We start from the raw sequence: 245190 nt of genomic DNA, 5'->3' as shown, positions 1-245190 counted from the left end.
AACTCATTTTATTAACTCGAAGAAGAAAGCTTAGTTAACTAGGCTGCCTGTTGGAGGAAAGTAAAATTTGAAATGTCTATATTGACCCTCAAAAGCTTTTTTGCACCATCAGTTCTCCTTAAAATGGTATTGAGGTATGTAGTAGTTAATAGTTAATTTGCTGCATGACGTAATGTTTTGAGTTTCATCGAGAACAATGCACACACATATGCACAGGTAAAATATAAACACAACGATTGAAGATATGTACAGTACTGTGAAAAGTTTTGTTAACATCGTGGTTCGTGTTTATTTCATGTTACGCACGAACCACGATAGCCCACAATGCGTATTTTTTTAACAATCGTGGACCTCACGATCATGTTTCGTGGACTACACGAACAAAAATTAAACATTACGCCTTGTAGTCCACGATAGATAACTTATATTTTAAAACAACCATCAATTAAATCAAAAACCGACGGCAAAAAAATAAATTAACACTTGTTGTTTTAATTCGTTGTAATAAAGCTAGCTAAATAATAGATTTTAATCGTTCGTGAATCAAAATGCGATGTAAAAAACATTTCTATCGCCGCTTTTCGTTTTAAAATTTTAAATATACGATGTAAAAAATCATTTCTATTGCCGCTTTTTGTTTTTAAACTTTTAAATGGTGATGTAAAAAAACATTTTTAACACCGCTTTTCGTTCTTAAACTTTTAAAACGCGATCTAAAACAGCATTTCTATCGCCGCTTTTCGTTCTTAAACTTTTAAAATGCGATCTTAAAAAACATTTCTATCGCTGCTTTTCGTTTCTAAACTTTTAAAATGCAATCTTAAAAAACATTTCTATCGGCGCTTTTCGTTTCTAAACTTTTAAAATGCAATCTTAAAAAACATTTCTATCGGCGCTTTTCGTTTCTAAAATTTTAAAATGCGATCTTAAAAAACATTTCTATCGCCGCAGAAAATTTAACTTTTCTAGACAAATGAAAAGAAAAAACATTAATTTATACTGGCTATAAAAATCGTGGAGCTCGTGAAAATAATTGTGGGACACACGATCCTTCTTGGAGATAATAATATTAGCGTGGTGGCCACGATAGAATGTTTGTTATACATAAAGACCATGATCTTATCGTGGTTGATGTACACCGAACACGATGTTAACAAACCTTTTCACAGGACTGTATACATAAGTGGAAAAAAGACTGCTCTTAAATAAAAGAAGATAATAGAGAAAAAACACTTCCAGTGATTTTCAATCTTGTGAAATTAGCATAAATAGCCAATTTGACCTGAGTGGTCCTTCTTTTCTTGCCTACTAGGATTTGCGCATATATATAGAACTTTGCAACTCATCTTTAATGATTGATTTTGATTATTAGAAGTTTAGAATATCACAGTTCGCAAACTTGTGATTTAAAAAATGTCTTTGGTACAGTGTGAGAGATATCTAAGATGTTTGACAGTGCCTCTAAATTAAACTTTATCCCTATGATAATTTCGCCTAAATGTTTTTCTTGACCATGTGTTGTTTTGTGGTTTTGTCCCCTGTAGTTTTTCCAGATAGCCATCCCATTTTTTTTAAGCTTTTGCTTCATGGTGGTTATCCATTAGGTAATTTTGACAAGCTTACATGAATATTTTTTTATTATTTTATTGTATTCATACTATCTGATGGAAAATAACTAACTAACTAACTAACTTAAACATGTTGAATTTGTTATACACTACAGTATATATACAGGTCACAGATACACGACCCAGAGTATCAAATATAACAGCCGGGAAAACATTTATGATGTGACAAACTTAGGTTGATCATAATGATTCCGTACCTAGCACTATGTAAATGTAGAAAAGGGGCTTGGTAATCAGGGGGGTTTAGGATTTTTATTGACTGAGGCTTGACAGGCAACCAAAAACCACTGGGGCTTTGGAGGGGATTTTAAGCCCCCCAACAGGACAACTGCCCTGTGATGGTCAAAAAAGCCCAAAAATTAACCCCTGATTTAGTTGCACCTAAAAAATAAAAACATCTAAATGTAACCTAACCTTCTGAATGTAACCTAAAGCGTTTGCGGCATTTTCTATACGAAAATGCTAAATCAAGATCGTTTTTTAAAAACAATCAGCTTGATTTCATGAGAATTAAAACCAGGTTTTTTAAAATCATGACAAACTTTAAAGGTAGTTAAGTTTACTTAACTTTAATTAATTGCTAAACGACATGGACTGGCGTTAGTATGGTAGCGCGTAGCTGTGGTTGCCATCTTAGTTTTACAGGCCTGTGCTCCAATCTTCACTTTGATCATTCGGCTCTTTCAGTCACGGTCTCACTCCACGATTCCTTTCTCGCTCATGCTAGCCAGCAAGAGTCCACCGATCTCGTCAGGGCATTCTTACTGTTTAATTCATTTAGTTTTATTTAATGTAAATATTTTTTGGACATTTTATACACGGGAGATGTATATATTTTGTATAGGTTGTATATATATTTACTTTGCGTTCATGTGGTCTGAAAGACAGGGTCAGAGTGGGTGTGTTGTGTATTTTAAACTCATGCTGGTATTCTTAAGTAATATTTTGCTATTCATGAACTATCAATCTTAAGCTGTCCTTGTTGGCAGTTTGTTAGAACCTGTGTTTGTTGACAGTTTGTTTAGAACCTCTTTGTTGACAGTTTGTTTTACTTATATTGATTCACAGTTTGTTTATGTGGTCCTTGTTGACCATCACATTTACAGGAAACTGTCTTAGACAGTTTGTTTTTGGTCTTTGTTGACCTCTGTTACAATTAGATACAGTACACACATAACCTCCGAGACCCATCCGGAGGTTGTGTGTACTGTATCTATCCGAGATCATATCTGCCAAACTTGCACTTTTATTGTTGTTTTTTCACTGCGTGTTGTCCGCAATTAATCGCTATGTGAGGTAAGGTAAGTAAACTTTATTTGAAAACTAAAGTCGTTTTAATGGAAAACTAAAAAAAAGACATGTATAAAGCTAACAAAAACAAATAATTTGCTTAACCTATTCAGTATGGAAGATTTAAAAAAAAATTAGCAGAAACTTAATGTTTGGTCCTGACTTTCTGCTAATAAAATGTAAGAAATTTTGTAGACAGTAGTTTCAAACATTAACACTAGAAATTAAAGAAACTAAACAAGAAGCTAGAAACTAAACAAAAAATCATGATGTAGCAACCTGAAATTACATAGGAAAATTTGCTAAAAAATTCACTGAATATTCTTCTTTTTGATCCCATGTATCTCTTCATATTTCTTTCATTGTCTCTCACTTCAACTATTAGCTCTACCAACAGCTAGCTAGATGCGCTTTGGAATATCCAACAACAAAATCCGACTTACATTGTAAAAATACAATATAAAAATATTGCAAAATAATGTATACAAACGTATATCAATCAAGTTAAAAAGTTTGCTATGCGATTAACAAGCTTTAAACTAAAATTTACTCTCCTTTTTAATAGAGGCAACAAATATTTAAAGCCTATGCGATTCTCACCTTTTGTTAGTCCTGGATTGTTTTGCCATACAGTTTGCATTTTACAGCAGTTGCCCACACCAGAGAAATACACCAGAGAGCCAGATGCAGAACCGGTGTAAGTTGTAAAGCTGGCAGCAAAATGGAAAATCAAATATTTTGCAGTAGAATAAAGCCATTTGGTTTTCTGACAGAAACAAGACCATCGAACGTGGGCACAGAGAATGGGAACTCCAAAACCAGTTTTATACAACAAAGGCGTGTGCATAGGTGTTATCCCGCTGTGGTTAGACTTCGGGACAAAATTAAAAAACAACAGGCTCACAGAGAGAGATACACCTTAACTTTTTGGACACAAATTTTAACTGGTGTATTTACACCAGTACACCATAGCTAAATCTGCCCCTGATATGATGTTTTAAATGTCAACAAGAAGCCCAGGTGCTTGAAGATTTCCGCCATTAGCCTAAAAGATTTTAAAATTTGAGTTGATCTTGAAAACGGAGAATTATGGGGTAAACAAATCATTGAGTATTCTCAATTATTATTGTAAAGGGCCTGATACACTTGTACAATATCACTGAAATATAACTTATAATATTAATATAATTTCTTAAAATATGTTTAAAATAGAGTTATAATTTCTTATAATTTCTTATAATATAGCTCTAATATGTATAATTTCAACACCTGACATGTGCGTCATAACCTCATAATTTGCTGCATGGCTATAATATTTGAATAAAATCAAACAAGTTTGATTTTAATAACATTGTTGGTGATCTGGTTTCTAATGCCTTTTGTTTGTGTGGCAATAGATCTATTATCTGCTAGCGTTGTTGTGCCAGCATTGTAGAAACATTATAACTGTATTACAGAATATATTTAATGATATTATACAAGTGTATCCTGGCCTTAACTAACCTGCAATGTTAAAATACAACTCAATAAATAAAAATAAAATTCATGAATAATTAATTAGTTCTGCTGAATATAGCTTTAGTTTACGTTCTTGAAAAATTGTGCAGAAATAAATGACGTAACATCAAAGATGGCGCATTATAAGACGATCTTCATTATGCTACACTGCATGAGCTTTAACTTTTGATAGCATATAAACTTTAAAATAAAGTTGTTCATTGGATGATAAATTAAATTGCACTGTTAGGATTCTTATTGGCTTAAAACTCATTTTAGCCTCGTTCTCAGAAAAAAATCTTTAGCCTGGATAAGTTTCGGGCGTCCAGCCTAGCTGAACTGTCTCTATCTATCTCCCTATCTCTCTATCTCCTCAGGCGATTTTAAAGATTTCACCTCCGCTGGCGGAAATCAATTATGATGACAACCTTTGATCTTAGCCAAATATTAATGTTGTTTTGAAAATAGCCAATGACAAACCAAAGTTTGTAAATATTTTCCCATAGGTTTCAACTTTGCCACAAAGTCCCTAGAAAGTTATAGAAGTGTCCAACTTGTTCCAAATATTGATTAGTGAAAATAAGATTTGACTTTTGTCGCAGTTGTCACAATCCTTTTATTTAAATTTCCACTGTTTCGCATCCTGAAGATTAGAAGAAGTAGTTCTTAAAACTGGTAAAGAAAGTGGTATTGTTTAATCCGAACAAATGCTGAAAGAAGAGTATAGTTAAACCACACCACTTCCAGGGCCTAATTAGTCTATGCTTTAAAAAAATCTAATAATTTCATTTATAGCCAATTTACTCTGCCTAAAGGTGTTTTTGTTTATGATGCAATTAAAGGTCAAATTATCAGATAGTATTTTGCTCAAAAGTTTTGTGGTTAATTAATATTTTTAATTGTATTGTAGAAACAAATACTGTGGTTTAAAATTCTGGATTTTTTATGACCCTTAATATGTATCATACACTTGTAAAAGTCACGAACAATGAAATATGGGCTTTTTGCTAATTGGCAAAACCGCCACTGTTTTGTAAATTTTAAGTTGTCTTTTATTTTAAAATTAACAGAAATATAATTTGTACAATTTTTAAATAGCTCTTTTTTTTTAGAATTTCGAAAGTTAAAAAACTTTCATGCCAAGTAAAGGGATTGTTAACAGTTTGTTCCTGCAAACTTAATGGATAATAATGTAATATAATTAAATTATTAATTAAGATGTATAAAACTGATTTTTTTTTGTTTTTATCCTAAAAATTTTTTAAATAACAGCATTTGTTAGCATGAATAATTTTTGATTTTATTGATCACATCGTGAAGTTGTAGCACCCATTAAATTTTTTTTGTGCTGGTTTTAAGGGTTGAATTTTATGATGTTGGTAATTTAAATAAACCCCAAATTAGAATTGATGTTAAAATAACTTGTATAAATAATTATATACTTTTCTCTTGAGAAAATTTTGGCCTAATTATTCTACATAAATTACGATTTTGTTCCTACTAATGTTGTTGACACTTTCTATTGTCATAATTTTTGATCTGTTAAAGGATACGATTCAAACTTTAACAACATGAAAACACATTGGAACTTCCTTAAAATAGCTGCTTTTTATATTTTTGTTGACCAATATGTAACTTTGATATTACTTGTTGGTTTGCAGTAAAAGTTTCCAAATTTGCAGAGTGATTGATAAATATTTAGGAGGCCTATAGTAAAGATAGCCAGTGCCATGTTGGAGATTTTTTGTTATGTTTACTATTTTGTTTCTGTAAACCTTTATTTTGGCAAAGTTTGAATCTATTTATTTTAAATAGCAACTATTCCATAAGTCTTGTAAGAGTTAGAAATATTTTTAAAAAAAATCATTTTGTATCAAACAGTTATCTGTTTACTATTCTTGATTTAACTGTGTTATTTCTTATTATTATTATGTCATTTTGTTGCTCTGATTTTTATGTGGCAATATTTTTAATTGTTTTATGTTTCTGTAAGGATTGCTGCTATGGATACATCTGCCAGAAGAGGAGGTTGTTTTTTGTGAAAAGCAATTTGCATACATACTTAATTATTTAATGTGGTTAGTTTGACATTCTTTTCACATGTAATATGTTATTAACATATTCTTTTTAAATAAGAAAAAATGTGAAAAGTTCAGGTCTTGCTTAAAAGCTAACTGTCAAAGAAAATAACACAGAAGACTTTAAGGAATGCTTCTAAACGTCTATTTGTGGCTGTGCAGTTTATAATCTTGGATAGTAGGTGTATTGTTTACTATTGAATGCCCATTTAAAGTCATTTAAGTTGTTGACTAAGCTTATTGACATTACTAATATTTAAAACATGATTAATAAACTTTAGAGTATAATTCTCTTTTTGTCTTTTTTTACTATCATTGTGAATTTAATGTGGCAAAATATGTTTTGCAGGTATAGTACCCTATATAAAGTTTTGTTTATTGTGGAAAACTCTAATTGTTTAAGATTCGTTTGTTCTCTTATAAGTGTTTATAAATGTATATTATGTTTTTCATAGAACATGTAACAACAAAACTTGTAGATGTCTTTAAAATCTATGTAAGTAAAAAAATGTACTATATTTTTGCTAACTATAGCAGGAATTCATTGATTTTTTTAGCATGGATGTCTGAATATTCTACGCTGATTGTTGTTTACTAAATTATATTTGTGTTTTGTTTGCTGTGAATTTACAAACTTAAAGTCCATACTAAAATTGACACCCCCTTGAAAAAACGTTTAAAAGTTATAATATTTAACACATGTCTTCTTCAAGGAATGTCTAACGTCTTTATGTTTTTATTGACAAAATGGTCTGTTTTGACTTTAAATCTGTTTTTGGTAGATTTTTTATTGCAGAAGTTTTATTAACATGTCTTATCTGCTCAGTCTTATTATTTACTCTCTCAATACTTGTTTACCTATGTGCTTCTATTTCAACCGTTTTTTAAACTCTTTTTACTGGCAAACATCGTCTGTGACACTGCAAAATATTATAAATTTATATTTCACATCAGTTATCTTATTTACGCCAGCATAATGCTAACACAAAGGGTCAATTTTGATTAACAATGTCTTTAGCTAGCATAATGCTAACACAAGGGGTTAATTTTGAATAAAAGTCCCTGTTTGATGTCTTAATGACATTGACACAACAAGCCTTTGTAGGTGATGACTGGAGAATCTTGTGTTGTTAAAGTGATTGTAAAGAATAAAAATATGATTCTATTTTATCTGAAAATACAAAAAGCCTTTTTATAATATTTTTCTTTTTCCCTCCGCAACATCACTTTGAGGAATCTTTACATTGTTATGTAATGATTTGACAGAAACGTTGAATGTATGTTATGTATATATAAAAGATTTCAGTCATTTGCACTTATTCTACAAATAACATTTTTTAACTTTGTCTTTAATTTGTTTAGTCATTTATTATATATTTGTTTACAAAGAGCTAAACAAAAGTTGAGCACATGTTAATTGCAGTTTCCAAATAATGATGTTTGCTATAGGATCAAGCCCAACATGGAATATGTACCAATATGAGTGCTTGTAGCAGTCTGAATCCAAAATGATGAACCATTATTCAGTAACTGTAGATTTGACACTAGGTGCTCTACAGCAATGATATTTGGGATGTTTTTATTAATTTTTTAATAACAGTTTAATTCTTTGCATTTTTTTGTGCTAATGCGAAAAGTAAATCTACAGAGGTGACTGATAGCTAATTAGTACACAACTATTAAACTTTCTTCAATGTTTTTCTCCTTTAAATGCGATTCATGCAGCACGCAGTGCTACTTGTTTTCCTTGCATTGCTTATTTTACTGAAATAAATTCTATTCTAACACCTAAGTTTCTGTTTTTTTTTAAAAAAGAATAGTTAAATCACCAACAAAGTGTGTTACACACATACCAAACTGAGCATCCTCATCTATCATGGAAGTGGCCAAAAGTACACCTGAGTACTACGTGAGTACCGATAGGTGCTTTTTGTGATTCTCTGTTGTACTTTTCATACTTTTTGTGATGGTATCTCAACAATTAATTTCTAAGAAAAAAGACACTGTTTAGTTCTGCTCAGCATATCCAGAACATTATTTATTTTAGTTTTGTCTACATGACCCTCTGAGACACATACTAAGAATATCTAAAATGTCCCTCTTGCTTTTTTGCTTTATGTGCAAACATGTGCATGAATTAATAAAGCTATCTGTGTTCAACAAACAAATAAAATTCAAAACAACATCATTTAACATGAAATTGTTTATAGCAAGAATTTCAGTTTCTCATGTATATATACAGTTTTCCTTACTGATTAGCCTACACCCAAAACGAGTCTTCAACCAGTAAAAGCAACTTCTTTCTTTCTTGATTCATTGTAAAAATATAACTTATTTTTTATGAAGGGCAAACTGTGCTCCTTTGGCATGATTATGGATTTGGAATAAATCCAATTGTATCGAATGTGAATAATAATGATTGATTTGTTTAAATTTAGGAAAACATAAAATATGAATATCAAGTTTGGAATATTTTTGTCTTTGCTGCCAGTAATTGTGAAATGTTTCAATGTTGACTCCCAGCACACATACTTTAGTTTTAATAAAGGTTCAAACACCCACTTTGGTTTTGCTGTTGCATTGCAAAAAGCTAACACGTAAGTTTTATTTCGTAGTTTGTTTATTCGTGTTCGTGCATCATTTTCTGTGAAAATTTAAGTTAGTAAAAATGTTGTTTCACAAGGTATATTTTCTTCTAAAAAAGGATGTCTCGAAATGATGAATGTGTTAAAAGAAAGTTCTTAACTTTCCATAATTTTGCGACTTATAACAGTGAAGTACTTAATCTCTATAATAGTAGTCGCTTTCTGCTTGTTTGTCTGTCTGTTACAGAAACACGAAATGCGATATATAAAGGACGGGCATCCCGCGGATTTTTCCACAGGTTGATGACTAGTAAATAATAAATTTTCCAATCCAACAAGAATATTAACCAATTTGTGAGTTTATTTGGTAGGACTGATTTCTGATTTTAAACCATCAACATCAGGACCAGGCTTTTTTTATACAAGAATAGAGATAAAAAATTACGCTTTCATTTTATGTGAGTTTATTATTGTATCATTGTTTTCTACTAGGTTACTTATTGGTGCTCCATTAGGCAATTTTTCAGGCAACTTAGAAGGTGCTGTTTACAGATGTACAGTGGATAATAATAATAACTGTAACATTATATCAGTAAGGGCTGATTATCGTGAGTGTGTTATGTTATTTCTTATATTTTGTTAATCCAATACTTTCACTGTTGTTGAAAAACTAATAATTAGAACTCACATTTTCAATGCGTTGGGTACCCCATCAATTATGTCTAATTTAGTAGGGCTATAATAATGCTAAACTTTTTTTTGAGCATGCCATTGTGGACATGACACAATAAATATCGGAATTTTTTCATGTAAAAACGGAATAGCTTTCAGTGTTCGAATTAAATGTCGCAATACACTTTTAGGAAGTGTTTTTTATATTCATTTACCCCAGTACACAGCACAAGAGCAACTGTTTTGACATGTGGAACACATGTAGTGCAAGTTTCAAGTGATGGCCAGGAATTTAACCCATTAGTTATTACAAAGTCATTGCCATACATCTATAACTTTGTAAGAAAGTTTTTTAATAGTGTTTAATAAAGTATGGCGATGTGTACCTAAAGAGTAACAAAATATTTTTTCTTCTTTCTTGAATGACAAGTTTAAACTACATTGTTAGGAATGGTGAGTTAAATGCGCCAGCTAAGGAAAACAACGAGCACATTTTATTTATATTCACAGCCACATGTTTTGAGCAAAAATGAACTTTTCTTTCTTTTTTTCCGTGATTTAATTGATTTTTAGCATTCCAATAGCCATAGATTTGCATTTCCTATGACAACATAAATGTCATTTTTTACGCTCTTTTTTGACAAATATGTTTTGTTTATCAGCCACGGTCTTTTTCACCATTCATTATATTTATGTCTGGATTATCTGCCTCTTTGTGGCTGCATGTGCTTTAATTAAAAAAAACTGCCTCATATTTTACTTCAAGTTATATTGTTCAGCCGTTCATCAGGAGTAAGAAATAGTAAGGCAAAATTTTTGTACCTAAACCAAACACGTATAATTTGCTTCACGGTATGACTGAATAAAATCTGTAAAATGCCTATTCCAATATATTTTTAGTAACTGCGCAATCTTATTTTTTCATTTAAATAGCAAAGAAAAAATTTATAAAACAAACACTGGGCTTAAACTCTTTTGCACAAAAGCTAATTTTGATAAATTACACTTTAAAACACCAGGGTTTAGTCAAGAACCAATAGAGATAGGTAAGTGCTGATACATAAATATACTAAAAATAATAATATATATTCTGTATATATATTCTGAAAGATAATGAAAATATCTAGCAAAATAACAAATTTTCATATTTTGGAAATATAATTGCTGACGTCAGCATAAACTTGAAATCAGGAAAAATTAGAATAATTTAAACAGAAAACAAAATATTCTTTGCTAAAATTGATATAGTTTCTGGGAACACTATCCAAATTACACCTCAAATTTTCACAAAAGGTATTTCTACATGTAAACAAAATCTGGTATAAGGTTCAAAACAATAGTCTTCTGAACTCTTCTAATAGAATTTCATCCTTGCTATCCTCCTCATCAGAGGCTAAGCAAGGAGCAATTACTTCATCTAAGGAAAATGTTTTTTGACAAGCCATTTTTGATTCTGTCTGTGCTATGTTTGTTATGAAATTGTATAAATCTATTTACAAGAAGGTAGAAGTACACTCCTACTGCATTTTTTTTTCATTATATGTCCTGTAAAAGTATAATAGTTTTTCCACAGAATCTCTAAATATATTGATTTATTAATGGGGGGTCGATAACGACCTCCTTTCCTGCAAAAGAATTAAGTGAGTAAATACATTAAATTGACTCTTTGTAGTATGTTGGGAAAGGTTTAAAGGCAACAGGCCTTGCAATGAATTGCAGGCACCACACGTCTAAGGGAATTTGGTGATTATAAAAATCATTCTCAAGACCTTACACTATCCTTACAGCATAAAAGTGACTTCATGTAGTGTGCTGTGAAAGGTTTAGAAGCTGTAGGCCTTGCCATGAATCGCAAACAAGGCACTCACCTAAATGTTTATTGCCTGAGAGTAAAGTTACTCATGTAAATCTTTATAAAATATTAACAATTTTTCATCCAAATCTATGCTAGAATTACTTCCATTACTTTGTGCAACACACAAAGCTGCAACTATTTTAAGGGGTGGGGGACACTCACAGAGCAAGCTCCATAAGTAGTGAATCCCAAACATGGTACCACTATAAGTGATTACAATTATTATCAAGCTGACTAATAGTAACCCGTTCCTGATTTATTTGTTGTTGCTAATACCATTATTAAACAAAGATATCTTTTACATTCAGCTTTTAATAATAATGTTTGTATAAATTGTTTTTTCTTTTTGTTATTCCTTTAAAGGAAATACCCTTGAATATTACTACCTGTCAATATGAAAAGCAAAAAATAAATTCATGCACAAAGATTTTGCAGTCAACATTTTTGTAATAATAACAAGAATAAAAGAGCATGGTGTTAGGACAAGCATATGGGGATGTGTCTTTCAATAACAAAAGTATAATAAAAAACATGGTTTCCTACACAGTCAATAAAGTATTTTGCATTATTAATTTGAATTATCATTACTAAGGAATGTGTTACAGCAACTATTCATTTGTGACTTAAGCATCAAGAATGACTGATTTTAAGGGGCACTTTTTAAAATACCGACTGTAAACCGCAATATCGATGTCCATAAGTATGTACATGGTGTCATGTGCGCATGGTTTTAAAATTTATGAGAAAAAGCTTTTAAAAATGATCACTTGGATGCAGGGGAGATTTGTTCATGGCAAGGCCTAAAGCAATGTCACTGTTAAAGCTTCTAAGCCCTATTGATTATGTAGGCACTAAGTTAACTGCTAATCGTTCCACCGGCTTGAAATAAAACAATTGTTCTCCAAGACTTCTTTAATTGTTCCTTTTTATGCAGGAAAACTTCTAAGCCATATTAATTATGTAGGCACTAAGTTAACTGCTAATCGTTCCACCGGCTTGAAATAAAACAATTGTTCTCCAAGACATCTTTAATTGTTTCTTTCTATGCAGGAAAACTTCTAAGCCATATTAATTATGTAGGCACTAAGCTAACTGCTAATCGTTCCACTGGCTTGAAATAAAACAATTGTTCTCCAAGACATCTTTAATTGTTTCTTTCTATGCAGGAAAACTTCTAAGCCCTATTGATTATGTAGTCACTAAGTTAACTGCTAATCGTTTCACCGGCTTGAAAAAAAACAATTGTTTCCCAAGACATCTTTAATTGATTCTTTCTATGCAGGAAAACTTCTAAGCCATATTCATTACGTAGTCACTAAGTTAACTGCTAATTGTTCCACCGGCTTGAAATAAAACAATTGTTCTCCAAGACATCTTTAATTGTTTCTTTCTATGCAGGAAAACTTCTAAGCCATATTAATTATGTAGGCACTAAGCTAACTGCTAATCGTTCCACCGGCTTGAAATAAAACAATTGTTCTCCAAGACACCTTTAATTGTTTCTTTCTATGCAGGAAAACTTCTAAGCCATATTAATTATGTAGGCACTAAGCTAACTGCTAATCGTTCCACTGGCTTGAAATAACACAATTGTTCTCCAAGACATCTTTAATTGTTTCTTTCTATGCAGGAAAACTTGAATGTACAAAAAAACCAAAACATTATTTTATTGTTTTTGTTTAAAGAAATCATAATGAATTTACATTTTAACCTTCTAGTAAATTCGGAACCTAAACCTAGACGTCATAATCAGCGTATGGGTATGACATTTATAAAAGTTAAAGAAAATGTGCTGACATGTGCACCGAGATGGAATGATAGGCAGCTGAATATCAAAGGATATTATAATTTATGGTTTCGTGGTAGATGTTCATCATTAACATCAGATTTGAAAGTGGAGTATACGCATGATCCTTGTGAATACGGTGCGTACTGTGTTTTGTACCTTTTTTTTTCTTCTGAAGATGTAACTGTGCAAATGACATGCCGTAAATTAAAAAAAGATGATTTCCATATAGAGGTAAAGTAGATCATTTTTAGGCGAAATTGCTAAAAATTCCTAAAATCTTCTTAAAAACTTCTCATTTTGCTAAAATGAAACTTGCAATTACACACTTTAACAGGTCTCCTATAAGGATCTATTCTATTTTTTACTCCATAATTAAAAAGATTGAATATAACAATGAGTTGGATAAGGAAGAGGGTCATGCAGATAGGAGTACCAACAACTTAAAACCATTTTCCTCTGCATCTATGAAGAACAATTAAGAAAGCTTTAGGCATTGTGCACAACTTCTTAAAAGAATTGGAGAAACTAATATTTCATATAATTTTACCATAAATAGGTTAAAATTTGTGGTAATATTAAAGTCTTCATATTCCCAATGTAAAGGGTGTTGGCCTATGTTAATAATCATTAGTTGGTGGTTAAATTAATTTGCAGGTTTTAATTTGAATTATTTTGATTTTTGAATAAACTAGTTGGTGGGCCCTAGAAAAATCCTTGGGTTCACTCATCAATTTTATATCGCATTGTATGTCACTACTTGTGATAACAGTTTGCATGACAGCCAGAGGAAACAATGGGAATACCCCATAGAGTAGACAAGGCAAGGAATAGCTTTAAAAAAAAGGTGAAAAAAATTGGTATGCTTATTAAGGAGGCTGAAATAAATTATTCAGACCCAACAATAAAAAGAATACTGGAGTATAAGAAGGCATAGGCTTGAAATTTTAAGTTTACCCCTTGAAGATCTTGAAAGGTACTCTAATTTCTTTTAATATAAAGGGTGATTTTTAAGGGGTGCTGGTAATATTTTTAAGCTTGGTTTTCATCTGGTACCAATTTGCGTTAATTATTTTTTGCTAATTTCTGGCTTACTACAAGGACTGTTTTAATGCAAGAACTAATTTAGTTTATTTTGTTGTTAAAATAATGTCCAGGAAAAGATTTTATTATGGATTTTTATAAAACAATAACGTAAAATCAAAAAAGAAAAGGACAATATTTTAGGTCTGCAATTATTTTAAACAAGAGCAATATCTGAAAGAAGTTTTTATGATAATACAGTAATTCCGTATGTAATGCCCAAAGTAGGTGTGCTCATTTGCCTTTGAAGTCGCCAAAAAATATCAAATGTTAATTGACAAATTAACATCACAACGTCAATAACATTAATTTATTTAACACCAATAGTCTAACTTAAATTAACGAAGCCATTGCAATGTACTTATAAGTATGAGGCCTCATAACTTGAAAACAGATGGGTATAATCAATGTTAACTCTTGCATGGGTAACTGGTGACCACCTGGGACCAAAAAGGGGCCAATTTCTAAAAACTGGGTCATTCTATCCATTTTAGAACAGAGAGGTTGACGATGTCAAATCACAAAATCCTATATTTTTTTGATCAGCATTTTATTTTTTTGAACAAGCAAAATTCTCAAACCCTTCTGCTTGACTATTTCTTCGAAGTACATGATCCTACACATCCTCTTGATCAGCGTTTTAACTCACAATATAGACAACATGTAAACAGATTTTTGAAAAAAGATTGACATATGCACTGCTGATATCATCAAATTTCCTAAAACAACCTAAATTAAGTGGATTTTTCAAAGGGCGTATAGACTAGCTAATGCTAACCTTTTAAAAATAACTTTTTCGTTCGTTGTTTTAAAAAGATTGACACGCTAATTTGAGCTAAAATTGCTTCGCTAATATGTCATCATTGTATTTATTAGTCATTAAAAAATTAATCCCATTAGTAAACCTTAACACTAATCAATGACAAATAAGAACCAAATTTTACAATCCTCAAATTAATAAGATAAATGTTTTGGGTTGTCCATATGAGTCATTTAGCTTAGGTCTAAGAAACATATGAGAAGAGTTGTTAACAAACAATATTGTAGTAGGGAAACATTTAAATTTTACCTCTGTTCCTTCCCACTGTAAGTGTCAAAATTTTGTCAATTTAGGAAATCAAAAGCAAAACATGTAGATCACAAAACATTTCAAAATACTTTCTACTTTCCAAAAAGTCAATGTTTTACCAGTGTGCAACGTTTTAAGCATCGAAGGACTTCACACCTTTCCCCCTAACGTCATACTTAAAATTGAAATTAATCATCCATTACTCACTATCCTATATAAAATGCTCACATTTTTATTATTTTAGCAATTTATTTTTAGCAATTTCCAGGCTATTTATGAGTTTGTATTGATAATTTTATGTCCAAATTTTTGTATTTGTAAAATTGCTGTAGAAGTTTAAAAATAAGACCTTAACAAAACGTGGGAAAGATAATTGCACTTTCGCACACAATTTTTTTTAGACATTATGGGAAACAAAGATAACGGCTATTGTGTTGCTGGATTAAGTGCAACTGGGATAATGTATAATGGGCTACCATTTTATATTGTTGGATTACCAGGTGCAAAGGATGAAAAAGGTATGTCCCAAAAGCAGTTTGGATACTGAGTTATTGTAATATAATACTTCATATTGGCTGTGTTATAGCATTTTCTGTCAGCCAAAAAATTGACAACATGAAGAAATTTAATTAAAAAGCCAATATATCTTTAAAGTGTTTCCTGTTTAAACGCCGTAAGTGGTGTAAAACATATGTTTACTATTATTCTTACTTTTTAGGAATTTTAAGTGTTATATCCAGAAATCAGAATTTCAAGAGCTCCATTGATCAACTTTCAGATATTAGTTCGTTAATGGGTAATAATTTTTTTCTGATTAAATGTACCTTATGTTTTTTTGTTGGTAATTTTACTCAAGTACACTAAATTAAAACCCTGAGGTCAAGTTTATTATTGTGTGGAAAACCCCCTTGTGAAATACCAAGAATTGTCAAAATAGAAAAAAAATTACATGGAATAATCATGTTTTATTGTGTTAACATTTATGTTTTATGTTAGAAAAATAAATAAAACTATGTATTTCTAAAAATCAAGTTCATGTGACCTCGAGAACGTCAGATTTGACCTGGTTTTCCAATCAAAAATACATCCCATGAATATTATTCTAATTTGAATGAATAATTTAGAAGGTTATTTGTTAAATTTGATGTACTATGCTGAAAGTTTAATCATTGGTATGTCACCAATTATCCTAATATTTTTTTTACTTAGGCTACCCTACTAAATAAAGTATTATAACTTACCATAAAAATAGGATCATTCAGAAGTTTGGGTTATAACAAACAAATTTGGTAGCAGCTAAAAAACTAATACACATATCATCATCATCATTTTCGGCTTAACGTCCGTTTTCCATAGTTAATAATTAAACGTAATTATTTTGAGTGACTGTTTTTGCTACGACCGGGTAACAACATATTATAACCTGTGCTTTTTTTTGAGCTAACGTTGCTGGAAAGTTTAGTTTAAAAAATATTTCACCTGAAATGATGTATTAATATTGGCATAAGCACCCCACTGGATTTGCACTGGTACTACACCCCTACACTCGGATGTGTACTTCAGAGTGCTCAACCATTCAATGGTGGGTCACCCAGCTAGTCCTATTCTTGATCATTTTTATGTTTTCTTTATGTTTAGGATATTCTGTTTCTTGGGGAAATTTTGATAATTCTGAGTTAGGTGGTAAGAATCTTCTCAATGCTTTATTATAAATTTTGATGTAAAGTGGATTTTTCACTATTGTAAGAAACTTTGTACAATTGTTGGACCTGCTATATGATATTATACAATTATTTACAAGACGGATATAAATATGTTAGTCTCGATAATGCTTAATGCACAGAAAACCTAAAAAACTATTCAATCATTTTTAAAATTGATTGAATAGGGAACCACTACTGAACTGTCATGGTTACATCTGTACTATATACCGTTAAATTATATGCAATTGTGCACCACCATTGATGATGACGAATGGATTTCCTAAGGATTAGGGTTTAGATCTATTTTCTAAAAGGTTGCTTTTATCTTTAAGATCAACAAACCAGAATAATGTCTTAGACAAGGTTAATTTGAAAACGATTTTGGACATTCAGAATCATGTATACTGTACAGTCACTTATTTAAATTATATTCAAACTGCAAGTTGGGCAAAAGAGAGAGGACTTGAAAAGTTTGGCAAGTTTTCTATAAATGGTTTGCATAGAAGGAGTTTACCTGTTTTAGGAAAACTTACTTGTTAGGGAAAGAGTGTTAACAGTCTTTATAAATGTAACTGATTCTAATAATTTTTCTTAATAGAAGTGGCTGGTGGTGCTCCCAGAGCTAATGATTTAAAGGGATTGGTAAGCAGACACATTATTTTGTTGTGTTTTTTATTGTTATTTTCCATTGCATAATGGTGTCATCCTCATGTGCAAATAGGTGTAGGTGTGCTGCTGTGTCAAACGATTGTCAAACCTGCTATTTGTGCTTGTCATTGTAATTGAGTTTTTTTGCAGCCACACTAGTCAGATTTTAGCTTGTTATAGGATTGCTATCATCTGCTATGCGTTTCTAGCACAATATCGCCCAGTGTGACGGAAAAAATATGGCTATCATTATAGAGATTATGATCATTTTTTGACAGAATGCAGCGATGCTTCAGCATAATACGATTGAGATCAAACTTGTTTTTGTTCTGTGTCCCTTCATTGCTGTGAATTATTCACCCACTTTAATTTGCTAATGAAAATGTAGCTATACATCAGTTTGATGCAACCTCTGTAATTAAAATTACCATAGTGTTACACTTGTAAAATTAAGCCTAAATAAGAGTACAAGCTATAGGATCTCCCATTTTTTTCCGTGTGGGTAACCAGGTTCTGCTTATTTTACCAGAAATACTCCAAGAAAATTGTTTCCTGAAAATGTTTTTCAGTTAAAATGTTATTAAGGAGTTTTTTTTAAAACGATTGTAAACACAAAAATAATGAAAGAAATGATGAATTACTAACCAACGTAACTTTTTTATCAAAATCATGTATCGCACCAAGTTTTTTTGGTATTTTGACCAACTCAGCTTTTAAAGAAGAAGCATATGCAACATCTCTGAAAATTTTTAGGCAAGCCAGGCGATTTATGAGCCAATTTTTTTTTCGCAATGTTTAAATCAGTGTCTGATATTTATGAGCCTAGCCAACTAGGGAATAAGACTCCCTTTTTTTGTGACTTAACATGTTTGCATGAAACTGTGTTGTGCATTTGCGGAGTTTTAAAAGAAATTAATAGTAACTGTGTCTATGTTTAAAATCCCATTTTATGTCCTAAATTTTTTTGCCAGGTCATTATTTACAGAATTGAAAGAAAAACTTCGACTTTCTCGATCTTAACAAAACTGGAAAGTCCAAGTCACTCAGTAAGTAATTTTATCTATATTATAATGCGAGTATACGTCTGTCTGTCTGTCTGTCACGCAAAATGGTAGCTTAGCTGCGCAATAGCGAGAAGCACACAATGCGATATAAAAAGGACGGGCGAACCCGTGGATTTTACACAGGCTAACGACTAGTTAGTAATTATTGAGTAAGATTAATTTTATGCTATGCTGTGTTTCAAAAAGATGAAGTTGTAGGTTGTGTTGATTTTTTAATATTGCAAAGAAGTATTTTCATTATGTGCCCAATGATATGCATATACTGCTAGCTTTTAACTATAAAAATGTTTTATGTTTCATAGATTGGAACATATTTTGGTGGTTCTGTTTGTGCAGTTGACTTGGACAATGATGGGTAAGTGTAGGTTTAACTTGCCTAAAGAAAGACCTCTATAAATGAAAGAACTAACATACTAAAAAAATATGAAATTATCTGATGTTTACATTATTTTTAAGTTATATCGTGTGTCTTTGTTCTCTTATAACATATTTTTTACACATATTTTATACACACCTATGAAACCTCGGTTGTAATGTATGGTTCTAAAACTTTAGAGAAGATTGCTTTAAATTTTTCATCATTGTTTTGGCCAAAATTAGATTTTAAATCACAGTAGTTTGTGTTTTTTTGTGCGATGAACTAGTGCTTAAAAGAGGGAAGAGGTTGGACATCATTCTTTATTTTATCATTGTTAGTTACTAATTATTTTTGAAAAATGACGTATAGAAATGATGATCTTCTCGTTGGTGCTCCAATGTACTCCAAAGTTCGTGATGAAGGTAGAATGTACATCTACATGAGGCGAAAAGGAGAAAAATTTGTACGTTGTATCATTTTGACATTATCAGTTTATATTGTTTCTAAACAACATTTCGTGTTTTGGGAGGACTTTTATATAATTCGTGTTAAGAGAGTAAATTTATTGTTTTAGAAATCTATATAATAATACGCCAGTTCTGTGTGTTTGAATTATTCTATTTTTTCCTAATTTCAAGTTTATGCTGACGTCAGCAATTATATTTTCAAAATATGAAAATTGGTTATTTTGCAAGATATTTTCATTGTCTGTAACAGGCAAAGTGGATATGTTCATTTTCCTTTGATCTTACCGAAATTTTCTTTGAAGTAACCGAAAAATGCATGTCTAATATGTTAAATTTTCTGACGTTACAGCGCGACGTCAATAACACTACTTTAACATCAATATCCTATATTAAATTAATGAAGCCGTTACAGTGCACTTAAAACTTTAAGGCCAAATAACTTGGAAACGAGGTGGTGACGTCAATGATTTTTCACCGCGGTAAATAGGGACCACCTATGACCAATTTGGGTAAGTTTCCCAAACCTGGGTCCCCGAATCCGTTTCGGAATGGTTAGGTTGATGACGTCATCACAAATCATTTAAACCACCATATCTCTGTAACTGTTTGTCAAAAGTACATGATCCTATACATTTTCTTGATCAGCGTTTAAAGACCTATACGTTGAAGGCAACAGGTATACAAATTTCTAAAAAATAATTTTGTGTTTTTGCGGGTCTTTGCTGACGTCAGCATAATTCAAATAAGGCTTCTTTTTTATTTTTATACTGCCTCAGTGGATTTTTCCACGGGCCTTATCGACTAGTTCTTAATAAAGTGATAACAATTTTTTTAGTAAAATACAATATAGAATTACTATAGCCTCAAACACATAAAAGATATCATTGCTTAGTAAAGTACGCTTTAACGGTCTTGGCTTTTTCTGCAGGTTGGGTTTGACTTGCAAAGCGAAACTATTGATGGAGAATCAAAAGTGGGGGCTAAATTTGCAACAACTATTGTAAAGGTTGGTGACATCAATGGAGATGGTTATAATGGTATACTGAAATTTTATTATTTGTAACAGCTCTTTTAAACCAAGGAGGTTTAAAAAGAATTTCTTTTGTTTACGAGCTCCTTCGAACCCATCCGTTGCACCGCTTGTGCTGTATTTTTACATGCCAAGAGTGAGACGAGAGTTTTAACGACTAAGCAGAATTTTTAAAAAATATAATTAGAATTATACCGAACATAAATAAAACACATAGCTCTGTTGAAAAATAAGAATTAATGCTGGTAAAGTTTATTTTCTCTACTTGGAAAACGATTCAGCTTGTATTACTTTTAATTATTACTTTTAATCATTTGTTACTATCTCTAATTATGCGTTTTTCGTTGAGTGATGATTTAATTTTATTTCTTTGCGTTTTTATTTTCTGAAATTGTTTTTTTTTTTTATTTTACCATAATTTCCCAAAAAATAACCCTCGTACTCGGTTGATTTTACTTATTTTCTGCATATACCACCAGAAATCTTTAAAAACTGATTTTAAACGATCAAATTACAGAACAAACAAGTTTTTACCTCTAAAAAAATAATTTATAATTATGCAGAAATAACAATAATTAATGGTTACTTGTATAATTTGCGCGCAAGATTTCCAAAAATTTTGTTTACAAAACTGAACGTGAAACAATGCAGCAATCTGCAGATCTCTTAAACCTCCTTGTTTTAACTAAATTGCCATTGGTTAGTAAATTTTTGCTGTCCTGAACTTTCACTTAAATCAGTACTGCTGGCCAAGAATTCTGTTGCTCTGCGATGCATATAATAATGTAATGCATTTGTACTTTTTATTTGTATTTAAGGATAGTATCACCAGTTCTTATTTAATGCTAACAGACTTGATCTGGTGCAAACCTGGCATTATAAAATACTGTGTTTTTTTTGGTACAAGATTTATATAAATTTGTTGTGAGTCTTTTATAACAAATGCTATTATTTGCTACATCATCAAAACAAATTTGATTGAGGTCTAATGATCTCTGTTTCTCGCTAAAGAACGAAGTTGATGAGGTCTAAAGAAGTCTGTTTTTCACTTTTTCTTACTACAAAACGGGTTGAATGAGGTCTAAAGATCTCTGTTTTCACTACAGAATGAAGTTGAATAAGCTCTAAAGATGTCTGTTTTTCACTAAAGAATAAGTTTACAAATTTGCAGCACTGATAGACCTAGAAATATTGTTTCTTACATTTTACATTAGAAATTAAAAGATAATTAGAAATGAAATACCACCAATTATATAACTGTCTGTTTTGTCTGTAAGTGAAATTATGTTGACTTGCTCAATCTATATCTAAAGGGAGCACGTTATTTTTACTTAGTTCACATAATTCTTCACTGTATAGAAAGTACGTTTTAACTTTGAATAAGCTCTTTGTTTGTTGCTTTAAATGTTAATAAAAATAATAGGGCCATAGTTAATTATTTACCTGTGTGATTTATGTGATTTTCAACTTTCCATTTTGTTTGTTATATAGTCATTATATAGTCATTAATGTGCATTTCAGATATTGCTGTTGGTGCACCATTTGGTGGAAACGGGGAAGCTGACAACAAAGGTGCTGTGTACATATACAATGGGGGATCTACTGGTCTACATAAAGCATATTCACAGGTGTGTTTACCTATAAGTTCCATTGTACAAGAAAGCGTACAGATTTTCAAGAGTTGTGATTGCTACTAATTAGTTTAAAAAATTAGCAAGAAGGCCTCTTTCTCCAGCAATCACGTCGAAAGGAATTATCAATGATGTAAACAGTAGTCGTATATTTGGAAGTATTTTTGTCCATTTCATTGTCATTAACCATTTCATCATGTATAATATTGCCAGGATTTTTTTATTATGACCTTTGCTTCACATGCCTCTTTACATATTTTCACCAGGTTATATATGCATCTACATTGCGTGGAGCACCTGCAGGCTTTGGAGTTTCTATATCAACTGGACTTGATGTGGATGCAAATACATACCCAGGTACTTACCTTCATAATATTTGCACTAACATCCCATTGTTTTGATTTGTGACATCCTTGATTGATTTAAATGTAAAAAGTTTTAATTATTTAAATATCTTTGGTTCATGGAAATTTAAGTAAGTGAATGCTGGTAATTACAGAAAAGTGAAAAAAATGAGGGAGAAAAATGCATTTTAAACTTTATTTTAAACTGAACTTGCAACTCTTATAGCTTTTAAACTTTTAGCAGCATATACTCCCCTTGTGGGTGCAGAATTTAACTTTGACACTTAAACTTTGAAAAGGTTATTTTTAGTTCAGTTGTTTGCAAGATCTTGCATTCCATTTAGATTTTGCAGTTGGTGCTTATTTGAATGACACTGTTTTTCTATTCAAGTATGTACTTTTATCAAATTTGCAGTGAGATAAAATCAATGAAAAATGTACTGTAGTTGAAACAGATACTTTAATAAAACAAAGACTGCCTTATACTGAGTAAGTCTCTGTAATTAGGACTCGACCCATCGTGACGTTATCTGACAACCTACAAACAAATGTTTCCTTTGTTCCACCAGAGATGAAAAACTCCAATTGTAATGGGCCTGATGGTGAAAAGTATTATTGGTACGTTGTATATTTAATTCTCTTTTCATATTTTTCCTGTGACTGAATTAAAGCTGTGTTAATTGTTCCTTCACTGTTTTTATTTTTATTAAAATTAACATAACCATGCAATTTAATATTATCTTTTGCTCCAGCTGATATTGCACTTCTATACTTGCACAATTAAATTTATTGAACTTGCTTGCTAAATTTATTTAAAAGGCTTGATTAGTTTTACATAAAGATATTGGATTGCATGTTTGAACCCATCTTTCCTTCTTGCCTTTTTAGAATTTCCTACGTAATATAATACCAATAATCCAATGGTGTCAAAATTCATTTTTTTTGCCAAGAAAAAAAAAGTTAAAATAATTTATTTTTTCTGTATTGTAAAATAGCTTCGAAAAAAATGAATTCCATCTATTAAATTTAGGCAAGCAATACCAGCTTAATGCAAACATAAAAAAGTAGAGTTGCACAAACGTACATAGACTATTACATATTATTTTTAGCCAACTTTACAAAACCTACACTAAAATACACTTTCGCAAGAGTAATTTAAAACAACTTGCAGATCAATCAAATAATGATTCTGGGGCTGAAAATAAAACAAACTGTAATATAAAACGATGTAATATATTTAGATTTCTGGTAAAGAGTACAATATGACATATATTTTGTTGGATTGAATTATTGTGCCATTATTTTCCAAGACTTTATGTGAGAAAAGTGACACCACAATATTAGAACTAGGAAAAGGTGTGCTATACTGTACTAGGTTTTAGTGTGATAACCTTTCACGAGTATTTAAAATATTATTGCTGGTTTAACCTTGTGTTATCTTTTGTTGCATGCTTAGCATTCGAAAGTAATCTCTGAATATTTAAAGAAGAAAGAGGACATTTAGTTTTATCAAAACAAAACAAGACTTTATGAATAGCTGTTTTTTATAATTTTAGTCTAATGCTTCTTTTGACTAGAATCGCAGAAAAATTTGTACTGAAACAAATATTTATGTGGTCATTTTGTTTATTGTGTGCTTTTGGAAATTCAGAAAATTTTATTTTGGTTAATGTGGTGTTTTGATCTTTTTATTCATTGTTTTCTTGGTTGTGTTTTTATCTGCTTCCATTTCTAAACTGTTAACTGCATTGGATTGGTAAACAAACATAACTAGCCAAGTGTTTTTATGCATAAATGAACCATAGAGGATAAACGGAGGAGGATAAGTGAAAGCTTTCTTATGCCAAAAATTAATTAAGGACTTTACAGCATATTTGTTGAAGGCTTTTAATTTCATGCACATGATAGTTTAGTCCTACTAAAATATCATGTTCAAGAAATAATAAACCTTTAACAATAATGTAAATACTGAACAGACAAACAAAAATAATATCCTCATTATAGCATAGCATTGTTACCATGAAATACATGACTACTCATTTGGTTTCTCCTAAGGAATATTAGGAATATTTTAAGCTTTAAACCAAGAGAATAAAGGTTGTTTGATCTCTTGCTACTCAGACTACTTAAGTGTTTATTCATTTAAGTTTTCCTCTTCGTCAATCACATTTGAGATATTTGTTTTGTTTTGTTTCTATAGAATGTCTCTTGGATCATTTTATGTAAATTTTTAATTTGAAAATTCTCTGTCCGGAAGCCTCTAATGTACATGCAACATTTGCCACAGCAACTTATAGCGTTTCTAATTATTTCTAAAACCAAAAGTTGTTTATCCTTAAAAAATTCAAGGCAGAGTTAATTGGACCACTTTTTGCAAATAATTTTTGCAACTTGCATAGTATAATTGACACTGGTATCCAAATTGTTTTTGCAATATGCAGGCATAAAGCCCCTTTCACTGTAAAATAAATTAATTTGTATTTATCATTTTATTATAGTATTGAATTTCAATTTAACTTACAGTACTCTGGAAAAGGAAGTCCGAACACTTTTGGTAAGTCTCTAACTTAAGACTTGTATCTGTAAAATCTGTAGCAAGTAGTTTTACCCTTTCTTGGAGAAAAAAAAAATCTGATTTACTTCTGTGGTGTGCCATATGTTTCCCTACCCTTTTGCTTCTCTTTACTAAAAATTACAAACATTTCTTTAAAACAGAAAAGGTAAAGAGAGTTACGGAAAGCTGCTGGTTTTTTATTTTAAAATTATAAAAAAATCTTATGCTAGTTTTTGATTTCACAAAATATGCCAGTTCTTCAAATGTTAAAAGTGACATTAATAGGTGTGCTGGGTGCATGATTGTTTTAATCTTTTTATTAAGGACTGAGCTGAAAACTCACAAGTGAGAAACATTAGTTGCAGAACATCATGTAGCCAGCCATTTCCCCAAACTAATCTAGCATAAAACGTTCACCACATAGGCCAAACAACGCAAAACATTCATTTGTGCTTCTTGCAAGTAAATTGTTATTTTAGATCTTGAGATTTCATTGGACCTTGACCCTGTGAGAATTATTAAGCGAGCTTATCTCTTGACTGCATCAAACACATTAACTTATTCTATGAAAAGAAATGTAACATTGGAAAAAGGAAAGTTGCAGAAGATACCAGTTATTGTTTATTTCGACTTAGAGGTGAGCTTTAGAAATAAGCAAATTCAAACGAAGACAAAAGCAACTGTGTAGTTCAGAAAGTCCTAAGATATTTCACATTGTTATTTAACATTATTGAACTCATTGCTCAAAAAGTTGGTTTATCAACCCTACTAGTCAATTTTGTACTTTTAGCTGGGAACAGATGTTGAAACACCGATTGTCTTCACAACACATTATAAAGCATATGAAAAGCTTGGTGGCTGTGGAGCGGAAATCTGTCCTGTTGTTGATTTATATGGTAAAGTATCAAGCTCATTAGAGGTATGTGCTTCAAAAGATATGAGTTTTCTTGACTGTTTAAAGCAACTTCTGTGACCATTTGGTTATTTATTTTTCATGATTCTGAAATGTTTATAGATTTCTTATTTAAAAAGATGTGGTGCTGATTCAACTTGCAACACAGATCTTGTCCTTAAATCAGCAGTGGTTTTTCCAAAGTATGTATAAGTGTTCATCCACATAGTTATTTCCAGTATTAGGTTTACAGGCTTTTTTTTGAAAGGCGCACAAAAAGAATGTGCAAAATACCATATTTTAGTGTTAACCAACGTAGGACACCAACACTTAACAGATTTTTTATTGCTAATACATGATATAGTCTTTCTAAAAAATCATGAGTTATTTAGCAATAATAAATTTATTTATCGCCTGGCAAAATCAAACCATAATTCTTTTGTTTTTTAAACAGTAAAATAATTAATAAAATGCCAAAAAATAGTAAAGAAAAACAGTAAGTAACTGTATTCAAATAAAACTTAATAACAATAATTGAAATAAAAAGCTCTTGCAGGCTAAAAGATTTTGATTTTAGGCTCCTGTGCATGTTAGAATATTGAATAAAACTAGGTGCTAAAATGCAAGCAATTGTGATTTAAACTTACTGTATGATTTCTTCATGCATGTCAGGTTCCAAGCAAACGAATCTGATGTCAGACTTTTCCATAAATGCTAAAGACTTAACCTACCAAAGTGGACAATTATGTATTTCCACTTCATTTAGGATATTAAGTCTTTAGAGCAATCTGTTGTTTTCATGCAAGAGTTAAGATTCTTTTAAATTCGAGAAAAATTCGTTTTTGTTGTAATTTGATTGTTTAAAAATCTGTTGGTAGATGCAGAAAATAAGTAAAATCAGCCAAGTTTGAGGATTATATTTCATAATTAAACAAATTAAAATAATCTACAATAATAATACAAAAACTGTGTCTGTGCATGACTTTTACAATTTTCTTTAACAAAGTTTCTAAAACATCACCTATAAATCTGAAATCTCAAAGCTTTGACCTTTGAACATCAATGTCAATGTTAGTAAAGTTATAGCAGTGCACTTATATGTTTAAGGCCAAAAAACTTTGAAACAGGAGGAAATAACTGACGTCTTATCTTGTGTGGGTAACTAAGGACCATTTTGCGACCAACACGCCCATTTCTGAACAGACAGGTTAAGGGCATCATTATAAAACCTCAAACTGTTTTAAATTTAACTGTTAGTCAGATGATTCTATATATTTTTTTTCTTGATCAGTCTTTCAAGCTCCATAAAATAGAAGCAATGGGATAAAAAAATCTTAAAAATATTTTTTAGGGTATTAACAGGTCATTGCTGACAGCATAAAATTAGAAATGACCAACCTTTTTATTGTTATTTTGTCCAATTAGATTTTTCCAGGGGCTTTCGACTAGTTAGATAAACAAGAAATCAATTATTGCATAAAAAAGAGAAGTTAATAAACACATTGAAAATTTATCAAATTTATACAAAAAAGTATGTATTTAGAGACAACCTCTCCTGCAGAAATATCTTTTTTAATTTAATCAAATTCAAGTCAAATAAACAATAGAAGTTCGATGGATATGAATTTTGATGGACTTGCTTTTTCTCTTTTGCATATTTTTTTCTTAATAATATGTAATCTAGAGGTTTGGGTATAATTTTTTTTTAGCCATCCAACCGAAGAAAGAATTTTACATGGAGCAGTTTACGAGGTGAATGTTCAAGCGAATGTTACTAATTTGGGCGAACCTGCTTATCAAGCAAGAATACAAATGAACTTTACATCTGATCTGGAAGTCATTGGGGTTGATATTAATGGTGTATGTCTATTTTTTTTTTTTAATAGCATATTTAAACGTTTTACTTTTAAAAGAATGTTTGCTATAAGAACTATTCTGTTAAATATCACGTTTTAATTCTGTATGTTCAAAAATTACTTCTAAGACAGAACACATGTGTAGGATTTTGCTTAAATAAATAGAAAAACAGATAAATTTATTATTCATCAGCATTTTACAGTGTTGTTATTGTCGTTCAACATGTAAAACCATCAGGAATAATAAATAATTGTCCAAAGATTAGCAGAGAATAGTGCCAAGACTAATTTGTAGTGTAGTGGCCTTGAGCAAATTTGTATTCATCAACCAAGACACAAATATTTTTATAATCATATTTTACAAGAGCACTGTGGTCAAGTTGAAGAAATAATTTGTAGGACCACAATGATATTTGCTCTTTTGCATGACTTTTATATGACTTTTGTATTAGATGTAGACATATGAGGCTGGAATAATCTATTAGTCTGATACAAATATCACTGATTAAATTAATTAAAATTGGATATTTACTTTAAAACTCTTTTTTTCAACACAGAGACCTTATGTGTTGTGGCAGTTAAAGAAACTAAATCTTAAAACCCACCAGTTGTTGTTTCCAATTGCAAATCCAGTGCAAGGAGGTGGTAATGAAACGGTATGTAATTAAATTTTTTTGCTATCTAGCAAACAATCTATATTATAATGTTCGTATACATCTATCTGTCTGTCTTACAAAATGGTACTGCAAGTAGCGAGACACACGCAATGCAGTATAAAAAACCTGGGTAACCTGAATAGTTTAGACTACTCAAATACTGACAAAAGTTTTTTAGATATAGGTATGTTTCTTTGTGTATTACCAGCCTAAAAGTTTGTTTCCGCATCGACACAGTCATGGCAGCGATCGTAGTACCACTTTGACCTTAAATATATTGAGAACCAATTATTACTAGCCTGAAAGTTTGTGTACATCCCCACGAACTTATGTCACACAAATTAGTATTTTACAGAACGGAAAGTCCTGATCGACTATGTAATGCTGGCAACCGTAGTACCACTTTGACCTTAAAAATATCGAGAACCAAAGCTCACAAATATAAAAAAATTACACAGTTCATATTCACACTATAATAAACATATTGTAAGCAAAACTTGTTATCAATCGTTAGTTCTTCTTTAAAGAAATGTACTTCCCAACACCTCCTGAAAGATATGTTTGAATTGTGTTTACGAATTAAAATCCTTGAAAAGTTTAGAATGTATTCACTTGTACAGAACCTCGTAACAACCCATATTTAGCTATGGGTTGTTACAAGGCTTTTCCCCTTTGTTTATGATTGTATTTTTAGAATAATTCAGCGTAAATGTTTCAGTTACTTATTCTGTTTTTAGGTGAGAGTGATAGTCAAATTCTCAGTTACCAAGTTGCGTCCTTCTGCAAAGTATTACACGTTTTCTACACTAGTAATTTCGTAAGTATTGAGTACATTTTTGTATTTTTTTATTACATTCATTTCCAAATGCCTGTATTATGCCTGTGGAAGAATCCAATGTACTTCTCATTTATTCCATGTAACAGATACGTGCATGACAAAGTGTAAATCTTACAATCTGCTTTATTATATGTGGCTAATAAAATTAAAGGTGTCCAACAACTGCAGTTTGTATAACTGATATTTAAAGGCTACATCTACTTAAATTACTTGCTCTGACAATGGGGAAATTATTCAAAAAAAAAGTTTACCTAAGCGTTTCAAAATATTTTTCATTATGTTTCAAAAAAGCTGATCAATATGTCAAAAACTCTTCTAAATTAGGATTTTACAAACACCAGTTGTTTTCTTGTCAAAATGCAGTACGCCCTTAAAAAATTTAAACTTTTGTTAAAATAACACATGTAAAAACAACATTTGAGTCTGAACATCTAGAACAACAAAAATCATTACACTTTAGCTATTAGCTTTACCATATGTTAATGAGAATCCTTTTGTTTTATTGCATAAAAAAGTGTCCTCAAACTATCCGTAAATATAAATATTCCTTAAAAGGCGTTGTGGCTTGTTACGATTCAAGCCCAAAAGGTCCAATTGAATAACTTACAGCCATTTTCCCAGAAAAGACCAACCCTAAGATATCTAGCTAGGGAGATAGCAACATAACTTACTGATTAGCTAGAGTGGGGAGCTTTAGTTAAATCTAACGTTAGCTAGCAACAAATTTAAACTGGAGACTTACTAGGTATAAAGAACAAGTTCTGCTACATATACAAATTAGGTAAAAATTCTACTTCCTAGCTGCTTGTTGTTGGTGGCTGGTTTTATAATGCTAGCTAGCTAACAAACCTGTCTCACATCAATAATATCATCAAAACTGGAAAAACATGGGCAAACCTTATGCAAACCTTGCTATGTTAAATTTATATAACTATACTCTTCTTTAAAATTTATTTTAAAGGAAGAGAAGAAAATGCTTAAAAACAACAGCCATCTCTTTTGGAGAGAAAATTTCCGTTAATTTATTCTGGGAACATCATTTAACAGTCCAAATATCTAAGCCTATTAATTCATTTGTAGTGCCTTATTATCTTCTGCATATCCAAAAAGTCTGGCAAAGAAGTTGGGATTTGCTTGTTAACTCAGAAAATGTTTATTAACAATGAACTGGGTTATTACAGCTTTAATTGTTGTTTAAATTTAGAAGTGGACAAGAAGATAATCACCACGATAACTCTAAAATCCACAGCATAGAAACGAAAATTCAATCATGCATTCGAGTGCAAGGGTAAAATTGTTTTTGTTTGTGTTTTTTCTTATTGATTTTGTTTTTTGTCTTTTAACATTCTTGTTCTTGGATTTTTTCCCTGTTACTTTTTGCGTTTTTTTAGGTATTATATTACTCATTACTGTTTATATAATTTGGAAATAACATTTTAAAACAACTGGGAACTGAAACCTTACAGGATTATACATAATACTAGAAAAAGGACTCCATTTGTTTGTATATTTCGTTTTTCATTGACCTAGATTTGCATTGAATAATATCTACGAAAATTTATAAAAACCTATACTGTAATAAAGCCCAATTTCTTTTTAATTGCATAATTTTAAACCCAGAAAATGTTATAAGTAATTTGTTTTAATAATGTTCTCCCATTCATATTGGATACACAAGGCAGCTTTTATTTTCTCTAAATTATCTATTAGTGATGCAAGACCACCCCAGATTACATATGAGAATAACAAACTGCAACCACCTAGAATAAATGCAACAGTTGAAGATATTGGGCAGGAAGTTGTGTATGCCATCTATGTAAGTTCATAAGAGTAATGTCATGTTATTTAGTGAATTTTTTTTTAATAGTATAATAAGGTTGCGTATCTTATTTCAATTAGTATCAGAAGACGTCTATATGTAGCAACATAATAACAGCGTATGTCATCCTGATAACTGTCAACAATTCATTCCTGTTAATAAGGTCTCCATTCAAGTAAAAAAAAATTTGAGAATAATTTTACTAAAACAATTGAAGCTTTATATTACTGCAGCAAATTTTTTTAAAAATACAAAATTGATAGACCCTGAAAAATTTTAATTATTCGTGAAACTTATAAAATCCAAAGCAGGTCAGGTCATATACATTTGTTTTTTGTTGACAATGTTTAATTGACTTTTTCTTTAACAAATTTTAGAACTTGTGTATTGTAACTGGACAGTTTTTATTAAACAGTTAATATGTGGGCTATGGTTACCATTTCCAATTGTATCCCTAGCCAAAACCACACTTTTGTTGCAAAACTAATTGGTGACTTATTTTAAAAAATTCACTTGTTTCTTGGTAAAATACAAAAATGGCATTTTGTGTAAATAATTAAATCAATGCATGAAATGCCTGAGCTATAGTAATGTTTAATAAAAATAATGTGTAGGATCATGTGTTTTAATGAACATATAAGGAAATATAGGGGCTTAAACGTTTTTGCTGATGTCAGCAAAAACCCACTATCTACTTTGTCTGCCACAGGGACACACAAACTTGAGCATTAGTATATAAGATTGAACTAAATATGCCATGCATTTCCATACAGGTTCAAAATGCTGGCAAATCACCTGTTAGCACCTTGCTTGCTGATGTGGAAATAGTTGCTAAAAAAGGACAGTATAACTTCATGTACATTGTTGATATGAGGGTAAGTGCAGTATAGTTTTTGACTTTCAATGCATCCATTTTTCTGTCTCCGTTCGGATGTGTGCATTAAATTTTATATAAATCCACAGAAGTGAGTTTACGTTTGCATATAATTCTCTCATTCCAAATAGGTAAATAATACACTATTTCTCTACTTTTAGGTTGATAGTGTTCAATGCAGCAAAGATATGTTGAATTCATTGAACTACAGTGTAATGTTTTTCTGTTTTCCGTATTTTCAAATTCTAGAGCCTTTGAAATACGACACTAGTTTTAAGGTCGTATGGACTCACAAAGTTGTTTTAGTTTAACGCATTTTCATAAACGAGAATTATAACCTGTCCAGATATTCTGCATTGCATATTTAACTTGTATAAGGAGTTTTTATATATCTCAATCTTCCATAATGGTTTGAAAGATATTTTACTGTTACTTTATTTACAGTAATCAATAATGCTGACCTAAAATAAATAAATAAATGAAGCCAGGTTGTTTAAAACTGTTGTGTTAAGCCAGGAGGTAAAAGTTGGTTGCGTGTACACTTAACACTATCTTACGTTGTTTTCATGTTTGTTTAGATTCCAAACCAACCATTTTCTCAACCATCTTCCGTTGTTGGTAAAACCAGGAATAGACGTGATACTGGTGCTGTTGTAAGTTTTCTTCCAATCTTTTATTAAAGAGAATACACAAAATTTTTCAAAACACTATAAAATTACACTTTCGTTCTTGCAGAATTGTCGAAGTGGCAAATGCAAAACATACAGCTGTGAAATAAGCAACATTGATCCGGGAAAAGGTGCTACCATAATCATAATGGCCAGGCTTTGGGAAGCTAACATAGCACAGGTGAGGATGTTACTCTTCCTGTGTCTTTGTTATCCTAGGATTCTTGTGATTGCCTACTAAAAATCTACTATGTCTAAAGAAATGGGTTTTTTTTTAAAGAGTCAAAATCTGTATTTCTTTTAATTTATGGCAATGTTTATTATTTTGTCGGAAGAATTTATTATCGTGGGCATTAATGGGTGTATTCCACAGGTCACAGGTCATGTTATATGTTTTAAAGGATTCCTTTGCACATCCCACTAGTTATATTTCTGTGAACAGATTTTGTATTAAGGATTCGACCAGTTGATTAAAATATACTAGTAAAATTCGTTTGTTTTATTTGTTTTATGAAGAACCATCATCTTTTAGGCTAGTTGTATGCATTTTCTTCTGCCTAAGACTCTGTTATCTAACACTAAAAACTATGTACTAGGCCTCATTTTTTTAAAATCTGTTAGCTATTTTTGACATTATAATTTTTCATATAAAAACTTAAGGAGCCATGTTTGTAAATTTGAAAACCATGTCTTAATCACCTGGGAAATAAAAGTATAGAGCCAAAGTAAATGCAATAAAAACACATTCAAGTGATAGATTGGGCTCTATGTAATTATTTAAAAAAGCATAGTTTTTCTGACACTTTTGAAATAAAATATGCGTGCTTCCTCTGTTTGCAACTTTACTTTGACTTGTCACCTGCAGAATACATGAAACAACAGGGCATTTTTTCATCTTTGTAAATCAATTTTAAAGTCTCACAATTAAGGTTTTATTTTGGACGAAATTTGCATTTATGTAGTGTAAAAACACAGTACACATGTGTATTACAACATCCTATGATATTGTCACTTTTTTCCTTTTGTGTGATACATGATTTAATTAATTCAATTTAATTCTTTGAGATGAAGAAGTTAGATTTATTGAATTCGATTTTTAAAATGTCATACCGATTCAATTTTTTATTTCACTCTCCAATGACATTGTCATAAGAAACATAGAAAAAAATGACTATGGTATTCCCCTGTGAAGTTTTGATTTTAATTTCAATTAATGGATTAATCCTATTCATCACCACCTAGAGTTTCATTAAGAAAATACTTTTTCTTATTAGCAATCCCAACTTGCTAGATTTAAAATTAACTAGTGCCATTGAAATCTAAGCCTTAAAAACTTGAATGTATAAACATTATTTCTACTTTGTTCTTTAATCTTAGATGGCTTTACCATTAAGTAACATTGAGACAGTGGTGAATATAAAATTAACTGGTCCTGATCGAGCAGACTATGTACAAAAAGAAGGATGTAACATGAACACAATGGTAGGTTTAATTTTACTTTTTAAAAGGACTATATAATGAGGTTTCATTCCTGTAAACGTAGCTCTACATTTTAAACTTGGCACAAGCTAGCATTTCCTTTTTACTAGTTGCCCCCTTGTAGTCAGGCGTACATGTAAACATCTAAAACAATGTGTTTGTATGTGCCTTTCTACTTCGATTACTTGAACACTTGTCGATTAAGGTGTGAGATTGATCAACCTTAATGTATTGGGTATGGTCTCAGGTGTTAAAGTACCTTGTCTTTCTTGTTTTTGTTACCACCAGGTTAACTTCCAATTAAGTTTCATTTAAATGACTTTACAAAAAAATTCCGTATATGTTTAATATGTTTAAGAAGAATTAGTTTGTTTTATTTCTAGGAAGGGTGAGTAACTTTCCAGTTGATGGAGTTATAGATTTTTGGATTTTTTTTTACTAGATAAAGCTGGAATTGTCTCCTTCGAAAAAAGAAGAAGAATCTAAAAGTGTTTCATGGTGGGTGATATTGCTTTGTGTTGTTGGTGCTCTAATTGTATTGGCCATCGCTGCTGCATTGTTGTACAAGGTATGTACCAAACTGTTTTGACATTGGTGTCAGTTTTACGAGATTAAAAACTTTAACTTTTTCATCTTTCTTGCGTTAATGAAAAACTCTTGCGTTAATGAAAAACCAATTTGAGAAATGGTGTTAACTTTAACTATCTCTTTTTGTGCAAACTCACCTACAATACAATTGTGTTTATTATTTACGGGTTATAATAGTTTTGATTACAAACCCCTGTTTATTTTAATTGGCTCACAGACAGACAGCCAGCAAGTTGTAAAATAAATGTAATTGATAATCCTTTTTGTATTATCCCTCTCTAGATTGGTTTCTTTAAACGTGACCGAAAAATAAAACAAATATCTGGACCAGAACAGGAAAAGCATGCTAACCCAGATGATGATGACGATGATGACGACGATGACTAAAATACTTATTGAATCCATTGTGTTGTTAACACTACTAACCTCAGGTTTTTAAAGCAATTAAATAAAGCAACGAACTGCAAGTTTTGGAACTATAAATCAATATTAATAATTTTTTGAAGCACAAGCGTGAGAATGTGTTTATACTTTTTTTCTATCAGTATTTTTTATTGTTGATATTTTTGAATCTTGTGTATATTTAAGTTAATATTTCTTAACAATTTTTGTATCATTGAATGTCGTTTTATATCTGCTTTTGTACTTTTTTTATTATAGATAATTTCATGGATAAATTCTGTACATAAATTATGACCTTATCACGTTTTTAAATGAAATCATTAAGATATTGCAAATTTGAGGTTGTTCTATAAATTGAATTTCACTAAAAATTTATTTATAATCTGTAATCTCCTTCTGTTATTTTAGGAAATTTCAAGTTTGCCTGCCTAGAAAAATTAGAATGTTAAGAGTTAAGAGACAATTAATGAGAACTTCGTGCAGATAGTGCTTCTTGCCATCTTGAGTTTTGTCCTCAGGTAAAAAGTAGATTTAATTGTCAAAAAATAATATACTTTTTTCGAAATGAACTGGGTTAATAAAATATTAATAATCTGGGTTTTTTTTGTAAAGAAATTGTTTGAAATACGTAGTGTTAGTTGTTATCTAAATTGTTTCCTGAAGCATTAGCACACTGGTACTTTTTTTATAATTTACATTATGACATAACCACAAGCTAAATTTTTTGTCAGATTATTAGTTTTTACTTAATTGTATTTTATTTTTATATAATGTAAGAAAAAAATAAGTAATTTTACAGTTATTTTTGTTACTCTAAGTAGACGATTTGCAAATATTTACAAATTTATATGCGCTCGCATCCTGACAAGCATATTTTACCATGCTTTAATTATATATGCTTGCTTATGAGAGGCTTTCATTTTGTTTCATTGTCTATTTTGATTCTTACATCAGAGATCAGTTTGGTACAAAATATAGCACAGTATTGCTTTTAATCAAGTCTGAAGAAAGGTGGTGAACATGCAAGGATGCAAACAGATCAAAGAGTGATTGACTGAAAATGATGTCATATACTATTAATAACACTGCTTAGTTGATATTTTGTGCATCTCGAAAAGAATAACAATGAAGAGAAAGAAATATAATTTCCTTTGTATATTATTGTTGGTAACGAACTCTTCTAATGAAGTAAAATGACAGTAATTATGGAAACCTTCATGTTATTGAGATTAATCAGCCAGTAGCAGGAAATGTGGTAGCAAGTCATGCTGAATCAAATCATAATGGCTAATTATATCAGGTTAGTATATCCATTTTAGTATTGTTTGTTTCCACTTTTTTACCAAACCTAAAGTACGCAAATCACTGAGCAATACATCAAAAATTTTATGCCTTTAGTGTGATGGAGTGCTTCACAAAACTATTTATTTTTAGTGAAAACATTTTCTTGTATAACGCAAATATTAATTTCTGTGATTTAAAAAAGAAGTGCTGATAAACCTGTTGTTATGCTTGAGAAGCAGTAAAAAAACTTTTCTAGCTTAATTTCAAAAATTGTAACCAAAAATTTATGAACCTATACGAAAACTAGGTTTTTTCATGTATTTAAAACCAAAAAGTTCTCATTGTTTTAAGAAAAATTACACGTAGACTCAAAGTGTTTGTAATTATAGAAAGCACTTGAAAATAATCAGCTTGTTTGAACTTGCTTTAAAACAGTAAAAAAAATGTTGTAATAATCATGTTTTTGCTTGCACTCTACTCCTTTTATCAAACATGACTAGTTTTCAGTTTTTGGATAAAGGTGGCCTAAAATATTGTATCACATAAAGAAATAACAAGTTTAGGTGAAGCTGTTATCATTCTTTTTCTATTTGTGGGTCATCTTTTTATCTGTTTTTTATTTGGCATGCAAGTTGAGGAAAACATAACATTGTATCATGTGTAAAGTACTGAATAAATAACCACCCTTTTCAATAGAAAGCATTAATTGAAATGGCGTGGTAATTAGAGGCTGGGTGTTAAAATTGCTTCACATGTAAGTGTTAATTAAAAAGGGCATAAAATCGAGTGAAAATTATAAGCATTTTACTGGAATTTTAAATTAAGAAGTTATATTTCTTAAAAACTCATAAATTATCTATTTTTAAATTTGTTTTGGTGAAAGTACAATGACGAAGACATGCGTGCTGTATTAAATTTTTTATATTTAATTTCAACATTTTTTTTGTCTGCATTACGTTTTAACCACTTTGCTGGGTTGTTATAGATATTACAGAACCATTGTTTTTCATCTTCACTTTATCAGTCTTTTCTGTAGACATTTCTGTTCTGTAGACTTTTCGGTTCAGTTACCATATTATATAATTTGTGGACCCACACTATTTGTGGAAAAAAATATTTTATAACAAGTAATGTAAGGTAGCTGTAATATGAACTGTTTATCTTGTTTTATCTCTAAGAAATTCAATTCAATTTAAGCACAACGAAAAGAAGGAATGTATCATTTTAAGCATAACAACGTGTCTGTAGCAGGATTGATTGTTAGAACATCTAAATACAGTAAACCAAGATGTTAAAAGGTCCATTGTATTACAAAGCTGCTCCTTATTTGGAACGTACTATGAAATAATATAAATAAATTACCATTTGCACTCTAAAGAATTTTTTTCTCTAAACTTTCTACAGCAAAACAAATAATTACACATAATTAGGATAGGTTCCTGTCTTTAAAACGTGCATGAGGAGATGAGTTATTATAATTTGAAATAGTTTTGATTAGTAACATTAAACAAATTTGCTCATTAGTTGATTAGTATGTCGTTAACATAACAATAGCAACAAAAGGAAAGAAACAGTTTTTAATGAATGCTTTGAAATAATTAAGAAAATTTAATGAGTTTTCAATGCCATTAGCTATTGTGTGAACTGTTGTGTAATATTTTTTTTTCATGAGGTATTTTTATGTTGATCAGCATGTATTTGAGACTTTTCGTGTGTGTGTGTTTTTCAATTTGTTTTTGTCATGTTTTTTTCATGTTTTTGTCAAACATCGTATGTGATTATTTGTTTTTGTTTATTTCCTTACTGCAGTTTTAAATTTCTATTTCATTTCAACAACATCTTCTTTCATATTATATTGTTTTCATTAAGGTTTCCTCTAACCTGGAAATAAATATTACGAAACGAACTCTCTGTACTGCAAACATTTTGTTTGTGTTTTTCTTCGGCTTTGTACAGTGTAGAATATGAGAATGAGATATATATCAGTAAAAGAAAAAGATCTATGTCCTCATATAGTCTTACACTTGATATTTTAATGACTACTTGAAAGTCAATAAAAATATTTATGTCTTTGTGTATTAAAATATTGTAAAGCCTGCAAAGAGAGTTAGAAAGTTTGAACAGGAAAAAGGTGTTGTTTGTAATGTTTTTCCTTGTTATGATATTTGAAAATTCAGAGTGAGTGATATGGCACTGCCGTCTACTGAGTAAATAGTAGATTGGTTGTTGTTGTTGGTGATGTTGTTGTTATTTTTGATTACTGTGCTTTTTGTTTCTTTCTTTCGCAGCATGGTAAACTGAAAATTATGTTTGTCTTTTTTCTCTTATATAGGATTTTCTAGATTGATATACTGAAGAAAGAAAAAAAATGTACAAGTCTACTGTTGTGCTGTTATTGGCACTTATACTTCATGCCAAAGGTTTTAATATTGAGACACAAAAAAATGTTTTGACATTTACATTGTCTGGTAATGGCGCTAATACGTCATACTTTGGTTATTCTGTTTCTTTGCAATATACTCAAGGCAAGAATCAGTAAGTTTTTTTAATAACGATCAGACATTTACTTTATAACTAGTTGCAGGGCGTATGAAAAAGCTCATTGTGGGTACTAAGATAATTTCTCAGTTTACTAAAAACATCAAAGAAATGATAAAATCATATAACTAGTATTAGACACTTAACATTATTGACTATCAAACTAATATTTTAACGTCCAAATAGGACAGCAACTTGTCAACTGGACTGGGAACTAGATTAAACTTATATGTCTGAGTTAAACGAAGATTACTGAACAAGGCTTACTGTATTTATTGCATAATCTGTAATGTGTAGCAACATTACAACTATTTTAGTAGACTGTTATATATTTTTTATGCAATTTAAGCATGCTGGCTTATTGCAACATTTTATGTAGTTTTGATTTTTCTGTGGCTTTACTATTAAGATAATAAAGCAGCGTCGGAGATTCCTAAACTACCATAACTTCGTGGTAACCTATGATACTGGTTTAGTGATATTTTTTCACTTGTTAAAACAATAGTATTTAACATTACTCAGGGGCTGTATAAAATTTATATAGGCATTTCAGGACTTATAAAAAAATACCTATTTTTGCTCAATATTTGTAGGTTTCATTTGGGACAAAAGCGTGGGTAAAAAAAAGAAAAGAAAAAAAACATGTGGATATTAATTTCAAAGAAAATTAAATATTTTGATTTTTTAGTCCAATACGACCTTAAACTTTTCTGTTTTCTGCCCATGTATATTATAAAACCAATGCTGAAAAGTTACAAAACACGCAAAAAGTTTGCAAGGTACTGTTGGTTGTAAAGCCATTGTCTGTCAAGGTACCATACCTTTGTTTTTTATCATCTATATAATTTTTAGGTTAGTTGCATCTGCTCCTCGTTATAATGGCACAGGAAACAGTGAAGGTGCTGTGTTTCATTGCGAGATCAATGATTTAAATCGGTGTGAAGAAGTTTCGTTAAATTCATCTCGAGGTATGCATTGTGTTGTGTATTGTCGTACATTTTATTGATGGTATTTCTGTGGTATATTTTTGTTGTGCATGTTCTTCGTTGAATAATTGTACTGTGAGTCCTTTTTTGCCTTACCATTTTTACAAGAGATTTTAACAAAACTAAATATTTATAAAAATTTAAACTAGGAAATCGGAATGGTTAAGGTGGAAAAAATTACGCTAGGTCTCAAATGATTTTTCTGCGGACAGAATACTGACCGCGCTTTTTGATTGGTTAATTCTGTTGTTCTTTGGTCACGTGTTTAATATCGGAGAATCCTTTGTTTTGAGCGCGAATGGCCTCACTCACCCAAATTAATTCTTATATTATTTAAGAGAATAAGGCCGACTTTGTGCTTTTTGGTTGATTGTAATTCGGGGTTTGCTATGAGGTGAATTTGAATTTTAGGGATTTGTTCTAACATTTGTTTTCGACTAAGCTTTCTTTTGAGAGAAACTGAATTTGATTTTCTCGAAAAAAGCTTAGTTAACTTAGTTAACCAACTACTCTATCTGTACAAATTCTTTTCATTCTTCAAAATATGATCATGTCATATACTGAGTAAAGGGATGTGTGGATTGTCATGATAAGTGAAGCAGTGCTTTTGTAGGAATGATCATAAAGTTCAAGGTGGTCAATGAGCCTAAAGATCAAGGCTAATCTGACACCGTTAGCCTATTTGATATTGGGAAGATAACCAACTCCACTTTATTAGTTCTTGCTGCGTTTGTTCTTGAAACATTACATGAGTTTTGTGTAAAATAAGTGTTTAGTGAAGGTTTCTATACAACATTGTTTTTATTCCAAGAAAGCAAAATGCCTGTTATGTTTTTAATTCGCCAAATTTCCTCTTCTGTTAGGTTACACTGGAGGGGAGAAAGGATTCAGTTTAAGTCTTTCTGGATCCACAGAAAGAACTCTTGCATGCGCACCATTGTATCACCGCCTTGGTGGAGCCTATCAGCGGTTTAAGGGGATGTGTGCAGTGTTAGACAAGAATTTGACTGTGCTGCATGATAATATACCATGCTTAAGAAGTATGTTTTTTTGTTTTACTTATGTAGTCATAAAATTCCCTGAAACAAATGTTGACATTTTGAATTCAACAACATAAAAGTAAATATGTTCAAGCAGATCGGAAAATTGTGATTTCTGGAAGATGATTGGTTAAGAAAATTTTTTATTCTGATCTGTTCATCATCTCAACTTTCTTTGAGCACAGAAATGGAAAAAAAATATAAAATCAAAAGAATCATTAGCAGAATACCCAATCAAACTGAAGTTGTTTTTTTGGTTTCGTTTGTTCTGTTTTGTATATATTTTTTAAGACATCTTTTAACACATTTGCGTAAAATTGGCAAAATAAAACTCCCTTATTTTTATTTGTAGTACTTAAGTTATCTTTCTAAATATCTTAGTCAAAAGCAACAAAAAAATTATTTCTGTAAGTGTCTTTAAAACTTTTTTTTTCAAATCTTTTTTGTTTATGTAGGAGGTGATGAGCAAGGAAGCTATGGGTTTTGTCAAGCTGGTTTCGATTCAGCTGCATCTCGAGTTGGAAATATGTTTGTTGTCGGTATACCTGGGGCTTTTAACTATAAAGGTAAAAAACAAATTAACACACAATAAGTAGTAAAGTTTGAGAAAGACTGTACACAGTGTTAGTAAACTGAAAACTTGGCTATTCTGTTCCTAGGCTGATAATCCTAAAAGATGTATTTTAGCTTTAAATCGATAAATATTTAGATTTTATGTTCTTTGCAACATGGTATTCCACCACGTACCCGATTTTAGGGTTTTAGAATTAGTTTTTGAGTCTGTCATTAATCACAGACTTGAATTTTCTTCTCTTGTAACTCTTTGTTCTCTTGGTTGAAATTGTTTAATAATGTATTATAAAAAAAATTTACATTCTCCACAGGTGGTGTTTCTATTTTATTGGAAGGAAAAAATTTTGTTACTGGCAATCCAGAAGAAGAGGCTGTTAGTACCCTAATGGGTAAGATTTTATTTGTCAGGGCGAAGGTCTCTTTGTTGAGGTAAACAAGCAGTTTTCTTAGTTGGTGTTCTATGAGTTTTCTGCTTGAGACTTAATACATTCTTTATTTTTTACATGTAATCATTTTTTTTATTTTCAGGTTATTCTGTAACTTGGGGAAATTTTTCAGGAAATCGCCATGGAGGTAACATATTTGATTATCTTTATAGTATGCTAGTAAGATACCTATTCTTATCATTTATTAATTACTGTGAGTTATCCTTGCCTGATCAGGGGATTTTGCCTCCAGCATAAATTTTTTATAGAAAAATGTTTCTGACATGAAATTTGGCGCAGTTATACTCTTAAAATGGTTATACATATAATGACCTCACAAACCTTGTAAACATATGTCAAAAATTATGCAAAAATCTGCTAAAAAAGTTGGAATTTCTGAAATTAAGACTACGAGAAACAAAACACTATTTTAGTTTTTTCAGTCTAATAGAACAGTTAAAAAGGGTATCTAATGTAATAAAATACTTTAGATGAAAATCTTAAGATTAAATACACATAGTCTTGACAATCGTATAAAATTTGCGAACATGTCAGTATTATAGCCTAATGCTTAGCACACACGCCCATTAAACCAACAGGGGAAATTAGTGTTCCCCTGTTGGTTTTAGGGTTAATATATGTTGAATACCTTTCTAGCGATATTTGTGCACAGTTCCATTTAAATAAAGGCTAATAAAAAAAAAAGTTCCCAACGCCGGAAAGTAAAAAAGGTGTGTAAAATTAGAACTAGAAAAGATAACAAAACATAGTGAAAATAAGCTTTATTAAATAATTGTTCACAAAAAACCTCCACCAGAATAAAATAACAAAATCAACACGGTTTGAACTTTGATGTAGTACTTAACCTGTCCAATGCGTTGTTTCTTTATTGTTTTTTTAATTTGCCAAAAAAAGTTTTGGTAATCCCTACATTTCAGCTTTTTCAAAAACATTTGTTTTTATCTAGACATTGCAACTGGTGCTCCCAGGGCTGACACGTTAAAGGGCAAGGTAACTTTTTGAAAGCATTGTGCTGTATTGCTGTTTTTGTATATTTCTAGTTTTCTAGTTGTTAACCAGAGAGTTTTTCTTAGGTCTTTGTTATGTCTGTAAAAGCAGATTTGACGTTTGTAACGCGACTTGAGATATCACAAGCCACTGCTGATGGACAGGTAAGCAAATATTCAGCAATAACACAGGTCAAGCATTGTGACTTAAGTACAGAAAATTTATTTAGACTTTAAAACTGATGTGTGTTTTGCCTAAAGGTTAAGTTCAAATGATGGTAAATTCTTCTGCCAAGAGAAAGGTTCGAGGAATAGAATTCCAATTGTAATGTATAGTTGTAAATATTTAAGAACATTTGTCTTGCCCTTGTTTTTAATTTTTTGATACCTACTCTGTCCCAATCCTTTTCAATTTTTTGTCTCAGGAACTCAATGTTAATTTTGTTTACCACTTGCAACCATAACTCTAAACACATTCTTTATACAACCATTTGTTTAGATGGGATCATTTTTTGGTGCAGCTGTGTGTGCTGTTGATTTGAACAACGATGGGTAGGAATGGTTATTCTTGCTATGAAAATACTTTAGATACATTTTATCGCTTGATTGGGGGAGTTCCTAGTGCTAAGGCATATTATACCATAAAAATTGACATTTGTGCAACTTGTTTTGAAACAATCTTGCAAGATATAACCAGTTACAGAACTTATAAAGTAGTGCAATGTACCAATCAGAAGATTCTTCTTGTATACTTAGGCCTATAATCGGCATTGCTCAGAATCCGTGAATAATTACTTTTTGTAAGAATAATCAAGTTAACTGGTTTATTTAAACAAAAAGAAGTTTAAAACCTTAATACTTGTTAATACTAGAATTTATACTTAATTAATACTAGAAATAATACTTAATACTAGAACAGAAAGGTTAAATTTTTACCCTTTTCAAAACCATAGAGTATCTAGCAATGTTTTTAAATCCTATTGAATGTTTGTGATGAGACTAAAAATGTATATCTGACGTGTCGTTTATTTTTTTCAGAAAAGACGATCTTTTGGTTGGCGCACCCTTATATTCCAAAAACCAAAATGAAGGAAGAGTGTATGTCTACATGAATAATGCTGTACCATTTGTATGTATATCTTAAACGCATTTAATTAAATTAAATAACATAACATTGTCCAGTTTCAAAGATTTTCCCTTCCCATTTCTTTTTGCATAATGTGCAATCCTTTCTTTCATAATGTTTAATTAGTTATCATTTTTTACGTTGTGTAAAGTTAATTCTTATATAAGCGTTATTTCTTAGTGCATTATTTCTTTTCAGAGTGGATTTGATCGACAAAATGTGTTAGATGGTGATTCGACATTGAATGCACAATTTGGAATGACAATTGTTAATCTTGGCGATATGAATGATGACAAGTTTTCAGGTATCAAGCCTTTAATGGCTTCGTTTGTGTACCTTTTTTAAGCAGCACACCGATAGCACAACTAAATTAAAGATTTAAGTAGAAAATGACAAAAATAAACTAGAGTTAGCTAGCATTCAAGTGGTTGGTAGTTTGCTACTAAATTTCTGCTAATGTTTAAAATATATACAGAAACTATTTAATCCATCCACCAATTTGTCAGCTATAAAGCCAACAATAAAGAGGTATACCTTATAAGTGATTCTTGCACTATTTCTTTGTTGCCACTTCAGTTCACAATCACAGCGAAGGGTTTCCATAAATTACTAATAAGTAGCCAATTTTTGCTACTTGCTTTATGACTTGCAGATTTCAAGAGCTGCTGTTAAGAAAGCTAATATAATTGTTTTTTATTTTTAAGATGTAGCAATTGGTGCACCATTTGGTGGACCTGATGGGAATGGTATTGTTTATCTTTATAATGGTGGCAGAAATGGAATAAGAACTCAATACACTCAGGTTAGAATGGCTGTTTATACATTAAATCTTGTCAAATATATTTTATATTTACATGTGAATTTGGCTTCTCCTGTAGACTTTTCAATGCAGGTAAATTATTTGTATCCAAGCAATAGATGTCACTTGTTGTACTCATGTTGTTATTGATTTTTTCAGATCATTCGATCCCCTGAAGCTGGCCGAATTGGACCAGGCTTTGGATATGCTGTATCCACAGGTTTTGATGTTGATAATAATCAATATCCAGGTAAGATTGACCTGAAATTTAAGTGTACTTTCCTTTGTTTGATCATGCAAGTTGCAGGCAAAATAATTTATGTTTTTGTTGTTCTAGATATTGCTATTGGATCTTACTCAATTGGAGCTGTATATGTCTTCAGGTTAGTTTCTTGAAAATGTTTCTCAATGTGCATGCTCTGAGATTCGGTGCTTTCTGTGTTTTATGCATTTTTATGCATAAGTTATGCATCTTTGGCCTAAAATGATTTTCTTACGAAATTCATTTGGTTGCTCAATTTGCTGCATTGTTATGTTTTTTTCAGAACACGTGCAGTTGTTAGTTTATCTGATAATTTGGAAACAGACGTCGAAGCAGTGCCACAAGAAGAAGCCAGCAGCAACTGTGATGGTCCAGATGGAAAGAAGTATTATTGGTAAGCAGCTACGCTAAATTTTGTACTCGCAGCCCAGCACCATAATTCGAAAACAGGCTGGGATATGCTTATGTTAAAAACACAATCAGGCTTAGAGTGTGCTTACGTTATGGTTATTGGAGAAACCTATTAAAGACTTAAATGTTACCTGAAGAGCTATTCCATCATTAATGTAGTCCTGGATTATATTCATTTCTTATATCAATCACATTAATAAACTGCAACAAAACGGTATAATTACACGAGGACAGCCAGTAGTATTAGTTAAGTTTTATTGCGTATAAGAGAAAAGAAAAGACTGTCTAAAATACACACATCACAAGGATTAACTAAGCAATACGTTTAGCATGTACCTAAATGCCCCTATATATGCCTAAATATGTTCATTAACATTATGCTTACAAAAAAACATGTAACGGCAATTGCCAACAAGAGATTGAATAAGGAGTTTTGTGTCATGACAATGATGGTTGTAACCCTGTTTTGTTGTTGTTGATCAATCAATTTTTAACTTGTTATCTTAGTATCAGATTCTCAGTTAACCTCAGAGACGGGGGTGGGAAGAGTCCCGAAAGTTATGGTAAGTAGTTCAGTTGATTTATGTCTTTTTTATTATATTTTCATATTTTTTTACTAATTAAGTTTTTTATTGCTTTGTAGAAGTCGAAGTTACCATGCAGTTCGACACTAAGAGATCATTTGGAAATAAACAACGTGCTCTGGTTTTTGATCCAGTAACAAATACATCAACATCTCTTTGGAAACGCAATGTAACTATGATGCGAGGTCAAGTTAATCCTGTCCACCAAGACGTTTATGTAAAAATTGGAGTAAGTAAGACTTGTGTATCGAATTAAAACTAAAAAATCTAAGCAAGAGGTTTTATTCTTACCTTGTTTTTAACTTCGCTTTCATCATTTTTTTTCACTTCCTTATTATATCTCCATAATTTCGTTATTCTTCTAATAGCATGATTAGTTAAAGTAGTTCATGAAAATAACCTTTGACTGACTTTTTTTAACATGCTTAATAGTTGAGGGAGAAGTATTGTAATGTGGTGAATAAAAAGTTTAAATGAAACAAAATGAAAATGAAACCTTAGAATCTTTGTTTATTCAAACGTATTCCCATGTAGCGAAACTATGATTATAATAGTTACATTCCTACGAGTTGCATTCTTACACAAGACTAGTTCTTCTACCTGTAGATCAAATACCCTATATTTAATGTGTTTCTCTTTACTTTGTTTAAAATGAAGCAACATTAATTTTACAGGTTGACGCACAAGGGATAAGTCCGATTGATATAGCCACAAGTTACAAGATCTCCTCCAACTGTTCTTCTGGTTTATGTCCAATCTTAGACATTAATGGCGTATCAAGTGGAAATTTGCGGGTATTACTCGATTTTGTTTTTATAGATTGTCTCTTTGCAAATCTTTTTATGATAAAAAAGTAGATTTTGTAGAAAATTGTTGTATGAGGGTTGCTGTTTCTGATTTGAATGAGCATTTTTTTTTCTTTAGGTGCCATATTTGGTTCAGTGTTCGAATGCTGTTTGTAAAACTGACTTGGCTATCTTGGATGCTAAACTCAAGTATGTGAAGAGTTTCTTACTGCACCCTTTGTAGCGTAACCAATAAAATTCCTCCTGCAGATAAACGTAGGACTGCTAATGGATCTATTATCATGTACTTTTTTATGTTTAGCGTTGCAGAAAAGCGAATTGTGTATGGTGTAACTTCAACATTCAGTGTTGACATGTTAGTTGGGAACTTTGGAGAACCTGCATACCAAGCTATGATGAAAATGAATTACAGCACAGATTTTAAAGTCGACAGTGTTACAGTTGATGGGGTAAGTGTGAGATACATTTAGGATACGTTCTTTTATCATTTTTTTTTGCATTCTTTCTGCATAAGTAAAATGACTTTTGTTGCAATTCTGTTTCCATTCACATTGAGACAAAAGTGGTGTATTTTGATCAGGGACTTGTAAAGGGTTTATGGCTCGTATTTTTATGTGCGTTTTTTGTGTGATTTAAAGCGTGTCCATTTCCTGAATAGCAATTGCAGTAAAATGTTTTATGGGAAGTTGCAAACTGCTAGATTGCTGTTTACTTCAATTTGACATTTTTTTGCATATAGAAAACGCGTGTGGTGACTGAAAAAGATGTTGATGATCCTGCTGTGAGGGAGTTATCGTTTATTGTGTCGAGTCCGTTGAAGAAAGATGCAAATGTAAGAAATTGTTTCACTCGATGCATATTTTTCTACAAGTTAAAGATATTGTAGTGATTTTAAGTAAAAATTTCAAATTAGAAAGTCAGAATATGATCGTCAGGAAATAACAAATGATAATCTAATGAAAGTTAATGCAAAAATTGAAGGGAAACAGTATTAAAAAGAATAAATTGGCGCTCTTTATATAAATATTTTTATATAAAATAATTAATTGACTTACGTATTGACGTATTCAAGAAATCAAATACATTGGCGGATATGTAAATGATGAAAAAAATGGATTCAATTTGTAAATAAAAACTGAATTTTTAATTGAATAAAATGATAGCTGGTATCAATATAAAATCAGTTTACCTTCTGTTAAATTTATTTGGTGCTCTATAACGATAATCCAATATTTGTGGACACAAGTATTGAAGCATGCATTGGCGTGTATATTATTATTTTGCGAAAATGAAACAAAAATCTTCTTTTTTTTAGTCATCAGTGATTGTTACGTTTTCAGTCAACAACGTCCGACCATCAGTTACTTTATATGTATTCGACATGTTACTAACCTCACCGTAAGTTTGTTTTGTGAATAATTATGATTGGGTTTTTGTAGAAAAGGCACAAATTAAGTTTTGTTATAATTGTATAGCTAACGTTTTTTGGGCTGCAATTTTTATCTTTCACGTTTCATGAACTGATTTTTTATTTCATTTTAGATTCGGTGAAGATAATATTACCACAAATAACAATTACCAAGTTAGCATTAATACACAAATTGAAACATGTTTGAATGTTGTTGGGTTAGTTTTTTTCATATTCAAAATTTTAACGAAAAGAGAAATTTAATTTATTATTTATCTCACGAAAAGAATGTTTTTGTTCTAAAATACAAGTTCCAATTTCCATCGTAAAAAGCTCAGCAAGATATGACTAGCATTTCGCTACTGGCACACTTCAGTTTAAATTTCTGGAGAGTTTTTCATATCTTTTAACCTACTACATCCCAGCTCCTTGTTAAACATGATATTTAGGACATTTAGCTAGTTATATATGTTAGGCGTTCTTTGTTGTGTCCACTGTAGCCTTTATTTTTCTCTTAACTGTTAGCCTACGAAATCAGTTAAACACGGGCTTATCCAGAATGTAACTTATTTCTTTCAGCGATTTCTCGCCCTTAAAATTGGAGTACAATCCCGCTAAACCGAAACCAAAAGTGGGTGCAAATGTAAGCGACATCGGACCAGAAGTGAAATATACGTTCACTGTAAGTATTCTCTGTGTGTATTTTTCCTAAAATTTGCAATTCTAGGATAACAATGGATAGATTACAATCGGGTCGATGGAAAGATTTATGTTTATTCTTTTTCTATAGTAATGCAATTTCACAAGGTACATTATTTCAAGAATTAGCTGGGTTTATTTGAACCATTTTTTATATTGTTTAATTTCGCTATAAGAGAAAAAAGACACATTGTCTCGTACTTAGTATTCATGTTCAGATCGCTACAAAATTTGACAGATAAAAAGATACGTAAATACGAGTAGTAGTTACTGTTATGTAATTTTACGAAGTTGTAGCACACCTTAAAAATTAAAGATTCACGTTGCATCGTTATGTCTTTTAACAAACAACCAATGTTTCACTAATTTACGATCCTAAATCTTCAAGGCAGACACACGTTAGTAAAAGTAACCTCTTTTGTGTGTCAGTAGAGATATCATCAGTATATCTTTCTAAGTTCTATTTCGGTTTCTATTCAGATTTACAATAATGGTTTGCTGGATGTGGAAAACCTAATTGTAAATATTGAGACTATGACCAAGACAGAAAATGTGGATTTCTTGTACATCGTTGACCTAACTGTAAGTAGCTGACATTTATTAAGATATTCGAAAGGTCTTCTCATTTGTCGGTTTTGACGTGGCTTCGAACACTATTTCTTTCTGATTTAGGCAAATGGATTACGTTGTAACGATAAAGTGAATGCAGAAAATTACAATGTGAGTCATTGTGTTGATATTTTGTCTTTAAAGAACTTATCGTGTCTGAATCAGCTTTTATTATCAATATATATTCTGCACGTTATGCCACGAGGAATTATTGTTTCATTTTTTGGATGAAATGTTTTCCTGTATAGGTCTTACATTGGGGACTGAACTGCGAATATGTCTAAGCTATGACCGTGTGTATATTGAAGAAAAAATGCCGCGTGGTGTTTTGTTTAAAAACCCATTTTCCTATTTCTCAGTGCTGGAAACCCCGGAATCCCTTACAGGCACTTAACATTAAGAATGATTATTTTACCAAACTTCAATGTTGAGTGTCTATTTGTCTAAATATTTCTGCGCACGATTTTACCTGTTATAATATTGAAGAAAAATAGAAATCTCATTAAAACATTTTTCCTTATTCCTGCAAAATATTTATGTAAAAATAAATTTCATCTCTAGTTATGTCACGCTCGTTTAAGACTAAGTTGTATCTTGCAGCAAGTTTAAGACTGGGTTGTATCTTGTAGCAGGTTTAAGACTGGGTTGTATCTTGCAGTAAGTTTAAGACTGGGTTGTATCTTGTAGCAGGTTTAAGACAGGGTTGTATCTTGCAGCAAGTTAAGACTGGGTTGTATGTTGCAGCAAGTTTAAGACTGGGTTGTATCTTGCAGCAAGTTTAAGACAGGGTTGTATCTTGTAGCTGGTTTAAGACTGGGTTGTATCTTGCAGTAAGTTTAAGACTGGGTTGTATCTTGTAGCAGGTTTAAGACTGGGTTGTATCTTGCAGCAAGTTTAAGACTGGGTTGTATCTTGTAGCAAGTTTAAGACTGGGTTGTATCTTGTAGCAAGTTTAAGACTGGGTTGTATCTTGTAGCAAGTTTAAGACAGGGTTGTATCTTGCAGCAAGTTTAAGACAGGGTTGTATCTTGTAGCAAGTTTAAGACAGGGTTGTATCTTGCAGCAAGTTTAAGACTAGGTTGTATCTTGCAGTAAGTTTAAGACTGGGTTGTATCTTGCAGTAAGTTTAAGACAGGATTGTATCTTGCAGTAAGTTTAAGACTGGGTTGTATCTTGTAGCAAGTTTAAGACTGGGTTGTATCTTGCAGCAAGTTTAAGACAGGGTTGTATCTTGTAGCAGGTTTAAGACTGGGTTGTATCTTGCAGTAAGTTTAAGACTGGGTTGTATCTTGTAGCAGGTTTAAGACTGGGTTGTATCTTGCAGCAAGTTTAAGACTGGGTTGTATCTTGTAGCAAGTTTAAGACTGGGTTGTATCTTGTAGGAAGTTTAAGACTGGGTTGTATCTTGCAGCAAGTTTAAGACTGGGTTGTATCTTGTAGCAGGTTTAAGACTGGGTTGTATCTTGCAGCAGGTTTAAGACTGGGTTGTATCTTGCAGCAAGTTTAAGACAGGGTTGTATCTTGCAGTAAGTTTAAGACAGGGTTGTATCTTGCAGTAAGTTTAAGACTGGGTTGTATCTTGTAGCAAGTTTAAGACAGGGTTGTATCTTGTAGCAGGTTTAAGACTGGGTTGTATCTTGTAGCAGGTTTAAGACTGGGTTGTATCTTGCAGCAAGTTTAAGACTGGGTTGTATCTTGTAGCAAGTTTAAGACAGGGTTCTATCTTGTAGCAGGTTTAAGACAGGGTTCTATCTTGTAGCAGGTTTAAGACAGGGTTGTATCTTGCAGCAAATTTAAGACTGGGTTGTATCTTGTAGCAAGTTTAAGACAGGGTTGTATCTTGTAGCAGGTTTTCATCCATTACATGGTAATGATTGAGACGATGATCTCGAACAAAAAATTTTCTCTAAAGCCTCTACTGTAACAACAAAAATTACTTTTTCAGATACCTACTAAACAAACTCCTGGCGAAGGTGGGATAGACGTAGTTCAAAACGATGTAGCCACTCGAAGGAGACAAAGGAGATCAATCGATGTGAGTTCTTTTTAGTCTCAGATCTTCGCCCTAGCTGCTTTCATGTATTATTGAGCTCTGATTTAACAGCAACAGAAAGTTCTTCTTTGCGTCTGGTCCTGCGCAGAAGCGTGTCTTAATGGAATGCCAAAGTGAAATATCAGAACTAACTTCAATGTGACATCGTTATTTTTAATTTTTGAAAACTTTGAAAATACTTCGTAACTTTTAAGCTCTTCATCATAACTTTAACATCTTTTATTTATTTTGGAAACCCTTTAAAGCTTCTTTTCACTGGCGGATTGGTAACTTAGTTGTGGAAGCTTTGAAAAAATTGGTTTTAGTACTATATTCTACTTAAGGCATGCGGTACATCGGATGCGCCGACCTGCAAGACCGTGCTACCGTGCACTGTCACACGTATAAATAAATTCACAAACACCAAAGTGGTACTAACAGCAAGAATCAGGGCTGAAAGAACAGGAAAGGTACGTTTCATTTGATTCCTGCTCCATTGGTGGCACTAATTTTTTCGTATTAGTTTCGTGCTTTTTGCGGATTTTGGCAAAGTCACGAAATTAAATACATCCTAAATATTTTGGAAAAAATTAAAAAATTAAAACGCGGCGTAGAGAAAACAACAGCGCAATTACTTTCCCAATTAAAAAAAGTTCGAACGGTTTAGCTAAAGCCATAACATAAAAAAATCATTAAAGGTGTACTAATAAAACCCAGTATTCCTATCGTGAAAAGCTAAAAAATGTCATTTTTGTTTTTTAAACTATAATGGCGGTGTCTCGTAATCCATGATTTTTATAGCATTTACGATAGGTTTTATTGTAACCTCCAGCGGAAGGTTTTTTAAAATTCTTCAACACAAGTATTAGAGAGTTTATATCAATCTATAAATTAAATTCTTGACAAATATTTTGTTATTTTTTTAAAGCAGATTTTTGTGTTTGAAATGACGTCTTAGTCATGCCGAATTATAAATGTCTGAATCGATTCATTCTGCTTAGTGTTCAGCATGAGAATAGAATATCCAGAGAGGTTGCTATGCTTGCACGGCTCTCGTGGCTCAATTGGAAGCTTTAGATGTGCTAGGACCCCCTTCGCAGGACCCTCATTAAGGGCAAATCTCCACGGGACGATTTTTACGACGATCATCATAAACACTGGAATTTGATTGGTCGCGATTTCCGTCATGACGAAAAGTTGAATTAGTTTGTACTTTTCGTCACAAAAATCGTCGCGAATATCGTCCAATGGAGATTCGGCTTAATGACAGTACCAATACTGGAGAGTCTATCCACGTGATCATGAAAATTAGAAAATTTCTATGTATTTTTAGATGAAAACAGACCTTGGTGGTTTGGTTGCTAATGCTTCCATAGAGTATGGTGGACCTCAGAAAGATTTGAAATATCCTCGGCCTGTAGAAAGTTGTTTGATGACGTACTCTGTAAGTTGTATCTGCATTTTGTTGTTATTTAAATTTTGCCGCTTTTAATTTTGTTGTAACATAATGCATTGTGAGTTTTGCATATGCATAATGCAAATTTTTGATGCGCCTGAAGCGGAAATGATGACATGAAGTCATTATGCGGTTCTAATCACCGGTTAAAATCAAATGATTGGTAGCAAATTTCAAAAGAGATGGAATTATCTGACGACTGTTTTTTACAAGCTCTTTTTTAAATGTGAACAGAGATAAGTTTACCGTGAGCCGATTTTTTATAATTTTATTTCAGGTAACTACTGTTGTACCGCAGAAATTATTATTATCGACATCGGAAAAAGTTCAGTGGTGGTGGATTTTGTTAGCTATAGTGGCAGCCTTGATCGCGTTAGCTATTGTTTGTGCTATCTTGTACAGGGTAAGATGTTTTTTTCGTAATGTTCTCTACGCTTTGAACAGTGATTGTATTACATAGTTCTTTTGTATACAAAATTATATATAGCCCAAGATGTACGTTCTCTTAAAATGTATTTTGCGTTATACAGTGGCTGCATATACGAAAGTGGTACAAAAGCGTTTTTTGAACTTCATGATAAAAATATAGGCGATTTAGATGGCTTTTCTGTTTAAAGATCTCTTTAATAATAGCCGTCGTCTGTCTGTCTCTCCGCGGACCCCCCGCTGAGTTAGAAAATGAGGTTAAGAAAACACGAATATCAAATGCGATATATCTTTATCCACTTGCTGCAACGGGTAAACACAAAGGACGGGCGAATTCGTGCAATTTTCCACTGGCAACGACTAGTCTATATTGTATTACCGGTATACGTCTGTCCGTCACGCAAAATGGTAACGCGGTAGCGAGACACACGAAATGCGATAAATATAGGATGGGCAAACCCGTGCATTTATTCACGAGCCACCGACTTGTTTTATATATTTTATGCCATTGCATGGAAGATAAGTTCAAGTGTTTTGGGTAAAATTTAAGTCTTTTTTTATCTAGGTTGGCTTCTTCAAACGAAATCGTGACTTCTCCAAACAGTACGAAGCGGACCAACATCAAGAACTAGAACAAACTGACACATTTAAAGGAATAGACCCCGAGGATATAAGTGAATAACATGTTTTTGTTGGTATGTGTGGCCAGTACGACACTCCCGGTAACAATGGACGACCGTAAAAGTTTGTAAAAATTTTATTTATCTCGTTAAGATTTTAGCATAGAAGTATAAAATATGAGGGGCTAGTTTTTGGCTTATTTTAATAATAGTAATAGAGAAGAGAGGAAAATTTTGAATTTCCTTCTAGCAGATTTCTAAAAAAAACTTTGGGAGAAATTTTTTGCAGATGATCCAGGCGTTTTGATGATTTTATTTCAAAAAATAAATTTATTGACGCTGAAATTTTGAAGCCATTTTCAAATTTTTGTCCTCTTAAAAGAACTAACTAAGCAAAGTGAGGCAGTAACTCTTGTATTTTTCGACCTTATTTTTGTATTTAAAACTTGACTTATTTCTAAAAAATGGAAATACATTGTTTGTAATTTTTAACTTTCAATATTAGACTGTTTTTATTTGATTTCAGATTTCATATTTGTGTAATTGCATTGAAGGAATATTAACCACAGTGGTCGCTCTTTATAAAAGCAACACAAAATCTTTTATGGGACTCAATTTTGCTTCAGTTTTGCTTGCATACTCAACTGTATACATACTCTCAAGAAATAGGCCTAAAATAAATTAAACTTGCCATAAGTTACTAGATTCGTATGACTGATTCGCGAAAGTTAATTTACGCGATTTGTATTTATCGGACCTCACGAAAATTATAAACTTAAGGTACCGACCGATAATTTTAATTACGTTTTTTTCTGAGAAAAGTTTCAGAAAGAGATACTCCTCGAAAACCATTTTTGTTGTTGTGATCCCTACTAACTGTTGACTTTTTGAAGGATTTCGGCTTATTGTTGCATATAACGGTGCTTATAATAGAAATTGTGTCTTTGTGAAATATATTTATACATTGCTCTTTCACTTTCTTTATATGTTTGTACATATGCTTTTAAAAAAGTCACCTAAAATGCGTCTTTTAGGAGTGGGATTTACAAACGATACTCATCTCTCGCTTTAGTTTATATTCCTTTATGCCCATCTGTCACTTATTTAACAGTGTGTTTATATATCCAATTCCCTTTTCTTAAACAGAAGTATAATTTATTGTAATATTATGTAAGTTGTGTTGACATTTTCAATTATTATTGTTTTATTTTTACAAGCTTTATAAGAACATGTTTTGTAAGAATATCAGACTTGGATTTCAGGTTAAAAACAATAGGTCTGCTGTTTAGAACAATGGAAAAATAAGAATAATGACCAGCCTGGTTAGAATTTTGGCATTCTTATAAAAAAAGCGTGTATCTTATTTTGAATATAAATTTTATTGTGATCTACGTGTGATGTTGTTTTTAACAAATACATTTTGTCTTTATGTTAATATAATGTCTCTTCTTTAGCATTTCTTTCTTTTTTCCAACATTTATACTCTTGTTTTGGTCACATGACTTAAAAAGAATCTTGGCTGACGGCATAGTTGATGTTTGTGTGAGTCTTTCTGTTAGTGGAAGTGCTTTTTGAAACTTTTGTAAGATTTTTCTATTTTCAGTAACGATAAATCAATTGATTTAATATTTCTTTTTTTAAAAAAAATATTGTCTTGTAGGATCACAGCTGGTGTGTATCAGGCCTAAATATACATTGAGCTGGTGTGTATCAGGCCTAAGTACATTTTGCACTTCAAATTCATTGCGCTATATAGTTCACTGCATTAGCTGTAATTATGACATTTTTTATTATTATTATTAAAAGGCTTCTTATTATATTTTGATCATGCCCACATGTGAACTCTGCGATGGAGAGTCTTTTTATGACCAGAATGGGAAATTTTACTGTGCGAATTGTGGAACTCAGTCACAGGTAATTTTTTTAAATGTTATTATCTATTGATTTTAGGAATAACTTTTGCGTAGAAACTTGTAGGGTCTAAGTTTTTAAATATCTGGGGTAACCAGCAAATTTCAGGAAACTCAATTGCAAGTTAGGAAAAATTCATTAAGCATGAGTGTGTGTAGCTGTTAGAGTGTGAATGTCAGTTTTCTGTGAGCTTCCTATAGTTTCAAATGCAAGCTTTTATACTTGAAATAAAATTTATATAATTATTATTGAGTTCAAGTATAAGGAAGTTACACAAATATCATTTATCAACTTTTTTAGGACATGCAAGTAGAGGTGCAACAAGAAATAGATATGGATGTTACTCAAGTGAGAAAACTTCAAGTGAGAGACAGAGGTAAAAGAAAGGGAAGAAAGCGCAAATGTAAGTAAGCTATAACTGGTTCTTTGTTTGTTTGTTTGTTTGTTTTTCGGTGGTATTTTTAATCGTTGCATGGATTCCTACTGCAAAACTTGCGGAGCGTAAAGTTTGTTCTAATTTGTATGTTTGTAAAACGAAAGCAAGTCGAAAATAATGACAACATGTTTTTTACGTAAAGAGCTATCTACAATCTTGGAAGATTAAGGCAGTTTTTTGTCATTATTTGAATAGGGACAAAAGTCTGCAAAACTGCTACACTCTGCACTCACGTCGGCCAGACAGACAGCGTTAAAAATATGCTATTCACATTCTCTAGCACACCCGCACAACGAAATTATTTACGTCGGAACTCACCCAGGCGCATCCAAAATTTGGCAATTAGCACATTTTAGAAGTTTGAACTTAACCAAATAACCTAAGATCCCACGTCCACTTTAAAGTTTGACAAGTTCAAAATACGAGTAGATAGAAAAGCTTTTACAATTGGCGAACGTCAGAATGTATTAACCAAGCATATTGGAGCCTCAATTGCTTTTCATGTTACAATGAATATGTAATATATTATTGATATACACAAACATTTTAAACTAATTATCTTTTGTTTATAAGTTTTGCATAGCACAAAAATGTTTTTCTAATTTCATCGAGTGGTGACAGTTCTCGTAAACCATTTTACTCTGCTAACCTATTTTAAATGGCTAATTGATACGAACACCATAATATTGTCTATATACACTGTTCAACATATTTTGTCTTATATCTAACATCTGTTTCAGCGTATGATATCGGGAAGCCTTGGGTGTCTTATGAAGGTTTCCAATGCTTAATTAAGGCACAGGTGAAAGCACTGATTGATATGGGTTTTGATGAAAAACTGCAGGTACGTGGACCGCAAAATTGTAAAAACTGCCCGTCTGCCTGTTTTTTAAATCTATATTATAATGCCCGTATACGTCACGCAAAATGGTAGCTTAGCTGCGACGGGCGAACCCGTTGATTTTTCCACGGGCTAACGACTAGTACTATTAATTGTATTAAAATTAATTGTAAAATTAATGTTAAAGAAAGATAGTAATAAAACTTTTAAGAAATTTATGTTAAAACATAAACTACACGTCAATCATCTTAAACATTCTCACATAAACAAATAATTACGCAATAGGTGCTTTAATTTAAAAAAAGTGAGGTGAATTTCTATTTCTTACATATTTCGAATCCTCCGCCTGTTGTGTTCTTAACTCGTAATTTGTAATAAAAAAGAATTCAAAATCTCATTTTTTCTTATTTTTTGGCATCAAAAGGTACAAAAAGGCAAAGACCTTTCAGCCACCTCAATACTCGAACTAGAGTGGATCCCTAATTTGCCATCATACCCATTGAATATTTCTATTGTATGCTTGATTCTTCTTTTTTCACTTCACAGAATGTTGTCGGTCAAATTTGGTTTCGATACCTTCAAGAGATTGAAGTGGCCTTCTGCGAGAACGAACCCACTACGATATCGCTAAATGCGAAAAAGATGACAGGCCGCAGTAAAAATCTTGGTACGTTGCCTCCAAGCGTTCAGAAGAAAAGAAACCCAAAGATGGCCATGCTACCTGATCTTCACGAAGATGAGCAGATGCTGTTGAAAGAGGAGGAGTTTTATGAAGGTGTGCTTGTTGGATCATGTTTAACTCACTCGTAGGTTGTTTATTTAGCATGAAATCAGGAAAATTGGTTCAAATTTCGTCTGATCATGAAATGCCAAAAGTTTAGGGTGTTTGTATTCAAGCAATCCTGTTGTTCATAAATGTACTGCAGGCCTGGCTAAGGTAATAAGTTGCTTGCAGGTTGTGGGTTGGAGCCAGGGGATATGAGGTTGATAGAGAGACCTCTTCCCCTACTTTGTTTAAAAAGTAGTGATTTAAAAACGCAAGTAACTCTTCGCAGTATTCCTGTGATAAACTAGAGTTGGTTATTTTGGGAAATAATTTTCGCGAAAATTAATTTTGCAAATTTTGATATTTCGCAAATTTGGCGACAAAAGGAGTTTAATTACATTTTCTTTATTATTTTATAATGATTTTTAAATGGCTTTTATGTTTTATACATTAGAATAAAGCCTGCTGAAATTGAAATTCTTATATTGAAGAAGAACTACTTTGTTCATCACTAACATACTGCCAAGCAGTGAGCGGGATTCGATCCGCGGTCCCCAGAACTGGGAGCCGCAGACGAACCCACTACACTACGTGCGGCAATATGTTAGTGATGAACTCAGATAGTTTATCCGGATGGTGTGTATACATATAGGTGAATATTTGTCATAGCACATCCGTATTTCATTCTCAACAGAGAATGCTTCACCCCGATCAGACCTCTGATCATGACGGGCGAGTATAATGCGTGTAAGTCATATTGAAGAAGAACTACTTTGTTCATCACTAACATACTGCCAAGCAGTGAGCAGGATTCGATCCGCGGTCCCCAGAACTGGGAGCCGCAGACGAAACCATTTTCTCGAAAATGGTTTCCTAAAAAGTCTCGAAAATTAATTCCCTAAAGCAGTTTCTCAAAATTTCATTAAAAATTTCATATAATATGCATCAATAAACTTTTGCATTTTGGCTTTCTTCCCAAAACATCCAACTTTTCAATTTTTATAAATTTTTTTTTCTGGCAGAGGACATGCCGACATTTTTAAAAGTGGAAGAAGACGACGACATTACCATGGAAGCAGACATCAGACGTAGACTTTCAGATAACAATCAAAGTAGCAGTAGCGAAGACGAGGTTAAGCCGAAAACGCCAGATGTTGTCGGTTCTTGTGGTTCGTTTAAAGTACAACAAAATCGAGATATGCCGCTGTTTATGACCATGACACAACCCCATACTTTATGTTTCGTTTACCTGGGACTAGTGTATCTAGAAGAGCCAGTTTTATTAAATGACTTAATAAGGTGAATTCTTCTTTGTGTGTGACGATATAAGGCGCATTGTCTGTCGTGTCTGACCTAATACCGGAAATTTTTCTCGTGTATAACCTTATACGGAGATTTTTCCTCGTGTAAGTCTTAGAAGGTAAATTATTCCTCGTGATTGTTTTCACAGATCGCATTCTTACAAAAACTACTCATAAAGTTTGTTTATTTTTAATTCTTACGTGTTTTTGTCGTTTTTTTCTTTTAGATGGGCGAGAGAAGGGAGTCTGCCTTATCACAAAGCATCCGTAGTGTTTCCTTCAGAAATGAAATTTGCTGGCACTGATCGTAAGATTTTCAACAAACAAGCATGTCCTGGTGTTAAATCTTCCTACGACCTCACCCGCAAGATTGCGAGCTGCCTCAATCTAGATTTAACATACACTCAAGAAAATTGTAAACTGTTACTGGTATCATTGACGGTGGATTTAGATTTTTCAGGTTGGTTTAACTGTATGTTGTTAACGGTATAATATAGTAATGCGTAATTTTGGCAGTATTTATGCGTCAATGGTTACAGCATAGCATGTTGGTGCAAGTAGCAAATCTAAAAGCTTGAGTAACTGCTTTTAGAACGGGTAAATAGCCACGGGAAAGAAGAACGCGATTATTGGCGTGTAGAGAGATTAATGGCGTGTATAGAGATTACAAGGTGTCTGCTCTGTCAGAAATATATATGATCCGGAATTGTCAGGAAGTTTCAAAATATATTTAAAATGTCAGGCAAACGTCAGAAATACCAGAAAAGTTTTTAATATATCAGGAATTTTACGTTTCAGGAACGTTAGTTTTAAATGGTCAATCATCTTTTTTTCAAAATATTGGCATGGAATGTATTCGTATGTCATTCTTTATGGACTGTATTTTGTCAATATGCTTGCATCAAATTTACATTTTATTTAGAATTATCCATGCTTATACTGACCCAGAATAGCTAGAAAAATATCAGGAATTTTAGTCAAAAAAAGTTCAGAAAATATTCAGAAAATGATAAGGACTTAATATCGAGTGGATCTGGATTAATTACTTGGCACATTATTTTATGTATTTCTTTGTCTCCATTACCTGTTTCGTCTCAGATGTGTGTCATATTCATGAACAAGTTGCTTATGTGGACACTTGACGCAGTGGTGAAATAGCGATATAGTAAGGTTAGGTCAAAACACCTTAAGTAACGTCAACTTTCCTTTCGAACATCTTTAGAAGGCGTGCAAAGAATTTCAGGTTACTTGCTTGATGTTTTAAAGCTACCAGATCAATCAAGCGAACTTACGACTGAACCCGTGGACGCGCAGCTTATGGCTATTATTGTGATCGCTGCAAAGTTGATTTATTATTTGGATGGCTGCAAAGAATTGTAAGTTGAATGTTGTTATTACGTACGTCTTGAATTGTGCAGTGAATGTCTTCTTTGCTGTCTAGTTTTCAGAAGTCACACGCAGCATTTATGCTTCACTTTTAATTCAGCATCTCTGGTTGTGATGTAACTGCATAAAATAATCGCATGTCACTTGACATTTGTCCTGTAGACGGTATCTCCAATCAGTGATTTAAGTTATAGCAAGCTCGTATTTTGAATTGTGATAACAGATATCTTTGAGATCGCTTCCCTACATCAGTAATGTTTTCAAAATAAAAACAACAGGAGCTGTTTGCTATTTTTTTTGTCTCCTACAGAAAAGAATGTGAAAAATGTGAAAATAAAAGAGTTTCAAGTAATTATTGTAATAGCTTTTCGCTAACTTGACAGAAAAAAATAATCCCCGCGGAGATTAATTTTAAATTAATTTAATAGTATTTCGGGTTTTTAAAATATTTTAGCGAAGACAAAATACGAACCACTTTACTTGAAAAACTCGATATACCAACTGTTGAACCATGGAAGGGTTGGGTTACACGGACGATGATGAAGGCGAAAATGAAATTGCATAATGGCATCCCTCATTACGAGGAGGACTTGAACTATATTAACGACATTTCTGTTTATGCTGATTACGTCACTAAAGATGTTTTTAAAAGTTTTGCTTCCCGACCTACTTCAAGACCTTATCATTTTCATTACCCGAGTTTTCGCAAAGGATTTAACGAACAAGCGATCGAGCAGTATTACAATACGTTTAGTAGCCTTGCTGAATCGTTAAACGAACATGTAAAACTGGAAGACATCAAACGGGTGCCCTCTAGTTTCCCCTTGTCTATATCACATGTTGGAGAAATAATCTCCGTTTCGACGGCTGGTTTAAATCAATGCGACATTGTAACGAATAGTAGCGCTAAAATTGGAGATGTGAATAAAATGCAGAATGATGCAATAGATAAAACACCGAACATAGATGATGATAAAATCAAAGATAAAAATGTTGATATAAAGCGGAATGATATAACAGACAAAACACTGAACACACTTGATAACGAAGTAACGGACGAAAAAGTTAAGAGAATCCAGAATCAAAACATTCAAGACGAAACATCACAAATGTTGGAGGACCTTCCATCATTAAGCCAATGTAACGATGGTGAATCACGTGATCATTATGAAGGCTACGTGTTGTATCCTGATTGGTCGAATCAACAAGAATGGCACGATTCTTACAAGTATTTAATGAAAATCTTATCTCGTCGTGTAGAACTAAGTGAAATTGAACTTCAGAGCTGTGTTAGAACTTTAGAACTAAAGATTTTTAATGCAGAGATAAAACGTCAACTAAATGAATTAATTTCATTATAACTTGTATATAAATACCGTACTTTATAATTCTGAAAACACTCACTTTTCTTTGCTAAAGTTAATCTGTTAAAATTATCTTCCCAATTGTTTTTAAAAATTGGAAATTCAGTGAACTTGAACTCATGACCTTCGCTGGCCGGGCGATGGCTTGATCGACTGTACTATCGGTCTGATTCTACTTCCCTAGCACAAGATGTCGACGAGGCAAGAATATACTACCTCCAGGCCACTTTCCACGAGGGTGAGGCGTTTGTCCACCTAACTCGTACCGAGATGTATTTGTGGCTTACAAGTATAACACAAGAGAAACGTTTTTTTTAGATGCACTGTTAAAATATTGTGCACGCACTGGAGAATTAATTTTTTCTAATTTATAACCGTTAAATTTTTATTCATCAAAACTTCAACTAACTCTGCAGATTACTTAGGCCAAGTGACTGAAGAAATCATACCGAAACTGAGGTAGAAATGTTGAATATTGTTGAATAGAGGGAAATGCATTTGAAACATCATTGAGAATCCCTTTCACTTGCTGTTTGGTACCCAGGGTTACATTTTGCGCATACGGGTTTTATTCCATTTTTCGCATTGACTATGACTGGAACGAGGTTGTAAGAAGAGGAAATAAGTACAATAGTCAATTTGTATGTCATGAATTGTGTCGTAGTTGCTATGAAAACACAGTAACTGCAAAAATATGATTTGAATACAAAGTGTAACTGCGGGAATGTTCATATGAAATATTCATAGCTACTTAAACGTGAAAATTTCAATTCGTGAGTGAAATAAATTCTATATGTGCTTCACCGCACGTGATTAAAAGAAACTGAAGTGAATGCAAAGGTTTTGATAGAAGAGGGAAAAATAAACTTGCTGTGGGAAATTGGTAGCTTTCGGTAATCAATCCATCAAAACTATACCTGCCTGATCTATCAATCAACAAATCAGTGATTGCTGTTTTATTTAGAACTGAATCTATTTTTTTCTGTTGCTTTCTTACTAAAAATTAAAGAACTGTTTAGATTGCTGTTTTTAAAGGAACAGATATATGTATCCACTTTGCTTCCCTTTATTAAATCTTACTTGAATTTTTTTTGTTAGCTTTGAAATTATTATTTTTAAAGATTTATTACTGCATTCATGTATTTCTCCTTAAACCTTTCAGTTCTAGTGACATCTTGTATTACTCTTTTGAAAACTTATATCTCCAAATCTAGTGACTTTTGGCAGTGTAGATCGGTTTTTCTGAAAGTAGACTGAATTTCCTACAAGATCAAGTGCTCTTTTCCTTAAATTAGACGCTGCGCGGCGCATCATGACGCAGCAAAACTTGTAAACAACTTTTTTCGAAAATGCACAGCTTTCCCATCGTGGAGAAAAATTTTTGTTTTCTCGAAAAACTTATTCCAAAATTTTCTTCTGAAATAAACAATTTTTATGAAACAAACATAAATATTTACGGTTTAATTATTCTTTTGTTTGCATATAGCATAATCAACCAGGAAAAAATTATAAGCTTTTTGCACTGTAGAGTTTAAAAAAATATCAAGATGCGAGAAAAATTCAGCCATGTGATAAAGGCTTAATATTTTGTTGCGGTCATAGAATTTAAGTTGTTGAAATTTGATATAAATTTCAGTAAACTGACTTCAAATAATTAAAATAAAATTAAATAAAAATATTATATATTATATAAAATATTATTATTAAAATAATAATTAAAATAAAAACTTCAATAGGGATATATCGCAGTACTCCCGATTTGCATTTATTCGTGAAAATTTTGAAGTTTCTCAGCTAACACTCTATGAAAGGTTGAATTTCAAACGCTCTGGATTTAAGTCATTGGATACGAGGCTGAATTGCAGTCTATACATCTTGCCTTGCAAGATTTAGATATTTTGAGCCCTTAAATTCTTAATTAAAACTTGTATCTTATAGGAGCCAGTAACTGCTGTGACAAAACTGCGGCATACCTTGAACGTTAATCAAAATTTTAGTCGGAATGTATGGATAATTCTTGCATGTCCTTTTTTACTCTTGCCCCCAGGGTTTTTTGCCCTTTTGATTTGAGAGAAGATGGCGAAAAGTATCTCGTCATCTCTCATATCAAGAAGGTAAAAAAACCCTGGGGACAAGAGTGTGTCTATCTTGAATCTCTTAATTTAAATTTAAATACTTTCTTCATAACGATATCACTTTCACGTTTTTTTTCTTAAAAATTACACCGTTTTGGTTTAGCCTGGATGGTTCTAAACTTTAAACAGGGTTTTCTGAAAATATGTTATGTTTTGTACTTAATATTGTCACGTGACTTAAATGAACTTTGTACTCGCACCAGTTTTTTGGACGGCACTTAGAGATTAAGTACACGGTAGGCCCTTTTGACACATGTTCAGTATATTCAAAATATCTTCTTAACATGTTCCTCTTTTAAAAATGTTATAAAGAAATACACTTTCCCTGTTTTATAACGCTTTTATAATATATTTTCTCTAAAACTTACTGAAAACTTAGCATAGAAGTTACATCCGCGAAGAAAAAAAATTGAAAATTTTTAACTCTAAGAGTCTACCGTATCTTGAGCTGAAGAGATAGAATACTTTGCTTTTCTGTGTTACCCATTTCTGTATAGAATGTTATCCTTGTATAGAGTTAGATCATTCCTTTGAAATCCTGTCAATCTGTCAGTTTACTTTTATAATTTTTTCACTATTTTTTTTTTTACCTCAGCCTCAAGGTAAGAAACATCGTGTTTACTAAATATTTTTCTTTAAGCTGACAAAAAAGACAAAACCGTCTCGTGATTATGTTGTCAATATTTGTGCATATTTTTTGTGATGACACCAACGTAACACATTTGTCATGTCCATATCCTTTTTATAGTGTGATTAACATCCTCTTTTAAAGCTGATTGATGACATCTAAATATTGATTTTATAAACAACTTAGTTACTACACCCTCTATTCTCTTGTGTTTACAATCAAGTAAATTTGACTGGGTTCGAAATGGTATTTAATGTTATTCGCTTTATTTGTTATATGGATATGTTAAGATTTTTTCCTTGGTGTGTTTTGAATGTTTAGGTGCATATGGTTAAGTTATATAGATGGAGATTTATTTTAGCATTTCTTTTCTTTAATTTTATGTTGTTTTCTAATTTGTATTAAGTGCAATAATTAAGATTTAAATGGCATCCAATTGATATGGAGAATGATTTTGGTTAAAATAGCGCTTTATTGGACTGTGGAGATTAAAGTTTTTGCAGTATAGCATTTTCAACAAAATTCATTTTACGACGTATTTCGCGAACAGAAATTTTCGCAAATTACGCAAATTCGCACAGGATGGCACTCCCTTTTCCCCGCAACAATAACTGATGGGTTGGTAGATGAGGTGAACCCTTTATTTGGGCGGTGGGAGGAGGGGATTTAGGCTCTCCAGCCTTGCACAAAATATTTATGAACCGAGAACAAATTTGGAGCATTTTTTCAAACCTGTTTTTAATATAGCACGCTTGTATTTTAAGCTTGTCTTCAATCACAGTTTAGGCGGTTGAATTTGCTCCTATGAAATATGTCGATTGATGGTGGCGTTAGCGGGTTGTTTCGCAATGCGCGATGCGCGTATCTGCAAATGTGACCATTCCGTCATTCGTTTTGGCACTTTCGAATTCCATTTAGCGCTCGAAAATATTCGTATAATATGGAAATATTCGTATGATATGGAAATATTCGTATGATATGGAAATATTCGCATAATATGGCAATATTCGTATAAATATGGAAATATAACATACTTGTAAACCAGTCGAATTATCTAGATTTTCCATATTAACCATTTTATCGGTCAGTTATAATAAATTGCTACAATGAACTATGTTTTAATTTATGACGCACCTAATGTGACTTGCTAAGAATGCTGGGAATTTGCTATAATTATATTATTGATAGAAATTACATTTTATCGGTGTTAAGTTTTATATCTATTTAATCTTCTCCTTATTAACCTGTTATTAAAAGAAAAATAGTTATGTATTTAAGAATGAATGAATTAATTGCATTAAAATCTTATCAGGTGAAGCAGGAAGTAACTCCATCGTAGATGCTATTATGCCAATGCTGTTTTGATCATAGTGAATATTAAGGCTAAAACCTGCTAACATTTAAGAATAACACTTTATTTTACCAGGAAGTTTTGTTCTTCAACTATCTGTGAGAGATATAGGAGAGAACACATAAGCTTGGAACTCTGTACTGAAACTGCTATGAAAGGAAGAAATTGTTTGCGAATAGCATCCCGAGAATTATGCACAATGCGAAAGTGCCAGTGTGCACATTAACTGAAATTGCGGGATTGAAGTTTGGGATATAGTAACTTAAAATTCATATTGTTTTGCTGATATCGTACATTTAAAGCAAAACTACAAAGGAGCCAGCTGTGGAATGTTTGCAGATGTCCATCTTTGTTTAAATGCGGAATATATGTTTGCGAATACGAGTCAAATTCGAAAAAAAATAATTCCGCGTTCTTTTCTTTCGCGATCTTTTATTACCTTAAGGTGAACTCTTAAATTCCCCCTATTGTGCATGCATACCCGTTGGTATTGTTAGATGACCTGCCGCGCTCCAACAAATTTCCACAAAGCATGAATTCTGTCATAGTTGTTAATTTCCGGCAATTTTGAACTCCGCGGAGAAGAGTTTTTGGGTAAAGATTATGCGAATAAGCAAAGGATTTCACCTCCACCTGCGTCGAAAATTGATTTAAAATAACTTTCAATCGTTCAACATTATTAAAATTATTATTATTCCCCCCTTTTCAAATGATACATATCCGGTCAATAACTTCTACATGTGTTTATTTAGATGGGGGTTGGGTAGAGTAGAGAAGAAAAGTATAAAAGTTCATGAACAGATTAGAGGAGAATTCACTCGTGTGCAGAGTTCATAAAATCTTGCAAGAAAACGAATAGACGCTGAAGCGTTGAAAGGCTATGGAAGAAATATTTGACAATTCAAATGTTTTACATCAATTTTTTAAATTATTCGCCACTGCTCTTTCCTTGGTCGTACTCACTTTACACACAACTGCCATTATAAAAATTACGAGGAAAAAGACGTTTTTAACTGGAAATTTCTCTTTAGGCACGTTATTTGTTTTGAGTATATGTGGCACTGATTTACTTGTTGGTTTAACAACTTTCATGGGTTTCATATTGACGCTGGTTTTGAACAATCGAGCCCCGCGATATGTGACAAATTTTATAAAGTATTTGTGTATTTTTTCTCTTTTATCATCTCTGCTACATATCACGTCGCTTACGTTGATGCGCCTAATATCTACTAAACGACAGATTGGTGCAAGAGATAAAGTGAATGCTGGGAAATCCATGACTTGCTTAGTAGTACTGTTTATATGGATTGTCTCGCTTATTCCATCAGTGATAAAAACAAGCTCTGAAGATTACAAATATTTATACCTCACTCTATCAACTTTGCTATTTTTTAGCAATATTTTTATATTTATAAGTTATTGGTACATCAAGTCGAAACCAATCGAAACAACTAAGGTATTTGAAGAACCCTTTAACGTGCGTAAAAATGCAATGAAGAAACAGAAGGAGAAACATCGGAACAAAGTAAAGTCATTAACTTTAGGCTTGATTATCTCGTTCTTTATTAGCAGTGTTCCTTATACAATATATGTAATAATCAAGACCGTGATATACAAAACTCATCAAGGCACATCATTGGCAGATGACATCATGTTTCTATTTATACTCATAAAATGTATGTGTGACGCTATTGTGTATATATTTAGAACAGGTTGTCGCAGAAAAACAAATCGCGTTAAATATAGATTCACTCAAAATAACTCCAGTAGCAAAACATTAGTTTCAGAAGAAACCGTGTAGTGGAATTGTAATATTTTGAATTTTCTCAAACAAAATGCCGGAAACATAGATCTTTTTGTGTTATTATTTCTACCTTTAATCCTTTAATTCTTTTTATGATCCAAAAACCTCCGTTTCAAGAGAATACGTAATTACTTAGCTTATTTTGCTGTCTCGTGTCCAGGATGGAGATTTAAAAGTTGGGAAAACACATTGCAATATGTATCATCCGTTTCATTCGATTTAACAGGGAATAAAGTAGTCATACATTGAAAGAACAGTACATTTTACCATATTTGTCACCTATTTGTAAAGTAAATTTCAAAACCTTTCTCCATTATTGAATATCCTTGTTTACGTTTTTATCAGTCAATTTTCTAGACTAGTCAAGGTTTAGTCACTTCTCAGAGCTCTTTTGTCGGGCAGGATAAAAATCAGTTAAACAATTGGATGAGTGTGTAAAAATATTAAATAAACAAACAAACAAAAAAGAACAACAACTCTTTTGGCGAAATATTTCTTAACGCCGTTTTAGCCGTACGACGGGCATTATCAAGTACGAGGCTTAAAAAAGGCGTTAAAATTGGCACGTACTTGATCAAGTTCGGAAAAATCGGGATTAGATACTTGTCTTATTCTGCCTATAAAATACGCGCCTGACGAGCGTCGCGCACTATGATATAATACGCGATTGAAGTTTTTGTTTCGCCTGCAAAACAAGTGTGCTCTGAAGCGTAAAAAGTTTTTTCAGCATAATAATTTTGATTCGAACATAGCTGAACCAGCGTCTTATTTTTAAACATAAATAAAACAGCGTCTAGCGCCAAATTAATGGCAGTTGCGTTCAAACAGAAGAACTTTCAAGCAAGTTTCATTTTTAGTAACTCCGAAAAAAAAAACAATTCTGGCATTTAATAGAAAATAGTTTCGAACATTAAAAATCGAATATTAAATTTCGAAGAAATTATATATTTATGGCAATACATTTACTTCTCACAATCCGCATGATTTAAATTTGAAGTATTAATTCTCGTAGCTGACTTATGAATTTCACTTAAACTGAAAGACTTGTAATGACGGAAAGAAAGACTTCGAGATCTGGTGCTTATCAGTTGCGTCACTTTGTGGTGTCATTGTTTTGTGTGTTTGCGCTTGTCTGTATAGTCACCTCTTTATACAGTATAACAAATAAAATTAGCAGCATAAGAAGTTCAGTGAAGCGCTCCGCAAGATCACTTAAAGAGGACTCTGATGAACTGAACGACCTTAAGAATAGAGAAGAACCAGAAGATAAAAAGGAATTATTTTCTTCAAAACCTTACATTCAAAATAAATCTGCAGACATCCATGCTCCTTCTCGTTCACTGGATCCACATATGTGGTACAGAACTATACGAAAAAGACCAAAAGATGCGCATTTACTTTTACCAGTTGAGTCATCTTACTTTGCAAAGCAAAATAAATCTCATGAAATAAATAACAACAATCAAGCTGTTCCAGAAACTGGATCCACTGAACTGGGCCATGCCTCGAACCATGATATGTCGTTAAGCGATAAATCGAATCATTTATCAGAAGAAAAAACACTTCATGCGTCAAGTGATGCCTCAACTCGTGTTCCAGGAAGCGATGCATTATCTGGTGTGCCGGTAAGTGTTGCTACAAACAGCATTAAAAATGGTAGCGAAAATAGAGAGGAAAACAAGTATAGAAAACATGCGCAAAAAAAAGAAGCAACGAAATTAAATAAAAGAAAGAAAATCGAAGATGGTAACATACCGGAGTTTCCTGAAAATTACCATGCATCCGGACTACTAATTCTACCGCATAGTGGTATTGCAGAACCGTTTGAGATATGGTATGCACCGGACGCTCACAAAAGTCGTATTGATTATTATTATGGTACGTTAGTTGCAGTAAAGTTGTAATTGAAGTTTTAACCTCTTTTGTGGAACTACCTTAGAGTACGCAATAATTGTCCTCTCCTAATTTTTGACATTTTTAAGCCCCTCGCCTTCCCACCCTCTCCCATTTATCAATTTAACAAACTTATCGAAATACAGGAAGAAATCTGAAAAGACTTGCAACTATGTTTGACTAGCAAGCATGAACTCCCGCAAAGCCTCCCAAGGTTCAATCCTATAATTATTACCAGGGATGTCTGCATGAGGGCGGGTGAATAATGAGCATTTTTGAGCTTTCGTTGATTAGAAATCCTAGTTTCTGTTTCTTTAGCATCTGACAAGGTCTTGCTTTGGTAAACATTGTGTCTGATCTTTGTAGTTTAGAAACTACGGGCTAAATGAGTTTTTTTTCTTCACAGGAACCGATAAGACATTTCAAAGAGCCGACAGAGGTTCACACGGAGTGTCGTATAAATATGTTCCTATGTATAACGATGTCCAAAAGAGTTTTGATGGATGTTGGACTGTCACAGGTACAAAAAACAGACCAGTGATCCCTCAGATCATTACACCAAATATAACATGGTTTCAGGTAAAGATGTATCTTCTTTGCTATATTTCTTACCCTATTCGATTTCAAGTTCCAGTTACAGCATCAATATTTAATCGTTTTTTTTTTCAAGAGAATATCGCCTTGTTATTAAAAAAGAAACAAAAATGTTTTTGTTTGATCGATAAGCTCACTCTCCTCGACCCTTTATTTGATTTGACAGAATAGGTAGAGTAGATCTATTGTACGCCTAACTCTAAAGCTGTTTTCCTTAATTAAGAATTTTATTACATTGCGCTCAAGCTCGGAAATAAGCGCAGAGCGTATAAATAGACCTAGTGACGAGGTTGCACTTGCACTCAACGATAACTTAAGGACATAAGTTTTTGCGAACATAAATCATTGCGGTTTTGCGGTTTTTAATATCCCGCAAAATTATAAAGAACATGCTAACATGCAATAATTTATGTCGCAGAATGTAAAAAGAATTTTTTTTTATTTCCTAAGTCCATAAAAAATAGTGATAATATAAATTTTTTCATACATCAATTTCCCTACAAAAAATGCAGGGAAAAAACATTTTTATTGAGACAAAAACGTCTAAAAATGTAGAAATAAAAAGAAATTTATAAGATCGCAATAATGTATTCCGTAAGATCAACAAATAGACCTTTTCCCGAATTTCCTCATTATGTCAAACTCAATTAAGAGGTCGATACTAAAAATGATTTTTATCCCTAAGTTCCTTAGTAAAAGGTATAACAAATTACCTAATTTCGTAAATACTTCTGTTCGTTTAGTGCCTCAATTCCAAGCTGAAATTACGGTCAAACCCTTTAGATATAGCCAAGCTTTCCAAGAATGGCCTCGTTTTCAAAATAAGTAATTTCTTTAAATCTAAATAAAATCCAACCAGAACATTATAATGCTCTGAAAACTTCATTTTTGTCATGATCATTTAATATTCTATCTGAATATCCTTATTTGAAGAGCACAGAACCATCATAGAATTTTGGATGACGTCATAATTATTATAATTTATGAAATTCGGGAAAGGTGTATTATTGTTAAAACATCATCACAACAGTATAGATATCAAATATTAAAGATAAAGTATCCAATAAAAATTTCCTTATTCACACTTTAGTATAATGGCACAGAAGTGTATACCGGTGCTATGACAACCAAATGGACTTACCAATACTACGCTTATGGTATGAGAAACCATCAAACATTTTGGGTAACAAAGGCAAAGCCCCATCGTCCAATTCGATACGAGATGTATGGGTATGATATGATGCTTGGTTCGTATTATGACCACTATGTGCTGGAGTATATCACGTTTGAAATATGGAACGGCGATGAAGAGATATTTGAACTGCCTCAAGGTTAGCTGTCATACTAAATTTTAGATTTGTGGTTTGCAATTTATACTTAACTTTTATTTATTCTACTAGCTGTTTCCCGTGGAAGAATCCACTGTATTCCATTTAATTTATGTAGCAGATATATGTCCATCAAAAAACAAACAATACAGCAGTGCGCATCTTACATCTGCATTATTATATAAATGACCAAAAAAATTAAAGGTTTTCAACAACTGCAGTATTTATCTGACATTTAAAATCTAAATCTACTAAAATTACTTGCTCTGACCATCTGACAAATGCGAAAATTATTCGGAAAGAAGTTTCCAAAAGCATTTCAACATACATCTCACCCATAAAATTTAAATCACTTAAAACGCCACATATATACAAAAAAGCTGATCAATGTCAAACACAAATCTCTCTCATTGTATATGTTAAAATCAGTTAGTTTATTGCAAACCCTGCCAAAGGTTGACACACAATGTGAAAAATAAACAATAAATTGTGCCTCTGACAGAATTTTTTATCTAAGGTGTAAAAAAAGGGATTTGCAAGGACAAATTATAATGCAATAAAACATTATTTGATATATTGCATACAGTCCCTCCTCACCAAACTTTAGACAAAATGCCAACAAAATAACGGTGTTTAAACCTAAAATTAATAAAGTCCTTTTAGCAATTTGCATGCTGTTTTACCATCAATAAAGTAAACAAAATTTCAAATCTCACATAGTATTCTGTCACAAATTTTCATAAAATATATATATAAGTCATAATGAGTCATGTTAAACAACAGCAATCAATCTGTATATAAGTTCATTTTATGTCAATTTTTGCACCAATTTTGCAACACAAAATACAAATTCTAAATAATACTAAAATCTCTTATTTTGGTCCTTCGCATACCGACGGTCTCCCACAAAAGTTTAATCAAAATGTAAAAAATGAGAGGTAACGACAAAATCAAAGTTTGCAAAATTTAACTATTTCAGTACATATATCTACTGCATATGCCCTCTAAAACAATATTTTAATCCAAAATGCCAAAGAAAAACAGTTTGCAACAAAAATCAGTTATTTCGATAATATTGCATACACTCTTTCCTCACAAAAGCTTCACAAAGTGTAAAAAAAAGAATGGTTGTAGGGAGTGCTTCTGATTCAACAAAAAAAGTTTTTTTGACATATTGCATCTAGCCCTTACCCATTAAATCTTACACAAAATTTCTAAAACTATATACGATTTAGAACACATCAAATTTAAATCGAGAAGGATCAGTCATTTCGATATATTGCACGGAGTCCTCCCCAGTAAGAATTTATACAAAATATAGAAAAACAAAGCTTGCAAGGTGTAAAATTGAATTCTTCTTCTGTGTATATATATATGGTCCTTCCTCGCAAAATTAACATAAAATGTCAAAAAGGTTCAGATATAACATCTAACACAACAAAAATCAGTTCTATCAGTATATGTCATGCCATTATCTTCCACCAAATGTTCCCCTTAAAGTTTCACAGACACAGCCTGTAAATTAAAAACAACTAAGATCAGGTTTAAAAAGAAAAAAATAGCTTACAAAGAGTATAAAATTGAAATCAACAAAGTAGCTCTTTTGGTGTATTAAATATAAGCCATACGCACAAAAGTTTACACTAAATGTAAGAAAATGGTTGTGTTTAGTATATAATTCTAAATTAAGAAAAGTCAGTTCTTTTAGCATGCTGATTAAGGTTTTTGCCCACAATTTGAAACAAATTAAATTTACATTTTAAAAATAAGTAATTTCTGAACTTTATTTTCAGAATATTTGGAGGAAAAGAACTTCGCAAACCAAAAAAAACCCAGGAAAATGTTTAAAATTTTCAGGGTTAATAACGTTTGATGTGTTTTGTAGGAATATATATACTGGGAATCTTTAGTTTAAAGCTAGCATTAGCTAGCTACAGCAGCTAATAGCTAGTCACTTAAATATAAACTGGAGACTTAGCTAGGTATAAAGAACATGGCTACATATATATATATATATATTCCTAGCTAGCTAGCTAGTTGTTGGTGGTGGTTGGCTTTTTATGATGCTAGCTATAAAACATGTCTGGCAACAATAATATAATCAAAACTGAAAATAAAACATGAAAAAACCTTACAGAACCTTGCTATGATTAATTTATAAAACCATGCTCTTCTTCAAATGTTTTTTTAAAGATTTATTTTGAATGAAAGAGTAGAGAATACTCAAAAAGAACAGCCATCTTTTTCGTAAACACAATTTCCGTTTTATGCTAGGAACTTCATTTAACAGTCCGTATGCTTTGTGAATATCTAATACCGTTTCATATGTAGCGATACCTATATATATATGCTAACATAGAGTTTTTTGGCATAAGGGTATCTTATATATTAATTCCCTTGCGTGAGTAAAACTGTGAGTCCACGACACGGAAATCACGGGTCACTTTCTTATGACGTGGCCGTACGCTAAAATTTAACTAAAAAAATTATGGATGTACTGCATAGAAATCGCACATAAGGTGTAAATATATAACCCGCTGCTAATAACGATATAAATATATATACCAGCAGCGGGTTATATATTTACACCTTATGTGCGATTTCTATGCAGTACATCCATAATTTTTTTAGTTAAATTTTAGCGTACGGCCACGTCATAAGAAAGTGACCCGTGATTTCCGTGTCGTGGACTCACAGTTTTACTCACGCAAGGGAATTAATATATAAGATTATTGAAAAAAACAGAATGCATTGTATACACCAGGCTAATTCACTAGCCTTTTGTACTTAGTGTTTCTACTCATTTATAATTCACATGTTTTTGCAGCTATGTATACTTTAAGCCCTTTCCTTCGGCAGAGAAATTTGACGTGGATTTAATTAATACAGCGATTGGCTGAAATGTGATTTGGTCGTATATTTACATTGGCAAATGTCGAAGATAGATTTCTTATGTTTAGTAAAGAAAAGAGCTGCAATATTTGTCGTGTTCATTTATAATCGATTGTTTTATCGAAAGCAGTGTGTTCAAGATGTTGTTAAATGAATCTGGAAGATTTGTTAATGTGTCTCCGTTACGTTTACTATAGGGATTCAGTGTTACAACTGGACAAATTCGTTATCATCCAGTTTGATTGCCAACCCGATGCAGGAGTTTACGGCTTTCACGCCAGACAACGCCATCAACGCTGTTGAACGCTACGAAGAGTATAAAATAAAACATAACAAATCAGATATTGCATCCGAGGAGGAGAGCAAAAAACGTCATCACATATTTAAACACAATATAAGGTGAGAGGTAAATAAAAAAAGAGGTAAATAAGGTAAATAAATCGCAAATGTTAAACTTAGGTTTTTAGGAACTTTAGTGTTTAGAAAAAAATATAACTAAATATGATTGCAAATATTAAAAGTTACTTAATATTCAAATTAAGGCTTTAGCAGATCTGACCATTAAAAAATACGAAAGGTTGAAACTTAAAATTGCAGTAAGTTGCTACCACTCTATTTGTTTGCAAATATCTAGTGGCTATAACCGTTGTGTGAAATGATACCATAGGTGTGATCATTGAGATTCTTTACCTGAAGAAAAAAAGAAGTTTGACAACCCTCTTATAATTGTCATATTATACTCAACTTTTTAAAAAAAGGAAGGTAAAACATTGGATGGCAGAAAAACGATCATAGTAACGGTAATGATAGAAATAAATTCTCTAGAGACTTGGTATTTGTCACGCAAAACGTTTAGTTGTAAAGTTAAGGTAAAATTCTGGTTTGATAGTGATCACGCTAAATGGTCAATCCTTTTTATTAAGTAGGCTAAGATGCAAAGTTGTTTAAAGTTTGTGGATGTCTTGTTGAATGGATTTATATGTTTGTTTGTTTGCCAGGCTTTTGAAAAATGGCGCTTCAGTAAAGTGCTTTGTGTAAAGGCCCGTCTCCACTAAGAGAAATATTCCGTGCGGAGTGAAATAATCGATAATTATGATTGGCTACAAAAACATTTTCGCCGTTTAAGGCCAGAAATCAATTCTAATTTTGAACAGCGAAAATGTTCGTTAGCCAATTAAATTGCTTGGAATATGCATAGGCATATAAAAAAAGAGAAAGAGACACTATTCAAGCTAAAGGCGCGTCCCTGGAGCAAATCTCTTTTATTATATCTCTGTGGAATATGTCGTCTAATGGAAATAAGCTTTTATATGATACGTTGAAATTAAATTCACCTAAAGGTCTGAACCCTTCATTATATTTCTTTAGGTATATTCACTCACACAACAGGAAAAACGAATCTTTTAAATTAAAAGAAAATCATTTTCTCGACATGAGCAAAGAAGAACTGGCTGTCTACCACGGTTCACTCGAAAAAGATACAAAAAAACACAAAGGTATCATTGACATTGCAAAGCATGAAAAACACACGGAGCGCAGCTCTCCACCTAATGAGGATGATATACCTGATGAAGTGGATTGGAGAGATTTCGGTAAGTGTGCAACTTGTACAGCTATCATAACGTTCCAATTTAGCAGTTCAAAAACCCAATTTATTATTCGATCCTAACTAACCTCGACCCTCTCCCGTTATTTGTTGGTTTTTCCAACCCATTTCCCTGTATTTCCATGCATCATTCATTAACTTCTTTACCTCTAAGAAGAAGTTACTGTGCAATTTACATTGTTAAATTTGGGCGTACAATAAAATTTCCAAATGATTGAAACTTAAGTATGTTAAGGATTTTCACAGTAAGTATGCGAGAGTTTCTATAATTTCTATCTAGCAATCACGTTTTGGGAATGTTTGGAAATAAAAATAACAAGTAAACTATACGTTTAATTCTTTTTTATTTTATTTTTAATTATATATCACTATTACAACTATATAGGTGCTGTATCACATGTGAAGGGACAGGGAATATGCGGCTCCTGTTACGCCATCACTGCAGCTGGAGCCGCTGAAGGGGCGTGGTATCGACAGGTATATACAAAAATAATCGGTTACCGTATTATTTTAACTCTTTCCAAACTGCTGTTTCACATTCTGAATTCAGTGACTTTTTATTTTTGCTGTTAATTAATTTAAAAGTCTTATATACGTTAAACGTGTTTAAAATAAACGTATCGCATATCTGTTTTTCAATTTTTTTCTAATACAGCATTCAGAAAGGTTTTTGATATACTGGACATGCGCATTACTTGTCACGTGTCATAATTTAGACAGGAAGACTGGTAGAGGTATCTCCTCAGCAGTTGGTCGATTGTAGTTGGGGCTACGGTAACCATGGTTGTAAAGGTGGCCATTATGCTGCAGCGTTGAGTTGGATATACGTGCACGGAATATCAACAGATAAAAGCTACGGCAAATATCTTGGCCAGGTATGATATAATAGTTTCGCCTTAGCAAGCACTGACAACATTATTATTACATCCTTATATGCTTTGACTTTCATTAACAATGTTGATGAATTGTGGGTCGATATAAAGTAATTTAACAACAACAACAACAACAACAACAACAAAAACAACAATAGCAATAACAATAACAACAAAGTCATCATAACAGGATCAAGTTTACTATAATACTTCTTATGCTGGAAAGTCACCAGATGTTTTTTAAGTGACTGCCAATTTTCGATGCAAAAAATCTCACCATTTTCAGATACTTTCTTTACATGTATTTAGAACCACAACTTATGTTATTTCTATCATATTTTTTTCGTTTTGTTTTGTTTTGTCAGGAAGGCTACTGTCATTTCAACGACACGTGGTTCGGAGCAAAAATTGACGGTTTTGCTTATATCCAGCCATGGAATAAAACAGCACTAAAAAGAGCAGTCGCTAAGTACGGACCTGTTGCTGTTTCAGTAAATGCTGCGCCATTGTCCTTTCAATTCTACAGTCATGGGGTGTACAGCGATCCGAAGTGTTGTAAGTATTAATAGTACTTTCGCACGCCATGAAATTTATTGTGCAAGCACCATGTGTGTTTTGTTCGTGGTTTAAAAAAAGGAAGTGGTTGAACATTTGCTTTTTTTGAGGTTTCTAGAACATTCGACAAAGTTTCTTCCTGCAAAGAGCAAGGTTATTCGTAAACTGTAGAAGTTTTCTTTTAGCAAATGTTTTGATTAGAAATGGTTTCTGGGATATTAACTGCTATAAGACAAAATCCATCACAACTAGCTGGACCTAGATGTAATTTGTAGAACCACAAAAAATTTCTCCTGCAAAAACTTCTAACTTTGCACAACAGTAAGGTTTTCCCCCGCTAAATTAAAACATTTTGCGATAAAGCTAAACTGCAAAAGTTTGTTCCGCAAACACTTTCTTTCCCTTAAAGATATTCTGAGACGAAAAAAAAAAAACAATGTTCGAGCTTTAAAAATATAACAGTATACTAATTTTAACTCGCAAATAATTTCTTAGTTCCTTTTGCATTTGAATTTGCAATTTTTTGAAAACAAAACCTTAGCTGTTGCTTAAAATAAATCTCCAATTTTTTAGCGCCTAATCACACCCATCACTCAGCGCTGGTGATTGGTTACGGCAATCAAAACGGACAAGACTATTGGCTACTAAAAAACTCGTGGTCTAACACATGGGGAGAAAATGGATACATTAAGATTTCTATGGATAACGATTTATGTGGCGTGACAGAGTATCCTGTGGCTGTCGTTGTTCATCACCCGCAATTCAGAATGTCTCCGAAAATTAAAATAGAAGCTGATTTAAATTCGGATGATCGAGACAAAGGTAAGCAGAAATTAAAATCTGATAAAAGCAAGGCAAACCAGCTCTTGAAACCTCATAAAGAAGATGTATCTGCCGAAACAGATTTATCGGAAAATCCTCCAAAGAAACCAAAAATGAAAACTAGCAGTACTGAGGTAGGATCTATGAGACCTAAAATGCCAGTAGCCAATAAAACAACTAGAAATGTGTCACATGATCTAGATAGTAACCAATCACAAAACAACTTAAAAATACCAAACTCTCAAACCGACACAACTACTCCTGGCTTGAGTCAGAGTCCACTGAATAAACCAAAATCTCGACCCACTCAAAAAAAATTGAAAAGTAAACATGCACGGAAACCGGCGTCCAAACAATCCACCCACAATGCAACAGAACTGCCGATGAAAGGTGGAGTAAGTAAGGATGTAAACAATGTCTCAGATAATAAGGCGCAGAATAATCATAAACTAAAAGATGAGGAAGATGATTTCGATGAGTCTGAAAAGCCAACAGAAAAACAAGAATTTAAGACGACCCCGCTTATTACTCCTTCACCCGAGAAGAAGTTGCATCCAGGGAAATCTGAAAAGGTCAAATTAAACAAAGATGCGGACAATTCTTCGAACCGTAAAACGCCAAATAGTCATAAACTACAAGACGATGAAGATGATTATGAATTTAATGAGTCTAAAAATCCTACGCAAAAACAAGAAAGTGAAACAACTCCCTTGGCCACTTCTTCACAAAAAGAAAGTAACAACATTAACTCTCAAGATTTAAAACAATCTTCACAAAAGAAATATCGAAATAAATATGACGAATTTGATGATGACAATTTAAATAAACCGACTCAAAAGGCTACTGGCTATACAACATTAAACGGACTGTCAACGGGAAAAACAAACGCAAATCATCAATCAAAAAATGCAAGCGGCGATTTTGACGAGGACGAATCAAACGAGCCAACGAAATCTGTCAACAGTGATATTTCAACCGAAACGTCAACTAAACCGGCACCGAAATATAAATCTCGAAACAAAGAAGACGACCTTGATGATCTAGATCCAGACTTCCACAAAACTTCAACTTCCGAAGACGAAGAGGAATTAGAACTTAACTTAATTAAAAACAAACCTACACAATCGTCACGTGATATGGAGTCTGACCATATGCAGGCATCACTCAACAACAATGCTAACCAATCAATGACCTATTTGACAAATTCCAATGTGGATGTCTCACAACTATATGTCAATCAAACAAAGCTTGCTAATGAAGAAACAGAAGGAGATATATATGATTTAGGATCTGAACAGCCAACACTACCAGCTCATCACAAAACACGTATCCAGACACATGGATCGGAAATAGAAGGGTCAGGAAACCTAAACATTGCTCGAAATGTGAGCGAGTTAAATAACGAAGTAATGGAGCTACGAAAATTTCTATCTAATTACAAACTAAATTCTAAGTCGCATGGTAAGTCATTAAACGGCACAGATTCTTCTGCCATTCGTCCTGGTCAAGATGACAGCTCACATCAAAATCCCATGCCCATCCAATCATCAATATATGGAACCCAAAATCAATCCAGAACCAACTCGCAAGAAGTGACAAACTTTGATAAATCTCAAAATGTCACTTCAAGTATCGAAAGTAAGGATGTTTTTACGGTAGCCGAAAAAGCTCTCTTTGGTCTAACACAAGGTGCGGCTGTATTGTCCGTTTCTCTGGGTAAAAAGAACGATGATTCACCTAGACAAAGTGTTCAAGCAACTAAACCGGTCAAGCCTGTTTCACGTTTACCTTTTGTGGGATTGCACATCATGGACGCTCACACAGGTAATAATGAAAACACAGATGAGATCGAAGATATGGAAACCATTAGTAGGTCTGAATTAAACACCACGGAAGGTAGTGGACACACAGACGAAAGCGAAAATATAGAGGAAAATAAAAGCAATCGTGATAGTGAGGCAGAAACAAAGCCAACGAGTTTCGGGTCAACAACTAAAGCGAAAAAATTTCCCGCTGACCAACTTCCTCCAATTTTGCAATACGCTGGAAATCTGTACCATCAAGTTTTGAAAGACGAAAGATATCAAGCTAATGATCGAGAAAAGCAAAATGTGCTGACTCATCAAAAACATATTCATCACATCGTAAAGAAAATGGAGGACGCGGCAGCTTATATTACAACGCACAAGCCGACGCTGAATCCCGAGAACGTCGGAATGTACGGTAACGAGGATAAACCTTCAATCCAGCCGAAACGTCCAACTATTTTAGGAACAAAAAAATATGTGATCAGCCGCGCGACGGAGAGTATTAATACAATCCGGCTTTTTACAACATCTGCGTCTTCAAACACAAACAATAACACTAATTTTGACGATTCTTCTTTGTTTGGTGAAAACAAATTACATTTGAAAGTAAAGAATAAAAACAAAATGCGACTTGATGATAGACAAGAAGGTGAAGGGAATGGCGATACAAGCAGCAAATACAATGGTCATAGGTCTACAAATTATAAAGGATTTTACTTGTCCCAAGAAGAAGGACATGCGTCAAAAAATGAAAAAGATGGCAGAATGATTCTAAAAAATAATTCCAACAGTGGTTTTCGAGAAAAAGTAAAAGCTGAAAGTAAAGCAAAAGAGGTAAAGCATCGAAAAAAAGAAGCATTTTTCGAAACAGCGCAAAAAGAAGCGGTTGAAAAAAGTAACAATAGTAAAAAAGTTACGGTAAACGAAAGAAGTAAACAAATGCAAAAAGGAAAATCGAAAACACAGAAACATTTCAGTGAAAACAAAAAGCAACTTTATAATAAGCAAAAAAGTGAAGTGGCTAAAGAAGAATATAATCGAGGCAAAACCCTCGCAGTTGCTAAGATGTCCAAACATAAAAATTACCATCCTATAGTTAAAACCTATGAAAACAGCAGACGTAAGCCCAATCATCAGAAGAAAAAAATAAAAAATACCAAAAATTTGGCACAAGAGGAAAAAAATTCCTTGATCACGCTAAATAAACTGGAAAATAAAATAGGCCATGCGAAACATAATGAACTAAAAAGCAAAAATACAACTAAAAAAAACAAGAATGCGGCCAAGCTAAGCAACCTGGAAAAAGCTGCGAAAGAAAGTATGACGAATTTGTACTCTCGTATTGACAAAATGGTTGCTGAAAAGAGAAAGAGAGACGAAAAGATAACAAAAAACAGCATTGCGAACAAAAAGAATACAACCAACCAAGGGAAAAAGTCAAACGCATCTCGCATTCAAAATTATCCGCCCAATACCTCTTTAAATGTTCCAGCATTGGCCCTTACACCTATTCAGCAGACACTTCAACAGAATACCCGACAGGAAATTGTACCAAGTCTTTTAATAAAAAATGCCCCTCGGACAGTTCCACAGAATTATACAATGAGTTCCAACCACGGACGGAATATAAATAGTTCTTACGAACAGCAAAATTTCGGGTAGATGACAATGAGTGAGCAACTATTTCAAATGTTTTAATCAGCATGTTTCAAAATAAAAGTTGCGATTTAAAAGTTTTTAACTGATTGTAAATTTTAATTATTTTTGAATTAGTATGTGTTTAGTCATCGCTTTTATATGGCAGTCGAATAATATGAAGTTTGATTACTCTTTCATTTATCTCGTACGGTGGCCCATATCTGTCTCCATTGTCGAACAGCAGAAATAGATCATTACTGTGCAGTAAAATAGTTCTACTGCGCGGTAGCCATAGTTCTACTGCGCAGTAGTCGTAAATCTATTGCGCAGTAGTAACAGATCTACTGCGCCTTAGAATTCGGTTCAATTACTGCGCAGTAGGACTTTAACTATTGCGCAGTATAATATGGGGCTTTGAGTCAGGTTTTTAGACAATTTTTCCGGTATTCAGTAATGGTTGACAAGATTTTTGAAACACGAGTGTACACAACATAAGACAACATCAACTTGTTTTTCAATATTGAAGAAGATTAACATGTGCATACAATACAGAATGCTGCTTGATTTGTGGTTAATGGAGTTGTGAGAAACGTTTGCTGAGAACGCAAAATAGCAAACTTGTGCGAATCAAATGGATCGATTAACGTCATTTTATTTTTCAAAAATGCTGAGGGAAGGGGGGGGAGTAGTATTGCCCTCTGTTTCCCCTCTGTTATGGCCTTTTTATTTCAATAACTCTCAAGATAACAATAAAAACTGACCATATGGTGCCAAAAAAACATTTCTTTCTCGTTTGACACGTTTAACAACTGACTTTTAGCTAGGTTAACCATATGACGGATAGCAACAGTTTCTTTTGTCATTATTAACTTTGAATTTTGTGTCTTTTGAATAAAATACAGTTTATAAAACATTAAAGAATTCCCTTCTTTGATTTTAGTCTTATAATGGCAAAGCCACAAGTTAAATCTTCTGCTAGCGTTGTTGTTTTCTTTATGACATCTTTTCCACAATGGTAGCGACCATTGTGGAAAAGATGTCCCTACAAGCGCGGTACTAGTTCCCAGACTGCGCTGTATGAAAGCTGGTAATTCCACTGACATTTGTGAACATGTTTAGTGTGGATTGTTACAGTGCCCAAAGATAACGAATTGATTGATAATATATACCATGGGTGCACAGGTTAACAATATATGAGCTTACTGGGCAGAATAATTACTTTGCTTCATACATAAAATAAAAAATTTCGGAAGTTATAAAACAATGAAAAAATAAATATTACTGAGACTTCAAATTTCACATCGGAGCTATAAATGAACTAGGACAACCCTTTGCAGGACCCTCGTTGATAGCAGTACCAATAGGAACTGAAGAGGCTATCCTGGGTAAACAATTTTAAAAATATTCATTTTAGCCAACCTAAAAACAACTTTATTGACTTTGTTTTCCTTTCCAAGCTTCGTCTTTTCATATCTGAAGAAATAAGTGCGATATCATTTATTCCTGTCACTTAAAAGCAAAATAAACTGGCAAATCTTAGTGGTCTGATGACCTGTTAGTAGTTACGTTATTCAATTGTGAAAGTAGAGTAATATAAAAAAACATCCAAGAAAACATTCAAAGGTTCCTTCGTTTGTTGTTTACTGAGTGCAACGAGATGTATTGGAGAAGATTTTCTAAAGAAAAAACTTCATTTACGCTGCTGATTCTTATAAAAACATTTGGAGCAGAATGGTAAAATTATGGTGGAGGAAAAGGAATTAGAAATTGATTCCCTGAAGAGAAGAGTTAGCTGATCGCCTCAACGCGATAGTTATTAGATGCGTTATGCTTTTGGAGCCCTTTTATTTTATGAAAAGAAACTTGTAAATAGTTGAAAAATTGTTGTGTTGCACATAATGTAAAGCTCAACTGATGATTTCTAAGGTAAAGACCGTGTTTCAAGTTATATCGTATATCTGATAATTGTGTTGGAATTGGCGAATATTGTTCTATTTTGCTATTCTTGTCTTTTAGCTTAGTACCTAATATACCACCTTGTTATTTGTTCACGAATGTAACCATCGACACACAAACTCTACCCACGCTACATTTTACCTTGCCGCGAACAATCAAAAAGCGCAACGCCCCGATGAGGAAGCAAATAGTTTGGTATTCCCCTGGGGTTGTACAATGTTTGACCTGTACCGTGCCAAGTTAGATAGTTTACAGTACAACACGAGGAGAAACACGGTAGCCACAGCAAGTGTGTTTTCAAACAGAACTCCTTTATTCTTGGTTTGCTTTCGGTAAAGAAGTTTGCCCAACCTAAGTTAGCGAAGGCTAGCTACATTTTAAACTTTTTTTTATTTCCTTTTCAACCCAATGGCTACTGATAATTCTTAACTACATAGCTATATTTGGGTAGGCTCAATTAAGTCTAGCTAAAGAAACAACTTTTTATTTCCCCTTAATGGCTAGCAGCCTCAGGCTTTGTAGATTCACAACTTTATGTATATATTTACCTGAATTTTTGAGTGTCCTCCATCATTATTTTAGGAATGAGAAATGATTAAATTAAGTCATTGAATTTTTCCTGCTTTGCTTTAATGGTAAGAGATAAGGTCCAACCCCGAAAATGTCCTCTGTTCGTGTCCTCCAACACATTCATGGAAATTTTAAAACATAATTAAATATTGGCGAGTTGACATTTTAAAAATCTCTAAAAAGGTATAGCTTGTTTATAAAGCACACAATTTAATAATAAACCAGGTCCCAACCCTTGTTGCAAAGTCAGGGTGCAGCTCTTGCAATGTGTGTTGTAAAGTTGGTCAAACGAATTCTAGCTAAGTATATATATATATATATATATATTACAATACACCTTTACAATAATTCGGGAAAACTAACACTCCATTGCAGCTTATTTTGCGATTGGGGAGGTAAACATCACACTTTTATAAGAGTTTATTGGGAGATAACATGTTCTTTCATGATAAATTTTGTTGCCGCGTTTTGTATTTAATGAAAAGTACACATAAGTTGTATATCTTATTATTATTATTAACATTTCCTGAAGATTTGAACAAAATTGATACGAAGGTAGTTAAAAAACAGGAGCAAACACGCTTTCGTCTCTAACAAACTTTTAAAAAACCTGTTTTTTAAAGGCGCGTAATCACCCTTATCGAAAAAATATAACGTATACATTTTATTTATTTCTTTCAAAGTTCAGACTGAGTTATGACTTTCCTGAAAATTTGAGGATGTAAAACGTACTAGAACTGGAAATAATGGTACTTTAATATCTTGAATTTATTGTTGTTTTTTTCCAGCCACCATATTTAACGATCTTGTTGATCTCTTATTCTTGTTTGAAACCGTAGGTAAACAAACAGCCTTAACTTTAAATGAGCTCTGAGATGGAGTTCGATAAAATCGCCAATATGGTAGGCTCCGTTCTCCTCTTAGATTTAATTTTCTTCTATTCTATCATTGTTTTTGGAAAACAGACAAAACAAAACAGAAAGAAGAATTCACAGCATTGCCTCGTGGTTATTAATTATGATAGTTATTGCTTATCACGCTCTTTCTTTTTTTATTAGCATGACCAGGATTACTGCATATTATAAGCTAAGCGGGGGAGAATGCTCATTGTGATAGTTGGAGATAGTTATAACACTATGGAGGTAATTAAATTTAGAGCATGAAAGGGGAAATTCTGAAAATTTAGGTATTTTAATTGTCTAGATCTGATACTGTCTCTATAAGGAAATGACTAACTGTTTAAACAAAGGAAAATAATCAAAAAGTAAGACAGCTAGCGAGGCAAAGCTGTCTTCAGAAACAACAATAAAAAGTGGTCAGTGTTGCAAAGAAGTCTGATTTCAGTAAGCTAAAACGTTTAAATAATAAAGAATAACACAGAAACTTCGATTGATTTATCTGATTTATCATGTTCGAAACTTTGTGGATATATTTATAAAAGCATTACGATGGAAACACAATTACAGATGCTCTCTCTCATTCTTTATTTTTGCTATAATGGCCTGAATGCTGCAACCATGTGATCGATTTTGCCGTGCGTTTATTATCGCATGATGTGTGCAATGAAATGCAATGGCGGTTCTGTAGGCGAAGAGAAATTGGGGTGAGTTTGCTATTTCTATGAAACATTTGAACATGTTCTGGTTGTCAGTTTTCAATAACATTTTCGGGATAATGTTTTCTCATGTATATCTTTCAATTTTTACAATAAAATAGGCACCTAAAAAAAAGTTGCCAACAGGGTGATTATGCGCCTTTAACTCTTTTCTTCTGATATTGTAGAACGATGAAGAGCCGTAGGAACTCATGTACAATTGAATTATCGTAAATGTCTATTGTGCATCTTTTTTACCTGAAAGGAAACCCAAGGTATAAATTGATGTTGACTAACAGGTCTAAATTTTTTAAAAAGCTCTTTTCCTTCTCAAGATATTCACATTTTATGTAGCAAATTTTGACATTTTCAGTCATTAGTAATTTTAGACCTGTTAGGGATGTGCATTTAAACTTTATCAATGCATAGACATTATAAAGTTGAATTGATTAACATTTTTTTGCCAAAATGACACTTGTTTGCTCGTAAAAAGACTTGTTGACAAACTTTTTAAGCTCTATAATATAAGTCCAACATCATTTTATACCTCGAGTTCCCTTTAAATGAGTCAAAATTAAAAAAAGCTTTGCCTTTACTAAGGTTGACCAACCAACATTGGAAAAGTCACAAACCAAAGATATTAGGAACAGTGTACAGTGGTTATTCTAACGTTTAGCGTAGTGGTCAGGGAGAATGGGGATCTTAGTAAGTAACGAGTGCGATGTGAAACGCACATGCAAAAGATGTTACGCGTACAATACTTCAAGGTTAATACTTGTTGCGCATTGATTTGGCGGTAGAAAAGTGGAGGACGTTTTGAATCGAGAACGTCAAACACAATGATCGAGCGTCTACGTACAGTACAGTCCAGATGTAAGCGTACGCGTACGCCCAAGTTTCACACCTTTTTCTCGGAGGCGGTAGTTGTTTGTCTTTTGTTCTTATTAATTATCTCGTGAGTCTTGTAAGTCATTAACTTGCGCATAATAAACAAGAGATTATTGAAGAAAAATAGCTTATTATAACTGCGCGTAACTATTGTTAAATAGTGTAACATAACTATTCCCAATAACATAATTGCAAATGTTATCAACTCTATCAATGTGACACGAAGAGCCATTGTTTAATATTTTTATTAAACAAATGTTTTATAAAAAGAACTTTTAAAAGTTTCGCATGTTAAAAAATATATTTCGACAATAAAGAAATATTACTAAAAGTTTTAAAAGTAGCATTAGTTTTTTTAAAATATGTAGATCATTGGATTTGTTGTTTTTTAAAAGAGCTTGTGTTTTTTAAATATATCAGATTAAAATCGCGTTACTATAATTAGTTTCGTTGTTAAAAAAAATTGGCCTTCGCGTTTATTTTTTTCTCGCGCAGAGTATTGTTTTTAAACAATGTTTCTTGCTATGCTTTTGTTTTTAACACGAAGCAATTATTTTCGCGCAATTTGAAGGGAACTCGCTATCCTATTGTTTTTTAATGAAAGCAATTATTTTTGCAAGTTGAGCGTACGCGTACGCTTACATCTGGACTGTACTGTATAGCGACTCTCTCAATCTTAACTTCCGTTTCTACATGTTTGAAATAGTATGAATGACTATACTGCCTTTTTCATAAGTTTATTGTTTATTTTTTAGGTCATCACAAGCAAATAGGCAAAAATATGCTTAGTTTTCAAATTAAAGAAAGTCTTTATCCACGCTGCTTAAAAAAAACTTCAAATTTCATTCAGAAAGTCCAGCACAAAATTTATACAGAAAAAAAGAATATTCCACACATGGGTTTCGTTTTTAAATTTTTTTTGAATAAAAACAACACTTGCGGTATAAAGAAAAAAATAGATTTCCAAAAACTGCGTTTGCGTTTGAACTTTTTACAGCAATTAAAATAGCTGTTTCGATTGCTCTAATTTTAAAGCAAATAGGGCATCTTTTCATTTGAACATCGTAAGGACATGTTCATGTCATTGTAGAAGCGTTAAGGGGATATTTGAGGTTCTTAGGTTGTTTTCTCGTCATTCTGGATGAAAATATAAGGGCGACTTTTATACTTCGTGTGGATGTTTTCTCTTTATTTTAGAATAAAGTACAGCGTCTTTTACGTTTTGTAGAGACGTTCTCTCATAAAAAGGAAACTCATAAAATTTTTAGCTTTGAAGAAACTTTTTTTCTCTCATTTTAGAACAAATTACAGCAATTATTATATTATTTTCTTCTTTTTTAAAAGACTGTTAATGTACCTAGTGTTATTCATATATAGATAAACAATTGTTTTATATACAATGACGTCTGCTCCTACTGCAAATAATCCGTCCCAGTTGCTACCATTCGAGTTGATTGATAAATGCATTGGATCGAAGATTCACATTATTATGAAGACAGATCGTGAGATTGTTGGAACTTTTTTAGGTTTTGACGACTTTGTAAATGTCGTTTTAGAAGATGTCACAGAATTTGAGAATACTCCAGAGGGCCGAAGGGTAACCAAGTTAGATCAAATATTATTGAATGGTAATAATATTACAATGTTAGTTCCAGGTGGTGAAGGACCCGAAATGTGAGGGTACAGCAGAATGGTTGGACCATAATACATCAGTGTTTTGTTGTGTTTTATACTGTGTACATCACTTTTGCAGTGTACTTCGATAATAGATATTACAGACATTTATATATTAAAAATATTTCTTTTCTGCCTTTAATAAAACAGTATTCTTGTTAATTTGTGCAAAAAAAAGCTTTGTGTAACATATCACCATTTCTTGCTGAACACAGTGACAAATGAGTTATTAGCTAGGCTATAAGTTTCCAAATTGAGATCTGATATAAAATTAAATAAATCTAATATACTGTTTTGCACACAAAAAATCATAAAACAAAAGAAAAAGAAAAGGAGAAGCAACTCTCTCTGTGAATGCATTCAATTTTATTTTGTGTTTTCAATTTCAAAGAAACTGACATTAAGCGTTGCCCCAGTCTTCTTTACACACTTTTGATTGGATTTAAAATTCTCACAACATGAACAATGTTTTTTTTTAATAATAAGTCCAGTCCTGTGCACCACATTCCAGATTGCGAACATTATAGGTTGCAAATGTGTAGGTAAAAAAACTCATAAAAATGCATATATTTCAAGTATACTGGAATTTTGTGTAGACGTTTTCCTGCTAGGAATGGAATGGAAATCATGACATCATGTGTAGTTTAAGTGATCAAGTTTGGTTCACTATGGTAACAATGTACTTAGCATGCACTGTTTTTATTTCATCAGCTAATTATCAATTTATAATTTTACATAATTATGACGATAGTTACAAATATGACTACTTAATTATTTATCTGTAGATTGATACTAAAAGCAAAGTTGCGAAAAGTAATAAAAGTAGAATACATTATTCTACTTTTTATTCTACACACTACATTTTTTGACCTAATAGTATCATATTTATTTACAAAGAAATATGTTGACAACAATCTGCAAAAAAAAGAAATACTTTTTTAGAAAAATTAAAAAAATTAATTTCCTTTTAAAGTTAAAATGACATTATTTACAGATTTGCAGATTTCAATAAGGAATAATTTATGCATACAATTTTGACTGTTTGAATTAAATTTGTGTACAGTGAGCGGCCAGTGCCTCATGGTGTATTTCACTAAAATTAAACAGTTGTTTCTACTTCTCCTTTTTTATTTTGCCGTAATATAATCTTTCATTTTTGCTAAGTATTTCTGTGCATGTGAGTGTTTTAAACTTTTTACAATTTCACTGCAGGTGGCCCATTATAGTTTGTTTAGTCAATGTTTAAAAAAAATATATACTCCAGACTATTTAATCTTATGAATTTTGTTTCTCTCTTTTAAAACAATCGCATAATTAGTGTATGTTTCTTGTATATCAATGATATGTTATAGTTCTAAAGAATTTCTAATACAAAAAAACAAATTTTGGAATTAACGAAATGAGTGGTAGAGATTTCAAGTCTTTTCTTGCTTCACACAAAGCTGAAATTGGCAAGAATGGTAATACATCCTTTTTGGTTTTTGTTACTCTATTACTACTGATAGTTATAAGATACAGCATTCATATATTTCACTGTAAACTACTGTCTCTCAAATGCTGTGTTGTATCGTTATAGATTTTTCTTATCAAAAACTTCTATTCTTGGATGACTGTAAATAATTAATTTTGGGAAGCAGGGCTTAAATTAGAAATATAAAGTCAGTTTGCAAAAGTTTCGGAACTGTGCAGAAGAAAACCTATGGTCTGGAACTACTGTAGACCACTTGTCATTGCTCCCTTGTTAACAGTTATTTTAATAGACATGCTACAAATAATTTATGAAAATATAGGGTCACAATTTTAATATTTCCTTGGTAAAAGAAAAAGCAAAGATTACATTTTAATTTGGGGAAGTCACTGTTTTATGGAGTGTTTTTATTACAGTTATAAATAACTTTTTGATAAATAACTTTGATAAATAACTTTTTTATCAAATTGTTTGATATTTTTTTCTACAGATACACGTTTGGTAACAAGATTTCTTAGTGGACACAAGCCGACTTACAAACAAATTGATTACAGTCAATTATATGCTCTGGCAAAAATTAAAAAATCCTCTGGTGACAGAGCTTTGCGTAAAGTTGAGAAATTATCCAAACAAAACAAAAGCAACAAGGAACGGCAGTTAATACAAGAACATAAACGAGTATGGGAAAAGGAAATGCAGAAGTTAAAATACACTCAAACACAGATCGAAAATGATATTAAATATATACGTCCTATTTCTCAAGACCTTCAATCCTCAAAAACATCATTGGAAGAACTATACGAAGATATCATTGATTACGAAGACAAAATGCAATGTGAACTGCATTTGTTTACTAAAAATACTTTGCGACCTGTTCATGACTTGCAGGCTGACATAAAACTTTGGTTAGCACAAAATCGTAGTCAACTTTTAGTTGGTGCACATGATTTGGAAGATGAGCAAAGGGTTAACAAGACAATCCAGTCCGTTAAGAAACAACAAGATGTGATAATAGAACGACTTGAAGAGGAGGAAGAGGTTATTGAGGATGAAATCTATGATATTATAGAAAATATTGGTATGCATACTCTTGATGTAAAATTACCTAAAATTAAACTTGGAATTCCTGAAGATCTATTACAACTAAAATGTCCAGATGGGAGTTTAAGAGAGTCGTGTCTTAATGAGTTTGATTGGTTGGATCAAAGATATACTGGACATGTTGAGTTGTTGGAGGATAAATATGAAAATGCTATTCACAGGTATGCAAATTATTGCTGCAGTATAGATAACACAGTCAAGATCAGATTGGAAATGGTCATTTATATTCCACGTTCGAAGCATAGAAAACAAATGTTAAATGCATATTGTAGTCCTATTTCTAGAGGTCAAACTGATGTCTTCCCACAGACTGAGTAATCAGAATTACAAAAAAAATTATTCATGATTCATCATTTATAAAAAGCTGAATTCACACTTAAAACTGGAACGAATTGGATTGGATAATTGTAATATCAGGAATCTGATTGGTTGATAAATATTCTGCTCTGAAACAAAAAAATAGCCAATCAAACGAAAGTATTTATATACTTTTTCTGCTCTGCTTTTGTGGTTGATTGGAAATCTCTTTCAAGTTGTCATCCCAGTCTTGCGAAGTTAATTTTTTCAATTATGCAAATTATAGTGTGTATGTTTATGTATGTATTGCATAGGGCTCCCCTTGGTGGTTGGAATGAGTTGGATCATTTACGATTTAAACACATCATAAATCAATACAAAGATGTTTCGTCAAACAGACGGAAGTTGTATATGGATCGTCTAAAAAGGGAACTACCCTACAAAACAATAGAGCAACTTGTGAGTGTGGTGGCCTGTTTTATGTAGTTGTTTGTCTCAAACTTAAGTACACAAATACAATTCCTGATAAATACAATGAGATTGAAGGCGATTCTTGAATAAACAGCTATAAAAACAGAAATTATGACTTGAAGGAGAGTGTCATAATGATTTCAGTTTGTAAAAATTTGAAACATATTAAAAAAATTTTGGTTAAAAAGAAGGAAATTTTAGGAACAGCTTTACATGTTCCTCTTTTTCTTTATTTTATTCTTTGTTATGATTAAACTTTTATGTTACTTGTTGTTGAATAAGTGAGTTCATTTAGTGTCTCTTTGAACTACATGTATGTTATTTTCATATAGAGCAATCACGAAGATTGGTGGTTCAGTTATAAATCATTTCAATCACAATTGAAAGACTTGTTCAATGCATGGAAACGAGATAAGGATGATCTTACCTTGCATGTAGTCTCGTTATTCCAGCAGGCTTGTGTAGAGTACAACAACAAAACACAGACAATGATTGAACACACCAAACAAAAGTTTGTGTGTAATTTTTTACACGAAAAGGTAAATAAGAATTTACTACACACGTTTCCCCTAAATTTTCACATTATAGTGTGCAGAGGGGTCAGAACTCCCATCTACAATCACTTCCACTTTTAAACCAGAATCCCGCCTAAAATTCCAAAGATCAAGTCCTTGTACTAAAAAATTTTAGGAAGGTGCCTATAAGCCACATGTGTATGCCATAAAAAAAGCAGGCGTTTTCGCATTGTCACAGGAAATCACCCTTATATTTGACTGTTTTTAACGTTAGATATAAAAATAATTATATACATAACACAAGAAACCATTACAATCTGAGGATTATGTCTCCCCCTCCCTCACATGCACGCTATGCATCTCTTTTTATTCCTGTGAAATTCGCGCCAACACTCCAAGGTATACTTACATTATGCTCAATGTGATGTACTATTAGGAAAATGATATCAAAACTGTCAGTTCGGCAAACTTTTGTTACCGCAACTTCAGTGTGGGTGTTGACTTCAGATTTATGTTTTTGTTATAGTTGTTTGAATACCAAACAGTACGCTTAGAACAAATGAAATTGGAAGTTGCACACCGAGCGCAAAAGGAGGAAGAAGAAAGAAAATATAGAAAAATGAGAGAAATGAAAGAAAGAGAGCGAAGGGAAAGAGATAAACAAAAGGTAAATAATAATAGTTGTGATAATGACGACAAGTTTTTATGTGGCATCAGCTCATTAGATACAAGATATATTTTAAACTTCAATTGGAAATTATAAAAAAATACACAACAAGATTACTGTATTGTAATGGCAAACGATTTTCTGCAGGCGAGCCTTTTGGATTATTAGGAAAAGTATTTTAAGTGTAAAAAGATTTTTAGCAATTGTAAAAGTAAATCTTGATAAATTTGAAATTTTAAGCTTAGAAACTTTAAAACTCTAGCTAAAATCAAAATCAGAGTTGCTTTTTTAAAAAATTATAAATAAAAATTATAGCTACCATTCTGTTCCTTATGCCATGCTACAACTGTACCTTGCGTCATGCTGTTTGACTGCCTGTTTTGGTAACATTTTTGATTTTTTTAAGCATTTGGCTGTGTGTAAACGTGAATTAGAAAGATTGGGTGTAGAGCATTCCATATATTTATTATGTGTAATAGCTGGGATGACCCTTTCACCTGTCGTCTATGACTGTGTAATTCACACTAATTTCTTTTAGACTGGGGATTCGATCCTTACTCACATTTTTTTTACTTTTGCTAATCCAGTAAGAATTTTTTTTCCATCAGTCTCACATGTTTCATGTTTTTTTTTCAGGTTAAGATTCACAAAGAACACCAGGAAAGATTGTCAGCAAAATTAAGAGATGTGAATCAAAAAAGAAAGATGGAACTGCAAAAAATTCAAAATATAGAGCAAGCACATAATTTAGAAAGGTATTTTAAGTTAATTTCATGATTTTTTACAATTTTTCTTATCCACAAAAATCTGTCTGTGTGGTAAATCTAGAAAGGTCTATCTGCGAAATTAAATCTCAAAATCACTGAAATTGATTTATTTGCTAAAAGTTATCTTTGTACATATTTTGAGAAACAAAATTAGTATATTCTACTTGATGATATGGTATGCAGAAGGGTCTTTGAACCCCCTCAAATTTAGGTCTAGTTAGGTCCCCCTCAACCGTATAATTCATAGGTCCACTCCTACTCCTCTTTTAAACTTGAGGAGTGGCTTTTCTATCAATGTGTAATTTAACGGAACTTTATAAAAGTACTGTTGCTAACACTGGACAAACTTCTGTGGGTATTTTTTTTGAGGTTGCCTAATACAGTTGTTTACAGGAGTTCAAATTTCCGTAATGGGTAATTTAGTTAATTTTAGTGAGAATTAATTGTGCAGGGTTTGTGGGGTGGGGGAAGGTCAAGTCTTGACTTGGTCATCAGCGGCCTTATTTTGTTGCGTTCACTTAGGTAACAACAGAGTTCTTCTTATATAATTTAAAACCTATAATAAAAGAAATTCATAACATTTCCAGCTTACGGGCCACTCGTGTTTGTGATTTTAGTGATCGACAATACTGGAATTGTATTGTTACATTTACAAAGTTAATTTTCTAAATTAACGAAACGAAGGGAGAAAATTTACCCCTCTATCTAGAACTATTTTCTTTTTTTTTTGTCAGGGTGCAGTATAGAAAAGAATTATTTAACGAAAAGTTAGAACACCAAAAACAACGTCAACATGAAAAAGAACAAGGAATAATCGCAAAAGAGAAGAGATTGCAAGCCCTGCGGGATCAGGTACAGTTAACTACCATTGCATATTTTCCATTTTACATAATTATCTTGTGTTACCATAAAGTCAGGGGCTTGGGAGTAGAAATCTGAATTGCTAAAATGAAATCTATATATTATTTCGTCGTGCACAATTGAGTGTGTCTGATAAGATCATTCGTTATGTGTGATACGTAAACAAAACATACTCTTTTGCGTTAATCAGAGTATTGCATTTAGTGAAGACTCTGCCTTGCAATTATAAGTTTAAGGTTGAATAACTTGAAAACGGCTTGAAACAATTGATGTCTTTTGCCACGTGGGTAACTGTTGGTTAAATTTTTTAAATTTGGGCCAACCTGTCCATTTCGAAACTAGCTGGGTGTTGACATACACAATAGGGACAAAGACTAAGCATATCTCTAAAAAACAGTTTTTTGGACATTGATAAAGTCATTAAAATGTCAGTCATATATTTATATGCAACTATTTGACTATCTAAATGAATTTCTATATAGGACTTATAGGCTAGTGATAAACGAAGACATCAGAACAGAATCAATGTTTCAGTAATAAATTGTAAAACAACTTTAAAAACTTGTCATTTCAAGAGTTAGGCTAAAGTGAAAAGGTTCAATGTTCCCGTGCACCATACATGTTTAATTTTATCTTATAGGTTTTGGTGCAAATTGAAGACGATCCTGAACGATTGTTTAAGTCAACACAGGTATTATTATTTTTGTAAAATTTTTTGTGCTGTTATGTTCAATTTTAAACAAACTTTGTATAAATGCTGAAAAACAAAACTTTCTCGAACCGCTTTGTTTCTCAGTATTAACTAAAATGTTAACTGAAGATGGAGCTAAAAAATAATTTTAAATGACAACAAAAATACGCAAGAAGTAGTTAAAGCTCATGCTGTACGTCACACTTGTGGCAAATAAAATTGAGAAAAAATTTAGGCCACAACAAAATGGAAGATCCAGTGACAAATTTAGAAATTGGAGAGAATTCGTTGCTTAAAGAAATATTAAATATTACTTAATCATTCTCTAGAAATACGGTATACAGTGAATCCTTTATAGCGGACACCTCTCTACAACAGACACTTTTCTTCGGAACGGATGAAACGACGGTAAAACCCTCATAACAAAACCTCCATGTAGCGGACACCTCTGTATAACGGACATCGTTTCAAGGTCCCGATTGACATTACCCCCTGAAACTGATCTCTCTACAGCGGATAGACTTAAGAATGGGTCATACAAAACAAATTTTTGTAAAGAATTTGTTTATATTTACTTAAGATAATGTTTTACATTATTATTTAATAATTCTTAAATCTTTTGTATGTTATCTTTCAGCCAGTTGATGGCTTTTTCAGGGCCATAAAAACGAAAATTTGCAGGGATTTCCAGGCCGTATCCACCTCCGCGGTTAACGCGTTTCCCAGTCACTATAATTTCCATAGAGCAATACAGGGAGGGATAGAAACATAAACACACCCTAATAGCCCCGGGATGGTTTTTGAAGAAATTTGAGCCAATTTAAAGAAGAACCTCTATGTAGCGATTTTTGAGGTCCCGATGGTGTCCGCTGTAGAGAGATTTCATTGTATTTTATCTACAGACACAATAAAATCACAAAAATGATTAATTTTGACAAAGAATAAGGAATCAGGTACATCTAGCTACTAGCTATAGCTATTTGTTAATGAAATGCTAAACATCTCATCATAAATACTTGTGCAGCAAAGTAACCATTGTATTATGTATATTTCATACTATAACATACTAGGTTCATGAGGTTAGTAAAATACCTTGAATGGAACTGAAAATGGAGCTGATTACTTTAAAAAATATTTGCTTGTTCACTACGCTTGTTTTTTATTGCAAGAATAAAAAGTAAAGGGATTATGTTGTTTTAGTATCCTGAATATCATTTAAATAATGGTGCAATAAGGTACTTCCATTCTAAAAACCAGCTTAGCGTCAGTGTTATGTTAAAAATATAAATTTGTGTAGGCTTTCAAAGCTCATGTCGCTGTCGATGAAGATGAGGAACAAGAAGCACAGACTCCTCTTTTTACCATCAATACCTACAGCGTGGAACAGGTAATTTTCGTGTTATGTCTTGAGGCGAATGTACTTCTTCTGTCTTTGTGATATTTTTGACTGTACAGTAAGTAATTGGGCAAAACAATATATTTTTTTAGATTGCTAATGATAAAAGACTTAAGGTGGAGAACGCACTTCGTCGTGCTAACCTACACATGACAGAATATGCTAGACAAGTTCTTAAAGGTGTTCAACCTCCGTCACACCCAAGAAAGGATACACTATCCACAGCATTTCAGTAGGATTTCTTAGTTACAAACTAGTTCATATTTTAGCATTGTTATTCCCAAAAAGCAAACAAAGCTTTAGCGATAGTCATTTAAATCGTTGTGCACTTTTTTACTTGTCGTAGCACATATAGTATATTAGACACAATTATATTGTGGGGATATTTTCAAATGGTCAATCATTCTTCCTATTGCTATAGAGATTATAGAGTTTCTCAATCCTGTTGTTGGACTAAATATTTCTCCAAATAATTTAGCGCATAATTCAGATGTTGGTAGACAATGGATTCTTTTTCATAAGTTAGTTGAATAGGATTTTATTGACTCTTTATTATGAATACAAAAGAAATTTTCATTAACATTTTCATACTTAGCCTTTTTACATAAAAGTGAATTAAAAAAGAGTCGCTTACTATGAAAATAATTTTTGAGGCATAAAAATCTATCTTAGTTCTTTATTCTTAATGTGTATGTTTGGTTTTGACCAGTTCTTTTGTCTGATAGTGCATCTTTCACAGATTTTTTTTAACCCCTTATTCCTATTTTCTCTACTCTTTGTATGCGTAGTTTCTAATTACTTCAGCATCTTTTTTTATTTCCAAGCCATTCTCTGTTCATGTTCGCGTGTTCTCCTAATCTCTTTTTCTTTGACAATTTGCAATCTAGTTTCTTTCTTCCTAAATGGTGCATCATGTTGTATGATCTTTTGTGATGGTTATATCTTGTTTATACCTTTTTTGTTGAACATGGTCTGTTGTTTTCCTCAGTTGATGTTTGTTGAGAAGATGAGATGGTAGATCATTGGTATTTTGTCTGGTCATTTGAATTAAACATGTAGACAAAGAATTTCCATCCAAGTAACTGATGTCCTTTTTCCAGACGTTTTTTGGTAAACTCTGTTTTACCTGAAAGGAAAAATCTCTTTGAGACATTAGTGCTTTACGTCGTGCCTGCAGGTAAATGAATCCCAGCTGGTTGAGGCACCATCTCACTGTCCTATCCGAGAGGTTCTAATCTATGTCCACCTCCCGTCTTAGCCTCCTTGCACTGAACGAACCTTCTGTTCTGCGAAATTTGATGATGTCTCTCACAAGCCTGCGTTCATCCCTGACCTCCAGCCAACGAGCCCTGCCCCTATTGCTGGATTGCAAATTTATCCATAAAGAATTAATTGGCATTTTGACATATATATACATTTCGACTTTGAGTAGCCTCAACCACTTCTCTGTTCGTATAAAAAAATACGAAATAAAGAAATTTTGTATTAAAATATGCGGATTTCTTATTCTAAAATACACGTATTTTTAAAAATACGAAATACGGATTTTGTATTTTTAAAAATACACAATTCTATTTTTGAAAAATAATACGTATTTCCATGTCTTTGCGGGACCAAACCATTTAATTTGTAATGTCTGACTAAATCTTTATAGCGAGAATTACCTATAGCATTTATCATTAAATACATTTTTTTGCAAATTGGTATTCCTTTATGCCAAAATTTTGCACTAAGTATCTTGCGGTATGTACTTTTGAACACATGCATGCGTTATCAAACAGTATTTTGTGTTTTTTTGTTTTTAATTGTAGTTAGAAATTTTGCAATCAAAATATTAGTCACAGATTTTTTTTAACCCTTTATACTTATTTTCTCCACTCTTTGTATATGTAGTTTCTAATTACTTCAGCATCTTTTTTTATTTCCAAGCCATTCTCTGTTCATGTTCGCGTGTTCTCCTAATCTCTTTTTCTTTGACAATTTGCAATCTAATTTCTTTCTTCCTAAATGGTGCATCATGTTGTTACCAGCTGTATTATATTTTGTGATGGTTATATCTTGTTTATACCTTTTTTGTTGAACATGGTCTGTTGTTTTCCTCAGTTGATGTTTGTTGAGAAGATGAGATGTTTAATGTTTTGTGTGAACCATATTTCGCGTTTTTCCGTCCATTTCGTGAAATATAAAATAAATTTTTTTCGGCTAAAATAAATTTTTTCTCTGAAAATTTTTTTATACACATTACCCAAATGTTCATCATTTATAATGCTATATACTGAATACTTGATTGTTTGCAAAAATGTTTTTGAAAAACAATCCTCTCTCCCCTCAATTTTAAGTGGTTTGTTCCTTCAGGCATATACGTCTAGCTTAAATCTTACTGTTTTCTCCGCTCCACCTATCATTGGTATTTTGTCTGGTCATTTGAATTGAACATGTGGACAAAGAATTTCCATCCAAGTAACTGATGTCCTTTTTTCCAGACGTCTTTTGGTTAACTCTGTTTTATCTGAAGGAAAAAAATCTCTTTGAGACATTAGTGCTTTACGTCGTGCTTGCAGGTCATTGAATTCCAGCTTGTTGAGGCACCATCTCACTGTCCTATCCTAGAGGTTCTAATCTATGTCCACCTCCCGTCTTAGCCTCCTTGCACTGAACGAACCTTCTGTTCTGCGAAATTTGATGATGTCTCTCACAAGCCTGCGTTCATCCAGCCAACGAGCCCTGCCCCTATTGCTGGATTGCAAATTTATCCATAAAGAATTAATTGGCATTTTGACATATATATACATTTCGACTTTGAGTAGCCTCAACCACTTCTCTTTTCGTATTAAAAATACGAAATACGGAAATTTTGTATTAAAATATGCGGATTTCTTATTCTAAAATACATGTATTTTTAAAAATACGAAATACGGATTTTCGTATTTTTAAAAATACGCAATTCTATTTTTGAAAAATAATACGTATTTCCATGTCTTTGCGGGACCAAACCATTTAATTTGTAATGTCTGACTAAATCTTTATAGCTAGAATTACCTATAGCATTTATCATTAAATACATTTTTTTTGGAAATTGGTATTCCTTTATGCCAAAATTTTGCACGAGAAGCTTTCCTCTTTTCGCTAGTTGTACTGAAAGAACTGCGTATATGTGATAAAATTATCAAGTCACATTTGTCCTTAGAAAGTTGTAGATTATCGGCACGCATGTGGGACAACGCTTCCTCACTAAAATTTTGCGAACACGGCGCTCCATTGTTAACTTTGCACCCACAGCCACTGTGTAAAAATCATTTAATAACTTCTTGTTCAGTATCTTCTCGTGCGCTTGCCTTATCTTCTTGTTCAATTCGATCTGAATTTTCTTTCTCACTTGCATCACTTACGTTCGAAGGGACGACGACGATTGACAACTCACGTTGACGTTGGCCTATTGTTTATCATTCTTTCAACTGTCTCTAACTTCGAAATTATCAACTTTTGGTTCTCCTTCAACGCCCGAAGTCTATTTATCATTTCATCCATCCTTGATGGTCGAGTAACAAAAAAGTTACTGTTAAACACATCACTACCACTTGTGCCGTCAAAACCACTAACTTCCTCTATACTACCGCCCATTAACAAGTCTAAGCTTCATGCTTTATGAAATTTTTTTGTAAAACTGGAATAAAAAATATTTATCATAAAGCCCACAAAAAACAAAAAAACAAAACGAACTCATATACACGTTTTTTTTATAAGAACAAAGTATTCAAATTTAAAAAGTTAAGAACGTTTGAAGGTCTTTCTTCCGGTTGAGTGTTCTTATACAAAAAACGTGTGTGTAACATAAGGGTATGCAACCAAAATTTAAAAAACCTTTTATACACAGTAACTAAAGCTTGAACCATTCATTTCAATTAAATCTCTCCAAAACCACCACAAAATTTTATTGCAGTTTTCATTGCTTGTCCAACATATTTTACTGATAAGTCCTTGAACAGGTTGACACCTTAGGAATCACAATGTCCTCTTCAAAATTTATATCTATAGGGTCATCCAAACCATGAGGTGGGATACGGTCAAATCCAGTAAAGAAAAACAATATATCTTCTAGAGATATACCAATATGATCGCCGTTTGCAACTTCAGCAAGATAAATTTCAAATTCACAAATTGCTGATTCAACCAAAGTTCGTTTGTTAGATCCAAATATACCATCACGATTAATTTTTAGTAATGCAACAAACTCATTCAAGAGCATGGTATTTGCTAAATATAACATAATTTTCTGCAAACATCATTTTATCCTTTTCTTTATCGCCAGATGGCAAAATGTTATTATCCAGCATTTCATCAATATTTCCTTCTTTAATTTGTTGAAGTTTCGCTTGAAGTTCAGCATCATCAACATTTATAACATCATTAGATTCTTTCGAATATAACGCATCAACAACACAAAAATGTAAACATTCTGGTCCTCTAGCTGAGTTCAAAATTGATAAACCTGTCAGTTGACCCAATTTGTAATATGTTTTCATTTCCAAATCCTGTGGAACAGCCCTAAAGCAGAGGGCAGATGTTGATCCAAAAAATAGACCTGGCACAAGGTTAAAGTACTTCATGCACAAAGTTAAAAATTCTTTATAAGGACCTCCAGCATCAGCAGCTGCTTCGCCAGCAAATCGTATAATAAAATCATGCTTTTCTGCATCAAAAAGATATAACAGAATTGCTTTCTTTTTTTCTTTCTATGATAAAGCATGTTGTTCTAAGTTTTTAAAAGTACTCTCCATCTTTTTCCCATTATACTAGGATAAGAATGTTTTTACTCTGTCTGGCACATTGTATAAATTATGAGCTATAGTATGCATCTCTTCGTAAGTACACGTACGTTTGCAGTCGATGCTGTGAGATTTGTTTCTTTTAGCCACATAACATTTCTTTTCGTAACACTTTAACCCAAATGTCACTTTATATACCTCAAGAACTCTAATTTGCCTATTTTTCGAATCAATGCCAAAAACATGATTTTTTTTCAATTGGTGTTTTAATTCTTCAGCCCTTTGTTCATATGATTTAATGGTGTTGGAAGTGGCAGTGAATTCTTGTTTGTATGCTAAAATGTCTCCATAAACGAGACCCATTTCTAACAGTTTTGCATCTGTGACATCAGAAGCGACATTTTCGTCAATGTTGTAGCAAACAAACGATGGCAGAAGATAATCCAAGCTTCTGGATTTTAGAAAGTGTTGAATCTACAAAGTAATATATAGGGATAAAAAATAAATGTAAGCTTAACTAAATCTGTAAAATATGTAGAAAAGTAAGATTATATACTCAATTACAAACAGAAGTTAAAAAAAACAGCTCATTTTATTACCTTGCTGTAGTTGTCGTTATCGACCACAACATTAGCTGCCATGTTTGTTTATGTTTAAAAACCTGCACAGAAGCATTTTGTTTAAGCCCGGTGTAATAAGTCGAGGCCGCTAGTTATAAGTCGCTTAACAAGATAACAATTTACAGACACAGCCATAGAATTTAAATATTTTACGGACTAGATCCCGTCTATTTCTGGCGGTAGAACTCGCGGGCGCGACTTATAAACGTAACACGCGGCCGCAAGTTATAAGTCGCGGCCACGAGTTTTACCGCTAATTTTGGCGCCAGTTATGAACTAGAATCTAGTTTGTCCAATTCAGCCACGGTAATAAAGCTTTTATATCATCAAAGAAAAAGAAAATCCAAAATAAAAATATTTGACTTGCCAACTAAATGAAGATTAAGGCAAAATGTTTCTACTGCTGATCGCCAAGCTAGCACTAGTCGAAAAAAAAATTGTGGACGCTGTGTCATCCAGCTATAGCGATAAGAGCGATGACAAATACACAAACTTTCCGCCGTGCAAATGGATCGTTGATTTAAATCTATTTACAGATTGTTTGAAAAGATCCTCCGTTTGCAAAATCTGTCACTCCTTTCTCCCAAGCTTTAGTGGAATGTGTGACACCTATTTTTAAGAGATTGGCTGATGTTACTTTTTTAGAAGGGTGTAAAAATGTATGTAACCAGAACGAAAACGAGTGTTTTAATAGTGTTCTTTGGAATATCTGTCCAAAAGAACAGTATATCTTGCCGATGGAGATGTCACTGGGTTTGAGTTTGAGTGTTTGCTCATATAATTCCGGAAATATACCTTAAAATACCTTGAAATATACCTTATCCAATCTTTTGGGATTAGCAAACATCCAACGTCACACATCCTCAATCAGTCAGTCAGTCGGCAATCCTCAATCAGTCGGCATCAAATGGATAAAGAACGAGTGGAAAGCGGAGATAGTGCAGTTCGTGCAGAAAGCAAACTGAGAAGGAAAAAAAGGAAATACAGAGAAATAAAGCGGCAAGACGCCTTCCAAAAGAACGAAGGTGCACAATATAAGCCACAGGGGTTTCACCCGATACAACAAAAACAAGAAACCTTGACGGTTTGAAACACTCGTCGTTTCTGTATATGTGCATATTCATGAGTATTCTATTACTTATATTTTGCGAAATAGCGACAAAATCGCTAAATGGACATATAGCTTTACGGCCGTAGTTCAGCGGGCGCGGGTTCAACTACCAAGTGAAAAGTTTTGTTCATCGGACGGACGATCATATATATTGAGCAATATCCTCAGATTGCTCAGAGCGCGCGTTCAAATACCCATGAACCGGCTTCGCAGCTGTGCGGTTCGTTAAGCACGGTCTCACGTCTCCGTAACATGTGACTATCCACACATAACTGTCTCACACTACGTTTCCCCGAGGCGACTATCCATACATCACCGCTGTCTTCGCGCTACACTTTCCTAAGGCTGAGAACGTTTCAATGCGTTGTTTTCACGACACATCGTGATCGAGATATTCGAAAGAAAAATGATTTGAGAAATTTCAAAACAAAATGCGCATACCCGAAACTTTGTCATACCAATGTGTCATGGATTAGGCAATAGAAATAATTAAGCGAGTAACTTATTGCATCAACTAATCACAAGACTTGAAAACTTATCCGCGTAGAGAGATTTACCCATGGTTTCACAAATCGATTATAAATTTCATGATTAGTACGCAAATAATTTTGAGTCATAAATATTGTTTCGAATAATGCATTAATACATAAAAAATTAATACAAACATTGTTCCGCTGACGTTTTCACGAAGTAGCAACCTGCTCCACAAGATTGTTCTATAACATTCTGCATGTCAATCGTATATGTCCCAGCATAGAACGTAATGCGTTTTCTTTCCATTATAAGATTAGGCAAGTCTGCATGTGAATCGTATATGTCCCAGCATGGAACGTAATGCGTTCTTTTTCATTATAAGATTAGGCATGTCGCCATGTGCATCGTATATGCCCCAGCATAGAACGTAATGCGATTTCTAGATTGCCTGATGGATTAATGCTCACGTGATGGTTCAGACGAATATAAAGGCTGCATACGATCTGTGCAGTCTTCAGTTGCACTCGCGTAACTGTTGTAGCAAATGACAAGCATTAGAGAAAAGCTATGAATGAGAACAAACAATTTTCAAAACAAGAAAAAGTATCGTTTCAGCAGTTTATAGGTTTAAATAACAACAAAATACTTTTGAGGTTCATTATTGCAAAACAATGAAAAAAAAATGAAGCTTATCTTAGTGTAAATATGAACTAAATATTTTCTAGCCAAGATAGTGTCATTCGTCAGAAACTTTATTACGAAATAATTGATATGGCTTACTAAAATATGACGACTTGGATCAAATAGTTTTGAGGTCATTGGTGTGATACACTTGCGCTGATGATTGCAATTACTTTCAAACGAATGAGGTTGAACAGTTTTAGGTGTAATACAGCACACCAACATTCTTTGAAAAACCTAATCCAAAATAACAGAACATGAGAAGATTTGAAAAAAATCGAAAATTTTATACCACACCATGTGTTTTGAATGTTTTTATATTCATACACACATGGGCGAAACTGGTTTTCCTTGTGTATACACTGAAGAAGATTTGAAAAGAATCAAAAATTTTATACAACACCATTTGTTTTTAATGTTATATTTAATACAATAAATATTAATATAAATATGCTAACAGGATGATATAATCATCGTAACTCTATAAAAGTGGCTGCAAAGTTGATTAATCAAAATATGGCTTGTCAGTTTGTCAGCGTGGTGTCGTTGAAAGGCTAAATTTGATAGCATTATGATCAGAGAAATGTATGCACTTGACATAGCAATTAATGCAGTACATCGACAAAACGCTACTCTTCACATAAACATGATCAAGGATAGCACCAGCTAGATGAGTAGGTCCTGGTACAATTTGTGTATAATCATTCATGATATCTGCTAATTCTGGTTGGTCAGCTTGGGCATTTATATTAAAATCTTCAAGTATAACATGTATGTCAGAACTTGCAATTTTCCTTGACAGCATGTTGTAAAATGTCTGCAGATGACTGTTAACTTTTCTGTAAATAACCATGACATTAAGAACATCAGATGAAAAGGACGGTTTGCGAAGTGAAACAGAACTGACCCCAGGATTATCATGAACATTATGAACCAATATATGCTTTCGAAAACACAATGAACTGTTTCTGAATTCATTTGTCCATGAGCTAAGAAGTAATGTTCATCACCCAAAAGAGCTGACGTAATACTCAGGAAACTTATAGCAATTTGAAAACGATCAATATTGATGTTGGTAACTCATAACATGCCAAGGGTCTGTTGAAATTTGACTGCTTAAAATTAGCATCACCATGTTCTAAGATGTTATCTAAATCAAATGACTAAATCAAATGATATTCAAAAAGAAATTCTTTTGAGTTGGGACCAACATATAGCTAGAAGAGCATTGCACATACACTGAAAACCAGCAGTTTCACCAAACTTTTTGTCGCCTTGATTAAATGACCCATTAACTGATTTATTATGGTAAGCCGGACTTGGATTAGATTCAATATCCCCGCACAAAAATAATAGAAGTTTGTGCAAGAAAGAAGATATCGTAAAAACATGGCAGAAAAACATAATTAGCTAGTTACATGAAATAAATAATACACTAAGTCAATGGATTGATGAATAATATTCAGCACGACGTACCTTGGTACTTAAAGCAGCTTCCCCAGGTATTGAAAGTCTTCTCGATCTAGCAGTTTTAAATTTCAGTGATTGAAGGTAGACTTTGCAGAACAACAACACACTAGGCACACTTTGTACAACAACAGTAGGTCTAGCAAGATAGCAGATTGCATGAAAGCAAGATAAATATTCCAGCGATACTTCATTTATATTCCGCTACTATTTTTTAAAAGAACTTCGTAGAAATGTGAAAACACAGCTAAGAGTGCCTCGATTCTCCGCGGGCAGTGCGCATGCTTCGACTTCAGCGGTAGCGATGCATAAACGACTGGTCTGTTGTTTGCAAAATACGGGTTAAGACACGCACAACGTGATAAGAAGCGGGAAAGAGGGTCGCGGAAAAAAAGAAGAATTATGGCGCGGGGGAGCTGGTAAGTTACGATATTCGGTCAGATCGCATGTCACTTTTGGTCGCACAAGCCGAAACCAATACACTCCTGTCCTCCGGGACGAGTGTAATAATTTTTATAAAGTCCTTTGTTTTACATATTTTGTATATATTTTGTAAATACATGTTTTTATTCTTCTACAAAAGGTATGTTTAAACTGTCACAAAATTCTTTCATTCATTCATATGCGTCTTTCCGTATTTCTCCCGTTATATCACCAGGAGCAACTTCTCGAATGAAGTCCAACACTGTTTTAGGGTAAGCATACTAGGCCTCACACGGACCTATCTCTTTTCTGTACATACATCTTGCCCATAAACAATAATGAAAATAACTCTTTTTTTCCTTGAAGAAATAGGCTGCTAACGAAGAGTGTGCCATCATAACTAGAAAAATTAACAAAATAATTTTTATAAAAAAAATAAATAAAAAAAATATGATATATTTATAGCTACTTACCCACAGTCACTCATCTCCGTTAACATACTTCTTTTTTTCCTTTCAAGTTCAGGTTTTTCGTGATTTTTGTTTCTGGAGTTTGTTTTTGTTTTCAACTGTGTATAATTTCGAATGTGAGCGAACACGTGCAGCATAAACAAAAGATGTGAAAAAACCTGTTAACAAATAGTCGTCACCATAGTGATCAATTAATATGCAGAAGTACCGTAAATGCTCGATTTAGCGCCCTGGGCGCTTATTTAAAAATTCAACTTTTGGGGTGGGCGCTTATTCGAGAGGGGCGCTAAAACGAGAGGGGCGCTTAAAAAAAAACTCAAGTTGTGTCAAATCAAAAATTTTTTAGCAACTAAGACAGTATTAGTAAGTGATAAAATAATAGAATAAAACAGAAGACATGCTCTAAAAATAACGTTGTTAATGTTCTTAAAAACTAAATATTCTCATGTCAATATCATCGTCTTCGATTTCGTCATCGTCCAATAAAAAAACTTCGTTTGCCGCCTCTTCTACATCGGAATCAGTTACGCTATGTGATGAAAAAGGGTTTGTTTCATCTTCGGCATCCCGTAATACCTGCATTTGTGTTTTAAGCATTGTTTTGCCTGCTGCACAAGGTTGTGATTCTTTGAAACAATGAATATCGTCATCTTCAGAACCATCAACTTTTATATTTAGTGCGCATGACTTAAATGATTGTTTAATGGTATCAGCTGATAAGGATGACCACGATTCTAGAATCCATTCAACAATACGTTTACGAGGTGGTGCCTTAAGATTGCCATCAACGGTTTCGTTGTGTATTCCCTCATCTGCAAGCCATTGATCGTATCTTTCTGTACACATCGCCTTAAATGGTTTATTCCATGACACATCTGGTGCTTGAATGTACTTCGTGCATCCTCCGGGAATAATAACCTGATCAATGTTTGAAGACTTTAATGCTGCTGCAACACTACTTTCCATATGACACTCGTAGGAGTCCCACGCTAAAAATCGCTTACCGAAAGAGAAACTTCGCAAAACCTTCTTAGTATAGTCAAGAGTCAATTCAGTATTCATCCAGCCATTTGATGAAGAAGCTATTATACAGCGTGTTTTGAATTCGTCGTTTAGTGTTTTTGACTCACGTTTTGCGCCTTTAAATACGATATACGGTTTCAATCTTGTTCCATCCGCTTTTGCTGTTAAGCAGACAGATACTCGTGATTTTTCATGGCCAGTAGTTTTCATTGTAACAGTCTTGTCACCTTTTTTATGTACTGTTGTATCAGATACCATATCTGACCAAACGGGTGTTTCATCCATTGCTATGATGTTTGAAGGTGAATAATGATACTTAGAAGCATAACGTCGAGTGTGGAGTATGTAAGACACAAGTTTATCGATCAACTTAGAAGGATCTTTTTGAGCGACAGAAGTTTTTCGTCTCAGAGATAGCCCATTTCGAAGCATAAACTTCTGCAACCACCCTGTACTTGCTACAAATGTGATGCTATTTTCTGAATCACTTTCTTTCGCTTTCTCATTATACACAAAAAGGGCTTTTTTCATGATCAGTTTTCTGGAAACTCGAAGTCCTTTATCTCGTCTATCGTAAATCCATTCAACAAGCACTTCTTCCATCTGCTGATCGAGAGGTTTGCGTCCAGCACCGTCTAATCGTTTCCTTATTGAACCGTGATCTTTTTTTTTTAAAGATTGTAATTCTTCTTTACACTTTGACCATTCTCTTATTCTCTTTCTATCAACGTTGAATTTTCTGCTTGCTGAACTTATGCTATTGAGTTCGGCGTAAGCTACTGCGTCAAGCTTAAACTTTAAGCTATAACTAGATACTTTTTTACCCTTATGAGAAATAGCGACTTCGTTAGTTCGTTTCCATCCGCCATATTTTCGTACCACACTTGACCTTGAAATTTTTCTTTATTTCCAAAGCTATCTTTATTTCACTTCGCAGATCTTTTTTAAATGTCCTTCACCACAGAAGACAATTTCTGCAAGCTCCTCAACTATCTAACATTGTGTAAAGCCAATAAGATGGAGTGTTTTCATCGATGTTCACAAAGATCAAAAGACAAAGGTGACAACTTAATAGTTGTTCCAAATGGTGTTTTTTGTTTCTCTTGTTATCACAGCTGCAGTCACATCTAATTAAAGTGCCAATTTACTATATTTCACTACTAGTCATAAAGATAGCTAACATAAAAGTTATGGCAAGAACAAACTCTTCTTTCTGCAATATATTTTACACTTTGGATTTTGAAACTGCTATCCGTGGTCATCATGTTTACCAGTCAAAATGGACGCCTGAAATAAACTTAAAACTGAAATGTGCAGTTGATACAAGAAATGAAGCTACAGAATACGATGAAAATGCAATCGGCGTTTATTTATGGGGCAAAGAAGGAACAGTAGATGGGCTTGTTGGTCATCTTCCATTGGAGTTATCAAAACTCATAAAACAATTTCTAAACGCAGACCATTATAACGTCGTGACAGCAACCGTGATTGGAAAGAGAAAAAGAGAAGTTGGGCTTGTCATCCCGGCAAAGTACAGTGCTATGACAACACGTAAAGAACTGATAACTATTCTAAATGATGAACTATTGAAAAGAAAAAATAGATACGAACACTTTGCTATGAAATTTAACGCTGTAAATGATTTTAAAAAGAAAGCTATTTTTGAGTAAAACGTCTTTTTCCTATTTCCTAAATATTCAAATAAGCGCCCCCTTTGGCTCTAAAATTATATTCGAATAAGCGCCCATGGGCGCTTATTTGAGAGGGGCGTTTATTTAAAAATTCAACTTTTAGGGTGGGCGCTTATTCGAGATGGGCGCTTATTCGAGAGTGGGCGCTAAATCGAGCATTTACGGTACATGTTTTTATTCTACTACAAAAGGTATGTTTAAACTGTCACAAAATTCTTTCATTGTAACTTCATATGCGTCTTTCCGTATTTCTCCCGTTATATCACTCTCGTTATAAACTGTCACTCATCTCCGTTAACATACTTCTTTTTTTCTCTTCAAGTTCAGGTTTTTCGTGATTTTTGTTTCTAGAGTTTGTTTTTGTTTTACCCATACTCAACTGTGTATAATTGCGAATGTGAGCGAACACGTGCACTCCAAAAGTCAAAAACATTATAAAAAAATTAAAAAAGCTTTTTTAGATCAATGTCTTGTGATCACAAAAAAGCAAACAGCAAACTTGAGAAATTAGTAGTTTTGTAAAAGAGATCACATTTGTAGGAGAGGGGTCTTTTTTTTCGTGTCTATTAAACCTTCAAACTTTATTTTTTTGTGTTAACAGAATCGTACAAATACATTTGTAGCAAAGCAATACAATAATTACAGTAAACTTAACGTTTGGAATAAATACGTCTCTGAAAGTGATGACATATATATGAAATTATCCCTTGACTATAGAATAAAGTTAAAATTTGCCAAAAATGTTGTATCTATTCTCTCTAGCACCTACAAACTCGTTGCCTACATCATTTAAGTCAAGTTTGTCGGTAAAATGTAGCAAATAAAAGCGCATTAAAACGCATACTTTTCATCGTCGAGCGCAACCATGTTTTAAGTCGTCGTGCTGTTGAAAACTATCTTTCGGAAGAAGAAGCTCATCTTGATGATCATGATGTGTACATTTATTAACACCCTCAACTTTTTCCGCTAGCCTTTGTTTTATCCGAGGGTCGTCATGACTTCGAGGTAGAGAAGTTGGCTGAAGTTATTGGTCCCGTCATCATTACCGCGAAGTGGTATACCTTGCCGTGCCAAAAACTGGAGAGATCCAATTAAGTTTGCCAATTACTGACGTTCTTTTGCCCTGTTCTGGGCTTTTTTATTGCTTATCATTTCTACTGGATCTCCGCATTGTGGCACAAGGGATTCGTAAGTCTTAGAAGCAGTGTGGCAGTTGATTCTATTATGTGCTATCAATCTAGAAGTGGCCTTTTTCCAATTTTCAAAGCCTCTGGATATAAACGCAGGGTCTTTGTTGCGTTCAGCGGTTAACTTTTGTTCATGTTTTTGACATGCACATCGTAGTGTAGCCATTTATTGGTATCGGACCATGCATGTTGGCAACGGCGTTCATGTTTCGCAATGAGCGTTAATGGAAATATAAAATCTTTGTCTGGGCAATATCGTGTCTTTACAGTTGATGTTGATTGTTTTTCTGCAATGTCGGGGTTATTTACAATATTTACAAGTTCATGACTATTTACAGAAACAATGTCTTCCGACGAAGAAGAAGAAGCTTCATTTCTTGTTTTTTTTAAAAGGATTTAATTGACTTTCGCATATTGCTAAACTCTAAAAATGAAAATTACGTATATCAAATCAATGTTGCAAAAACATAATCAATCACATGCACAAATACAGTCAAATTTCAAGAATGAAAACAAGACAACAACACGCTACTTTAGCAGAGTACCACATTTAAATGAATATCACACCAACAACAACAACAACAACACTGCTTTCTTTTTTTACAAATGCGTTAAAATGGGGGCTCACTACAATATCATACGCACTACATACATTTAGAAGGTTCTGGAAAAGAGAGTACAACTCTCAAGTACGCATGATAGAAGAAAGGGAAGTGGTCAGTCACAAACTTTGCAAACATCTTGCCATTAATGCGTCCATGGTATTGTCCACAATTCAGCAAATCATGATGCCTTTTCCATGACTAATGGTCTCAAGGAAAGTGCCACTTTGTCACCAGAGCCAACGTGACTGCCTTTGGCCGTGCAAGTTGGGTTTAACCCCTCGCCTCGTCAAGGCTAAGCCATGGCCCTTGTGGATCTAGCCTTATTTCACGGGTTGTACTTATTCTGGAATCCATCACCGTCCAGATAGAAGGAAATCTATGTTGTCCACAGGTTGAAAATAAACGACCTCCCAACCTTATGGCAGAACGCAACCTTAGGTCTTGTTCAAAAAGCAGGGTTTTTTTCGTGAGTGGTAATATTTTTAGCCAGTCGTGTGCAAGACACGTTGCACGGTTTTATAATGTACATCCTTTTTTATTCCTGCTACAAGTCTCGTTTTTTTACAGTGAAAGACCTCACATTTCATCTTAATTTTGGAATTTCTCTAATTAAAGCCCTATAATCTCTGTCGGTAAGTTTGCGAGATCGTTCTTTGTTTTCCGAACGTTTGTCCATGTCACAAGTCCCTATAGGTTTTCTTGCATGCCGGTATATGCTTGCCTTGGAATACATTGGAAAGCGGTTAAAGGTTCTTCCCTCTAAAATTATGCTCCTCATATGACTAAATAACTTTCCACAAAACGAAACAGATCTTCCTTGATTTGGGTTTCGGCACCCCACCAAACACAACTTCATTGTCTTCAACTGCCACACTCAAAAAATAATGAAGCCCATAAATAGAGATCACTTATTTTAATTGTATAATATAAATAATTTACTTTTATGGGCTTTCTCAAGTCTACCATGTCGATTGCCTGCTAACAATAATTAAAGATATATATTTAAAACTGTAAAAAAGACATACGTTTACACAATAAACCATACATATAAACTCCTTATAAACTGTATATATCTGCAAAATCTGCTTACCCCTTGGAAAACTCATGAAACATTTCACGAGGACATGGCCTTGAGCAGCCAACCCTCCATCTTGCTGAAACAAAAACTGTCGCATAGGGCCTTCTGTGACATCTATATCTTTATATTGGCAGTCTGTTGGTGTTCTTCGCACATACACCACAGCCACATCATATCCAAGGTGCTGGTTATTATTGTTAAACTAAGAAATGAAAAAAAATGGTTTCCAACGTTTTTGTTGGTCGAATTATTATCCAAAGGATTTTGCATCTGTTACTACTCGAATAAAATACCTTCACTATTCCTGTTAAACCATATTCCATCAAGCTTTCTGGGATTTATAACGGTTAATCGCAACAGCCAAAGTCGATCCTCACCATCTGGCTGAGCGTAAACAGCCACAATATCTCCTACTTTCATGTATTCCTTCGGTAGATGAAGTCAGTGAAGTAAAAACACTGTAATTTCTTCCCTGAGAAGCATTACTGATCAAAAGTTGAAAAGGTACACAATACAAAAATTTAAAATTTAACAGAGAATATTAAGATATGTTTAGATAGTAATAGGATAAATTTTTCTAATAACCCTAAAGTTTAAGAATCTGGGCGATAACCTCGCCTTGATGGAAACACCCTTTTACAAAAGAGGAAAGTATGAAATCATTTTTTTTTTGCCACGGCGTACCCGTATTATATTTGCGTAGGTACCAGACTGGTACCCCTTTTTAGCCAGACACGCATTCTTTTATAAATCTCGGTAGCTGGTTTTAAGACATTTTAGTCACTTGTCTGGAGTGCCTACTAATATTGCATTTAAACATTATACTTCGAATCCCTAATTTCCCAACAACAACATGCTTGCTCGCCCTTCACCTTAATCATCATCCCAATTATTTTGTCCATGCTCTCGATATTTTTGTCTATGTATTCAACTGGGATCGAACAAAGTGTTCTTTTTACACTACTTGAAAATTTGCTGAACGTGTTGAATGTAATGCTTCCGTACAAAGCCTGTGAGCGTAGCTCTCTCTTTGCAAAGTTAAACGCGTTCTTAATACGATTTAGGTCCGGACTTGGTGGCGTTATATCGAAATTTTAGGCAGAAATCTTTTTGAAACCTGCCTAGCCAGATTGCTATTCTGGTTAGGGTCACCATCTTGCAAGAACAATTTTTCGGTGGAATTGTAATTTTTAACTGTTGAAGGGAAGTGGTCAGTCACAAACTTTGCAAACATCTTGCCATTAATGCGTCCGTTATATTGTTCGCGATTCAGCAAATCATGACGCCTTTTCCATGACTAATATTCTCAAGAAAAGTGCCTCTTTGCCACCAGAGCCAACATGACTGTCTTTGGCCGTGCAATTTGGGTTTAACCCCTCGCCTCACCAAGACATGGTCCTTGTGGATTTAGCCTTATTTCCCAGGTTGTACTTATGCTGGAATCCATCACCGCCCAGATAGAAGAAAATCCATGCTGTCCACAGGTTGAACATAAACGGCCTTATCTTCTGCCAGAATGCTTAACGCAACTTCAGATCTTGTTTGGAAAGCAGTCCTTTTTCGTGAGTGGTATTAACTATAGCCAGTTCTGTGCAAGGCACGTCGCACGATTTCATCATGACATCCTTTCTTATTCCTGCTGCAAGTGTCGGTATCTTAACGGCGACCCCACTTTGCTTCTTAATTTAGGAATTTCTATAATTAAAGCCCTATGATCTCTGTTGGTAAGTTTGCGAGATCGTTCTTTGTTTTCCGAACGTTTGTCCATGTCACAAGTTCCTATAGGTTTTCTTGCATGCCGGTATATGCTTGCCTTGGAATACATTGGAAAGCGGTTAAAGGTTCTTCCCTGTAAAATTATGCTCCTCATATGACAAAATAACTTTTCACAAGAAAAACAACAAATCTTCCGTGGTGTGGGTTTCGGCACCCCACCAGACACAATGTCATTGTCTTCAACTGCCACACTGAAAAAATAATGTAAATTCTATATAAGCCCATAAATAGAGATCACTTATTTTAATTGTATAATATAAATAATTTACCTTTATGGCTTTCACAAGTCTACCATGTCGATTGCCTGCTAACAATAATTAAAGATATATATTTAAAACTGAAAAAAAGACATACGTTTACACAATAAACCATGCATATAAACTCCTTTTAAACTGTATATATCTGCAAAATCACAAAACTGTCGCATAGGGCCTTCTGTGGCAGCTATATCGATATATTGGCAGTCTGTTGGTGTTCTTCGCACATACACCACAGCCACATCATATCCAAGGTGCTGGTTAATATTGTTAAACTGAGAAATAAAAAAAAAGAAAAGCCGGGCACAAAAAAACAAACAGTTTGCAATTTTAAAAATTAGAACAGAGAACTGAATGTTAACATCATCAAACCATTTTACTATATCTTTCATCTTTTTCATTGGCCTTGTCAAATTACATGACCGATTCTCAACAACTTTTCTTTTTTTAAGACAAGATGTGAGCAAGCTGGACACATCCGACATTTATTTGCCGTCATCTCTTAACATCCCTCACATTGCTTTAATGAGGCAAAGGATATTTGTGATTTACGCACTAATAAAAAGCTATACAGGAAATTTGTCTCGTCGATAGCAAACACACCTTTTAAGCAATAAAACTTTTTTGACGAAATTTTTTTGAATCTCCCTACATTGTTTTTTGTATTTAGGTGAAGTATGCTTATGTACATAAAGTTTATGTAATCACATGCAGTACAAATACAACTCCCAACCCCTCCCTCCCCCATCTCACCTTAATCTTGTTTTGTACACACAGACGCTGTTACATGTGTGTTGAAAGACATTTTTGAACATTTTAAAGTTCATACACTATATATACAAGAAATGTCAAGCTATACTCAATAACTTATTCTCTTCCCGCCAGCTTCAATAATCATACTCATTCTTTTATTCATGGACTCAATTAATTGTTTTGTTTATATGACACAGGCGTGTTCATCAATGTTTTTTAGGACGTTCAGAGAATTGTTCCGTATTCTTAAATGTTATATTGCGACCCAGTGCCTGACTGTGTAGAGTCTGCTTTGTATAGTTGCATACGTTTTCAATAGGATTTATATCAGGGCTGCGAGGCGGTATAGCGAACTTCCTAGCGTGAACTGCGTCCAATGCAATTTTAGCTTTTTTTCTGTTCTGACTGGGATCTCCGTCTTCAAGAAACGATCTTTCCTGGCAAACATATTTCCGTTTATCCGGCCTTTACATACTGTTTGCAAAGAATAACACCCTTCATGTAAGCAATTGCGACCATTAAATATAAGTACAGATTTTTTTTATTATTTTATTCACTTCTTTGATCAGACCTTTCCTTTCACTTTATTACGTTAAAAAGAAGCATAATTTAGCAGTTTTTCTTAAACTCATCTCCTAATTTTTGACGACTCCCTAGTTTCCAGCATCGCATCTTCAGACCATAGCTTGCTCCTTGTTTTTCTTATGTAATTTCAAGCCATTTTGAATTACAATTGAAAATATATTGAATGATATGGAAACCTCCGCGCTAATATAACCTCCAAGTTTAATCAAATTTCCAGTCACCACTGCTCAGTTAATTCAGAAATACATGCGACTAACTTTGATTGTTTTTCCAGAACTAGTATGTAGTGTGCCTTGCCGATGGCGCGCTGTTTTGATATATTGTAAGATACCGAATGACGTAAAAAGCAAAATGAGTTTTAATTGTCACGTCTGGCCCCATGTCACATCTTGCCCTGCATTATCTTACACTTTGGCAATAGGTCGTTTTACGAAGAGGGTTTTAGTGATAAAATCCTATATGGGAACTTTTTTTATAACAACCACCAAAGATGTGATTAGTGAACTTTGGATTCGTGCTCCAGTACACTATTTCCCTTTTTTGCAATAAATGTCCCCATATATTTGGAAGAGGAAGGTACGTAAAACAAAAGCAAGTTACCATATGTGCTACGAAAAGCAATTGTTCTGACTGCATTTGTTTTTTCTTATATTAATGTTTGAATGTTTTTATAAAAGTTGTACATTTATAACTATAAAATATGATGCTTCGTATACTCGATACGAATAAAAAGTTGTATTTATTCTTTTCTGCAATTTTTACACGTGTAGATATAGCTATAAAAAGTGAAAATATACCGTTAAAGTATGTAATATATGTACTTGAATATAATTTATTTAGAACAAAAATATTGAAATCAGTTTTTATTTGTGAATACTTTATAAACAAAATTAATGTTGTTTTATCTGATCTTCACCTCCATTTTAAGTATCGTCTACGGATTAAGATATTTTGTGCTTTATAAAGTTTATGACCAATAGATTATATTACTCACGGGCGCCCTCAAACTTTTTATTCTCTGTAAACTAAGACGGTGGCTATAAGCGTTAACTTTAAAATTAGATTTGGTTTGTCGCCTAATCGCAGATTTTTTGTGTAGACGGTGTACTTGAAACTAAATTCAGTTCATGTAAAACGTAGTAAAAAATTCGACTATGAAATAATAGGATTTAAGTAAGTTCCCCGTCAATGATTTCATTTCTCAAACATTTTCAGTAGTTAATAGGCAGACCACCCAACAGGGTAAAGTACAAGGAATTATGCGTTTTTTAGAACTACTAATCGGTGGTCCGTGGAAAAATTCATGGCTTCATTCGTCCTTTTTATATTGCATTGCGTTTGTCTCTCACTACTTGCAGTACCATGTTGTGTGACGTACGTATACAGGTATTATAATATAGACTAGTCGTTAACCCGTGGAAATATATCCACGCGGTCGCCTGCCCGTTGCACGTCGCTTTTTTGCGTGCAGACAGACAAAAATGGATATTATTACAGAAATTTTAAGAAATATACTCAAATTTTAGCAAAATATATCTAGCCAGCAAGTGGGTCAAAATATAGTTAGCCATCTAGCTAGGTAGGTAGATCAAGAAAAAAGAAAAATTATATTATCAGAAGGATTCTAAAAGCAAGGTTTAATATTGTTTAACCTATGGATACCGAGTATGGGAATGGCTTCTCTGGTATGATTTTTTTGGATGCTCGATATAATTGATTTCCGCCGGCGAAGGCGGAATCTTTAATATTTATAATGATTTAGCCTAAGGAAAAAAATCTATTTGGCAAATTAATTCTGATTTTGTTTTTATTAAGTTACTGCTACTAAATTTAATGCATCTTCAGGTCCGCGAAATAAATTTCTCTAATTTCAGAAAAATGTCATCCGCAAAAATTACATTTCGCAAAATAGAGGATCTGTGGTTTCTAAAACATTGGTCGATGAAATTTTTTGTTTTAATCTGTTCTGATCGAAACTTAAATATATTTTTTAACGATTCCTTATTTCAAGTGTAACGTATCGCAACACAACGAATTTTTTGGTTTGAATGATTGGTTTTAAAGATACTATTCTTACCTATTTTTTGTTTAATTTTTTATACGCGTACTACGACAAAAAATTCAAAGTAATCCAACTTTTTCACGTATCTACACACCAGACTAAGAATCAATCTTGCCCAATTACGTTAACTGATTTCGGCACGATACGCGTGTCATTTTGTAAGCGGAAACCCGACCTTACGGACAGGAACAAAACGTTACATAAGAAACAAAAGAATTATTTGGAGAATAACCATTCGAACTAAAGTACAAATCTTGTCTGGATCCGAAATCCAGCTCTATATCCTGTCAAATTTCTTCTTTATCCTGCTTTTTTAGAGTATGCCGGTAAATAACAGACCAACCAAATGATCCAATCAGACAGCTACATGTTCAAGCGATAAAAAAATGATCCAATCAGATAGCTTCATGTCCAAATGAAATAAAAAAAGTTGACGCAATCAGAAGGTATAAAAGCAACGATAGATATAAAAATTAAAAACCGGGTTAAGTTGTTTTTTGTCTACTGAATGTGATTGCGCTAGAGGATTAACTATAAAATCTTACTTTAAATATAACAAGAACGACCGAGTGTAATAAGATTAAAAAAGAATGAGATTTTGCGATCAAAGCAGCAAATGTCAGGCTAAAACGCTAAGGACAGCTCTTTTTCTCTAACAACAGACAAAACGTAGCAGATTTGCTCTTGGCAGAGTAGTGAATATTTGACCTTCTTTGTCGCAGATTTTGATTCGCAATTGGTGGACAAACTCGGCCTCTGGCAACAAAGCAGCCATCAAAAGATCATGTTATTCAGTTGGATTTGTGATAAAACAAATTCCATAGAACTTTATAACTTCTTATGTTCATAAATTTAAGAGAGATTGACAAGTATTGTTTCTGAGAGTTAGCTATACTTTTAAAATTCTAACTCGTGCGTTTATTATCTTGTGAGATCTAGTTACGAAAGTGCTTAAAAAATTGGGTCGAGAAAAATAAAATGCCTATTATTTTCGAACTTTGTGAGCACTTATTTTGTTTCCAAAAGCACTTTCGCAGTATGTGCTGGAAATTATTCCGACTATTAAAACAAAAAAATTATTTAAAAGTTATTAAAGGTTTGAACAATTTTGTTCTTTCGCTTGATAGCACACTTCTTTGCAGTTATCGCCCAAACAAATATTTGTGCACGTGAAACCACCCTCTTCACAATGTGTGCTAGCGATCGTCTTTTTCCTATTTTCCTGCACGGACGATGATATCCGGAAGCGAGATTTTATACTGTTATCTTGTGATTTAAAGCTCTCTCTGTTTGTTTTGTAGTAACTTCGTTTCAATATATCTTTACTAGGAATATTACGAAGGTAAAATCCATTGCCAAGAGAAGCACTTCCAGTGTTGTCTTCTTCTTGCAATTTCAAGGAGTCGATACTACTCAGGAATGAACGCATAATGGTAAGCTCTTTCTTATTAACCGGTAATTTCATACGAGCTTTTCGTGCTAAAATATCCAAAAACGTTTGGGCTAAATACTTCAACTTTGTGATTTTCATCAACGCTCTTGGTTTTTCATGATGTTGACGTTCTAATGAAAACGACTTGATTCCGCCATTTTTATAGTCCGTTCCACCAAACACATACATAATCATAGCGAAAAAAATAAGACATTTCATAGCGTCCATTGCGTACAAAATTCTCTATCTAGAGTTCCTTTCAAGAGTTAGTAAGTTAAAAATTCATCGTATTTACATTGTCAATGATCGAGACTTTATGTTATGCTAAATATAACACCCATAACTCATATCCTGCAGTGCATTATTGATTGATTTATCTTCTACTTCACACCCCATTATCAAAACCTCACATGGCTTCCACGTATATTACAATAAAAATAGTTTTAATTCGGAAACAAGTCGGGTCAGGATAAGATAAGAAACTTAAAATTATTGAAAAAACTTTTGCATATCATGAAACGTATTTAATATAATTATTTTATCGAAACGGTGGGGTTTTAAAGCCTACATTTATTTGATTAATATATAAACAACTTTTCTAACGGACAGTACACACCGTGATATGAGAATATATTTATTGTAAACTTGAAAATATTTCCACTCTCCAACGTTTGTTTACAATTCTTTAAGGACACTTTCTCAATTTCATTTGGATCTTTGTCCGTTTTATAACCGATTATACTAACAAGTTATCACCATTGGAGATAATATGAACCGTTATTTTATGAACAAAATATTATATCTAACAGACCGTTCTGTTTACATAGGATCACGAGTCAATTCGCACGAAACAAACTTACGAACATTTGTGAAAAATATGTATAAGCTGTACATAAACTCGCCTATCGCTTCTTTATAAGGCGACGGCCTAGGGTGTGTCTGTAAGAAGAAGTAGGGAATTCAGGGACTTAATTGCTGTGTGTGTGAAGTCAATAATTCTTACCAAAATTGAAGAAAATACAATTAAAAACTCGCCATCAGAACTGTGTGTTATTTCAAATGCAACCAACTTCGGATTTAAACTAACCAAATTACGTGAAAATGAACACACACTTTATTTACCTTTGATTATTTATTTATTAATTTGTTTACGCCAAGATTATGCTTTGTATTTTTCGAAGTGACTAAATCAGAACGAAAATTTCCCTTTAGTGAACAAACAGTCTTGTTGATTTGTATTGATGGCGTAAGCAGACAAACTACATACAACTCAGATTTGAACCACGTTTAGCGTGATCTTGTAATGTAATTTTTACAACATTTCATAAATCGCAAGCACAATGGATATGAAATTGTGTATCGATACTCTTCTTAACATTTCATTTACTTGAAGATGGAAGTGAGCGGAATTGTCACTGCTTCAAATTGACGAGGATATGGTGGTATACAAAATTAGGCCAAAAATTAATTAAATTGGTTGATATGGTTACTCGTTGCCAAGCAAGATACAGTACACTCGCTTTAAGTGGGACCCCGGATAAGTGGGAATTTCACCAATCAGGTAAAAATTTCTCGGTCCCTTGAACTTGCTTACTAAACCCAGGTAAAATATTTCGCTTTCGAATGATAAAAATAGCGAACAAAGAAAAAATGAAAACACACTGCTAACCAAGTTGAAAATAAACTTTTGTTGCTGTCTAAAACCCATGGACTGTGAAGGAATGTCAGAAGTTGACAAAAATCAAATTTCAAATTCAATTACCGAAAAATACAAGATATTAAAAGAAGTTCAAAAATCTCGATAAGTGAAACTGTTTTGAAAAAGTCCTAGTTAGAGGGAGATTCTGTTAAGTGAGACATTCGCTTGATGGAGCGAATTTTCACGGTTCTTTAAGTGTCCCACTTAACGCGATTGATATTTAAAATATGACACTTGGACGCTCAATTCCAGAACAAATAGCGAAATAGCGTGTGCCACTTTAAGCGCTTTTCATCCGTTTATGTTTAACAAGCATCATGTGCGTGGATTGGGCGAAACAAATTTACTTCAGGCTAAATTTCAGCGAATTGACGCAGACTCTCTAGGAAGAAAATAAGGCTAAAACAGGGTGGCAAATTTTGGGCAGACTAACTCAAAGGCAAGACACCGATTTGCACATCTGTTTTGCTTAAACATTGTATTAAAACTTGTAACGAAAGAAGAAACTGTAAAGTACGGATGCTTTGATCTTGAAATTCCCTGTTTCGCGCGGTATCCGAAGGTAAACGGCAAAAAATGCGTTTAAAGATTATTCTTTTTAAATTTTTGAACAATATCTAAGATTTTTAGTCTCTGAGGAGTTCACGTTTTAAGGCACACTTTGAATGCTTTGTAGGTACTGGGCTTAATTTAATTTAGGATATTTGAGCTTATTTACTATAATTCACTTCTCTTAACCGAAAATAACTTTTATTTATTTATTGATTTTCGAGACAGAGAAGACTCAAAGAACTTCCAGTAGTAGTGTTTCATCTTAATTTTAAGAACCGTGTGCTATTAGTAACCTCTAAATCTCCTACAAACTAAAATACAACCACTAATTTCCAATCAAAACCTTTTCGAAATCGTAGCTACGCTGGGTGCGCTGTTCTATGGGGAACATATCCTTGGACCCAGTGCTGCAGCCACTAACCGTCCAAGTTTGAAGTAAACACCGATTATAAACTTTTCAAAACAAATCTGCTTATACTATGGATAGACGAACGTTTACGGTTCAAGAACTAATTGACATGTTAGCGCTTCCATGGCTTGTACGCCCTTTAACAACTTAAAACCACGTGACCTGCCTTGGCCGTACATACGAAAATAAATTCAAATAATCTTGCGGTGAGGATAGCTGAAATGCCATGCATCGCTTTAAACGCATTAAAGGGGTTACGAAACGATTCAATACGCTCAATTCCGGCAATTGTTGAAAAATAGCGTGTAAAAACGGACCACTCAAATGGTCAAGGTGCAAGAAATTATACACACTTTAGAATCACATGGACGTCTGGACATCCTGCTTATGAATAATTAATTTTTAATGATGAATTTTAATTCTTATTTTCTCTTCTTTTCGCTATTTTGATATCGGGGACGGCGCGAAGATCAAAAAAGCAAAAAGAGATCCTGGGAACAAGGTTGGCAGAGACCGACCTTCAGTTGGTATTACAGCGAAACAATAATTTTCAACAAAAACTATTGTGTTGCATTTGTACTGCAAAATAAACATTAATACTAACAACGCAACTAATGAAATATGTGGATCATTGTTTCATGGTTGCGCAGAATTAATGAGTTCCCACCAATGACATGGGTCGCTGCTAAACGGGAATAACGCAAATGCAAAATAGCGGTATGCATCTTGATTCTTTTGTTACATTACTTTAGTCAATAGTGTATTTTTCCAATCTGTTTGATTTTTTTTCAAATGTCACGTGGAATACGGTATGTTCCTATCTGTTGATAAACAGTTGATCTGAAATGGAGTGGAATTTCACGGATCGGATCTTGGCTTCAACACTGCATTCCCCCATCCGCCTAACTTACAGTTGATACGATATTGCGTGCAATACCAAACGTGTCCATCTGTCTGATAAAACGTTGGTCCGATATCGCGTAAAATCCTGGATTTCTCTGCTGACTTGATTAACCGTTAATCCAATTCTGCTTTTAAAAAAAAAATTCCCATCTGCCTAATAGACTGTTAATCCGATATCACGTGCAATACCTCGTTTTCCTACTCACTTGATTAGCCGCTCATTCGTGCGTAAAAACCGCATTTCCATATTTACCACAGAATGTTACTGCTTTGATACTCTTACTGCATCAATATAACACCGTACTTAATTAGTAAAAATATGCTACAAAATAAGAAAAAAGCTCAAAAGCGCAACCTTTCTCAACCACAGCGTAAGAGAAATAAATATGGTGTGTTATGATGAAAATGATTTTCGAAATCAAAACTTTCATATCCAGAAGAGACAGGCGTATCGCCTGATGGAAGATAGAGATATAGAGATAGACAGCGCAGGTCCCGAACGCTGCTAGTTTATAAGTGCCAATGCTAAAATATTTGATCTCGAGTTTTCTCAAAAAGCAAAAAAAAAAAAAAACAATGAAAATACCTGGTTTCATTTTCAACCAGCCACTGACCAATCTGATCGCCGATTGAAAGTAATCTGTTCGTCACGAGTCGCTTATAAATCGTATGGCCACTACGTTATATGACAAAATCATCATTGTCTTTAGCAGAATGTGCTTATCATCATTACTGGTTGGTGGGGCCTAAGAGGATAGATGTAGATCCTAAATAAATTCATGTACTTTACAGGTAAGAATTATTTTATCTTTGGTAGCTACTTGGTCGCATATCAAAGGGAGAAAAGTAGCTCTAAGATAGGTCACCTTTTAGTGCTTACTTACCCCTCAGTCAAAGTTACGTAGCCTACAACTAGCCAGGTAGCTAGCTACACAGATTAACGTGGCTATATAGTAGGTATAGCGATAAAGGTATAACAGCTGGTATAGCTGCCAGAAAATTTAAAAGCATTAGGGTTTTGCTTGATTGCACAATCAGATCTTGAGTTATGGAAGCTTTTTTTCGCTTGAATCTTAAATGCCATTCACATGAGACCAAAAGCATACAGTGTGAATACCATTTTTATTTTTGTAAGCACATGGGTATACTGCGCTCGCCCCCAGGAAGATTGGATATAAATTTGCAAGGATTAAATACTTAACAAAAAGATTAAATAGTTTTTGAAAGATTGAATAGTTTTTGAAAGATTAAATAGTTTTTGAAAGATTAAATAGTTTTAAAAAGATTGAGTTGAATATAAATATTTACATTTTTCACCCAAAAAAGATTGCATTAAAACAAATAAAAAAAGATTGAATATTGCTACAAAAGGGCAGCCATAGTCGTGAAAACATATCGACTGGTTGAAACTACCTGGCGAAAGAGTAGGATCCAATACTATTCCAGCGCCGTTTGCCAGGCGACAGCCAAACAAATTGCTTAAACTTTTTGGAGGCTTCATTTTTTGATTTATTTCGACCTGTTTATTTGTATATCTTGCAATATCTGACACAAAATATTCATAATGGCTCGATTGTTCACGAGCACAATTACGGAGCTCCATTTGTAACAACAAAAGCACATATTTTATAAAAACACATAAATTTCGAAAAAATAAAAACAAGGCTGAATTCCTTAGTTGTATTCTTGCTATTGAGAACAAAACGAAAACAAATCCGTTTAAAAAAGGCTCGAAAAATAAAAACTGAAAGTGTTTAGTCTGGTTTTATTCTATTAAAATTGTTTTAAAAATTAAAAAATAAAAAAAACCTTGTTTAAAATTAAAAAACAGGTCAAAAAACAAAATTATTTATTAATATAAAATAAATATTAACTTGATGAAGTTGATGGTCTATGTTGTTCCCCTCGCAGAGCGCGCAAAATTTGATAAAGAATTTATATAATGTGATATAGCTCAACTGAATTAAAAAAGCATTAAAATAACGCAAAATAAGGGAATAAACTAAATTTAAATTTAATGGACGTGTTTATCCTTAACTTAAAACCGGGTTTATTGACAACCAGTTCTTCATGTTTTCTTTAATATCAACTGCCCTTCAGCCGCTCCTAATCACATTAGGTTAACCAGGAAGATACTTACATTCTTTGCGTTCAATTGCAGATAAGGAGGACGAAGTATGTGTGTTGTATGAGCTTTGTATTGCAATTGCTAGAAAAATATATTCTTAACATTAATTGCAGGTGTTAAATCAAAAAGTAACCTTTTTCAACGTCCTTCATATTTACCTTACACTTTAAAAAAGAACATTTAATTAACGCTAATTTTCAAAATTCGCAGTAATTTCGGTAAAGTAGTACACAACACTATAAAATGTCTATAAAAGTCCAAGCTTTATAATAGTTGATCAAAGGTTGTTTAAAAATGAGTTTCCAATTTAATTTCTGATGATAACTTTAGCAAATTGTTCGTTAGATTTCATAACAAAAATACAACCATTCCCAACAGAGATAATATCCACTTCAGTCAATCGACGTCTTTCCGTTGTCCGGATATCAGGGATGTGCCCGATATCAAGAAATCGAAAGATTTCTGAGAGACGAGGTAAAGTTATAGCTAAAAGAACTTTAGTTTTGCAAGTTCATAAAAAAATTTCAGTTGATGACATTGTTTTGATGTAATGCAATAAAAAGTTTTTTAAAATTTACCGACGACAAATATAGCATAGACTTTTTTTAATCTAACTTATTTAAGAAAGTCCACCTTTTTTGATAAAACTTTAAAGGGATTAAAAATTGTCATGAAAAGCTTTTTTTTAAAAGCCTACAGTCTTTTTGTAAATCTAAGCATTAAAGCTAAAAATATAGAAAAATTGTACAAAAAAAAAAGCTTTAATTCCTTTAATGTAAAACAAATCCAAATCGCGAAACAGATATCAAAAGTATGTCATTGTCAAAAGATGCACGCATGTTAGTATACAAACTAGTTCTTTTAGGCGCGTGTTATTTCATCTTTAATATTTGAAGGAATTCCGAATAGGCACGCTTTTAACATGTTTTAAGCCTTTGACAAAATCTCAGCCTGTACGTTCTTAAAAACTATGTTCACATTAAGAACCGGCTATTTAAAAATGTACAAAATACCTCGCTGGAGGTACGAGGAGCCTTATTTTCCGTCTGACAACATAACTCAACTATATTTATGTTTGTCAAAATATTTTCTAACCTGAAACCGTTTAATACATAAATAAATTATATACAGTACGATAATTTACCAGTCTGGAAAATTTACGAATATTGTCTCATCGCTACTCGCAACTATCATCTCCGAATCGAAAATTGACAAGCTAAGATTCTAGCTAAGAATTCTTTTTGGATTATTTACATGTTTTAAAATATATGGTTTTGTTCGCAATAACTTGTTAGTAATAAAATATTTATATATATGTGAAACTCTTAGCAACGAAATCGCAAGAAAATGCGTTATTTTTAGAAAAGAATACAATATAATTGCACCTTTTACCAGCTTATTAAATGTGGCCTTTATTAAAGACTGCGTCTCTTTGAAAAAAAAACATTCTTGTTTAAACACGAAATCGAACAGACGAAGAGCAAAGTCGTATGAGGTACAATATGCTACCTAAAAATTTGCTACTTCTAATACAGAATTATTTTAATGTTTAATTTGATGCTATTGCTTCTATTTTCTAGATGAAAATATTGACTGTGGTTGTTTTGTTCGCCATGTTGATTGCTGTGTCTGGACAAAGTGATGGAGGTAACTAGAATGATGCTTTTGCTCTTTTACCACCGAAATTTTTATTAAGAGACAAATAAGTAATGCTGTACTTGCCACTGGTCAGAGACACATATAGAGATAACAAAATCGTAAAAAAAACTTCGCGTAAAAGTTTTACGTTTGACATTCAATTTTGCGAATGCGTAACCATGCGAGAAAATTTATGATAAGGTAATTCGTTTCATGTTTTCATTCATCATATTTTTAGTAAACCCGTACACTTATGTGTGCAGACATGGGAGATTTGACAGAAACTGTATTGGTTGTCGTGAATTGGGTTCAACATGTTGCCTTCCAGAAAATTGTGTCAGTGGAACAACTTGCATAAGAGCCAAATGCGAGTAAAATTGTTGTACAGACTTCGAATTAAACATGAAATATTAAATAAAAAACAAAGATTGTTATGTTTACGTGGTGTATAATCAATCCTGCTTAATATCTCCTTACGTTACGTTACTTCCTCACAGATTCTGCAACATATAATATTGCTTTCTAACTTTTGCTTGCACTGAAATATTACAGATTGCGCAAAACTTTGTTTACAATTATCTCAACTTTTTCGCAAATAAATAAATAAGTTAATAAATAATTAAATAAATAATAGAAAACGTCCTTACTAGCAGAATTTAAAAGTATGCATAGCTGAGGAGTTGCGAACTCGTTTTGAATTTTATCTTGTTACCAGTAACAGCAGTTGTAAATGGTAACGAAAATGTATACTTTTGTATAAACAACCTGTCTAATTGGCTAAACATTGTGCTTGTTATGATAAAAATGTTATAGAAACAAATAGTGGCGCACTAATAAGTTGTTTTTATAGAAATGCTATAGAAATGATGTATGGTGTCGCGATAAGAAGTTTAAGCAATTATAAATCTTTAATTTTCCAGTTATAACAACAAAGTAAGAATAGTTTCGGGGTCAAATCATAATTTGCCACAACATAAAAACAATCCCAATAAAAATTCTTTGTTTTATTGTTTTCTCATTTGTAATAACTAGGAGAGAATATTCATAATGGCTTGTTATTGCTATTAAGAACAACATAAGGACAAATCAGGTTGAAAAAGGGTCGAAAAATAAAAACAGAAATTGTCTGGTTTTGCTGGATTTTTTATAAAAGTCTTTTTAAATTTTTATAAATTCTATTAAAATTGTTTTAGAAATTTGACGCGATAAAAAGACCTTGTTAAAAATTAAAGTAGGTGGAAAAACAAAAATATTTGTTAATAAAAATTGGAAGATTAAGATGACGGGTCTATTTCGCAGAGCGCGCAAAATTTGAAAAAAAAACAATTAACACGATTCAGCTCAACTGATTTACAAAGAACATTAAATTAACGCATTGGTAAATTTTGAAAACGAAATTTAATAAACATGTTTATCTTTAATTTGAAAATAGGTTTCTTGACAACCGGTTCATCTTGTTTTCTTCAATATCAGCTGCCCTCCAGCCTGCCTTAATTTTATTAGGTAAACCAGGAAGATACTGACATTTTTTGCGTTTTCCGTTTTGTATTGTCATTGCTAGAAAATGTTTTTTAAACTTTAATTACAGGTTTTATATTGACAAGTAACTTTTTTAACGTAATAAATATTTACGTTTCACTTTATTAAGGGGTATTCAATTAAAGATAATTTTTCAAAATTTGCCTTTATTTTGTGTCTAATCACACTTCCGTGAAAGATGAACACTGCAAAAGTAAAAGAGTAGTTGATCAAATGTTTTTTAAAAATAAATTTCTTATTTATTTTCTAATAATAACTTCAGCAATTTCTCGATAGAATTCATAACAAATGTAGTAATGTCAGAGATAACATCCACTTTCGTCCATCGACCTCTTTTCTTTGTTTGGTGCATCAGGGACGTACCCGATATCAAGAAGTTGAAAAAGGTCAAAGAAACGAGGTTGAGATAACGTTATGGTTAAAAGAACTTTAGCTTAGCAAGTTAATAAAAAGATTTCAGTTGATGACGCATGTTTTGATTTAATCCAATAAAAATTTCTTTGAAACTTACCGATAACAAATATAGCATAGGCTTTTTTAATCTGGCTTATTTAAAAAAGTCCACCTTTTTTGACAAAACTTTTAAGGGATTAAAAATTGTCATGAAAACCAATTTTTGTAAACCTACGGACTTATTTATAAATCTAACCATTAAACTTAAAAGTATACAAAAATTGTACCACAAAAAAAGCTCAATGTACTTTATGTAAAACAATTTCAAAGCGGGAAACAGATATCAAAAGTCAACCTCGCCCCCAGGGCATCTTGTATCTTTTCTGACAGCGGGACGGCAATACAAACATGGCCCTGGAGGAGACTGGTATGGAACCTGATTGGCGCGGATGTGTCACATAATTATTGCGTCATACAAAAGATTTTGGCGAGGAGGTGACGAACAGGAGAAAGCTGTTCGTATTTTTAAAAATGGCGGAAGAGCTGTAGAATGTTTTTTCAAAGAAAAAAAAATTATAAAAGCCATTACTAAGCAGAAAAAGCACAAGAAAAGACATCATATAGTGATACTGCTTACATGGAAATATTTCAATAGCTGACACAGTTCAATAACTAAGAAAGTAGCTACAATCATGGACAAAAATATTGAGACTAAGGCAGTTTTTTACTCGTTATCCAAATATGGACAAAACAGTCAAATAGTCAATACTCTGCAGCCGGCAGGCTGCAAAGTCGCCACTTTTGCAAACAAGTAGGCCAGGCAGAGAGGGTTGAAAAGTTTCTAGTCTCATTCTTTAGCACGCATGCACACCAAAATAATTCACGTAGGACGACCACGAAGGCCCCGAAATTCGTGATTAATAGCCTGGCTGACGTCAGCAACAATTAGCACATTTTAAGAATTTTGTATTTACCAAATAAATCCTAAGTCTACTCTGAACATTGACAAGTGAACTTTGACAAGTTCAAGATGTGTGAGTCTAATATAGAATGAACCTACGCAATTACTTGTGGTGGCGAACTTCGAAATTCGTTGTCTTGTCCCAACATATTGTGACCACGATTGTAGCTAGCACACTTACCTAGCAAACTATCAAAATAAGAAAAAAAGAAAGAAAATCAACGTGTTTCCAAGTGGTCAGGTTTAATTTGCAGCTTTATGCAGAGAATGACGTTACATAAAATTATTAGCTGAGAGACCTAGTGATGCCCATGTCCTTTATAGACGACGAAAAATGTTTTTTTTACAAAATATATATATATTAGTACGTTTTAAATTATATTAGGTTGTGGTTAGTGGACGTGTTCTAATACTTTATATATTTCACTTATGTTTTGGTTGCAGTCCTTTCATCATTGGCTGCACATTTACCCTGCCTAATTCAAGAAAATTCAAAGTGCAATAACTTCGGGAAAAAAATAAAGTTATTGACTTAAAACTTGTTGTGGAATATATTTAGAGCACTCCGATAAAAGACAATTTTACACGAGGCATCAAAAAATTACGCAGTCATTTTGAGGAAGAGAAAAATGTAGGGAGAGTTTCTTAAACTGATTCTTGCTAGGTCTTTTTTAACAGGCCATGAAGAAATTTCATAAAATCGAACTCAATTAAATTTTAAGTGGTCACACTTTGATTGAGCTCTCAATCTGGCATATGGTTAAATCCAGGATGTATTGAAGATAGTGACATATCATTTACTAATTACAAATACTAATACTAATACTAATTACAATGCAGTGAACATAAAACAATAACAAAAAAGTCTAAACTGGGTAGTATATATAGTGTCCCATGACTTAAAAATTAAAATGTCGACTTGAGATTTGGTATGATATGGTTTTAGATTGGTTTGGTGAAATTGAGCCAAAAAATAGTTTTATTATCATTATACTTTCTGAGTTTCAGAATTTTTCAGAGACATCGATAAGTCGTTTTTGACAGCATATCAATTTTGACTAAGATACAGGTTCAGAAAATTTCAAAAGATATTCTAACCTCAAATATAGGTCAGATAAGACTCAACCTAAAATTTGCTAATATATTTTTGTGATTGGATACTTTTAATACTGAATACTGAATTAATCTTTACGGTTAGCTAGTTTGGCATTTTGAATATTTTCCAAGTAAGCATAGAAGTATGTATCAACTAAAAAGCGTTTTTTGAAGAGCAGCAAAATTTTGATGAGCTCTAATATTCGCCAAAAATTATTCCTTAAATATTTTTTTAAGGTAGCAATACTTTGCTGTTTGTAAAATCGTTTACCAATTCTTTCTAAACTATTAAGGCAGTGATACATAATACATGATTTGAATCGACAAAACAGATCACATGTGGACTTTTCGATTTCAATTTTCAAACCAGCATAAGGGTTTTGATAAAGTTTTTGGATTACATATGTTTTGAACAAAAGACCTTGTTTTTGTATATCTGTGAGTAAAATAAAATGTGAGCTTGTTGGGTGAAAAATAAAAAAACTGCATGACGTTTTAAAAACATGTCATTAGAAAAAGCAGAATTTATCAGTAATAGGTGGCTTTTTCGAAATGTTAAGGCCACAAAATGTAAAATCAAAGAAGACTTCTAAAGTAAATACTTTTTTGAACCTTTTTCACCCAATATAACTGCAAGCAATGAGTCCACCATATACGAATTCAGTTTCAGTTAACTATTGTTTAAATAAATTTTGTGCAAAATAATAATAAAAAAGCAACTTTGTGATTCATACAGTTAATGCAGACACAGATATGAACTTACAGTAAATGAGCCAAATCAGCTAAAATGAATAAAAAATATAAAGTTAAATTTCTGCCTAGCTACCTTCAGTCAAGCACCTGAATAACACGACCATTTGGAAATTATGTAGCCATATTTGCACCTTAAAGAACCAACGAAGTGCTATGATCAGATGGTCAAATCATTTCCGAATTTCCAATTTTCCCCTAGCTACAAGTTTTGCAATCGGAAAAATACACATCTCTAAATTGCTTGAATTTCAAGTAAACAGCAGCCTAAATACCATGATTGTATATTTATACATTTAGAAAACAATGAAGGGCGATATGCGAGCAGTTTGTGGTTTAGGTATGAGAGGAATCAAAATTAACTCGCCGCACATATCTATTACGTAAAACGCCGATCACGCTTAGCTCTGCAAGGTTATATACAAAACTTTGGTTCATTGAGACAAATCTCATTAAATATTACACACAGAAAAACTGTATATCGGAGGGTCACGTGAGGAGGCGTCCTCCAGGGCCATGTTCGTCTCGCCGTCCCGGTTAAAGAAAAGGCGCTGGGAACGAGTTTGATCAAAAGTATGTTATTGCATTAAGACACATGCGTTAGTATACGAACTAGTTCTTTTGGGCGTTATTTTGTGTTTAATTTATGAAGGAATTCCGAATGGATACGCTTTTAATATGTTTATTAATATATTCCTATAAAATAGGTTCTTATTTAAAAAAGAGCAGTGGAATATGTATAAGATCATTATGATTTTTAGCTGGAGGTACGAGGAGCTTTATTTTTCGTCTTAGTAATAACTCAACTATATTCATGTTTGTCAAAATATTTTTTACCCGAAAAAGGGTTTAATACAAATGTTCCTTATTTTCATAAAATCACAGTAGACTAGTAGTAACCCCGTGGAACCCCATCTTCGTATAACAATCTAAACTAGTTGTTAAGACGTGAAAAAATCCATAGTTTGGCCCATAAGCAAATTTTGATTTTGCAGGAGACCCGGAATAAAACTGCACGCAGTCGTTTTAAATGACGGTTGTTAATCTAAAAGACTAGTCGCTAGTCGTCAAAAAAATCTAAGAAACTACCCCTTAAATGACTTTTCGCATAGATATTTCGTGCGTTACTGTTCGCGTGTTTTTTAGTAGAAATATATTAAAATTACGCTAAGCCACTTCGCACAGAGCCAGACAATAGCTATTAATGTAGAAACTATTGATAACTCGAAACTGCACGCGTATTACTCAAAATTTTATATAATCGAACCAGTTTACCGCTCATTTTGGTCTAAAATTATTTCGATTATTTTTTTTACATATTTTAAAGTATATGGCTCTGTCGGTGATAACTTGTTGGTGATAAAATATTCATATATGTGAAACTCTTACTGTGAAAACGCAAGAAAACGAATTATTTTTATAAAGGAATGCAATGTAATTGCACTCTTTACGTCTAATTAAACGTGGGCTTAATTAAAGGCTATGTCCCTTTGAAAGGAAAAATATTCTTGTTTAAGCACGAAATTGAACAGACGAAGAGCAAAGTCGCACGAGGTACAATATCCTACCTAAAAAGTTGCTACTTTTAATACAGGATTATTTTGTTCTTATTGCTTCTATTTTCTACAATCGTTGACAAAAATATAGTGACTTTTTTACTCATTATCCAAATATGGACAAAACAGTCAAACAGTCAATGCCCTATTTGAAAGACAAAAAGTAATGTCCTATTTGCCACTGTTCACACACCCACACACAAACACGCACTGAAAGAAATCGTAAAATGTAGACATAGGAGTTTTAACATCTTCTGTATTGGTTGTCGTTGATGGGGTGCATCATGTTGCTTACCCCAAATTGTGTACGTGGAAGATTTTGCGTAGAAGCCGATTGCTTTGAGTTCATAATCCAAAATATCATATGTCAAAAATGATGTATTTAGCATTTTAAGACACGTTTTCCTCTGCAGGCTCCTTTACTTATTTGGCATTCGGCCGATTTTGTTTGTGCTAAAATATAATCGTTTGTTGAAGATTTCTGTAAGAAAATCTTTTATCTCGATAAAAGCACCAAGCATTTATATAACCCCCTTAGCAAAGCAGACTCGTCTTTTTTTAAATAACAAACGGGGAACAAAGTTTAATAAGAGCTAAAAGAGGAGTGATTGGTTGAAACACAAAATGCAAACACAAATTAAAGTCAAACAAGAAGGAAGAAATTCTTTCCACCACATCAGAGTTTAGGATTATATTAAGAAGAGTCTTCTGACATCTTCTCAGATGTCAGAACTACTTCGAAGTTAAAAAACCCTGCAGTGTTTCACTTCATCACTTAAAAGAAATGCGTACTGCGCTGCAACACGGCTGCTGAATAAAAGTTCATGATGATAGTGTTGATTTTGAAGATCAGACCGACTGGGTTGATCTACTTCATAGAAACGTCGTTACTATAAATTAATTTTACATGCTACACCTATCATGACAAGAAATAATTCCTGAACATAGACCAAAATGTTTATATTTGTAGGTAGATTTGATGTTTTTTACATAAAAAACGTTAAACTTTTACTTAAAACCGTGTAGAACGACAACACACTATGTCCAAAATATAAAACATTTTTATAATTTCTAACATGTCTACTATAAATACCAGTTTGTTTACATCTTTGTTTTATAATTCAGTGTTTTAGATCATGTTTCCATTTTATCGGATAGGTTTCGTGGCGAATCAATTTACGTATCGAATAGCTTCTAGGTCGGCCCGCTTTCAAGGTGATACGTCTCGTATCGGATAGCTTTTTCTTTTGTTGTTCTCTACAGTTTCTATTATGTCGTAAATGATTATGTTTAACAAAAGGCTATTTAGCATATAGAAACAGGGCTGTCCAGGCACTACTCGTATGTGTTTTCATTGCACCGGATCATAAATTGATTCTGCGCAATCACCTATCTAATAGAATGTAAACATGGTCTTACACATTTGCCAAACGGGTGACTAAATTAAATAACTATGGAACATATTTCCTCTTTATTGTGATGGTTAATTAATTAAACAAGAAAAAGTTGTCGATCAATGTAGCAAAAACTTTAACGAGTAATGAACAAATTTGTGTAGTAAAGATAAAGAAAGTATATATGCGTGCATAAAGATGAAGCCACCATATTGCGCGTTTGATTTGTTGTTGTTGAATGTTTCCGGTCTGTATAATTATCCAATTTGGCACCATTCCTGATCTTAACAAACTTTGTCATTCAAAGCTGGTAGTATGTTTTAAAAAAGGAATTCAAAACACGACAAAAAATATTTGTGTTGGTTATGACAGATATTTAATTTTAACTTCTTAAGTTCGAAGAAGTTTAACTAAAGGTTATAAAATGCTGTTACTACTATAGTACGTTAAATAGTCTGAGTCAAATAAAATCTTATTTTTGATATCCACTGGTTAGTATATTTATACCTACGTATTTTCACCCCATGCAGCCATGAAAATTCTGTAAGAATGTTGTTAGGAAGATATATAAATACTTAGTTGTGAAATATAGTTATTTATTTGTTTTAATTTAGTAAATCTTAGGATTTAGAAATTTATAAAAAAAATTTCTCGCCTAAAACGTTTTTTTCGGATGCCACAAAATTGTTGTATTTGGCTAAAGTAATATGGGAGGTTGGTGATAGCAACAAACTATGCAGATTACTTTTGTCTAGAAATGTTAATTCGATTTATGTTATATTATGTTACCTGGTAGCGAAACATATTGTCAGTGATGAAAAAACATTAATAATGGCAGAAAACCGTAGGTATTGTAAATATTCCCTTCGTTGCTAATTTCATCAGCAAATCCGTCATTACAATGTTGCAAGATGCCAAACTGTAATTAAATAAATATACGCCAACTACAAAGATATGCGGCAATCTTCAGACGATTGTAAGAGTTTCATAGTTTGTCACTGTCGTATGGAAGCATTGTTTCGTGTCCTGATGACTTAAATCATATTTTTAATAACTAAACATATACATAGTTTAATTTTTGAAAAGATAGCAAAGATTTAAAAACACACGCTAAATAGAACATACTTTAAAATATAAATCAATGATAACGCTCTATATTAATCAATATATTTTAACTCTTTAAAGATGCATGTGATTCAAGCCACAACACTCTATTGGTGGCTTGAAACGTTTTATGTTGATCCATCAATGGTAATTAACTTGACATTCTATTATACGCCCCCAGAATAAACATCATTCCGGAAGGAAATGATTATGCTGGAAAAGATAAACTACTTCTCCTTCTCCAGTAAGAATTCAATAATAATTGACACATTGTCCACATGACTGTTATAATTTCTATATTTAGAAAATTTAGTTTGCAATGGCGTAACATTTTGACCACATAGAAAACCGATATGAGCTATCAGGCACCTACATTGGCAAAGCTTGTGTCAACTCCACCACCAATAGATTGGGAGGAACTTTAAAAAAAAAAGCATTCACAGAAGTTTTTATGTCTAGTCGTAAATCCGTGAAAAAAAAAACAAACAAATTAATTCATTTCCCAAAAAATCAACAATTCGCATGTCACAGCGCGCAGCTACCATTTTAAGCTGACAGACAGAAAGTTGGGTGTTATAACGTAGGTTAGTCGGAAGCCCGTGGGTGATTATTACAAAAAATACGTTTCATATAGTTAATATGGTCATTGAGAAAGAAGAATATATTCATAGTCAATCTACTTTAATTTCTTAAAATCTTTAGCCAAAAAGAAGTTATGTAACTTTTCCTTCATCTCAATCCTTTATTTACCCATAAATATTAAGAAGGTTTAAGATTTCAACTGTGTGGAATTTTAGCCTTCTTTTGCAATGGCCCTTTTACACCCGCTCAAACTATGCCACAGCTACTCACTTACTTACTATTATAAGCCATAGTCGTCTTAGCGAAGTTGGCTTCACACTGTCACCGAGCTTAGTCTCCTAGACTGCCAATCCTCAAAAAATAAAAAATAAAATAAACATTTAAATAGTGTCTCATTTCTACATTTACAGGTATGTATTATATACCTTAAAGGGTTAATTAAATCTTGACTTAATCTTTCATTTTTGCAGGGCGTTGTTCCGTAAAAAAATCTTTTAGACTTAATATGCAATATTGGGAATAGTAAGATAAGAGACTAATTGGTCACACCTTATATGTTAACAGGCGGACAAAATGCACCAAAAACCAATCGGGATTTACGTACGACGGCCAAAATTCTGAGAACCGGCGAGCCCGATCATGTTTCAACAGGCTAACGGGTAGTCTCTTTAATAATAGCTGTATTTTTTTCATAGTAGTTGCACCGCAGCTGTATTTTGAAAAATCTCCGCAGCTCGGCATCTATATTACGGATTCCGGCACAATCTGTTTTTTACTGGCTTTGTTTTGACTTCTTACGCGGAATAAACCAATCACGAGGCTCGATTTTTGCTAACAGCGAGTCCACAGTAATCGCAGCCTAAAGATGGGCTATGATTACTTTGCATAGAAATAATTATTTTCTGCATCTTCCACATGTTAACATAACGTACAAACGTACAAATCTTAAGCACACCAATTTTTAGATTTTGGCTACAAACAATGACTTCGAGGGAGCATCCTAAAGCAAGATAGGTAATTAACCTTATTTTTTGCTATTCTTCAAGGTTCTTTTTTCTGTTTTATATTAGAGCTTCTATCTTAGCCAACATTATTTATTTTTGTGTTACCTTAATTTAATTTTTACTCAGGTGACACCTGGAGTTGTGGCTGCTGTTATCTACCACTGGCTAAAATATAGTAGCCAGCCCTATTTCGCTACTTTATTTTTCAACAAAGTTTTTAATATTTCTAATGCTAAATGTAGTTAGGGAGCTACCCTTTTTACTGTAAGTTAAACTTTGGAAATGTTTATTGATTTAAGGAGACAACAGTCTCAATTATCCTGTAATATTTAGCTAAGTTTTTCTTACGCACAATAAATTGTGCAAAAAACAGGTTTGGGTATAATTTTTGCAAATTTAACGAAAACTTATTCTGCAAAATAAAATTGTTGAGTGATGTTTTTAGATGAACGGGATAACGACGGGCTGTTTCCTAAATTGTTACCGAAGTGACGATAAGGTGTTTTGGAAAAGGATATTACCGTAATTCCTCTTTATAGCCCCCGGGGGGGGGGGGGGGGGGCTTATTAAATTCTGGAGGTTTTAGACGGGGGGCTTAATAGAGAGGGGGGAGGGGCTAAATAAAGGGAGGGAGCTAAATAACTTTTTGAGTCCCTGGAGGGAATGGGATTATTAGAAGTGAGGGGGGGGGGGGGGGGTAAATTACTAAGGGAGGGGGATAAAAAGAGGAATTACAATACGCCTATACGCATGTGCGACACTGGTTACCTGTTCTAAGTGCCTAGTCTGATGTCACGATTAATTTTTGAACTTTGACAAAAACTTTTCCCTAAAAATAAAAAAAAGTATTGGTTTTTGCTATTTTAGGAGAGGGGGGCGCAGGGGGCGGGGGCGGCGGCAACAGGTTGTAAACTGTGTTTTTATTTAAGCTAAAATTGCGGGAAAGTTATTATTTGACAAATATATTATACTAAATATACTACAATGCTTTGTGCAGGTCTTTTAAAAGGCTCCAATGGACGTTCGACACCGAGTCATATCTTGAGGTTTCACTCAAATTTCGACGCCAGTTCTCCTGACCAGTCTCTTTACTAATAGCCGCATTTCGTCTGTCTGTTTGTGCGTGAGATAAAATGTCGTAACAGGCCGTGTTGTTACAAAAACCTTTGTTGAATTTTTAAAATTGTTTTATACAAATGTGATTGGTAATTAACTTTTATTGCATTTTTAATGCAGTTTCTTAATTCTAAATACGTGCACAGACAAATTAATTTTGCGTAGTCTATTTCGTTAATGAGAAGAAGAATTTTTAAGATGTAAGTTGATTTTTTTTATAGCTTAAAAGTAACAATAAGTAGTTTTTGATACTTCATTGCCTAGAATTGTATTTTTACAGAGCCATATAACTACCCGAATATGTTCATAGCAGCTACAGGAAATCCCGAAGATGTACGCTAGGTAAATTCAGAAAAGCTTTTTACAAAAGGAGCTTCTTTCCTAAATGGGCTTACACGTATTTTATAAGAAAACGGCTTAATAGTGCTTTGATTATTTTTTCGTGTACCTTAACATTAAAAAATTTGTCAGTAATTCGTAGGTAACAAATATTCTTCATTTTTTACCAAGTTATATATAAACTTTATGAGATTTTATTACTCCACATAAAAAAATAATCCTCAAACTTATTTCAAACTTACGTTTATGTTTTTAATACTTATCAACATAAATTACCCTAAAATATAGTTAGTACGGAGCCCTAATGCGTGTGTTAGGATTAAAAAACTTTTTAATACAGCGTTACAGCATTTGTTGCAGTCAGTCGCGGAACTACTGTTCCATACCTAACATAATTTAGGGAATTGTATTTTTTTATGTCATGTTAAAAGCGTATAAAGCGTGAATTCCCTAATTAGACAAAAATCGCTTAAAAAAGAAAAAAAACGTGTTTTTTTTGTGCAGCAACAGAGTCTGGCGTTTAACAAGTGTAAAAAGGAGAAATCAGTGTTGCAGATTTAACCAAACGAGGTTAAACTTAGCTCATGATTGTAAGTGTTGAGACGTCAACCTTTCAACCATTTCCAACAAAACTAACAATATTTGATTATGTTGCTTCGTTGGTAGGTACGTTCCACTTCTTTCTTTTAAAAAATGAGTTAAAATTTTACAAATAAAAAGATAAGGATGTGGATGCGCTAAAATTAGATTGGGCCAAAACAAAAATATCGTCTGCAGTCTTTGCCGATACTATTAAACTTCTTCTAAAATTCATACGTTCTGTATTTTATAAAACATTTGTTAACATTTTTAATTGGCTAAGTAAATAAAGCATATTTTAATTTCCGTAACGAATTTTAAAATGTGATAAACCTATTTCGATATCCGTCTTCGTTCCCTGAAATACGCATACGACAATGCAGAATAACATGAAAACGAGATTAGTTATGAAAAAGTTCGGTATGCTAGTTGTTTACATGCAAGGTTGAAGAACGTATCAACAAAATTTTACGGCTTTTAACTAACAGTTTCCCAACATCGAGTTAATACGGTTATAAAGACGGTATTGGTAGTGATGCTGTAACAAAAACAAGATAAAACATTGTTTTAAGTGTGTATCTATGCCAACTAAACCTATCCTAGCCACGTTTATGTAGAATGATATGATTACATTTTTATTTTACTGTTGGCTAGTAAATTTAGAAGTAAAAATTTATGTACAGTTTACTCTCCGTGGCACTTCACCAAAAGTAAAAATACTTCTTTTGTTGTTAGTTCAATGTATTAGCATCCCTAACGTATACAACACAAACAGTTTGTTACTACTTTCTTTCCTTTCTTTTTTTAGTCTGTGTGTGTAGAAACGAAATATGTATACAAATTCCGTGTGGGTGTTATGCTCTCACTCAGTTTCGGTCACTGGTATCATGCGATACTTGTGGTTCAGCGTTCAATTGTCAATTCCATTCAAACTTTTTGCCGCTGCTTCTTGTTATTCTTTGATACGCTGTATCTATGGTATCTTTGAGTTCTTCTTGACGGTTGTTTCGCTCAGCCTGATCTAGTAGTTGTTGTAGATGCACATCTGTCTCATTATAGATGTCGTTTAAGCCTTCAATATCATGTTCAGCATAGTTGGTAAGAATTGTTGCTAGCAGAGACATCTTGAACTTTCTCGGTACCATCTTTGCGAGTTGCAGTGATTCTGTTTCCATCTGCCTTGAATACTGAAAATGGTTTTGGATCAAATGGTGGTTGAGTTGCAGACTTTGCTTGATATAAAAGTACTTTTTCCCCCATTTGAATATCTTTTGGTTTGGCTCAGTTCTTTAGGTCAAAATACTTCTTTTGTTGTTTCTCCTTTGAGTCGTGTAGCTCACGTAAATTTTGTTGCGCAGCAGTTCTTGCTTGATAAAGAACTTGTGGCAGTTTTGTTTTTAAGGTTCGGTTAAACAACAACTGGGCAGGTGGTGTTTCTGTAGTTAAATGTGGGATAGATCAGTATTGGAGGAGATATTTGTATAGTTCCTTTTTTGAAATTTTTTTCTGCAGATATAGATGTGTGAATGAGCTTGCACACGAGCTTGACAAAATCTTCTACAAAGCCGTTGCACTGTGGATCGTACGGGCTTACAGGAGTAAGAATAAATACCATTTCTTTTGCATATTTCTCCATATCGTAGCTGAAATAGGGAGGACCGTTGATTGATGATAGCGTCTCAGGAATACCATGAGTGGCGGATATCCTGTCTAGTATGAGTTTGGGTCTTGAAGAAACAGTGGATTTGACAATGTCGACTTCTAGGCATTTAGAGTACTGGTCAATAATTATGTGCAGATAGTAGCTCCCGGTGATAGGACCCTAGCATGAAGATTTTGCCATGGCCGATCTAGAAGGATATTCCGTACAGGTAGTACTGGAAGATTGTGTGAACTGGCAAAGTTGCATGGCAAATATGTCTTCACGTATTGTTGGACTGAGGATCGTATAGCGCAAAACCAGCATGACTGTCTCAGGAGTTTCAGGGTTTTATCGGCGAATTGGTGTCCTTCATGAGCTCATGCTATTGCATTCATCTGAAGAGATTTTGGAAGAACGACTTGAGATTTACGCATGATTAGACCGTCAATGACATACAACTCAGAAAATATATCTTTGAATTCTTTCAAAGCAGTTTTACCCTTATTAACATAATTGTGATTTCCGATGTAACTCATAAGTTTCTGTCACTTATCATCGTTATATGTCTCCTGGCAAACCATTTTAACTGTTATGGCTTGTGGCATAATGTCTGGAAACACTCTGTTGACAATGTCTGTTCCACTTTCAGTGAATTGGACGGTTAGTGGTGGGTGCCGTGACATACCTTCAGCCAAGTATACGTTTCCAAACCAGCACACATCTGGTTGACCAAGATGGCATTTTTCAGGTCTGAGAGTAATACCGAACTCGATAAGGACATCCAAAACCTTACACAAATATCGGTCATGGGCATCTCCTTTACCATGAACCAATATATCGTCTTTGATATGAATGGCATTTTCTCATTTTTCGATCATTCTTCTGATACATTTTTGCACTTCTCTGCTTGCAGAACTTGTTCCCATTACCATTCTTTTGTAGCAGTGTAGTCCCAAGGGAGATCGAAACGTAAACAGTTTCCGAGCAGCTTCTTCGATTTCAAATTATTGATAGCATTTTGTCATGTCCAAAGTGAAGAATTTGTTATTGCCGCAAAGTTTGTGTCGTAGCTCATCAGTTTTCGGGATATGTTCGTGGGTAGCATGGATCTCTTTGTTTACACATTGACAGTCTAATTTTCTCTTTACCCCTTTTTTTGTGATGACAAGGTTACTAGTGAATGTTCCTGGCTGTTTTATTTCCAGTGGACCTTTAATTATATCTTCGTTTAGCATGCTTTTGATCGTTGCTTCAGTTTGAGTCGAATACTAAAGAAGTATACGGCGGGTCGGTCAATCAACAGGTTGTGCGTCGTCTTTTACTTGAATTTCGATAGGTGAGCCTGTAAACTTGCGGGTACGAGCTGTTCCAACATGAGGTTATTGTTGGATGATAAAACCCATTTTAGGTCCATTTCTGCTTGTGCTTCTTTTGATGGTTGAACAGTCTGATTATCTTTGGGGAGCTATGTCATGCGATTGACAACCTCTTCTGATGAACTTTTAGGATAGAAAGTGACGATGCCGAGATGGACAGCATGATCTTTGCCACGTAAGGACTTTTCTATTTTCTTATTGACGATAAAAATTCAAGTTTTGATTTCTGCTTCATTCGCAAATTTTATGAGGACACCTTTACCTTTCATTCGTAGGTGGTACGTTGTACCGTATAGTCGGAATTGACAATTTGAGGATATATTCATCCAATATTCAAGGTTTATGATACACTAGAGGGCTAAACTAACTAACTAAAGAGTTTTTGATACACTAGTGTCTGTTACAAGAGATATGATCTCAGTGTATTCATGCGAAAGTTGTCTTCGAATATGGATATCAGCGTTCAGACTTTTCGCATCTTCTAAATTACTCACTAAGATTCTGCCGAGGCGGTCGTCTTCACTGGAAATTTGTCCAAGGGAGGTCTGTGGCGAACTGTTGCGACCAGAACAACAAACTTTGGCAAATGATTCATTTTTGTGCATTTAGAACACTTTTATCCATTAGCAGGACACTTTTTGCCGCGTACACCTTTGCTCCGTCGACATCAAAACAGCTATTATTATTAGATCCGCTAATTTTGGATTGCCATTTTTTGTTTCCGCATTACAATCGACGTACTTCTGCAATGACTTTAGAGCCCTTGATGGACTAGATTGTCCGCAAGACTGCTCTAGTAGAGCAGCACCTTTTACCGATTGTTCCTTACCGATCCCTAGTGCGGTTGTCTTGCTGGGCTCTTTCCTTCAACTTGGCGTTTGAAGTTTGTAGCAAAACAGCATCAACTGTAGCTTGCTTCAAGTCAAAATCGGTATCCGACTTCAGTTGTGCAGCATTGTATGTTTCCTAAAACCATCGTTCGAACGATTTACTTACTTGAGGATGGTTGGATAAAAGCATATTTTGTTATGCAACATTGTTTGTTTGTTCTGAAAGGGCCGTCGATATTTTTGACACAGCATCATCGTATGAATATATTTCCCTCCTTTCAAGAGTAGAAGGGCTTCTTTCTCTGTATCAGTAGGAGTATACGCAGTTCCATCTCCTTTTCGAAAGACTTATTGGAAAACTAACGACATATCTTTAACATATTCCTTGACACGTTTCAATGTACCACCAGGGTCTGCATCTAATGATTTAAATATTTGTATTAATACCATTGAATTTGTGTTTATTGCAGTTTTAAAATTCAGCTTTGAGTGGTAGCCAAGTCGGTACTACGGGCGCAATTTGCAATCGCTTATTTCGTCGCCAGTAAAAATACTTCTTCTGTTGTTAGTCCAAGGTATTAGTACCCCTAAAATATACAACACAAACAGTTTGTTACTCCTTACTCTGCTTATTTCATAGTAATATCGACTTTGGGGAAAAAAGAGTGGACAGTAAAAACGATAAAAAAAAGAAAAAGGCCAGATTCTCTTATCACATCTTCCCAAATATATCTTTCCAGTGTTGTAGCTATAGCTTAGCTGGATGAATAATAAAAAGAGGATTTTCAAAATGTGTTTGTTTGCAGTGATATGAAGTTTAATGTTTCCAGATTGGCTGTTGTGATTAGTAAACTGTCACACTCTCTCTGTCACTACTATCTCCCTCTTATTGACTGTCAATAATCATACTTTTGCAACGAACATTATTATGGTTTTAAAGCAGGGGTTGCGGCTCAGCCTCGGTTGCGTCGCAGAATGGAGAAGTAAAGCGACTCCTTCCTTCCACTAGCTTGGGTGGTCACCTTGGGCAACTGATAGCACACTCTCAGTCTCCCTTGTCCATGCTACGGATAATTACACAGTCGTCTCAGCCACTGATCATGTAATTTTCTGTCAAGGGACACTTTTTAAGTACCAGTTAGTTTCCTCATCATAGGTGCAACTTTAAATAAATTAATCTTGGTGCAACTAATGACAGTATTGAATCTGTCAGACTGGAGCGTGCAACCGCAATAATATGTAATAAAATTGATGCAGCTGGTATTGATATATGTGCTTTGAGTGAAGTACGTCGTCCAGGAACGGGCAATGTGATTGAAAAAAGTCACACAATCTTCTGGAGCGGTGGTGAACATTAGCAAGCTGCTGTTGGTTTTGCAATCAGTAATAGGCTTCTCGCCCAACGTGAAATGAACCGAAACCCTGTCAATGACAGAACAATGACATTCCGTATAAAACCTGTCAGTGGTTCTTATCTTACACTTATCATCGTTTATGGAATTACTATGCAAAGACTACAGGAAGAGAAAGCACGGTTTTATGACACCCTTGCAAACTGTTTAGATAAAGCGAACGATTATTATTCTCGCTGACCTAAACGCACGTGTTTATAAATGTAATTTCAGAATAAGCAAAATGAAAAAAGATACAAAGCCACCAAGGAAGTTAGATACCCATATGTCTAATGAGAAGAAACAAATGCTAAATCAATACCTTGATGAAAAACTACCAGAATGCACAGTGAGTTCACAGTGAAAAATGAAGCAATCTGATGACTGATTTGATGACCTCGACTAAAAAATACGACCACTTCTAAAAAACAAGAGACTTCATCAGAATGAACTCAGAGCTCGCATCACGATGTTGAAAAATCAATGGTTTCAGAAAAAAGCTGATGAAGCTGAACACTTTGCCGAAGTGAAAAAACACCGTGAGTTCTATGCAAGTATCAATAAAATCTACGGTCCCAAAAGCAAGAATTCCCATCCTATAAGATCTAGAGACAGATCACTTCTAACATCATCTGTTGTCATAAAAGAACGATGGGTTGACTACTTAAGTGACCTCTTAATCACTCATCTGCAGTGGACTCTGGACGAAATTGAACAACTCCCAATTGACGAATCCCTTAAAGCACCAATCAGCGAAACTGAGCTAGAAAAAGCACTACAAAACACCAGACTCGGAAAAGTCCAGGACCTGACGGTATCTTACCTGAAATCATTTTCCATGGAGGAGTTCGCTTAAGAGCACTCATATTTGCTATCATCACCTTATTTTGGAATACTGAATCCAATCTATCCGACTTGACAGACCCCAATATCACAATTTTCCTCAAAAAAGGCGATCACAGTCTCTGTGTCAACTACAGAGGAATCTCCTTACTCAGTGTTGTAGGGAAAGTTTTTGCTGACATCCTTTTGCAGAGACTGAAAAACATGGCAGAAAAAACATATCCTCAGTTGCAATCGGGGGATCGAGATGGTAGAAGTACGATTGATGGTATTTTCACCCTCAGACAATTGATGGAAAAGGCTAGAGAGCAACGTCAAAATATGTACATTGTTTTTGTCGACTTTAAAAAAGCCTCTGACACGGTTAATCGAGATATGCTCTTTTAAATTCTCGGAAAGATAAGTTGTCCGTCCAAGTTTGTACGTTTAATCAAGAAACTTCACAAAAATGTACATGCACGTCTCATCGTTGATGGGTCACTAGCTGATCCCTTCAAACTACAGCTGTGTAAAGCAGAGTTGTAAGTTAGCTTCGACACTTTATGGAATATACGCTGCCCTATTACTTCTGCTTGCTTATCATTCGCACAACATTAAAATACGATTTCGGTATGGTGGTGACTTTTTCGATCTAAAGAGACTTAAAACCAAATCAAAATTCTATCTTGATTTTATCAAGGAAGCACAATATGCAGACGATATAGCTATTTTCAATAATTCATCGTTTGGTTTGCGGACTCTTTTGACAGCTTACAACGAATTGTCGAAAAAGATGTTAATTGAAAGGGCCTCTCAATTAACATCTGTAAGACTGAAACATGTGAACATGTGAGACATGTGCATTGGACAGGAGTATAAATTCCTTATTGACGGTACAGAACTTATTAACGTCAAGCGATTCAAGTATCTTGGCAGTTTTGTATCCAGAGACTGCTCGATGAAAGATGAACTGACTGTTCGTATTCAGGCGGTCTCATCTGCATATGGTTGTTTGAGAAATAGAGTTTTTGATTCGCATGATCTTACTACCTCTACACAAATCAAAGTGTGGAAGCAATGTTTATTGTCTTTGCTTCTCTATGGCAATGAGACTTGAACACTGTATCACAAAAACATCAATCAATTGCGTACTGTACAACAGAGTCACCTAAGAAGAATATTGAAAATCGAATGGGATGATTATGTTAGCAATGAGGATGTTCTACTTCGTGCTGACATTGGAGAATGACTTCGTAAGGAATAAAATATGGTCTTTGCGAAACGCCTTGACTTTCCTTTTTCAAATGTCCAGTTGTAGTTCCATTACTAGTTTTTAAACAAACTGCATGCTTATCAACAGGATTTCTGGTTCGCATTGGACTTCCAAGTATTCACCCAACTCTGGTGTCCATATCTCTTTATACACGTGATGTCCTTTAATTTGAGTTTCGTAGGAAATTTCAACAATAAGGATGATAGGTAGTTCATTTTGTAACAAAATCCTGTCAGTGATATTTGTAGCCATTTTCACATAAGGTAATGTACTCTCACAAGTTCTCGCAACAAAATACAAGAAGACATTACAGTGACGAAGACATTGCAGATTTAAAGCTTATCCTAGTGTGCACTGGAATGTTGAAGATTTAACTCTGAGTGTGTTTTATGTTTACACTTTACAATGGCCACATAGAAGAGAAGATGAATGCAGCGAATGGAGATGATGGTGATGAGGATGATGGTGATGAGGATGTTCTGTTGAACCCAGTTTGCCCGAAAAGTTAGTAATATTCGGGAGGCATTGCAAGTGCTGCATGACTACATGCCCTTTACTCTATGCGGTGAAGATATTCAACAAAAACTCACTCTCAATTTTAATTGACAGAGACGTTACTGCTACAATGAAACAGCGTCACATTAGAACTTTTTTTCAGTGATGTATAACTATGACTGTATACCTTTCTTGTTAGAATAGAAAAGAAAAAAAATATTAATAACTCGAACTATTTTCACTTATCGGCTAAAGTTCGAGTTATCGAATGCCCCGGTAAGTCGAACATTTGATAACTCGAACTTTTTTTTGGTTCCTTGGAGGTTCGAGTTATCGGGAGTGTACTCTATATATATTATGGTTAACTTTAATACTTACTGTTTGCAAGTAATATGAATTGATAGAGCATATAGCTTATTATAAATCTCCCAAAATGGAAAAAGCCCTTTTTAAATGTCACTTTTTTGAGGTTCTTATCTAGTAAAAAGAAAAATAAGAGAACAAATAATTTGTCATGTGCACGTCTGAAACTTTTGAATATTAGCTATAAACATGCTTAATTTTTGGCAAAATCTCACACTCAATGTCCATAAAAACTAGGTTCATCTGTATAAACTTATAATAAGAAGAACAGTGAATTTCAAGAAGTTTTTAGTAAGTGGATGTTTTGCTTTTTGCACATTTTATTATTTCTTATTTATTTCCGCATTTCGATTGACAACTTCAGGATGCTCAGGATTTGTTTTGGGAATTTTGTATGATCTTTAACCGTTTACATTTTTTTTATTTGTGGATTTATTTTGTTTTGTCTTGTTTTATAGGAAGCTGGTAACCTTTTTTTTATAGCGACATATAGTAAATCTTTCTCTGCTCTTTAGTTGTTTTACGAAGAAGCAATGTAACGCTACGTTTTTTTCACAACGATTTTTTCTTTGTAACACTTTATAACTTATAAGGTCCGGTTAGGACTCTCTTAAGATGTTTTAAATTTTAACCAAATATTAACTTAAATCTTCTTATAACTAGGTTCCAATAAAAAAGAGAAAGTGTAGTTTTTAATACTTATTGGTTACAAGTCCATTTCTGGAAGCCCCTTCCACTAAAAATTGTCGTTAAATCTCAACAATTTTCCAACAAATTGCAAAAATAAGTCCTGAAAAATTAATTGAATATTAACTAATCCGCTTAATGTGTGATGCGAATACACTTAATGGTAAATTTGCTACTTTGTAGCTGTCCCTATTTTCACATATGAAGTTTGCAAGATGACTTGCATTTGATTTCACATTGCAAATTGTTTTTATGCATGTTTCTGTTCTAATACCGTGAAATGCCAAAACATAGCGCAGCGCTTATCGTGGAGATAGCAAGATTTTGATGCGCTTATCCACGGGTGCATTTATAAACGAGTATAAGAAAAATGCAAGAAAAAAAAGAAAGAAAATAAATTGATATGTATCAGATATTATAAGAACATTTACAGCGACTATGCTATTAAAGTTCTGTCAAATATCGAAAAGAAACAGAAGAAATTGTGTATTGTGAAGCCGGTAGAAAAACTTGTAGGACACGTGCCAAAAGCTTTAACCAAGATTTTGTATCGAATGATGCATAAGTGTTGAATTTTATGGATGGGAGCAGTCATTACTGGTGAAAAGCATCGTACCCCTGAAGGCAATTGGGTCCCTTGATGAGGGATTGAACTTCCGTGTACATATTATATATATGCTGCAAGAATTCATAAAAACTATATCCGTAACAAAATTAAAGAAGCAGAAAAAAAATCTCGCATTTTAAGTAAAACAAACATTGTATTCTATATCTCTTTTCCCTATATGCGCTCATCTGAGGGTGCACTTATAAACGAGAGTAAAATTTTGGTAAGGAATTGGCACGCTTAACAACGGGTGCGCTTATAATCGGGTGCGCTTGATTTCGTCATTTTACGGTAGCTGCTTAATTTCTTTGCGGGGGAATTACCTACATCCTGGAAACAAAAAATTCTATCACTTAATTTTTAAAGTAAAAGTTCAATGCAGCAACATTTTTAATTGAAGGATGAGGCAATGGAAAGAGAATTTTACCTTCCTTAATTAGAGCACGCAAAGAATCGGAAAATATATATTAGAAAAAAACAGAATGTTTAATTTAAACAGCAGTAAACAGAACAGTTTCATAAAGGAAGAGAACAAGAAATTCGAAATACCAGTAGTTTAATTAGCGAATGTGCGTTCTACACAGTTGATTGGTAACAGAAAAGAAAACAAACAATTCTTGCAAATATGTAGATAAATCTTAAAATCACCATATCTCCACCAGCACTTTCCCATGTTATGTTAACCTGGCAGTAACCCTTTTAAAAATCGAAATTTTCTGTTTCCCATAATTAGTTACTAAAGGTTATTTTCAGATTATATAACCTTATTTTTTCCGTTATAACACACTATGTAGCTATAATACTAATATTTTTCCACCAAAAACAGTTCTTCAACAATTCCTTTTTAAATTAAAATTCATGAATAATTAATTTGTTCTGCCAAAGATAGCTTTACTGTCACACCCATTTTACAAAAAGAAATAACGTAATTATTAGAGAGAAACCTTAATAACAACAAAGATGGCGCATAAAGTAAAAACAAACTTCAATCTCCATGGGACCTCATCCCAAGAGGTCTAACTTCTGATAGCATTTTCTTCTTTAAATTTTAACACGAGTTTTATAAATCATACAGCTTTAAAAAGTAATTTTTTTAGTTTTAAATATTTTTCTATTGACAGCAGATAGATGCAGCATGATAAACATCATGCTGCATCTATCTGCTGATATACAAGTTTTCCGCACATCTTTTTGTTATGACCAACCCAAAGTTTGTTCTAAAACAGAAGTCAATGAAAAATCATGAAGCTGTAAAATTCGGAGCTCGTGAAAGCTAGTTCTTTTCTTCTAATTGGTATATTTATAAATGAGTCTCAGCAAATTAAAACTTACAGAAAGTGCCTTTATGTTCCGCAAGAAAAAGAAAATTCATATAGATAAGACACTACTAACTGAAAAATTAAAACTGTCACCTTAAGTTGAAGATTAAAAATAACAGTTTAATCATGCCGAATTTAGTTTTAAATCCAAAACTTTTAAATCCAATTTTTTTTAAAAAGAAACACGTAATTCAGAAACGTGTATAAAGTATAAATAGTAAAAAATTAAATATTATTATAATTATTATTTTATAAACCAATCTAATTTAGCGCCTACAAGAAATATGCACATGCTCCCCATGAGGACCTGTGGTAATGGAAACAAAATTAAAACCAGCTTTTTTATAAGCCATCCATCCTAAGTTTCTTGAAACATCCTTGTATGTCTTAGTGCGTGTCCAACATTTTAAAGTAGCTTTAGTTTCATTGCGTCTGCGGACAGCAACATCCAATGCTCTCCCTTCGTAGTGGAGTGAATGTCGGGACAACGATAACGATTTGCCATTTAGAAAGGATCTGAAGATTTTTAGGACGTACGTGTCATTCCATTGTCTTTCGAGGATGTTGACTAATTTTCCAAGCCTGTTGACACATTTCTGAAATTATTAAAAAGATAGTTTAATAAAACTATACATGCACTTACTTTGAGAACACTGAACCTCGAATTGGAAACACTATTTTATTTGGAAGTTTTAACATGGCCTTAAGTTTATGGGGAACACAACAACAAGAAATCAAGTGTAAATCTAGCCGTATTTCCATAGTATTTTTTTAGAAAAGAACTCAAGCAGGTGAATTAAAGAAATCAAGCCATACTAAACATTCAATTCCCAAGAAGAATAACTCAGCAAATCTGTAAAATATATTTTTGTCAATCTTATCATAAAACATTTTATCATTCAATAACTATTGCAGTGTTTTTATAACGTTCTTTATAGTTACAATTCTTCAAAGGAGAAAACTCAAAGTGGAAATTTGGTGAAAAATAAAAAAACTTTTGATTATGTTTAATTCTCATAGAAAAAGTTTGATATATCAGGTTCAGATGTGGATAAGCTTTTGTACCACCATATCTAGCCAAGTGTCTATGTTTTTAGTCACTGGAAACAATACTAGTGCAAATCCATATTTAATTATCTTTTTTGTGTTTGAATCTACAATTTCCAATCAATTTCGGGAAATGCCAATAGAAAATCCAGGAAAAGTTAAATGTTACACCTTAAATGTAAGAAATCAAGGAGGAAAAAAAGAGAGACTAATACCGGAGTTTAGACTTTAGAACTGTAAGCGCTTCACGTCTTTCTTTACAAAATGTCCAACTTAATTAAATGCAGACGCTAATTTTACTTATTTTTAATAAAGTGCGGGTTGTTTGCACCATGATAAGTCTATTTCTGCAGTTTCCCAGAGAACATGACCACACATGCGCAAACATAAATGAAAACAAGAAAATTGCTTCTAAGGTATATTTACAAAATGAAAGGTTTCATTGGTGACTTACCTGTGTTGCAAACATGCTGTTATTTTTGTGCGTCTTCAGTATTCCATTCGGTATAATTTGGATCAAATCATTCTTTTCTGCTTCTTTTATAAATGGGCCACTAGCTAGTATACTTTGTTCATTTATATCGGGCAATCTGTCGAATGCAATGTTATGGCTTTCAGCAACCACCACAGCTATAAATACCATTGATATCAATCTTTCCATATTCTTGTTTGTTTAGAATAACTCTACTTGTGTCTCTGTTTGCCTTCTTTAGGAAGTGAGCTGCTTAATTTTATACCGTTTTGGACCACCTAGAAAATATACGTTTCCATGGCAAAACAGGGCCCCATTTGCATTCTGTCCATAACATGTATTAAAATATTTTAATATCCTTTCAAACAATTGAGAATGTCAGCTATTTTTATTCCATGGCCATGGATGCATGTCGATTTCAGATATTTCAAATTTGGCAAGAAATGCATTTTTAACTGTATTGAGAATAGGTTCTTTAGACTGTTAGTTCAGTGTCAACATGTTAGCACCTACAAGAAGGCAAGACATTATTTACACTCTTACATCTTTTTGTATTTTTGCGTAGTTAAAGCGTTTAAAAGCAGAGTTGTCATAAAGCTTTTTAAGGAAAGGACAATGTGTTTAGGTATCAGTTAATTGCTAATTAAAAACAGTTTATCTAAAATAACAGGTGCTTCTTCATACTTCCAAATTTTCTAAGATTTTCCTTTTTTGATATTATTAGTGAATTAGGAGCCAATTCAAATTTGGATTAGTTTTAAAAATACACTTGAAGCTAATTATTCAATATTATTTAGAGGATGCGATAATATGAGGGTGGGACTAATGAAGTATTTCCGTCTTCAAGTGTGGCATTCTCAAAGGGCGGCATTTCCTTGAGTAATACTATAAATTGTTCATACACGAAAAATCATCTATTACTAAGTACAAAAAAAAAATCCTGAATGAAAGCATCACAGCATAATACTGTAACAGTATTCGCTCCTAACAATGGTTTTGAAAGAGGATAAAGATTTCGTAATACTCAACCATTTTTACGATCTCCATTTGGAGATGAAAATCAGAAACATATTAAAGGCAAACAAAAAGACCGTTACCAGAAAATGACTATTCATTTTTTTCATCATCTCCTAAAGTTTACAGTTTTGGCAACTGATTTGCTTCCATAGCAAAAACAAAATCTTTTTAAAACTTAGTGGGCACAAATTCAATGTTAAGCAACTACGATTCACTAATTGCGAATGATTACTGAAATGTTTCTTTGACGCCAGGTTTTTAACTTTCGCTTTCTATATAATGACGTCCTCTTAAGCATTAACAGATTTTCAGCTAGAGTGGCCAGCTGGTTAAGTTATATCGTATTAAGTGACTAAAGAGGTCCAACCATGATTATGACCTATAAGTAAATATTTTAAAATTTTAACCCGCTGGATTGACTAAAAAGCACTCTATAGTTTATTTAAAATGACGATTGCATGCCAAAAATTTCGTCTAAAACACTGATGTTTAGCCTGAAATGGACCTTTTTTCGTGTTTGATATTGACTGCGTCCCTGCTAAGTGTATTTTTTAACTGAGGATATCTTATAGAATAGGAAGTCAGAGTAAAATGCACCTCTCCGTTCTACCCCAGTTGCTTTGCCTTAATTTTTGGACAGTTGTTGTTATTTTATCTGGCTAATTAAAAAAAAAGAAAAAAGAAAAAAGAAAAAAGAAAACGCCAGATAGTTAGCTGTTTTGAAATTTCTCACTGATTTTTGTAGATTTCCACCTGATTATTTGACCCTTCCCGATGTTTCGTTTCTGCTCTTAGAAAAACCTGAATGTCACTGCGCACATAAAATTAGCTATTTTTGAATGTTCTTTGATCGTCTGTTGTGAAGTGTATACCTTGTAGGCAAATCACTTGCCAAAACTGTCGATTTTGGAGATGAGGACGTTCTGTTTTAAAGCTCTCTTTGTTTTACAGGGAAGAAATGTCGTTGTGATTTGTTGAATGAATGCTGTGTAATAATATACTTCTGTGTGTTGTTTAACCAATAAGAACATGTTTGAAAACAGGGACAATCTTTTCCTAAATCTTCAAATTTTAATACTTACAACTAGCTTCACGTATGTGTATGTATAAATTATGAATGTACACTAGATTCTTTGAAATTTACCATAGCTACCTTCAATATACAGTAGCTCTTTTCGGAAAATGCTCAGGTCTGGTGACCCAATTTGTTTAAAGACGACCTATTTTCGATAAAAGATAATAAATAATTCTTTTCTAAATACATTCGTAAACAATAAACAATGACAGAAATAAATATTCGTAATTAAATGTTACTTTTGATTTTTTAAGCCAAGAGAGAGAGAAGTGGGATTGCTAGTTTGTGGTGCTAATAAATTTCCATACAGCGCAAAAGAGCTGACGTCCTTTTTTTGTTAGCAAGGACGCATTTAAGATGCCGAATCTGGTCATTCAGTTTATCCATATCATTTACCGAAAGGTGATATCAGCATATCGTTTTTGATTTATTTAAAGCATCTATTCACAGCATTTTTTGTCTTCTAAATTATGTTATTAATCTTTGCGCAAAAATCATGTTTCATGCACATATATTTGCCAAATTCTCAAACTGCTTTAAAAGAGGAGGTGTTCTGAGTTATTTTAAGCAATCTTTCTAATTGAGTCTAAAGCCACAAAGAATGTAGTTGGAGAACGTATTTACAAGAATAGACTTGTTGTCTTTATGCTACACATCCTTTGTATTATATAACTGTAAACTCCGACCACCTAGAAAGCATCGCATTCCAAATTGTTCAGAATTATTTGTTCAGTTTGTTTTTGTAAATAATTGTCGCAATCTGCATGTATTTTTAGTTCTAGATTGATTGGTATGTCAGTTGCTATTTTGTTAGATACTGTGCATCCTAGCAAAACTCTTTAACATAATTTTCTAATTAGCTTAAACAACAATTCAGATCCTTAATGACTTTCTTTGTTTGATGTTCTAATTGGGATATTTTATAAATATTAATCTTTGGTGCTATAAAATGATAATCATTATTGGATGATAACGCCTGGGAACAACAAGGGTTTGATCCGTCTTTTTTAACCCCTCCTGTGTCCTGCCAAAGCGTGTTTAAGACAAATTTTAGGCGTTTCATAAGGTAATTGTATTTCTTTGTAGCCTTTCTCTAATTGATCAAGCATCTTATTATTAGATTACACTGAGAAGATTATATAACACAATAGAACCTCCCTAAAACATACACTTTCTACAGCGGGCAGTTTGATTTGCTAAGGACCAATCACTTTAAAATCTCTTACAACACCACCTTATCAAAAAGGACGTATTTATAAAGCAAAAAATTCTTATCTAGCAAGCATTCGCTTTGGAGAAGATCAACAGTTATTTGAGATCTTCTTCGCCCACGTTCTTTAATGTTAATGCATTCAAACTATTATTAGGTGACTATTAGAGAGAACATGATAAATGTGAAACCGTTTATATTAGGTTCTTCGGTATCAAAACTTCGGAGGTTGGGGTGGGTGGATTTGACAACCCCAAATGTTAATTAACTTAGCAGGACTATAGTACATCATAACAGAAATTAATTGATTCGGGTAAGAATATGCTTTCGTCAGCAATTTTACTATAACGTCATTCATTTTTCTGAGATAATGTGTTTTCGCGATTGTGAGCCGATTGGATTGCTTTGCATGTTGAATTTTGTTTGCTAAATGGTTGCTAGGTGTTTACCCTAATAATAACTTTTAGGCCCAGGGTGTGTAAAACAAGGCTAAAAAATTTAGGATTATTTTTCTGCAACACCATTTAGTGATACAGCTGCCACGACAACGCCCAAAATGATGATTTAAAAAGATTTTCTTCAAAACTTATTAAATAGAAAATTATAAAAATCACTAATTTTTTGCTGGTTTGAAATAGTAATTCAGCAGTTATCACCTCACGTCACCTTACCTTGGCCGGTAATGTTGATATCTTTAATCCGTGTAAAAAATCAGCCAAATTTAAAAAAAAATATTGTTGTTTGGTTGCTCTCCATCTATAATTCTTGATTGGAAACAATGCAGTCCTAACAAAATCCTTTTCCAATTACTGCATTTATTATGGATTTTACGAAAAGTAGAGTTGAACATGAGCCTGTAACAAAGCATTGAAAATTGGCAGAAAATAGTCTGCTAAGCCGGACGCCAGGTCACGAATTTTTGTCGAACACAATTAAGAAAATATTGGAATTGTGAGAAAGTAACTACCAAAGTAGAGAAGAAAAGTACATATAAAAGTACAGAAGAATCAATACTTCCATGAAGGTATAATACTTTTTAGTGGTGTTTTGAAGTTTAGCTGCCGAAAACGGGTGTCAATGTTCATTGTCAAAGTTTATAGTGAAACAGCAAACTAAGGAAGCTTTAGGGTCATTTCTACACATTTTATTAATCAATGCTGTATCTCGAGATCAAAGTGTCCATCTCGAGATCAAGAACACCTTTCGACCTCGTATATCAAACCTTCCATTTCAAGATCGAAGCTTTCTTTGATCTCGAGATCAAAGCTTCGATCTGAAGAAGGCCCTAATAAGCTTCCGTAGCAAACTTATGCCTTAGGTTATTTGGTTAGATCCAAAATTTAAAACAGTAATAATTTTTGCTGGCCTCAAAACGTCTTAATTCCACGAGTTTATTAATCTTTCCGGGCCGTGGAGCGTATTGTTTCATTACCATTATCGGTTCTTTAAAATAGTGCATGCAATTGATTGATTAAAATTTCGAAATCAAACAAACACTTAATGATTAATGGTTGGATTTTTCTAGGATTGTTACCCTGTCAAAGATATAATACCCTTGAGGTTTGCAAAATCATTGGTCAATCAAGCAGTTAATTAAATGAAAAGGTAATAACAGAAAATCAGACTGTGTGTTTAACTTAAAAGTTTCAATGTACATCATGATCACTAGAATAACAATCAGTAAAATTTTTTTAAATATTAATACGTTACTTCTTATCCTAAAAAAATAAACAATTAGACCGTCTTCAAAGGATGTGATGCAACAATAATGTTGAGGTCTGGTTTCAACTTTTAAACAGTTAGTGGTTCTTTAAATAGATGCTTTCTTTTCAGTGACTGTTCGACAACTGCGAAGGTTTTAGATACTTAAGCAGAGTTTAAAAAGTTTGAAGACAAAATCAAAATAACAAGCATTCTGTACAGCATACTCCGTAAACCAAACAGGAGTTAAACGTTTTAGGAAATAAAAAGATCTGCTGAGTCTACAAGTTATACGGAAGTTTTCAGCATTAGAACCGTAAAAAGGTAAAAACAAAAACTACTTCTATCTTATTGACAAGACAAAGATTTTTTCAAGCTTTTTAATAAAGTTACGAAATAAAACTAGTTATTTTATCTAGTCACAACTCCGAGCATCCAGCAGAGCATCCCTTTCGGGGAACAAGGCTATAACTTAGGGCACGCCTTATGAGCGCCTATTCGTCATTTAAAGAAAATTAAACAACATCGGTTCTACAACTTTGGGACGTAAAGCACAAAGATTGTTATCTTGTGAGAGTTAAAACAGTGGCTTATCATGTATAGTTTTAAATGTTGCCAAGTTATTAGTCAATCAATTTAACTTTTTCGGTTTAAAAAACAGTCCTTACAGCTAGCTAAAAAATTATTTTGCAGGATAGTGAAGCTTACAAAATTAATGGTAAGTACATGTAGACGATGTTGGTTTTAATTACGAAATACTTCAAGTATATTGCTCCACATTGAGTCATTTTCAAAAATAACGTAGCTGCAACTTTTAATTTAAAAGACAAGATTTTAAAACCTGTGATATAATCCACCCAGCATACATGTCTTATTTGGTGGAATACCTTTCTGTAAAGGCTGCAAAATTATTGGTGAGCGATCGCGTTAATTGCGCGTCCATGTGGACCACTTTGTACAGCTATATATGCCTGTTTAGATATCTTGGTAGCTACATTTAAACAATTAAAATGCCTTTAAAACTTCTTCTATTTTAATGCTACTAAGCAGACATGAATCATATAGCTGGATATGTATGCACCGAAAACCACAGATTTTCTTTTGCCAAAAGGAAGTGGCTATCGTAGCTGCCGTTCTGTTTACAATATCAGGCTTTGTGATTGGTTTAATAAGCGTGTGGGAAATGTATTGCTAATATGCTGTGTCGACATCGTATCACGCGTGACGTGCTGACGTGTTAAAAAATTTCTTACGAACTTGAACAAAACACTCACGTATACGCAATTGAAGTACTATTCTCGGTCAAAATATACAGGAAGCGTGTGTTTGTTATTTAAGGTAATGCTGGTAAACTACTTGCATTGTCATTGAAACTAATTACTTGTCTGCTAGGTTAGTCAATGATGCAAAGAATGCAAGTACTTAAAAACTTCAGACGTCTGCATAACAATGTTTTTTTTCTACAGACAGAGTATATTTTACATCATTAACGTATGCATCAGTCAACTACATCTTTGTTACACTTCTTGGTTTGGTGTACATTGGAGTAGAAACAATATTTAAAGATTTTATTCATTGTATCACAGTACTAATTATTTGTACCCAAGTTTATCTCCTAACGTAAGTGAGAAGAAAAGATTAGCAGGTACCCTACCGTCATCCTATAGTCGCCATTTTACTCAATAAATTTTAGTAAATTGATATACCAGTGTAAAATTTTACTTTTATAATAACCCTATTTCGGCTAGGTTGATATAAGAGATGTGCTACAAAAACCTTTCAAGACATTCTAGGGGTTAAACTTTAGACTTTAACTTTAAGCTTGCTACACAATTTCCTCAAAATGTGATAGCTAGGTAACGGCAACTTTGATTGTAGATGCAACAGGAGTACGTGTTTAATGTATTAGTGTCACTAAGTAGATACAGCCAAATAGCTTTTTTCTTATTATTAATTCTTACAGGAAATTATTCTTTGGTCGGTATCGACTGTCTGTGGCCTAAGTTTTACATCATCGGCAATTGTTTACATTGGTCAAAGCGCCAGCATCAACACGGTTCATTTTTACCAATTTCCCATGCTTTTTAATGCCATGAAGCGTATTGTTCCATAATGCAGAGATTGTGGAAAGTGCAGCTATGAAAAGTGGAGCTAGCGCAAAGTTATCACAGGTGTGTTACATACCATTGATATAAATTTGCTGCTAACGTGCTACAGAGTGCTGACCAACTTAGAAATAACCAAAAAAGGGACCATTTCCAGCAATATTATATCCAGGATTGTAGTTGATAAGCAGGGAAGGTAAAAAGAGAAGAAGTGATGCAGTCTAAAATTAAATACCTAATAATGATGTTATAAATAATATCATGTTACAGATGAATTGAAATGACGAAGTACTTGAATTTCCTTTCTATAACATCTATTTCAAGATAAGCGATAAAATAATCAAACCAAAGGCAAATCTAAATGATTGATACCTAAAGATGAGATGACTGAAGTATTATGCAATATAACGATAAGCAAAATGACAAATGGCATTACAGGTATTTTCAAATCATCTTTTTGAGGTTGCAGTCGTCAAAACTTTTTGACGACTACTAAAGAAATCAATATGTTTGCGCAGCCTAATTTATTTAAAAAAAGGTTCATAACATCCTGCCTTAAATGTTATAATGACAGTAATGCGTTAGCTTTTATTTCGGCTTGTAAATTCCCTTTATCGTTGACAGTGTTGTGATATGTTCCTTTCATCTAAAAAACGTCATTACATTGTACAATTTCCTGAAATTCCAAACTATTATAATTATGCTTCTTAAAATAGAACTTGATATTTAACACGTGGTTTTCTAAAAATAAATTAATTTCATAAAAATAGTCTACAAATAAGTGATACTAACACAGACATTCTGATGAAAATTAGTAAACTTTCTTATGAAGACAATAAGAATACGGCTCGTTACTTGTGTTATCTCTTCTGTAACACTGCGACATACTACGGTGCCGTCTACATACCTTTGAAATATTTTTTTAAACACATAGACAAAACAGCTGTTTTCTAAGTAGGTAAAAAGACTACTCCTGGTTCTGTAGATTTTTTTTAAACACGTAGGCAAAATCTATGACCATTATTTTATGTCAATCATTACCAAGGCATTTAAAGACCCCAAATTTTCAAAACAATGAAAAACGTCATCATCATTCTGTAACTTCTAAACTACGATACTATAAATTTATTTTACAGATATATTACCTTAAAAAGATAGCAGTCTAATTTTCATGTTTGGCCACGTGGGTAATTGCTGGTGTTAATTGTTGCAAACCTTCGAAGGCCTTAGTTGTCTTAAATTTCTTCCTACGGGCAATGAGTGATCATATTTTATGACTTTTAACTTTTTGTTAGTCTTCTTTGAAGCTGTAATAAGGTGCCAAAGTTAACATAATTTATTTCAGACCCTACAATTGTTTTGCATCATCCAAAAATAATTTCGTCGTAAAAGAACCAGAATTGTATCCATTATATCACTCTTGCCACCTGACAACAAAGAATGGAATTGATCACCTGCTGGTGGCGCAATTTACTTTAAAAAGATAGGTTTGATTAAATTGCCATGTCATATGATGCACTGAATTTTATGTAGTTTAGTTTGGACTAGGAGTGATTATAACAGGTATGATTTTAAGTGGGTTTAAATTCCGCCCCCCTGACGGTTTTTTTCAATAACTCCTTATTGCTTTCTTATATGGCTATGATACTTACTGAGTTTTAACATTTATTTATTAGACACCTGAATGCTAATTTTTTAGGTCCCATACCTTTCAGAGGCGTTGATATTGCCCATTACTCGAAACTACACTTAAAATCTCTATGAAATCCTTATAATGGGGAAAATATAATAACTCCGGAGAAAACTCGCTTAATTCTTATGGAAATGCTTATAAGAAATTCAAAGACTATTCAGAAGAGTGAGAGTGAGTGTAGTATGCCAACAAATCTACCTTCAGTATAACAAAGTATTAACATGATTATGGGATCAAGGAACCATTCTGCACATAATAAAAAAGACGAGGATGACAATTTAGCAGCATATCCAATTTAAATATTTAAAAATACCCGCAAAATTTATAGTCATCCAAACGCTTTAAGATATAATCCTTTTTTTGATCGGCAGATATACTATTTTTCTATTCTGTTAACTTTACCCCGATTCGGTCCGGGGTTTTTCGAATCAAATTGAATTAAACTTGCCACACTTATAGTACGTCATAAAAGGAACACAATGGCAGCAATAAATTTTCTGTGACGTCATCAGAAGTTTAAAATTTGTTAAAAATGCCACTATCTGCTTAAAATTTAATTACTTTTGTTCCAGAGCGAATTTTTGCATTCTGTTTGAAATTTCTGAAAGCTAAATGAAGGTTACTTAACATACTTTCCGGTTTTTACGTAGATTGCATAAAAAGTGCCAAAAATTGCCTGAAAATCCGTTTTTTTCCGATTTTCGAGTAAAATCCGATAAAATCGGTCCAAATTATGCAAAATGATTCTTCTTAATAAAATAAAGTTGTGTTGTAAGTTTCAAGTTCTAAAGACAATCCTAACAGGAGTTATTAAACTTTCCCCAATATAAGGATTTCATAGAGATTTTTAAGGGTAGTTTCGAGTAATGCCTAATATCCAGGTCTCTAAAAGGTATGGGACCTAAAAATATGGCATACAGGTGTCTAATTGATAAATATTGAAACTCAGCAAGTTTCAAAGCCATGTAACATAGCAATAACATAGCAATAACGTAGCAATAAGGAGTTATTAAAAAGAGCGTCAGGGGCGCGGAATCCGCCCCCGCCCGGACCGAATAGGGTTAAGAACTCAAATTTCCTGATAGTAAAGTATTTGCAATAAATAATAATAATGTTTGTATGTAAGAATATCACCCAACAGAATCAAAAACATCATAACAATAAAAATACGAATCATTTTTTTTCTCATTGAGATACGTCATATCGAACGTTGGGTTGCTGATCGGAAACAAACTGGCACATCCATGCTAACTTTCTTTATTTAGAGGTATGTTCTTGTATAAAAATGTACGTAAGTATTACGACTATTGCAATACTAAAACCTAATAAGCAATAGAAATTCCAAGTTGTTAGAATTTATTTCCACGTGAAGTTTGGACTTAACGGGACAGGATAGCTGTAAATGCCATGTGTTTTTCCCTTTATTTATACAAAAAGCGTTTTAAGAAAAGTATTCTCAGAAATACGAAAGTATTATAGCGCAGAAATGTCGAGGATTATAAAGCGTGACAACTGGGATTACAAAGGTCTAGAACTGGGATTACAAAGTGCGTAGATTGGGATTATAAAGCGTGACAATTGGGATTACAAAGTGCGACAACTGGGATTACAAAGTGCGACAACTGGGATTGCAAAGTGCGACAACTGGGATTACAAAGTGCGACAACTGGGATTGCAAAGTGCGACAACTGGGATTGCAAAGTGCGACAACTGGGATTGCAAAGTGCGACAGGTCGGGAAAAGACAAAGTGCGACAAAAAAAGGAATACAATACAATAACATCATTTATTCCCGAACCCGCAAAAAGGTCTAAAAAGGTGGAACATAAACTTTGGAATTACTAAAGGCTAAATAAGACTTTGAAACTGTTAATAAGATTCATCTTAAATAAAAACCTTCCTGGTATATTCTTAGCATTTTATTATTACCATTAGTCATTTGCATGAAATTCCCTTTTTATCCGTTTTTAATATTGTTACTAACTGTGTGTAAATTTTTTTAAATCTGCAGTAAAATTTTGCAAGCCGATGAAAAAAAAATTTGAAATTCGAATTTTACTATAACGCAAATAAATCACGAAAAAGTGTTTTATGGCCAATATTTCATTTGGCTGAACCAAATTAAATGTAAACTAAAAAACAAACATGTTGTTACAAAGTGTCCGAAAAACATTCCGAGATTAAAGAAATTGCAACATTTTAATTAATGTAATCAACTTATTTATGGATGGAAGTATCTAAAAAAAGATGTTGTTGTCCAAACTAAATTAGAAAAAGAATTTCCTTTATTATTTGACACCCGACTTCTATTGATTGATGGTTCCAATTACAACCTGGTCACATTGAAGTTCGGACATTCAGAAGTTCGACGAACAAGAAATATAATGGATATAGTTCAGAGGTAAAACCTTAACCATGTTGTAACTTGATATTTATTTTGAAAGCTCATGCAAAGTAATCTGGACACGAGAAGAAAAATTTTCAACCTGGCTTCCGTTGGACCTGGTTAAACTAAAATGCGCAGAATTTAACTGTCCAAACCATAACAAAGAACTGTAAACATAGTATAGCTAGCACAATCCTAACGTTAGTGTTCCTCTGCATTTAACACTTAAATAAAATGGCATCTATTATCTCTCACGAAACTTCTAAAACTGCCAGTCCTTCTCCAAGATTTCAACTTATGTACACCAATGGTTTTGATAGACAAGCTTTGTGTGATAATTAACATTAAAGCTGTGGAAGAAGAGTTATTGTCACACAAACTGAAAGACAGTTTTCACTCGCAGTCTTAATGACTTTTTAAGCGTTTGTAGCATAGCAAAAAAGTGAGAACAGGAGTCGTAAGAATTGTACTATTCTTCAACCAACAGGTATAAATCAATCTCAGGCGTCGTTGCTGTTGCTGAGGGGCACAGTAGCAGGAACATGTGGACGATAGCGATGGCCAATGTTGACGTGTTCTAGTTGTTGTTCTTATGCTTAATATTCTCTTTGTATTTTAAGGATAGTTGAATTTATATCATTAAAGTATATCACCTTTTAACCATGCATAAATCTTAAACATACCAATTTTGAGATTTTTGCTACAAACTTGAATCATAGTAAAGAGCACACTATCCTAGCTAGCTACTTGTATTTTGCTGTTCTGTTAAGTTTTTTGTCTAGTTTGGTACATTACATTGTTTTAAGCTGCATCGTGGGTTGTGACTACCTATTGCTACATCTAGCTAAAACATAACAGTAGCCAAATAACTATACAGCTTCAAAAAAATTTATAATCACTGATTCTTAGTTTTTTGTTTGGTCACGATTAATTTTGTGACAAAACCTGTAGAATTTTTTATATTGGAAACGGCAATTAATTATGAAACATTCACGAAAACCTATTTCGCAAAAGAATTTGTTCTGCAAGTGTTTTAAATACCCGGGGCCTGTATTTTTGTTTTAACCATACTTATATACGGGTTGTGAGATTGTGACGTCATGGACTGAACCCAGTGAGGTCTATGCAAACAACCAAGGTTTCTGTTTTTCCATATAGCGCCCGGTTTAACAGTTTTTAAGCGATTTAGTACCTGGTAGCCTGATAAAAGCATAGGAATTGAAGTAATATATAGTCAAAGTCTTTTTTTGAGTCACAAAAACATTGACAGTTGAATAAAAATAAATAAATAAAATGTTTATGTAGAAACCATGTCTTCTGACATTAGTAAACGTTCGAAAATAATTTAATTTCGAACACAATTAAAACATTCTTACAGCTCTCTATTCTAAAAGCTTAGATTGCGGCATCACATGAAACTTGTTTTTTTTTTGAAAAATAGATTTTTTGAGAGTGTTTATTGGATTTATTATATCCTTCTTTGAAGAACTCAAGGTTCAAGACATCTTAAAACAGTGAGTTTTGTTAGATGTATTATCTTTTGAGGGAGTCTATATTTTATGGCAATTAGATGCGCGACGGATACTTCTTCTGTAATGTCTTTTTCTTATTGAATGACTCGCTTCTTTCCATCGTGACAATTATAATTTATAAGTTTAAAGCACAGTTTAAAACTTGGAATTTGTAGACATTTTTTTGTTCACATTTTGTTTACAGTTTTGGTTCTTAAATTGTTAGTGTTTTACCGTAAACACCCAAAGAAAATGTATTTTGTTTTTTAAAAAGAGGTTGGCCAAAGAGATTTGGATCTCATGTATATTTATTTTATTGTTTGCTTTTCTATCAGAGGTAGACGTATATTTTCTGGTGAGTTAGTGTAACCGCAAGTCTTATATATAGCTATAGCTAGCAATATTTTAAATGTTATCTGAAGATACATTTTCTTGGGATATTAATTGACCCGAAATTCTAAATATAAGTTCTAGCTAATTCAACAAAATAGTTAAAATCTACCTAATACAAAAATGTGTCTTAAAGCTGGCTGGTTTAGCTTGTTGAAAGAGAGATTCCCATATCATTCATTTTCCCCTTAAAATTATTGAAGTAAATGTTTCAATGTTTCAACATTTTTGATTAAATATAAATAGCTCTCGTGACAAACAGACAAATCTATTATCAAAAAATCTCCAAACGCAATAGATATAAAAAGGCGATCGCGACATCAAAACAATGTTTATAAATGGCCAAACGACATTACTTTGCCCATACTCTGCTGTAGATAGGGTGTAAACTTCTACTTTGGGGTGTAGGCTGAGTAACCAACATCAAAAATACGCTAGCTGCACTTATCCAAATGTGCGCATTATGGAACAATCCCCTCGACGACCACGCAAGGTGCGAAAAATCGAGAATCGATATTTCGGTGTCCCGTCGTCAGCAAGCATTAGGACTTATTAAGATTTCAGATTTAAGCAAAAAACCTACAAGCTGCAGTCCCAAATCCGCCGCGAACATTGTCAAAAAGCGAATTTTGACAAGTTCAAAGTGCGTGTTATTGATACGGAAACGGCTTTTCCCAATTTTTTGTGGTTATGATTTTTAAAATTCCGTCCTCCTTTGTCACGATTTATGTCCGGGAAAGTTGGCGATGAAGATTCAAACAGATCGAATGACACCGGTTTTTTTAAGTGAGATGGAGTCCAAGACTTAGCACCGATAATTTGGAAACAAACGAATATGGTAATAGTGGTTTGGATGATCATCAGACCATTTCCTTATTGAAAAGATGAAACAAAAGAGGATTCATATATCAATATACCAGTGAGAATTCTCAACTCAACTATGTTGCATCAAATGTAAGCGTAAAACAAATGGTTGGCAGATATTGATCTTCTTTTCAGTGGGACCAATGACATTGATCATGAAACTGCGCCTATTCGGAGAAGCACAATACTAGGCTTTCTGTTATAATCTTTTATGTTCCTAACCCTACTTATGCGGGGTATGATCTTTAATTGTTGTGACATGACAGACGTCATTTGTACCAAGTTTTATGACCTACCATTAAACACAAGGAAATAGTGGTGGGGCAATTTTACACCTCCCTTCCTCCGGCACTCCTGTACTTCGGCATGTAAAGGGCTAAATTTAGATGTATTTGGACGCATGATTTTAGGGTGAGGGTATGTAAAAACCGGCAAACAAAAAGAAAGAGCTAGTTGTTTAGGAAATCACACAACGTAAACGATTAGTCGTGGCAGTATACACAATTTCTGTAATTCCTTAGATGTTAATGAAAATAGAAGTCGCTGACAATTTATCCTAAACCTCTGCGAAATTGGCTGGTTATGGTGGTGAATCATTTCGACTGCTGAATCCAACAGGATTGTTTTCTTTTGGTGAAGGAAGATTTAGTAGTAAGGTAGCACAGCCTGTGTCAAAATTAGGCCACAATTTTTATTTTTATTTAAACAACTAAATTGTAAAAAAAAGGAACCTCTCGGCGGTTCTTAATTCGAACAATTTTAAAGAAAGATTCATTGGACTATTAATCTATTGTCTTAATCCTGTTTGAATTGAGCATTTGAGTATTCTGAAAGGACCGAAGCGGGGTGGGAGTTATAAAAAACAAGTGTATGAAGTTGGTTGACAACTTTGCCTATAAACAAAGGATGGAGAGAACTCATTTTGTTTACAGAAAGTTATGAATACTTACCGAAATTTGACTGATCATATGCCTTGTCGTTTACGGGTAGTGGTTTTGTATCTCTTTGACATAACAAGATCCGAAACATTAGCCATGCGATTGTAAAAAAGGTCGCGATATATGTAACACACTTCTTAAAGCAAATAAAGAGTTCATGATTAGCTCGTGGTTTTAACCTTACAACACTTCAACCTTAATTCGGATTTAATCTAAGTTGGACGTCATTACGTTGCTCAGGCGTGTGCTAGTTATATGAAACGTCTGAGCAATAGACATGTTGCAGCCGCCTTATCCTGTTTATCTTTCTAGCAACTTTATTTCGGATAAGGCAACTTGTTGATATATACAATAAATCCCCCTTTAAGTTTCCCATTGACATTTTAATTGTGTCGACCTTTCCTCCAAGTGTCGACATACAACGTAATGACGTCAAAATAACTTTGATGTTTGCCGCTTTACGCGGGAAGTCGTATTCAAGATGGCGTTTGAATTTGCATGCAAGTAGATTGCTTAACCTTTTTATAGTACTCTCTTATAATTTACAAATCAGGAAAAAAGAGATATACATATCTCAAATACTAATAATGTATATGTGTTTTGAAATTAAGTTGTTTGAAAGTGGGAGGTAAGATTTAAAGAACCACGTGGGGTTGTAAACTTTAGCTTGCTCACTTTCTTCTTTTCCTATTCTGCTAACATACACGAAAGGGCATCGAGATTACCTTCAACCTTGTGTGTACCCAGCCTTAAGGTTGCCCTTTTCTACCTGGCTAGACAAAGCGATTACAGGCGAAGATGAACAGTTACAATTAAGGACAAGCACGTATATTATACGCAAAGTGTTATTTTGAAAATGAGTGAACTTCCACTGAACTTCCTCATTTTTTTTTTACAAGAGGCTCTGCATGAATGTGTTTTTTTTGCATAAAAAATGGTTGAACATGATAGCTACACGTCGTGAGTTTTGTTGATTGGGTACAATAAGTCATGTTGATGAAACGTGGAAGAGTTTACCTCAAAAGCTTACTTCAAAAATTCTGCAAATACGAAAGGTCCAAGTGCTCTTGAATGATTGTAATAGACCTTTTCTGAATTTTTTAATTATGCAAAACTCAATTAAAGAGGTTAGTACGAGAAATGATTCTCATCCCTTAGTTCCTTACCGAGAGGTCTAACAGATAACTGAATTTCGTAAATATTTCTGTTCGTTAAGTGTCTCAATTGCTAGTTGAAAGTTGCGGTCAAACCCTTTTATATAGACGAGCTTTCTAAGAATAGCCTCGTTTTTAAAATAACTTTTTTTTTAATATAAATAAAATTTAACCACAGTATTATGTTGCTTTGAAAATTTCAGTTTTGTCACGATAAATTTTCAGATTATAAAGTAATTATATATAGATTATTACAATTTATGAAATTTGGAAAAGTTGAGTTAGCATTAATTCTTGTAAACTTTGATAAACTTTGGTCAAAAAATAAAAACAAAAAAAACGTATCCAATCTGAGTGGATCAGGGCGAAATATTTAGTGTATGGTGTGCGGTTGTTTTATATAAAAAACCACTGCCTATATTAACTACTACTTAAAATATAATAATTTATTTCAATACGTAGAGCATCTCAAAATCTTTATTGTTATGGGAAAGGTAAAAAACAAGTCTGCAGTCGTTTTATAAATCATCATATTTTCCTAAATAAAACACCAAAATGGAATTTAAACATCAAAATGGAATGCAGAAGATTATTAAAATAAGATTTTTATTTTAGCACAGATGCTTTTCCGGCTGTATATTCTACACCTTTGCTCTTACATGAAAAATAAGCATTTGGCTGAAGCTGGAGATTTTTAAGTCTTTTGTAATCTGAGCCTCAAATGTTTAATCATTGTGCCCTAAAAAATATTTTATATACAAGGATATTTTGAGGTTTGCACTGCAATATTGATATATGAACAACACTTGCTATGTTTGTACGCATTTTTTGGTATTTTGTGTCCTTTATGTTAGAGCCTGTCAAAGTTTCTTAAAATCTGGTCTTTCTAAATCTAAGATTTCTTCTGGTTGTATCATACATATTCTTGGTTTCCAAGCTGTTTCATATGCTTCTGGTTAGCTAACAAATACGGTTACATTGTGTGTAAGATTCGTGATAGAAGACAAAACAAGAAATACATAATAATGATAAAAGTTACAGCATTAGTCATATCTTAGCAGCAGCTCAATTTATTGATCATGTACCGTGACCTTAGTCATACACTTTCTTTCAGCACAGTTTGTATTGTGCATTATGCATTGTTCTTATAAAATGTTGTAGAACAACAACTTAACAATACCAAAATCCACAACCTAGGGAAACCATTCTCAGGAAAAATTTGCTTACACAAGTAAACATTGCTTTGGCAGCTCTCACAAAAACTATTTTGATATTGTAAACAACCTTCCAGCATCGCCCACAACAGGGGATTTCAACCTCCGCAAAGAGCACATATTTCAAGTAAATGAACGATTGCTAGGCTAGCTAGTCATACTAATCCATTAATTAACAATATAAATATTTCACGTAAGTTTCGTTACATATACAAAATACTACTGGCAGCTATATTGTTCATGTACTCACTTGTAAAGCCTCTACCTTGCTCAATAGGTTGAGGCTCTAGGCAATGTTTGCATAGACACAATTTTTATTGTTATTTTTAAGCAATGCTTATTCGCACCCCCTATATTGCCTCACCAATAAGTTTTGTAAATTTAAGTTTTCATTTGTTCATTGACAAATATAAGTCGCAGTCCATCTTATTCAAGCTCGTTTGAGTACTGTGTTCATTTTATTTTAAGAAGTAAATTTCCTCAATGTTTTTAGTAGAAATGGCATAGATTTGAATAAAAAATTTTGGAACATGTCCAACAGATTCATTCATCATTTTAAGGCCATCACATACTCTTCTTGAGCAAGGGCTTCAGAATTTCCTTATTGAGCCGAATTTTAGTCTTCTTCTATTTTGGTTTCCCATTAAACTGGTATGGTGCCCTCGAACCCAATATTTTACAGTATTGTCTTTGTCAATAAATACTGGTATCTCTTCAGTTTTTAGTGAAGGTATGTTTCCATACGACTGCATTTTCTGCTCGATCGTAGAAAGCTCGAGAGCATTTTTCTCTGTTAGCATAAAAAATGCAAGTAAAAGTCTGAAATTTTTCAAGGTTGCGAAAGAAAGAAAGGCAATGGGTAAGTCATTCGCATGTCATGCAAGTGATTGTGCTTTTATTTTCCGTAGGGTTGTTGCTGTAATTAACAAACGTTTTCGCTCCCACAACCCGCCCCTATCTTTTTTTCTATTTTGCTTTCATATTTATCTATCACAAGCACCTGCATGACAAATTTTTAGGTCTCAAACTTTTTAGAGCCTTAAATATTTGCGATTACTCAAAAATACCCCCTTAGGAATTTCTATGAAATCCATGATTTTATGAAACGCAACTTTATATCATCAAGTGGAATCATTCTGTAAATTTAAAAACAGAAAATGAGCAGGTAAAAACCGGTAAATATCTTAAATAACTTTTATTTGGATGTCAAAAACTGTAAACAGAATGTGGAAATCCGCTCTAACTAAAGTAATTGAACTTTAAGCAAATGGTAGTTTTGACAAATTTCAAACTTCTGATAACGTCATAGAAAAAGTGTTGCCATAAGCAAAAATTATTGCTGTTTTTTTGTTCCTTTTATGACGTAATATAAAAGTTTGATTCAATTTAGAGAGGTCTATTAAACGTGACCGGGTGTTATAACGCTTTCACCACTATTAGCCCGACTTTCGTGTAAACCACTACCGTTGCATAACATATAGATTTTAATGGAAACCAACTATAAATCCGAAAACAAACAGCCGTTTGGCATCCTCCTAAGCAAGAGAAATTAGTTAATAAAACTGCTAAAAATCCACCAGTTAACTACCACCAACTATTACTTTTACCAAATTCTATAGATTATTTGTCATCACGTAACTATCTCAGAAATAATCGCTTTTACACAAGCAGGGGCTTAAATCTAAACAATCTTAATTATGCGTTAAATTGATTTGCAAGCACCCCTATTTAAAACCAACTAATTTCCACTTAAACCAAACGGAATAAGTAAAACCTCTGCTTCACTAATTGCTCACAAAATTACTAACGACTTGGTGGTGCTGACATGGAAACTATACTACTAAAAACAGATATGACTTTATCTGACAACCTACGTTTACTCTACAATCGTGGTCACAATATGTTGGGACAAGACAACGAATTTCGAAGTTCGCCACCACAAGTAATTGCGTAGGCTCATTCTATATTAGATTTACACATCTTGAACTTGTCAATGTTCAGAGTGGGCTTAGGTTGTTTGGATCTTAGGTTATTTGGTAAATACGAAATTCTTAAAATGTGCTATTTGTTGCTGACGTCAGCAAGGCCATTAATCACGAATTTCTGGGCCTTCATGGTCCCCGACGTGAATTATGTCGGTGTGCGGGCGTGCTAAACAATGTGACTAGCAACTTCTCAACACTCTCTGCCTGGCCTGCTTGTGTGCAAAAGTAGTGACTTTGCAGACTGCTGGCCGCAGAGTATTGACTATTTGACTCTTGTCCATATTTGGATAATAAGTAAAAAACTGCCTTAGTCTCAATATTTTTGTCCACGGTTGTAGGTGGTTGTAATATAAACCAAACTTAATTACAAAAATATTTTCGCGTAGACTCAATTTCGCAAGGTCAATAAAAAAACGCTTTTATCAAATGAACTCTATTAAGCTACATTCCCATGTGCGCATTCTTTACGTAAATAACGTAAGAAAATTTTATTTTTCTTAATACCTTCTATTAAAAAGGGCATTGTACTGTACTGAGGTTGACAAGTCCTCTTCATAATTCCCATTTTCTTTCTACATAAACATTCGAAAGACATAACATTCCTTGTTTTACCAATTCGAATCCGAAATTGCACGTTCCCTTCGTTTTTTTCGGTTGCCGTGTTTCTTACGAGTAAAAGATTTTGCTCTTAACAAAACCTGTCGTAAGAGCTTAAGTTGTACGTAAGATGCGATGTAAGTTACGTTAGTGGTTTCCTATGTTACGTTAAATCTACACGTAACGAGAGAGAATAAATGAGCATTTCTTCTCTAAAAAATCGATACCTACCATAAACTGTCTATTGTTTTAGCTATTTAAAAAAAATACATGCAGAAAGATCAAGATTTGTAGGTATGAAAAACTTACATTTTTGAGTTCAAAACATCTTTTAAAGAAAAGAAGATATTTTGTGCCCTTTAACCTTGGCTTATTGACTAAACAGTTATTGATCTCTATTTAATTTATGTTTTTTTTTATTATGTTCATCTTCAAATTAGAAGGTACAACATTACAAACCTTTTTTTGCGGATCTATTTTTACAAGAATGATAACTGTTTAGAGTTCTTATTGTGTGAACCTTAACAGGTGGCTCTCTGAACTTATTCATCAAGTTTTATTGTTCATGTTCGAAAATAAACATGGAAATTTACCAGATTTTCTGCATAATTTCTTAGTTGTTCAACGGTACTACCAAGTAGACTAGAAAAAAAATTTAGCAACACTCAATTTTTTTGCCAGGACAATTATAAAGCGGGGGATGGCTTACAAGATAAGCCTAGAGTAAGAACAATGGCAAGACTGATGTTTTTTTCTTCTTGAAAAGCACAACAAAAACGAGAAAAATGTATGCATCTTTTAAGGGCGACATTTCCGCAAATCAAATTGTTGTGATTTTTTTAAACTTCCATGTACTTACGTTCTGGTCCCAAAAATTTGCACTGAGAATAAATAAAAAAAAGTTCCAATTATAAGAACAAAATTGCTAAGAAGAATTTCTAGGTGCATAATTGAAAAAAAAGAATACCCTAGGGGTGAAGTCAAATTTCTATTTCGAATAAAGAATAAGACATATATTCTAAAAAAATATCCTCAGTAAAGTAACTTGCCAACGTGATATGGCTGACTGTGGAAATTGATTTTGGCTAAAGCAATAAAAATGTTGACTGTGCAACTATAAAAAAAAATAGGGTGGTAAAATAACATGAAACAACAGAATTTTCACGACTATTTGATATTTTCAAGAGTTAAATGGCTTCAAGCCACCATAATGACATCAATATGTTACAAACGCCGACAATATAGCTGAAGATTAAAAAAATTTATAAAGATTAACCAAGTTAGCTAGTAATACATATGGAGAAAAAGGGTTTTTGTCCAAATGAAAGTAAAAGGGAACAAATCAAACAGAGAGGTTGTATGCGTGTATGTGTTGAGATGGCTGAGCCAGATGATGATAAGGACTACTTTTTTTTCCATATGCTGTGGGAAAATGTAATGCCACAAAAGTATAAAAGCAATTATTACTAGCATAAAACTCAACTGAAAGGACTTGGTGAAAATGCTTTATGTTTTATATCATTTTTATTTATTACATACCATCTCTTTTTTTTATTAAAACGCTCTGTACTGACGATACATGATATAACCTTATGTTTTCAATTTTTCACACCAGATTGTTGTGATTTTCTTGAAATAATATAACGAGTGTCTAACGGCTCTTTACCATCCTATAAATTAACTCTAACGAAAAGCAGTAAACATTAATACTTTTAGGTTGTTCTTAAAACTATTAAATGCTTATGTTTTTACATCGCTTGCATTTCTTATATCAGGCCTAAACGAAAAATAAAAAGTAGCTATAGTTAACTGAAAGTTTAATCTGACACCCTATGAAATTGAAACATTGCGCCTCGGGATTTTACTAATTGTTATTGCAAATTACTAACATACGTGGGAATATTTTATAGTCATGGAAATGACGTGTTTCAATTAGAGCGTAATTATTCATAGTTGCTCATTTTTTGTTCTTATTTATTAACTATCTAATTTTCTTATCATTTCTTTTTTGTTTTATTTTTTGCTTCGACTTTCTTATGCTGAATGCGCAAAGTTTGTTGTTTCACAAGATATAAAAAAAATTCAACACCTGCCTTGAACCATACAGAAACCACAATGTCTAACTATGACCATATATGGGCATTTAATATTAAAATCTTCCCGACATGCAACAGTATTCTCTTAATGTGGTGAGTAAAAAGAAAATGTGCGCCGTGCAATAAAGCTTAAAGTAATTTTTTTTAAAAAGTTTAGAAAAATAAAAAAAGTTTAATTTTGAGGTAAGAGAATAAATATATGTTTATAAGAAAAATGTTGTGCATGTTATAAAGCAAATAATGTATACGTATTAGATACGCATAACTTATGTTTACGTGTTTAAAATTAATGTGGTTATTTACTCAACTTTTTTCTCACCATAAACCATGCGCGGTGATAGGATGTTTATGGTTCGTCGTTTAAACCACTTTTTCATACACCAGATTAAATAAAAGGATACACATCTCTTCACGACATCACTGACACCAACATTCATCACTTTTTGAGATTAGCTGCAAAGTCATATATTTTAATTTGGCATCCAGTTGTGGTCGCTCGCACGTTCTTGTCGTTTATTTGTCATTAAGGCTAGCGACGACCCGTAGGCAAACACGATGGAAGGCTTTTGGTTTACATGCGTTCATTTTATTACTATTGCTACGTGTTTGGCATGGTGCATTTAAGAAAAAGAAAGGGAAACAGAAGTTAAGAAAATAAAGATCTTGTAGAATCTAACTTCGACTTTGGCAGGCGTATATTTTGTACAGCAGATTATTTAGAACAAGATATCAGTTTAACGAGTCGGTCTGTACCCTAACGTTTTGAAGCTAGATGTGTGTCTTTAAAATGCGCGATTCATTTTTACCTTTACCAGTCGGGTTACAGCCTTCCACTGGTGGGTTTCCAGCTACTATTTATTAATATTTTATATTGTTATTATGTATGTACACTAGGTTGTGGTATATGTATAACTAGTCCTTTTTCCCGTGGTCAAAATTGAATTTGAATTCGTCTTTTATAATAAATAAAATGGTGGCCCTTTTAATCTCCAATTGAATTGTTGGTGTGTTTTGTAAATTTGCTAAAGGTTTTGTAACATTTTGATTTTATGAAACGAGCCTCTTTTTTTTATAACAACACCGGGTGTAATAAATCAAGCATTATAGTGTACTTGTCGTTAGCCTGTGGAAAAATCCACGGGTTCGCCCTTCCTTTTTATACCACATTGCGTGCGTCTCGCTACTTGCGCAGCTAAGCTACCATTTTGCGTGACAGACAGACAGACGTATACGGGTATTATAATATAGACTAGTCGTTGCCCGTGGAAAAATCCGCGGGTTCGCCCGTCCTTTATATTTACCCGGCGCAAGAAAGCTGATAAAAATATATCGCATTTGATATTCGTGTTTCCGTAACATCATTTTCTAACTCAGCGGGGGGTCCGCGCAGAGACAGACAGACGTATACGGCTATTATAATATATGTAATAAGTATAATATAGTGTATAATAAGTATTATAAATCAAGTATTATAAGTGTTGTCAGTTTACGTGGTGATTTAGTGTTTTCTTTGAGCAAACGTTCATACAATGTTCGTGTTTTTATCTGAGAGTAATATGATATTTGATGTTCAATTTCTGCGGTGTAGAATCAAATTTTTAAAGAATTGTTAGACATTAAATTCTTAACTACACCGTAAATAATGAACTATAGCTTGCAAACAGATTGTTTTCTAACTATTACAACAGTTTCAGAAGACGAGGGGTGGAAAATCCCATTGGACCTAAATTTTACGACTAGCTAAAGTTAAATCGACATATCTCAACGTCCATGCATTTCCACCCAACTTTTAGCATGAGTTATAAATGAGGAAAGGCATATGAATGATCAGTATTTGCTGTTCTTAGATGTTTTTAGAAACTCACCCTAGGTTTTAAGCACGTTCTTCAGATTTCAGTTAAAACCTGAGGGAAGATTCGTAGGTAAAAACGGATCGCTTTTTTTTTTTTTTAAAGAAACATATTTTCACCCGTCAAATTTGACGTAAGTTTCTCTTAAGCAGATAAACGTGTTTTTTTTCTATTGAAATGTGGAAATCTAGTTTTAAGAGCTTGAGTTTATATTGCACTTTCGTGACAAGCTGCAGAGACAGGAATGATAAAGAAAAACCAAAAAAAATGGTGAAAGTAAAGGCTTTAATTCTAAATTAATAAGCTTTTAAATCTGATTCCGCTGATAGATAAGTTGCGTACCTGAGCACGCTTCTTCACTGTCAAAATAAGAAGGACCACATCAGACTAGTAGGCTACTAAATTTCTTAAAAAAATTTGAGGAATAAAAGGTCCTGGAGTTGGTTTTTTGGAACGATCTTTTTTGTGTAGTTTTAATTTTTTCAATGTAATAATTGATTCTTTTGATCGTTGTGGTTTGTTTTTATAATTTTGCCTGTATGTAAAATAACATCATTCAGCAACTTGTATTTTCCCGAAGGAAATAATTACCGTGGAGAAGTGCGCATACACAACATAATTTCGGCATAAAAGTGTAATAATTTATGTACGCACGTAAACCGCGAAGCAAAAGATTATTCTATTTTTTGTTTACAGAATATGCTCTTATTGAATGGTTTTTATAATATTTTTGAATAAGAGGGTTATTGTATTAAGCGCCATTAAGTCAATTATTCAGCGATACTTTAAATAGCTTTAAAAACGTAAAACTTTAGAATTCGGATAGGGATTTCGCCAATCTGAAGGTCTTAAATTTATGGCATAGCTTCATTGATGGGTCTGCTATAAATTAAAAAAAATCAGCGTACAGAGAGAGGCGCAGCAAGTGAGTTTGAGCGGAAAAAACACGTGTTTGCTCGCCCTTGTTGCCTTTATTGTGGAATTCAGAGGATCTTATAGATTAAAAAAGGTTTTCTTTTACGTAACAAGAAGCTATGACCTTTCCGTGGTCATGGCCATACCCCCACCTGACGCCTTCAATTTGTTGTTAGTTTATGAACATACAAGGAATTGAGACCTAGGCGACTTCAATTGTCTGCCAAGATATTAATGTATACTATAAACTATTTGTATACTTTAAAGGATAATTTCAATTATCTAAAGTTAAACATAATTTTTGTGCAGCGTAAAATAGAAATAGAATGAATGACAAAGCAGCTATAACAAGAAAGCTACAGAATATTGGTCGCAACGAACATATTCCAATTAAAATCGAACTTGATATGAAAGAAAAATATGATGTAATAAAGAAGAACGGTGATTTGAATGAAAAGTCAACTCAGACGGGTAATCCGGATATTGTATCGGTATGTATGTTATTATACAATGGTTTTTACGCTCCTTGTATATTTACATGACTTTGCAAGGAAAGTTGGAAAAACTATTTGTACAAATGGCTTTAAAACCTAAAAATATTTAAGAAAACTTTCCGAAAAATCCCCTTTCATCTTTTAGTTTTTCTTGCTAGCGGTCTCCTTTTTTGAAGCTTCCGCTGTTAGAAAAATACATTCCTCACTTTTCGAGTACATAGCAGCTCTGTCCAAACGCGTCCGAACATGGCAAGGTCCACGCCACCTTAGACTTCCGTACGACCCGTCAATTAAACAGCATCGTGAATTAAAATTACCCGATGCTTGTAATAGCATACGAAAAGCAGTTATATAAGAATTATCCAATTTTCTTTTGCTGTTTTTTTTATTGTTAAACGTTCGTTGGCATCTGTTGGCATCATACCAGTTTTCCTAAGTCGTATTGCAGACACTATCTGCAATGTAAATTAGATGTATTGCAGCATATAAATGACAGTGGGAATCTATTTTGTTTTATTGGTGGCCATAGTGATTTTTAACTTTTAAATAATAGGTGTCGTTAATTGGATATCAAGGGAATTTTTTCTTTTGTAAATTACTTATTCTGTAGCTAATGCAAACTGCGACTGAACTACAGTTTGACCTCTCTTACCATTGCTGCTTGGATCACTTTTTCATTTCCTTGATCCAACCTTACTGGCTTTAAATGGACGCCTATTCACCATAAGCGCATTGTTTTATTAGAATGTCGAAATTCTAATCAGGGGGACATTACAACCTTAATTAATATTCTATAATAGTCGGTGGCCTGTAGATAAGTTCACAGGTTCGCCTGCCGTTTGTATACCACATTTCGTGTGTCTCGCTACTTAGGGTGCCATTTTGAGTAGAGACAGACAGAATATGGCTTTTATTACAAAGAAAAGAAACATATATTTTTTAATGTGTATCGTCTTGTATATTGAATTCTAAGCGCGCATGTGCCAACACATTTATTAATTTCTACTTTGTGTGTGTGTGTATTTTTAACATTCTTCTATATCTTTTTTAGGCTTTAAAGAAAATTGTTTGCGAGCAAATTGCCTACCACAAAGAAAAATGGCTAAACATTGAATACCAGCATACATGTTATGATGAACCGTTTGTTAAAAACCTCCTAAAAGAAAATGAACAGTTAAAGAAACAAGCTAACAATTTAAAATCAAAATTAGAAGAATTAGAAAATAATTCCCTTAAGGTAATATAAGCTTCTGATTCTTTTTACTGGACGGCCGGGAGGGTATAGTTTAGTATTTTTTGGGGATCTTTCTTTGAGAATCTTTCGTGACACAAAGTACGGTCGCCAATAAAAATTGAAAACTAACAAAACAACTGGAGTCAGTGAATACGAAATCAATGATCGAAAAATAAAGGCTGGCGCAAATGCATCAAAATTTTGTTTGACGAATTTAAGATGAACTATTTAACTCTAAAAATTGAGAAGAAGAAAATTCGACTTTCATGAATTTTCTTGAGCAAAAATTTCTGTCTTTAATTTTTCAATAAAAATGTTAGCTTTTATCGTTGAAGAACCCCTTAACAACTATTTTATAATTAACACAAATTTTTGGTCTGGCTTATTATTGCTTGAATTTTCGCGTTACGGTTAGTTACAATTGTTCAATGTTTTTAAAATTTTGTGCCTCATGCTTGTAAGATGTTGCTTATAGAAAATATAATACGTAAGTATCTAGTTAATGAACATTATGACGAGCTTTTCAAACAACTTTAATAACATGTTTTAACCACATCCTTCCGCGTGTTTGTAAATCGCTCTTTTAATTGAAAATAAAGATGAATATGAAAGTGCTTTCTAAAATACTTCCACTTCGAAAGTAATTACAACAGACGCATAATGGTGTACTTCTTAACTTTTTATCCTCTGAATCACCAACTATCCTAACATGGTATTTCTTGCGAAAAATCTTAACAAAGGAAAGAACTTTGACGAATTTTTGAACCAATTTGTGAATTTTTTCTATAAAAGTTTGGTCGAACTAAAAAAAATCTAAAACAACCAACAATGTAACAATGTTAGCTTAAATGCGTTTTTAAGTTGTAAGATTTGTCCATTTAAAAACGTCGGACTTTTTTAAAACATTTTGGGATCTTCTCTTTTTGTGCCTGCCTTGTGTTATATGTATTAAATGCACTGACCATAAAATTGATGAACACACCTTATTTTAGAGACGACCACGAAGCGTTCCACCATCGTCTCGACCTCTGAAGATCGCAAATAAATCCGGTCCGCCTCCATTGATGAACGGTAATGACATCTCCAGTGAAAATCCCCAGATGTATGGTAACCAACAGCAGAATATTCCTATAGCACCAAAGGAAATGACTGTAAACCACTTTAAAACGCCTGTACAGATGGTTCCCCCTGTTCAACAAGCACAACGTATGCAGAACAACGAACAGTTTTTCTTTGTTGATAGCAGTCAGATTCTAGGGAATGCGTTTGCAAGCAACACGCAAGTGGTAGCTGCCAATCAAGGACTTCGAATGACATCCATACCTCCAGGTCTACGCATGCAAACAATGAATACATCCAACATTTTTAGTAATATGCCGACACGCGTACAAAGCTTTAACAATCAGAATATTCGTGGTGGTATATTATGGCCACAGCAACAGCAAATACAGCTGCTGCAACAACAGCAACAACAACAACAACAACAACAACAGCAGCAGCAACAACAAACTCAACAGCGGTTATTAGAATCAAATATGCTTTCAAAAACTCAAACTATGCTAAAACCCACGCCTGTAAACAACCCTATCCAATTACAACAAGTGCCGAATCTAGTAAAACCATTGTGCCTGTTACCTAAATTAAAAGCTAGTATTACAGCCAATGGTAGTTCTGGTATTATTCTAACGTGGGATTACGACCCTCCAAATCAGAATCCGAGTCAGTTCAAAGTCGAGTGCTATCAACTGTTTGCACATCAGGCGAAAAATGCTTGCGTTAAACCTCCTCAGGACATAAAACAGTGGAAAAAAATAGGAGTGGTCAATGCATTACCTCTGCCTATGGCATGCACATTAACACAGTTCGCCACTGGCAATGTTTACTTTTTCGCTGTTGTCGCGGTTGACATTCATGGACGTGAAGGAGAAATAAGTAATCCTTGCATTATCAGGCTTCACTTAAATTCATAAGTGACTACATAAGTCACAATTCGTATTAATTTAATCTCAAAAAATATTTTTGTAAGAAAATGCGCCACTAATACAAAAGAGTCAATAGTTTTTGCGTGTTACAGCCGCTACACTCCGTAGATAATTACAGCAACCTAATTTCGAGCTATACCTCAAATTTAGCATCAGACCACTGAATGTTACAGGTTTGTTTCTGTCTTTCAGTCCTCTATTGACACTGCATTGGATATGTTACACTTTCAATCTTGTTACAAAGTCTTTACAAAGAATCTTTCCATAAATGCCATTTTCATATGCATGTTTTGAGATTAAGTTATTTTGAAGTGGCGTTAAGCTTTTGTAAAAAACACCTGCTAAAGAATCCTAAATATTTTCAGGAAAGGTTTAATTAGCTACTTGTAAAAGTTTATGTAAAAATGTCCTAATTTTGTGAAAAGGTGTTTTTAAACGTACTTACTGTGTGATTGGTTTTTATAAAATAAATACATTGATGTACTGTATATATTTGTTAATATTGTATAAAATACTTTTACCAATTGTTCTTCGGTCTCTTTTTGTGATTATTATGTCTCACCATTAGACAAAATATAGTACTTATTATGACAAGCTATGCTCTATCAAATCATATAGAATAATAAGGTTAGCCCTTACAATGCTTGATACAAGTGCATGAGTATTGAAAGTCGCTTCGAAAGGGAGAGAGAGAGTATTCCTGACTATTTATGTTCGTTTTACCCCCTGGGATTAACGCAACAACAAGACGTTATACCACGGTATATTTGTGAATTGAGTTGTAAAGTGAATTATTTTGAACTCGTCCTCTTCCTGTTTTCAAATCTCACTCCATCTCCATTTGGAACCTTGTCATGTAAAGTATAGCTTCATTTCTTACATATGTTGTTAAAGCATCATGCCAAATACTTGTTGTTTATGTCCAATTAACGCCGGAAACTTTTTAACCCAATTTCGAATCCTCAAAAAAAAAGTCTTTTCACACAATCAGTTCCCGATGCATACTAAAATTACAAAATGTGTTGGGGTATATTTAAAAATAATAGGTCGTCGTGGTCTGAAGACTTCTTAGAAAGTACGTCTTTCTTTGAAGAATTAATTTGTTAAAGTATTTTTAACTTACTTTTTGTTCGGTTTCAATTTGAAATATTCATTTCAAAATTTTATCGGCTTCCTTTAAAATGCAATTCTGAAATTAAGAAGTATAGCTAATACAAAAACATCTTCTATTCTTTATTAGAGTGGTCACACCTATTAACGAACTTTATGAGACCTATTGTGCTCTAGTTATTCACCAAGTGGACGTTCAGATTTTCAGCCAACGAGATGGCGGCACAGTTTGATATGCTAATTAATTAATATTCAATGTTTAGCCACTTTCAATAGTCCTATTTTGATATCCATATTCGTTCTGCCAAATTTACATAACAAAATGCCGAGTAACAACGAAACGAAATTAGTTATGAGCATATTTTAGATAGTGCAGATACCGTTTGCTTTTATTTTTGCTTCCTATTTTTAAATCTCACTGCGCATGCGCTTTTGTTTACCTGCACATGCTCCGTATACACTGGCGTTCCCTTAAAAGCATCAGGCATTTCAAGCGTTGGAAAATAAATGTGACAGAGAGAGTGGGACAGTTACGTAATGTTAATTTTATACTTTCAGCAAAATAAAAATTACACCAGTTTCATGCGCATTTGCAATCCTCGGTTGAATAAATATATTCAGCATTTTTCTTTGAAGAAGAGAACGGCATTAAAAAGATGTATAGACACCATTTTAGACATCATTGCAAGCAACAAATATTGAAGACGCTTTGTTGATTACACGTTTTACTAAGGAGCTTATGTTGACCTGAGCCGAGCACTCAAAGTTATTTATTTTATCAATAATTTCAGCACTAAAAGATGCTGCTTAAGAATTTTTCTGATTAAGCAAAAAGTTTACAGCTGTCATAACTTTACTTTATTTTACTTGTTTTTGATATTACAAATTTAATTGGCTCATTAATAAAAGGTCTCTCTGATTTCTTGGAGCGGCTCAAGTATACTAAGTTGCACGGTAAAAGTTGCTTAAAAATTTACCATCCCAGCACTACTTGCTAACAAGTTTGCTGCTTATGAAAATACTGTAGTCATACAGCGTAGCTTTAGTTAGCTTAGCTGGCTACTTGCTGTTTTGGTTATAGCATTGGCTTTGGTAGCTACTTGCTAACCAGTTTTATTTTTGAAATTGAAATGTTCATAGTAGTACGAAGTGTCATTGAGAATAAAAAAAGTATTCGCAAATAAAAATGTATACAAATCATCATTTAAAAATAGTGGATAGGGATAGTTGGTTTAGCTAGATAGCTAATGTATACCAAAAAATATGGTAAATCTAAAATTATTTTAACTTTTTTGTCATCCCGCCACGGCCGTCAACCAATACTCTCTTTATACTAGCAAGCTATAAATGTGAAAATATTTTGTTAATACTTTCTTTAAACTTGCATGTAAACAACTAACATTTCGAATTTTTTTTATAACTGATTTTGTTTTCATGTTTATTCTGTAATTTCGCATATGTATGTCGCTAAACAAAAACGGATATGTATATTAGCATGAAGGCGAAAGAATCTTCTAAAATGATTGTTTTTAGTAGTTCAAGACTAACATTATTCCATCTGTGTTTACACAGTACAGTTTAATTTAGGCATCTTCCGAAATTCTATTATTCATTTTTCTTCAATTTTAACAACCGTTGGTTGTCGTAAATATAGCGCCCGATTTTCAGTTAAACCTGAGCTCCCATGACATTTTTAATCACATGATATGTCACAGTAATAATAGCTTGTTTTCATATTGGTACGTGAACACATGTTTATATTAAACATGACCGTGAGAAAAATTTAGCGCAACTTTTTTTCCTTATGAAAACACTTACAGCAAGGTTTTTAGCATTCGTTTTGTTTGAATGATATTCCGCAACGAGATTTTTTCTGATTTATTTACCATGTCGCATATTAGCGATAATTTGTAATAGCTCGCTCGTTAGCTATAAATTTTTGCTTTTTTTTCAGCTTCTTTACTTGTTTATACAAAATTGATGTTTTAAAATTTAGGTTGTAAAATAAATTTAAAGAAATAAATTCACAAATTTTGCAGATCATTATATTTCTTGATATTCAAAGCATACTGTATTAAGAACCTCTTTCTTGACTAACCACAAGGCATGATGATTGAGTTTAAAATTAAAGTTGACCTTAAACATAATCTCAAGAGGAAGACAGTAAATGAGCCCTCTTAAAGCTGCATAAGTGCTAGCATCATTTAATACAAAACGAATCCCTTTACGTTCATTACAGCGCCTCAATAATGTTTACCCTGCGAAAATATTGACTAAGAAGATTCTTGTATCATACGTGGACTACTCTACATTACCTATATACCCAATACGGCTCTAAGCATTTTACCTGGAAATAGGGCTACTAAGAAGTACTACTGTGTTGGAACAAATGCCAGTCTTCTCTTGCACAGATGGTCAAAACGAAAGTCTACTTGTTTCGCTCTTAATCCAGGCTGAATACGTTTTTAATATCTTATAATTAAACTAAGTTAATTGAGAAAAACCGATACAAAAACAACAAACAAACAACAACAACAACTAAAAAGCAAAAACACAAACAAACAAAAACAACCAGATATGTAACAGAAAAGGGAAAAGAAGAATTTGCGAGTACCATTTTTAAGCAATACAATCACTTGAATAGCATAAACAAAAGAAACAAGAAACAATGTCTTAACAATAAGTAAAGAGTTTTTATCCTCGTCATAATATTCGATCACGTTTTTCAGTCTTCTTTCGGCTGTGAATATTATAGCTAGCTGTATTGAAGTCAGTCTCATTGACGGCTGTTATATTTCAATTTTATAGTCGGAAATTAAAAAAATAAAGAAAAAATAAAACATAGACATAGGTTAAAGACATTAAGAATCATTCGCTTTATTAGATGATGCATTAATATCAATTGCATTTATGATCAATTGCATAGAAAAATAAAATATTTCTGTACACGTAAAAAAGTAAATGTCAATAAAAGAAAACATGTTTTTCTTTTTCTCTTTGATAGTTCTGTCGGGAAAGTCGGAGATTGCACTTTCAACAGTGGCTGTTTTTTAATTAGTAACTTTTTTGCAAAATATTTTTTGTAGTTCTTTTTGGGTTTAACATTCATATCTAGCTGCTATAACCACTCGAGAACTAGTATCAAATTTTTTTTTTTACGATTTCATGTGTTAAACCTTTTTACAACCCTTTCTTTAGTGCTAAATAGCCATTTTAATCTGTCGGACGGACGTTCCTTTAAAATGCATAATAAGCTGTGGTGGTGTCAATTAGAAATTTTAAATGATTCTGAAGATATTTTAAAGGGACAGGTAGACTATACGAAACATTTTGCTTAACTTTCTAGCAATATCAAGCTGTTTAGAGTTTGACAAAACACAATTTCGTCCGTTTCAAAATAAAGGAAAGCATTGTTTATAACTATTAGTAAAAAAATGCACGGGAAGAAAAAAAAAGGAAAAATCCGTCCGACAGAATTAACTAAATCCATGTCTGAATTACAAATTTTAAAATGAGAACTGTGAAATGAGACCTTCTTTTTGTAATGCAGTTCTTTTACTTATAGTTATCAAAATATAACTTTTAAATAAGAATTTTTTTGTAAAGTATTTTCTCGGTTGAAAATCCGTCCGACAGAATATCAATCGAAGTGCAAACAAGTAGAGAAATATTCCTGCGATTCGGATGACCCTCAATGTATGATGGATCACTGTGGTTCCTGCCATCCGACCCTTTTTATCTAATCATTGATCATCGATGATCCCCATTCAGACGAATCAGAGAGTGGCGACGAAACCAATGATAGTAATAGTGACTCTGGCTATCTTTCTTTTGCAATGTGGATCCGTGAGGACAAGAAGATTAAAAAATTGTTCAGGCGCAATTATTCAAATGTTGTTTGAAAAATAACTAGCAATCATTCTGTTAACTAACATTCTTTCCTTGTTTTTATTTATTTAATATTTATAATACACTTTAAACGTTCTAAATATTTAACCTACCCTCCGCAAACCAATACACATAGCTACAAGCCCTCACAAAAATATCAAGACAATATTCTAAGAGTTGGAATCTCACTAAATAACGTAAGTCCTTAGCCCACAGTAAATATGAATCTATTGAACTCAAACAAGTTCAAGTTGCGTGAACCTAGTATAGAAATGGCCTATTTAACTACTTGTGGTGAGAAATTGTGAAATTTTCCGACTCGTCTTGATATATTTTGTAAGAGAGCTCCACCATATACATATACTTACAACATATTTTTTGCCGTTTTTTAATAAAATTAATCTCGCTAATGACGAAGCAAAAACGTTCAGCACAGTTTTTCTCCATACCTACGATCGTTGCCAAGAGTAATTGAGACAAATGTAAATATTGACTATTAGTGCCAGAAAAGGCAATAAATACAGATTTACAGGTTATTCCTTGCCTCCTTTGCCCATGTTTGAGAGTCATAGCAGCATACTTGTGTCTTCGAAAAACCTACACTTAACATTGTCTGCGGGGTGCAGGGGTGAAAGAATGTGAATAATTTGAATTTTGAAAAGTTCTTAAACACTTGGCAAATATTGTAGCATGTAATGTTGGGTATTCTGGCTGGTAAATACAATTTCGTAGGTTAATTTTCATTATGTTCGTTGCTACGAGTAATCTCTTTTAGTCAACTAATTTTACTTAATCATCGTTTGTCATATAAAAACTTCATGGTAGTGTTTACTCCTGAAAATGTCACTCCTTATCGAAGGACAATACCAGACGTTCTTCTTCATTTAAGACGAAGCTTTTGTAATTCTAAAAGGGTGGATTAAGATATTGCTCTTGTGTTTTTATAATCAACTCTTATGGTGTAGATACGTGGATTGACTTGTTCTTGTGATGGCGGTGTTTTGCTTCCTGAAGTTGGTTTTAATGTGTGTTAAAGCACATTCTGATTGGTGATATTTTTTCCCCGCTTACTAAAATTATTTTTTTACTTTGTGTTATTATGCGAAATATCGTTTTTTGTGAAAGAAAGATAAAAAATCGTGTTTGTTGAATAAATAACCGACCCTTTAAATATTCGCCGGCAATAAATATGGCCTTCTTTTTTTCTGGTTAACTTAGTAGTAGTCTTAATACAAGTAGTGTAGTAGCCTTAATACAAGCAAAACAATTAAATACAAGGACTCCACCCCGGCTACAATATTCTAAAATGTTACTACTCCAAACCTTAAAAAGTTCCTTTTTTACTCTTCACTATCGAATCTTACCTTATTTAATTAGATCCAAACGCATAATTCACGCTTATTTTTGCTGGCACAATAAGACCCCAATTTCGCCATTTTTTCTAATCTTCGCGTGTCGTCGCATAGATTGTTTTATAATGCCGACTTTGCGATAGCTCCTTGTTTGCACACTGCTACCAGAGTAGAGATTTCGCAGCCAATCGGTTACAAAGAAATGCTCCGGCTATTCTATTCGGAAATTTTTATAGCAGATCAAAAATGACCATTTTCTGAAACAATGCCAAGGTTGACGATGCATGATACTGAATAAGGACTAATTTTCTATGATTTTCCTTCAACCATAAAAGATGTAGAAATGCAGCAGAATGAAGCTATGGAGACGCCTTTGCCAGGTCGATGATATGGCACTAGGTATCCCAAAAGCGCCTTTGCGCATTCTGAAATACGTTATGCATTTCCTTAAAAACAGCAAAGCTTGCCTTTAGTAAAAATATGAAAAAGAAAAGACAGGAATGAAATCCATTAACGTCTCAAAACTAGTTGCTACTTAAAATATTCCATCTAATACTTTCCGCGAGCCAAATTTTGTAACATATGGCAAACTTAGTGAATCAAGGCAAATTCTAAACGAAATTCTACATAAATTTCGAGTAAATGTAATAAAATTCAGCGACACTCACAATTAAGCAGCAAAAATGCCCACTGTGTAGAGCACAATCGTGAAGAGAGTACATCTATTTGGTTAGCGGTGCTTCCGCTAAACAAAGCTTTACGCTTACCAATTACGAATTTGAAGATGCCATAGCTCTACGATATAATCGGAACATGAAGAATTCACCACGAAAATGTCCTTATGTACTCGTCAATCATGCAATGAGAAGGAAGTCTTCATTCACATCACACACAACGCCGTAAGGGACGTCGAAGCAAGTTTGTTAAAGCTAATTTGTTGCAGCCAGTTAATGGTAACGAGACAACTCTTGACGTCAGGACTCAAGGCTTCTGCTGTCCTGGACAATCGAATTTTTTGACATAAGATTCACGAAGACCAACTGTCCATCTCAAGAATACGTTGCTATTGGCCAAATGTATAAGAAACATGAAAAGCTCTGAACAACGAGCATGGCTTTTTGTTTATGCCATTAACGGATGAATGGGCAATGAAAATGTTATATATTACTATCCACTTGGCGACCGTGTTGCTGACAAGACAGGACAAAGTTTTGACCGAAAAATGTCATGGATAAAATGAAAAACATTCTGGAAGTCAGCTCTTCTCTTTCTTAGATAGTCGTTCCAACGAAAACTGATTGTGTGCGCAGGTGCTGAGTCTGAAGTTTCTTTAATTTTGTTTGTATTTTTTGATTGTAGTTTTGATTGTATTTTTTGATTCTATTCGTTCTTTCGCTTATCAATTTTTCAATGTGCAAATTGATTTTCTTTCTCGTTTCTCTTTTCTATACATGCTGAGACAGTTAACATTTTTTTATATGATGATGTTAAATTTATTTTTACATTTGTATCAAAATGTCATGTTAATATTTTTTTTAAATACATATATGAAACAACAGGATTAAAGCAACATTTATGTTTTAGTAAATTTTTAGAAACATGCAGTTACAAAAGCTTTGAATGATTTTGTAGAACTGATTTTAAAGAATTTTTTAGTTACACAGGTCATATTTTTCTCCGTGTGCTTGTTTACATTTTTTTACAGGGGAGGAGGGGGGGGGGGGGGGGGGGGGGATTTATTCCTGCAACTACTGCCTTTGTTTTTAAAATATTTCTTTCAAAGGTAAAATAATACTTTTTTACAATTTTATTTGAACGTGTACTAAGATTTTATTTCTAATTATTCAAATAAAAACACACAAAAATAAAAAGCTTCTAAATCTTATACAAAATCTTATTGTAACGAATGTTTACAAAATGCATCTGCTGTTTCAATTCCTGTAAAGACCTTCCTAGACGATCGAAGGATGGAATCTGGGAAGCTTTATTTTTCTCTGGTACTTTTACATATCTTTTGCATCCATTACAAAACATGCGATGTAGCTATTCAAAAGTACAGAGATTTTAATATAGCTGTATATTTACCACTATGTCTAAAAGATGGCTTAACAGTCAATTCATTAATGTTGCTAGAAGCAGTGGAATATTACACAAACCTATTTGACAAACTTCTAAAATACAAAGAGCTTCATCTTGGTTATGTTTTATACGATAGCTGCTACGATTCTGCAGAGACTTTAAAATCTATAATTGATACTACCATCCTCAACTTACCATATCAAGAAAATTCAACTGATTCTGGTGGAAGTTCATGTTCCTGCAGTAATCTATCGCAACCTTACATTATAGGGGTGGTCACCAGCCTATCAAGGTATGACACAGCATTAATTGCCAATGTCTTTTTAGTAAGCGGGGAGAAATTAATATCGATATCAACAGACAGTCCACGACACGATACACACGAAAATTACTTTCGTATATTGAATGATGATGCCACAACCTTTCTAGTATACAAAGCCATGATTTATTTTTACGGGTGGAAAAATATTGGAATTATATTATCAGACAATGCTTATGGAGAAATAGGAAGCTCAGCTGCATTGAAATATTTTGAAAATTCAAAATTTTGTCTGTCGTTTACGGCTTATTTCCCGTCAAAAGGAGGTGATGAAATGATGCTACAACTGAAACAACACACGCATCTGGACGCCACAATCTTATGGCTTAAATCTGATGACAGTTTAAGGTTCTTCACGTCTGCTGGAAAGTATAATATCCAGAACAGAACATGGATCGCCAGTCCATTGATTGCACAACTTCCATTAGGGTTTTTTCAACAGTTCAATATTCAAGGGATGATTTTTATTAGCCTTGACAATCCATTTTTTAGGAATACAAAAGAAAGTAATTTTACAACATACTTTTGGAGTGTTACACAACAACAAGAACGCAATCGTTGGTGGCAAAATATGACTTTTAGCAGAAACTTTACAGAGGGTGGCATTAGTCAGATAAAATCACAAGCAACTGCTGGAACCTACGTAACACTGCTAACTCTGTCATATGCTATGAAGAGTTTTTATCTCTATTTGAACCTAGCGATGGAAAAAAATTTAAATAAAAGTAAATATCATATATTTAAATTTTATAGAAGTGAAAAACTTATACAGAACGCGCTACTTATTTTAGGAACAGTTATAGATTATGGAAATATAAGTATTTTGCAAGCAACAAAGAGAAGTGTCACTTTAAAGCATATAAGCTCTTTTGTAAAGATATGGAACGCTGTGATTGTATACACTGCTATAAACAGCACATACGCACCCCAATCTTTGTGTCAAAACGAATGTGAGCCTGGATTTTATCCAATTTATATCAATAGTGATTGCTGTTGGATTTGTAGGAGGTGTGAAATCGGATTTATAAAAACAAAAATAGGCAATAATAATTGTGTGAAATGTCCACAAAACAAAGAATCCAGCAAAAACAGGACTAAATGCCTATCATATCGACTTATATATTCTTCTTATCATAGCCGAACAGCATATATCTTGTATAGTTTAGTTTCAACAGGATTGCTTTTCAACACCTTCACACTTTTAAGTTTCCTGAAATATAGGAAAACTCCCGTAGTTCAAGCTTCCAACTCATCTTTATCATTTGCTCAACTAATTGCCCATGCGTTATTGTTTTTGGGTCCATTGTCTATGATTGGAAATGTTGATAATGCAACTTGTTTGGTGCTTTTATTTTTGCACGGCTTTCTTATATGCCTGATACAAGGAATAATATTCGCCAAAACAGTGTTTCTGGTGATGATTTTTAAAAGCAAGACAGCTCCACAAAACACGAATCGAACAAGAAGCCTGCAATATTCCATTGTGGTGGTGTTGCAAGTGTTTTATTGCTGCATTGCTGCTGCTATTATTATGCAATCGCCAAATGGGATTAAAACGTTTCGAAACAAAGACGAGTTATCGAACAAAATTATATGTGGAAACAGTAACCTTCTAATGTTCCAACTTTTGTATGTTTTGTTCCTGACTTTACTCTGCATGGTTCAAGCATTTAGGGCAAGAAAACTACCCACTTACTTCAACGAAGCAAAGTATATTTTGTATGCAGCATTTGGCTGTTTTGTTGTGTCGATGATGTCAGGACTGCTTTACAATAGTCTTGAAGAAGCTGATTCAGTGATGCTACTTTTTCAAACAATGATGTTTTTGTTAAATCTTTGTAGCTTGATTTGTATGTTTGGACCTAAACTATGGATTATGCTTCTTGAGCCTGAAAAAAATGATATTCGTGTGCTTCAAAGAGCCATATATAAAAGCGTAGAAAAACAGATTGAGTTACATGCACAAAGGCGAACAAACACAGACTGTTAATCAAGCAGAGGAAAGGATAGTCAGCAGATGATAACATTGCGTTCCTCTGCATTGTATGTGTCTTAAAATATACAAATATAAAACTGTATGCACTATTTTTATTTGTTTGTTTATTCTTGTTTGTATCCTTTAGAAATTTGCCATATATCTCTATTATAATAGCCGTATTTCGTCTGTCTGTCTCTGCGCGGAAACCCCGCTGAGTTAGAAAATTATGTCACGGAAACACGAATATCAAATGCGATATATTTTTATCCACTTTGTTGCCACGGGTAAATATAATGGACGGGCTAACCCGTGGATTTTTCCACGGGCAATGACTAGTCTATATCATAATACCCGTGTACGTCTGTCTGTCTACCTGTCACGCAAAATGGTAGCTTAGCTGCGCAAGTAGTGAAATGCACCCAATGCAGTATAAAAAATACGGGCGAACCTGTGGATTTTCCAACGGACTAATGACTAGTATTGCCAGATACTGTATTTGAGCCAAATATTTAGCTGCGATTGACAACTTTCCGTTGATTTCTCCAAAGGCTTTCGTTTAGTATCATCCTTTTCTATGATAGCTAAAAAAAGGAAAATTATAACATAAACAAAAAAGAAAATAGATCTAATCGAAAACGTGTAAGAACAGTGTCTACAGTTCTCTTAACAATTTGCCATCATCACGAATTTGCGGTGTAACTCTTTTTTAAATGATTAGGCTTAAGCAAGGCAACAACCATATAAAGATTTGCACATCACATTTGCGAAGATTATGATTTGTTAGAACATTTCAAAGAATAACGCTGTTGCCAGCAAAAAATATTATGCGTAATCAATATATAAAGGGTTGCGGAGCGGGAACAGGTTTCTATGTTCGCAAGCGAAGTATTTACATCACACGCCATAACAAATATTGAGATCTTTATTTGCTCAAAAATAGACAGTTTAAATAAGATCTTAAAAATATTCCTCAAGTAAAATGCAATCTTGTCCACATAGCTTCTTTTTTACTTTTTGATATATGCGTGCTGGCGCGGCACTAGCCACTATTAGATTTCCAAAAAATAAAACACTTGGAAAAGAAATTTACAATATAAATTTGTTTTCAGAGCGTATAAACAAATACTTTGCAGCATAGATAGGCTTTTATTCTATTTCTGAAAAAAAATCGGAGAACGAGAATCAAAAAAATCCGAATACGCGCTTATTAAAAAACTTTGAAAAAATTTTCATACACAGCAGAAACAAAGTATAACTGAGCAATGTTGTATACATATAGCAATCTGGCTATTGGCCTGCATTGCAGTGTCTTCAAATTTGATGAATCGAACAAAAGATCGATGAATCGAACCAAAGCATAACGCGGACAACATTGTTTTTTAAGAGATTTTTTCTTGTTGTACAACAGTAGCTAAAAACAACATCATTCTTTTTTTTACAGTTTGAATATTTTATTCTCCGAGGGAAATTATGAAGAAACTGAATTAACTTACAAAAGGGACGTGTTTACAATAACAAATTTAAAGTTTCTCTCCTCACGACTAATGCTACAGTTTACGCAAAAACCTTTTTGGTTTGTTTTGTTTTTTGACAGTTTTATTCGAATGATGTTTTTAAATGGGACGATGTTCTTAAAAGTAGCGACCTCGTTCCCAGAACGTGGACTAAACAGAAAAAAAATTTAAGATAACCAAGACTACGGAAATTTGGCCTATCGAGTGAAAAAAGTGACACTTTCGTCAAAATTTTTTAAAAAATTTGATTTTCTCCCGCTGTGTTGTAGAAAATAGAAAAAAATAATACGCGCTTAAATACCAAATGGGCTCCGCTGCGCTCCACAAAAAATATTATTAAAGTATTGCAATTACAGGGTGCATTTAGCATGACCAAGTCAAAAATGCCATCCCAGAAGAAATTGCAACACGAAGTGATTGCACTCTCTTTGAGTCCATTATTTTATCAAACAAAAAAAGAAAAACACTTTAGATAAAATTTCAATCAAAAAAACCTTGTAACACTTATGATTAGCACCCGAAATATTCGATTGGTCCCAGTCGTCTCAGAAAGAGGAAACACACACACAACTAGGAAGCACTCTTGACAATTTAATAACTTATGAAGCATATCAATGTTCGAACTTTTCATCATTTTTATTTCAGCTTCAGGACATCATGTTAACCTTATTTATCTGACTATCTGTCCCAAAGTCAAATTTTAGCATTTTGTATGCGTTTAAGAAGTTTTAAATATCATGCAATATTTTTTGTTATTATATATCATTAATTTAGCCTTTTTATTGAAAATATATCATATATTTATCTTGGACTAAATAATGTCGTCGAATTATTTTATGTTAATTATCCCGAGTCTTTCAGTGTTCAAACAGACAATTGGGCAAAACTTTGTCGCAGTAAGATGTTTTCTTCGTTACTTGTAGATGGGGGATTTTTCCCCCTCTTTTCCGACTCTTCAGAGTCCCACAAAAGTCCTGCAAGTATAGGGCAAAAACTGGTTTCAATTTGTAACCGCAAAAAATTGCTATATAGGCAAGGCAAGATTTATCTCGAATCAAAATAGCAAAATTTTTAGAAAGGTGACTTGAAGAACAGTTTAATATTACGCAACCATCTCATGATCCTGAGCAAATAAGGCGACCTTTATGGAAACATTGCAAGAAGTCGGGGCGAGTGTTTAATTCGCAAACGTTTTCTTGTTTTTTAATCGCCAAGTTAAGCAAGAAATAATATTAATTTCTTCATCAGTAACATTATTAAAGAAATATCAAGTAAAAAGATATTTCAAATATGTTAGGATATAAAACGAATTAAATTAATTCAGCTAACGTCTTTGAAATAATTGTAGGGAGTCGGAAGCCATATTGTAAACAAAATGTTGGTATTATTGAAAGAGAAACATTAATTAAGATTGATAGTATTTTGTTTTTGAAAGCAAATAATTAAAACTCATAAAGAAATATTTCCAGCTCTTGCACCAATCCTTCATTGTTAAGAGGGTAGGATTATAGGATTTGTTAAAAAAAAATTCCAACAGACGTTTTTTCAATCGCGATAGGGCGATGGTTTGGTTTTGACTGGGGCTCATATTTTTTACCACTTTTTTGGTCAGTGGTTTTTGACAATCATCTTCAATTAATTTCCGACCTTCTGTTTACTTTTTTGTCTGAGCTAACGAAATTGTAATAACTGTAGACCTCTCTGGTCACGTGATGGATTCGAAATAGCCTATTATTACTACTTTCGAGGTTTTAATCTCAAAGAGCTCTGGGGAAGAAAATGATTTCCTCCACTTCTTGTTGTACGGCTTTTAAGATTACGGTTCTTTTTTATTGCTTGTTTTATTACCGAAACTATCAATGACAACAACAACACACAGGCACTGATATTTATTCCTTGATGACTTGAAATCGGATTTTTTTCTTGATGAGTTTTAACTCGCCAGAATTCATTGGAATAAAACTAAGTAAAAAATATTTGTATCATTTTTTTGTTGTATATTAGGTTTTTGTCCCTTTTGAAGGCAGTATTTACGAACTGTAGCTTAATTTTCTTGCTTTTGTCATTGCGATTGTTAATCCTCTAATACGCGTCCACCACCACTTTTAAATTTCAGTGATTTCTAGTTGCGCCAAATGTTTATGTACTTTAAAAATTTTTCACACTAGAAAGTCCTTTTTGAATCTATACCTATATCACAAGTACAATCGAACCTGCTATAGCGACCACCTGTATAAGACAGCCATTTGTCCTAGACCACCCCATTTGAGTCCCCCAATTGTGTTTTATGTTCATTTGCCACGCTATAGGACAACCACCTGCCTAACGCGAGAAGCAATTGCTATTTTTTGTCCCTGAGACAAGAGAATATCTATTTAAGACATATAAAGACTGTCGCTGTTCTAAGGCAAAGCGAATGTGTAGTGAAGCATTTACATCACAGTTTGCATAACCTAGAAATGACAGTGCTTGTATAATTTCAAATAATTTCCTACATTCTACAAGTAGTGGTGAAGACTAAAAGGAAAAAAACTTGCCTGAGACAACCATGTCGGAGGCTGGATGTCTTGCAGAGGTGTTTTATAAGACAAGCACCTGCCTACGACAACCACTTTTTTTAAGTTCCCAGAGCGGCAGTTTGAGACAAGTTTGACTGAATGCTGCACTAAATAAAATTTTGGGAGCACAGTACTGAAGTAAAAATGTAATTGGCTAATTAATTTAAAGAAGTGATATGCTTTTTCTTTTGACACATTATGTTCTTAAGTACTATAAATGCTAATATTCTGTACTTTAGTATTGCAAAATGCAGAGTACAATATGGTATATATTTATCGACATCTGATATTTCTATCTGGATATTATTTTCCGAGCCTCTAGGTTACTGTACATTACATAATTAATTTAGCTGACCCATGTTACTTCTTTGAAAAATTCAGTTTTAAAACAATGTGGAAAATCTGAGATATTTTTGTTTGTTAGCCGATGAACAATATAATAGCATTTTTTTTGGACATTCATCTTTCGCCGATTGAGTGGCATTTTGTGGTACAACCTCATGACAGCAAAGATGCGCGTCATAATTCAGGGAGCAGCTTTTGTTTATACAAAGTCGACATTAGTTTTCAATGTCACAAGGTCAAATTTCAAGTCAAAAACTGCAAGTAAAACACAACATTTAACAAACCTTTTTTCTTTTTCAGCAAAAACAACTAAATTGTCGACTGTTTTTTTTCTAAGAATAGAATCAAGTATTTTTTTTCCTTCTAAACATGGAATATATCCAGCCGGCTAAATAATACTGTTTTGAGACTTGCTCTAAAGACTAAAGATAATTGTTTTCTTGACGTCAATACAATGAGCGTCTTCGTTGTCCGTAACATAAGTTTTCTAATGATTATAAAAAGAACTAAACAATAGTTCACAGTCTCTTATTTTGTGTTACACAACACCAACCACACATCATCGTTAAACTGACTTCATATACAATCTTTTTAATTATTTTCTCTTTTTTTCTTTTATACAAAGACTGGAACCCAACAATTACTACTGGAAAAGAATCGACATTCTCAACGAACAAATAACAGATACTTTTCCATGACGGTTTATTATTAGTACTAGACGTTAGCCCGTGGAAAAATCCACGGGTTCGCCCGTCCTTTTTATACTGTATTGCGTGCGTCTTGCTACTTGTGCTGCTAAGCTACCATTTTGCGTGACAGACGGACAGACGTATACAGGTATTATAATGTAGATAGTCGTTAGCACGTAAAAGACTCCGCGGGGTCGCCCGTCCTTTATATTTACCCGTCGCAACAAAGTGGATAAAAATATATCGCATTTGACATTCGTGTTTCCGCAACATCATTTTCTAACTTGGCGGGGGGTCCGCGCAGAGACAGACAGACGACGGCTATTTTATAATATAGATTGTTTCCCATACAGAGGTATCGCAAACTACGATTTTTGTGCGTTCCTGTATGTGTGCATAACACGTAGCAAGCACACAGAATACCACCAATGTGCAATAAACAGAATAACGCGTATAGTATACAGAATACCAGCCTTTAACAGAGAAATAGTTTGTTTATATTTTTACCCGTTCCCTTTTTGTTGTACTGAGAATTGATAATGCAATTGTATGCATAGAAAAAATCTTGAAAATAAAGGAATAAGCTTTATCAGTTTTTCTGGATCGTTTACAAATTTTCCACCTTCAAGAGATACAAATTTCAAGTCCCTCTTTGCAAATTAAAAGAAAGAATCCTAAATTTTGCCAACATCGATTAAGGAAAAGTGCTGTTGTCGCCAGACAGTTATGTATAGCTGATTATAAAACAAATTCTTACTTACGTACATCGGAAACAAAATAATTAACACGTATCTTCTTTTTTTTAAACACGGCCTCGTTTTCATTTACCGCGAAATCGATTTGAAATATAGAATGTTGAAAGTGAGGAGAATTTACTCCATACGTAGCCGAGTTAACTAAACTTTCTTCTAGGATATTAAATCGAGTTTATCTCATACGAAATAAATGATCATAGTAAAGCCCGAATAAAAACCGACCAATGAGCAAAAAGACAGCGTAGCCACGTTTACCGTCTTGAATAATAGGGGTACTAATCAAAAAGATTTCCCAATAATGATTACGTGTGCAAAGAACAACAGAAGTAAGCAATCAAAAAAGGCGCCCGCCTTATTATCCCGATTTCCCGGTAATGAAAAAATTACGCTAGGTCTCCTGGCTACTGCGTATACAGTGTAAAATATAATTGCTTGTGGCCGTTTAAGTTGGTCAAATCATAAACGAGCTTTAAGTTAATATCTTATTATAAATAAAAAACTAACTCTCGTTTGGGTGCACGCCTGTTTTAATTGTTAAGTGTTAAGGGATTTGCAAATCAATTTTTTTCAAAAAAAATAATCCTAATTGGAATTTATTAAAAACACTTTTTTTAATTAAAAGAGAAACTTAGCCGCGGCGTTTTAAAACCATCAAATTGTAAAGCTCATGCTTCACGCGCTTAAATTAACATCGATTAGTTGCCATGGTGATTTTATTATCTTCAAAAAAATCCACGTGGGTTATCTTGATTTATTAACCAATCGAAATTTCTCTTTGTAACATTAATTTTTAAAACACGTAAAACAGTTCATCTTTATACATAAATAATTTATGCAAAATCATAAATTATAACGGTACGTCACAATGAAGTTTTGAATTTCTGTTGCCAGGAAAGCATTTTTGAATTAAGTCACATGACAAAAACTTTGTTACGCTTTGATTTACGTGACTAAATTGATGTGATCTTAACTCTTAACTATTCGATCTCACTGCTTTGTTGTGAATGCTTTCACATGGGTAATATCCTCTTATTGTTCGACAGAGAACGCAAGGAAAATGATTTTGCCGAGGTGGTTTAGCTGTTACGAAAGAACCGTGCTTGTAAATGGAAAGTGTTTCAACAGAAGGCTTTTAGAATCTCCTTTTTTTTAAATAACGTTCTTTTTTGCTTTTTGTTACGTAAAAAAAAGAAAGAAAGAAAGTAGATTGTTGTATCTATTTAACGAATACTTTAATACTTAATAAGCATACCCTGCTTTTTTAAGGCCTATAAATGCCCTCCTTTCTTAATAATTTTTGATTGACTTTTCTTAATGCCAATAAACTTGACACACTCATTGTATGTCATAAAAGAAACAAAATGGCAGCAGTAATATTAAGCTCATACCAGCACTTTTCTGTGGCATCATTTGAAACTGGAAATTTCTTTAAAATACCCATCTGCTTAAAAATCATTTACTTTAGCTTTAAAAGTTATTTAACATATTTTCCGGTTTAATTCAAATAAAAAAAATGCCAAATAGCTCGAAAAATTAATTTTTTACTAGTTCAAGGTAAAATCCGAAAAAATCGGGAATCGGATTAATCATGTATTTAAAGTTTGCAGAATGATTTCCTTTAATAAAAGAAAGTTGTGTTATGAGTTTCAAGATCTAACTATAATGGGTTCTTGTTAAGGGGGGATTCTAGTGTATTAAAATTCCAATTTAAGCCATGAAAGTAACCGCTCAAATGGACAACCACATCAATCTTATTCTCATGCTGAACGTTAGACCGAAAGGATCCATTCACACCTGAAGTCTCTGGCGTGACTCGGCAGGTGATTGAACCCACAACTTCTTCCACAACACTACCAGTCATGCATGAGGAAAAGATGATGCAAAGTCGTCAATATTAAATCCCTATTTTTTTTATACGCGCTCTACGATATAAAACAAATGTTTAGCAACGTAAAAAAACATAATGAAATTGGAAACGACTCAGCACATTGCAACGAATGTGTTAACACATCCGTTATTACACTATACAATGTAGAGCAGCATAATACACGTGCTTTATAATAGTAATTCGCATTGAGACATGTTAATTAAGTTGCTTAAAATTGTTTTTCAAATAAAAATCATAGGTTGACTAGCATTTACTTTTCAATAATACTAACCCGTCGTTTCCATTAAGGTCCATAACTTTAGTATTTTTGTGCAATTGATGCAAACATAAAAGAAGTCTCTGCAACATTTGTAGTGCAAAATCTCTTGTGTCGCTCTGTTGTACAACATGTGTTTCCAATAAAGTCGCAACAACGACTGTTGTACAACTGTTGTGCAAAAAAAAAAAAAGTTTATTGAAAAACAAGCTTGAAAATGAATGAAACACAAAATACGCTGAGCCTGGATTTTATGTCTATTTTTAATAAAATAGTTTAAAAATAGTTGAAAAAAATGTGTACATTAGAAATTTTGTGAATGTTTTTACATTGGCTTATAAACAGCCTTTAATTTTGTAGCTAGAAAGCCAGGTCTCTGAAAAAGATTTAAACTTTCGTTGTATATATTTATTTATACTCAGCTTTTATTTAAGTTTATTACACAATCAAGGTTCTAGCTGCTAAATTTAACATAAGAAAGATTTAATTAATCAAGGAAAGTTTTGTTACAGCTAGTGGCTTTACTTTACTTTTTGGCAAGGTAAAACCACATAAACTTGGTTTCAGCAGGGGGACATCTCTCATTAACACCCAGATTTCATTACAACGGCCGATTTCTAGTAAAAGGCTCAAGCAGACACTTCAAATTAACGGACATATTTTTATATACGAAATTTCAATATTAATTTTCGTTCTGCAAAGGGTGCATGCGAAAATGCAGAATAACATGAAAACGAGATTAGTGATGAGCAAACTTAAGGATGCTAGTTGTTTACATGGAAGTTCAAAGAATGTCAACAAAATGTTCACTTTTACAATTTTTAAGTGACATTTTAACAAAATCGTAATTAGCACAGGTATAAAGAGGGTATTGGTCGTAGTAGAGTGATAAAAAATTAAATATTACAGATTATAGGTGCGTATCTTTTGGTATATGTTCGCTAGCTAAATTGTTTACTAGTAAATTGAAAACTTAACGCTCACTTTATATTACTCCAATACTGCAATTTTTTAAATCTCTTTTCTCAACAACTCAACTAAGCTGTATTATACCTGATGATTTACACTTAGACACCTCTCACGCTTTTACTTTGGCTTGACACTTAAAAGATTTTCGGCTTAAAGATTTCCGCCATTAGCATTAATCTGAACTTTGAAGAGGACTGAGTAATATGGGGAAACAAAATCATTGAATATTCTAAAATTTTAAAATTCAATTTTTGATTAATTGTAACTGTAAATCATAGCTAACTTAACTTACATAAATTTCATTTGTCTATAAGAACAATTTTAAAAGAAAAATAATAAACCTGAAAATTGATGAACAATAAAAAAATAATAAGAACAACGGCAAGGCTGAGAATTTATTTATTTTCTCTTTTTCTTTGAAAAACAGCTTGGAAAATATCTTTAAAGGTGGCAGGAAATTATTATTCAGTTACGAAAGGTAACTTTTCTTTTATAACACATTTTATAGGTATAATACATTATCTTTCACCAAAAATATTCAGCCTCGACAATTCCTCTTTAAATTAAAATTCATGAATAATTAATTAGTTCTGCTGAATATAGCTTTAGTCTACGTGCTTGCAAAATTGTACAGAAGCAAATGACGTAATTATTAAAGGGAAACGTTAATAACATCAAAGATGGCCCAAAGACGATCTTCATTATGCTACACTGCACGAGCTTTAACTTTCGATAGCATATAAACTTTAAAATAAAGTATTGTTCATTGGATAATAAAATAATTTGTTGCACTGTTAGGATTCTTATTGGCTTAAAACTTATTTTAGCCTCGTTCCCAGAAAAAAATCTGTCAAAACGAGGATTTGAGCTTTAGTTTGGATAAGTTTTAGGCGTCCAGCCTAGGTGCTCTGCTCTATCTATCTCCCCTCTATCTTCTCGGGCGATATTAGAGATTCCGCCTTTGCTTGCGAAAAAAACAAAGCATTTTTAACATTTGCTTTCATGCAATGATATATAATTTTTTCAGACTAGTCACTACTCTCTGTCTCTCTCTTTACCGACTCTCAGTAATTATTGATTTGTGTCAAGCATTGTGATGTTTAACCTTTTGATAGAACATATAGCTCATCATAAATTTCCATATATGGAGAAAAAAAATTTAATTAGCACTTTTAAGTTTTTACCCAGTAAAAAGGAAAATAGAACGCTTGATTTTAATTTTTTTTTAAATTTAAAAAAGATTTGTAAAAAGGGCTGATTTTCAGCTGTAACTGTGCTTAATATTTAGCAAAATCCCAGTCTTAAAAACCATCACATTGCTTTCACTAACTAAAGTTGAAGTTTCTTCTTCCTAAGCAGTACGTCAGAACCGTTTGTGTACCCTTTTTTTCAAGAAACAATTTTTGAATTGCTTTGCCTCACAACGATAAGAAAATCAAATTAGTATCGTTATTTTAAAATCACGAATAGCTGAAACGTGAGTTTTAAATACTGCTTACACTACGCTTGTTGTCTAAGTTGGAAAAAAGGGTAAGAAAAACTATTAGTTTAAAAGTATTTTCAGTAAGCCTGGGTAAAGTTTTCTTAAAGATGTTGTTTAAAAAATAAGGTACACTCCTTGAAACAACACAGCCAGTTCGCTAGCTGTTCATATTAAAAGCTATCTATTACCTAGGTTATTTGCCACAAAAAATACACAAACCATTGGAACGGCCCTGTATCTCACAGATACATGCTATAGATTCATATTATTACAAGCGGACATACAGACGACCTGTATTGTTGTGAGGGGAGCCCAGAGATTCAGGTTTGCATACAAGTTACGCACTTAGTAAGAATGAAATGTTGAACGCCCTGAGGAGCGCTTAATAATAACCACAAACTGTGCGACACGGTCAGGTGGAGCGCTTTAGTACAGGTATACAGTATGTCGTAAATCGAGAGAAACGCTCACAAACTTTCTCGCAACTTTAGTTAAAAAAACAAACAATGCCTACAACCTGTTGTTACCCAATCATTACAAAAACAGTCGGCCATAATTTTTAATTTTGCAAAATAAGTTTCCGTGAAAGCTTAAAACTTAATCATGACAGCAGGTCGAGCACGCATAATACCCTTTTCTAAAAAACCTTATGCAACTTCAGTTTAGTAAAAACACAGAAAAAAAGCCAGCCGTTACCCGAGTATCATTTGCCTGAAGATTGCTAAGAAGCATGAAACTTTAATTAGCAAAATTAATGTAGTTTTTTCTTGAAAATGACGTAAGAATGGGATAGCACGAAAATTATTTACATTGCTTAGTCAAAACACTCGCACACAGGCAACAAAATCAATCGAGAGAGAATCCTAGAACTAAATGAAAGGCAATCAGGATACAAAAGCGATTTACATTGGATCAAATAGCATGAGACAAACAAAGTTATGGAGGAAAGAAATTGAACAATGCAAGAAAACAAAAAATCAAAACAAAATATACATAGTAACGATACTAATAGAATGATCAGAAAAATATATACATATAAATTACTACACTGCTTAGTCAAAACACTCTCAGGCAACAAAATCAATAAAGAGAGAAACTTAGACCAAATGAAAGGCAATCAGGATACAAAAAACAAACAGACAGTAAAAATAAATTGAATAACTAAGACAATTTAACTACGTTGATATTTCTTTTAAAAATAATAAATGACTTTTCGTTTCTCAAAGGTAAATCAAGTTTATTGAACAGCAAGGTTCCTTGATAACAAGTGGTTTTGCGACCAGCTTCGGTTCGAACACGTGGTACTCTGAGTAACGATTTGTTACCACGTGTGTTAATTCGATGTTCTATAAATTCAAAAGAAACGTTTTTAGCCCTCCCAAGACAATGTATATAAGAACATAAGTCTGAAAATTTAAGAACATGTTAAGATTGTCAATACGATTCAATAAAAATATAAACGAAATATAACAAATCCAAAGCTATTTAGCTGGTTATTAGACAAAGGCATGTGCAGATCAGCTAAAAAGCACGAGCTAGCTAATCAAAATACAATAACTTTTATCTCATATCAAGTATACTATAATATCTTCTCTGGAATTCTCACAAACAAACCAACCCTAAAAGACATTCCCCACAGGCACGGCCAAAGAATTCAAAGTGTTTTTGGTCATAGTTCATAGCTTTAGCCAAAAAAAGTAGAGTACTAGAAGACCAGATTATTTACAACCTGTTTTCTTATTAGTGGTAAACAAAACGAAGCTTTCCTATTGGCCCTAATAACAAAAATAATAAAATAGCAATGTCAGGGTCCGCGCAAATATTTTAGCCTAGATATCACAACCCGGGCGCGATTCCGAAATTATTCTAAAATTATGCTGCATCCAACCGAAAAACAGGGGTCCGTAAAAATCGGACCCTGCGCTATGTTTTCGAAAAAAGCTGCGCGCAATCATTTTAAACAGAATACGGCATTATTATAGAGATCACATTAAACTGTGGCTACACAGGCTTTTGTACGTAAAACATATAATATAGCCATAATAGCTAGCCACACTTGAGCTACTTTGTTCGGAGAAACTTTCGCGAGAGAAACTTTCGCGAATTTCGCGTTTTTTGGCCTTTTTCGCAAAACTTTTTTTCGCGAAACTTTCAAAAGTTGCCATTCGCGGAGGTTTATTCAATACAACTTGCGCTGGGAACAAGGTTGGAATAAACTTAGAAATAAACAAAAGCGATGATGTTCAAATGTATGTTTGCTTATAACCGAGTTACTGGCGAAGAAGATGATGATGACGATGCGTGGGAGCCGGAAGAAGACGAACTTAGAAATGTGTTCGATCTGTTTTGTGATTTTGACGATGAACCCAGTTAGTAAATAGAAATTTTTACATACCATTAGAAAAAAAATTACATCGTTAAAAAACACTTCTTCCTTCTTCTATCATAAGAAATATAGGCCACATTTTTTATAACAACATAAAAGATAAGTTCAAAATCACGAATCGCGAAAGTTTATCTCGCCAAAACTTACTAATTTCAGATGTCGCGAAAGTTTATCCCGCAAAGATTTTTTAATTTGTAGATTGGCGAAATTTTATCCAAAAAATTTCGCGAGTTTTTGGACTCGCGAAAGTTTCTCTCGCGAAAGTTTCTCTGAATAAAGCACTCACTGAACTCCAACAACTAGCGACAGCAACAGATTCATTTCTTTCACTTTCTACTGCAACTGAATGTTTTTATTTTTGCTCGAATATCTTTGGTCTGTAATAATATTCGTCTAAAGTGCAGACCGGAACTGACATTGCAAAAAGGTGTATTGGATACTTTTTATTAACAAATTAAATTATTTTATAATTTTCATGGTGCTACTTAAAATAACACATTTAAACATATTCGTGATAGCAGACACAAAGAAACGTATTGCCTTGCTCCGTAAGGAACCATAAGTTATTAAAAACTTATAACGTCCAATTTCAAGGTATCCTTGTCCCCGACTAACAGTGGAAACTTAAGATAGTGAGCAGCAACCGCAGGTTGTGTTCAAGATGCAAATTGAATGATTGTTTTATGCATAGATTTTTTGTATGATAGTATACAGAAAAACAAAGCAAGAACGCTTTTATAAAAAATTTGTGAAGCAGCGCAAGTTTTACAATATGGAAGAAGCGAAAGAAGCATGTTGAGAATCTTTGAAGATTATAATAATACAAATTATTATTTTTTATTATGTTATCTTATTGAATTCAATTTGAACAACAGCAGCAATGACGATGCTGAACTTATTAAAATGGTGGTAGTGTTTTACTTTTTTGATATTTTTGACCGAAATGGTATATTTTGTCAAAAATAAAATTTGAAATGTTCGGCTTACTTTTTTTCTCCCTGTGCAAAAGTCGCCAATCTACTGACAGAAGGCGGAGGAGAAAACTGCTATTCTGTTGGCTTAGAATGTCTTCGTAGTACAGTTGAACTATGTATTTCGAACACCTATAACTCGAAAAATCATTTAAATCGAACAGAATTTACAAGTAAACCCTCACAAGAAAACACCTTTAATTCTTTGAAGTCCTATAATAAACCATTCCCGAATGAGCTTTCTTTAATGTAGCTACCGCTGCTTTTTCTCAACCTTTTTAAACGAAATAAATGTGAGTCACCTGAAACTTGATACAACTAATGTGAATTTTTTAGATTCATGGATTCTTAGATTTTAGATACAACAACTATAAACCCTGTTCAAACAGGTTTTTATCCTCGTCCTTTGTGACGTTTGTTTGAAACCGATACATTAATACCCAAACTACATTTTAACATGTCCGATCAAGTTAAATTTTATATACACACTAATTAGACATTAAAATTTTAAATCTATAAGAAACATGTAATTTGGGAAATTTTGAGACCCCACTTTTTAAATACATAAAACTACGTTGTTAGCAAGTGCGATATGATTATGTGTGTTCTGCAAAATATACACAGCAATTTGATGTAAACATATATAGAGGCGCTTCTGCTCATAAAGTATCACACTTAAGGTTGGTTCACAGTCATTCGTCGTAGTCGTTCGAAAAAGGAGAACCTATTCGTTGCGAATAAAAGAATGCAGTTCACACTAGCGCGAAGAACTGCAGATAACAAATGAGACATTGATTTTCAGTTTGGTAGAACCAGTTAGCACACTATACCCCTTTTTTACTTTATCATACTTATTATTATACTCAATAACAAAATATTCAATGTTTACAGTAAAATATTGCACACAAAAACTTAAACTTTTCTTTCTCATCAACTTTGTTTTCATTTTGAAATTCCAAACCTCGTTTTGAAATTGCATTACGAAATCTGATTGGTTGATAAATTCCCATTCGCTGTGGTAGTTGAACTTATTCCATTTACTGCGACGAATACTGGCGCATGAGAAAAAATTACGCAGCATGCTAAAAATAAATGTTGCGCATGTGCAGACTCATGGTCGCTTATTCGTGCAACTACGACGAATGAAGTGCGAACCCGCCTTTAAATACCAGTTCCAGTTTTTAAAATATTTCCCGAATACTTTAAAGATATCAGCCAGTATAAGACGTTGTATAAGTTTCTGATGTCTACTTGAAAGTTCTGCAAAAATGACTTCAGTGATATGCAAAGCTAAACTGGTTCTACCACTGCATGCAAATATACGAAACGTGTGTTGGTTGTTAAAATTAATATTTATGCCATCCCGGTTTAAAAGAGGCAAAGAGCCGGTTTAATGAGAGATTCTGTGGATTCTTCCACAGGAATTCAGCTAGTAATTTGTATTATAAATAATCTATTAAACAAAGGGCATCAGGCTATAAAATTTATTATTATCTATAGATAGCTGTCAGTGGTAACAAAAGTTTGCAAAAGTTTGCGGTTTTTACATGCGCTTATTCTAGTAGTTGAAAGAGTAGGACCATGTAGTGCAAAAAGGCACCAAAAATAGTCATTTAAAAGGTATATTTTGCCGCTTAAAAGCTTTACAAATTTTAAGCGAATATTTATTTATTTCGAATGAATCTCTTTGATTATTGTGGTCTATTGTTTATATATTCTTTCTACCAAGATGCGTATGCATGTATAATTCACTGTCCTCTACGCAAACGCAAAAAAAATTTGCATTGCACAAAAAGTGGTCTATATTTACATACCCTATCGCTTTTATTCCTCGTTAAAACACCAACGGTGGAGATCCCTTGTTATAAGAATGTTTATAATTCAATAAAAGTTTAATTCCTATTAACTTTAAAGGGTTGTTATTAAAATGAAACACGTTACTCGCTTACAAAGTAGATTTAAGGAGTGCTGAGAAACTTAATGGTTATTTATTGAGGACAAAAACTCACAACGATTTCTACAATAATAATAATCGACATAGTTTTTATTTATATTTTGTGTAAAAGTTATTGAAGTTTATAAATTATTTTTTTTAGACATAAAGAAGTAAGATTGAACATGGCTCCAAAATATTCACTGCTGTATTTTGTAACTCGAGGTCGTGCAGAGTCTGTGCGCATGTTATTTCATTATGCTGGTGTTGAATTTGAAGACAGAAGAGTTACATTTGAAGAGTTTCCTAAGGAATTGAAGCACAACGGTATCAGATTATTTGATATTCTTATTTTAAAAATATATATCTTCTGCAGTTATTAATATTTTCTTTGTTTTCTCTTTAATTATCGGTGCGTCTCCTTATACTTTGTTTCTGCAGCCTTAGCTATAAGGACGAGAATATTTAATTAGAATTAATTAAACCTTCTATGTCTAACAAATGTTCCTGCCGAAAAAAAGATGAATGTAACATAAAATATATTATGTTAAATACTTTCTTTTCACAATTGATATTTTTGTTTAATAAGTTGGAGAAAAATCAATGTGAATAGAGTTTGACGTCTGATAATAAAATCCTAATTAAATTTGTCAACTAAAATCCTTGCATTTTTCAATAGCGATTATACAAAAACAAACTTGCATCCCCTCGACAGTTTTCTCCCCTATTATGCTTTATTTACATTTTCAGCAGCAAGCTCTTTCGGCTCTGGTATCTTCGTGGAATAAAAAGTTCGGACGCTATGTGAAGCAAATTTATTTTCAGTCTTTAAATGAATTCAAGGAAATCAAAAGGCATCAATCTTAACTCGATAATATTTTATAACCTCAAACGATGTTTCCGTAAGAAAAAATCCACAGGTTAAAACCTCTCTTAACCAAATTCTAGCGTCTTTTTTCTGCCACCCAAATGCCAGAGCCAAAAAAACTTACCGCTAAAAAGTAAACAAATAACAAAACACTGGAATCTATTTTATTGTGTTACTTTCTAGTGAAAGAATCTCCTGCAGGATTTCTTCCTGTTTTGACAACACCATGTGGAGCCAAAATCATCCAGACTACAGCAATCATAAGATACGTTGCAACTGAGTTGAATCTGATGGGTGAAAACAATGTTGAACGTGGTCTGATCGATGGAATTATCGTCAGCAATAAGGAACTTCATGACGCAGCTGTGTTGATTACATATGTCTACACGGACGAAGAGAAGGTAGGGTGTGGCTTTTCAGTTATGTGCCGATCATGAAAACATTCTAGTGGAAAACAGTTGTGCTGTAAATGACCAATTAAGCGCTTTGGGCGTTTATTTAATCATGTGATCTTAGGCGTGTGCACTCAATCATTGATGCTTCGTAGGAATATCTTAAAATATATCTTCAACACATGTTATGTTTGTTGGTTCGTCGGTTTGTTTTGTTTCACAAGAATGGATTAGTTTAAACAGGACACAACAATAACATCTGATAAAGGAACTGCTGATATTTTAATTAAAGAGCTAAGTGAAGAAAAAAATCAAAAACATAATGAACCAACTCTTGGTGCTTATTGAAAATACTAAGCTTAAAGGTCGGCTGAGTGGGCGGATACTCAAGCACTGGGCGCTTAATCGATCGTTTTATAGTAATACGCACTTCAAAAAAAGCATCATGATTTACTTAAATTTAATACAACTATATATCCACAGAAACGTTTGTTTATATAATTCCAGTCTAGCTTAAATGATAAAAAGAAATTCGACACTTGCTCGTACGTAGACAAAAAATTGCAGAAAGAGAGGTTGTGATAGATGGTTCAAAATATAGTACATAAATATTCTGTCCACTTGCTCAGATTAAAGATCCTTCATCAATTAATCACAAATCAAACCGATGTTAGCGTTCTGTTGCGACAGGTCAACGAGTTAGCCTTGTTTCTATAACTTCCTATATTTCGTTCTGCACAATACAATTTTTTAAACTTAACTCGGCAAATGCCGTTTTCTGTCTATGTATACTAAAAATAAAAATGTTCTAGAGTGTTCTTTCCGAAGGTTCCTATTATAAACAGAACAAAGGTCCATTGTTCAGTAGAGTTCGATTATCATGCGCTAAATCATTCTTCGAATGTTATAGTTAGTTCGTTTTTGTCTACTCAGCGCTTAGAACGTTCCAGAATAATCTCGCGTTCGCGACAAGGGCTAATTCATCACAAAGTTATACCAAGTAACAAGACATGATTTACCGTTTCAGGTGTCGATGCATGGAAAACTAGACAAAGTAGTTTTCCAAAAATTTGAAGACGAAAAAAATATTGGACTGCGATTAGCTTAAGTTCTTTTTGTAACTGCAACAAATCTGTTGACCAGTTGATCTTTCTTGTCAAAGTTTGAAGCTTGCATCGTCAATAAAATGTTTTTGAAAAACCATTTGAATGCTTTTCTACTTTATTATCAACAAAACGATGTAAACTTTTTTTAGCCTGAAAAACGCAAAGAATTGGAAAAGAAAGCAAGAAATACCTTTACGTACTATGAATTAGTTGCAAAGGAATATGGAAAATGTGATAATCTGGTTGGAAAATCGGTAAGTTGAATAGTTCCTTGTGTCAAGGTTCTACACTGGTTGAATTTTGTTTCGTACTTTCCCGCGCGATTCTATGCATCGGAACATAATCTCAATAAGCCAAAGATTATTCAAATTCCCAGTATCTGTAATTGTGTTTAACTGTCTTGAACATTTGTTAGTTATTCACTCCATAACTGGAATCACAGATAGCTTTAAGTCGAGCCATTTTAATAAGTTCTAAGGGAAAATAAGGATAGCAACCTACTCGTATTCTTTTAAAAACAATTTTTTGTTACATCGTCTGAATTTTCTTGTCTCGTATCCCAATACAGGAAGCTTGTAAACTCTCGCCAGCACCTAAGTTAAGTTGGCTGCCACTAGTGTTCGCTTAGTGCGGTTGCTCTTGGACTCGAATCCAGGCCGAGTCACGCCAGAGACTATAAAAGTATAAATCGATCTTTTCTGCTTAGCGTTTAGCATGAGAATAGGATATAGATCTTATGTGATTGTCTAGTTTAGAGATTTCTGTGTTTGCGCGACTTTTGCGAATCCATGTGTTTTATATGTTTGATAAAATTTTAGGACTGTTGCCAAGAAAAAGATTGTAGTAATGATATCCTCAGTCAGTCACGTTTCTACATTCTTTTAATAAGTTTCAACATTTTTAACTTTCAGAAAAAAAAGAAAGGAATAGTTTTAGCTATCGAAAGCCTAGATAACTAAACATATAATTTTTCTTGGCCGTTTTAAGTATTAAAGTACAGCGAAATATACTAGGTAACGTAGATAGATATAATGCTGTTCAGAAGTTTATTGGAATGAATGCTTAATTTGGAAGATCGTACCCATAGGCAATTATGTACGCCTTTTTTATATTAGACACGTGCACTTTAACAGTTAGGAGTTAGATCACAAACTCCGAAACGTGCTAATTCTTTCTAAAGTCTGAATTGCGCATTTTCCCAATTTCCTGCAGCTTTGCGGGCCGTTGAGTTAATTTTTCCATAATGCGGACTCGCTATAACTGCGGAAAGCGCATTTTCAATTTCTTCGCCCACCCTAAACATCTGCCTAGGTGGAACTTTCGCAGCTTTCCGGCTACGGAGCATTTGTCAGGTGATGCTGATTGGCCATTCCGAGAAATGGTTAATAAATTGCCATTTTCTAAAAAAATGTAAACATGATTTTAGTTAAAAAGGTTAATGATTAAATTTGCAGACTTTAGTAAAGGGAAGAGTTTAAGCAGTTGAAGCTAAAGCAGCACTTATGGTATTTACAATCCTAAACTCAACGCTTCTTAATTATAGGTGTCGGCTGCAGATATATATTTCATGGAAATAATGGACATGGTGACACCACAGCTTCCTGACCCTAACTTGCTCGATCAATTTCCTGTGCTCAAGAATATTTACGACAAAACAAGAGAACTGCCAAATTTAAAAAAATACTTAGCTGAACGAAAATAAGAACTTTTTGAATATAAATTGTTGGATATAACTAGAGAGTTGTTGTTTTCACTATAGTTTTTTCCGCTGTAAGCTATTGGTTACCGCAAGCTGTTTGCTAGAATACACCTAAATTTTGTACTTTATTTTGTAATTGTTTCTGTCTCGGTTTCCTGTTTCCCCTCCTAGCAAATTTGAAAGCAGTTTGAAATTGTAAATAGCAACAAAGAAGTGGCATTTTACGATGCCTATGAAATCGAAATTTTGCTTGCGATAGGAGACTATAAAATAAAGTAAATTTGCCTAAATTTGAGAAATAATCTATCCCTAGCAAATTCATACTACAAAAGCCTCTATCTGGCATAATTTTGTTCTTATTCTCAAAAAAAGTCATCAGAAACCTCCAGTAGCTGATATTGCATCATTTTATATTACGGCATGTTAATTTCCAAAAGCACTATTTTAAAATTTTGAATGCCTCCATACACCAGTTATAGTATAAACAGTATAATCTATTAAAGAGAATCCACTTCGCGCATCACCAACAAGCTATCTGGCAGTGGACAGGATTTGATATGTGGTCCCCAGAACAGTGAGCTGCAAACAAACCTAATATGTAAGTGTTGCACGCGGATAGTTTAACCGGATTTTGCATATAAAGGTAATTTTTCTGTTTTTTTATCATAATCTCGTGTGCGCCTTTTGTTGCTAACACCCATTTACACCCGCACTTCCAAAACTATCATTTTCAAATAATTGCTAACAGTTATTATTTCTGGCATAATTTTTCCTTTGTCTTATTTTAGCAATTATCCATACACCAGTATATGCTAACCCTGGCGCTCTACCAGGGCGGCGCCAGCTCACACATTTTTAATGCTATATAAGACTAACGTGAGTACTGATAGAATTTAATGTTATCCTGCGCTGACTAATATCTTACAAGTTTAGCAAACAAAACCATTAACATAGCACTCCTGCAAAAATATTAACTTTCTTGTTGTAAACACATAGCAAATTACCAACTAGATATAAAAGTATCAAAAGTAATCAAGTCATTATACATGTTTTTTTATAGTCAACTTAATTTTGATTTTTTTACTTGATCTGCTCACACATTGCCTTAAATGGATGGAAAACTCGAAAAATATTATCCGTGAGTTAATCCACGGGTTCGCCCGTCCAGTGTACACTACTTTCCGTAACACGACGTTTTTTTCGCGCACAAACAAACAGATGGAATATGGCTATTATAACAGAGAATAGTCGTTCCGTAGAAAAATCCACGGGTTCGCCCGTCCTTTATATATCGTATTTCGTGTTTCGGTAATATGATTTTTTTTCTCTCCCACAAACAGACAGGCGGAATACGGCTATTATTATAGAGACTAGTCGATAAGGCCCGTGGAAAAATCCACTTAGGCAGAAGGACAATGGAAAAATAGGTTGTTTTAGATTTTTTGCTGACGTCAGTAGTACAATTACAAAAATGTTTGGCGAAATTTAGTTTATTCGTTGCCTGTACTGTGCAGAGGTTTAAACGCTGACCAAGAAAATGTATATGATCATGTCTTTTTGATAAGCGGTTAATGAGATGTAAGGGTTTTAAACTTTTGCTGACGTCAGCAATGGCCAGTCAAACCCCCAAAAGTTTTTTTAGAAATTTGTATACCTGCTGCTTTCATTGTATAGGTATTGAAACGCTGATCAAGAAAATGTATAGGATCGCGTATTTTTGACAAACGGTTGCAGAGATATTAGGGTTTGAAGGTTTTTTGGTGACGTCATCAACCCGTCCATTCCAGGTGGTCCCTAGTTACCTACGCAGGAGATGACGTCAGTTATTTCCAGCCGTTTCCAAGTTATTTAGCCTTAAATTTAAAACTGCAATGCAATGGCTTCACTAATCTTAATATACTTTCCTTTGACGTCAATATTGCTTTAACGCCAAAGTTTGGTAATATACAGAACAAATTTATAGACGATGTTTTATAGACTTTATCAAAGAAGTTTTATCCACTTTGCAAAAGTCACAGACAGACAGAACTGGCGTATTATTATAGAGACTAGTCGATAAGGCCCGTGGAAAAATCCACTTAGGCAGGATAACAGAGAAAAACAACCGTCATTTAAATTTTGATGACGTCAGCAGAGACATGTCAGAACACAAAATGTTTTTTTTCAGAAATGTGTATGCCTGTTGCCTTCATCGTATAGATCTTGAAACGCTGAGCAAGAAAATGTATAGGATCATGTACGTTTGACAAACGGTTGCAGAGATATTAGGGTTTAAAGGTTTTTTAATGACGTCATCAACCCGTCTATTCCAAAACGATTTCGAGGACCCAGGTTTGGGAAAATAACCCAAATTTGCCCTAGGTGGTCCCTAGTTACCCACGCAGTGAAAAATCATTGACATCACCACCTCGTTTCCAAGTTATTTGCCCTTAAAGTATTAGGTGCACTGTAATGGCTTCATTAATTTAATATAGGATATTGACGTTAAAGTAGTGTTATTGACGTCGCGCCGTAAAGTCAAAAAATTTAGCATATTAGACATGCATTTTTCGGCAACATCAAAGGAAAATGAACACATCCACTTTGCCTGTCACAGACACACAGACAGACACACTTTGCGTATTATTATAGAGATGTGCTCCGTACCGTACAATAACTAGTACTTATAATGTGATTACATTAAAAAAATACGTGAGTGGGTTGATATTTTCTGCTATTTTTTGAAATATCAATTGCGCATCGACAAAGACTTTACGAAACATCCTTTATGACCTGGATTGTTTTTTCACAAGTTTCAATTTAAAATGGAAATCAAATAAATAAGATCCGTCCGAAGTCTTGTAGTTACCATTACATCACATTGTTTTAACTAAATCCAACTAAATTTGTTTTGCTTGTGTTATTAACTTTGTAATCATACAAAATTCTAATTAAAATAAATCACCATTGTACTATTAAGAATATTATAAAAAGTCAGTTATTAATGTCTTGTTAAACAGTATAAATAATGTTCCAGCAGTAAATATTCTCTAATCGCTACCACACTAATCAAAGCGTATACGTTGCACTTCGTTCAGAGTAGCAAGTTGCTTTCACCTTTTGCGATTACTCTTTTCTGAATTTGTATCTTTCTTGGACTAATTGGCAGTTTCCACGCATCAGTGATGAAGCCTTCCAGCAAGCGGTTACTACAATTCTCTTCCAATGACCAAGTTAAGCGTAAACATTGGTATTTGCGAAAGGTTGGGGCCCAACGCTAACTTGATCAAATTCGTGTGTATTTTTTGTTTTGAAGGAAACCTATGTGAAAGAGATAAGATCAAGGAAAATGACAAACATTCATAAGTAAAGGATGCTCTCCCATTACTTTTCTCATTAAAGTCCAATTGAACAACATTTATTTTGCGAATGATTGAAACACACAGAAAAACGAATGAACAAACGAAAAATAAATAAGTAAATAGAATCAGAATAAAGAAATAAACTAGGAAAAAAATATACATACCGCTGTATTCCTACCACCTTTAAATTTATAAATCAATCCACGAAAGCATCCGCCATCGCAGCAATCATCAAACAACACAATGTTGTTCATAACTGAGAAAATAACCGTGGCTACAGAAATGAGAAGGACTATTGAAACCATAACTAACAACGCCACATATAAATCGTTCCCCGTAGATTTGTCTTTACTTGAACAGTCGTTTTTACCTGTATTGCCATTTGATTGGATGTAGTAGTACTGGCAGTCTTTATACCATGAAATGGAATCTACCGAAAATACTATCAAGACGACAGAAAATATTGCCACAGTGGTATTAAGAATGATAGAGGCATATGTCTAAAGCAAAAGAATAATAACAAAAGATAGCAAATCAATCTTAACCCAGGCCTTATGTTAAAGTAACGTCACATCTCATCGTCACGTCATTGCTAGGGCATCAAAAGGATTAATGTCTGATTATAAATTGTTGATAAACAGGTGGCATTTCCAGCGATTTGATTTATAGGCTAAATTTAAGTGGGTGTTAGTAATATTGCTAATTAAATGTTGTTTTAGAATTAATTTTCAGAAAGATAAAATATTTACTCACAAACTATTTTTATTTTTTTATGTTGACTTAAAAAATAATTTAATCGCATGTCTCAAGAGAAAGGACTCGTGCAGAGAGTTAAACTGAAATAAACTGACATAAGGAAATGACAGCGGATAAGGAAATCCACATGTAATAGAAAAAATAAAGGATAAAATTATAAGGGAAGCTGTTACCTTTTTCCAGGCCCTTTAGGGAATTAAACAAGAATAATTTTGATTGGCTAGTGTGCAAATTATACTCTTTGTTTTATAATTTCTTTCGTTTCTGTCTGCAAGAAAAATTGAACTAATTTTAACTTCGAAAATTTTTATCAACCAATCAGATTCAAGAAATTACAATCCTCCAATCCCACCAGTTCCTTTTGCATTTTTGAATGTTATAAAATCACCTTCAAGAGAGCCTCTTAAGTTAATAAGTATAAATATATTTTAATAAAATCAACTATTTTTTTTACCGAAAGTTTTGCTAGAAAATCGATAATGACAAACAACGCCCTAATATTTTCCGTTGCTGTTTTTATAGCGGTATCTGATAAAACGTCAATCGTTACGCAAAGTGTCTATGCCCGACATACTTTTGTTGCTAAACGGGTTTATTTTTGTGAAAAAAAAAGAAAATTGCGTCACGCAACATTAAATAAGTCATATTTTAACGTTATTGACGTACGGCAACTTTTAACGATTCCGAAATCTTCATAAAATTAACGTCTATGTACTGGGCCGTTAAAAGTGGGCAAAATTCAGGCAAACATGACTTTTTCAGAAGTTATTTTTGAAAACAAAACTTACTGAGTTATAACTACTTACCAGTTTGGACTTTTCTGGTTTTACATCAGCGGAAGAGCTGACCACGCCTGCAACTAACATCTAAAAGGAAGTGCGTCAACATGTCAACATGTCAGCATGTCAACAGGACTATGCTTTGAATAAAAGGGGTAAAAGCATTGGAAATTTTCTGTTAACCACTCTAGAAGTTCTAAAATGTTGCCCTTAAGGTAAAGCAGAAAGAGGAATAACCCAATACGTTATTCTCTCTGTAATGAAAAGAACAGGTAAGATGGATGCGGTTTTCTTTTCTTTATCTGAGTCTGTTACAAAATAGGTTTTTTTATTAAAATATAAAACATTTAGTTTTACACCTCTTCAATCAGAAAATTAGATGTTTAAACTTACGAAAAATACAAAAAAATATGGCGTCCAAGATTTATCTTGTATTTTGTTCTGATTTTCCTGGTGGAAGGTAAATTCGCATTTACACAATATTTGCGACTATTTATGTCACAAAAATAGACAGGTGTAATTAGTAATGTTGAGCATGGTATACTAATTTGACCTTTCGATAGACCAATTTATAAGTACATCATAAGTTTAAATTTAAAAACTAATCACAACTTCACAATAAGTATCGCACAAATTTCTTAAACTACAGAACTACAAGCACTTACCACAAGACCCATCCATATGGCAGCCCCGTATTCCGTCGTCCATGGGTTATTCACGTATTCCGTTGCATGCTCGTACGGCGTGTCTTTCTCGTGATGGACATGTGCGAATTTGATCGTTATAGTTATACCAAGTGAAGTGACAACTATGGCCAACACGCATTGTATTATACCCAGGACTTTGACTAATTGACCAGAAGTAATTTTCCCTGCTATTATCATTTTGGTTAAAACGTGTTACTATGTTATTTATTGATTAGGTATTAGTAATTAATCTAAAAATAAAAAATAAACTATAAAAAATCCATCAGCTTTGATTTCAATAACAAAACCACAAGAGTGCTGAAATCTAGGTATTGAAATTTTTAAAAAAAATCATATCCTTGAAACAACATGTATATTTCCAAAACAAGTTTTATTCTGTTAAGCATTTGAAAACAAGTTTTATTCTGTTAAGCATTTGTTCAAATCGTTCTTCAAATTCATATTCCTTCCCATTCATTAGGTACATAGGAATTGCACCCTGCATTCAGCAAAAAGCATGTGAATTCAGCTTGATATAAATTATAATGATATATAATCATAAATCTGCATCGATGAAGCAAAATTTATCTAAAATCACTCATTATTCATCCACTGTCCCTGCTTGAGATTTACAAGTTGATAGAATAAGTTCGTGAGAAATTCATAGCAAGTATTAACTAAATATTGGTTTTACAATAAGTCATTTTTTAAATAAGAGTCCACAGCTAAATCTTCTTAATGGTATTTGCAATATAGACATTTAACTTTATTAAATCTGAAAGCCCTTTTAAAGACAAGTTTAACATGATTCAAAGGATAAATATTAATTCGAGTAACTTGATATAACTATAGAAAGCGTTATCCTTTCAGATTTCTCTCCTTGATCACATGATATGCTTACTATGAAATATGAACATAAGCAGGCAATTTAGGTAAACTAATTCAGAGAAATGATTGGTTTTTGTTAATTTTTTTAAAAATTTCAAATACTGCGACGTAGGGTGCGAAACTTCGAAAGGTGTCTTACTTAAATTAAAGCAGCGTTGAAATAAAGTTCTCCACCTAGATATTCAAAGAATTAATGGGTAAAGGGGTTTGATAAAGAATTTGTAGCAATTAATGACTCCTTGCCACAAAAGCACATATCCAAACAAGCAATTTTCTCTACAGGTAGCTACAAACTCAAATAAGGGTTCCCCTTTGTTATTATAATTTATGGAACTAAAAAAGGACCATTATTAGAATGCCTTTTTAAAAAGAGACGCGTGAAATTGTGCTCCAGAGAGTGGAGCATACAACATGCATTTATAATGGTTAACTCACTCTTGGATAGCAAAATTTATAACACAGCAACCTGAGTTATTACCAATTGTTACGATGTTCTCCCGATTGCATCATCACTTAACATTAAACGAGTTAGATTGTTAGCTTATGGTTTATAACCCTAGACCTTGTGTACTGAAGAATAATCCATCAAAATGTTGACAATTTAATGTTGATGTCCAAAACATAAATATGACTCATTTAAATTGTTTATTTATCGTTAAGCATGAGAAAAGTCAACATTGAGAAAGAAAATTAGCCTTTATGTCATAGCAGGGCAAGCAATATTTTGACAGTGAAAATATTTATGACGTGTTCATGCGTGCACAATAACTTTTTTTCTATAGTCGTTTGAGCCAATTTCACAACATAGCTGTTTAGCTATGTCTAATTATAAACATTGAACTATAGAATTATAAAAATCTACAATAATAAAGCAGTGTTTTCTCAAATTACCAGCTAGCCGCTTTTTTATATAAAAATATAATCTATAAGAGTATGTAAGATGAAATTAGACAAAAAGTTAAGAATGTCCTAAGAATATACTCATCTCGAAATTTATCACGGTCATTATTAACTAAAAGATAAGAATGTTTGCGTTCAAACGTAAACACACCAGTCGTATATAAAAACAGTGTGTATAAACATGTACTACGACTGGTCTATATAATAATGCACGCTGTTTATCGGTAAGGCAAAGCTGCGGATAGCGACGGATGAATCTTTTTGTCGGACAAATGTTTTTGTGTGGATTATTCCACGGCGTTATGACTAGTCTAGTATAAAATTATGAAACAATTCAAGTTGCGAATATTTTGCACAGTTCATATAAATAGTTGATGAGCTTCTGTCAATAATGTCTGCGAGTTAATCTTTTAAAAATACAATCAAAGGTGAAGACGTATTTTGCTTATTTTGATTCTTGTCCTAAGATGTGCAAACCAAGCATAATTATTTTTTAGATTTAGTAAGAAGATATTACAGTTTATTACTTCGCTAGTCCCAAAAAATAATAAACTAACCTTCGGAAAGTTGAAATGCAAACTTAAAATTATTTTTATTCAGTTTCAACCCTAAAATAGCATTACATGCAAACCTCTTGTAAAAACTTTTACCTGATAAAATTCGCATAGCTTTCTGTTGTTATCTCTTCTCAATGAAGTTTAAGAATATAAATAATAAATACCATATTTTCAATTTTCAATTACAACACAGTTTCTTGCTTTTTTTACTTTATTTATTTACATTCTGCAGATGTTTTAAAATCTGTTTGAATACTGTAAATGAGATATTCTTTATAAAGGTAAAACCTCACAACTATTAAAACCTTATAAAAATTACGATCCTGAAGCACGAAAAAATTGTGACGTTATTTCTCAACTGCATCGAAAAAAAAGGAAGAAACAAAGGATATTAAAATATCGATAATTAAATAATAAAAACTAAGCAAAGACATGTAATCGTTTCATGTTGAAAATTCCCATTGCAATGCAACGCTATGAAATTATGATGTGAAATTTACATCGTTCTATATAGTTTGGTTGCCATGACAATCTTTACAATTCTATTGTGCGTGTCGGTTTCAAAACAGTGCTAACTGATTAATTTAACTATGTTTACAACGGAGCTGAAATTAATCTTCACCGTTACACGTGTACTCTTCTCCGCTGTGATTATTATGAAATTACATTTCTTTAGTGTCAGGATTTACACATTTGAGAAATGTGGCTAAGAAAAACATTCAGGCCTAGGTTTGGTTAAAAATAAAAACATTTTAGAAACAAGCAGAGTGACAAGAGCAAGCAAAAAGAGACAGATAACATCAAACGTCGCTTATTTTCATTCCATTCCTGTATCACCATTGAGTCCATCGTGTAATACTAATATCTAGCCTTCTACAGTAAAACAGATGTTAACGTTACGAATATACAAGCATGTAAAAATAGTGCTCAGATCATAACACTAAAGCCTAGCTACATTTTTATAAATAAAAACATCACCCAGCCTTGTGTAAAAAGACAAACTCTTATGGAGGTTGTGCGAACACGAACTTTCAACGATCTTTTAAATGCTATGTTTATTAAAAATATAATTAACACAAATATTTGTCCTAATAGAAATTATTTTGTTGATTTATATAGAATATAATGACTAAAAGGTATAAGGAATAATATGAATAAAAGCTATACACTGTAATAATCTCAGACCCACCCTTCAAATAACCCCCACCCCTTCATATGTCTGCCCATTAGGTTACAAAGTTTCAAACACAGTGTGTCCTATTGCATTGACAAAACAACGGCCTCTTTGTACCAGTGGTTAGTGCAAGTGCTGATAAACTTCTACTTTATAATTTTTGCCTAGATTAGTAAGACTTTTAGCGTGAGAAATTTCTTAGCATCAAAAATATATCCTCACACACCACAAAAAAAAGGGATATACGCTGTATATTCTTTTCAAGAGAGGCCATGCCTTAGATGGGAAGTCCTAGAGTACTTAATGCCCATTTTGAGCTACGCAAACCCAATAAGGGTCCTAAAACCAATATCTTGGGTAAATCTTTTAGAAACATGTCTTGATTTGATTTAATTTCAAATATAGCGTAATTAAATAAAACTTTGCATTAGTTTATCATTTTTACAATAATTTTAAATTTCTTTTTTCTGTCAACATTATAAAATAAGCTTGAGCACAAGAAAATGAATTTGGGAAGAGTCTATTCTCATTTGGGGATTTCATTTGTCAATCTGGCACTATTTTATTGTGATAAGTTATTGTGTTAAAGAATTTATACTTACAAAAACACGAGGTTCTTAAGTGTTTTTCCCGCTTTTTTTTTACGAAACAAAAACATGCGAATTATAAATATTGTCACAGAAGAAGTGATAAAATGAAAAAAATAAAAGATAAAAATAATTGTCACGTAAAACAATTGGATTTATATCAACATAAATATTTCATTACTTGATTTCACATCAATAAATAATTTCCATCTTATTTATCCATTTTCTTCCATTACGCGCCAAAAGATATCGCAGAAGCCGCTTTAAAAAGACACAGCGACCTCCTGATTTAAAACTGGTTCTACAAGGATTAAGTACCACTTTGGCTTGGGTTAATAAATGCATGAATGCATAAAGAACAACAATACGGTTAGGCTAAAAAATATTATATTATTACTATTTTTATTATAGTTGTATGTGGATAACATTGTAGGAAATGATTATTTGCGAAAATCCTTATTTAGATAAAAATCATGTTTGAAGAATACGCTATTCGCGATTGTGCTTTTATACAAAAAATCGGAATTTCGATTTATTTGAAGCAGCTTTGAATAATTGTGTCTAGATCAATTTGAATACAGGTGGAATTGTTTTGGTACGATAGCGTCACTGTCAAAGCTCTGCAAATCGTAGTAAGTAAGGAGGTCAAGTAAGACATAAAACAAGCTGTAAGAGGTTGTTTGTTTGTTGTTGTTATTTTACATTTCAATTCCTAAATACGCCTACATTCGTTTTCCGTGAAAATGCCCCCACACAGCTGCTTTGCATTAAAAGAAGTCCTATTTCAGAAAGGTGTATCCGTTAGTTTTCTTTTAATTAAGTCCTCAATATGATCAGTTTTAAATGTTAAAAAGATTTATGGCAAAAGATCAACTCTCACATTGCGTCTACAACCTCGTACTTCTTAGTATAGACACGACGTCTATTTTCCATCGACCTTTGCTAGGCTCTGTTCAGCTCGAAAGTTCATTGGACATTGTTATAAATTACAGAAAATTCTGTAACGTGATCGGAAATCCTAAATACTAGACAGAAGCTAAAGTACTTTGACAATAACTGATGTTGTCATAGCCAGCTAGCAAGAATAATGTTACCATGGCAATATTTAGTAATCATATTTTAGAAGGTTGACAAATTTTTTGCTATGATTTAGCAGAACTCTATAAAGCGTAAGTAAAAACAGAAATGGTCATTTCCAAAATTTTATTGATACATGTTTATCTAGATCGAAGTGGATGTTTGTCAGTTTCCATTTTGTTGTAGTTAATCATGTTTCAAGCATATGTCCTTAGACACCTGCGCAAATAATGCTTTTGTAATTTATTAAATTGTAACTTTTGTTAAATAAGAGGAAAAGAATTGTGCACAAACTTTTCAAAATCGTTAACCCTTATTCTTAGGCACCCACTAGGTGGCTAAAGAAGTCGGTCTATTTGAAGTGGATTTTTTCTATCTCTTCTCAAAACGTTAGACCTTTTGTATCTACACAGTTATTGGCCCGACCATTTTTTTAAATTTTCATGCACCTATTTGTTAACCTTCTCTTTCTCTTTTGTTTATTTATCTTAACCAAAATGTATTATTTATATATTAAACAATAAATCTTGGATATTAATTAATCCTGATTTCATTAAACCTCAGAGATAAAAAACGTCTCGTATATAGTCTTTTATATCGTCGTATATATACATATATCTTCTTATTTTCCACATTGAACGAGAAGTCTGGCATTTGTTATGTGTGAAAAGCGTAATATTGTGAATTATTCAAAGTTCGTTACTGTTTGTTGTGCGCCTAACAATGTTTTTTAAAATTCAACAAACCATTTGATATTTATGAAACTTTTCACATTCAGAGAGCGAAATAAAAGATTAAAGGATGAAGAACTGAAACGAAAACGTGAAGTGTATAAACTAAAGGTATCTTTAAATTTCTAAAACAGCTTATCTCTTACCTACTACTCAAATGTTGCTTATGATCTTCGTACGCGTGGATTAACCAGCATCCTTGTCACACTCAAAATATCAGTTTAATTTCTTACATGCAGTTCTTAACGTAGATCATCCTAGATTATCTGCTAATCATGTAGTCAGTCACAGATTAAAATTAGAATTTAGATACAAAAGGGAAATATAAAACATAATAAAAAATTAAATAAATAAACGAATAAATAAATCACAGAATTATACAGAAAAGCAGATGCTCGGTTAACTTTCACATAAGGATTGATTGCGTTTAAAGGAATCCAAATGACAAAATCTAACACATTGTGAGATAAAATGAATAATCTACCATCTTGGCTACATTGAAGGATGACCATCTTACTCTTAAAAATACTAAAGTAGCCAAAGAAAAAGAGTTTTTTTACTTAGGGTGATTCAGCTACTATTCTTGCTAAAAAGTAGAATTCGTTACAATTAAAAGACTCGAATAAATAAAAAACTATAAAAAGATATTAAACAGTTCACAACAAATAAAATATTGTGAAACACAACAAAATATATAATATATACTGTCTGAATTTTTTAATCTATACTTCATGTTATTCTGGCTTTACAAAGTTATTAAAATTTTTTTTTACGGTTATTACTTTTAGAAAAATGACAGTATACCCTGTTGCTGAAAAGTCTAAAAAAAGGTTCCTAAAGGGCATAAGAAGAAGAAGAAAGAAAAATCATGTTATGACTAACAATTTTTTTTACAAACTAAATCTCTAAACTTTTACAGGAGGGAACTACAAAGAAAAATAATAACTACAGGTTAAAATAGATCTTACCTCAAAACATTAAATGCTATTATAAACATCGACAGAAAAGTCTAACGTGTGCTGCATCAGCAACAAAAATGTATATTATTCTTGCTGAACAATCCTTTACGTTCAACCATAATAGCTTCTCTAATTAGCACAATTGGTTTGTTATCTATTTTATAACTTTTAATTGGAGTAATTTAAGTAACATCGCATCCTGTTGATCTAACAAAGCAATGTTTTCTCTAATGACCTTCGCCCAGTCTTTAAGGAAATGACCTTGTTATGAAAAAGATATGTGATGATAAGCAACTGCACTTTGCAATTTGCTAGCTAGGTTGCTTGTTTATTTGTTTTTATTAGTAGTTATTGTGTTGTTGGGAGGGGGAGTGGGGGAGCCAAGATCTTAATGTCCCACAATTTAAGGGCCTGACTGGAAAGGAGAAAATACAAAACTAACAAGGATATCTTTGTTTGGCACCATTAGCTTTTCTCATTTCTCAACAATTGTATGCTGAGCAATGATCTAAAAAGACATTTTAACTCAAAATAAATAATAGACAATAAAGTGCCGTTCAGCTGAACATTTATTAGCTAAGTGGTTCCATTTGTAATAGGGGAGCATTTTGCTTTGCAAAACTTGTTATAGATTGAACATTTGTAGCCTGGCACATAAGGAACCAACTGATAGCTGACAAGTTTTGCTTATGTTAGCACTTTCGGTGTATGTGAATTTGCTTTTTTCATAAGAACAAATTGTATTAGAAGACATGTTTTCAGAATATTAAAAAACTTTAGGACATGTTTCAGACTTTGTCAATACCAAGAAGTGCTGAATTGTTCCTATGAACTTTCACAATGGCAAAATAAGAGTAATATCCAGAACACTTTTTTAAAATTAAAAAATCATCTTGCTATTTTAAAATTCAATCAGTAACCTAAAAAGTAAAAATAGCATGAAAAAATTAAACTCGTATTTATGTTTTCTGTTGACAGAATTTAAAGTGTTTAATTACGAAACTACGAAACAAATTAAAATTTCTGGTCACGAAAGTTTTTGCCTGCAAGCTAAATGCCTAATTTTTTTCTTTTTATCAGAGTGAGTAGTGTTATATAATATTTAAAAAATGCATGTCAGAATTACGCCGTGGCTTAATCGTCAGAATGGTGTAATTGAAGTAAATACTAGTGCAGTGTAAAACACGTGGGTAGGCGACCGCCAGCTGGTTGTACACGAAATTCTGAGTGTATGCATTTATTATATGCAAGATTTTTCGAGTGCGAAATAGTCAAACCCCTGAAATTCGCGAAAGTTTTTTTTGGCATTAAGTTTCAACTTTTGCAGTTACAAATTTTTGCGAAGAAGGCTTTATTTTACATTTCGGAATCAAGCGTACGCGTGAGTTGATGGAGATAATGTTTTTTTATGGAGTTAATTAACTCCGGCATTCTTCGGCACTCATTTCAAAAATGAGTAGACGTTTCTTTTACTCTTTCTTTATTTGAATTTTTTTTGGTTTATTACAGTTTATTTAGTTTTTCTAATAGCTTTTTAAATTTTGTATACACCTTTTAGGGTAACAATGCCATTAGGTTAGATAAACATCTTTTGGAAACTATCCCCCTCTCCTTTTCTCTCAGAAACAATCCGTTAACTCACCAGCTGCTACATTTTTTTTTTGACCTGGGTCATTATACTTTCACAACAACTTGAAGAAGAATTTCTTTTTTATTATTTTTACTTGAGTTTGTATGTACTACAAGATGTGTTTAAAATATGGAGATAAATTGGCGCCGTTATATATTATCATTAAAACTTTCGAAACTGATCTTGGATAATATTAAAAAGAAGTTTCGAATATACAGCAATGTTTAATCTTTTTTAAGTTTGTGTACATCGCTCCAGAAAAGCATTATAAACCAAAAGTAGCCTAGAATTTAGGTCATTGTTTTTTTAAACGGGGCGAAAATGATTTTTGGTACTGTTTCACAACAAGTTTTAAATTAAAAAAGTGAGAATATTTTTCATTTATCAATAAAAAACCGACTCCCAGAAAACCGAGTGATTTATCCTTATTTGTATATAAAATTCATTATTCAGTTGGCTAGCTATAATTATTTACCCGCGTCTATTTTTAGGGGAGTTTTAACTGACTATGACGTTTCTCCTGCTGACATGCATGTAAAAAGTGCTGCAATATATTTTTTAGTTAGGAAATAATTTATATCTGTTACTAGGTGGTTAGAAGGTGTTACAAAGGAGATATTTTGTTTCTAAGGATCAAAAGATACAGCCCAGATTTAATGAAAGTATTGATCCAGCAAAATAACGTTACTTTTTATTCTACTGACGTCATTATATTGTTTTCCTTACTTCGAACATCTAGAAATTACATATTCTAAAGATACACCGAGTGTAATGATATGAACATCAATATTTCTGAAAAAACTGATCTTTTTACCTCGTTACAATAATAAATTTTCGTACAAATAGACGTCATATTTGATCCATATGACGTCATTAACAATGTCTTTTACATAAAATCAATTTTGCTCTATTCAGTGAATAAGTCAACTACAAATTAAGGCCATATGGCAAGTGATGCTTGAGAAATTTCAATTTATTGCAAAATTATATAAAAAAACTTATTTTATGCATGTATGACGTCAGTTCTGATTCCCATGACGTCATCAAATTAATTTTATTCCCTTGAATCTGTTTGTCAAACTTTGTTCGTATTAAGAAATTTAATATTTATTATATTTTATTTTCGCTACTTGAATCTAAGAAGTTCATTTTAGTAATAATGGCTATTTTTAATTTATATTTTTAATGTAACAGACGCTAATGGCTTATGCCAACTTTTATCTCGCAAGCATAAAGAGTTTCGGATTTGTAACATGCGGGCAATTTATGCACCACACCCTCCCAGCTGCTGATACTGAAACCGAAAAAAGCACGGTGTTTATAGAGCTAAATATTAAAAACCATATGCAATATCTGTCGTCAATGCAGATCCTTTTTTAAAATTATAATACGGTGAATAACAACAGTCCAGTCTTTGTAAAAAGGCAGTAAAAAGGACATGAAACAGTTCATCTTTATTTCTACGTTCGTTGGACAAGGCCGTGTTTCCCAGCTACATATACTTAATCAAAAAAACCTTACTGGCAAATACTAATAAATAAATAAAAAATCTAGGAAATATAGGTAAGATTTTTAATGTTTTAATATGTGGAACTTGCTATTATTAAATAGGTCAATCAATTAGTTCGTTATATTTAAATTCTTCAGAGGTGAATTGTGATGATAATTTAACTGGGAAACTGAGATGGGATCTTTAAAATAAACATCTATCTTGAACCTAAAATTTTGATGAAAACAAGCACTAGCATTGACCTGCAAAATTTGGGAGTAGTGAAAAAGTACTTCAACAACAATTATCAATAGCCAGCTAGCTAAAGTTTGGCAGGGAAAGAACAGGGTAAACACTTATATCATGCAGAACTAAAAATGTAACGTTTTTTAATTTTTATTAAGACGTCTTTGAAAAATAATAATGAGTAATGTATTTCTTGAGCATAGTAGCATTTTAAATTTGATAACAAAAGTCTTTGTATTTGTTATAGACACTTTCACTAAAAGTTTGTCGCCTAGGTTTCTGACAGACTTATGGATTGAGCAAAAAAAAGTTTCATTTAAAATAAAAAGTTATTTTAATGACGCCATTTTGATCAAGAAGTGATGTCATGTCTGCTAAAAAGTGTCTTACTTTACTGACACTAACATATGAAGATCTGTTTTCTTGTGGAAATGTGCATGTTCAAGTTATTGAAATAGAATATTGATTAATATGAAATAATATAAATAGTAATAATGACGGCATTGGGATCACAAATGATATCTATATATTATTGTTAGTACATATTACCCATCTGCCTTAGCAATGCTTTAGTAACAGCCTGGTGATCAACATTAAATATATATGTAACAGAAGGAAATAACATTCAATAGAACATTGACGTAAATGCCAATCATCTTTAAAATTCGAAATTTTGACCTTACAATGCAATACCACCCGCAAAACATTTATAGGGCACGATACAAGAAGTTAGGAACAGTCTGTAATTTTAGCACTCAATTACATGCACTACAAAAGTTACTCATAGTCAGAAGGAGCACTTTATTTCTCGCCAGGTGTTATCAGGCTTAGGTCCATCGTTGTAAGGGTGAATTCTATTAGGCAACCATATTCATACGGTGCCGTCGTTAGTTTAAAAAGATTTCATTTAAATACTGTGTCCTAATAAGAATTTTTAAGAAAATATAAATCTCTGATTTTTTAGTAAATAATGACAACAAAAACCTCAGTAAAATATAGATGTAACTTTTTTAAACAAATGAGAGAGCAGTACGAAGACTTCTCGTGCCTTGCTTTCATTTTCACCTGAACCTAAAATGTTCTACTAATAAAATTAATATTTCGTTTGCTGGTGGCTCTATTAAAATCAGATTCACTAACATACGTATGAGAAATCAGAATCATGAATGCAGAATGATGAATATTTAATTAAAAGCGATAAATTTGCGCTAAGCAAAATACTCTTTACTTTCAATCTAGTCTAAAAACTTTTCAAATCTTTTCTTGTTTACACGATTTGCCGTCTTTACATACAAGGTGAGAGTTATTTTGGTTTTCTTGTAAATTTTATTTTTCAGGTGACTTTAGGACAAAAAACGTGAACTTAAGTTGTCTAAGTTAGTTTATATATTTATATTTATTTTATGTGATCGTCATTTATTGTCATAATATTCTTTTTTGAATATTATCATTTCTAAGATCTGTTTAAATCTCTATTTGTTATTTATAAATTTATAAAGCAGTTCTTCTCTATTTTTAATGGTTAGCACTTGAAATGTCCATCAAAATTCCTTATAAGATTAAAAATGATTATCTTCGAGACTCAAGAAAGTACAAAAACTTGTCTTTGGTATCTCAGCTTTTAACTGGATGCATTGCATGCTTTGTTTACACTATCATAATTATAGCTGCGTAGTTTGTGTAGTGGTACCGCATTCGGGTTGTAATCATAAAGTCTTAGGTTTGAGTCCCTACCCTTGCGTACTTTGTAATGTTGCCAGCTCATTTGGTGCCATCTACTGACCGCGAACCATCTTGCGTGGTAGGCAAGCAAGTTAGAGCAATGTCACAAGTACTTCTAGCGGATACAGTCGGAACGGAGGAAAAGCCAGCTGTTGGGATAAAATCCCAAAGGGCGTTAGAACTTCCTGTTACTTACTTACTCAGCTACCATTTTAGATTATATATGTTGTAATATGGAGTAGAAAAATAAAAAATGTTTCAATCAGGAGCCAAAAGACTGAATTCTCTCGAAACTGATAGCAACCATTAGCTATTCATTCACAGATTAGTTGTTTATTAATTTATTTATTTAACATTCATTTAAAGAATTGTTCATAATTCACCATTCATAATCACAGTGTTTCAGTGTGACCTCCACCTTGTTTTTCAATTTGTTATTTAAAAGTGTTACCATACAACCTTTGCTTTAGTCAGGAATCATATGAAACTTGCCATGGCTTAGACTCTGTTTAATTTTCATATTAAATTAAAAAAAAAAAAAAAAAATTCTTTTCTTTGATACATTTAAGAAATTCACTCTAATTTAATATAATATCTATCTATAATCTCTCTATTTACCAATTTAGAAAACATGCTTTATTCGGATTTAAAAATCATATCCTGAAGTTTGATTTTTGTTGTTATATAATTAGACTGGTTAAAACAGAGAACTATCACCCTAAAAAGACACAGAACATTAAGTTTACGCTGGCATAGTCCTAATAACAAGTTAAATCTCCGAGGCATAGGATGAGAAATGAAAATCAGAAACAATGAATTGTTAGAACTTCAAAAGAGAGCATAAGAATGATACGATAAAGTTTAATGTTTTCTAGGCATGCGATTCAGTGCTGAAATTTGATGTCTATTCTATAACTTTTATTGAGGTTTTATGACGAAAAAAAAGGGAAATAAAGAACTTCGCATTTTCGGGGTAAAACATTTTTGGGACCAGGATATTTTTTTTTGTTTTGAATTTTGAATTCAACAGACTTCCATAAAATAAGTTGTATAACACTGTAATGGTCATTTTTATTTAATATGCTTGGCTACAATGTGGTTGTTAGGAATAAAAAAGAGACCAGATTATAAATGGATTATCGATTTTTTAAAATAACTTGATTTGTGATCCTAATTACGTCATTATATTATTTAATTCATGTACCAACCTAAATTACACATATGTAATATGCATATATTACATATGTGTAATTTCAAATTTTTCAAATCAAATTTTTTTGGCAAGCAAAATCGTAAAAAATTTAAATCCACAATCTACAAAACGATTTTCGGATGTTTTTATAAAAGAAAGTGTTTCACAGCAAAATTCTTACATTCAATTTCGTACTTAAAAGAACGAAAGAGGCAAAATTACTTTAAAGTACTAAGACAAAGATAAATAAGAAAAGAAAAACAAAAGAAAGAAAATATATTTTGTGTAAAAAAAGGTTTATGTTTATCAACCATTTCCTGCATACAAAATCAGCATGGGAAAAGGATGATCCGATAAACAAAAAACTGATAAACATTCTTTGTTATTACATGTTAGTACTAAATAATTTATAATCTCATAATTTAAGATCAAGGAAATGTTAGTTTTCTTTTTTACTTTTCCCTAGCAACGAATAAATAAATAGACACTAAAATGATATATATAGTATTTTATCTGTAAAAATTGAGTATTGACCAATAAAAGGCTTTGAATTTTTCCTAAAACTTCTTTTTTTACAGAGGGAAAGGTAAAAACAGTATTATAGCTTAGACTGGGTTGGTTCTAGTTTTGTACTGACTAAATTAACAGAAGCAGTGAGAAAGTACTATTGTTCTACTTTTTCGAATATTCTTTTCTCTTCCTTCCTTCTTCCGCCCATAAAGGCTAACATGTTGTTAATCATTCTTGGCTGATCATACAATTTGCAACTGGATTCCTTGCTAAAAACGATTTGTTGTTTACGAAATATATACAGAAAAAGTTAGTCATACATACTAATAAAATCGGGAGTAAAAATGATAAAATAGCTAGTTAAAGGTTCTCAATATAGAGCGACAAGTAAATCTATTTACGTAAAAGCTATTCATTCCAGAAAACTTTCTATAGCTTACCATATAATTCTTATTTTAGGCTGAGTGACTTCACTGCAACTTTCTAAAGACTATTTTCATTTTTTTGATAAATAAAGAAGTTACTTGGTCATCATCATCTTGAAGGATGGAAATTTTATGTTCAATCGTGTTGTTGATAACACTGAAAGCTGTGCATTCAGAAATGTAAGTAGAATATTATAGGCCAAAGTACCGGGTGGGGTCCACACACGACCAGCAATTTGTTTACACATTACCTAGTTAGCAAGGTTAAATAAGGTTCTACCCAAAATTAGTTTTAATATACGATGTATTATTTTATCATTTCTTTGACTTCAGCATTTGTCAATTGTTATCAATATCTTTTACCAACATTAGTTACAACGCCATACTTTTACTAGAACCCAAAAACTAAATTGCTCCGTAAAGTCAAGCTCTGGCCTATAAGTCATGTAATAATTACCTAACAGGTATACCATTTTGGGTAGAATGAAATCAAAGCATCAAGTTTTAGTGTTTAAATACGTTTGGTACTGCCAATTATTGTGACTGCTAGGGGATGTGACACTCCCAGTCGTACACATACCAAATAGCGCAAGGCCTTAGTAGCTAAGTTTGTCTTGTGTTTTTGACTTCGACAAAGGGTTGATTGCTTTAATTTGTGTCTCTTGAAACTAAAAATTGTTCAAAGTTGCACTTCTTTTGGAATGAAATTAAGTGCAACTATAAGTATCAAATCAAAAATACTATGTTTTCATTGTTATGGTTCGGGATGTGGCTGGAGTAGTTTTTGTAGAAGTCATTATAGTGAGCTACAAAGTTTTACAAGTCTCGAGGTTTCAATCAGAAATGTCTTGCTCTTTTAATTCTTTTCGAGACTGTTGCTTCAAATAGGTAACTTTAATAGTTTCTGATAAATGTAAATTCAGGTCCATTTCTCTAAATTTAAAGACCTTTTGTTTAGAAAAACAGATTACGAAGTTAGAAACATGTTAAAGGATATGCTCCAAGACTATGATCCCAAATTGAGACCACATTACTTAGGTGCGTAATTTATTTGTATACTTTACAGTATAATCTTATTATTTTAATAAAATTTCACGTCCTTGGTTAAAGAGGTTGATTATTTTTAAGTATAACACCAACACAAGGCAGACTGGGGAAAAAGACTCTAGTAATTTGCTCTCGATGTAAATCATCATATAAATAATTTAACTGACAAATACGATCAGTTTGCTACGAAGAAAGTATGCTGAAGAAAGTATTGAACAGCTTTGTTTTTGTTTTTTGCAAAAAATATAATTATAATTATAAAATACCTTTAGGACCTCCAGTGAATATAAGTGTGGATGCCACCATCTTATCTTTCACAAACTTGGATGCTATCAACATGGTATGTCATACGTTTATTTAATAAAATAGTGATAATACATTCACTCTGTTCTTTTGATGTTTAAGTTACTTTTTGAATCACACAATCATTAAAGAAAATAGTCCTATGTTCAAAAATCTTGTGTTTTTCTGTTTATACAATTGCCGAAATATTAACACCTTAAATAGTTTTCCTCAGAAACTCCGCTATCCTGAGCTAACAAAACAATAAGGTCTTTTTCTCTACATTCCGATGTCTTATCATTAGATGTACACTGTCGACATGTTCTTTCGACAACGGTGGATGGATCACAGACTGCAACACAAATTACCAGTACCACTTACTATTATTGTTGGTACAAAACATCCGTCTGATATAATTTGGACACCGGATACTGTTTTCATTAATTCTGTAACAAGTGCCATGCACCATGTGACTGTGAATAATCATAAACTGGATATTTACCCCAATGGCTCAGTGTTTTGGGGCACAAGGTATGTGATTTTGGCAAACAAGTAATAAAATGATTTGGTGCTATTACACATGCATGTAAATATTTTTAAAAGATGATCGCGTCATTTTGATGGAAGGCTAAATGTTATATAAACTTTAATACTTATGGATACCACTGGGAAATATTTGAAATGTTTTCTGTTTTTTTTGCCTAAGATGTTTACTATAGCAGGTTTTATGAAAAGGAAGTTCTATTCTGAATATAATTTTGGCCTCACAAGAGGTTACATTCAAAGATTCCAAACGCCTTTTTCACAGTTTTACTCGACGGACAATTTTAACCTGGAATAGTATTTTGAATTCAACTTGCTCACTATACAATTTTTTTCTAAAAGAAAATCATAATTGGAAAATTCGATGTCGAGTTGAGGTGGATTTAACCATACTGACTTATAGTAATTTTTACAAAATTCTGTTAGAAAAATAAGTAGGAAATAAATAGAAGTGGTCATTTGAAGAAATCTCATATAGCAACTTAGAAAATACCATGTACAGAAAATTGAACTTTTTTATCAAGAAAGGAAAAGTCAATTTAAGATGACTTAAAATCCAAAATGTGAAAGTAATACAAAGCTTAGGACAAATCATAATTTTCAGTTTGAACTTTTTTATATCCAAACTAGGGTAACCGTTTCGCCTTCTTGTTTTCTGGATCTGAAAGCCTATCCAATGGATAAACAAAAGTGTATGTTTGAGATCCTTAGTTGTAAGTAGAGAATTTGTTATATACTTCTCAATATTATTTTTCGACAATAACTATGAAACCTTTTCCTACTTTCTTTGAAATTGGTAAAGGAAGATTTTGTTTATATACCTTCTGTCGACGATTGTATCCAATATCTTACTTTCTTAGATGCATATGGATCAAAGCACTTACGATATGAATGGTCGAAAGAACCAGGTGTTATTATCATGGATACGAGAATGGCTCAATTTAACCTTGTTGAATTTACAACTGATGTTAAAGAATATACATATGTAGCTGGTACGTACACTAATTTATCCGAATCTTTTAGTTTACTGGATTGAGGGGGTATTTTGATGAAAAGACCATTTTATCAACATGTTGTAAATTTTAGAGCTATGATTTATCTCGAGTCATCTATTATTAGCGAACGCGTTAATCGACGGCATTTTAATTTTTTCTCGCAACTTTTTTTTTGTTCAGGCAATTACACCGTCCTACTTGGTTTTTTTGAATTTGAACGTTTGATGGGTTTTGCAATTCTTCAAATCTACATTCCATCTATTGCTGTTGTGTGCGTATCTTGGATTTCCTTGTGGATCAGAAGAAATGCTACACCAGCTAGAGTTGGTAATAATGTCTTCATTAAAATAAATGTTTTTATTGCTTTCTGCAAGCTTACATTTTATTATATCTTTTGTTTTGTTATTTTCGTTCATACGTAGTATTTAGCTGATTGTGTTTAACAGGATATTGGCTGGTCCAATACACCTTGCTCAGTTTTGCTTAACTTTACGTTAAGCAAGTGACATTCATATGAACTCTTTTTTCTTAGCGCTTTGTATCACAACACTTTTGACAATCTCAACCATATGGTCGGCTGTTAATGCAACTCTACCACGAGTCAACTACGTCAAAGCAATCGACATATTTTTGATGACGTCATTCGTTTGTGTTATTTTTACACTTTTGGAATATACTGTCGTGCTGAACTCTGGTAAAATTCTGAATATATTTCGGAAAAGAAGAAAAAAGTCAATCCCTGTGAGTACCTAACAAGTAACTTGATTTTTTTTATCTGTAATAATAATATTTTTAGAAAACGTATATTGATGTCAAAACAATATAACCAAAAGTGTGGAAATTGCAAAATATAGCATTTTATGCGATCTTGTTTAAAATATTCTTCGCACTGACAGATGTATTTTTTAATGGGATCTTATCTTTTATTTTTTTAAACTGATTTTCGTATACGCCAATAGGTGAATCCGAAAAAACATTCAGTCTATTTTAAAATGCAAGGATATATGTTGAGGGATGCCTTATCCTTACATATATGACTGGCTTATCATAAAACTAGTTGCTCAAAATAGTTTTATGATAAGCCTCCGGCCATTTGTTATTATTTCTTTCAAACACAGGAAGAAAAAATGGGATTTATTAATTCTATGACGAAGCAAAATGGCCGAACAATGGTGGAGAACGGCAACATATGGACTTCCTTGGATACTCATAGAATGGAGACAATAAGAAATAGATATCCTGACACTAACAAAAAAGAAAAAGAAGTAAAATGCGATTTTACGATAACTGCTGCGAAAAAGAAAGAGGAAGAAGAAAACGAGAAATTTGCTGACCGAATTGAAATGTTCGCGCGTGTTTTCTTTCCATTGGTTTACACAACATTTAACGTATTTTATTGGTTAACGTACTTGAGAAGAGACGTAGAAGAATGATCCACTTAAAGTCACATTTTAAATCCTTGTCGGATTATTAACTGTCAAATTTGGTATTGGTGAAAAGCTTATAAAACGTTGCTAAATCATAGTTGTAATAGCTTCCGAAAAAAGCAAATAAGTTCATGTGAACTGACACAGCCAAATGAAGTGCAAAAGTGCAAAAACGTTATATGAAGCGCTAATTGCGAAATTTGTTGAAGTTTCTTATTTATTTTTTAATCATGGTTAATATGGGAGAGATTTAAGTGGATGATGCATCGTTACGTAATCCAGGGGCAGGGGGAAGGGGGTGGTGGTGGGGGTGGTAAAGCATAACAATTTCTGTTTGTGCGTCAGCCCCCAGTCACGATAGGACTGTATAATGGTAAGTGACTAACTTGCCACTACCCCAACCCTAACCAAACCATCTCTAAAAAGATTGGTTGCCTGATTTGATATTATAATAAATTATACGAAGGTTGTTTTTTCTTTCCAGCGATAGAAAAATTTTGAGTAGCCAAAAACTCTCCTTATAAAACCAGTCAATTGAAATTTTCACGATATTAATCTATTATATTTACGTGTCGATTTTGTACTTTTTTGAGTTTTTTGATACATGAATATATATAAACACGACTCTCTAGTTTCAGATGAACCTTTTTACTTAGTTTCACGTCTTTAACGAACATTCTTTAACTTTTCTCAAAACTGTTGTTTGAGAACAGTTAAGTAACCAGGGTTGAATTAGTTTAGGTGCCCTACAGTTAGCTCAGGAAAAACTTTTGTCATATTTAAGACCAAGAAAGCATTGATTGATGTTGACTATTTATAGAATTATAGTCAAGATTTTACTTGCCATGATATAAAATTAAATAATAGATAGTTTGTGTAAAAACAAAACGAACTTCCTGCACAGAAACTAGGAACACTCGGACGTTGGTCGGACGTTGCACATAAACAAGCGGTGCTAAGCCGGCATTAAAAATGTCACCTACTTAAAAGGATTGTGTTACAGTGATCCGCGATCAAAGAAATATTATAATAAAAAATTTATATAAATTAAATGAGCTAAAAGATTGAAAGACAAAAAGAAAACACTTGATGTAGCTATAGATATATTTTTTTCAAAAAAATTTAAATTATACTCTTCGCCCATTCGCTAATTCGGATTGTAGTATATAATTTAGGAATTTTTCAAGATCAATTTCATACAAAGTTCAGATCACCTGTGTATTCAAATTAGCAAATGGAAACTTATCCTCAAACAATCAAAGTTAAAAAAATAAATAACACAAGTGCAGAAAATTAGGTTAAAACTATTTTAAAGCATTTTGCAAGACACGCGATTTCTTCCTCAGGGCAGACATGTTTACAAAGCCTTCTTGATATATAATCTTCTTTCATGGCGTTTTTCTTTGCCTTCTGAAGGTATGTAATCTAAACAAATTAAAAAGAAGAAATTGCAAGAGTAACTTAGAATATCGATTTGAAGTCAAGCTAATTTAGTTTGCGCTACAACAAATGCAAAAAAAGTTTCCCCGTTTTTCTTTTCAGCATTTTCCCGACTTATGTGGGTATTTCACGCACCATTTATTTTAGCGAGATTTGTTACAGATAGCTAGCATTAAATCTGTGAAAAAGCTTCACGTGAATTCACCCAAAAGTGTTCATTACGAGTCCGCCACCGCCATACGCAGCTACTATCTTATGCTAACAGACAGACAGCGATTATTATAATATAGAGCAATCGTTAGTTAACGAAAAAGCTATTTAAAGTATTGTATTTCCCATTTCAGTCGAAAATTGTTTAAACGAAATCCGCCGATGTGACAGAAACACAACGCCTATTATTACAGACAGAGTTTTACGGCAAACATTATTTTAATTTTAATTGCTTTTCTGTTGGCATATAATGATATTAGCCTGAGGCCACCCGAAACAATTCTGCGGCCAAATTTTAAAAAATTAGACAAAATATAGGTACTATCATCAAGCGGAGATGGTGTATTGGTAGTGCATTCGATTTGTAATCATAAGGTTTCAGGTTCGAGTTCCCACTCCGGCTCACTTTAAATGCAGTGTTGTCAGCCCATTTGGTGCCATATACCGACCGCTAACCGGCTTGTGTGGCAGGCAAGCAAGTTAGAGCACTGCTATACGTGTCTCTGGCGGTAATGTAACATAGGTACAGTCGGAGGGGAGGAAGAGCCAACTGTTAGAATGGAATCCCCTAGGACGTTAAAACTTCCCGTTACTTACTTACTTACTTACTATCATATAAACCGATTGTTAGCATTTGACAAAATCCACGGGTTCGCAGGTCCTCAGATTCTGGTCGTTTTATCCCAAGCTGTTATTTCGTGCACCTGTAGCACAGAGTAGCAATGGACGTTACTGTTGTACGCCTTGAAGTAAAATAATAAAAAAGTCTTACCTCATATTGGCTTCTCTTTCCTAAAGGAGCCATACCACCACCAAACGCTTCAGTGGAAGACATCCAGCTTACTGCCAGTATTAATACAGATAAAATAATAAAAATTTTCATGTTGCTAGTAAATGCTGATGCTAGTGTGAACTGACTTTTTTGTATGATTGTCTTTTAGAACGTTTTCAACAACTGGAACTTCATATCATTTTCCCGTATGTACTATTTATTTAAAATAGGTTAGCAGTAATAATAGTTAATGGACCTTTACGAAAATATTAAACATTTTACTAATAAAAACAGTTAGTAAATATATATCTTTCTTTAAAAAATAACTGTAGGAACAAATAATTACCTAGGGTATTTACTTGGATTATTATTAAAAAGCGCGAATGTGGATGTTTCTGAGGAAATTATAGAAATAAAATAACTTTCGTGAGAACTAGTGGAGTAATATACGAAATATCACGGCTTCCTAATATGCAGATGTTTTTTTAATTTAACAAAAAAGGTCTTTTCGAAGAATAAGAATGAACATAGGAACATAGGAATGTCCATGGAATTTGCGAATTAAAATCATCATCTTGCTACCTTTAAACTTCACGCTATTAGGTTTTTATTTTAATGAAGTTTTTGCGAAAAAAAAAAACTTTTGCGATTCTAAAATCCTAGTTTTCATTAGGTTTATGTTATCTTGCGGTTCACGATGTACCTCCCTTCAAAAAACGGAGAATATTACTCCGCAAACCACGTTCTTTCGTTGTCTTGAGATTATGATGGGGTCCAATGATGAGGATGGAGAAGCATATGCAGAACTTCACAAAAAGAAAATGTTGTGCAATCCTACGAATTTCTTTGCCAGTGTCAAACGACGAGAATTAATCTTTGCGAATTTTGTGAATTAGGATTTTTTCAATTGTTAAAATATCTCGTTGTTTTCTTGTGTTTGCGCTACCATAATGACGCAACTGTCCCTACAAGTGCTTTACTAGTTAAAAGGCCGCGCCGTATGAGATTCGGTAGATTTTTTATATACCTCATTCCTCTGAAAAATATATTTCTAATACAGCCGTATACCATATGGGAAATATCAAAAATGAGGAGCACATTTTTCATGTGGGATACTTTAGTAGTATTTTGTAGAAAAGTTGTGCATCACCTTGCAAGGTAATGTGATATTTCAAAAGTTTCTAAACGTTTCTCCTTAAATGACCACAATATTATAACTCGCCGTAATTGCTAACACATTCTCAGTATCTTAGAGCGAAATAGATTATGATTACTAAAAGTAGTACTATGATTTCTATGCAATTTGTAGTACTTTCCGTAAGTCAGGCTTGGTCGGTGTGAAGGTGTTCGAGAAAAATTGGCAACGGCAGAAGGATTTTGTTACAACATAAGTGGACAAAAACCGACTAATAGATGTTTTTATGTAAGGCATTTAAATAATACAGCATGTCATAAAGACCTACAAAGACAGACATGGTCTTTTTACCCCTTAATAAATTTTAATTTTGCGTGAGAGAGGTTCATTTACATGCTAACATTAATTTCCAGTTTCGTTGTATTTTGTCTTTTTAGCTTGCCTATATGGAACTTACAGAATTAAAGTCAACAGCTGTATCTGGATAGTGGATAGTGGTACATAGAAAAATTTGTGAATGCATAAAAAAGGTTGGTAAAGTTGTTAAAGAAAGAATGAGTAAATACTCTAATAAGAAAATATAGATAAATAATTAATTTGTAAGAATCAAGTAGCAGCTTGGACATTCAATATATACTGTGCAATGAAAAAGAGCGAAAACTCATTTACAAATGAATAACCTTCTTATCGCATTAAAATCAAAACTTTATTTTTTTTTTGAACAGAAATGAATCGATTTACCTCTGATCAAATTCGCGAATACAATGATGTGTTTCGTGTTATGGACAAACAAAACAGAGGTTATCTATCCAGTCATCAGCTGCGCCACACGTTGAAAATTATTGGTTACAATATAACCGATAGATTGTTCGAGGTACAAACAATTTTAATTGACGAAGATGGGAACGGACAAATCGAATTCGATGAATTTGTTGGTCTCATTGACAACTTGGAAACAGAGAAAAAAAACACGGAGGAAGGTCGGAATTAATGACATAGTTCTTGTTCGTTAAATCATTTTTACGGCCATAATTTTTAATTTTATTTGTATTATCTTAAAAAAAGTCTTGACATTTGAGATCAAAGAATGCAACATTAACTTGGCATTATTATCGCAAAAATCAGCAGTTGCAAATTTTTCGTCCAGTAAGGTCCTTTTTTGCAGTACTTTCTTGAAAGCAGTACTGTTAATAACAAACCAGCTGATTCCTGTGAAATAAGAAAATGTCTATGCAAAATCTGTCTTATTTATTACTTACTTACTTATATTACTTATGTAAATTAAAAAAAAAAACGAATCGTTTGTTTTTACTACCGTTTTATTTTAGCAAGGGCAGCATTCAACGCATTTGATTTTCTTGGCGAGGGATACATTGCTGCCAATGATATAAAAGAAGCCCTGACTCAAGTTATGGATGAAAGCGATGAGAAAGAAATTCATGCCATTATCAAGCATTTTAGGTATATTGAGTATCAAACTGTGAGACCTGTCATGAATAAAAATGATTACTAAGAATAAACATTTAAAAAATGTTTATATCATTTTAGATTGGAAAAGAATCGTAAAATCAGTTTTCCAGAGTTTAGGGATATGATGGTCATGCCAAGAAAAGATGAATGAAAGAAACATTGTTAAAAATCTTTGTGTATAACTTGTCCAAAAAAGTTGAGTTTTATCTTCATATCCCTTTGTTGCCATTTAAATAGGAAACCCTGCAAAATTATATGCAATGCATCTTGAAAAAAAAAAGAATTTTGCCAACAATTTTGCACTACGCTTTTTTCGTGCAAAACAAAAATTATTGAAAAGCTTTTAAGACGCTAATGAGGTGACCATTTTGAAAATTCATTTACCAAAAATAGTAAACGTAATTGAAAAAGCAATGACAAAATTGAAAATAATTCTCACTCATTTACCAGTACTGTCTGGTACTAGTTAGGTTCTCCATTTAAATTGGACGTAGCAAGCCTGATACGATATAAAATTCATAAAATCATCATATAAACTGATATAATAAGTGAACTATTACAGACAAAAAGCCACTAGATCGTTTAATAGTTCAAATCACTCAACGTCCCTAGCTTTACCAGTTGTCTTTAGTGAAATACAAATGGGTACATGTCGTTACTTGGGTTGCGAATTTTTTTTTCCTATTACTGTATATACAACTGTATCTTTAAACCTAGAGAAAGGCTGTTCTTTGACTTTGTTTTGCAAAAAGAAAGAACAGAATCATCTTATCAAATCTTCGCAGCCAATAGCAGCCAATAGTTTTTTAAGGTAATTCCCTTCAGAAATGCGCTACTAGAAGTTTAAGTGCTGTCTTCATTACAAAACAATTCACGCAGCAACCCACGCAGGTCCGAAGAACTTTAACAGGTTCTCATTATAAACGTTTTATATAATTCAATTATTTCCAATATGATCCGTCCGGAATTGTGACCAGCAAGGACATAACTCTATAAATATTTTGTAAGCCTGGACCACTATAAGTAAAATTTTGCTAAAGCCGTAACTATGTTTGATAGTGGGCCGCAAGACTAAAATGGGTAAAACATATGTTGCGGTATGCAATTTCGCATTTTTCTAAATAAGATTAATAATTATCAAAATCCTCATATCAAAGAGTGGTTATCAAAGCCGGTTAAAAAATCTCTGCTTCAGAAACACACACCTGTTGTTAGAGTGTTGACTCACCAATTTTATCAATGATTAACTTCGTTTTAATCAACATGCAGCGACAATTTTGAATTGTGAATTCAACGCAAATAATATGCATTTAACTTTTTAGGGAGATGCACAGCAAGTTTATTATTTATGTTTATATCAAACTCGTTCTAAATAACTTTATTTTGGAATTCATCTATTTTAACGAGTGTAATTGAACATATAAGAACATTGAAAAAAAGAAGACATCTAATTTGAAAAAAAAAGTTGTAACTGCCCTATTGTCCACAAGAAAAAAAGGGTACTCAAGCATAAACATCCGCAATTATGAATAGATTTACACCAGATCAAATTCGCGAATACAACGATGCGTTCTGTTTACTGGACTCCCAAAACAAAGGATTTATTTTGAGCACTCAACTTCGCGATATGTTAAAAACAATTGGTTACAATCCGACAGATAAAGACTTGGAGAATTTAACGATTCTAGTTGATGATGGAAATGGTGAAATCGACTTCAATGAATTTATGGACTTGATTGATAGACTTGAAACAGAGGAGAAAAATCAGCAAGAAGGTATATGATTTCCCAAATTTCTATTTCCGTTAAAGACAGGCAACTTGGTGAAGAAAAACACAGAGTCTTAAGAATGAGCTTCTTTTTTAAACACATTTGCACAACTACAAAAGGGGTGATCCTTCTTATACCAACTCATTCCTATAAACCTAGCTCTACAATAAATGTGCTTGATGCATCAAATTTAATTTTAAGTTTTTTACAAACTAGGCAATTACAGGAATTAGAAAATTAATAAATAAAAGTATTTCGTACACGTAGTCTTTGTAAAATATGCTATATACCTTTCAGCACGGATTGCATTTAACGCGTTTGATTTCATGGGAGAAGGATTCGTTGCTGCTAATGATATAAAAGAAGCATTAGTTCATATCATGGAGAAAGCTGATGAGAAAGACCTACAAGCTGTTATTAAACATTTTAAGTAAGTTTACAAATACGTAGATCTGATCATTGAGTGCGCTACTGAAGGGAAATGAAAGATTTGTGTAAGAAACTTTATGTTTTTCCTCTTGTTTAGATTGGAACAAAATCGAAAAATCAGTTTTCCAGAATTTAAAGATATGATGACGTTACCTGCCAATAAGTAACACACGAAAATAAAGAAATACATTTTGTAAATAGTTGTACGAAGTAAAACAAGTTAATATATCTAAAAAAAAGTGTTAAAAAATTTCTTAAAAAACACTACAGCAAAGAATGACACAAGCGTTTTTATGTAAGGGAATGTTTCCAAAATTGTTTACTTTGTGCGTTATCACGAGAACAACAACCATAGAAGTTTTCCGTGGATTCTCCCTTAGGAAGAAAAAGAATGTTAGAGACAAAGGGTTAACCAAGTCATGTACTAGCTTTGCTTCAAGAAAATTAAAGCTGGCTTGTCCATACAATCTTTTAAGAGAACAATGTTTTAACGTTTTTAAATTTCTGTAGAACAGGTAACTTCCTAAAGTGTATGCGAACATGTGTATATAACTGGTTGGCTATTTAAAAGAAGTTCCAAAAATTTGTAGCTAGAAGTTTATATCCCATAAAGATGTCCCAATGCAGTTATACTACATTGATAATGCGATACTACTGTGGTCCCTATCTAGAAACCAAAAAAAGTTTGATATTAAACGAATGCTGAGCGATAAAGATGTTGCACTGCGAAGTACAAAGTCCGAGTTAAAAAGCAAACGCTTGCGAGATTTGTGTCCATGACCCAGAACTTTGTATTTTACAGTATCAACATAAAAACCGATCAATATACCTGACTAAAAAAATAATAAATTATTAGTAAACAAAAAAATTGACAAAGTCGATTAAGCCAATCCCACTTAAACCCTCCATTAGCCATCCGGTTTCAAAAGCGTCCGTCCTATTAGGAAAATAACTTTGTAAACGTCTTCGAATGAGTGCCCACCTTGTCCACTCAAGCGTACAAAGTGCTTGCGGGTCATAAACCCTGAAATACTTATGATTAGGTGCAAAAAGTATTATAATTTGATGATCTCATAAGAGACATATATGACGTCACCCATACCTAGAATTGGCTGTTTTTCATAGTATGCAATGTTATAAAATTCCTCTCGTGTTACTGTTCTCATTCTTGGCAGACTTGTAGGCTTAATACCGAAATATTGATTTCATATAACAAAGCACTTCGAATGGCGTTATTAGCATAAGAATGACGTCACGTCTGCAATAAAAATAAAAAGAACCGTTTTCTGAAAAATATTGAGGTGTCATTAAATTTGGTACATGTGTAGAATATCGCATTTTAAGATGATTAAGGTAAGGCCAACGTAATGGTGTCATTGTAATCAGAAGTGACGGTACTTTACTGTAACGATATTACCTTCAAATGTCGTCTGCATCTTATCCCTAACACATATCTCCTTAGCCACCTGGTAATTAAAAAATATTAATATAACCAATACACCATCTTACAATATTCTTAAATTTACTTCAGCACTTTCTAAGGATCAACAAAAAAATACCCTGTCTGAAAAATGCAATACACCCCGCAAACGTTAAACGTTTTTTGTTTGTCACAACCCACCATAAGTATTAGAAATAGTGTTGAAAATTCAGCACTTAGTTACATGTCTTTCGAAAGTTATGCCTAGTCAAAAAAAAAACGCTGGTATTTTTAGAATTTTAACTCAAAACGACATGCAAGTTCTATTCAATATTTTGATTTTTTGCGCCGTATTTTGTCTTCAGGAAAAAAATAAAAAAAGCAAGATATAATGAAAACAATAACCAAAAGAGTAACACAAACAAAAAAATTTGTTCTAGCTTTCACTTCCTCTAGTTTTAATACGATTTTTGTTTACTTTAGATTTAAAAAAAGCACCTGTTTTAAAAATCGTACTGTTGTGTAATGCACGATCACCAGCTGTGTCGCAATGTATTGTTGGTTACCATGATTACGTCATACTACTGAAATGCGTGCGTTTTTTAGGTAGCTTTTAAGGTTGAGAGGGTGATTATATGGAAACCGAGCCAGCCCGGTTTCAGGGCCAGCCCATTTGCCGCAATATTGCCTAGGTGCTATTTTCAAAGGAACTTAAAATTTCGTTTATATGGAGAGGCAAGGTAACCCGCTTGCCGATATCTCGCCTATTTTACCCGAGATCTCGGCAAGTTGGCCTGATATTACTTCATATAAACGTAAAAAGAATATTAGCCCGCCTATAGCCGAGCCAGCCCGACTTTAAGGGATTGTAGCCATTCACAAGTATGAACAACCCTTAAAAGGGTAAAATGTGGCCACATTGGTTGATGCTCATTGGTTGATTTTATTAAAATTCTTCTGAGAAATTATTTTGTGGTTATTGGTGGATTTGAATTGAGGATTTTTTTGGACACATTCGTTTGCGTTTAATCTAAGCTTTCGTATAACACAAAGTCATATTTAATATACCGTAATGATCCGATTATTAAATTTTTGGATATTTTACATGGGCGCCTAATCGAGAGGGGGCGCTTAAAAAATGCTAGGCGCTTATAAACTTTCCTAATTTTTGTACAAATTAAAGACAACGGTAATTTTTGTAGAGATAACGGTAATGTATAGGAAGTTCCCTGTTTATGTAACATAGAAAAGATGTTCAAAACATAAAATACGCGTCCCGTTATTCTCAACATAAGAAAGTAAAATTTTCAAATAAGCAACCCGTTTTTGCAAGGCAGTTTTCGATCAAGCGCCCCCTTTTATCTGGTGGGCGCCTATTCAAGGGGGGTGCCTAATAAGTGCTGCGCTTATTGAACTTTGAGGAAATTGCCTGGGCGCTTATCCGAGGGGGCGCCTAAAAATACTGGGCGCTTAATCGGATCTTTACGGCACCCGAAGAAGTCTTCTTTATTTAGGCTATGCAATCAAAACTGACCAGTAACTGATTAAAAATAGGAAACGAATATTAAAAATTCTTCTACAGACGGTTTTTCCGGCGGGTTAATATTAGTACAAATTATCGAAGTTGGACCAAACAATAACAAAACAAAGTTTCATATGATGTTCAAAAAGTTTTTTTAAGCTGTTACTTTAACTTTATGCAAACACTTGTTTTTAAAAGACAATTATCAAATCGAAACTTCCGATGGTGAGCTATTTGTTGTACTTCCTGAGTTT

General features: G+C 33.0%; 12 protein-coding genes and 1 long non-coding RNA gene across 20 annotated transcripts; 12 read left to right on the top strand and 1 right to left on the bottom strand.

The window, feature by feature from the left end:
* Positions 1 to 6647: 6647 nt before the first annotated feature.
* LOC130621913 (integrin alpha-V-like) lies at positions 6648 to 35428 on the top strand. Its single transcript, XM_057437282.1, has 32 exons — positions 6648 to 6989; positions 8932 to 9090; positions 9571 to 9686; positions 13324 to 13530; positions 15945 to 16061; positions 16262 to 16339; positions 17182 to 17226; positions 17845 to 17888; positions 18866 to 18940; positions 19261 to 19313; positions 19686 to 19779; positions 20712 to 20820; positions 22335 to 22441; positions 22711 to 22801; positions 23133 to 23178; positions 23296 to 23406; positions 25287 to 25342; positions 25822 to 25979; positions 26133 to 26261; positions 26358 to 26437; positions 27944 to 28094; positions 28648 to 28746; positions 29484 to 29563; positions 30789 to 30872; positions 31295 to 31400; positions 32177 to 32278; positions 32439 to 32489; positions 32856 to 32930; positions 33013 to 33126; positions 34323 to 34427; positions 34867 to 34992; positions 35295 to 35428. The coding sequence occupies exons 2-32, from the start codon at positions 8945 to 8947 to the stop codon at positions 35397 to 35399; spliced, it is 3060 nt and encodes a 1019-aa protein (XP_057293265.1). The 5' UTR covers positions 6648 to 6989; positions 8932 to 8944; the 3' UTR covers positions 35400 to 35428.
* An 865-nt stretch (positions 35429 to 36293) lies between these two features.
* Positions 36294 to 55896, top strand: LOC130621915 (integrin alpha-V-like). 2 transcript variants are annotated; one of them, XM_057437283.1, is made up of 32 exons: positions 36294 to 36714; positions 39031 to 39233; positions 40089 to 40204; positions 41086 to 41262; positions 41718 to 41828; positions 42147 to 42224; positions 42364 to 42408; positions 43228 to 43271; positions 43355 to 43432; positions 43767 to 43819; positions 44306 to 44396; positions 44592 to 44697; positions 45098 to 45195; positions 45352 to 45442; positions 45530 to 45575; positions 45738 to 45848; positions 46373 to 46428; positions 46509 to 46678; positions 47124 to 47243; positions 47374 to 47444; positions 47557 to 47704; positions 47995 to 48087; positions 48571 to 48653; positions 48798 to 48881; positions 49243 to 49345; positions 49843 to 49944; positions 50035 to 50082; positions 51917 to 52006; positions 52348 to 52473; positions 53337 to 53447; positions 53737 to 53862; positions 54451 to 55896. In XM_057437283.1, exons 2-32 carry the CDS (start codon positions 39067 to 39069, stop codon positions 54565 to 54567), a joined length of 3060 nt encoding a protein of 1019 aa, XP_057293266.1. In that variant the 5' UTR covers positions 36294 to 36714; positions 39031 to 39066; the 3' UTR covers positions 54568 to 55896. The 2 variants fall into 2 exon arrangements, with proteins under 2 accessions (XP_057293266.1, XP_057293267.1); XM_057437284.1 differs by lacking the exon at positions 39031 to 39233 and having other exon boundaries at positions 36297 to 36714.
* A 133-nt stretch (positions 55897 to 56029) lies between these two features.
* LOC130621916 (uncharacterized) lies at positions 56030 to 62564 on the top strand. The gene is made up of 8 exons (XM_057437285.1): positions 56030 to 56419; positions 56717 to 56819; positions 57593 to 57696; positions 58240 to 58468; positions 59482 to 59758; positions 59988 to 60220; positions 60983 to 61136; positions 61601 to 62564. Exons 1-8 carry the CDS (start codon positions 56333 to 56335, stop codon positions 62505 to 62507), a joined length of 2094 nt encoding a protein of 697 aa, XP_057293268.1. The 5' UTR covers positions 56030 to 56332; the 3' UTR covers positions 62508 to 62564.
* Positions 62565 to 69273: 6709 nt separating this feature from the next.
* Positions 69274 to 82625, top strand: LOC130621724 (uncharacterized). Of its 2 annotated transcripts, none has more exons than XM_057437061.1 (9): positions 69274 to 70306; positions 70728 to 70900; positions 72006 to 72246; positions 75333 to 75534; positions 76504 to 76727; positions 77127 to 77218; positions 77458 to 77616; positions 77979 to 78168; positions 78742 to 82625. In XM_057437061.1, the coding sequence occupies exons 1-9, from the start codon at positions 69478 to 69480 to the stop codon at positions 82458 to 82460; spliced, it is 5829 nt and encodes a 1942-aa protein (XP_057293044.1). In that variant the 5' UTR covers positions 69274 to 69477; the 3' UTR covers positions 82461 to 82625. The 2 variants fall into 2 exon arrangements, with proteins under 2 accessions (XP_057293044.1, XP_057293045.1); XM_057437062.1 differs by having other exon boundaries at positions 70165 to 70368.
* A 6161-nt stretch (positions 82626 to 88786) lies between these two features.
* LOC130622689 (U6 snRNA-associated Sm-like protein LSm5) lies at positions 88787 to 89240 on the top strand. The gene has a single exon (XM_057438180.1). The coding sequence runs from the start codon at positions 88844 to 88846 to the stop codon at positions 89120 to 89122; it is 279 nt and encodes a 92-aa protein (XP_057294163.1). The 5' UTR covers positions 88787 to 88843; the 3' UTR covers positions 89123 to 89240.
* An 809-nt stretch (positions 89241 to 90049) lies between these two features.
* Positions 90050 to 118808, top strand: LOC130622688 (coiled-coil domain-containing protein 148-like). 2 transcript variants are annotated; one of them, XM_057438178.1, is made up of 11 exons: positions 90050 to 90578; positions 91077 to 91848; positions 92299 to 92443; positions 92788 to 92994; positions 93497 to 93637; positions 94274 to 94392; positions 95139 to 95256; positions 95906 to 95956; positions 97254 to 97343; positions 97445 to 97584; positions 118699 to 118808. In XM_057438178.1, the coding sequence occupies exons 1-11, from the start codon at positions 90518 to 90520 to the stop codon at positions 118709 to 118711; spliced, it is 1857 nt and encodes a 618-aa protein (XP_057294161.1). In that variant the 5' UTR covers positions 90050 to 90517; the 3' UTR covers positions 118712 to 118808. The 2 variants fall into 2 exon arrangements, with proteins under 2 accessions (XP_057294161.1, XP_057294162.1); XM_057438179.1 differs by lacking the exon at positions 118699 to 118808 and having other exon boundaries at positions 90053 to 90578; positions 97445 to 117209.
* An 8096-nt stretch (positions 118809 to 126904) lies between these two features.
* Positions 126905 to 127568, top strand: LOC130622690 (uncharacterized). Its single transcript, XR_008981096.1, has 3 exons — positions 126905 to 126999; positions 127085 to 127151; positions 127381 to 127568. It is a non-coding gene; the product is annotated as an uncharacterized LOC130622690 (long non-coding RNA).
* Positions 127569 to 173896: 46328 nt separating this feature from the next.
* On the top strand, positions 173897 to 180817 carry LOC130622079 (probable basic-leucine zipper transcription factor R). Its single transcript, XM_057437472.1, has 4 exons — positions 173897 to 173996; positions 176888 to 177069; positions 178124 to 178309; positions 179299 to 180817. The coding sequence occupies exons 2-4, from the start codon at positions 176905 to 176907 to the stop codon at positions 180274 to 180276; spliced, it is 1329 nt and encodes a 442-aa protein (XP_057293455.1). The 5' UTR covers positions 173897 to 173996; positions 176888 to 176904; the 3' UTR covers positions 180277 to 180817.
* Positions 180818 to 206901: 26084 nt separating this feature from the next.
* LOC130621619 (glutathione S-transferase A1-like) lies at positions 206902 to 210949 on the top strand. Its single transcript, XM_057436942.1, has 4 exons — positions 206902 to 207088; positions 207813 to 208030; positions 209277 to 209381; positions 210671 to 210949. Exons 1-4 carry the CDS (start codon positions 206947 to 206949, stop codon positions 210827 to 210829), a joined length of 624 nt encoding a protein of 207 aa, XP_057292925.1. The 5' UTR covers positions 206902 to 206946; the 3' UTR covers positions 210830 to 210949.
* Positions 210950 to 213710: 2761 nt separating this feature from the next.
* Positions 213711 to 223392, bottom strand: LOC130621618 (uncharacterized). Of its 3 annotated transcripts, none has more exons than XM_057436940.1 (5): positions 223271 to 223392; positions 216368 to 216639; positions 215730 to 215789; positions 214332 to 214667; positions 213711 to 214126 (listed from the first exon to the last, which is right to left on the bottom strand). In XM_057436940.1, exons 2-5 carry the CDS (start codon positions 216584 to 216586, stop codon positions 214040 to 214042), a joined length of 702 nt encoding a protein of 233 aa, XP_057292923.1. In that variant the 5' UTR covers positions 216587 to 216639; positions 223271 to 223392; the 3' UTR covers positions 213711 to 214039. The 3 variants fall into 3 exon arrangements, with proteins under 3 accessions (XP_057292923.1, XP_057292924.1, XP_057292922.1); XM_057436941.1 differs by lacking the exon at positions 223271 to 223392 and adding an exon at positions 218827 to 219200; XM_057436939.1 differs by lacking the exon at positions 223271 to 223392 and having other exon boundaries at positions 216368 to 216797.
* On the top strand, positions 222178 to 235406 carry LOC130621617 (gamma-aminobutyric acid receptor subunit beta-2-like). Of its 3 annotated transcripts, none has more exons than XM_057436937.1 (10): positions 222178 to 222413; positions 230510 to 230655; positions 231434 to 231513; positions 231795 to 231862; positions 232109 to 232335; positions 232978 to 233060; positions 233208 to 233339; positions 233523 to 233669; positions 233875 to 234083; positions 234461 to 235406. In XM_057436937.1, exons 2-10 carry the CDS (start codon positions 230597 to 230599, stop codon positions 234773 to 234775), a joined length of 1320 nt encoding a protein of 439 aa, XP_057292920.1. In that variant the 5' UTR covers positions 222178 to 222413; positions 230510 to 230596; the 3' UTR covers positions 234776 to 235406. The 3 variants fall into 3 exon arrangements, with proteins under 3 accessions (XP_057292920.1, XP_057292919.1, XP_057292921.1); XM_057436936.1 differs by lacking the exon at positions 222178 to 222413 and adding an exon at positions 227806 to 227922; XM_057436938.1 differs by lacking the exon at positions 222178 to 222413 and adding an exon at positions 230102 to 230126.
* Positions 235407 to 238970: 3564 nt separating this feature from the next.
* Positions 238971 to 240013, top strand: LOC130622582 (uncharacterized). Its single transcript, XM_057438056.1, has 3 exons — positions 238971 to 239306; positions 239655 to 239787; positions 239875 to 240013. The coding sequence occupies exons 1-3, from the start codon at positions 239054 to 239056 to the stop codon at positions 239945 to 239947; spliced, it is 459 nt and encodes a 152-aa protein (XP_057294039.1). The 5' UTR covers positions 238971 to 239053; the 3' UTR covers positions 239948 to 240013.
* A 475-nt stretch (positions 240014 to 240488) lies between these two features.
* LOC130622583 (calmodulin-beta-like) lies at positions 240489 to 242233 on the top strand. The gene is made up of 3 exons (XM_057438058.1): positions 240489 to 241571; positions 241863 to 241995; positions 242092 to 242233. The coding sequence occupies exons 1-3, from the start codon at positions 241322 to 241324 to the stop codon at positions 242159 to 242161; spliced, it is 453 nt and encodes a 150-aa protein (XP_057294041.1). The 5' UTR covers positions 240489 to 241321; the 3' UTR covers positions 242162 to 242233.
* Positions 242234 to 245190: the final 2957 nt, after the last annotated feature.

The sequence above is a fragment of the Hydractinia symbiolongicarpus genome, chromosome 12, assembly GCF_029227915.1.
Source record: "Hydractinia symbiolongicarpus strain clone_291-10 chromosome 12, HSymV2.1, whole genome shotgun sequence".
NCBI classification, from domain to species: Eukaryota; Metazoa; Cnidaria; class Hydrozoa; order Anthoathecata; family Hydractiniidae; genus Hydractinia; species Hydractinia symbiolongicarpus.
Note: the sequence above shows the minus strand (reverse complement) of the source record. Positions and strands in the feature narration are given on the sequence as shown.

Bases quoted from the DNA above. Each gene is read 5' to 3' on its own strand.
- LOC130621617 (XM_057436937.1), top strand. From the start codon at position 230,597: ATGGAAATTTTATGTTCAATCGTGTTGTTGATAACACTGAAAGCTGTG. The intron at 231,514-231,794 runs GTGCGTAATTTA...AAATACCTTTAG, and splicing joins ATTGAGACCACATTACTTAG to GACCTCCAGTGAATATAAGT. The intron at 233,340-233,522 runs GTACGTACACTA...TTTTTTGTTCAG, and splicing joins AGAATATACATATGTAGCTG to GCAATTACACCGTCCTACTT.
- LOC130621913 (XM_057437282.1), top strand. From the start codon at position 8,945: ATGAATATCAAGTTTGGAATATTTTTGTCTTTGCTGCCAGTAATTGTG. The intron at 22,442-22,710 runs GTGTGTTTACCT...TATTTTCACCAG, and splicing joins TACATAAAGCATATTCACAG to GTTATATATGCATCTACATT. The intron at 26,438-27,943 runs GTATGTATAAGT...ATTTTTTTTTAG, and splicing joins TCAGCAGTGGTTTTTCCAAA to CCATCCAACCGAAGAAAGAA.
- LOC130621915 (XM_057437283.1), top strand. From the start codon at position 39,067: ATGTACAAGTCTACTGTTGTGCTGTTATTGGCACTTATACTTCATGCC. The intron at 41,263-41,717 runs GTATGTTTTTTT...TTGTTTATGTAG, and splicing joins TAATATACCATGCTTAAGAA to GAGGTGATGAGCAAGGAAGC. The intron at 46,679-47,123 runs GTAAGTAAGACT...TTAATTTTACAG, and splicing joins ACGTTTATGTAAAAATTGGA to GTTGACGCACAAGGGATAAG.
- LOC130621724 (XM_057437061.1), top strand. From the start codon at position 69,478: ATGACGGAAAGAAAGACTTCGAGATCTGGTGCTTATCAGTTGCGTCAC. The intron at 75,535-76,503 runs GTGAGAGGTAAA...ATATTTCTTTAG, and splicing joins ATATTTAAACACAATATAAG to GTATATTCACTCACACAACA. The intron at 78,169-78,741 runs GTAAGTATTAAT...CCAATTTTTTAG, and splicing joins GTACAGCGATCCGAAGTGTT to CGCCTAATCACACCCATCAC.
- LOC130622688 (XM_057438178.1), top strand. From the start codon at position 90,518: ATGAGTGGTAGAGATTTCAAGTCTTTTCTTGCTTCACACAAAGCTGAA. The intron at 94,393-95,138 runs GTATTTTAAGTT...TTTTTTTGTCAG, and splicing joins CAAGCACATAATTTAGAAAG to GGTGCAGTATAGAAAAGAAT. The intron at 95,957-97,253 runs GTATTATTATTT...AAATTTGTGTAG, and splicing joins GATTGTTTAAGTCAACACAG to GCTTTCAAAGCTCATGTCGC.
- LOC130622079 (XM_057437472.1), top strand. From the start codon at position 176,905: ATGAATGACAAAGCAGCTATAACAAGAAAGCTACAGAATATTGGTCGC. The intron at 177,070-178,123 runs GTATGTATGTTA...TATCTTTTTTAG, and splicing joins GTAATCCGGATATTGTATCG to GCTTTAAAGAAAATTGTTTG. The intron at 178,310-179,298 runs GTAATATAAGCT...ACCTTATTTTAG, and splicing joins TAGAAAATAATTCCCTTAAG to AGACGACCACGAAGCGTTCC.
- LOC130621618 (XM_057436940.1), bottom strand. From the start codon at position 216,586: ATGATAATAGCAGGGAAAATTACTTCTGGTCAATTAGTCAAAGTCCTG. The intron at 214,668-215,729 runs GTAAGTAGTTAT...CTTTTGCTTTAG, and splicing joins AACCAGAAAAGTCCAAACTG to ACATATGCCTCTATCATTCT. The intron at 214,127-214,331 runs GTATGTATATTT...TCTTTCACATAG, and splicing joins AAGGTGGTAGGAATACAGCG to GTTTCCTTCAAAACAAAAAA.
- LOC130622689 (XM_057438180.1), top strand. From the start codon at position 88,844: ATGACGTCTGCTCCTACTGCAAATAATCCGTCCCAGTTGCTACCATTC.
- LOC130622582 (XM_057438056.1), top strand. From the start codon at position 239,054: ATGAATCGATTTACCTCTGATCAAATTCGCGAATACAATGATGTGTTT. The intron at 239,307-239,654 runs GTCGGAATTAAT...GTTTTATTTTAG, and splicing joins GAAAAAAAACACGGAGGAAG to CAAGGGCAGCATTCAACGCA. The intron at 239,788-239,874 runs GTATATTGAGTA...ATATCATTTTAG, and splicing joins GCCATTATCAAGCATTTTAG to ATTGGAAAAGAATCGTAAAA.
- LOC130622583 (XM_057438058.1), top strand. From the start codon at position 241,322: ATGAATAGATTTACACCAGATCAAATTCGCGAATACAACGATGCGTTC. The intron at 241,572-241,862 runs GTATATGATTTC...TATACCTTTCAG, and splicing joins GGAGAAAAATCAGCAAGAAG to CACGGATTGCATTTAACGCG. The intron at 241,996-242,091 runs GTAAGTTTACAA...CCTCTTGTTTAG, and splicing joins GCTGTTATTAAACATTTTAA to ATTGGAACAAAATCGAAAAA.
- LOC130621619 (XM_057436942.1), top strand. From the start codon at position 206,947: ATGGCTCCAAAATATTCACTGCTGTATTTTGTAACTCGAGGTCGTGCA. The intron at 207,089-207,812 runs GTATCAGATTAT...GTTACTTTCTAG, and splicing joins TAAGGAATTGAAGCACAACG to TGAAAGAATCTCCTGCAGGA. The intron at 208,031-209,276 runs GTAGGGTGTGGC...AACTTTTTTTAG, and splicing joins TCTACACGGACGAAGAGAAG to CCTGAAAAACGCAAAGAATT.
- LOC130621916 (XM_057437285.1), top strand. From the start codon at position 56,333: ATGCCCACATGTGAACTCTGCGATGGAGAGTCTTTTTATGACCAGAAT. The intron at 60,221-60,982 runs GTTGGTTTAACT...GAACATCTTTAG, and splicing joins GGTGGATTTAGATTTTTCAG to AAGGCGTGCAAAGAATTTCA. The intron at 61,137-61,600 runs GTAAGTTGAATG...AAAATATTTTAG, and splicing joins TTGGATGGCTGCAAAGAATT to CGAAGACAAAATACGAACCA.